This window comes from Ammospiza caudacuta, chromosome 5 (genome assembly GCF_027887145.1).
Source record: "Ammospiza caudacuta isolate bAmmCau1 chromosome 5, bAmmCau1.pri, whole genome shotgun sequence".
NCBI lineage: Eukaryota > Metazoa > Chordata > Aves > Passeriformes > Passerellidae > Ammospiza > Ammospiza caudacuta.
The window spans coordinates 11,213,468-11,501,825 of NC_080597.1; the positions used below are offsets into that span (position 1 = coordinate 11,213,468).

The following is a 288,358-nucleotide window of genomic DNA, read 5'->3' on the forward strand; positions in this document are numbered from 1 at the left end:
TTCAGATGCACTTTTGTTATAGCTAAAAATAACAGTTAACTCTGCCTAGGACAGTGTGTTTATATCCGGGACAGAAGGAAACTCCACCACAATCAGGGCCTTCATTCAAACTTTCTCTTTAAGCAGCTGATGAGATTTAGGCAGTTGGCTGCATGGAGTTTTCATCAGCAGTGGGAGACCACTCATGATAATGTATTCATTTTCACCTAAGTTTCAAAGTCTAGGCATGCAAAGCTAGACTCCAGGAAGAGAAGCAGCCAGGTATCCAGAGGCACTCAAGTACCAGAGCCCACAAGGACCCAGCAGCTCTGGAAACAACCTCATTATTGCATGCATGCCTAAGAGGTGAGATCAGGACTTTTTGTTGACATAAATTAGTTTTTCGGGGGGGGGGGGGTGTGGTAGAGAGGAATAGACTGTCATGTTGTTGAAAGCAAAAACATGTGTAAAAAAAAAAAATGTGTAAGATTTAAAGGTTAAAATTGCCTTACAGTAGACTGCAGGTCATACTTAAAATTCTGAGTTACTCAACTGAACAAAATCTGCACTCCTCTAGCCCAGCTGGGCCTTAGCAGGCTGTCCCTCCCAACAAGACCCCCATACCTCTGGTCCTTCACCTCCAGGGATCAGAGCCTTTCTCATCAATGTCTTGCAGCCTTCTGTCCTTCCCCATCATCTCAGGATGGGGACAGCCCACTGACAGCCTGCTCCTACCATGAAACAGAGCCCAGGGCTGCCATCAGGCAGCTTGGCACAGGGGCACATCTCTCAGTTTCTTATCCAGGGCTGTGGGACACATCCCTGCTGTGTCACAAGCTCTGCTGTCCTCTCCTTCAGCTTAATTAGCTCTTTACAGAAAGCTCACCAAAAATGCAGAGTTCTAAACCAGCAAATGATGAAGAGGTTATAGAAAATAATTTTCCCATTGAGGAATTTGCTGACAATATCTTCTGACAGTAGCATGCACAGCCATCTAACACCACATAGTACAACAGGCACTCTCTATGGAATAAATAACATTGCTTCTCATACAGAGCTACAATATCCTGGTCTCTTCCATGAGATTTGGTTTGTTTGATTAACACCAAAAAGAGAGAGATGGCAGTCCTGACCCACTCAGGACTCCTTCCCCTCACACTCTTTAGGAGAGCACCTACACAGACCATTGGCTTTTGTCTGGCACACACCTAGACTTTGCAATGGAGAAAAACCCACTGTGTTTTTAAACATTTCTTATGTGCTTATTGAAATATTATGCATAACATGTAGTCAACACTGATTTGCCAAATCCTTTATATGACAAGAAAATCTATTCTCACTTCTCCAAGACAGACCAGTTCTTTCCTTTTTTCCCTCAGCAAACATCTGAAAGAGACAAAGCAATGCTCCAGCCAGCCAGTGAGGAAGACCTCCTGTTCTTCACACCAAGACCCACTGAAATACTAACACATCATCCTCTACTTTCTCCACAAAGGGAAGCATTACCTCTTCATGCAGCAGTCACCTTCACAGATTGAATTCAAGATGTTGTCTGTTGCTACAAGTCCTGTCCACCTATAAGGAAAGTAACAGCAAAAATAATTCAGAGGGCAGAAGAAATATTGAACTGTGTTCTGGATGTCAGATCTGTACAGATATGTGCAGTCACAGACACAGAGGGAGATGAAAGAGAGAAAGAAAGAAGAGAATACAGAGATGGGATGATTTGCTCCCAAGTTGCTTTGTCACTTCCAAAAATATATTATCTTATAGGATGTATTTCCTTCTACTGTGAGCCTTGGTTCTTTCTCTACCTAAAGTAACCATGCCATTGCTTCTGAAATGTGAAGCCAAATTGCTTCTCAGAAAAGCAGAGCTGGCTTCTGGAATTATGTGTAGTTGAAGTACTCCAGCTATTTTCCTGCTTCCTTGTATTTGAATCACAAGTTTTCTGCCAGCTATATAAAAAAGATTAACAAATGGCTGTTAAAACTAGAGACCTTGAAACTAATTATGTGCGATGCTGAAAAAATCCTTGCTCTGCTAATTGAGTAGAGCTGTTACTTCCAAAGCAGGAAAGTTTTGCCTCCACTTGGAGTAAAACACACGGCAGCCAATGCAAGGCAGGAGGCACATTTGAGCAGATACACTTCAAAGGGTTGAGCACTGATTGATCTGCTATTATCTGACAATTGTAACTGCTCAAAGGCAGAGAGAAACTGCAAATGGTTTGAGTTTCGAGCTTAAACACGGAGTTCTGAAGAGTCAAGCTTTGCAGTGACTGATTAAAGTCTAAGAATGCAGTAAATACAATTTAAAAGTTAAATTACCATATGGTCATAGCTAGAGGTAAATTTCAAAAGTAGCACATGTAAATAGTTTCTTGCTATCTGAGCAAATAATTTTACATTTAAATGAAGTCATTTGGTAACTGGTCCAATCGATTTCTGCTTGTAGTCAGTTACTGCAATTCATTTCAGTTGCCCCAGGATGAAACTCTGTATCTGCCACGCGGAGAATCTTCAGTGGATACAGATTATGTTCGTATGGTTAAAAACAAACCAGATTTGGAATCTTAAATCCAGTGCGCTGCCTGTGCTCCAAGAGCTTTGGAGAGACAGAGAGCAATCCATGTGGGCCTGAACCACTCCAAGGGGTTCAGTGCAGGAATAATTTGGTTTAGTCAACTAGGATTTACATTTTGGAGTTACTGGGAGCACCACAACAGTGAAAGGCTGTACTGAGATTTGCTGGGAAAATCCTAATTACGATCCTTTTTTCCTTCTTATTAAATTTCTTCTAAGTCTACTCAGGCAACAGAAAGTTTCTCTTTGGTGAATTCTTCCTAAAGCCCAGTCAAAGTCCCTATGTTTTTGCTTTCACTTTCAGCTGTGGCCAAGAGCCAGAACAAGCAGGGGAGGAAAGCTTAGTACTTGGTCCTGTGATCCTTAGGAGACAAAGAAATCCAATATCCTCAGGATGACCTATCCTTTTCAAAGGGGATATAGCATTTCAAGTTCAGCCCACAACTCCCTAGCAAGCCTTCTCGCCATGGCAGTCACAGACTGTGCTAAATATCAGCCCTGAAAATTCCACCCCCTCAGTATTTACCAAGGGATATCAACAAGGAGATATTCCATGATAAGGACTGCTTGGTGGATCCCCATGGATGCTCATTTCCCACCCCTGACACAGATGGCAAGTAGCAGAGGATCCTCTGTGACCCATTTTCACATCCATTTGTCACCTGTTTAATATGCTTGCGCAAAATGAGAGATTTCAAGCTCAGAAAAAGCTTGCCATAGTTGTTACTGGATTAGAGGGAATCTCTTTTTCAGCTCATACAACAAATGCATTTTCTGCCTTTGAAGAGACCTGAGTTAAGCCTTGGTCTATGGACAGGATTGTTCAGAATCTTTGAACGCCCACAGTAGAGGGAACATCCATGATTTGACACTCTACCAGCAAATGGTAGAGTGACCTGGGTTATGTAATCTCAGTTCAAAGGTCAGGGACAATACAAAGGTGGGACAAGACCCAATAATGAGAATAATTGGATTCTTCATCTACTGGGAAGAGGCAGACTATGGCATAGGCAGATGAGATTCTTCACCCATCAGCTGAGGGGATCAGTGCTTTCCATTTCTGTGTGCATGATTTGGGCGTGCAGAATCCCATCAGAGGAGCAAAAACATTTTTCTTTCCTTACTGAGAATGGATCTGCACTTTTCCTCTGCTGGAAGCATTGAAGAAGTTTCCCAAAGCCAAAGAAAGAAAGTCCTCAGCCTTGCCCTTGCCTGACAGATCTTTTTTATTGCAGCAGAGCAAGGGAAAAGTACAGGCAATAGGGTTTGAGTCATAAGAGTTATCATTTGCAAGTCATCTATTTATTGCTGATTAACTATTAGACAGTATTATAAGAATTTTTATGCACTTCATGGAAATCAGTTAATGACTCAGAACCACAAAAATTAAAAAGGGAAAACCCAAGATAGGCCACCCTCTGGATAAGCAAATGAGGGATTCTTATATGACCCTACATTTTTTTCACTTATATTGCATAGTGCTGGATGACATTTTCACTCTTCCTGGGGCACTGTTTCCAAGCAGAATGTGTGTGAGGCTGTTTAAAGAAAATCCTGCAAGAGAGAAGTTGTTTTAAAAGGATAACTTTCCCAAGAAATGGACATTAGTAACTCAGACACCACATGCTTCCCACGAGGCTGTGCAAGGACACGTGTAAATTGTCATGTGGCTGAGGTCAAGTGCAGGGTAAGAAACTCTGATCAATATTTAGTGCTTGGGATTCATATTGCTCCTGTAGGGAGACATTGGATCTGGAAGATAAACCTGATTTTGGTGAGATAAAGGTGGCATTTTGGACTGTACTGAAACAGTTAATTTACCCTATAATCTGTCTTCAGAGTTGGCTGTAGGTTCCCCAGTGCAATTGTCTCTTGAAAGTTCATATGTCAAAATAAAAGCAGAGGTTAAAGCCCCTGAGTCTGTTCCCCATTCAGATTCAGTTAGTTTTGTTTTCTGTGAATCTCTGAGCTGGAATGCAGCAGCAGTTCTCTCCTAAAAGTAACTGATTTATACAAAAGATCTTCTGGCATCCCTACATTTGATTGAATTGCATTCACTGCAAAAGGTCTGATAAAATCAGACTGCTGGATAAAATAAGGAAATCTCTACATTTATTCTCTGATTACCAGGCAAGCTCAATTTCATCATGGTGAAGTAGAAGCCAGTGGTTGCAATTACCTTTCTTTCTTTTCATACATTTTTTAATATTTGGGTTTAGGATGGAAAAATTACAAATTAATAAATCTTCACCAAGTCCAGTTAAGACTCTCTGCAATATTATTATTCATATCTCTATTATTAGCAACAGCTGGAATAAATTTTAGCACAACTATTAAACCCTATATTGTAGAATAAGCCACATGGAGTCACTGTAATTTGAGGAGGGTGAAAGTTTCCATAAAAGCTACTGTGAAAGGAATATGACATTATCTCTTTGGATTTCATTTTTGCAAGCAGCTACAGTTTTATTTTGCAATAAATTAACTTCAAATAATCTTAACTTTTTGGTGTTTATGTTGAACAAACACTCCAGATAAAACAATGCATCCATCATTCATTCTGGGCTCTGCTTCTCTTCCACTGAGGTGTAAGGACCAGTTCTGGCTATGTTAAAGCAAAGGTGAGTCCTCAAGCACAGTCACAACAACCTAAGCCACCTATGCTGGCTGTGGAGTTATCCCACCAGTTGGCTTTTCACTGGTTCTGTCCCTGCTCTTTTCCCAAGGCATTTGAGAAATTATCAGCCAACCAATAAATCAGTTCAAAACCAAAGCAGTAAAACTTTGTGCAGTTTTTCAGGGAAACAATTTGAAAGCCTGGTTGAGGGGGGCAGCATCAGGAGGAAGCAGGATGGAGAAGGAGGCAGCTGGGAATGATTGGAGTATCTTTTCTGCGTTCCCTTTTCCTTCTCCATTGTTCCCACAGACCATGCATCCAAGTGACTCTCAGATTGGTAGTAGGATAAAAGAATCCCTTCCCAGTGATCCCTGCTGTTCAGCACAGCACTCATCTGCACTGTTGTGAGTTTGCTGCAGACAGGTAAAATATCTTGTAATACTCAAGGAATTTTTAATAAAAATATTAAGCCCATTCTGAATGGAAGTGATTCTTTAGATGTGCAAGCAGAAGGACCAGTAGAAGTGCTGTGAGAATGGAAGGTGCAGATGACACCTGGGGCATCAAGATGCCAGTACATCTATGTGCAGCTTATCAGGACCTCCCTAAACTGCAAACAGAGTGAAACAGAGTACAGACTACAGACCAATGCCCTAAAGAAGTGATGAGAGGAGAAAAAGAGCCATCAAGCACCCAGACAAGGAGAGAAAAATAAATCGTAACCCATGGATAAAACAGGATGAAGAACACATGGAACATGTCCAAATCCAGTTTTATTTTGGCTAAAATCACCTTTCCCTCTTCTATTAGCTCTCACTGAGATTTGTTACACAGTTACTGCACAGTTCTGGGGCTAGAAATATGGCAATGAAAAGAATTATGAGCCATATGCTCCAACAATACCTACACACCTTTTAGCCAAGTGAATGCAAACTCTTGGCTCTCCTGAAATGCTCTAGTGAGACACATGTGTGACTTTCTCCAGCTTTCCCTAAGACAAGAGCACACTTATGAGCTCAGGGTTTCCACCTCCTCCTGCAAATGGGGACTGAAGAATTCCCTCCTTTCAGTCTCTCCAAGATGAGTCTCACTTGCTTTCTTATGGCCACTCAAACTCCCTGCAATGCTTCAGGTAATTTATTCTGCCTGATTCCACTCCAGTTTTTTTCTCAGTCAGTAGAACTTCTAACCTTTGCATTTCTGTTGCAAACATTTTGAAAAACAAGGTACTGAGCTTTGCCTAGTTTAGAGCTTACAAAATTTCCCATGGCTTCAGCCCAAAGCCATCTGCAGTTCAGCTGAAACGCTCCTAGGATCCCTCAACAGGAGTCTGGAAGCTTTCTGGGCAGCGTTTGGAGCCTGGGAGGCACAGAAACCAAAACAAGTCACAGTTTGGGAGCTAGCAAACTCAGTGTTACTGAACCTGCTTGGCAACACCTCTCTGCAGGATTTCTGTCACCTCTAGAAAACCACTCCTAGCTCATTACATCTGCCCCTTCCTTCCATCCTTGGGACACCACATCAAATTCAGGGGCCCATCTAACGCTCCTCTGACCTCCCCAGGTCCTCCTTAGTTTTTCCTGTGTGCTGTCCAGAGGCTTCCAGAGATGCTCCATGGCCCAGCATATCTTAACTACTGCCAAGTTCGTGGCACAGCTCTGTTCCTCAGGCACAAGGCAACCTTTTCTTTTGTAGATTAGAGGTCATGTACTCTGAGACAGAGCTTCTCTGGAAGCTGCTTCAGGAATAATGAGTGATTTCTGTGCAAGACCTAAAGATTTTTGTGACTCTCATCAATATCACCTTCTCAGGGCAGAAAGGCCAACACTCTCCAGTATAAACAAAAAAGAGAATAGCAAACAAACCATTCTGCCAAGCATACTACACCCTCTGTACTCTTCATCCTTCCTTGGGAAAAGACAGAGAGAAAGAAATTAATTACCTGAGAGCCTATTTCATTTGTATCACTGCTGCTTAAACAGACCTGTTGGTAAAAAGGGTAAAAACACAAGAAAATGAATTCTTTTATAAAGGAAAGGACTGGAGAGGAGCCTAAAGGAAAACTCAGGCACAGCCCAACTTCAAAGAAGTGCTGCAGAGATCCATGCTTTGTAATTTGGACCTATTTCTTGTTATCTCTGTACTTACTTGGATTGACAATTGTGAAGAAGAGAAAAATCATAAAGATGGGGGTTAGTCTTTTTTTGGTATGAGGCTGGCATCTGCCATGGGAAATTAATCCATGCTAAGCTGCAGTAAGCTGAGCTGCTGAGTTTGAATTTGTGTCACTGAGACTACTTATACTCATGGCTGGTCTATAAACTCTTATTAGTCAGACATGACAGTGGGTGACATCTTGATGAAAGGAATAGCCTGTGGATCACCATGCATTCACTAACAGTTTATAAGAATAATTTTAAATGAGCCATTTTCCCAAAAGACCACATATCAAAATATTTTGGGGAGATAATTAAAGCTATACTGGAGGATTCATTTTTTTTTTTTGAGAAAGGGACTAGAAGGTCCCAGAGTTCTTTGTCACTGAAGTAACCACATGTGTCAGCCAAATTGGCAGAGCTATTATATTTAGATTCTAGAAAGGGCTCCTTAGATGTTGAGGTCTTGGATACCTCCCAAAAGATTTGCTCTCTGGACAGTTGAAGCAAAATAAAATTAGAGGAGAAAAGTAGTTCACAGCCACAGCTAGTGTTTTCACTTTTTCTGAATATCACATGGTAGAAGATGTTGATGAGAAAAGACTGACTTATGAGGGGTGACTTGACAGGAATCACATTTTCATTTCCTTCATAAAATTTTGCAAGGTTTTCTCTCCCTCTCCAGTGGCCACCTTGATGCTGTTGCCTTTTGGAGGCCAATATGATCCTCCCTATGAGAAAAAGATATCCCAAGGCATTTCCTTTTTTTCTTTCTCAAAATGCAGACAGAGGATTCCATTAAATTTTTTAATTTGTTTAACTGGCTTCTAATTTTCCAGACTCCTGTCATGCCATAAAACTGCCTGATGAATGACAGGGCCCTGCTGGGTTTAGCTGGGGTGTAATGTGAGCTCCCAGGGATGGAAACAATAAAACAGAATTTTCTGAGCACCCGGGGTTTTGCAAGAGGCTGCTAGCTATGACTTCACCACACTCTTTCATTTTGTTAGCTGCAGTTCAGCGAGTTGCTGCTGGATTTTGTTATATATTCTATCATTTTGAGCCCTCTGGCTCACAAAAGCAGGAGAGAATCTTTCAGATAGCTCAGGGTCATTTAGGAAGATGTTTGATAAGTACCATGACCGGGAATTGCTGTATGGGAGGCCGAGTATGGGCTATGGAATGGCATGGCCAAGGCTCACACAACCAAGATCCTAAAAGAGCATTTCAGAGGAATCAAAAGGCACCTTCTCACTTCCCACACTGACCTTCTTTGGAGGTGCCCTACTCTGGAAATCCTCCTTTTTTTTTTAGTTATCTATACATTTCCACGGATTGAAAAGAAGAAAGAAATAAACAGTAGATTTCATCTTTCAGCGGTCGCTGCCACACGCTGGTTTTGGAAACCATGTGACAAGATGATCACGACACAATTCAGTTCCCTGTCACCAACACAGTCAAGTTGTCCTGGAAGAGAAGCTTCCTCAGAACTCAACACTGATTCCTTGGCTTTCTACACAAACCCAATCAGATCTGACTCATTCCTGCAGAAAATCCTCCTCAACATCCAGGCAAAGGCAGCAAGAACTATTTTTGCCCCGTCAGGCTGCCTGCAAGTAATCTATGGGATCTGGAACATTATCATTCATAATGAATTGGTCCATCTAGCTGGTAGTGTCACTAAGCAACTGCAACAGCAAGGCTCCAGCTTGGGGCACCACCCTGCCAGCTGTGCCAGCAGCAGCACAGACACTGGCCTCTCCACAGGGCTGTTGTTACAGCTCCCAGGAGTGCCAGGAGCCGCTTCTGTGCCCTGGCCAAGCACAGCCACAGAGCTGGAACAAGGCTTTCCCCAGCCTTCCTGGAGTTTTCATACAGACTTTCCCAGTCTTTGTGTCCCAGGATTTTGAGATGGGAGTGAGACAGGACTTGCCCGGGAAGGAAAATCCTGAGCCATTCCCACTAAAATCCTGTGCCCTCCTGCTGCTGAGCTCAGGACAAGATTAACTGCAAATCAAGCCCTGAGCAGAATCCCTGTGGGAATAGGATAGGACTGTTCCTTGTCTCTAGCATCTTGCAGCAGCCTGTGCTTGTGTCAGAGGCTGCAAAGCAGGAATGCATATGCCCTTACAGTGACAGCATAGGGGATTTTGCTTTGGTTTTTAATAAGAGATTGATAGGGTAAAGGCAACTCTGGGGGACAGGTCAAACACAGCTAATGAAAAAAAGTAGACCCAGTCTTCATCTTGTTTTATTGCTTGCTAATAGAGTAGTGTTTGGCAATAGCTTGTGTGTTGTAAGGCTTAAGGTTATCAGCAGGCTGACTGCAGAGAGCTAGTTAGAATTCACCCTGCATCTGGGACTGTAATCTGGCAATTTAAATGAAAACATGTACTCTGCATAGGTGCATGACATCGACTATTACTATCATTAATACAGCAATAGTCATAATAAATCACATATTGAGTGTGTTTGTTATTGCAAGGAAAACTTAATTATAATTTCCAAGCTGGCAGCATTTGATTTACTTTTTGCTCTCTGTGTAATTAGTTTCCAAGTTACAACTGCAGAATCTGTCTTGGTGGGGGTAGGAGGTGTGGAGTTACAGCTGCAGCCATCGCTCTGGCAAAGACAGCTTTTCCTCGAGAATATTAATTTTTAACACAACAGTAAAACCCAAGTAAAATTCCTCTAGAAAGGGGGGCACTGCTTAGAAGGCTCCTCTCAGGGAGCCTCCCCTCGCACTGCTGAGCTGTTTTTGGTACAAGGAGCTCTCTAGTGTCCAGCTGTAATAGTGCAGCTCGGGAAGAGGATGCTGTGAGCACACAACCTGATCCAACATTTGTGCCAGAGTAAGGCCTGGGTCTCTTTTAGGTCCCTGCTGCTAATGTACAAGGAAAAAAATTCTACTTAACATCACTGTTGTCCAAACCAATGCAGTACCCAAAAGTCTGAAGGCACAGCACAGAGGTCTCCTGCATTCCCACCTCTGTGGTGGTGTTTGTGGGTCCCCAGAATGAGGGAAGAGATGAGAATCTTGACTACATGTTTCAGAAGGCTGATATATTATTTCATTATATATATTATATTAAAACTACACTTCACTGAAGAAGGAGAAAGGAGACATCAGAAGGCTAGCAAAGAATGATAATAAAATCTTGTACCTGACCAGAGTCTTGTGATTGGTCATCAAGTAGAAACAACCCACATGAGACCAATCACAGATGCACCTGTTGCATTCCACAGCAGCAGATAACCATTGCTTTTCTTTTCCTCTGAGGCTTCTCAGCTTCTCAGGAGAAAAAATGCTGGCAAAAGGATTTTTCAGACAATGTGTCTGTGACACACCTGTCTTTCTCCACCTGTTCCTCAAAGGAGCTTCTGTTGCACTGCTGAAGTGGGTCCTGCTCAGTCTGTGGGGAGAGGATGGATGTGTGTAGGTGTCTGTCTGCATCCAGGCCATGGAAAAAAAGGTTTAAAGTTCTGCTTTGCTCCTCTCCAGGGACAGCAAAGTGCCTGCCATTTGTGAGTCTAAGGCTGTGTGCTCATACTGGTTAGATGGAGCCCATTTGATATGAGTGAATGCCTAATTGCAGCCCCTGACTTTTCCTTTATGCACCTGATTATGTGAAATTGTCTCATGCCAGACAAAATATGCTCATGAGCACTAACCATAGAAAGAAAATGCCAAAATATGTGTGGACAGTAGCGTCCAAAGGCAGATCACTTCCCTTTGTTTCTAAAGTGAAGACCTGAACATTTTAATTTGCCGTTGTTCAGGTTTGAGCCCATGCTAGAATAACAATATATTGTCTTCACACTGAGTTTAATGCTTGCATTTTGTTTTTTCAATGTATTCATGATGAACTCACTAATGTTGATAAAAATGGATGAAAAATCTCTTTAGTTATCACTGGGTATCACAGATGGAGAATAATGACTTGACAAATTGGCAAACTGAGATTATCTGCAAATATTATGAGAAGAGCTTGAAGCCCTTATAAAATACATCATCACTTTTAACAGCATTTTGCCATTATGGCACCTCCCTTGTGGATTCTGTGGTTTAACATTGCAAAAAAATTGATGCCAGAGTTGAAGCTTTGCCACTGAAAAGCACCATCTTGTGCTTCCTATGCTCTGCTGCCCACAGCAAGGTTTATTCCACAGCAGAAAATAAATTAGGCTGTAATAATTAACTAAATGCATTTCAAAGGCAAGAAATCCCACACAGGGCTGAGATGCTCACCTTAAATCACTGCAAACAAAATGAGGGTGGCTTTCCTGTAAGTTGCTGTGAGCCAGAGGTCCCAACCTTTTGCCTTCAGATGGGTTTGCAGCAGGTTTTCCTTTCCTGCTATCGACCTTCCTTGTCCGAGCTCAGCTTGCAGAGAATCCACAGCTGTAGAAGCTGGAAAACAATTTCAATTCTATAAGCCACAAACAGCAAAGAATCCTGCCAGATTCAGGCCAATTCTGACAACAATAGTTTTTTCTCCACTTAGCATTTTAGCTCAGTATTAAGGTGATCATTCTTGATAAATGCAAAACCTATCACTATATTATTATGTCCAAACACCCTGTGGAATATCTGGGACATGGCAGTCCATTTTCCCTTAATTTTTGCAAACCTGCAGGCATGGTGGCAATGGTTTTACCATTTTCAAGGCTCCTTTTCTTTGTTTCTTTTTTAAAGGAAACAAAACAAGACAAAAAAACCCTGCTGACATTTTCAGGGCAGATAATTAAAGGAGGGGTCTGCATCCTCTGAAAACTTTTTGTAAAAGCATCCTATGATGGTTAATCTCAAAAATGTAGGTTCCAAAAATGTAATTCCTTCAAGAATTAGGTAAAAAAGTGAATTTTAAGATCTTATTTGTAATCCTCCATAATGCAGGGTGCAGGGTTTCTGCAAAGTCCATGACTAATTTCAGTTTTATTTGCAGTGTTGCAGCACACAGAGCCCTCACTCCCTGCTGATTGAATTCAGTCCCCCTCAACTGAATTCAATTGCTATTGAATTCAAGAGAACTGGACCAGAGCCTCAGAAAAAAGAGCAGTTCCCTGGACTCCCAGCACCATTTGTCAGGTAGGACTTGGTGTTTTACACTCTGTCACGTTTGAAAATGATAAACTAGAAGATGTGTCAGATGTGTTTTAACAAGAAGAATAAAATCCATAATTCAGACCAGCACAGAAAGCACCTGGTTTTATGCTTCGTTTCCATGTTAAAAAACCAGAAGAGGCTCAGAGAAGCATCTGCTGAGCTTCTGAATGGGTTTGGATCAGCTGCAAGTGCCCATCTGCCAAAGGCACGTCCAACTCAGACATGAAACCAGGCAAATCTCAGTGATGCTGGGTCAGTTTCACATTTACATCTCAAACCCATAGCAAATCTGGATTGGTGGCAAATGGATCTGATCAGACAACAACAACCAAAAAAAGGCAGAAGCTTTGCATGTCCTTCACAAAATGAGATTCCTAAATATCAGACAGTTACAGAAAGCACTTAACCATTTGGGGATTCATGTCTGTCTCTCTCTGTATTTATGGACACAGAATTATGGAAATCTCCATCTGATAAAGATTTTCAAGTGGAGAAGAATATTGTTGTTCCATGAATAGTCCCAGTCCTGCAAGATAAGTACATTGCTAATGTAAAACTTCAGACTCTGGAGTACCCACAGCAGCTACCTGAGCTCACTTACCTACAGCCTGAGGGCATGGCAATTTCACTGGAAACTCCAACAGCAAATCAGTTTTTGGACTGCCACTGACTGTATAGAAGAAATGTCTTAATTTGGTTGCATAGAACATAGAAGCCCTCCTGAAAACAAGCAAAAAAAAAAAAACCAAAAAAAAACAAAACCAAAAAAGTTACTTAGTTACTTGTAGTAAAGAAATAATAAAGTGTTTGCCTTGCTCTCAAGCTCAGCTGTGAGATTTTACTCTCCTCAGCAGGAGCAGTGGCAAACCGATGAAGGAACAGATGTGATAAGTCTGGAATCACTTCTGATCTGCCACAACCAGCACAGATCAGCCAGACTTGGCAAAAGCCAAGTTATTTGTCGTTGCCCAGGGAATAATAAGAAGACATCGACCTGCAGCACCCATAGACACCAGCAGAGTCCAAGCAGGGTCCCAAGGCCCAAACCTGAAAGGAACCACTGCAAGTAAAATCAAGGCTCCTGCATCACGAGGAGCAGGAGCCTTGTGGGCTTGGGCTGACACTGCTGAATGCATCTCCTGCTGCCCCTGAACTCACCATGGCTGCTTAGGGAAGGCACTGGATGGTGCAGCCCCAGCTTCAGAGCTGGCTTGGACTCTCTCTGCTGCTGTGACAGAGCTGTCTTGCAAGGCTTGTGAGGCGTTTCTGCCAAACACTTCCCACTGCTTCTCTTCCCAGGTGACAAATCTCTGCAGCTCCCAACAACAGCCACTGCCCTGAGTGACAGTGATGCTTTTGGAACAGGCTCTAAGCTCCTTTTACGCTCTCATCCCCACACAGAGCTGTGCACGTAACACATAAACAACATGAACAAATCCTGAAACGAGTGCAGATGCTTTGTCATCTTTAATAGCTAGGAAGCTGTGGTGATGTTTGCAGGGGTCCCAGGATGAGGGAAGAGATGAGAATCTTGACTCCATTTTCAGAAGGCTGATTGATTATTTTATGATATATGTTATATTAAAAGAAAATTATATACTAAAACTATACTAAAAGAATAGCAGAAAGGATTTCATCAGAAGGCTTGAAGGGAATGAATAACAAAAGCTCGTGACTCTGAGAGTCTGAACCAGTTCACTGTGATTGGCCATTAATTAGAAACAAACAAGATGGACCAATCAAAGATGCACCTGTTGCATTCCACAGTGGCAGATAATTATTGTTTTTCTTTTCCTCTGAGGCTTCTCAGCTTCTCAGGGGAAAAATCCTGGCAAAAGTATTTTTCATAAAATATCATGGCAACAGGAAGCCACTTCATAGAGCAAGATAAATACAATTGGCCTGCTCAGAGCAGAATTTGGAGAAGAGGCTCACAGGTTTAAAAACTAAAATTTCTGCTTAAAACCTAAATTACCATAATAATTTATTTTAAATATACATATATAATCCAACTAACTAGTTGACAAGTTCTCTAAAGAACTGTGAAGGCTTTCTTTTGCCAACAGGCTAGACACAACAGCACACCCTTTAAAGCTTCTGCCCACCACCTAGCAAGCTTGCTTAGATTTTCCTGCACTCTCACTGGGAGCTGGTAGGATTAGTGTGGGCATCACATCTGAATCCTTGGCAGACCTCCCCCAGCCAGCAGCACTGTGGTGGCACAGTCAGTGTCCAGGGTGGGAGATCCCAAAAAGCAAAGGATCTGGTCTTGTTGCCAGTGTGTCATTCAGCTGCTTCTGCTGAAAATTAGTCTCTCTCTCTCTATGCCTCTCTCTCCCCAGTTCTGATGAATATTGATGAACTTCACAGCATCAAAAGAAGCAAAGGCAGGACAGCTGTTTGAAGGGACAAACACTTCAGTTCTGGATTGCAAGGAAAAGAGACAGAGACAGCAGAGTGCTTGTGGTGAGCCAGGCCTTCTCCCTCACTTGTCAAAATGTGATTTACAGACACACTTCCATTCACCCTGTGGCTGCCAGTTCCCACATCCTATGTCCACAAATCTCTCTTGTTAATTGGATAGGCAATATGTGGGCTGCCTCCTCTATAAAAAGCTTCTTTAAACTGGGATGCTTCCCAGCTCATTTTAATAAATCATGTCTATAATTACATTCTTTTGCTGCATATTTCTGCAATAAAATCTGTATCATTCACTTACTGGCCTTCTTTACTGTCCAGCCATCATTTTGTCCTGCTTCTGAAGCTGCTTTTCTTGCCTGGTCATTCAAAGACTGCCATTTGCTTTGAAGCCCTAATCTAATTCAGCTCTTTTTCCTTATCTTCAGAGCCTCTCCTCATCCTGTCCATCCCAACAATCCCACTTGTGCCTCCAGCCACTTTTTGCCATCAGTGACCACTGCAACTCCCTCCTGGTAGTTGTGCTCACTAAGGCTGCTCTGCTGCCTCAAGAGCCACCCCACCAGCAAGCCAAGTGCATCTAACGCTGCATCTTCACAGTGGCCAGCTGGCAAAAGCTCTTCTTTGCACAACAAAACCCTTTGTGACGGAATTTGCTTCTCTTCTTTTGGGGAAGTGGCTGTTCTCCCTTAAGGACTTTAGTACACGATCAGCTCAGCGTTACAGCAAAGCCAACAGAGTAATCACCGTCCCCATCCAAGGGAAAAGGCTTTGCCTCCCTCTACAAGGAAGTGCAATCTGGAATTGCATTGCCCTTGGGGATGTGTAGGGAGGGGAACCACTGCAACATCTGTGCTGGTTGCTATGAGAAGGAAGTAAAGAGGTTCGCTTTGCTGAAGCTCCTCACAGCTGTAATTCCCCTTTTACACAGTCAGAGCTCAGGGAGGATGCCCTGAGCCAGGAAATCACACTCCTTCTGGCTTTGGGATGCAGTCTGGAGAAGTAGCCAGGAGCCCTGTTATAGATGGATAATGAGATGATTGGCTCTCGCAATTAAGGGATAACTATTGTGTGAATATTAAGAAAAGCTTTAGTGCTGTACAGTTATGTTATTGTAGTTTAGATGCCCTCTGCTCTCCCCACAGTTCCCTTTCCCCCCTGTGTTGCTGCCATCACACAGCCTGGGCTGTCCAGGACAGGTACAAAGAAGCTGCACAGGTGTCCCTGGCATGGGGCAGTGGGGAATGGAAAAGCTTGGGGGTGCTCAGGGGGGCAGCATGGCAACACCTGACCTCCAATCCAGTGACAAGAAAGCATCTCCACTGATAAATGGCAAAGAAGAGCTGACTGACAGGCTTTGGGAGGGGCCAGGGCTGGCTGATGCAACCCCAGGGGTATAAAAGACTGAGCATCCATCTTGAAGATGAAATGGCCGCATGGTGTGCAGGAGGGCACACCTAGTGCTGCAGCTTTTTCCTTATGTAGTCATTTGTTGTGTTTTTGTTAAGGTTTAATAAACCTTTTTAAATTTTCAAAGTGAGCAGTTGTCTCTCACAGCCCTATCTCTCAGCTTTAAATCTCAATCAATCATCACAAAGCTTCTCTTGGTTTTTCTTTTCCTAAAGGTTCTGTCAGTTCTGATGTCTGGAGGTGACAGGGCTCATCTTAGGAGCCATGTTTTGGAAAAAGATGCAAAAAGAACTACAAAGAAGGAAAAAAAGAGCAAACAAGTTGGATGGTATGTGGGTCCGATGAAGCAGTGTAAACATTCAGTCTTTGCTTTGAAACAATCAGAGCTTGAGACATGAATGTGTGAGGAAAAATCTTGTCCTGTGGTCCTTAAAAGAACTTATAAAATTCTTTTTTTAAGACAGAATAATTTTTAAAAGTGAAAACTTTGTCATTTGCCATCTCAAAAGTACAGTGTAAAAAGTTTTAATGGGTAAAGATATAATGTGGGGTTGGTTTTATACTGACACTCAATTTCAGATTCAAAACAGATAGAGATATGCCTCTTTTTTGCATAACTCCAAGCTCAGCTTCAAATGTCTAAGTGGGAAAATTAACATTAAAATGAATCCTTAAACTGCAATTACTTGGAAGATGCAGTGCATGAAGCATTCAAATGGCTCTCACTCAGTGACCCAGTTAAAATATACAGATCAGTACTGCAATTTGGTTGCAAACATTTCAGAGACTTGAGGATGTGGGGGCTCTATCCTGCTCCCAGCTTTACTCTACCCTGGTGCTCTAATGCAGCCCAAAGAAACAAATACATGTCCAAAACATTTTTGCCTTGAACACATTTCTATTAGGTTGAGATCTTCCTCAGGCTTTATTAGGGAACACCAAAATACTCAAAAGAGCAGGTGAGCTTTAGAGATGTGTCAGAGTGTCATGTAATCACTTGTAATATGAAGCAGGAACTATTTACACTGGCACTGAAAATTCAACTGTTGTGCTGCATTACTGTGAAGTAAAAATGTATTAGGTTACAGAGAAATAAAATCTCAGTATTTGCTATTACATAAGAATGGCTTTGCTGAAGGAGGCACTGGTCAAAGTATCATCTAGATTCTGAGAGAAAATTAATTTCTTTTTTCCCTATTTATTAGAAGAGGCATATTCAAGATACACCAAGAAGCAGAGTGAGATAGTAGAGTTGTTAATGTGAAAACAGAGTCCTCCTCCTGCAGGAGGGTAGCAGAGCACACAATCAGTCTGAAGGACCTCATGAAACTTTAGCCTCAAGAACCCCAAGCTGCTTGACTTCCTCCTAAAAAATTCTCACAGCATTACCAAGGAAGCAGAAGTGACCACACTGAAATCTTTTTCCCTCTCTCCTTCATCTCCTTGTCACTAGCCTTGTTGTTTTTAAGGGGAAATGCAAATGAAGGGAGCTCACAGACACTGCAACACCCCTGGCAACACAAGGTAATACAAGCAAGAAGGGACTCCAGGAGCTCCAGCCCCAGAGTTGTCAGAGGGAACCAAAGGAATAACCTCATCAGCTGACAGCAACAGCAAAGCCCTGTTTTCCCTGTGGTTTATCTGCTAGTGGAAAAGGAGCAGGATGTATTTGGCAAACACTGCATTCTCAGTGCAGCAACACACTGTGCCTGCATTCCCCTTCTCTCCAGGGCTGGCTTTGGGTTTAAGTTCTATTTTTTCTCCTTCCATATCCACTGGCAGCCACTGGGCAGGGTCTGAAGGAAGCCCGATGCAGCAGAGAGGAGTGTGACCTTTCTCACAGCTCGGCAGGGCTGGGCAGCAAACGAGATAAGCAGCCTGTTGTTCTGCAGTCACCTCCGTGCAGCACTGACATCATTCGGGGACCGGTGCCAGCACCTGTGACAGCTCCTGGTCACACTCCTCTCGCAGAGCCTGCGCTCTCCCCCCTGCTCAGCCGAGCAGGCTCTCCTGGTGCACTTTTTAATTGCCTTTGCTAATGACAGATTGTCTGATAGCGAGGAGAGCTGTGAGACAGGAACCTGCCTGCTGATGCCCAGGTGGGAAGGAATCCATTGGCTTCTCCTTTCCTGGTAGCTTGAAGGTGTTCCCACCTCTCCTTCAGCCATCTACTCCAGCCCTCGCCACAGGGCTTTGCCCTTCTGCTTGTACCAGGGCCAGACAAGTGAGTAATCTGATGTTTGGGGTGGGTGAGGTGATGAGAGGGTTCTTCAGGGGGCAGGGGCACATGGTGGGGCACAGAGACTCACAGAGAACCAGCCAGAGAAGTACCAGAATCCCACTCCTTTCCAGCCACTGCTCATCTTCTCAGTAGACACCACAGTCCTGTCACTGTCATATTTTCTGGAAAAATTTCTGCCCAGGATTCTTCTCCTGGGAAGCTGAGAAGCCTCAGAGAAAAAATAAAATATTATCTCATTTGCTTCTCCTGTGTTTTGCTGCTTTGGAAAGTGTTTGGAGATTGTTTATCCAACAGGTGATTGTTTCATTGGTTTCATGTGAATTGCTTTGACTTAATGACCAATCACAGTCCAGTTGTGCTGGAATTCTGGAAGGAGTCATGAGTTTTTCATTTCATCTTTTTAGCCTTCTGCAAGTATCCTTTCTGTATTCTTTAGTATAGTTTAGTATAGTATTCTTCTATATATATAGTATCATAAAGTAATAAATGAGCCTTCTGAGAACATGGAGTCAGATCCATCATTCCTTCCTCCATCTGAGAGCCCCGCATACAATACAGTCCTGTCTACTATCCCAGGGACTGGGAGACAAGTGAAGGAGTGGGAACCACTAGTGAGGGAACTGGAAATGTACAAAGGTATTTTTCTGAAAAATCCATTTTGGGAATCAAATGGTAATTATGATTACAAAGCAAAATTAACACACCTCCTATGAAATGTGTATTTAAGAAGCAGCCATTCAACATAAAGCAAGAGGTCATGTCTAAAATCACTCATTTCTGTGAAGAATTAACTTTTTAATTTATAAGAAAGCCCTAAATAAAACTTAAATATAAATATTAAGAGTGATAAAGCCAACCTCTCCGAACACAGCACTTGCATTTGGTGAGGGTGAAACAATTCACAGCACCAAGACACACTCAGGTGTTCACAGGCTTAGGTCTATATCTATGTTGCAAAAGTTGTAGGGCACATATATTTCTTTTGTAAGAGACCATGAACAGCTGTAACTTGAATATCTAAACAGCCTGATAGAGAAATCTCACAAACTGGGAGAAGATTTAATACAGGGGCGCTAATAAAAAAGGTCAATATAGAATAATAGAGACAACAGTTAGTCCATCCATTCCATTAAAAGCAGGACTACCTTCAACATTTTCTCAGGGTCTTGCAGAGTCAAGTTTTGGTAATATTCAGGATCTCTAGCCTCTCTGGGCACCTCTGCATATCTCTCCAGGTGAAAACCTTTTTCCTCAGACACAATAGGAATTTCCCCTGGTTCAAGTTTTGCCTAGTGCCTTTTGTCATTTCTCTCCAGGCACCTCCCAGCGGCTCTGGTGTCTCTGCAACCCCATTACGCAGCTCAAGGTAACCATAAAGTCCCACCTGAGCCTTCTCAAAACTGAACACAGCCATCTCCCTCAGCCTTTCTTGAACATTGGAATTCCTGCCTACTGACCTTGTTAGTGGCCACTCACTAACATTGCTCCAGTTTATCAGTGCTTTTATCAATACATTTTAGGGGCCAGAACCAGGTGCATTACACCAGGTGTGGTCCCACAAGCTCTTAGCAAGGAACAATTCCAGCTCTGGCCTGTCAGCTGTGCTGGCATCATTGCACCTCGTGTCAGGGGTGGTTGGCTCTCCTTGTTGAAGTGGCACATTTTTGGTTCATGTTCAGCTTCATGTCCATCAAGACTTCCAAGTGCTTTTATTTTAAGCTGATTGCCAGCCAACCAGTCCACAGCTTGTACTGTTGCAATGAGGTTATTATTGCACAGCTGCAGGACTTTGCCTTCTTATATTTCGTGCCTCTCTCATCCAATTTCTTCAGTTTGTTCATGTCCTCCTGAATGACAGCAGCCTTGCCCTCCAGCATGTAGTACTCCCAATATACAAAATAACTGGAAGCAACATCATGGAAGAGATGATAGCAGCTTAATGGTACTGTATAAACTCAGAAAGTGCAGGATTGACAGCTCTGTTATATTCACCCTGCTGCTGGAAAACAGCCTGTGCTGCTGTCCTTCACGGGGCAGCTGATGCCCTTACTTTTCAAGATGAAACCAAAGGATGATGCAGTTTACAGAAGAAGCTTAGAGAATTCCTGTGAGAAGCTTTAGCAAGGACTAGTAGAATTAAGGTGCCTTTTTATCTCCACCTTCTGTCCCAGAAATCAAAATTATTAGCATAGCCCAAGGCATGAAGCACATCATGCAATCTGGGAAAAAAGATGCACTTTCCTGTGACCTTAACTGAGTCACATAGGTCAGGCAGCAAAAATGAGCTGCTTAAAATAACAACAAAGTAGAACTTCCCTACATTTGCCCATAGGAAAATAAAAAAGGGAAAACACAAAACAGCTACATTTCCTCTTCAGAGCTGCTTATTCATTCAAATAAAAAGACAACACCTAAGTAACAACAAGCAAGAATTAAGGAGAAGATAATGCTGCATTGTTAGTCATGCAAAACCTAAATTGCTTAGGGCAAAGGAGAAAGTGGCTCCTTTCCACGAGCTGTGCTGACAACTCTATCTACACCTTCCCCTTGCACACACAGCAGAGGCTTTGACTCAGCCCATTTGGATTGTCTCTCACCTTATCTTGACACACCACGCAGGAAATCAATACAAATCAATTATTAAACCCGTCAGAAGGAGCTGAGCGCATGCTTAGAAAAATCCAAAGAAAATTGGAAGAAACTTACCAGCTCAAAGAGAAACTCCAACTTCCAGTGGTGAGACCCAGAAGGCAGGAAGAACAACTGTGAGGGCTCATCCACCTGAAGGCTGACAGCTTTATTGAGCAGCCAGAAATCACCTGGAGGGGCAGCAGCTGTGGGTCACCCTCCTCTCTCCACCTGCCCAGCCTTCATGCTCTCACAGCTGTAGAGCTGAATAGATCAGGAAAATCCCACCACATTCAAAGCAAGATCACAGTTTTCCCTGAGCTCAGAATAGAGTAGGCTCTTTGGATCCAGGTTCTGCTGCTGTGGGAGAACTGGCAGCACTGTATCAGCTCCACTGGGTACCTTGCCTCCACAAATGGCAGGGACAACCAACTGTGGTGCTCAGGAATCTGGGATACCCTGCAAACTGTGTGTCAGAGACCCTTTGCACCCACCCAAGGTAGGTCTCATCTCTGCAAGAAACAGGTTTCTGACATCCGTCTCCCACCAATTTCAGGATTCAGCAGATTCCTGTCTCCCATGGCATCTCTCTGCTCTGAGGAGAAGCTGCTTTGTGCTGCCTGCTCCTGAGTGCTCCCTGTTGAGTCTGTAGCCCTCTCCAAGGCTCCTCATGCCAGAAGCACTGTACAAATGCAGGGTAGGATGCAATGAATATTTTTGCTAATAAAAAAGCAATTTCAATTTCCTTGAAACCCCAGGATGTCTGCAAGCAGTTTTATCCAAGGAAAGAAATCATGACCATAAGTTTCATCTTCATCAAAATTAACCTTTTCCTTTAGAGGGCCTCCATTTGCAGCAGCCCTTGCCAGCCTAAAGAAAAGAGATGCTGCCACAGAGCACTTCAGTGACCAAGTTTTTGGCAGCCAGCAAATCAGCAATCCACTTCCCTAAATTAGGGCTGGGCTGACTGACTCCAATGCCCTTCCAGTACCCTGCCAGGTAAATGGGGAGGCTTTGGAATCTCTCTGTTTTGTGGGACAGGAGAATGGCTGCTGTCACAAAGCCCCATAAGCTCCTGTCCTGAGATTTCACAAGCAGGACTGGAAGGTTTCTGCTGACTTTTGAGAATCTTTAATATTCAGTTGCAGGGAGTCATTCCTACAGGAGAAAACAGGCATTCTGTTGGAGTCAGGATCAAGTAATTTTGCTCCACTATTTACCGTACAGTATTTCTTCAGAGTAATCATTTTGTACATGGCAACTTCCTTGGGGTTCCTGCCTCCTTGGCTCTTCCTTGTTTGAATATGATCAGAGCCTTTATAGAGCATATATAATCAAGCATACCTTGCTTTCCAAAGAGCCTTTCTTTCTCTCCAGAGGGAAAGCTAACCTTCTCATTTCTCCATTTTCACTCAGTGGGCCATCAAAGCCAGGGAAGAGAGTCTGTGTGGTGGAAACTCACTGAAGTGCCAGCAGCTAGACCTGCCTGAAGGATTATTTTTGTCCCAGTTTAGCTGCTGGGCCCACTTTACTCTTTGGACGAAAAGTACACCATGCAAGTGCTGTTGGCTTGTTGTTCCTGGGACAGAAAAATAATCAGCCTGACCACAGAGAAATTACATACATTGGCTTGTCAGGCATTTCCTCTCCTGAACTCCATATCTCCTTTTGTTAAAAAAAAAACAAATGAAAGGGAATGCCAAAATGGGAAAGCAAATGCTTGTTCATCTTTCGTGCACAGTGAACCTGAGCTCCCTTACCTGCCAAATCCATAAGGACACCCATGTGTTGTTCCCTGCAGAGTGCAAAGCCACTGGCTTTGCTTGGTCTGTGCCCCACAGCCACCCAGAAGGATCCAGAGCAAGTGGCAGAGGCTCAATAAAATAGATGTGCCTCACTCTGAAATAGATATGGCAAGATAAGCTGGCAAAAAAGAAGGAGCCAATTTGTCTCCGGCCCCTGTAAAATCCCAGACTGTGTTCTCAGTATTATGATCAGATTTGGGGCTAGATGATCAGATTTGGCAGTTCTAATAGAGTCCATCTGCCAGCACTGTAATTGTAAACACAACCAACATCTGAATATAATAATAATAATGATAAAAAGTAATGTTACCATGGCCCACACCCACTGGGACATCTCATTTTTGCTTTGGCTTTAGGATAAAAGATGATGAGGATGTTTGGACCAACAGCTTCATTTCAGCCAGTGTTTCTGATAAGTCTGTCACCACATTTGTCTCTGGAAAATATTAAGCATAACATAGGGCTCATTCCTAGATAATATACAAGCAGCTTGTTTTTCTCATTTCACCACAAATCTTATTTATATATACATTGCAAATAGATTCATACCACACACACAGCACATCCTCGGAGCCTGATTTTCCAATGTTATATGAGGTTTATGATCTTGTAATTCTATAGACTTAGACGAGTTTTACCAGAATAAATCTGGTTCCTAAAAAGAAAGGATATGTTATGGACTTGCACGTATTACTTATGTATCAAACCAGAAATTAGTATAGGCAGACACCTGGCACAGATCAAACAGTTAAATCTCCCTCCTACTCCTTTTCACAAGACCCTGATTTCAGTTGCTTGCAACTGTAAAGCATTCAGTGTTCAGGCAGGAATGTTCCCTGTAATATGCTTGCCTAAGGCTAAATATTTTTCAGAGAGTTGCAGCAGAATTAGCCCAGCCATTCAGAGGATGAATTTAGGGGAAACCACAGTGTTTCACTAATATTAAGAAAGACTCTGCCTGCTTTATTTAGGAGGCAAGGCTTTCAAACACTGAAAGGAAGCACTGAGCTGTATCCCAGGAGTGGAGGTGCTGCTGCCTTGGAAATCTGTCCACAATCCAAAAGAGGTGTCCAAACCCAGCAGGTCACACTCAGCTGTTTCTGTGCACCAGGCCCTCAGTTAGCCACGTGTGGAGAGGAGATCTGTGTGCTCACACAAGGCATCATCACACAGCAAACCCCCAGGGGGTGTTTATAGCCCCATTTACAAGGAGTGATCAGTGCTGAAAGCTTCTGGGACAGAGCACGTTGTGTTTGCTCTGCAGGCTGCAGTGAACAGAGGCTGCTGAGTTCAGAAGGCCAGAGCTGGCAGCTGGGCAACATGGGCAACCCACAGACTTTGGAGAAGGACAGAAGAGGAGAGTGAGAAAACTGCCCTAAGTTAAGGCTGTGTGGTTGTCTGGTTTTTTGTTTGCCTGTGGTTTTTTAGTTTGGTTTGGGTTTTGTTGTTCTGTTTTTTCAAATAAATAACTACCAGCAATGGCCTGGTTAGCACTGCCAAAAAATCCCTTCTATTGTTTTTGCTTAGGCAGAGCTACATTAATTTCAGCTGCTTGTCTCTAAGGAAATACAGAAATCCTGCAGAACTATGTACTTGGTACACGAGCAATCTTCAGACAACAAAGAAATAGTAAAATTTAGGCTGGATCAGGCCTCTGGAGTTAAAAGCTGTAACAGCCCACCACCAATTTAAAGCAGAACCAAGGGCCAAGCAAGGATTTTCTGTAATTCTCTCCTTCTGGGGGGTCACATAAGACAAACCAGCAGCACACACAGGTGGCACCTCTTTCTTGGTGACAGCCCCTAGAGAGTGCAGGTAGAGGGAGGTGACTGCCTTCACCAGAAAAAGAGTGATGGATAGGAGCTGAGACAGGAGGGCTGTGTGTGGATCCATTCTTTCACAGCAACTGGAATCAAAGCTCTTTTTCTCCAGAAGAGCTCTGGGGAATCGATCTGAAGAAATCCCTAGCAAAGGTGACCCACCTTCTTCTATCAGTTGGCCACAAAGACCTGCAGCTCACAAAACTTGCAGCCCAGTGGTTCACAGCAAACCCATAGCACACCCTCTCTTCTTCAAAGAGGATATTCCATCTTTAACATACATTTAATTTGATATCTAACACATCACTTGCAGAGGAGCTGCTGACCACTCACTACAGCCACTGACAGACGTGGGCTGCAGACCACCCTGCCAGAGAAAACTTTTCAGTGCTCTGGCTGCACTCTCTTAACTCAAGTGGAGGTCTCTGCTAGATTATCTAAATAGCTCAGCCATTTTGCTGGCCCCTGTGAGGGTACATATGGTTCCATATGCTGGGAAAGCTGGTTTTTTTTCAATTTGCTCCTAAAACAAAGTATATGAATTTATACACAAACCAATGTTTAAAAAAATATTAAGGTTGCAGAATCAAGCAGTTAAAAGCCAGGAACTGGCTGACAATGTCTTGGTCACACAAAAGAGAGATCTAAATAAATGTGATTTGATAGCCAAAAAGTGCTCTCAGGAAGACAGGCTAGGTAAATAGAAATAAAAGAATGAGGCCATTTTGTTTGAGAACAGCTTATTACATCATGATCATCTTTCCAGACCCTTTCATTCTCTCCTCCCTAAACTTTTGCCAAACTGCAGGTAGGTTTAACACAAAGATTTCACAAAAGGTTAATCTTAGCACTCAAGAAGTAAGCAGAGTTTGAGCTGCAGAGGTGTTTTTCTTTGATCATTTTGAAGAGTTATAATGGTGTAAATTGAGTACCTTAAATTTACCACACTGGAAAGCTGCAGCACTAGATCATTCTTCCTGCAATTTTTCTTCCTCTACAAAGATGACATAAATCCCTGTGGTGGGTCTGCTACAGAGTTGCACTTATCAAGCTCAAATCTGATTTCAGCAGAAAAAGATTTCAGAAGGAATGTGTTTAGGGTTCTGCAAACAACCCCATGTCCCACTCCTGCCCTCTCTCCTTTGTCATCAGACATACTCCAAATAAGTAAAAGATACCTCCAAAGGCACTGCTGAGAACCCATCAGAACCTAGCCTAGAGGAGACATCAGCCAAAAGGCTGAACAGTGAGCTATACATGGGAGGCTAAAAAATTTAAAACATCCCAAGCCCAGCCCCCACCACCCCAAAATTTTAAAATGCGGCAAAAACCACAAAGAATTCATATGAAATCAAAACAAATTCAAACCTTTTCCCCTGAGAACTCCTACAAGCCCTGCAGCAGCCTGTCTCCAGCAGGCTTCACAGAGGCTTATCTGCAGGTAAGAATGGCCACTGAAGCAAACACCCTTGAAATCTGGTGACACTGCTCACACAGATCCTCTTGGGGGGCTGAGCAGGATTCCCACATCCCAACCTGGTTGGAAACTTGTAGAGGAAGGGAGTACAGGAGCAGCACAGGCTGCCAAAGTTTAAATGTAAAAGGACAAAACTAGGACAGCCCTAGCCTGACACAGGGGTGGGAATGGAAAGGAGAGTGATGAGTAAAGGAAGGCCCATTAAAAATGGGAAAAAGTCTCAGTCCTACCTGTAAAGTTCTGTCTTTCTCCAGTAAATGCTGTGGTTTTTTTCCTCAGGAGCATTTTCACTAGACCCCCAAAACTGCAGATATCAGTGCAAGCAAGATGATAGCTCTGAAGAAGGGCCAGCAGAGTTCAAAGCCCCTAGCTGGAAACCTAAGCAACACTGACAGGCATTGAAAGAAAATTTATGAGGTCCTGATTGCTAAAAGCATATGTTTGGGATCCAAAAAAGTAACAATTATGCCACCCACACTGCTTATTCTTTTCTTGTCTGAGGAGTTTTGGGCTAACATGTTGAAATGTAAAACAACCTGAGCACATTTTAGATAGGATTTATGGCATTCCCAGACTGACATTTAGAATCACGGCTTGCAGTTGAGCATACTGTTCAACAAGCTACCTGCCTCTATAAAAGTCACTATTTGGGCTCAAAATTGGTTTTAGTATAACTCAAAGCAACTTCAGTTCTTTCACTCCTGCCTGTTTATAGGGATGTTTCATGGCATACAACACTGAAAAAGACAATTTGTAGAAAATAAAGGTAAAAGGCTTGTGTGATTTATCTTGTTTGAAAGCAGTTGAAAGGGGCATGTGAAACCTGCATCCCAGTAAAGATGCAGGACTGACCCCTGAATTAATTAGTGTTGGCTTGTGCAACCAGCAACCCTGTGGGGAACCCAGGGAAAATCCCACTCAGAGAAAAGAGCAGTGGAACATCAGGTGGGATGACAAGTGACATGAGCTTTTCATGCCTGGAGATACGTGAGCCTTTCACAATGGGGCTCTGTTGGGCTGCATGGATTCTTCTTCAGACTAAGTCCTGCCAAAAAGCAGCCATCCAGCCACATCCATGGGAACAAGCAGTGAACCAGGCATGGGATGCAGGGAGGCAGAGGCATGTCAGGGCTGCAGTGTGCTGGAGTGCTCAGGCTGCACAAACCCTGCACACCACAGTCCCCCAAAACTGTCTCTCTTGAGTGCCTCCATGCTCTTCAGAAGAAAGGAAGGCAGCATTTGGAGACAAACTTCTGCCCTAGGGCAGCTGCAGCAGCAATGGCTCCAGCACTGCTTGTACAAAGCACCTTTGATACTGGCTACATGCTCAGGGAGCTTTATTGGAATCCTGGAATAATTTAAGACTGAAAGGGAGGTCTGCAGGTCATCTAGGCCAATGTTTTGCTCCAAGCAGGGCCAACTACATTAGGAAGGTCTTGCCTTTGTGCATGAGGATGAACACACTGCCACAGCTGATCTGCTGGCTCTGAAGACCACAGAGACATCACCTAGACATGTTCTCTAAAAACAGAACATTTTGTACACAGCCTTAGGGTGTGGATTCTGTTGGGCAGCAGAAGCCATTGGCAAATTTACTGCCTAGCTGTACCACAGTGAAGCACAGAGAGAGCTCACCAACAAGCTCTCATTCCTTTGATAATGCACAACTGGCAATTTCCTGCTTTGCAGGGAAGAAAAAGCACTTTAAATGTTTCCCTGCAGTCTAGGCACTCCAGAGACTGGTAAAATTAGGCAGTGAATAGCTCTGGAAAAGGAGTGATATGCTGAAAATCATTGTCTCTCTCTAAAATCTCCATATGAATAATCAGGTCAGAAAACTGGTATTTCATAACAGAGACATAACAGATATTGCTCTGCTTTAACAAAGCTTTCTTCCACTTGACAGAATATGCTTGCCAGACAATCATATCTTACTTCATTTAAACACTGTGGTTTAAATGGTATCTTCCTGCAACCACCATCAACAAGGCTTTGAATACCACAAAGAAGAGGAAAATAAACCTGTGTCTGTCATCTCATGCAATCAAACCTAATAAAAAAATTAGCCATTTGGGACTGAAAAATTGACAAATTTGTGACATACAGAATGAAAATCATCTTGATAGCTAGCTGAGATCTGCCTGACCTGATCTTCCTAACAGGATTGCTATTTAAAAAACCCAAAAAAATCACGTGTACGCCATTCTTGAAGATCACAGGATAAAAAATTATACATTAGGCATCCTCAGGCTCCACTTTTAATGGAAAACATGTTTTTCATTTTGTCACAGGTTTATAAATGGCTGTACTCCACTCTTAGAGCTTTTCTTCTATGGTTGACTCTCCCTATGCAGAACAGAGTCCTGCAGGCAAAGACTGGGTGATGGCACATCAGTTGCTGAAATGAGTTCTTGCTTGACACAGGCAAGATGAGTAGCCTCCCTTGTAGAGCCATTACTTGAACATGTGGGGAAAATGAAGCAGAGATTTCTAGAATCACATGAAATCTAATATATAATACAAAAACATCCCATGCTAACAATACTCCTGAGGATAAGCCTTTATGTTGAAAGTAATATTGTTGTAGATGAAACATCACCTCCTTCCTGCAAGTGCAAGGAACAACACACACAGAAATAAAGCTGTTGTATATCAAAGGCTGCAAATCAACATTGAGACTCTTACAGCCAAGGCTTTGCCATTCTGAATAAAGGCATTCTGTCATTCCCTGAACTAAACTGAACCAGGACCCAAAGCAAGATAAATGTAGGAACAGAAGGGAAAAGTGTCCTAGACTACTAACAATGGCTTTTCAGAAAGTGCCAAAAGGGATGACTGACAGAAGTTACAGCATCAGAAAGCATGTGTTTAGAGATCTAGGATCTTCTCCTTTCACATACTCCTTCCTTGGATGCTCAGTTGGTCTAGGAAATCAAGGTGATGCTGGGTGTTGAGACTGTGAGCCTGACTGCCATACATACCCTGTCAGAAGAAACCCAAGGACACATTCAGGTGAAAAATAAATCTATCTTATTCTAACAAGTTTAAATCTCTAAATGCTGTGCACCTACAGAATGGTACAGCAGAGTCCAACATGGAGCACCATGACTGAAGTATGTAATAAAACCTATAGAACTGACTTTTGCTATCAGCTTTCCTGGGAACTGCTGGACTCAAAGCAGCACTTCAACACCATCAGAGCTTGCACCCATTTAAACAGTCACACCTCACAAAGAGCTTTCAGTACTACAAAACTTTGAACTCTAAACAAATTCAACATGTTAAAAAATGAGGGAGACTCTTCCTTTCAATGTCACTCCTGACTCTCTCTCTCCTGTAGCAAGTCAGGCCCATGGTAAAAAAAATATTTCAAGCCAATGGGTGGCACTCAGTACTATATGCTGGGTGTGTTGCTGATAGTTTGAATATATCAGATATTTTTAGGCACTGTGAGCAGTTCTAGGCAATCAAGCATTGTAATCAAGAGCATACAAAAGCTCAGCTACATCAGTTCAGTCAGGATTTTAAGGATTCAGGTTTTGCAACTCTGTCAGCTGATGTGCTGGGATGGTATGAGATGAGTTGCTCCTTGCTGTTCTGCAGACATTTTCAGCAGAATTTCACAGGCATGTTCAGAAGAATCATCTTCCTGAGAACTCCCCACTGTGCCCAGCTTAGCAGTTATTTCCATAATAGCAGCTTTCTGTGAGGAAATAGGAAACGTGGCGCTAGCTGGAGATATTCAGAGTTACCTGCCACGGTGAAAATCCCTGGGTTCCAGCGGGCCACACCATTTGTGAAATGACACAGAGATGTTAGAGGCAGGAAGATTATAGAGCAGGCAATCCTTAGATGATGCAAGAAGCCAAGAGAGGCAGCCCCGACACGGCGCGCTCAGCACCGCGGACAGCGGCACCGCGCCCGCACACACCTTCCCTCTCCCTCCCGTCCCAAACTGCCCGTACCTGTGCATCCCCTCCTCCTCAATGCCACACTGTTATCTACACCTTCCCACAGCCCCATCTGGCTTTTCAGTACATCCATAGAGAGGCAATAATTGTACAAATAAACTTTATACCAATTATATAAGTATATTCAGTATGTACCTGCACCTCTCATGGAGAGATCATTGCAAAGTGAGTCTGATAGTGAAACTGGAGACTGGGAAGACACAGTTGTGCTGCCTGTGCATGTCTATGTTTTAGGGTTAGGAATATGTCTGTTTTGAGCAGTTGTCACAGACATGTTTTATGAAAAATCCTTTCCTTAGGATTTTTTCTCCTTAGAAGCTGAGAGGCCTCAGAAACAAAATGCAAACAATGATTATCTGCTGCTGTGGAATGCAACAGGTGCATCTGTGATTGGTCTCATGTGGTTGTTTCTAATTAATGGCCAATCACAGTCCAGTTGTCCGGACTGTCTCTGTCAGTCACAAGCCTTTGTTATCATTCTTTTTCTATTCTTAGCTAGCCTTCTGATGAAATCCTTTCTTCTATTCTTTTAGTATAGTTTTAATATAATATATATAATAAAATAATAAATCAAACCTTCTGAAACATGGAGTCAACATTCTCATCTCTTCCCTCATCCTAAGACCCCTGTGAACACCACCACAAGCAGTTTCAGGGTCAGGAATATGCCTGTTTTGAGCAGTTTCAGGGTCAGGAATATGCCTATGCTTTCCCTGACAGTAACACAAAGTAAATGCCAACAGGTACCTTTCACAACCCTCAAAAGTCACTATTTTCCTGTCTAGCCTTTTTTCCTTCACCAATATGCTCTGTCTCCTTGGAAAACAACACGAGGGTCACAACCCATCTCCTTGAAACCTCTGGAGGTTCCTCCATCCAATTGGTTCTCCCATGCTTAGATCTTATGTCACAGAGATACTTCTTTTCTCCTGTGAACAATAAGCCTCCCGCTTCCCTCAGCAAGCAGAGTGTACCAGACACCTGCTGACACTTGGCAGTCCAAACAGCCACTGGTTTCTCATGTGGATTCTCCCTTTACACCTTCCTTTCCCCCACAGCTCTATAGTTTGTGATGCCACAGAACTCTACAGTTCATGCTTCAGCTTTTGGCCTGCTCTGAGGAAGTGACATACCCTTGTGATTGAAGCCAACACTCCTTGAAGCGAGCTGTGGTTACCAGAGTTGGAAACTGCATGGCAGTGGGACTCCTGCCTAATGCTTATTGCTTTTCCTGATCATTTCCTTTCAAATGCAAAGGCTAATTATCCTCTGCTGGAAGCAGAGCCTTTTCATTCAAGATTATTGCCATTATCACATTTTGAACAAGTCAAGCACCTGCCCTCCTAATGATCTCTGCCCACACAGGCCAACCAAATTTGCTACCCTCAAATTTCCCCTGTCCATCCCACAGAAAGGGCTGAAAGACTGGCTGGATAAAATTCTGAGCCATCTCTGAGCTGGCTGTGCTTTGGGCAGCAGGTTGACTACGAACCTCCTAAGCTCCTTTCTAACCTGAACTAAGTTCTAGTTCTAAGTCTTCAAGAAAGGATAGCATAGAAATTGACAGAAAATTCAGCTCTGTAACATGTTCCGTCAAGGGCTCTGTTTCCTAATTCTAAAAGACAGATCTGGACGCCATTGGCCCAGTGGATCTACACCTTCAGTAACTCAGAATCAGAACTTCACATACCTTTAGGTGCTTCTGTCCCACAGAGTTCCAAGCCCTTCATGCCAATGGCCTTTTTTCAAGGTCCTGCAACTTTGGTGTTCATAGATAATCTTTCAGAGTGCTGATGAAGTGCTGGCTTGAATGCCTTCCAAGTTTCCTGAATGCTGTAGTATCATTTACTTGAGAATCCACAGTAAAAAGCAAAATTAAAAAGCACCAAAAAGTCATGATAAATGGTGCAATTAAGGCAACAAAACACACTTTAAATCAAGAAGAGCTACAGCTCAGCTCCTGGGTATGGAAAGGTTCTAATTTACCATGGCAAAGACAAGGCATATGCATCAAATTAGTCATGTTTCAGAATCTCTCTTATGCACAAACATCAGCAAAACTGACTATCCACTTGCACACCACCAGCAAACAAGATGTGGAGACTTTTCTTCTCTAATTACTAAAAGTTATAAACCTTCTGAGTGTTTCTCTTTCCCCTCAAAATAAATCCACCAGGGGTGCACTCAGAGTAGTAGAATTCCCCACCCAACATGGATGACATATTTCCCTGAGCTTGCTTTATAAGAAGGAAGCGGGTTTTGCCAGAGGGTGACATCTGATGCCTTAGGAGCACAACCCTCACTCTCCTAACAAAAACCTAACAAGATAAGCCTCCTAATCTAAATTAGGTGCCTAAAATTAGGTAGTGTGCTAATTTTTTTTCCTTATCTACCTATTAGCATTCCATATCCTAGTGCTCATCTGTATATCTTCAAAGGTCCACAGTTGCTGATTTTTGCCCTCTATTTTTTCCTCAACCAAAAGTGGGATATTTTTTAAATAGTAAGAAAATGTTATTGCACAAAGTTTTGTTGTGAAACAGAAAGCATTCAGAGAAGGATAAAATGCTTCCCTGTGCTTTAATAGAGCTTCAAAAAATCTTTAGATTATGAACTGTTAGTGTACTGCTAGGCAATCTCCTGCAGAAGAATAAATCTTGGACTCAGGTGTCCCATGACACAAGTGACCTTGGATGAAAGCCACAAAAATGGCAACAAAATAAACTAGCACACATCCTTTGACATTAAGTAGCTGGTGCTATATTTTCCTGCAGCAATGCTGTCATAAAGTAAAATCCAGACTTAAAAGTCAACTACAGCTCCATACCCAAATAAAAAGTAGAAGCCAATTAAATCTTCCCCTGCCCAAAACTGGAACAAAGCAAAAATATGGAGATATTTTAAATATAAATACTAAGCAAAGCAATACTCACTTCTTCTTGTCATAGTTAATCTTGGATGTGTTTGCCTTACGTTTTTTGTATCTTAACTAACCTGCAGTACAGTAACAAAATTTCATCATATAAGGATTTGGGCCTTGATTCAGTAATTTGATCCTGAAACACTGAAAATTGCACAAAATCTATTTGAAAACATTTTACATTAAACTGTATCTAAAGAACGATAGAACAGTAAGAGAATCTCATGATACATGCTTTATGGGAGTATCTATTGACAGAAAAAACTAGCACCACTCCACAGTTAGGTTTCCTACTTCAGCAAATCACAGTCACAAACCCCAAAGAGGTGCACGTGTGAGAAGAGGATAGAGGAATCCAAAATCACAATGAAGTGAGAAAATTTCTGTGTTTACAAAAAGCAGAAGCTGCAGATCTAAGACAACATCCTGATGCCCTGAAGATCACTGCACTGTGAAGCTACAGAACAGACAGCAAAGTGAGAGGGTAAGAAAGCCTAATCAGAGCAGACAGAGACTAACACAAGCACTCCTTCTGTGACAGGCAGCCAGGAATGATTTGCAACCAAAACCAGCTGCTACTTCAGCCACACAGTGACAGTGGTTTGTGTATTTTATTAGGAGAATATCAATCACCAACAGAAAATCCCATTAAACAAAAAATCAAATGAGCCTTCACCAGACTTAAGAAGGAACCACAATAACACAGGCAGCCTGAGACTGCAGAATTCTCTCTTATTGACACAACAAGCTTTGGCAGCCAGGAAAGTTCCTTTAGAGCCTCCAGCCCGGTGGCTCAGCCCTGGGTTCCAAAGTACTTACAGATCAGAGGAGCACAATAGGAAAGTATCTGCAACCTCTTTACCTTAGATCTACCTTCATGTAATCAGTAAACCTTTTGATTTACAATGCATTGGGATAAATATTCTGTAACTGAACATCTGGAATAGTCACTCTTCTTCACAGTGATTTCCACGCTTGCTGTTCCAGTGAAATCAATGTTTATGGTATTTCTTGTGCATGGATTGTCTCCTGGCCAGGCTGGCTTTTTGTTTTCCCTCCATCACAATGGTGCAGACAGGTCCTTGTCAGTTTTTCTTCAAAACAGTAACAGAAACAGAGCTAATCACGCTGTTCACCCTGAGTTGATTCTTGTTTGGCAGAGTTATGATCCTTGCCACACTGAGGAACCAGACTCCATGTCTCTGTTTAATCTCACCTCATGCTGACACATTTCTGAGTGGTCTATACATAGCAAAGGATGGCAATAACTGGTTCAGCTCAGTGCACAGTCAAGATGCACTGTGCTGCTCTCCTGTTATTCTCATTGCAGTTTTGTTTAACCCCCTGCATCCTCCAGGAAGATCCTTATGGCAGGAGGAACATGAGACACAGGAAGTGCTCTCCCTGTGAGAGCCCAGTGCCAGCCCCATGGCCATGCTCAAATCCCTACACAAAGGTGCAGACTTTTGGCCCCATTACCACACTCTGCACAACAACCTCTCAGGGCAGGCAAGGAATGTTGTGTAAAAAGGACACTATGGAGTATTTCCATTTAATAGGAACTGCTTAAGGCATCCTTTGTTGTTCTGGTTGCACATTGTGCTCTACAAGGTGCTGAGAGATAGAAGGACAATGCATTTAATAAAAAAAGAAAAAATCCATTATTCATACACTGATATGACCTTTCCATACTCTGTATTTTGCTCAGAATCTCATTTATGTGACTAGGGAGAGTTTTTCTGATGTGCACACAATACCATGCAGCTTGAGTTCTGCCAGGAAAAAAAAATCAGCAGGAAACTGTATGACATTTGGTAAAGTCCCAGTAATTTAATCAAACGGGTAATTAAATTATTTAAATTGTTCATTTAACATACCTGGCAACAAGAGAAACCAAACACTGATCCTGTTTCATCTTTGCTAGGGACCAAATGGAACAAGTTATTATTTTACAAGACTGGGAATTAGAATTCAGGTTAAGGATACGATTCTAGTCCAAAAAAGATCAACACTGTCAGAGGGCAGGAGGCAGCATAGGAGCCAAATATTTACTTGGGTAACAAATACACTTTTAGAGCCTTTTAGAAGTGGCAATCACAACCTTCAACCCCACAAGCAATCCAGGATGTTTGTTAATACCTGCAGAGGGGCTCCCCAGCCTGCACCCTCACACATGGTGCAGATGATACTGCCAGTCATCTGCAGTTCTGCTTCCAATCCATCAGGTTCACTTCAAAGCCTCAGGGGGAATTAGCAATTGGGTTGTCATTCATCACCTTGCTGAGAACCATTTTTTCTCCAGGAGAGCTTGTCATACCAAGCAACCCACACAAAATACAATTAAACAGTGTCACTGCTAGACAGATTAAAATTGCAGTTCAATAGTGGAACTTGCTGTTGCTGAGCAATTTCATAAATTAAGTATGTTCTGGCAGAGCTGCTGTGGAAAGTATCAGCAGTAATCCAAACACCAGGACCTAGCCAATTGCATGGGTAAAAACCCTAGTTCTGTTAGAAGCAATAGCAAAACTCCCAGGCACTTATACAGAGAAATTTTAATTTCTCATGCCAGCTGCAACATGTTGCGATGGCTTTGGGCAAACTACACTAATTCAGCCTCCCTAGTTCAAAAACACAGACCAATGGCTTTGGGCAACCTACACTAATTCAGCCTCCCTAGTTCAAAAACACAGCCCACTAAGCACTGCTTCTAGAGACACAGACTGTGGAGGACACACAGAAGTGGTCCATACAATAAAGGGCAAGCATTATCAATCAGTGCAGTTTAACAAACAGGCTACTTCAGCAACTCACCACCAGAGAAATACTCCACTGATACAAATACCAGGCCTGCAGTTCCTGCCTGGAAAATTCATTTCTTGTCCTGTGGAAGGCAGGTAACTGTGTCTTCTTTATGAACTGCATGCACAGCAGACTGGCTGAAGCTCTGGTGCAGATGACTATCTTTACTAGTTGGATATTTTGAGGATTGTGTTTGGGTGTTCTGCATCAAATATCAGTTATGTTCTCTCCCAGCCAATGTGTGTAAGTGAACAGCTGCCTTCACAGGTCAGAGATTAACAAACACTGCTACACAAATGCACTTATTAACTCTGGGTAATATACACATTTGTTTAAAATGCACTTATTAACTCTGGGTAATATACACATTTGTTTAAAATGAATTCTCGGGTGTTCTTGCAAAGAAGTTTTATGGCTGTGTGAAAAGCAGCTATAAAATGAGATTTGGCTCCTTGGTAGGTGGCATGTTACAATTTTTTAAGAAATATTATTCTTCCCATATAAATGCACAACAGATGTAACATTCGACCTAAGCAATAAGATTTATTACTGTTTTTAAAGCAAATTCAGCACAGCTTAAGAGAACACTGCACAGAATTCTTTAAGCTAGGAAGAGGTTCTTTTTGTCATCAATGCATGCTTTGCATTTGTCAGTTCTTGCCTTCAAAGCCAACCCACAGTTTAGCATTTCAGGCTTTTTACAAAGGTGATGATCCTGCAATTCAATCTGCTAATGTAGCACATAGCAGGCTCCCTCCAGTCACAGCAGTCCTGGGCTCATCTCCTTGCTTTTAGTATCAAAAGAAATGTGCATGGCCTCTTTGGTCTCTTTTTGAGCCCCCAAAACATTTCATGTGATTTATGTTAGGCGTTATTCCAACAGCACATGCAATCAAAAGTAAGTGTCACACATTGTTTGGCAATGAAAAATAAACATTACAGCTGTGATCAAAGAACATGTCTTGCTTATATTGTCTTACATTAATTTCTTTACCTCATGCACTTTTGTATAAGTAGTGACAGTTTCATATTTTCTTCAGAAGCCACAGTTCTTCTGTTTTCTAAAAATAACCTGCTTATGCATAATCTTCTCTTTTCAAAGCACTGTTCTTCCTTTTGTTAAGTTCATTTCCAAGATTTCTGTGCATAAAAAGTGGTGAAAGATGGATATGTGCAACTTCACTAACAAACCTGCTGAAAATACCTAAAAATGAGGAACAATTCCTGGATAAATACCTTCAACGGTAAACAGTTCTGTGAGAAATGAATAGGCCTCCATGTTATGCAGTAGTTTTACATTTTGTATAAGGGCATGAAACATGAAAATTAAAACATACCTGAGAATAATATTAAAATCTCATTTCAAGAAAATTTTTGTTGCTCCACAGCTCTAACTATCAAGTAATTTCACAGTTTTTGCATTTCACTTCATGTAACATAATCCAGGTGGTCCAGCAGGCAGCCCCTGACAGTGTCTCAGGTGAATCCTGCCGCTGACACTGCTGTATTCACATTTGAGAAATCCATGTATCTGGAACTTCAGCTCCTACCCCACCATGAACAGAGCCAAACTCTCAAACTGTGAACCTCTATACAGCCTACAAAGAGAATTCCAGCATTATTATACCTCTTCCACCTCATTTTTCTGTTATGAACAACTTGTAATCAAAATTGTTTTCTGATCTCAAGTTCAAAGCACTGCACAAAATTTGGGGCTGCCCAAGCACATTCTCTTCCCAAAGGCAGGCAAGGGAAAAAGTTCTTGGATGCTGCTCTAAAAGATGTAGGCAAAATAGGGAATGCTGCAGATCTCAGATCATATCAAAAGCATCCCCCCAATTTAGATGAATCCTGTCCCAATTCATCACAACCACATATGCCTGCAGATTCCCTCTGAATTGGTGTTCTCCAAAACTCTTCTAGTCCAAGAGCAGTTCATCTGCCAGCTCCCCAGACAAAGAGCACTTTCGTTAGCCCTTTAGGAGGTAAGCTGATCATCTTTAGGAAAGATTGTAATCCCACTGAGTGTCTCATGTTGGTGATTGCATATCAGTCAGGACAAGCAGTTCCCAGACTTTTTAAACGGATGCATCTGATTTCTGGCAGAGAAAAATCACATTAAGTCTTCACCTCTCATGCATGGCTGTCAGCCTGGGTACTGACATCCATACAGATGATGCATATTGGATCTGAAGAGTACCTGTGTGTATTTGCAGTATCAGAAATAGATCCACAGGCCAGGAAAATTTTGGCCTGTCCAGCGCCCAAGTACTGCCTTAATTTTCTTTCATTTTTCACTGGTTTTCCCTGACTAGTTTAACAAAAGTAGTAGCAGTGGAAGAGGTGTCCAAAGCAAGCAGCTTGGCCTCCACATCCCCTTTATGATATGGTTTTATGCTGAGACTTTTTTGTACCTGGAAGAGTGTCTGGCTTCCTTAAACACAATGGGAACATGCACCTCTACTGTATCCCACCCACCTGGGTTAAAACCTGATATCCCAGAGAAAAGAGTGGTATTTTCACTCCTAAGATCAAGAAGTTCATAGCCATGCCTGCTGTATGCTCTTCTGCAGTGAGGGAAAATCAATTCTCTGCCTACCTGCAGAGACAGCCTCTTGGACCTGAAGAATGTCCTCAATCAGAGACAGAGATCCTTGAGGAACTGACCACCAGACTGCCAAATACTAACAAAAGATTGACTGGGGCACATCTCAGGATGAGGACTGGGTACTCCATTACATAGTGCATTTCTGCCTATCCTTTGAGCAAATTTCAGTCCAAGGTATGGGGATTTCAAAGTGCCCATATTAAGGAGTAAATCACAGAAAGGCTCATCAAACCACAGGCACAAGTGAGGAGCTTTTGAAGTTCTGTATCATCTGTGTATGTCAAATGAGCGACTGTTCTACAGTGAGAAATGCAACTGATAAATTGCATTGCTTTAAGATTTTATAAAAATTGCTTAAGGTTTACCTTTTCAGGTCTTTTGAAAACTCCCTGGAATGTCCAATAACATTGTGGCTGACAAAAGAAGAAAAGGAGGAAACAAAAAGACAAGAAAGCATTTTGGAAACAGGACAGTTAATCATTCATGTTGTCTACAATTCCTTTGGCTCAAGACAATCTCAAGACAGACTCTGGCTTTGTAGTAAGAAAAAAAATATCTCTACTGTCCTACCATGTATGATGGAATCCAGAGGCACAAACTGCCAGGACTTCACAGGCAAAGGGCATGTCCTAAAGCAGAGCATTTCATGGCTCCCTCTCATCCCACAGGCAGCCTTTTTCCCTAAAGGAAAGAATCTTACAATATCATTTTGTGTGGCATTCTTTAAATATTTTGACTTAACACTTCCCAAGTACATTCATTTCAGTCAGATTGTGCACATGTGGGTTTTGGGGGATTGTTGAGGTTTGGGCTTTCCAACCTTTCCCTCAGCTTGATATTCTGCACTCTTCCAGGAGCCGGCCATTGTGAATAAAGATTCTGCTTTGTAATGAAAGCAAGCAATGTACTTCAATGCTGAAAGATAGACAGCAAAAAAGAGGCAGCAAAAACATGTGGTGATTCTTATTTTCTTTTCACAAGTGACAAAACAGCATATGCAGTTCAACACCCAGGATCAGTTAATTTTATCTGGAAAAGCAGCTTATGTAAGTTCCCATTTGCTATGATTACAACCCCCATAACACTAATTTCCTATGTAAAGCCACTGTGGTGCCCACACAGATCATCCTTACATTTTGGGATTATGGGCATGGGGCAACATAAGTCACCAGTTATCAGCCTTTGTTTTATTTTGCAGTACATTCATGATTCTCTATCCTTCCAATGGCAAATACATCATGCTTGCTTGGCAGTGCTGGTATCTGATATTCCACAATTACCTCGGTTCAAAGTGAGACAGTAAATGCACATTTGTGTTACTCTCCCTTTAATGCAGTACAAAGCTGGACACAGCTCAGAAAGAAACACCTAAAATCCAGTACGTATTTATGAGCATGTACAAATGGGTATTTATCATGTTAAAAGAGAACCATGTGTTAAAATGAAGGCCAGAGCCCAATAAATCTTTTTGGATGAAAACCCTTTTCAAAAAAAAGGAATAAAATCATTAACATTTGCTTTTGCCAGTAGAAACATTTGCTCATGAATCTTCTGGGGAGGGAAAGGCATTTAACCTTTTTACATGCCATTCCCTCAGACATCTCTGACCCCAATGCAAAATAGACAACAAAGATTCCCAACTCCACAATGCTGATTAAACTCTTGTATGAAACATCTGGATGAAATTTTCTTGGCAGCTGATTTGAAAAGTATACAAGAAGCAGAACTAGGGAGCAGCCATAGTTCAGCTTAGTGACACCAAGATGATGCTATGCAAAAGCAGATTTTACCTTGAACACAAACTCCTAAATATAAGCCTGCGACAGTGCAAGCAACCTCATTAGCAGAAGAAAAATAAATCCATCTTCTACTCTGCACATCAGTATAGAGAAGGCAAATGGGCTTTGAAAGAAACCCAACTTGACAATCTTGCTTCTTTTAATAAAATAATAAAGGGCTTTAACAGTTTACCTGCCTAATAACTAACTTCAATTGACAGGTAAGAGAGAAGTCACCAGTGCCCTTAACTTCCAAAAACTATTTCTTACATTGGTGAATGATTTCAAAACTTCTGTGGTTTCTGATGAACTCCCCAACAAACTGGATGTATTGCTTTCTTACTTAGTGTCTCAGTCAGTACACCCCCAGGCCTAAATTAGGAAGTGACCTGTAATTTTCATAACCTGACATTCAAAATAAAGGATATCTTGGCCCTCTTCTGCCTGACCTTAAAGAGCCTGTCCAGTGCAGCTCAATAGACTGTTCTCTTTTAAAAATACAGACCCTGGAATTCTCACTGTTTCCACATGTACAACAGGCCTAAAAATGAGACATTTTCACTGTTGCTATTAAATAAGCAGCATCAGTGAAAAACCTACATGAACCAGGCCAACTTTACTCTGTAGCTGCTGGGGAAAGGAAGGCAAAAAAAAAAGAAAGAGGAAGCAGCAGCACAGAAACAGCCTTAGAGTCTGACAAAAAGGTGCAGGAAACAGGAAAGTGCAGGGAACATTCTGCCCCACAGCTGCCAGGCCAGGAAAATTCCAGAAGGAACGGGTAGAGATCCTCTGGCCTTTTCCAGAAGCCAAGGCACAGAGTACTTCAGATTTATCAGACTCACCCAGAATAACAAAATGAAAGCTTCAGCACTGCACAGAGCCAGCAGTCTGTAATTTACTGTAGTTGAAGAAAATTTGATGGGGTATGGGAAAGGCTTTGACTTTTTATTTTGGACACTGCTGTAAAGAAATAGATTATTAGTATGTGTTTAAAACTGATTGGTGAATATTTTTAAATCATAAAGAAATTAACACAAAGACAAAATCTGGTCTAAACATTTTATCTCCAATCCAAAATTCACATTCTAAAGCACCCCTATTGCTTTTTGCTACACCACTGTGATCCCAGTAGAGCTAAAGGAGGGGCACCTATTCAAATTAGTACTGCTATCACTTCCTCTCTAAATGAACTTCTCCACAAACACCTTGTCCTATAGAACTCTTTAGGTTGGAAAAGACCTCTAAGGTCATCACGTACAACTGTTAACTCCATGTTCACTGCAAAACCCTGCCCCTAAGTGCCACATCTATGTGTTGCTTAAACACTTCCAGGGATGTTGATTCTTCCCACTTCCCTGGGCAACCTGTCCCAATGTGTGACCACTCTTCCCATGAGGAAATTTTTCCTAATACCTAGTCTAAACCTCCAGTGGTGAAACCAGTCTTCAAAATTCAGGAAAAAAATCTGTCAGAAGAAATTTTAGCATGGAATAAGAATAACCAACTGCAATGCAGACCAGAAATACAATCACAAAGTGTAACAATAAGAAGTAAGTTTGAAGCTGTTCTTCTTCTATCAAAATAAATAAAATATTGCAAATATTTTGTACCACATTATTCAGTACTACCACTGGAATGGTAATGAAAGAAAAAAACCAGAAGAGATTATCCCATGTATAATCCAATATTCATCAATAATAGCAGAAATAAGCTGTCATGTAGAACATCTACATGAGAGGGCCACATCATTTGTCCAGGCAGGAGCTAATATTGATGTAGATTTAGGGTAGGCACCTGCCAGGCAAGCCACTGTAACTCAAGCAAATTGAATTCATGGCTAAGAGAAATAATTTAAGACTACTGCATCAAGGGAAAATCTGCCATTTTGTTAAGACCCTTTGACATAACCAGTGTTTGCTCTGCAACTCCAACAGGCACCTCCCTCTACACATTTGGTCTGCACCAAATAGGGAAGGTGTGCTAATATTGTGAATCCGGCAATTTGTATGCAACCAACAAACAATTAAACCGAGCAGTAAAAAGCAGGTGATTGGAAAACATGGAACCAAGGCTTACAGTGTATCAAGAAATGTCCTTACACTTAAAAAATTATAATGCACTCCAAAATCCATTTGTTCAGGCAATCCATGTACAACAGAAGGCACTGTTATCCATATGAATCTATCAATTCTGCACAGCAAAAACCTGAGAAGTGCAACTCAATTAGATGCAGCCTGGCCCCTCCCGGTCATCCAGGTTCCTTGAGGACGAACATTTCCTTTCAGTCCATCAAATTATAAAAACACCACAAGAATTTGTAAATTACAGTAGCTGGTTAGAAAGAGCATTCTGGTGGGGGAAGCACACTGCTATTTCCCAGAAAACCTTCAGCAGCATTAAATTACCCTCCCCTATCACTCAGAAGTCACGATGATTTCAAGAAAATGTAATGATGAGACCCTTCCCATTGACCTTTGTAGCCAATCCTTCAGTTGCCACCGGGAGTATTTCCAGCAAAATTAAATGCTGTTATCAGTCCTTTGTTGTCAAATGTGTAGCCACTTTGTTGTTCTATTGTCTTAGTCTCTAGAATTCAAAGAAAAAGGATATGAAAAATAAGTCTACAGAGAACAAACACATGGTGACTCTTACAAAGTAAGAGACAATACAGCTCAACTATGAATGCAAAGTTATGGAAAAAACTCTCAGCTGAGTCAAAATTTCATTCCCGAAATGCAATGACAGGAATAAATTACACTCAGGTTTTCTCTGAGGGCATAAATGTGCACACCTCTACAACAGAGTTGAGAAATTAATCCTTTACCAAGTCAGTCTATGCTACACTATTCTTTTTTATTAAATCTGAATTTATTTTCCATGATGCAAGCTTTCTACACATCTAAAACATCACACTAACTGCAAGGCAACATAAGTAGCTAAAAAGTTAGAAAACTTTTAAACATAATAACTGATAGTAATCTTCATCAAATGCCTGGCTGCTGATAGATATTGCCTTAATTTGTTCTTCATTTCAAATGTCAGATTGTTTAAAACTAGTTCATACCCTGTTGAAAAAAAACAACAGCACAAGTCAATGAGAAGGCAATTAATTAGAAACAACAGTAAACTTACTCTGAATAACACACACTTCCAGGCAAGGAATAATGTAATCATGATATCCTGCTCACGCTTCCTAGAAAACGTTGATTAGCACAGAGGTGGTTGTTACAGATCAGAAGCAGTTCCAACATCTCTGCAAGAGCTGAAAGGGGCCCAGGGAAGCTTCTCACCTGCAGCAGTTCTCCTGTGCTCTGCTAATGTGTAGATCTCCTGCAGCTGTTTCTTCTGATCCTCACTCAAAGGTGCAGTCAGGGAGTGGTACCAGGCTGCATCCCGGCTCTGCACCGCTGTCAGGGCAGCAAGGGAGGGAAAGGGACCATCAGCTTACACACAAGTTCATTTCAGAATAACAAACTGAACCACATGAAATTCTGGCTGGTTTTAAAACAGAATCTGCACTGCAAAACAAGATCAGTATTCCTGTCGGTTTTCTTTGCACAGAATTCCCACTCTAATAGAGACAATCCATTTTGGGGGACTTAATTACATCCTCTGCTTATGAAACAGAACGTTAACCATGTAGCCATTATTCATAGACAATGTGAATTGAATCTTCTTGTTTAAAACTCATATGAAAACTAAAAGCAACAGGATTAGTGAAACAGGAAAGGGAGAAAATAATTTCTCCATTAAAATCAAGTAGGTGACAAATATTTCTCTATATATGAGTCCCTCTAGTGACCAAGCCCCACTTATTTAGGCTGTGATTGAAAAATTCTGAGGGAGAATGTGAAGAGAATTAATCTTTGGCTCTATTTGCTGTCATTTTTTTTGCAGCACTAGTAAGCCAAAAAATTGTAGGACTAACGTTAAAAAGTGAGATCAGGTTTTACCATTTCAGTAATCTAAACCATTACTCATAACAAAGAAAAGGGTTTTCCCCAGTGATGACTATAAACATCTCCAAATTAAAGCATGATTTCATCATGTTATATCATTCTGCCAACCAGCAAAGACATACTCAGAAGTGCTTGTGTAAAAAACTGGTATTCATCAACACCATTTTCAAGGTCAAGAGGTGTGCTGAACCCTTCAAGAGCAGTCTCCTCCAATGCATCTTCATCCCAGTCATCATCATCATCATCGTCTTCATCCTCTTCCTCTCCACCTCCAGCACTGCCACCTCCTCCTCCACTGTGGTTCTCTTGCATTGCCTGGCTCACTTCATTTGTCTCATCCTCATCGCTCGGTATCTCTTCTGCAAAAGCATTGGTATGTTTTGTAAAACAAAGTTTAATACTACAAGGAAACAATGACTGATGAATTAAAAACAATTAGTAAATCTAGGTTTTGGCTGGAAAGGGGAACATCTGTTAACATCCCTTCCCCAAAATCTTTAATAGTCTTATGTTAAATGTTAAAATGTTTCTTACATTCAAGATCAGTTAAACTTTTGTTTCTACACAGACTCGAGGAATGTGGAACTGCCATCTTTTTTCTTCTTTCATTTATGCAGTCATTGTGCAATTACAGGGTCCAAAATTTTTGAAGAAACGTCTTCCAAGAAATGGTCCATCACTCCACTTTTTAAATTACAGAGACTTGCACAGAATTCTCAAATGCATATGAAACCATGAGAAATCCATCTGCAGACCAACTGTATGCCTTCTCTTCTTGAGTGTTGCCTTATTTGAACACCTTAAGTTGGTGTTACCTTCCATTCTGCTTATGAAACTATGACCCCCTGATTTAAATGCAACTACAACCTGCAATTCTAATACTGATTTTTCCTAATTAAGGAAAAGCATTTCTGACTTATAATCAAGATTTTAAAAAACCAAAACCTTCATTTCCAAACCTGCAGCTCTTCCTGTGTTAGCAGTTTAGAAAGAATAAAGATGACTATAGATGCAGCAAGCAGGGACTGAATCACAGGATAGAGATTTGAACATTTCTGTGCTGTTTCCATACTGTATTCCTATGCAGTGAGAAGAATTCTGTGATTCCATTACAGAACAATTATAGGTGAAATGTGAGTGGATTACATAATATGCTTAGGTCCAATCTGATTTTCAGACCTCAAAACATCTACTCCTTGTCAAACACATTTGCCTGCAATGCTGTGGATAATTCCTTCCCCTCAATTTCCTCTGTAAGGCATTCTTTGATGTTTTTTCTCTTCTGGCAGACACAGAGGTTAGAGGCCTGTGTGCTCAAGGAACCTCAGCTGTTTCAAACCCTACTCTGCAAACAACCTTCCATTTGGACAAAGATCTGCCAGGATCTCCCTCAAAATTCAGTCAAAAAGGTCTTTCAAATAGCTGGGTAGTGGAACAGCTTCTGTCCAGGAAGAATATACCTAGTGGAGTCCTGGCAAACTCCTGCTGCCTATGTGAGAAGACAGTATATTCACAACCCAGAAGAGTACACCTGCAAGTTACTCTTGAACCAATACTACCCTTTCACAAAATGTTAGCTGTTACACCTTGAAACATTTTGATTACACACTTTGGGAGGAAAAATCAATCCCTAAGATGGTATTTCAAGCACCCAGTAAGCCGAGCTATTTTCAGCAGACTAATGAGTCTTAAAAACGAACTGCAATTTCTTACCCCCTTTAAATTAAATCCAGACAAAATCCACAATGTGAAAAGGGGAGATTTTACCATTATCTTCTGCAAAGTGTTTTTCATCTTTAGCATGATCCTCGTGTTCTGTGAGCTCTCGTGAGGCGCACACTTGTTTTAAGCCCAAGAAGAGGAGGAGGATTGAAGGAACAATCTGGGCAGCCACAGCATCCACTGCAGGTGGTCGGTTCTGCAATTCCATTAGGATGCTCAGTCCTATTATACACATCTTTCTGTCATGGAGTCTGAAACAAGACACTATTGTTAGACAAAACCAGATTTTTCATTGCAAGGATATACAGAGACCATTAAAATCTTGACATGGGCAGAAGACAATGTCTCAGAGTCTATGTTCAAAGATCCTACACAAACTATTTTCTTCATTCTGAATGCAAGTTTCCCACTGGAAAGTACTCATCCAAGAACAATTAAACAACTTTCAAGCACTGGTCAAATTCCTGGAGCAACTTTTTCTGATTACCAAATGCAAAATTTGTAATGCTAAATAAATACTGTTTAATAATTATGTAGACTATCTTGTCTTTAATAAAGCATTTGATACAGATTATCATTATTAAATAGGATGGAAAATTAATTTGCCTTGGCTTTGATAGCAGTACTGTTTCAGGGATGGAAATTGGCAAAAACTATTAGTGAAGAGCAATGATAAGCAGGAATGCATTGAATCACAGGGTGCATTTATGGAATGCCCCAGGGACAGATGAAGTTAAATTATGAGAAGTCCATCAGAATGGCTTATACATATTTCAATATACAATTTCTAATGCTAACTTCAGACACATTGCTAACTCTGGTGAAAGCAGGGAAATAATTCCAACTTATCAAGAGTAACTGGCAGTATACTCAAACTGGGAACTTACAAATGAGCAGCCCTCCAGTAAAACAAACTGAAGACAATTGAAGGGAAAGAAATTAATTGAATTAGTAGCAGAAAGATTTTTATGGGACCACAGTCAGGAAACTAGGTAAGACCCTATGCTCTTAAACATTAGAATTGATTTTCACTTCCAGAAAAAGGAATTTTTGCAAACAAGATGGAAAAAAAAATCTCCAGGTGCCTCTGCAGATACTCTCTGGTTCTCCTTTACTGGAAACATCAGAAGTAGTCAACTTGGAGCTAACATTACAGTATTCTGCCATTACGGGCTTGAGAGGAGCTTTTTTGTTCCAGCTATTCAATTTGATGCTGACAGTTTCTGTGCAAGCCTTCTGCAGCAAAACCTAGAGAAACCATGCAAACCTCCAGAGCTGGGAGAAAATGGCCATCCTCTAAACTCTTGGGATACTTCTATTACTGAACCAGTTTTACTTTGGGATGAAAAGAATACAAGTTGAGAGAGAAGAAATAAGATGGGCACCACAGGCTGCAATAAAGCTGACAGGGGGACTACCGGCTCAATCCACCACTTCAGAAATCACTACAGAGATAGAGCTTTTCAGTGCTTAGGTAATTTCATTACCTAAGCTCCTATATAACATGCTACTGAACTACTATATCCTTTAAGTAACACAAGTGATCCTGTATTGCAGCTTTCTAAACTTTACTAGTGCTTAAACAAGGTTAGAGATCTGGAGGGATTTCATGACACCTCCCATGTTGTTACTCCTGTTAGGATTTACTGAAGTGATTCATTCTCAAGAGTAGCTGACAACAAAAATAAATTATATATGACCATGCAGAACACTATGATCCCAGCAGACCTTCCAAGAACAACAAAGTCAAGCAGCATATCAAATGACACACTTTGTCACATTGGGTTTGGCTGCTTGGTTACACGTGTTGAAAACCGCACCAAGGCGCAAGCAGGAACGCAGCATTCCTGTAACCATAATCCTCTTTTCACATGGCATGGGTCACAAAAGAGGGCATGCAAACCAGGGAGACTGAGATAGAGGAACAGGGTCTGCTTTCATGAGAAAAAAAACATAAATCCCTTACTCCTCTCAGCTGAAATGACTTACTCCTGCATGTTAAAAACAAGCCGTTCGCTCTCTCTTTTTGCAGACCAAAAGCCAAGCTAAAGATAATGCTACCTATAAATGAAGGATAGCTGTTATCTGGAGAGTTATCCATCCTTAGTGCAAATACAAATGTAAAAAACTTTCTTTACCTCCTCTTTTAGTCAGCACTGTGAGCCAAGTGTGACCCAAGTTCTGTAATCTATGCTCAAGATTTCTATCCTGCATCCTGACACTGGGAAGCCATGAAATTTCTTCAAGACCCAAATGTACAAAGAAGCCACATGCACCAGAGTAAACTAACAACTCTTAGCGCTACTTTTTATCATACATTTGAAAAAGCTACCATTGCACAACACAAATTGCAAAATGCAACAGTAAAATGTAAAAAAAAAAATCTTAGTCATTAATGGCTTAGCTTCATATGAAATTATCATTTTGGGACAGCAAATCAAAGTACAAGAATGAAGCCCTGCTGTTTGAAAAGGAGCCATCAGCCATCATTGGGAAGCAGCCCAAATGATCAAAACCCACAGCACATTTGTCATGCTCCACTTTAAAGCTGCTAAAGAGAGAAGTTGCAGGAATGAACACATGTCTTGAGAATATGCATGTTATTAGAAGGCCCTGCAGGACAGCAGAAATTCAGGCATTGAGCCATCTTTAGTGAACCTGAGCCAGAAGGAGACTTTTTTTCCACCTGCCAGCACAGAGAAACAGCAGGAAAAGCATCTGCCTTGCCTGAAGTTCAGTATTCTACTATACCCCAGTTGTATTAAGGACTGAACAAGCAAAACAGAGTTTTATGTATGTTCATAATAGCAAAGAATGGCTTCAGGACCATTCCCTTGCTATCAAAAGGCTCATTATTTCAGCACCCTTCCATCTGCTCAAGGGAGCCTGGATATGATTCTCCTCAGTAATTTGTGCTTTGAGATCTGTACTTATTTGCTCAGAAGCACACAATAGCCCTCCCTAACAATCAGGGACTCTGCTTATTCCTCAGTGGTTTATCAAGCCTAGAGTATTGAACACACAACACACAGCCCTGCAATGCACAACTCCAAGCCATGTCTATTTTTAACAAGCTGTGTGTGGTCCTCATAATCTGCAGGACCTCTTCTTGCTAACACATATTCCTCTAATACAGCACAAAGGATTTTAAAATCTTTTGTATTTTAAACCAAGCTGAAAGTATTTCAGAAAAAAAAAGCTAAGCCTTTCCTTTTACTGTGAGAATCAAGTTTCTCTCTATCACATCAATCCAGTTCCTGGATAAACTGCAAATAATTAGCCATTTCCTTCTAGCTGCAAAGTTGGAACCAACAGAAGACTGGGATTTTTATGTACAACTCTGAAAAACCTAGGAGTTTTAACTATCAAACTCCTATCAAATATATAACCCTCTTCAGCTTCAAAAAACCCAAAAGCACTTACTGAGGGTTTTTTTGAAGCAAGTGAGATTTTATTTTCATCCTAGTTATCACAGAAGAATTTTTAGTACGAGAATAAGCATAAGTCATGCAGATGTTTCACCCAAACCTCAGTTGTCAGTAAAAAGGTAGAAAGAGGTAAGGAGCAAATGTTTCTGCAAAAGGCCTTCCAGTGTGAAGTTACTGCAGAAAGCATTTAGAAATACATTCAATATCCTGTGGCATATAGGCACTATCAGCACACAACCACAGATATGTGACTTCCACTATGACATACTGAATTTATGCATGGTCTTACAAGGAATTCTGAGTTCTCCTTGCCTGGCTAATTTTTAATATGTCAACTTTGTAACACTTTTTCAATAGTTTCAATGGTTTTAATAAAATGGAAGAACAGCTACTTATCTTACCATAACTGCTTTTCTCCTGCATTTTCCCCACGGATTCCATCTCATGTGTTTGCATATGCTGCTCCACAAACACTGCATTCTTTTGGCAAACACCAATGGCTCCAGCCTGAGCAAGTGCAGCCATGCACAACCCTGCTGCTGGCAGAGCACAATCTATGGGGACTAAGACTTCACAGGAACAGAAGAAAGACATAGAATCATAGAATGGTTTGGGTTGGAAGGGACCCTAAAGGTCATCTAGGTCCAACTCCTCTGCCATGAGCAGGGACACCTTCCACTAGACCAGCTTGCTCAAAACCCCATCCAGTCTGACCTTGAACACTTCCAGGGATGGAGTATCCATGCAAAAGAGTGTGAGATTTATGTGGACAAGGCATCTTGAACAGCCCCTGTCACCCCCACATTCCAGATTTCCTGCATGGTTGACAAAGAAATGACAGCAAGATTCACCTGGTCCTTCACATCTGGAGGTGGATCTCCTTTGATCTTTTTCAGTTTCTCTAGGATTTGTGAGTCTACCAAATTATTTGAATCTGGGCCTAAAACTGCCTCTTAATGGGAAGTGAGCTAAGTGTAAACCAAAGCAACAAATGGCAGCTGATGAGAAAAAGGGCTGTACAAATAAAGGTGCCCACTGCTCTCTGATGAAGACGTGAACTTGTTAGGGGGGGACCCAAGAAAGGGTTTCAAGAACACCAACTTTTTTGCACTTCTGTCTTTTCCTGTTCAGTTAGGCCTCTGAATCTGGGGCTCCTTTAACACTCCTAAGAAAACAAACAGTCTGCTAGAAGCGGTGCTCTCCTGAGGGAAAGGGAGGAAGTCCCTTACAGCACATCACAGTGCCTCACCAGCAGTACCACAGCAAAAACCCTACCCTACATCTGGGAGCCACAAAGTGAAGAGACTGCACAGAAGGAAGAGTGACTTTTAGATTTAAGCAATATTACAGATAACTATTTCTCTGCTGGTGGCAGCAGATCAAAGAGAGATTTCCAACCCTCTGCTGCCATTCAAGTGCACTCTGGGTAGAATGATGGGCATGACAACCACGTGTTTAACTTTTCATTTTCACAGGCTTTGTTAACCTTTGTCTCAGCTCCAAGTACGAGTTTATTTGAACAGTAGTTTCAGTAGCTGATGCTTTTTGATGAGTAACACAGAAGAACTGAAAATTTAGCTCACAGTAGTTCACAGTACTGAGTTTGGAGCCTATCAGACCCTAACATTTTTCCTCTCTGAATCTGACTAGCTTCTCAGTGAATGCTCCAGGATGAACTGTTTCAGACTACAAATCTCTTTCAGTTTACCATGTGTAAGGAATATCTTCTTTCCTACCATCTCTGTATTTGCTCAGCATGTGATATGTAGTAGAAAATGGAAAGCACAAAGAGATGAAGCTCAAAAACTTTGCTTCAGCCATACAAGAAAATTGGTACATGGAAATCCTAAAATGTCTTGCCCTTTTCTAAAGCTGGTAGATATAAAAATAATTTAGCAATTACCAATAATATTACCACAAGGTGAGGAAGAAGCAACTTAAGGAAGACACCCATCCAAGCCTATCCATACCCCTGCAGGCAGGTGTCAGCCTCCAGTAGCAAAACAAAACTCAAGCAGGAAGGTGAGAGGTAGCTGTTAACTCCATCTGTCTGCTTTGCCCTTAGTGGATGTGAATCTCCCAGTTAAGACACCACATCTCAGCTGAGGGGCAAGCACTGGCCTTCACCTCTGCTCAGCATCAAGTGCAAGCTTTGCTAGGTGATGACAGGCTTTGCTCCCCTTCGTTAACTTTACAAATGCTCAGCTCCTGCCTGAGTGCACAGCAGTGCAGCACACACACATTCAAGGGAGGTCACAGTGACGTTTCAGTTCAGCAGGATGTGAAGAAGTCAATGGCACAATGATAAATATGCAAGTTGATTGTGAAAATTCATTTAAAATCAGAATTGGGGTTCACTGCAAAGAGTGATTTTTTTTAATTAAATGGAGCAGTTAAAAATAACTTACAAAATCCAGAACAGAAAGTATGTACACAGTGTTTCAGATAAAAAGTTAACATGTTGTTTGTTATAAATGGTAAATACAGTTACTGGCTTTTGCATCTATGTATTAGCCTTTGCAAGCTATTGTCACAAAGATTCTGATATAATATAATTTGAAATTCCTTTTAACTGCTTTTTGGTATAATATAGTCTGCCAGTTTATGTATGTACCACATAGCTTATATAAATAATAGTGTGATAAATACATATTATATCTTAGGCCTTAGCATAATATTAAAATGAAAACTGAGTAATGTATTAAAATGCTTTTATTTGTGTAACTAGCCCAGATAATGGTGTGAAATAGCCAGGTTGTTTCTCACTTTGTGGACCATCTTATCTGAATGATAACAGTGACAAGAACCAGAACACCAAGAGAAAAAAATTTACTACTGACTCTCCAATTATTAAAAAGTGTCAAAACAACAGAATGGAGCCTCAAGAAGAAATAAAACATATTGATTTAATCTACAAGATGGCATGTAGACAAGTCAAAGATTAAAACCAAGCAAAAGAATTCCTAGAACATGTAAACTCACAGGAATATTTAAATATGTATACACTCTTATGAATATGCATGTACCCCCTGTAACATAACACTATATAGAGAACATTGTTTTAAGCCAACAATGTGTTTTTGGCAGATTGCCAAGCACCCTAGTGCTGGATATTGTCCCTTTTCTCCCTTATTAAACTTTTAGAAGTTTTCAAGAGTATCATAGTTTCTCACATTGCTGAAATCCAGCTGGTCAATATTGAATATTGTAAAAAATAAACCTCTCAATACTTGCCCAAAAAAACAGTCTGTGTCATTCATCCATTGGTTTATGAACTGTGCAGTGATGGGCTCAGGATTGTGTGGAAATCTGATGTTCTCCAAGGTGTGCAAAAGTAGGTCAGGATTGTAGTAGAGCGCAGCTATGGCAACTTGAAGACACATGGTACGGAGCTCGCTCGTTTTAACTCCTCGAGTCAGGCGCTCCAGAACAGCCTCCACAAACAGGGGAATACACTGGGCACAAAAGAAGACAAAAAGAAAAGGAAGGGAAAAAAAAAAAAAGAAAACTGTCATTAGACATGTTGCCAGATAATACAAAATTTTGTAATATTTTTACCAGAATTATGTCCTGAGTTATCTGAAGTTCAGGTATATAAGAAAGGAACACATTTCTTTCACTTTCTAGCCTCTGATCACACACTTATAAATCTTCCTCAAAACAGCTCTTCTCTGAGCTAAAAATTGCAGTGTTATTCTGAGCACAGGGGAGAATATTTCAGGCCATTTGGTGGAGTTTGTTCTAGCATGTTGAAAAGATTTAGAAAAAGACTCAGACATTCTCATCTTTGAAGAAAGATACTAAACTATTTCAAAACTAACAGGCATTAGAAATTAAACTACCTAAATTCCTAACATAGTTAGACGTTTTTCCTAATAAATGTAAAGTGATGTTAAATTTTTTATAGAAGTTTAAAACACATTTATTCAGATAAAAGCAAACGTGCACAAATTTCTAAACAATGAAATAAGCATCTTCTAAACACATGTATATTTCAATGGGCACATTTATACATTACAAAAATTTGGCAAGCATTACAAAAGTTTTACTTTATGAGTTTCAGTTCAGTGTGCAACCATTTTAATCCATAGAGTTGTACAACTCAATTAAGCCTTCCACCACATACTTATTTCAATGCAAATACATTGAAGTCACTTTAAACTCTTCCAGATTCCCTTTAAAAAATAAAACCTTTCAGAGAATGTTTTTATCTTCAATTACTTCAGATTTACGCGAGTAAAGTTATATCACTTTCAGTGAAATTAACTGAAAATTTATCACTGAAATCCATGGATTGCACTGTGGCAACATCAAACATGGTGTGTCAAGGTAATTTAGGCTCATTATATGAGTCCAGAATTTGGCCCTTAATAGGAAAAAGACTACTTTCTAAAAAGTTGTTCTAAGAAACTCTGGAAAATTGTGATTATGTTTCTCTCTGCAATCACAAGCAAGCCATGCTAAAAAATCTGCATTTCTAAATGCACTTAGTAATTTAAAACATCAAAAAGTTCCCATAGCTTGGAGAAACAACAGCAGTTGGATATGTACAGTTAACCTCTCAGCCACAGTAGTTTTAACTATGTGTTTTGCATCAAAAGGGAAATTGTATTAAGAGAAAGCAAAAAGCTACAATCTTGCACAACATACTATGTCTTTGTCATTCAGTCCGTATCCATTCTGTGGCCATGCCCACTAACATCTTGTCTCAAAACCAAAAAAACCCCAACCTTACAAACTTTCCTGAGCTCATTTACTTCTTTCTGTCTTTCTCCCCAGCGTACATTTCCCTCAAATTCTCTAACTGCAGCTGTTTCTCTCAGGAGTCATGGATCATTAGAAAGCAATAAAAGAGAAAACCTGTTCAATATGAATCACCTGGTCAATACCCCGTCCTTTGCACTGAAGAACAATCACTTCTAGGAGTTTGGCTGCATGGCACTCTGCGTCTTCTCCTGCATCTCCTGTCAGTACCTAACAATCAGAGTAACAATTTATCAGTAATCACTGACAACACTGAAAGCAAGTGCTCCTGTACCTGCATACATCCAAAAATCTCTACACAGCATATACATATGTATTCATGTTAAATTCTGTGAGGAATTAAGACACATAATTCATCTCTACAGGACATAAATAAGGATTAGTGGCTAAAGGTGAATTTTAAAAACTAGAAGAAATTACTGTACTTCTTAAAGAATGTTATATTATTTGTATGTTCTCACTATCCCTTTTTTAGAATGAAGTGTCACTTAGAAGAATCACTGATGTTCTCCACATGGTGCTTCCATTCTTTCACTTCAATTCTAATAGTCACTGGCAGGTTAACAGCGTGGCAAAGTGAAGTGCTATGTCTAGGCTAGTTTCTGATTAAGAACAAGATGTATGCAATCATTCTGTGTGTAGGCACATACAAATGAAACTGAGTGCTTCATCTCAATACATTTCAACTCCATGGTCACTGTCAATCAAACCTGACAAAAAAAGCAAAATTTTCACAATCTAATAAACACTCCAAGTTTCTTAAAAATAAGCAAGTAGCTAGATGCTTAACACTCTCTAATGCCCCAAATCAGAGGAGGACTGCAGCATGATCTCATACTTTATTATACATGAGAGACTCAGAATGAAAGAGAAACAAGATAAATGTAGGAAGGACTTCAAATGAGTTTGCACCTTAGCTGACAACCAGAGAGTCCAACTGCAAGATACACAACCCAAGGAAATCAGGCTTCATTAATTCCCTACCTACCAAAATAGCTTTCCATGGAAGAGAGTCAAGACAAACAGCAACTTTCTCCCACACAGCCTTTTGCATGTAATTTTCTTAAAGGATGTCACTTAAAAAGTGTGAAGGTGCTGTGTGTGCTCAGAACTGAGTCAAGACTAAAATTCACTTAGTTCTGAAATGCTTGGTCACCACGTGGCATGTTCAGGTCACTCAGCTCCTCTAATTGTTATGTACCAGTGATAAGAACAACAGTAAGAATCAAAAGCCTTACCTTTTTACACATAGAGTAAATGATTTCTAAATGCTTTGGGTTAGACAGCAAAGTATCAGTGTCAATAGTCACATAATTATGCAAGAGAGGCATCATATCTGCAAAATATGGAGAGCAAAAGAGAAAGAAGTTACTAAAAGTACTAACCAGAGAGGCAGTCTTAAAAAGGGGAATTCATTAGGTGATGTTCTTGAATATGGTTGGAAATTCAAACTCTGATAGTCTTTCCTGGAAGAATTCTTCATAAAATGCACTATGCAGGCTGCATTCTTGGAATTAGAGCAGGACTACATTTTAATGAATCAATTTGTATTTTCACATTAACTTTGAATATTCAACTTTCTTTGAGTTCAGGACCCCTACAACAACTGATCACACTGACAGATTTGCTTCTCCTACTTAAATATCTCCTGTTGCACTCCCACACTCAACAGATGAGCAGGGCATGACTCAAATACATGATCATTTTAAACCTTGGCACTAAATGGAAGAGACCCTTATCTGCTAGAGATGAATTCTCAAACAGTAAAAATATCACTAGAACAGAAGTGAATTTACCTGCAAAGTATTCAAAGCAGTCCTGCTGGAAAACCTCGTACAGAACACCTAAAAGCTGCCACATCTGAGGTGAAATCATCTGGCATGTTAAGCTGAAGGCCAAGGACAGAATTTCTTCATAAAACTCTGCAAAAGACAATTTGAAGCAGGGTGCTTTACAAAAAACATTTAACTTGCAACTACCTTGAAATCTGAAACCAAGTCCTGAGTCATGTAACAACTAGAAGACAGCAATTAGAAACTAAATCATACAGAGAAAAATAAAACAAATTGTAAAAGACTCTTTCAGACAGGCCTTGTGTTGGCTATAGTTACAATGATATGCATAGTTTTCCACTGTAAATACACACCAAAAAATATATCAGCAGCACATTAAAGACAATGTTTCTCATTGATTTACTGCAAAATATATTTTTTCCTCAGTCTTTGTTTATTCTTGAAGGCCTTACCACAAAAGTGTAACTTTTAGTGCAGCATACTGATGAAGCAGTAATTTAATTGCAGACCATGTCCATAAGAGACTAATGTAATTTAGACATTGTCCTTTAACACAATTAGCCAGAATTATAATCAGAACAGCATCTTCAGCTTTTGACCTCCAAAACACAACAGCCAATCTGACTAATGTACAAGAGTAGATGAGGTGAAATTACAATGGTAAAGTAATGGCTTAATCTTTAAAGAAACACACACAAAAAAAGATAAAATTCTGTTCTGAAAGATAACAATAATTAATTTACATCATTTTTCATATCTCTAAAACATACCTATCACGTGTTTCTGCAAAACAAGGCCAATGATCTGTAAACAAATGCTCTCGAGCTGTTGAGTGATCTGAAATAAAAACATAGAGCAGTTTATTTAAAAAATTAGAAATACAGCAATCAAATACATGTATTTGACTAATTCACTTTGAGCAGTTCTTCAAATCAAAAAGGCTTTTATCACTTTTAAATGCTGAATTATCATAATATTATGAAATAAGGTCTCACTGAGGCAGAAAGAACCTCTTTACCCTGAATGTGTGATTTGTGGGCACACATTGCACCACAACTGGGAGACCAATTCCTAGGAATTCAATCCAAGATATTGCTGGGTAAACTAAAGATATGGGTCATCACTGTAAAAAACTAGGTTTATGCAAAATATTTCTTTTAAAATTCTATTTTAACAGTCTGTAATACAACTAGCCAGTGTGAAGAAAATTAACTCTACCCCAACCAAAACCAGCACATTCCAATGAAGTGTTTACCAAGTAAGGGCTAAGAATTTTACCCTTGGGACATAAATTCCCTTAAAGTTGAAAGCTGAAAATTAATAAATCATAAAAGTAAACTGGGCTTTAGATTCCAGTCTGTCAGAGATGGCTTGGTACCATGCCACTGCAGTAAATGCACATTCATGGCAAATAATGCAACACACACAGAAGTGCTTCCTGTCATGCATGAAAAAGTACCAAGGAAAATCTCACCTCCTTGTGATCTTCCACAACTGTCAGGATTGTGTCAATTGTGTGCAAGATGCCCATGGCCATAACAGTTTTGTCCTCTACTTCCTCATATTCTTCACTCTGAAGTACTTTACCAAATATTTCAGCCTGTGAACAAAACCAACCAGCTTGACATTCAAGAGCAAAACCATGTTTCTAATTTGTCATTCAAAACCAAGGCAGTTAATGCAGCAGCAGCAGCAGCAATGCCTTATCTCTACGAGCTGTCAGCACTGAAAAATATTCTTGCTGCATTTGAAAGGGGAACACAGCAAATTAAAATCTCCTCTTTTTTTTCAGAAGTCTACGTCAAGTAATTTGAAATGCTAAATAGTTAGATTGTGGCTCATTAAAAGCAGTGACACAAATCAGCGTCTTTGAACAATCTATAGGTTGTAAAGATGTTTCATACAGAAAGAACCCCACAAATACTGCAAATACTAAGGTGGACTCTTGTAAATATTACTTTAAACAGTGTGTACTTCAAGCAGAGTTCATTAAATGTTCAAAGTAGGACATGCTTCTGCCTGGAGTGGTCATTTAGTATTGCTCTCACCAGGTGCTGGGTCATGTCCACAGCAATAGTGGCCACTTCCTGGCTGTACTCATAGATCATCTTCTGGATTACATTGGTGAGATCATCGTTCTCTGTCTCCCTCACAATGTGCAGGAGCTCATGCATCACTGGCCTCACATAAGGCTTCACATATTCCTTGGCTAAAAGATGAATAGAAAGCAGGTGAAATCAGCTATCCATAAACACAAATATACAGCATCTTCAAACTGCCAGGTAGCTGACTACTCTTGAACAAAATAAGTTTTTTAAATTTGAATTCACTAAAGAAATAAAATAGTCAAAAACATACCCAAGGCAATTTTACAGTCTGTAACTCGTAGACAGAGTAAATAAATTGTGTAATATTGAAATGCCACCTACAGCTAAAATCCACTTTTGAGGGAACACTTGCTCTCATACATAAAGCAGTGCTCATTTTTAAACATACACACTGCTTAAGTTCACTAAAAAAACCCCAAAGATGGGTGATATTTACTTTATAAAAACATGCTGATTCTAACTTCTTTTACATCATAAAAACTTCAAGTCAAAATTTTGGGATGTAATGAGCAAGTGAATCTGCCTAAACGTGATAAAATATTCTGAAACCTATGTCTTCAAATGACAGAAATGTTTAGATAAATCTGCACCAACCTCCTTGTCTTGACAAAAAATCAATAGATCAGTGTATACAGCTGATGAATGACTGTCACATACCTTGCTCTTGGTTGCTTATTAAGGTCTGAAGGGCTATGGCTGCTTCTACTTTGACAGGCATCTCCTTATCATCAATCAGGCTCTTCTTTGTCAGCTCTACTGCATTCCTCAAGTTTAGCTCATTGTGAAATTTCAAAGCACTGAATGAATGAAGTACCCAACATGACTGCAAGGCAAAAAGAGAAGCAAGTTAGGGACTATGGCAATTTTAAGCATTTTTAACTGAGTCAAAACCAATGCTAACTGTCTCCCTGCTTGCATGCATTGCTTTTTCCCCCCACTTAATTATGGTGTATTCTTTCATTAAATGTAGCACAGGCATTGCACTCAAGCAGTTCTTTATTGTACTTTCCCAAATTCCAATAAATTCAGTGTGCACATAATCTGCATTCATTGCTTTGGTCCTTCTAGGGGAAATAAAATCAGAACAAAACAATGAAAACTGTTTGTCCATGACTGATATCAGCACTTGGGGATTTTCTTCAAGCAACATCCAAACTGATGTTACCTACTTGTGGAAATCCTACCTACTCTTCACAGCCATCTCTGTTAATGAAAAATGGCCACAATTGCTGCTCAAATTCCCGAGTTTGATTGAAGAGGTGAACATTAATACAACATCAACCCTACATCAATTCCTTTAACTGAAAAATCACTTTTTAAAAACAAAATTATGAAAACATACAGCATAAGAATCTTATTTCAAATTTTACTATGTATTTTCCTAATTTCTTTCAGTAACATTCAGAATGAAATCAAACTGCAAAGGAAGGAACCGAGGCAAATACTGGAATTGATGTAGTAGGTGAACTTACTCGAGCTCTGAGGTATCCCAGGTTAGACATGAACAAGGGAAACACATGATTCTGCAACATCAGCTCCATTTGATCCTTGAAGACACTCTTCTGATGGAGTAAGGAAAAATTAATTTTGGAGACCATTCATTTCACATACTTCTTTCTAGCCCATAATGCATTTCAAATATCAACCATGGGAAATACAATAGTTTGTATATATAATAAAGGTATCCTCCTTATTAGGAGAGCTGGATCCCTTATCTTGAATAGAACCAACTCAAAAGCACAGCAAGTTCTAAACCAGGTAAGTGAAACAACTGTATCATATTTTACTTGGCGTTATTCATTACAACATGTAAACTGGAATTTTCATATTATTTAAGGCAATTAACACCAGATGATTTTTCTTAAAAACTAACAAAGATCAATAACCTGGTAATTCCATTCTACCTACAAAGGAGAAAATATAAACCTGAAGATAAATATGGGGTTAGTATGGAACAGATCTGAGTTTCAAATGAACCACTGTTACTCTAAGTATCAAAACTTACTGTCTTGGACACTACAGCAACAAATTTCATCTTTTTTCGTGTTTATTAATGGATGAAGATAATTCCTTTGTGACAGAAATTTTCTTAGCTGGAGAAGGATACTGGATGAGAGTTATCCTTCATTATTCCAACCTTAGCAAATGCCAAGATTCTCACAGGAAGCTAGAACCAGCATGGAGATTTGAGACTTTCCTTATAGTCCCAGAATAATAGAAAAGATACACGCTAGGGATGCTGTTACCATCCAAAGGAATGGTTCAGTGGCAAAGACAGAAAAGGGTGAAATGGGACACTCAACACAACACGAGTATCTTACATGATCACACTTGATTTCACCAGTGCACACAGCATTTTTTTCCACACTCATCCCCAGCCTTCACAGAGCAGGATGAAGGACTGAGCAGAGAAAAAACAGAGAAAGGAAAATACTGATCTTTTCTGCACACTGGCCAGAAGTTTGTAAGCTTTGAACTGGAGCTGCTGTGGGAGCCAGGTGGCTCAGGCAGGCCCATTGTATCTATGAGCTCCCTAGACTCAGGATCTCAGTCAGCTCAAGAGCAGAAAGCACTTACAAATCCAGGATTCGATATGGAAGCAGCTGATGGAATGCTTCAATGTATCAAATTCCAAACACAAGAAATTCAAATTTTAAAGGGGTCTGTGGTGTTTGGGGTTATTACTCTTGTATAAAGTGCAATATAACCTCATGTTTCAGGATTGAAAATTTCAAATAGGAGCAGAATACTGGAATAAATCCCCTTTCTTCCCCACAGGACAGAGATAAATATGTTAATATGAAAATCTCCTCACAACACAAACAATGTTTCCTCATTCACTGTTATACTCCTGCATGAGGAAGGACACGTACAATCCAAAATAATCTACAATAATTCTGCAAAAGTTACTGATGTTTCAGGATTTAAGATCATAAAATAGATTGGTAAAAAACCAGATGGCCAGTGCTGGTAAGATGTTGCTCCTAACTGAAGACACATCCTGCACAGTGAGACAATTCAGATAAAATATAATAAATCACCTTTTAAAAGAAGCTTTCAGCACAAGATCACCATTCTCATGCTAAAAGTGATAATGCTTTGTCAATTACTTTTGACATGGAGCAAAGGCATATTTTGGACTCCATCATCTACAAAAGCACCAGGCAGACTGTAATCAATTTCAATTAGAAAGCAACAGTGTGCATTAAATTTGCGTTCAGATTGCAGAAATACACCCAAAATTCTGAAGATGCTGTCTACAAAAAATGGAGGAAGGCTCCTTGTTCTTTTCAGTTTTTTTCAAACCTCCCAACTGGCAGATGAAATAAGACTTAAAGCCACTTATTGAAGAGTGAAAAAGTTGGAAAGCTAGACAGAACACCCCTGTTATGTGTTAAGTAAACCTTTTCCTGGAACCAGAAGAAGCCCATAAGTTAGGGCCATTCCCATAAGTTGGGGAATTTCATAAAGAATCATAGGCCATGTTGCTGATGGAATGCATGTTTGCTTTCTTAACACTTCCATTTTCCCAGTAAAGCAGGAGGGGACCAAGGGACTATCGTGTAACAAACAAACAGAGCTTTGGAAAAATGTGAGAAGGAAATATCTGTGTATAAAATTATGAAATAAAAACCAGGAAAGAATGTTAATATTTTTAAATAAACAGACTCTCATATTCTGATTGCAATCAGAGTACAATCTCCCTACTGATTTTTATAAATATGGCTAAGGGCTAGTCATACTTTATAAAGTAAGACTATTTTAATTTAAATCACAGCTGATAGCAAGAATTGCAAACTTATTTTCATTTCTTTACCCATTTACCTTCAGCAAAATATCTGCTAGGGATCCTATAACATGCAAAGCTCCATCTTTTTTCCTTGGATCAATGTTTGGCTCTGTCAGAATCTGGTAGCAATATGTCATCATTTTTGGTAATACCTGTGGCAGGACAGAAAACAAACAATCCCATTACTCAAGTTATTTTAATAGCATTGTTTAAACAACTCATATGACATTTTCAAGAAGAAATTTTGTCTTGGCTAGAGCAATGTGAGGTACTAAATACAGCCCCTTTCAATACTTAAAAGTGTAAAACTTTGGAATTTTCAACTTTTCAGCCAAATTGGTCAAAATTAGATTCATATCCATGAAATTTCTCATTACTAATAGCAAGTAAGGTATTTTTGTCACTGTGTTGAAGCAAATCAAAAAAAGTGATGAAAAGGCAAAAGGCTCAAACAGCACCTCGCCCACTTTTCCTCTTCTTTTCTGGCTTGTCTCACACATAAATATAAATACATATGTGTGTGTGCATATATCTATGAAAATACATATATTTTCAAGGAGAGCTTGGACTAAAATCTCATAAACTTAATTTGATCTATTGATTTTGGGAGTAGTTTCTAAAGTTGACTAGACTTAGAAAAGTTTCCTGGCAAAACCAACAGCTGAATGTGATTTCCACACTCATTATGTCCTTTTCCAACATGCCACTGGGATGGTCTAAATACAAATTATGAAAATGAGAAGGAGTATCAGTGGACAAGAACTGTTTTGACAATAAAATGTAGAAAGGGCATATTCCACCTATTCCACCTAATGTAAAGTCTGTGTTTTCCTCTGAAAATCCATCTGGAAATTGAGCTCCATGATTACTGGATGTTAAAATGGAACCTAGAACAACATTTACCATTTTAGCCAACTGTGCTTTCTAGGGGGCTTGCCTGAGTATTTTTGTACAGGTCACTGGAAATACAAAAAAATCTACAGAAAAGTTATGTCCTCATTTAAAGAATAACTACATGGAATGGGTTTTGTCCTTGCTAACTTCATTGCTGCCAATTTTCACCATCAGTGAAAATTAATAAGGATCAGATCCACTTTCCCTCCTGCTACAGTCTCTGATGCTGAGAACAGCTGTGACAGAGGATGTTTGTAAACCTGGGAAAATCTATTCCAATATATCTATTCCAACTCATTTTGTATCTGGCAGATGCATTTTAGATCTGGAAGAAGAATCCACTTAGTATTTGTACACACCATATTTTAACTCTCCCCAAATTGATAGCATTCAGCCAGGCAACATTTAACTATGTAGCAGCAAGTATATTTTTCAAGACTAGCTTCCTTTAGCATCTTCAAATACATAGGGAAAATAACTTTATTAAGGAAAATTCAAATAATTTAAAGCCACTGGTTTCATACCTCTTTTCTCTTCTTTGCAGCAGTGTAAAGGAGATTCTGGGCTGCTGTTGTTGTGGATGCATAGTCCTCAAATACATCTAAAAGAATGGGGAGAAAAGAGCATTAAAAATTTTCTTTTCTGAATAATAATTTTTTTTTCTAAACCATCTTGGTTTTGGCGTATCCCAAAACCTGGATGAACATATAACCTCAAAATTATTGACAGGTTTGTCTTCACTTCCTGGTTAAAGAGTCAGACCCAAGCTTATGTCACATACCTTACTTCTTGCCTTCCAAATCCACTGCCTCTCTTCATTCCCTTAATTAAGAATATTCTCTTTATTCATTAGCTCTTTTGAGACCATATACAAGGGATGAAAAATCCTGTCTCTTTTTTTAATTAAAACTCCTATAGGAAGAACAACAATACACTCCAATACCATCTGTATACCACATGTACACATTTTTGACTTGATTTTATTAAAACCTCATGGGAAACTTTTTGTACATAAAATCTACTTAGATCTGGAGTAGTTTTAAATCTGTTGAAAGGTCAAGTTTTTTAATTTCATTCACTGCAACTAAACTTCTGCTGTTCATATTGAAAGGGTAATTTATATCTTGAAAAAAACATGTTCTAATCCAAACAAACATGTTCTAATCCAAACATCCCCACACAAATTAAATCAAACTAAAAGATCTTAAAACGCTATCTTAAAATGTGACTCAAATTACACACCAACTTTTCCTGAAAACTTTTAGATAAAACATCATTAGGAAATACTACCAGACCACTGAAATCCTTGTTCCAAACCAAAAAGTGCCTCAAAAAACTCCATTTAATGTACTTGGATATGTGAGTGTAATGTACTTTGAGTGGCTTTTTACCTTCCCACGATACAACCTGAATCTGTTTTTAATTGCCTCAGCTACACATAAAAATAAGATTCACTACTTACACAGAAAGAACTGAATTCACACACCAAATATCAAGGATGTATGTATACCCTAGTGATCAACACTATATTGTAATTAATTTGTTGCATAACAACTCTCCAAGCTTTTAAATAATTCTATGAATATTTAAATTCCATTTTCATATACACTAATCCCAAATCAACTAATTAAAATTTCCCAAATGCTGCATATACATCTCTGTGGTGCCTGGCTTGCAGGAGTTTTCCAGCTAAAATTGCTGTACTTTTAAAGTACCTTTCTCCTTTTCAATGACATGAATCTTTTAATAAATGCAATTATTCATAATATGGCCCTATGTGTTACTCCCAAGATTTTGCACTGTGTCTTTGAAGGAATATATATATCTAATGATCTTACAATGGAGTAGTAATAAGTGGCAGAAGAATGCTGAAAGCCCTGACAATTTTCAGCAGGGAAAGAGTAAGTCAGGCCTCTTCTGGCCAAAGTGAGAGCTGCAGGAACAGCTGGCACATCTGCAAGCCAGGATTCTGAAACAGGCACTAACAAGGGAGCAAGCCAGGCTGTCTGGGCTGCTCTGAGCACAAGTGAAGTAGGAAAAAACTCTGAGAGAATCATTTAGATCAAAGCTACCAGCCCCATAGCCCAAACTCACCTGATCTGCCACATGGTTTTAACTACAGATTACTGAGATTTAAGAAAAAAGTTTTGCTCTTCCCCTTGTTCAGGTGAAAACAGACATTACAGTGGCCATGCTGATCACTGGAACTACAGGGTACAGTTATGATGAAAGCAAAAAATAAAGCCAAATTACCAAATTTCATGCGGATATATTCATATGGATCCTCTTGCCAGAGCTCCTCATCCTCATCTTTGTAGCACATTAGAGAGAATATCACCTCTTCTGTTATGGTCTAATTTTAGAAAAGCCAAATACATGTAAGTACACATAAAATCAAATTCCAGTGCCGCTGCCCTCCCCCATGCACTAATTTATTAGACTTATTTTTCTGGAGAGTTACATTCCTTTAAGCAGCACTCTTTTATTTTGTCTACCAGAAACAAATTCACATTATTATAGGTACTTTCCTTTTGAAACAGGCCCAGAGAGCAGCAGTAGTTATATAATCTATCTTTATAATATTACATTACCATGCATAAAATACACTTCAGGACCTGGTCTGTACACAGCAGAATACTACATTCTGCAGAAGGATCTCACCAATGCATTACTTAACATGAGAATGGATTTCAGAGTCCTTCCCCTTAAAAGTCATGGAATTAACTAACCACACAGGGGATCTTATGATATGAAAAAATAAAAGAGCAGGAAGATCACTTTTCATTTGTTCTTTAGTTCACTTATAAAACATGTCCTTAAAAGAGGGTTTAGCTCCTCTTAGATGCATGTTCTCTTCGTGCACTATCTTTGCACTACAATCAAAAATCTATGACAATTCTGAACACCAGTAACTAATAAAAGCCAGAACACTATGACTTTTTAGCAGACTGTAAAAATTCAAATAAAGAACTTATGGAACAGAATCTTTGCTTGAGTTAACATTATCTGCAATAAAGGGTAGTCATATATTGCAAAACACAACCGCATTTGTGTAGAAATGCTATTTTATTTTCCAGATCAACTGAAGAATGATTAGTGAAACCTTCTTTAAAAACACAAAACTTGGGGGGCTGGGGGATGTTTTTTAACCCCTCTGATGACATGCATTGTTTATGACAGGGTTTTAAGCACTGACCTGTATGTGTGGCTTCATTTGCTTCCATGTGATAGAGTGAATCACCCCTTGGTTCAGATAATTCAATGTTTGCTGAAGAACACGTGGTGCAACATAGTCTTTTTGCCTGTACTGGTCTAAGATTCTTAAGAGAACCTAAAGAAGTGACAAACTGGTATTTTTAAATGAAGACTGAAAATTCTGCCTCATGCATAAACATGCAGTGCACTTCCTCAGTGAATATACATGAACAGATAAAGTAGTTTTACAGCAGATGTTCTAGCATTAGAAATCATTATAATGCCTTTGATCCAAAAATCATAAATAATTGAAATATCAAGGTTCTAATCTGCAAACATTTATGCAGATGTCCACCTTTACTATTAGCTCTATCATGTGATCACTTGTGATTATAAACCAAAGATCTACTTCAGTAGTGAGAGGCTCACAGTTTAGAGAGGCCTCAGCAAAACCTGGAATAGGTGAGGAAAAGGCACAGTGAGATTTTCAAACTGGGGCTTCTATACCTGCTCACTGGTGTCTGCATTCATATTTAATGACAGGTCCCTACAGAAGACAAATTACTTTGGAAAAACAGTGAAGAGAATAGAAATACTAAACCAGGAAAGAAAAACAGGTTCACCTTAGGCTCTGAATCAGAAGAGGTGCAGACCCCTTAACTTCAATTACTTACTGTAGCCATCACCTGGCATGCTATTACCAACTCTATCACACAAAGCTTCCTTGGTAAAAAATTTTCCTCTACTAAGAAAAAGGCACAGAACAAATGTACTAATCTGCACTAACAGCAGGTGAATTATTAGTAAGTGTAAAGAAGTGGCATATACATGAATAACAATAAAAGTCAAGGGCAATGCATAACAAAATTTGAGTCATATGCTTTCAGCAGAACAATTCTGCTTTGTAATTCTTCAGAACATTATAATAAATTTTATTTTGAATATAGCTCCTTCATTAGGAATACAGAGTTTGATGTTAAGTCTTTTATATGAAATGCTCCAAGGACAAGAACTGTCTGTATCTTATAAGACTCTAGCACAATGTCAGCACTTATCAACTGATGAATAAGTAACAAAATCTTAGTCATGTAATATTCACAACAGAATTCTTACCAATTCTGCAAGGAATAATGATAAATCACTATTTAAGAGCCAGAAATGGAAGAAATGTGCAGATCATCCAGTACATTTATCTTGAAAGCTAAACTGTCCCCTCTGCAATGTAGCTTAATACCTTAACAGAAAAACTTTAGGTATTTCAAATTATAACTGCCCATGGGAGTCAATTTTTCTGCTCAGAAGTTACACACTGCAAGGAATTTAGAAAAGATACTTGGCTATTTCTCTTTGCATTTAATTTACAGCCTTACCACAACCATTCCCCTCCTTAGTTCCTCCTTATGGATAAACTATTCTGTTGTCAGACTGGATGAAGAGTAATTTTGTTTAGCAACTTTATCAGAACTGAACTGTCTCCACACACCATGTTAAACACAAATAATCAGCATTCCTAACAAAAAATAATTTCCTTGCAAATGGTGAATTTAGGTTATATTTTCACATAATATGCTTTCCAGGAATAAAATAATGGTCATTGCTGTTCTCCAGACATCTAATCTGCTGGTATCTTTCTGAAATAAAACAGTATCATTGAATTAGTGTAACAGGCCTGAAAATACACCCTTCTGTGAAATGAGGCCTCTGCACCAAAAGTGTCCCTCTCAGTTGTATCTAGAGTGCTTATACATGACAATAATACCATTTTATCAGCACTCACCTTTTCTGAGAGTTTTCCTGCAGTGTTTTTTGAGTTGCTGAAAAATTATGTTATTATACCTCAGCTGTATGTCACCGAGTTCTAAAGAGCTTCTCAGTCACTACAAGGAAAACCTGCCAGATTCTCATCATTTTTGTTCAATAAATGAACCTCAATACAAGCACTGTTAAAAAGTAATACATTTCTTCAGTCAAAATAATGCAATTCATAAAAAATGAATTGTGCTTACCTGTTGTATGCCCACAGCATAGGTTTTTAAAAAGAAGTCTGAGAATTCAAAGTATTCTTTAGTTACATTTCCAGGACTTCCATATCTTTAAAAGGAAAAGGACACAAATATTTATACTGTGAGAAGTCTATGGTGTCAGGAAAATACAGTACTTCCTAAACCATACAGGACCCTGAGTGGTCTTGCATCAACAAAGGAAAAATTAACCAGATTCCTTCTAAGCCATCCTTTCCCATGTAACACCTCACTTCCCTTTTCTTAAATTATCCCAAGGTAAGGTATTATACTGAAGTAAACATGGCTTTTTGTCACAAGCTCTGTAACTTCCATGTTTATGGATTTCTTTTCAAATATTTCCCTGCCTTTATGTTTGACAATATAAACACTTGTAGCTGAGTGTATTAAAATAAATATGTAGATAAATAGATTTACTTTTCCTGTGGGGCAAGTTTCTTGACATCTTAAGGGAGTCAAATCATTTCACTGAGAACTGAGACCAGCAGTTGTGCCAGTGCAAGGCAGAGGACAGCAGCAGGAAAACCTCTTCAGTGACCAGGAGCTGTTAAATTGCTCAAACTGTCTTCTCTACTTGCATGCCCAGTAATGGTACAGACCTGTAACCCAAATTTAGTTTCTAATCAGTCACCTTTCAAAGAGACGAGCTACAATATGCAATGCCCACTTCTTGCATTTCCACCACACCAGCTCTGGTCTGTCATCTTCATCAATTTGCAAAGTCTCCTACAAACAAATACATTTATTTTAAATTAGTTAATGTCATTTGTTGAGAAGCAAGTATGTTTTAAATATTCCTTGCTAAGTAAACTAATATAAAGACACAGCATGGACTAAAGCTTTGATTCTGTTAACAGTTATATGAGACTCAGGAATTTTCAGTTATCTTAATTAGGCAGTATAATGTCTATGTGCAATACCTGCACAATGGCTGTACCTGAATTTTAAAATTGTGCATATTTAAAAAATGCAAATTCTCAGATACACTTGAATACTACATGACTCTGGCTCAAAAATCCAAGGAATAAGAATCTTAAGAAAAAAATACTTAAAAAATCTTTCCACTGACTGTTCCTCAAATGCCAACACACAAGTTTCAGAGGTCTTCACGAAGCTAGAACTCACCAGTGGTACATTTCTATCAATGATGGTCCGGAAGATCTCCATCCACTGAGTCATAGTCTGGTTATTCACCAGCTGGAGGGGCAATGCATACTGCAATAAGGGAAAAAACACAGCTATGAAATACTATATTTCTCTGCAAAAGGCAAATCTTTCTGCAGCAGTTACATTCTAAGGAAGATGAGGTTTTAAGTAAAGTTAAAACCAATTAGGTTACATATCAACACTACTCTAATTGCATTTCTCTTGGTACAATTTGAAAAGGAATTTCTGAGCAGACATAATTTGAGGAAAGTTCCTCAGTCTAAGAACTTGCCAACTGTCTTTGTTTTTCTTCTTCACAACAGCCCAGGTACTTTTCAGGATTACAGCAGTATCAGTATCACAGGGCTTTGGCAAACTAACAGCATTTTAGCAAGCAAAATGTACTCACTGTACAGAACCAGAGGACACAGCCTTAAGCTGCACCAAGGGGAATATAGGTTGGATATTAGGAAGAAGTTTTTTATGGAAAGAGTGATAAAGTACTGGAATGGTCTGGCTGGGGAGGTGGTGGAGTCACCACCCCTGGATGTGTTTAAGAAAAGCCTGGATGTGGCACTGGGTGCCATGGTTTAGTTGAGGTGTTGGGGCATGGGCTGGACTCGATGATCTTGAAAATCTCTTCCAACCTGGTCATTCTGTGATTCACTACTACTACCCAGCTACTATCCCATAAACCTCACTTCTCTACAAAATCCAAAGAAAAGTAACAATATTCAGCCAAGTTATTGAAAAGAAAAATAGAATCTTGGTATTTTTTGAATTCTCCATCCATTTAGTAACAAACTATTTTAGCTTTTCAACACACCCTAAGGATTTTCAGGCTGTTCCTTATGAAGGATTTGGTTTGGTTTCTGATTGTAAGCACTCCTTCACAAAACTCATCTCAGTAAAATCCAAACTCATCTCTCTGAAGTGCATGTGCCTTAAAACATAGTATCTGCCAGATTTTCAGCAGGTAATGAGAAATGCCTCCTAGTGAAGTGCAACATTTGACAATTACACTACAATATTCATTACTGACACTTTCAGAGACCAACCATATTGTCTAGATACCTAGTTTGTAGCAGGCTATTTGCAACTTTATAAAAATAGGAACACTTCTCTAGTGAGCTTACAGATACAATGTGCAGAAGCACCCTGCATTCATAAAAAATTTAATCTGGGTGAGGATGTGACCAGCTTCAAGGTAGAAAAATCTATAAATATCCTATTTCTATAACAGCTGTTTATTGTATATGACTTTTCCCATCCAAAAGGGTATTCTTATTCTATCACACCTCTGAAAGTAGTGAAGGAGGTCATTGTGCCCAGCAAAGTAAAAGTTTGTTTTTCCTCTACACAGATGCCAACCTGAACAAGAGCATAGAAGATTTTTAAGATTTGTTTCTGAAGCAGCACAGAGTAATGGGAGTTATCAGGCAGAAGCTGGATCATCTGCTGCTGAATCCGAGGCAAAAATATTTGCATGGCTGCTATGAGGGGATCTCGTTCCTCTGCCTTTTTGTACCTGCAATGGAAACAAAAATGTTGGTCCAGATCTACACACTGGCAATTCTAATGCCTATTCCCCACCAACAGTTTAATTTTGGTGCCCTAAAAAATAACAAAAAAAAGAATATCCAGCACTCACTCAATCACTCTCTCCTTCTCTAACCCCCATCTGAACCCTTTGTGTAAATTCACTAAAAATACCTATAAATAAAAAAATGGAAAACAATAAACATTGCCTTACACAAAGGCAGTTACTGAGAGGAAGAACTGCTGTTCTTTACTACTGAACTGTCACCTCACAGGAGCAGGGATTTGAATTTCTCTGCTGTTCATACCAATGCCAAACCCAAGTTGGGTGCTGGACAAATGGGAGTGAACAGCCATTGAAAGGGAAAGACAATTCCTTGCTTTGGAAAAGATTCTCTTTTTCCATTTACATTCCTTTTGTGTGGTTTATACATATGTTTCTAACAATAGGCAATTAAAAAAAAAGTGATAAGCCCTACTATAGTGCTCCTAATTTATGCTGTGTGGATTTAGACTTCTTGCCATGAAGATGCTACAGGTAACAATATGCAATAGCAGTATGTGACAAGGACAGCACTGTATTCATGACATAAAAGCAGAAAATAATTTGCATTCATACATTCAGAATTTGGGGTACATTCAAACAGAGAAAGTTATAATCCCAAAGATTTTTTTTTACAGCCAGATCGAAAGTATAAAATCTGAAGAAAAAAATTTGCAGTAAATTCATACAGATTATTGCTGGCACCTCTGCTTTCAATTCACTAATGATACAAAGATGATGAATGTTTTTCATTTATTTGCAGGAAAGGAAGCATATGATAATTATTAATTCCCATTTTCTGTCTGAAATCTCTTGTAGAACTGCCAGTGCTCTTAAGAATGTAATTTTCAGCAATCAACTTAGACTGAAATTACCAATTCCTCATTTACTGATGGACATCAACTTACTCATAAGTCTTCACCAGCTGATAGAGGCACAGGAGGCTCCCAAGCCAGCTGCCACTGTTTGGAGACTGCAGGTAGTATCCTATCTTGTCTACCACAGCTGTCCAGTGGCCAGGGAAGTCATGTTTAATGATAGCACGGAGGCACATTGTCAGCTGGGCTCTAGTGCAGGGAGAGAAAAAAAAAATCTAAGTGAATAAGGTCACAGCATAGTGTTTAAATTAAAGGATAAACCCCAAATTTGGGTTTATTGGCTACAATACCTATATTGTATCATAAGCATCAAATATAATTTGACAGCACTGAAAGAGTTCTGGGAGTACCAGAGGAAAAGCAAGAAAAAAGAGCTCTGGAAGTAGCAGAGGAACGGCAAGAAAAAAATCTGACTGGATTTAACGTAAAAGAATAAACTAATTTCAGAATATTTTAGCTACTTTTCTCCCTCCCTCTTCACATGCATCAAGCAGTATTTTAAAAGAATTACTTGCCCATGGAACCAGCTAGCTTTGTGCTTTGACAATGAATGTTTATACTTGCTTATCAAGCTGAAAGCAACCACAAAAGCACAAATTTGTAGGTTTTCATTAAAGAATAATAGCCTGTGTTATGATCCAAGCCACAGGCTCCTCAAGAAATTATAATTTTCCTGCGACCTTCTAGAACAGCACTTTCTCAACCTCCAAAGCATATGGCAGAGCCAATTAGTTAAACATCATCTTACTGTTTCTCTCCTGCCACACATTTTTAGATGCCACTCACAATGGGGAAGCAAAGCAGAACTGTTGATTGACTAAACTGAGGTGTGACTAAAAAAGCTGAGCAGCACTGAACTAGAACCTGTGGAGAAATACTTTTAGTTCTGCTAAGTAATGAAAAAACAAAGCCTGTAGAAAATATCAGTTCCCATCCTGTCAGCCTCACTTTAATTAAAGGGGTGAAAAATCATAACTGTATTATGTTTGAGATTCTTAACTATTCTTCCAGCAAAAGCAGAACCACAATTTTTCATTCTTTTAATACCTTAAAACCAAGAACCCTAATACATAGTTAAATACTGAGGTTACAGATAAAAATTGATAAAGTAATTAATGAAAGGGCTACTAGAAAAAAGGAATCTTGGACAGTATTTCCCTGAATGGTTAATTCCATATTGCAGACAGCCCTGTATACACTATCTGCCTTGAATCAGCCAAACAGACAGGCTGTTACTACAGCAAGTGTTACAAGACACTTTGAACAACACCCTTAAAGGATAAACCACACCACAGGGCTCACTGCCAGGTTACTACTTTTCTGAAAAACACCCATGAATAAGTGTAAGCAGATTACTATTACTTTGGCTAAAAAAGTACTTGTGTCATCTTCCAAAACATAGAGATTCTCATGTTAACAACTGTGGTGGTGCTCGCGGGGGGTCCCAAGATGAGGGAAGGAGATGAGAATGTTGACTCAATATTTCAGAAGGCTGATTTATTATTTTATTATATATATTATATTAAAACTATACTAAAAGAATAGAAGAAAGGATTTCATCAGAAAGCTGGCTAAGAATAGAAAAGGAAGCAATGAATAACAAAGGCTTGTGGCTCAGACAGAGAGTCTGAGCCAGCTGACTGTGATTGGCCATTAATTAGAAACAACCACATGAGACCAATCACAGATCCACCTGTTGCATTCCACAGCAGCAGATAATCAATGTTTACATTTTGTTCCTGAGGCCTCTCAGATTCTCAGGGGAAAAAATCCTAAGGAAAGGATTTTTCATAAAACATGCCTGTGACATACAAAGGGCAGGTCTGAAAACCTGAGCAGCAGAACCATGTGTGTGCAATGTAAGGTACCTCACTAAGTCAGGAGAACGAATGATTCCCTCCACAATGTTATCCCGAATCTGCTGCCGATCGTTCTCGTGGATGTTAAACGGGAAAACAGCTTCTCCAGGGGGTGGCTCACGGTCTGGCCAGTATTGGGTCACCATGTTCTTCAGGTAAATGGCAGCTAAGGACAGACAGCAGGGAAAGCATAGTTAAATTCTAAAGAAAAAGAGTAAATTAATTCTACACATTGTCCAGTGCTCAACATGCAGAATGGCTAAAAGTAGAACAAAGAGTTAAAAAGGTAACTGAAAACCACCACCGGAATTCTTAACAATTATGGACACTGAGCACAGCTCAATCAGAAAAACATTTTTCTTATGATTTCACACAAGATCAGGCTCAAGCACCTGATCAGAACAGAGCAGGATAGCACCTGATCAGAACAGAGCAGGATAATACTTCCATCAGCATCTATCAAGGTACATTTTTACTACAGCAGTCTTCCATAAGAAAATAATATCCCATCATTCTAAACAAGCCAACAAAAATTTACTTATGTGTGTTTTCACTCACTCCTAAAACAAGGACTCAAGCTCAGTAAGTGAAGTTTTGGAAGGCTCGTGTAAACAAATCACTGCACACACAGATGGGACACTGCTTGGGGAAATGCCCGGTATGAAACTGGCACATGGCCTACCTTCTATTCAGACAGAAATGTTTGTTGTGAATTCCCTAAGCTTTATTTCACTATTAGGATTTCCCATAATACCTCTGAATTGTTCCCTTCTGTCTCACATGAAAAAAACAAGAAAAATAAAGTTAACCTTCAACAGAAAATAAAGCAGTATTAATGCATCAGTACTAAAATGCCTGAAGGCATTCTTCAGGAAACATAAGAAATATGGTATGAGGCATTAAAGGAATGTTCTTAATAAACTCTTATGCCTGGACACTGTTTTGGTTGATTACTAGCTAGGGTTTTAAAGTAGAAATAAGATATCCTTGGGTACAATCATTTCTTTTAGTGATAAGAAATTGCAAAGCATGAAAACATGTAGTCTGTAAAATATTTTATAGGAGCAAGAGGAAAAAAGCTCTTTGTCTATGACATGCCAGACTAGTCAGACAAGAAACAGGTCCTGAAAGACCAGCTCAAGACTTTAATCCATTTTGTCCATAGATCTTGTTATTATACAAATTTTTGGCTTTTAAAAAGTTCCCAGGGAAATCTGTTGGCTTGCAAATATGACTTAAATGTGCATCTCCATTTTACACCTCTCTTCTGTATAAAAAAAAAATTACATTCTACATAGTTGGTTTTTTCCCTGAATGGTATTGAAATGAGAGATTAATTTATAAAAATGACCTTATGGAGTTTAGATTAAGCCTCAAACTTTATCACAGAATGGACTAACAACACCATTCAAAGTTGGATTATCTTTGAAAAAATAAAGGCCAGCATGACAAACAGAATATGTCAGCACGCTCCAAAGCACTCAGGGGATTAATGGGATCTGCACAAAAAAAACCCCAACAGTGCTTCTATGGGAAATGCTGTTCCACAGGATAAAAACAAAGCTGTGAATGAAACAGTATTAATTAATTTACTGAAAGGCCTGAACAGTCTCTGTATATGACGAACATATCACACAGGAGTAGTTAAAATGGATTATGAGAATTTAGAATCTGATCTTCCACAAATGCACACACTACAGTTAACTGCACCACTATACCTGAACTCACACACACAGCTGAGCAATCCTTCCAGACATGCTCAGAGTGTAACTGTGCAACCTATCAGTGATCTGACCTTCCTTCATATCTACTTATTTAAGCCACCAAGATACTGACTAAATGTATGTGGCTATCCTTGATCTGGGAATTAAGGAGTGATTTCCCTTTTACAGAAATTTTCACTTTTCCAGAGAAAAGAGATTCAAATAGAGAAACATGCACTCAAATGTGATATCCTTTTCTATTTTTAAATTCACACTTATCTTGGCATCATTACTTCTGCACCATCAGGAGAAATAATACCTAAGGGTTCTCAATTTTGAGTAGAAATCATGCTTTGCTCCTATCAGTATCACAGCAATCCAGCAGGGATCACTATACACACAGGGAAAGCCAAAGTAGGACTCTATCCTATACCCATGATTTCATGTGACCCTCCTGATGAAAAGAAACACCAAAGATAGATCCTTTTCATTTCCTCCCCAGAGCAAACCTGAACTTACATTGCAACAGTTCAAGAGTCTGTTCAAGGAGCAGAGTGACTGAAATAAAATGGAACAAGAGATTTCATCTCACCTGCTTGACGCACTGGAAATTCAACCTGGTCGGACACAATGATTTGCAGCAGACTTGGAGCAAAGTTGATGATCTTATAGGACTGAAACACACAGACAACACATTAGTAAGTCACTATGTTTAAAGCAGACTGCATTAGCAAATGCTGAATGATGAATATAGACTAAGGATTTTGCACTGCTTTTGCATCCTCCTCATGATGGATGAAAGGTTTTAGGACTTGAATTTACCCAGACCTGCAGAAATCCAAATAATTCCTTGTAAAAGCAAAGCATGTAATTGCACATGGGCAAAATAAGTAATGTGAAAAGGTTATTTATCAGTTACAGATTAGTGATAAAGCATATTTAAACAATTCTAAGAATACATAGTGAAAAGCACTAGATATCTGTATTTGAATTACTCAACTTAGCTCCATAAGTCACACAGACATTGACAAGCTCCACCAATAAGTGTCATTTATTAGCAAAATAGTGTGTGGCAGAACAGCAATAGCGAAGAGATTTAAAAAAATCATTTAGAATTGTTTTCAAGTGTAAACAGCATCTGCATTAGCCATATACAATTATCTTTTAGCAAACTAGATGTATAGTGCATCTCAATAAAAACTGGGGAAACAGTGGGACAAACATTTTCAATTAAAATCAAGTGTAGGCAGATAACACTTCAAAACCCACAGCCTTCATGGGAACTTTTCAAACGCTACATCAGCCATGCAGCTGAAGAATTTCAAAGAGAAAACAATGCTCAGTGAACTTCTGAGCAAAGCACACCAGATTTAAAAGATGTGACAACCTGATAGCTTTATCCTGCTGCCATCCACCAGGGCTCCTCCAGCGAGCAATCGCTGACTCAGCGTGGTGCAGTTACTACTAAGCCTTGGCAGATCAGTGCTGGTAGGTCAGATCTTTCATCCCTTGGATCCATGTGTTTTATGTTCAAAGAGAGGTTTCTTGGGGCTAGATGGCAGCAGCTTTCTGTATTTCACCTTTTATAGTGTTTCTTCCCACTAGATTATGCCTGGCAGTTCTGTGGTTGCTCCCAGAGTTGTGCTTAAAGGACAAGTATTGAACATCCTCCTACAGAACTCTGCCTCATTCAAAAGCTGTGAAATAAAAGATACTTTCTGCCCTTCATGTCCCCAGCTCTTTGATCTACCATATCCATAACAAGGTGAAATTACACTGCTTTCATGATGCCTAAGTGTCCCAGCTGCAACACGACACTATCCTTCAATAATTTCACCAAATCACTTAACTTTCTGGCCCCCATTTTATTCACTATAATGATAGTGTAATTCTAACTCAGAGACTCATTTGATGTTTATAGAATAATCTGAGATGTGAGATAAAAGCAGTAGTGGCAAATCAAAAGCATACTCTCCTGCAATTTCCTTCTCTATAAACTTTAATTATCCCTAAGAAACGTTCCAAATAAAGTAAAAGCTGTAACATCCAGTACAGGAACTCCATTTATCTACAGACATGTTGAACTTGTTGAAGCATACTGGATTCCAAAGATCACCTTTTAATCCAGTAGCCTGGAGTACAAACATTGCCCCTCAGTCACTAGTGGACAACATTGGTGTGTTGTGACAGGGCCACAGTCAACTGCAGCATCCCCCAGCACTCCACACCCAAGCTGCACATAGATAAGGAAAGCATGAAAAATCACAGCAGCACAGAAACCCAAAACCATGCATGAACTCTAACCATCCTTTTTGTTCTTAACAGTGCCTATACACTGCTCTCAGACCCAATCTACAAAGCCTTTACTACTATCAACACACCAATTAAAAATGCAGCTTTGTGGGGGGTGTTTTGTTGGTGGTGGTTTCCTGCTGCAATCCCACCAGTACCACATTTAGGATGGACACAGTGCTAACAACATTATTCCCCTTTCCCTGTCCTAACAGTTTTTACTCAATCTCCATTAAAACCACTGCTAGTCCAGGAAGCTTTATGAGTACTACTTGTGCTGGTGCACAACTGCTCTCCCTGAAGTTTTGCCAGGATCCACACAAATATGGTCATTTGCCTCCGTGCCAGACGGGCTCAGCAAGCACCCGGAGTGACAAAGCCCTGTGCCGCAGGCGGAGGGACAGTGTCCCCGAGGGGTCCCATCCCCAGCAGCACGGCGCTATGTGCGCATCTTTACACGGCACACACCGCCACCCCTACAGAGATCGCCGGGCCCATTAAATCCTTCTGTTCCCTGCTATTGTCACGCCCGGAATTTACATTTTTACATAGCTTGTTTACTACTCGTTATCGGAAACAAGAAGACTGTAGAGATCAACAGAGACTGTGAGCCCACGTTAGAAACAAGACACACGATTCTGTTGTATTTGTGAAGCTCAAATTACGTCCAGCTCATTTGTGCAGCAACAAACCCGGGTCAGGAAAACTACATGCTGCTTGCAGTTTTTAGAACAGAGGACTTTTTAAAAAGCTGCATGCAGCAACATTTTTCCTATACCAGCACATTCTCGTCTGTTTAGTTGTCATGCTAATTGTGATCTTGGGATGTGTCCCTTCCCTGCGTTGCTCCGGACATCAGCAAACAATGCTGGATCTATCACAGGAGCAAGTGCAGAGCAATTGTCAGGTGTACACTGTGACATGGAAATGGACGTGGAAGAGATCTTGGAGCTGGATGAGTCCAACAAGTCCAACAGTTCTTTATATCACTGCAGCTGCACCTTAACAAAAGGAGAGCAGGACTATTGTCAGTGCCACAGGAGGAACACAAAACTATCTGCTGATTTTGAAGAGCGGTGCCCAGGAGCCGCAGGGAGGCACCAGATGGCTGAAATAGACCTTCAGCACAACGCCCACCACACAGCACGGGGCTTTGTGCACTTGGTGAATAATCACACTGCCCTGAACCCACACTGCTGGGATCCGGGAAAACTTCTTGTCCAAGTGCCGATCCACTGGGGCACATGTTTATTTTGAAAGAGAAAGCGAAAGTTTTGAAAAGCAAACTTTCACTGAGTACTTACAAAGAGCAATTATTTTAAAGCTGTGTAAAACACACACAGGCTGCTCTTGTATGAATCCTAGATTGGAGCATTTACCTTAAAAGAGAATCTCACTTAATTTCCACTGGGATTAAGAGGATGGGATACAGCAGTGTGCAAGGCCAGCAGCTACACTGGGAAAGGTATAATTGGGAAGGCATAATTGGGTAAATTTACAGTGGTAGAGATGTATATGAGCCATGCATGTTGTTCCATCTGTGTCTACTCTCTCAGGATCTGTGCACTGCAGCTGCACAGCTTTTTGCACTCTGTTCCTTCCCTGTGTCACCATCACAGCTCCAGGCTTCAAAAGATCAGAGAACACATCTTTTCTGCCTATCTCCTCTTCCATTTGATTAGGTACAGAACATATGACAGACAAGTGAGCCTCAGGTGGGCCACTGAAAAACATCAAGATGTAGACCATCACTTACAAAGGGCCAGAATACAAGGAGAGATAAGTAGCAAAAAATACATTAAAATCTCCCCAAAGAGATCCTACTGAAGCAAATACATCTCACATCTAATGTTCATATTTGGCTCCCAGGTTCTCACAGATCATACACTGCCAAACTCATTTAATGAAGCATTATTCTTGTCTCTTGCTTGCTGTCACATTCAAAGACCAAAACTGCTCCAGAACCACAAGAGCCAGTAACCTTCCCACTGTACTGATGGCAGCCACAGTGCCTGAGTGCAGAATGGCACTGAAAGGTGCTGCTTCCCCTGCAAAACATCAGGACACTCTAGCACAATGAATATGGGAAATCTGGAAGCATTCTTTCACGTTCTGCAAGCTCAGATCATCCTTCTCCACCAGTAGTAAACATCATTTTTATACCTCTCAATACAAGCATGGCACATAAAAATCACTGAAAAAACAAGGCACTGCATCTCTGTTTGCAAAAACAAACACAAAGAAGAAATTTGTACCTTGAATTAATGAGAAATTAACTTTTTACAAAGATAATTTCAAGGCTTAAATACATCTGATCCAAATGCTCAGCTACCTGATTTACCAAGTCTTATTTTCTCTTTCTGTGTATTGAAAATGAATACTTAAAAATTCCACTGGCAAACTCAGGAGTATTTCTGCAGTTGTTAACAGCATTTCACTCTTGTTTTTTTACACTGTCAGTCAGAGACAGTTGTTAAAACAAACCAGAACTTCAAAAGATACTTTTTTCTTTCCCTACCTATATGCAAAGATACTATGTAGGGTGGGGAAAACACTGTTTTCACAGAGAGGGAAAATAAGCTTGTGTAAGAACCCACCTGAATTTCTTTCCTGTATGGGTTCTGCTGCCAAATTCATCCAGTATCAAAGAAACTTCACTTTCTACAAAACTTTTAATTATCCAAGTCAACTTCCTCATCAAATTGGTCTCAGATGTTTCCCTCTAGGTATCATGAAGTGCTCACTGGCACTTACAGAGTGGCCTTAAGATCCCTGTCTACTATAGCAGCCAGCTCAACAAAGATGTGGAAAGATTTGGAAGGAAGCCAGACTTTATTCTGGATTCTTCTGCTTTTGGGTAATCTTTTCACACTTCTTCCAGCACTGCTACTCAGTTGCTGTCAAAGCCAAATTATGTAACTCCTACTCAATATTTAAAAAGCCCAACTGTATCTCTGCAATTGAGTTCTTGTTCTCTCCTTTGCTACAGGCCAAAGGAATGTGTTACAGCATGTTGGGCCACTGAAGATTAATGTATGAAACCTGTATGGGAATCCTATCTGAACTGGAATTAGAATGACTCTGTATGTTCAGTAAAGTATATTTCACAGCATTCCAAGAACTGGCACATGAAAGCAGTATATATTTATAATATAAATAAATAAATGAACCCAGCAAAAGTCCTTGAAATCCAAGAGACAGATGTAACAGGAGTAATAGCCTGGAACAGATACTCAGACAAATGATGCACAGAAACTCAGTCTATTTCTTGGTATGACACCTAACCATTCTACTAAGTACAGTGTGAGTGATAAATATCATCATCAAGTGCACTCTAATTACATTACAGAGCTGAACTAAAAAAAGGCAGGGCAGGGAGGCAAAAGAAAAATAAGGGGAAGGAAAGACATGTACACTTAGAAACCCAAGAGGCTAAAAGGGAAATGGCAGCAATTACACGAGATAGACACTGACTTGGCAGGAAACTGCTCTAGTTTAGCAAGAATCAGATTTCAAATAAATCCCACACTTACAGTTGTGTTCAGACCACAGAGAGAAGTGAAGTTTGTTAATGATTTCAAAGTAGCATCAAGCAAGGAGAAAGATCAGAAAAATCCTACTAAGAACTGAGTGATCTATAGGAGTGCACCAACACAAATGGAGTTGGGTAAGAGGCCAAAGTGCACGGTCAGGGACTCAAGGATGACAGAACTTCTCCTAAAAACTGGAGGTTTGTGAGTGAAGAACAACAACAGAATAAAAGGATCAAGGGACTTTGGTACATTGAGTGATAAGAAACATGTAGATGTTGGACACAAAGAAGATAATTGTAGATTTAGTATTTAAGGAGGTATTAGCAGCTTTGAGCACAAGACTTTCTGGAACACTGCAAACACAAATGACCAGACTCCACAAGAAGGATTACTTCAAAGGGAAATCGGTGCAGAGAAGAGCTGTGCTCCTGTTACTAGATTTCATAAATTCAGTTTTATGATATGGCAAAGGAAACATAGCCTGCTGAGGCTAGAAAAACAGGCACTAGGGGATCAGCCTCTGACAAATCTGACAGAGAGACTATCAAGAAACCTGAAGTAAGATTGGCGCAAATGGAAGTAAATGGACCATAAACCAATTTTGGCTGAAAACCAACACTTGTTTCTAGTTGGAAGAGAAAGAAAATTCATAAATAGCCTTCTAAGAGATATAAAAAGGACAAAAAAAGGGATCCCAATTCCATTTCTGAATGCAGTTAGGTTATAATTCAGGAGGCAGACAGCAAATTCATTGATTTGGGTTTGTCTTTATGCAGGTGCAGGAACATACAGAAGAGAAAGAAGCATTTTCAAACATGCTGGGACTTCTTACACCTAGAAAAGCTTTCATTCATGCAAACTCTATCCCCCATGCTCTACACTGCAGGCAAACTGGAGTCAGGACTATGAGGATATTGCTCTGAAGGACTCTGCACTGGTACAGCACTGGGGTGCCTACAGGCAGGCTCTGTCCTGGTGCACTGGCAGGATTTGCAGGGTCTGGGGAGCTCCTGGGCTCAAAGCTGAATGCCAGTGTACGCTGCAGATGAGCTCACACAGGCAAGCTTTACCTGAGCACCCCTGAAGCTGTCTCAAGAGCAGCATCGCTGTAACTGTGACACAGAACAAAGGTGACTCCTGCGCTGTTCAGCCAAGGGCTCCATCACCACTTATTGACAGAGAATTTTGTGTTTGGTTGGTGGATTGGTCCCTTTGCTAGAGCAGCACCTGGACTGCAGCTCTTGCAGGAACACAGGGACATGTCAGCACTGCCATCAGATACAGGGGAGGGGAGTCTGACACGTTGCTTTGAAGCCTTGCTTCAAAAGCACTAAAAAGCTTCAAGATGTCAAAGTCCCACCTGAGCAACGTTGCTCAGGAGCACTTTTGTTCCTCTCATCCAGAGTCATGTCAAACCCAGCACATTATGTCACATACATCATGCTTCACCTAGTAACAGGAAGCCTGCACAAAAATAGGTTTGTCTCGATTCCAGGATTCATTCTTCATAACAGTTAGAAAAATGAAAATGCATCAAGTATTTCAAAAGAAAATTCTGCATCTCAACCTGTTCTCAGTAAGTCTGCTCGCACTCTTGAATCTAAAACCTGTGTCTTTCATGAGAACTGCATTATCCATCACTTAAACTTAGAAGATTTTACAGCTCTCAGTCTTAAAATGCTTTCAAGACTGTTCCTGAGCTTCCCAGTATTTACTGGTGATGACAGCGTTAGGAGCAGGACCCAGGAGCTGCCTCTTTGCTCTGAACAGAACACTGTAGCAGCAGCAGTTTGTATTGTTGTTTAGACTGCTGTGCAACAGGCTGCTTACAAATACTTGTCATTTCCCTCTCAGCCCTTGACACCAGGGATAAAAACAGATACTGATACAGTTATAAGGTAACTATGCCAAAAAGAGGAAAAAAGCCTTGCATCCTTATCTAAATATTCACAAGAGCATTTCCAATGCCCAGCACTTAATCCACTGATTTACTAAAGGAATTTACCAACGGCCAAAGCAAGGATTAGCTATATCTAATTCAGAAGGAGTTTTAAGTTGCCTAAATATAAAACTAAGCTGGAGGAGCAATCCTGAATAGCATAATTCCTGACAACCAATTCTCACTGACTATTTTGTTAACACACCAACACACCCAAAAAAATCCCAAGTCCTCGACGAGAATTGATCAAATATTCCATCAAAACATAGAAATTAAAGTTTCATTAATGCTGTGCAAGGGAACTTTCTCTTTTCTCAAAGGTTCAAAGGCTGGGGTCACAGTTTCATTCAGTGCATACTGCTGCTGCTCTAGGAAAAGGTTTTTATTCCCCAGAGGGTGTTGGGCACTGGAACAGGCTCCTCGGGGAAATGATCACAGCACCAAGCCTGACAAAGTTCAAGAAGTGTTTGGACAACACTCCCAGGCTCATGGTGGGATTGCTGGGGACGGTGCTGGGAGCAGGGCCAGGAGTTGGACTCGATGATCCCGACGGCTCCCTTCCAACTCTGCATATTCCGTAACTCTGTGAATAACTGCAGGATGCCAGGACATCACTGCCCACGAAACCTAAGGCGCCTCGCTCCAAGCTCCCCTCGCCGTGCGGCCGGACGGGACAGAACGCGCCCCCGAGCGTCACTGCCGCCCGTCCCGTGAGCGCCAGGGCCACAGCAATGTCATCCCTCCAGCGCCGAGCGGCAGCGCCCCGGCCACGCCGAGCGCCCGGCTGCCGCACTCGGGAGCGCCCGGAGTCCCGGCACGGCGGGCACCGCCGAGCGGGGGCAGCGACCCGCCCGGTCCCGTTCCCGGCCCCGCTGAGGGCGGGCGGGCGGTCCCGGCGCCGAGCACCGCTCGCCCCCCGCCCCTGGCGGCGGGGCCGGACGCCCCCGTGCCGCGCGTGGGGCGGGCCGCCCGCGGGTCCCCCCTCACCTGGTTGAGCTCGTTCTCGGCGGCGACGCGCAGCTTGGGGTCTATGGTGCCCTTCAGCGCCTGGATGATCCTGTTGGGATCCATCACGGCCTTCGGCCGCCGGCAGGCAGCGCTTTCCCGGGGCAGCAGGACGCGCAGGAGCCGCCGCTAGCGCCGCCGCCCCCCCGTGCCACCAGCGCGGGCCCGCGTCCCCCACCCCCCCCGGCCCCTCTCCACAGCCATTCACCGATTTGCGACAGCTGGAGATCGGGAAACGGGCGCTGCTTTACGGCCGCGGCGCCGCCTTCTGGCTTCGGGAAGGGGTCGGCGAGAGGCGGCCGCCATCTTGTTGTACGGACAGGAGTGCGCCGGGAGGGCGGCAGGGGGCGGGGTCTGCGGGCCGCGGCTCCATGGGGGCCGCCATGGCGCTGTACGGAACGGCGGGGGCGGCTCCCGCCGCGCCCTGCACGGATTGTCTTTAAAGCAGGATTTTAAAATCCCATTTTTCTTTCTTTATAGTTTACTCAGTTTTTCTAGGTGGCGTTTCAGCTTTCACGTCAGGCTGGGGCGCTCTGTATTTGTTATCCCGCGGGACAAGAATGAAGAGTGAGAGCACGGGGATTGAAGGAGGTGATGAGGTCAGGTCCATGGAGGAGAAGTGACACTGGTCACACTTATCCAGCCCTGCACAAGAACGACTGACAGCATCCAGGAAGACAGAAATTTGCTACAAGGGGTTTACTAAAACGCACAGTTGGGTCACACGTCGCAATTCCTGCTCTGCTTCTGAGCAGCTTTCTGTGTGATACTTGTCCTCATCATCGTGCAGATTAGTAGAACCTGGAAAGGGTTTGCTTATTGTGTGTGAGAGGGGGTGGGAGATGCTTACCCTTCAGCTGTCAGCAATATACAAACACCACCTCCACCACTTCAAAACTCAAAACACCTGCCCCACCCTGTTTCTCCACCTCTTGCCTATTATTTCCCCCCTTAAATCATAGAACATGCTAGTGAACCAAAGGAAGATTTAAGCATCTGTGCAGGTGTAAGAAAGATGTCTGTAAAAGGTGTAACTCTCAGATAAACAGACCAGAAAAACCTCTCACTAATGTGGTTTTGGTGAGCCAATTCCTCTGGTTACTTCTGCAGGTGATGTTTCACATAATGTATACAAACCAGAGACGTGTGATTAACTGGTTGGAAGAACAGAAGGACTATTTGCTGTGCTTAGGAGGAGTGAAACACAACAGCAATTACAAGATCATCCCATTAAATAGGTGTCTTAATAATACAGTTGGACAATATGTCATTTGTTAATTGTAATTGCAGTGTAAACCAAAATGTTAAAGCAGCTGGCACTATAGTGATTTACTAATAACTTTTAAAATGTCCCTTGGTAACTTTGCCTCTAATTAAAAAGGAATCCAGCTGTCACAATAAATTGCACCTACCTGGCACGAGGAGATGTGCTTTCTCTTGTGGTTTTCATCACCTTTTGAAGTGTTGCAGAACACCTGATCATTATCTTTCCTTTCACCTGGGATGCAGCTTTACAGCAAGAAATCTTAGGCACTTCCATTGACCTTTCCCTTTCTTCTTAAAAGGAGATGGGAGTATGCTCAGTAATCATAAAATTCAAACAGAAACAATGTTAGTGTAAAAAGTTAGTGTATATATTATTAGCTATGGTGATTTGGTAATTATTAGCTATGGTAGCTATGGTTTGTTGCTGTCCTATTTTGATTGAGGTAAGAAATTGTCCAGGGGAAACTGCCCACTTAAAAAATCTTGGATTCCATATCATAGCAAATCCAAATTACTTTAAAGGATTTGTAGTGGTGCATCTCTATTCCCTTTTCCCCAATTACCATGTTATGGACTGTTTAAGAGCAGTTCTGTTTAATTCCATTTCTGTGTATTCATCCATGGTAGGTGAGCTTAAAAGTTACTAAATTTATTTATTGAAGGACTTCTGTAGAACTAGTGATGTCAAACATACCAATAAAGAACAGAATATCCTTAAAAGATATTATAACATCTTCCTAAAATGAATTTTATTGCACTTACCACTTTATTTAAAATGGTACTTTCAGTGTTGCAAGCATTGTAATCTACCTGTTTCCTGGGTTTTCTAGATGCCCAATGTGAACCTTCATAGATACCAGTGACTATATTAGTCCAAAAATAAGTTTAGTCATTGATTGAAGTATTTTTATGTGACTTCATAAACTTCAGGATGAAAGTAATTGCTTGTAAGCAAGAATTTCATATGCCTTTTTGTCAGAGCAAAGATTCTGTTAATGTTTGGGGTTTCATCTACTTACAGTGAATGGTTGAGTTTGGTGTTTTAAAATCTGTTCTGCTACTCTGCAGATAAAAAATCTGAGGTAAAATTCAGAGATTTTTCCTGTCAGCTCTCTAACTGCCTCTGACAGAAGATCCAATGTGGAGGGACAAATGAGATATTAAAACCTAAAACAAATTAAATCAAAGTTGCACCAATATGCAAGTAAGGAAAAAAAAAACATAGTACCAGGGAGATAATGCAAAGCAAAGATGTGGGTTTTTTAAAGCTCAAAATCTTTCCAGGTGTGCTATAACAACAGTTTTGTAAAGTATTTAGAACAATCAATCTTATTTTAAAACTCACTTGTGAAACCAAGGATTTTCAAAGTAACCAGTTTGACATGAACAAAAATTAGACCTGGTTCTTTACAGAGTTGCCATCAAGATAACTGTATTAAGTTCAAGAACTTTGGAAAACTTGAAAAGCCTTACATCTTGCAGGTTACTTGCAATTAATCCTTTGGCTTTTGGTGTTTTTGAAGTGTACTCTGGTGAGGTCTCAGCTGCACATTACACACTTTCTGTGGCATGGAACAACCCCTCTTTTTGATGCCAACCCAGTGCCTTTAGGACAGCACCTGTAAGCTGTAGTTTATAACAGACACTCCTGAAAAAGCATGAGGAAGAAGACAGCATTCCTCTGTGTGATGTGCTACAGGCTAACAACAAACCACTGTTCTCAGTGCAGGCTTTATTTCATTGTAGTGAACTAATGACTAAATGATAACTAATGATCACTAAAGTGATTGGATGTGTACTTAGCAAAAAGCTTTCATTCCATACCAACCACTTCTCAAAGCTTACTCTAGGGCCCAAAAGCCATAGGAAGTGCCAGCTGTGAACTAATAGTTTCCAGCCAGATTAGTACTTCACAATATTATTTTTTCAAGTACAACACTGCCAGGAAACATTCAAACCACAAATACAAATGCCTAAGGTTTCTTGCATTCTTAAGAGAATTGTTTATAGTTGGGTGAAAATTAAGTTGATCAGAGACATGTGAACAAGTGTGTAACTGAGGTTAATTCATTTTACCTGGTTATGGTACTGCATCTCATTATAATACACAACAGACTTTTCATATCTTGGTTATGGTACGGCATCTCTCTAATTACAATACACAACAGACTTTTCATATCCTTCACGAGACATTTATAGGTTGAATAAAGAGCTAGCAGATAAATGTATTCCAACCCTCCAGACACAAGTCCTTGATCAGAGTTAAAATTCCCAAGCATCTCCCTCTCTGACTGGTTTGTTGGAGAGCTGTAGATAAAGCAGCCAGGGAGGAAGAGGCACCTAAACTCAACCAGCAGGGCAGGGCAGTGACACCACCACTGCAGCCTGCAGGATGGAGGGTTCCTTAGCTGCAGGAGACTTCCTGCCACGGCAGTGGTAGGAGATTATTCACTGTCTCCCCTTACTTCCATGACCTGGGAAAAACCCCACAAAAGTCACAAGTCCATTAGAATTTTGAAAACTTTAAGAAAGTTTGAACCTCCCTGAGCTGGTAGCCACTACACAGCCACTCCCCTGCAATGGGACAGGGAAAAGAGCTGGAAAGGCCAAAGTGAGAAAGCCTGTGGCTTCAGATAAAGACAGTTTAACAGGTAAAGCAGAAACTCAAGCAAAGCCAAGCAAGGAATTCATTCCCCATTTCCTATGGGCAGGCAGGTGTTCAGCCATTTCCAGAAAAGCAGGGCTCCATCACATGAACAGTGACTTTGGATGTCAGACACCACAACTCAAATGTCCCACTCTCCTCCTCCTTCCCCCAGCTTGTACTGCTAAGTACATCATCATCATCATCATCATGTGGGCTGGGGTATCCCTTGGGTCAGCTGGGATCAGCTGTCCTGGCTTTAACCCCTCCCAAATCCTTGTGCTCCCCACTCACTGCTGGGGCAGTGTCAGAGGCAGAAAAGGCCTCGACTCTGTGCAATGACCAAAACATCCCCGAGTTACCAACACTGTTTGGTCACAAATCCAAACACAGCCCCATACCAGTTCCTTTGATTAAAATTAACTCCCTCCCAGCCAAAGCATTACACTCTCCCATTTCAGGGCAGTTGCAATATTTGATGTCAAGAGAAGGAAACACAGAAATTAACTCCATATGAAAACATAGTGTTTCTTACCTTTAAAGTTTATCTTCAGCAGGCTGCACAAGAGAAGTAAATCAGTGAGAATTTAGGTGGTATCCAGTTTGCACAGCAGACAGCAATAGGAAATTTAGCAGAATGATGATGCCCTTATGTATGTTTTAATTAGATCCAATTATAATCCTTACATAGTGAAGGCATTTTTCCTGATGAAATTATTCAATCAACTTCATTTAATAGTTACTGAGAAAAAGAACTGTAAATAGAACTTACACTGTCAGACAGTATTTACATGAAAATTACACAGTAAAGTATTTCCAGGTCGTGAAACTCACCTGTTAAATGCTCTGCCCAGAAGCAGAATAAAGAAATAGGGCATTGGTCTGGACATACTTGACTAGACTAAAACTGTGTCAGTAGAAAATGTACTGAAATATTCTGAAGTCCTTTGAGAAGCTTTGAAAAACAGTTATTAGTCTAAAAGCATAATGAGATACCCCTACCCTAGTGTTTATCATAATGGAAAAATTATATAACATTTTTAGGTATTTTGGAAATCAGAATAGCAATTTTCTACCAGTGGATTTTGGCCAGCTATGGGTATGGAAAAAAGGTGCTGGGCTTGGTCTTCTCTAGTGTTTTTTAAAAGTCTTAGCATTTAAGGTTCAGTTACAGTCTTTGGATTTGCTTCTAGTCTGAAACCTTCCTTAGGACAGTACCTGTTCAGTTGTACTTACCCTCCTTTTGGTAACAGAGGTTGGCAAAACCTGCATTCACAGCTGGCTAAAAACACAGTGAAAACCAACAGTTCTAGCTTAAAAAGTAGCACATGTGAAACCTACTAATCTATCATATTTTTTAGTTATTCTAAGGGATGAGACTTCTCCAAGTTGTGTTTTCTTTTCAAATAAAAATAGCAGGACAAAGCCATACATTTTATTTTAAAGTAGCTACTACTGTAAAATTACTGTAGTAGAGATTACTGTGATTCAGGCTAAAGCTTAAAAACATTCACTTTTTTAAAAAAACATCCATTAGATAACCTGTGGTGAAGGAATTGTATAATAATTTTTCTGTTTCATCTTACCTGCACAATTCTGGCTGTAACTGTGTATTCTTTTTAGCTAGGAATGTAAAAATGCATCTTAAACAAGATACAGATCTAAAACTGGAATATTTACCTCTTATCAAGTTAAACTGCTTTTTATCAAGTTAAACTTATTCTGTAGTGGGTGTTATAGAAATAAGCCTCTTTGTTGCCCAAAGTCAGAACTAGCATGTTTTAAAATACAAAATACAGGCTTAATGTTCAATAGATAAGGCTTGACATTTTTGTAATGGTAAAAACAAGGTTTCCCAAAGCTTGTCCTACCTCAACTTCTCTCAAAATTCGCTAAACCCATACTTGAAATATGAGCACCCTCAAAATCTGTATGAAAAGAAAGCTGAGCTTGGAATAAGATCTTTATGCCAGTAACTTTATGAAGCCATGCCAGACTGGTTTTGGCATCTGCATGATAACAAGGGCAAACTGAAGCTGGAAGCTGTGCAACCACTTAGCAAAAAACAGCAGCTTTATACCAGGTCTGAAGTTGTTCAGTTCAGGTTCTTACTTTTATTTAAATAAGCAGATAGTTGCTTTCACTCTGCATAGTTCTGCTTCAGCCTTAGATACAGCAGTCAGGCTTGTGCACTGGCTAATTTAGTACACTCAGTTCAAGTGCTTTCTACTGTTAAAACAATTTACTGAAGCTTTTGAAAGGAGAGAGAGCCACTGACCTACCTTCTTACTAGTTCATATTACCATTTTAAACATTGAAACTATTTATAGTATTTGACACAGCAGCTTAGACAAGGACATACATCGTGGCTGTTCAGTTCTCAGGCCACAGGAGTGCTGAAGGCTGGTCCAAAAGCCCAAGAGCTTTAAGAAAGGGATTGCAGAAATACTTCCTAGCATTTGTATTCAGGTTTGATGTAAAATGCAAGCACCAGGCTTCAACTACAAATAACAAGTTCCTCAGCAATTCTCTGAAATGAGGAAACAACCTGTATTAAAATCTGATTCAAGTCTCATTCAGGGGGGGAAGCCATCCACATTTATGCTTCATAAAGTTGAATTCAACTTCAAAATATATTGCAGCTGAATAACAGCATAAGCCAGCCCCTTGAGTGACTGTTTGCAGGTTTAAGAATTTCAACTACTTCACTTCTAAAGGACTGATGCTATGATGACCATGCCAGATTTTGACAGGGTATGTATTTAAAAGCAGTAGTTCTGATGAAGTATGTAGCATTGCACTTAGAATTTCTTGACCTTTAGAAAGAAAAAAGCTAGCTAAATCTTGAATTGATTTTGATCAAGGTAAGACTCTTGAAAAATGGCGTTAAGCAGGAACTAAAACAATCCTAGTTAAATACAAATTACCCTAAATTATTGAAACTTGGAGACCAGTTCTATGTAATATTCATATTCACCCTACATCAGGAAAAAGGTCAGTGATGTGTCTTAAAATTAAAACCACGGGCAAGATTAATACTAAAATGCATATTAACTTGTTTTATTGAGGCACAACAAGGCATTGTGAATAGCCCATACTTGAGGCAATCAATAGTGTAGTAAGCTGGACATTAATACAGTTTAGGGTAAGTGCAAACAATATACATTCACAGCTTTATTAGCAAGGCTACATCACAACTGATAAAGTGCCAAATTAGTGCTGATTCAGTACCCCAACTCCATGATTTCACCTTGCAAAACAGGACCACCATTTCCCACCAATAATGGAACCACATATCCTCTATAAAGTCAGTAATAAGTGCAAAGCTAGTCCCACCCCCCTCACCAAGGTGTTTGGAGCAGCTCTTTTGTAAACATTGCACTGGATTTTAGTCCTGATAAAGGAGGTATCCCGAAAAGGTGGAGTATTTCCAGCTGCTTCCATAGATGGCTCCCCGGTGCAGCCGTAGCCAGATCTGATCTCCCTGGAAGAGCTGCAGCACTGCATGGTTACTGGCTGTCTCATGGTCAGGAGCCCCATCGTTGGCATAGGCCGACACAAGGACCTCCTCATTCTTCATGAGATTCACGTACAGAGGGACATTGACAGCCAGTTTGAGCATGTGGAAGATGAAGACGTAGGTACCATTCACTGGACAGTTGAACCTCCCAAGCTGGATATCAAAAGTTTCTCCGAGGTTATTGAGCAGCAGGTCAAACACAATGGGCTGGTCCAGAGTTCCAGGGGCCAGGTTGGATGTCCGGGCGGCGGAGAAGGCGACCCTCATCTGCTGCGGCAGCGGGTACACGTGCACCGGCAGGATGGTGGCGGCCTGGCTGCTCACCGGCATGTCCACGGGGGTGATGCTGCGAGAGTCCCCCTGCCCAGAGTCCCCACTGGTAAAGGTCTCATTGTCTCGTTCTGGGCTGCTCACCTGAGAGGAGTCACTCCACCCTGCTGTTAAAAACCATTAGCAGCGGTGAGTATTGTAACAGACAGATACCCTTAAGCCTGTGGCCATAATCTTAAGTGTACAGGCTTGGCTTTGCAGCAGATTGATCTTTGAGCCACAGCAAGTTGTCAAAGGACCCCAGTGAAAACACAACTTTGAAGCTGGCTCACATTGATCACACTTGTATTGACCAGAATGAGACGTAACTGAACCATGAACAATTACTTATACTTCCAAGTAGAGAGGGCAGCAGATTGTAACACAGGGAACAGCTGTTTTTTCCTAGTCAGGTTATTAGTGAAGTTCAATAAGGTACCATTGTGTCAAAATTTTGACATGAACGCTCCTGACTAAAAATAGTGAAATTAAATCCTCTGTAATTGTTTTTGCTTTTTTTTGCTTTAGTGTATCATATGTGAACTTAAAAAGCATATGCTAACTTCTGAGAAGAAATAAAACGTAATTCTGAAAACACTGACAAAGTTAGAGGCAAGTTATCTTCAAGATCCCAATTTTCACTTCATGTTACTCAACACTGTCATTCCGCAGTTGCATTTCTTGTAGACCTTCTCTACTTATGATGCTAGAATATTTTAAGTCTGACAAACTAGTGTTGCTTAAGTCTTCTGCACCTCACTCCCCAAAATAAAGCTGTTAATCTTTCCAAATATCCAAGTTAAAAGAGTGTAGAACGAAAACTGTATTAGATCTGAGAAATTTAAAGCAGTTACAGTCAAGCTGCAAACCCTTGTTATTTCCACTGGAAAACAACACCTTAAGACAGACATTAAAATAAGTGAAGTTGCTGTGAGATCCTAATGCTAATGAGTACTTTCATCAGCTGTTAATCCACCATCATCTCCTATTTAGTTCTCTTCTGAAACATTCTATCCCTCAAGTTAGGATATGACCTGCATCATCCTAAAACAGCTTCTACAATACACTATAATTTCTCAGATCTACAGCTACTCTTCATCTCACTTCTCACCTGTAGCACTGGAAGTCCATATTTTTCCAGCACATACAGTAGAAACAATTGATCTTTTTTCCAACTCTTCAAAACACATGCTATTCATGCTTGGACACAACTAGCCTTATTTATTTCTTTAGGTTTTATACTCCACTATCGAAGTACAAAGTACACTTGTATTACCAAATACATTTTCATGAAAAAAAATACTTTACAAAGTCTCTGTGATCTGACAGCCTACCCAGAATAAGGGAGGACTACACACTTCAGGGGAGAAACCCAGTGCTCCTTCCCTGAACACAGGGAACTGCTGTTTTTTCCTAGTCAGGTTATTTGTGAAGTTCAATAAGGTACCATTGTGTCACAATTTTGACATGAAGACTCCAGACTAAAACTAGTGAAATTAAATCCTCTGCTGTGCAACGCTGTGGAAGAATAGCACTCTAGACTCCAGCTAAGCTTGGTTAACTTACACCAAGCTCCATCTGTTAGGTGAGGGATCCTGTTCTGCTTTTCACACTGCTCCCAGTGACACCCCAGCTGCAAAGCCTAAGCACACACTGGACTAAAGGGGGGCTGGTGTTGGCCTTACCTCTTGAATTTGCTCGAGGACCACTGCTTATCCCACCTCGTTTATAGCACTGCTGGTAATTGACATCCTGGAAGAGACGTGTTAGAAGATGGCTATAAGCAAATCTGAACCCAATTGAGGTAATACACTTTCTCACAATGAATTCCATCTCTAAAGTACACTGACAGTTCAGAAACAAGATGCAGATAAACAGCTTTACTTATGGAAAATTTACTTATTTTAACAGCTTGTATGAAATTAAAGATCTACTTTGATGCCAGTTGTAGCAAATTAGCTTCTGAACAATTGAGGCTACTGATCAATACCCTTAAATCTCAAGTCTGTTCTAAGTCCATGAACCTGCACAGAAGACACTGACAGACTTGCCTCACACCAGGAACCTTTGCCTTTAAGTTGTTTTTATTATTATTATTTTTGGAGTTTTGGCCTAGCCACATTCTCAGCCAGTCCATTTAGGATTTCATTATTTTACATTACAGAGGCATTTTAGTGAACCAACTCTTTTAAAACAATAGACTGGACCCATACAATATATTGTTTACCATCTGTTTGCATTTTAAAGATTCATTTCAGACTAAAATCAACCTGTCATACAGAGATGTTACCTGTCTGAAGTGACTTATTTCAGCTGCTGTCTACCATTCCACAAAAGGGTTTGTCTGTGAAACAAAACTAACCTCTAGCTTGTAAGTAATAGTTCAAGGCAATGAGAAACTACCATGTTAGAAGATTTGGCTCCTATACAGTGGAAGGCTACTGTAAATAAAGTCAATACCTACCCTCTGAGAATATGGCATTCCAGCATAATCTCTACCAGGAAACTGTAGCTGGCCATAGTTCCCATTGGTTAATGAAGGTGAACCTCTGTAAGCATCAAAACCTGTTCAAATGAAGTTGATTATTCAGTATCATTTACTGTTTGATTTACAGTAAAAGTCCAGAATTTAACTACAGATCTTTTTTTTGGCAATTATGTACATAAGGTTAGGCAGTAACAGTGCTATTCTTAAACTTGGAATTGAATAGGAACCTTGCTATTCCTGTAACAAATGCATTTCATTAGCTACTCATAGCTTACACACTATGGCTACACCAAAATTGTGTATTTAAAAATATTAACATCAGGCCCTATCCATTGCCTGTGATACTAATGGGATATCAGAACAGCTGAAAAGCTTGCTAAATCCAGCAATGGGATTGAGAAACACTTTCTTTTCTGTTCCATACACTGAGCTTTTACTGGTATACATTTAGGGGTTACTAGAAAGTTTTGCCTCTTCAGCTATTAACTTAAGCTATTACTTAACTACCAAAGCAGAGCTGCAAGTAATTTCATACCAGACACCAGCAAACCCAGGACTGCTGTTAAGTCAGAACTATGAAACTCACCATCTGTGCATGTTCCTACAAGGTACTGAGCAGGCTCAGCCCAACAACTGAAGCACCTATCAGAGACTAAGTGCCCTTCACTTCAAAGGGGAATAGGCCACAACTTGCAGCTGGTAGCTACCAACAACCTTATTTTAGTAACTGCTTAAAGTCTGCTGAAACTCTCCATAGTACTTCAGGTAGCAGCCAAAGAATAACTGCTCTGCAGAGACCAAATAATCTTCCTCACAAAACTCTTCAGTCTGTTATTTGTCTAGAAGGACTCTTCACTACTGGGAGCCACTCCCCCATCCTGGTTTCTGCTGCTAATATTAAAGTGAGCAGTGCTAAGCAGAAATTACTTTATTTTGCACAAACACAGTTAGTGGTATGTGAAGAGGAAACTGGCCTGCCCAGTTTGTCAGCAAGATACCAAGAGACAGAATTAAGTTCGTAAAAAGTTCAGAAAAAGCAAATTAAATTGCCAACAGAAAAGTCCATATGAGTAATCTAATAACCTATTAGTGAAAGTTTCTATCTTCATATTTAGGCAAGCTGTGAAATTGCTCTGCCATTTGGCCTGACATCAAGTCCAGGGACCAGAAAAAAAAGTTAGAATGAACTTCCTTGAATTCTACAACAGAGGGCCCCATTCTCTGCACATTGCCCTTAGTCTTGTTTTGAGACATTTCACATACAGAACATGAATTTAATAGTGTGTTGTGTTAAGTCACATTCTACTGGCAGGACATTAGATTTTCTTTATGATGATAGTAAACACAGACATACCTTTGTAGCCACCAGGGGGGCGATAGGAATTAGCCAGCGACCTTCCACCTCTGGCAGACCCTCTGACAGACCCACGACTGTTGAGGTAAGGCTGAGGGGGTCTGGGAATAACATTAGCCTGTGCTGGATAAAAGGCAAGGCTACCATTGCTAACAGGAACAGCTCCATCAGGCTGATAGTTCACTGCTTAAAACAGAAGGCACAGGTAAGTCAAAGCTTTGTATAACTGCAGTAAGTTACCACACACAGAAGCAAGGGCACTATTAGGACATTCAGAGACCAGTTAAGCTGCTCTGAATAGACTGCTCTTCTGTCCCTTCATTACTTCATTTAAGTGACTGGATCCTTCCCTTTGCTTGCTAAAATCTACTGTAGACAGCACAGGCTCTGAGGGCAAGCCCCTAATGCATTCAACAGGAGTCAGTTGCACAGGTGAGAACCACCTTGCCAGCAGCATGAAAATACCCAATCTAGCTTAAAATTATGTAATATTTGATTAAGAATTTCCACTGATAAACTAGGTCACCTCAGTATTGACATCCCTTGAAACAGCAAGACAAACTCCATCACACCTAGATAGCAATAAGAACTATGGAAAGCAGATAGTGGGGTTCAGTCTCTTCAACAGACATTCCTACCATATGCTAGGCCCTTCAACTCCAAGCAAAATGTATTCAAGATTGCTTTTCACTCAGAAGGGTGAGTGTGCAGTTAGCTTTAAACACAAACCTTGCAACCATGAATGTATTCCCACAAGATCCTCCTTTATTCCAATCCAAAAAGCTTAAAATTGATCCAGAACAACAGTATAAACCCCTGTATGAAGTGTGTGCAGAGCCATTGCACAAGGCTATTAAAAATTATGATTTTCCACAAAAAAAACCCCACAAACAGAAGGCTTACCACCCATAGTCTCAGCGAGGAGAAGGAACATTGAAGCTAAAGATGCTTTCCTGACTGCTACACTTACACTGTTCTTTTATGTCTCATTGACTTCACACACTATATCAGTGTGTTTCTAGTCTAAGACCTGTGAAAATCACTCTGGCAGAACAACACTAGTTCTAAATGACCTTGAGCCATTTCATTACATTGCCTTATAAATACAGATCCCTAGTTGCCACTTGCTAAAACCTCAAGACATTTAGGGGCCAGTTTCATGCCAAATTTAGCATTAGCTATAAAAACCCACCTCTTGCACTACCTGAACATCAAGTAGTCAGGTTTGTGTTGAAGACCCCTTACTAGCTCAGTATTTCTCAGGTCAGAATGAAAACTTATCCCAGATTTCCTACTTAGCATTCAGCAACTCCCAGCACTGACAGCACTATTACCAGAGACCAAATTAATGGTGCCAAATAAGAGTATTTCGTCATTGCTACTATTCCAAGCAAATCATTGTTTGACTGGCAAGCATCACCACATATTTGAATTTCTCACCTACTGGGAAATTCAGGCATGTAAGTGACAGTCTGTTCATCTAATATAGAAACAAGTTTGAACCAGCCTTTCATCCTGCTAGCAGTTTTTAAATTAAGTTTACATACCATCAACTACATTAGAGTTGATGTATGCCTATTATTAGACATTTATGTAGCACCTGTTAAGAATTTCACTGGTTAGAAGTATTCACAGCACATGATAGTGAATTTAAATACTATTATAGGCTAATCATATTGAAAGACTACTTGAAATACACATGTAAGTGCAGTTCTCACCTGAAGACAGAGATTCTTGTGAAAGAGAGGTTTGTTCTGCAACATGAGAAGACTGCAGCTGGCATTGAGGAGGAGTCTGTGTACTTGCTGTGGAGAAACTCTGGTTATATCCTGCTGAATATGAAGAATCCTCTTTAATTTCCTGGTCTTTACGTGGAGGCAGTGGTGCATTCACTTTAAACACCTACAACATATTTGAAAACAAGTGCTCAACACTACCAGCTTACATCCCTGCCTAATGCCACCACCCTGCCATGCTGTGGTTTCAATCCATATGCTTGTTTAGGGTACTTCTAGAACACCAGGTGTTTCTTAGAAATAACCAAAAACCCATGCTTTTCCCTCTCAAACTTCCAGAACACACTCCTGTTTATGGAGCTACTACCCAAGGAACAACTTGATTGGCCATAGCTACTGTACTCTGTCAGCAGAACAATTACCATGCAACAAGCTATTGTCCTTCTATGGGAAATGCTCTGTGAAATCCACTGACTTGCTGTCCTACAGCTCAAGCTGAACCTGGGACAGCCTATTCTGAGATGAGATATTCACATTTGGGAAGAATCTGGGTCTTTCTGCATGTCTTGGAACCTGATGTAACACTGCTAGCCACTCAAACATCATATTACACATCATTTGCCCCTTCAGTAAATGGAGCTTCATCTTTCCTACTCATTTAACATTCTCCAAGAGTAAACACTTAACCTAAGCAAGGCTTGTCATTCAAATATTATAGTCTGGGCAATACAATGATAAGCAGATATTACTGCTAGTTAAATCTACCCAGACTTCAGTCACTCCAGTGAATGTACTGCTTTATAGCCAATAACACAATTACCAGAAATAATGCTGTCAAAAGTGGCAACAAGCATCAACATCAAATAGGCCAAGTCTGTTTTGATTAAAAGTATCTAAATTTCATATAAAGAGCTGCCAGCAGTACTGATACTAAGTCTACAGGTGTATCTAACAAGACTATAAACTCTCTGCAGACAGACTTGGGCAAAAGCCACAGCTACATGATGCAAGAAACAGCTTCACAGCTTGACAGTTCTTGCCATTTGCAGATGCCCTTATTAAAAAAAACCAAAAAAAATACTTTTTCCAGGGTCAAAAAACCCAGTATTGCCTCTAAGAGGCAGTAGAAATGGCTCATGATACTGAAGTGTTGAGCATAAATTTTGGACCACTGTAAAGTAAAACTAACTTATTTGTTTTATTTTTAATTTTTGATCACTTCATCTGGTAAATAAAGTGATCCAAAGCTATCCTTTTCCTAAAAGGAATTTGAGAAGGGAGGGCAGTCAAGCTGTCAATACCCACACCCTAAAGAATTCATACCAAGTGGTCTGCTTTTTCCTGCAGTGAGGGTTACAGGTGGAATTCAAATCAAGGACTAGGGCTACAGGTCAGGCCTGCCTTTAAGCTTCCATAAGCACAATAGCAGCAATGGGATGTTTGAGGACCTGTAATTAGATACTTCCATTACTGTCACTGTGATACTGCTATTTGGCAGGGAATCATCCTGGCTTATCTACTCAAGTCCAATGGCTGTGCTTTCCTGGCAGCAATGAGAACCTAAGCAATGCAGGGAAGAAGAAAACCCTGCACTGCAAAGTTCAAGATTTCTACCACTACAAGAGGAATGAACATCCTTGTGACTTAGTGACAGATGTTTGTCAGGCTTCCCCAAAAGTCCCAAGAGCAATCTCAGACATTTAACATCTCTGAAAACATGGTAATAGTTCAAGTGAACTTTCAGTGGTACTGTTATGATCAAAGCACTCTGAACACAGACAGCAAGTTCAGACATAACCAGAATGACAGACTGGGACTCCATATTGATACCATGACAGATGCTTATCTTATAACTGGGTCCCCAAAAGACTCTGGATTCCTTAATCACAGCATGCTGCCACTTCTCCACTTTCAGAAAAATCACCACCCAACCACTTGGCATAATTTAAACACATCCAGCTTAGGAAAAAACACCTCCCTACCACAAGGCGCTTCATTTGTAATGTGTATCACAATTCTGTGCCTCTGAGGTAGGTTTGACTTGAGCCTCTTCTACAAATCCAGAAAAAACCAAGCAGAAAAAGTCACTGCAGTGATTTTACTACAGACCACACCAGGATGTCACAGAAGTTTTAGCTGTTAACTCCTGTGATTGAAAGGCTTTTAGACACCTTCCTCCACCAGTTCTTACCACATCAGTCTCAGTACTGCAAGACAGAGGCCAGCAAGTTTTGAACTACACTGGTACTTCTGTTAAAATGGAGAATGCCTTTGGAGACTCTAAAGCTTGCTTTTTAGAAAAACATTAAATCAATGTTTCTATCATCTTCTGAAGAATGTAACAGGAGTAAATAATGTTACCTTCCTTGTACTTAAGGAAGAGCCTTCCTCTGAACCTCTCTAAGCCTGCACTGCAGATTAGTAGCAAGTAGCAATGTTTGATACTATTTTTTCAGGCCATATATCATTACAGATTATATTTGCCTTGAACATCTCAGACTGTGTGGTATATTTCCTAGATATGTACATTGACTATTGTTAACAACAAAGGATAATGAGCAACACCAGTTTTCCAAAAACATGCTTTCCATTATTCCAGTGGACTGAATTTTACCCCAGTGAAGCAAACAGTATAACAAGACAAACTCAGGCTTCTGAAAGCATTTTGGCCTAATATCTATATTCAGGATTACCTTTCTCCAACAAAGTCTGTTGTATTTGAAATCTTTTCCCAAGAACAGTCTAAGTGCAGTTCACCTTACTTTAGGGCACCGCTATCAATCTGTTGGTTTCAGGCCTGACTTCTCCCTCTTAGTTCCTTAAGGCTACTAAGATATCCTAGTATTAGTTTTTTGGCACTACACAGAGCAAAACCAGGATCTTTGTTGTTAGATCTGTTTTAAGTTCTGAAGAACTGAAGTTCTGAAGTCCTCTGAAGAGAATCAGAGGACTAATCTAGATTTTACTGCTAAAACAAAATGCCCTATCAAGTTCTGTACTATTCCAAGAGGAGCCAAGTCCTCAATGTTACTCCAAGTTACTCACAACCTTGTCAGTTCTGTGTGCTGCATACTTACAGTCTGCATAGCCTGAAAGGGAGCTGCTGTTATTGTGACAGAGCTGCTGCTTGCTGGAGGAGACTGAAAGCTTTGTGCTGGTGGCACTGAGGGCATGGGGGTGCTTGAAGTAGGCAATGGTGACTGTGGCTCACTTGGGAGGGGAATTGTTGCCTGGGGGAAGAACAAATGTAATGAAAGGTCACTTGATAATTATCAGGCAGTAACAGAAGCAGTTAATTTGCTCTAAAGCCTAGACTGACAAAAGTCAGCAGTTTCTACAGGATGACATTTGGACATAGTAGAGCTACAAAATAGCTTTTGCTTACAATTTCAAATCTTGCTGTGCATCCTCAGCAAACAGTACTTCTATTGCAGTCTCTGCTGATTAAGTGAAATGTGCCTATGAGCTACTATACATACTATTCTTTGGAATAATATCACAATAAAGAGACATTAGGTATTTTTCTCTCCACTAAGGACACACAGAATGCTTTTGGTTCCATTTAGTAGAAGATGATTGTTTGGCTGATATTAGAAATTACTTCTCTTTTCTGGAGAAACTTAGAAAATTTAGGGGGTCTGATTTTTTTTCCCCTTTCCAACTTAATTATGTTTCAGATTAGAAACAATGCTGAGTTGTCCAGACAAAGTATTAACCAGCATTAGGCCTCAGCTGAGCAGATGGCAAAATGAAGTGTTGATTTAGAACACCAATATTTACACAAAACAGGAGTCAAAAGGGGACATGTCTAGAGCCTTACTATTTCAGCAACTTAAATATTTATGTTACTTGTGATAGCTCACCTGGGCAATTTCAATCTTTTTAGGTATCAGTGGCTCAGAAATACGTGAACTTGTCTGATACAGAGGCTGGGAAGTATATTTCTCATTCTCTTGAGAAAGTGATGTTGATGCCTAGAAAAAGCCATAATGCACCTGCTATTGTGAGTAGTACTACAGAGCTCTGGTAAAGCTATGAAACACCAGTACTAAGGTTAAATCAAATGGATTTTGAAAGACCAGGACAAACATTAATTCCAAAGCCAAAGTATTAAACAGTCATCTTAACCAAAGCTTCAAGTAATTAGCTTTAGAGATTCAGATTTAGATTACTCTTCTTACACAACTGGTTGCACAAGCAGCCCTGCAAAGTCAGATCATTTTAAGAACAGTAGATTGCTTCAAGCATTTACAGTGAAGTCTGCAACACACACCTGTCTCACTGAATTAAATGGAAAAAAATGGTAAGCTCTGTTGAACAAGGCCTTGCAAAGCCTGTGTGTCCTAGAGTTAGCTCACACCTGTAATGCTACATATAGGAGTTGCTTAATGCCTAAATACAGAGCCTAGGGCTAAAGACTACCAGTACTGTGCTCAGCATGCACAGATCACAGTGCCTCAGACAGCACTGGGATGTACCTGCACACCAGGAGGAGCACTGCCACCATGGAGTGCATTCCCTGGTTCTGCTGGGACCAAAACTTAACTACTGCTTTCCCTGGAAAAGAAAGACAGACTCTAGTTCTCAATCTGAAGGGACCAGAGATAGGCTGGGCACAAGCACCCCTAATTTCAAACAATAAGGTTGCATTCTACAAAAAAATCAGATGCTCCACTTTATAGTACAGCACAGGCCTTCTGGAATCAGATTGAACAGCAGAATTATTGAATTCTTGTCAGCACAAGGAGACCCATGGTACTGTAGAAGTTGTAGAAAGTGTCAAGAATTGAGACAAAACTGCTGATTCAAGAGCCCTACCAGTATATAGTATATTAAGTACTACATACACAGTATGCTGATAACATCTACATCAGCAAAACAAATGTAAAAAGAATATTTCCCATTATAATCTACACACTCAATTATAGAGTCCAACAGGAAAGAGCCAGCTGTATTCTTGAACACAGCAACAAAATTCACAAGAGATTAAGACACTGATCTGCATAAAGTGAAACTTTTCAGCTCTAAACACTATTTGAATGCTATTTGAATGTTTATCTGCACATAAATACAACTAAGCAAGCAAAGTTTTAGGTCTTAGCAGAACATTGGGAAGTGAGATTCCCAGTATTTCTTCAGCTAATGTTTGAGAGAATATATCTCAGTCTTCAGGTTACACACAGAGTCTGCAATTTCACGACAATACCCATCTCAATTTATGCAACCTCTTTGTCATCATTACTCTACACTGTAACCAAAGCAAATATTTATGCTGCTCCCATGTTCCTACAAGAACATGCACCACACTTTTTAGAGAGCACTTTTCATCCCACACCCTTCCTGTGTCAAGCAGCAGACTGTTCACTTTGCATTCATACAGTATTAGCAAGAATTTGCCACCCATCTTTAAGTATTCCAGACTGTAGGCTGTACTACTTTTGTTACTTGCATGTTGTTCCAGCCCAGTTATTCAGGAGGGTCCCAGCTGAGCTTTCTGTTAGGGCTGGCTGTCACACAAATCTGAATGCCAGGGTATGGTACCTGGGGTGTCACCAAGTCTTCAGCTTCAGAGCCAGAAAGAGCATGATCAGCAGATGCTAGGGAAGTGTTTGAACCATGCAGCACCATTGATGAAGCAGCAGTCTTGCAAGGAGAAAAAACAGATATAAGGTTTTGAAAATATCAAAATTTAAATGTTTGGTTTCACTAAAACTCACACCCTCAGCATGTCCAAGTAAACCTCTGAATAATTCAGGGACTGAAGGGTCTTTGACCAGTCAGTCAGTCTTTTAGGAATTCTTGTTCATGGTAAGGAAGCACATTTAAAATCAAAAGTCTCAAGACATGCAAGTAGAGTGACTGAACTTAAGGTTCATTTAACCACAACTACCAAAGCTTGAGATACAGTCTTTGGTGTAAGGATCTTGAAGTTGAAAACACTATCTAGGAAAGAAACTAGCTGCTCTTCTGCACATGACTACTGGCTATGACCTGAATCTAAAGGGAAAATATGCAAACTATTTCAGTGTGAACATACTTCAAGTATTTATTGCCCCTTTTCAACCAAAAGAGCAGCCAGCTTTGTCAGCATTTGAGTGAGCTTACACTCACAAGCTACCACATTGTATGGAACACAAAACTACTGGCAAGAAAAACAAATCAAGTGTAAGTCCATGCTGGTAAATAACCTCCATCTGCCTCCTCAGGCAGTCCTAACTTCAACTTACTTGAAGGGGCTGTTGAAGAAAATCACTCTGACTTGGCAGTTTCTGCTCTTTTGAAGCTGTAACAATAGAATGCATTAAGCAACATTTACTTTTCAATTCAAACACTACATATAGTTTTGGTGTGCAGTTCTATTTTTTAAAAACATTTGGTATGTGAAGATGCAAACTATTTTCACTATGTGGAATTCAAATATTTAAACCTAGCATCAGCAAACTACACCCAATTGAAGACTTCAGGTTTTTGGTAAAAGAGGACAGGTATTCAATGACAAAAATATTGTTATCACAGAAAAGATATCCAGATTAAGAGAGACTTACCAGATTAAGAAACCAAATTAACAAACTGGGTAATTGAGTTCTACAGCCCAATATCCACCCATTCTTTCAGCATGATCTGTTTTTTATATTTAAACAATCTATCTTCACCAGGCCCACAGCCCAAGCAAACCCTGTTAGTGCTTGCAATATTGTACATACCACTTACACTTATAGTACCACCTACCTACAGGACTACTTGCTGGAGTAACTGAAGGAGGTTGGGATGAACCAATGGCACTTGGTGAAGCTTTATCAAAATCCAGAATGGACTCCTTTAAAAAAAAAAATATCACCATTGGGAAGAAAAAAATTAAACTCTAGATACAAATGAAACATTTTCACTTCACAAGCTGCTTTTAGCTAATTAGGGCTAAATTTATTCATTCAGTGCCAACACACATTGTCAGCACTGTTCTCCCTAACCCAGTAGGAGCAGGAGCTTTGTGCTACAGCAGCAGAGAAAAACATACTTGCATGAAGTTGTAAGTCCCTTGTATCTGAGTCATCAGATCCTGAAGCTTTTCCCTTCTCAATACTGGATCTTTCGGAAGAGTTGAAGTAGAGCAAAATTCTGCAGCTGGCTTATGTACAGGTTTAGGCACCTAATAAGGAGAAGTTACATTAAATCTAATACTGGAAGCAAGACAAGCTCCTTATCCAATATACTTCCAGAGTAACCTAGAGGTGTCAGACACTGTGGGCCAAGGAATTCTGTGCTCTTATTGATATTTCCTCAATCACACTTTCACTTTATTAGAAAAAAATCAGCTAATCAGCTTCCTGTTGCTACAACTAATTAAGCCACAGATTTCATAGAATGGTTTGGGCTGAAAGACAGCTTGAAGATTATCTAGTTCAACCCCCCTGCCATGGGCAGGAACACCTTTAACTAGGAATAATTCACTTCAGTTTCTTATAGCCAAATGCAAAGAAATAAGTTGCCTGCATCTAGTGCAAAATTAGGCACCTCCATCTAAAGAAAGTCACATTTCAGTTGAAGGCCAGAACAAACTTAAAAATCAAAGCTACATCACTCAAGGTTTACTTCTCCCAATAGAGCCTATAACAATAAGTACAGATCTTTTATTAGGAGGGCATTTCCAGACATTCTGAAGAAACTGCACCTAAGAGATCTATTGCAAGCAAGTAACTCAGGATGAGGCCAAAGTATTTCTACTAAAAAGCCAGATAATCTCAATGCACCAGCTCCTGCAGAAAGTATTACATCCCAGTTTGGCATAAATAAACCCATGCTCCCACACAAGAATCTAACATGGACTTCTGCAGGACTTTATTACTCCTTGATTATTTCAGCTCATTCCTTAAGAGTCCATCCCAACAGGTTCTCACTCCACTTTAGAAGAGGAAAATGTTTTGTCAGGGAACAAGTCAGTCTAAGGTAACAAAAATCACTATAGTAAGCTCCTTAAGCAGCAGAAGCCCTGTTATTTATAAGGTGACAATAATATTAGACTGTCTAGATGGTCTAACATGTCTTTTGAAAGCAGCATGGAGAGGAGGTAGGCTCATTAGAAGTATTTTAACACAATTTTTTGTGGCTCTCCAAAGATTTACTGTTCTTATGTTGGACTGTGCAGCTAGAGGGAGGCAAATCTGAAGACATTTAGTTGCATTATTTTAAATGCTGAGATGTGCAGGAACATGTGAAAGCCTTTTTTTCCCTACAGGACATACAGCTGTGCTTCTAACAAGAGGTTACAACTTCAACATATTGTACAGCACTGTTATTATTTGCACAGTCATTGGAAAATATATGGCAGAAGGGTATTTGTGCTATGATGACAACTGTCACACTAAATCTACCATAAATTGATGAAGTGCTTTTTGTTCACTTTTAGGACAAGCCTAAAACACTTTTGCATTTCCTTTCAACAGTTTTCTGAAAGCAATCTCTGGCCTTTGCAGGAATTCCAATGCCATGCACAGGCAAGAAGCTTACAGCACATTACTAACTCTGCAGGACTCAGTTTCTACTATCTATGTGGCCCACATGACAACTGCTTGATGAGCTGTGAGAAGTTTTGCTTTATTCTATAGTTAAAAGAGTGCATCTTGGTGCAGCTCTATCTTAATTAGAAATTCTGCTGCACAAGCACTACCTTTAACTAACAATTAAATACAAGTTTGTATTGCTATAGTTTCCAATAATGAACAGTAACTACAGCTTTTAAGGATATAAGTGTAGGACAAAAGACAGATTAATTAAGTTAATCTTAGGGAGTTATAGATTAAGTTACTGGCAATCTGGATCTTTCTGTCCATCACTTTTAGTCCTCACAAAAAGTCTTAATTTTACAGCACTCACTGTCATAGTAAATCCATTCTGGGTCAAACTGATTAATGCTTTTGTTACCCTCTTCTTCCTCCACTACCATTTCTACTAAGACACAGGGACATGACCAAACTGGTTCTGTGTGTTTGATAATGGGTAACAGAAGCTTTTCACCTTTAGCTGACCTAACTAGGTCAAGTCTGGCAGGGTCTAAAACTCTCAAGATAGTCGACTTGCTGTGTGAGATTTCCACATTAAACACAAAAAAAGGGTAAAAAAGCACCAAGGACATGAAAGCAGAAAAGACTTGTCACTTACTTCCAGATATGATAAAATTCCTGTATGCCTGTACAATTTGTCAGAGCTTCTATCTCCTTCCCCAGCTCATACTCTGTGCATTCTGTTGGTAGCATTCTTTACTTCAAGAAGTACAAGAATGCAGGGTTACATTTATGATATCAGGGCTTTAGGCTAGGACTGAAACACTGAGACATCCATTCCATAGAAGTTATTTTCTAGTTCATATAGATATTAAAATATACCAGCCAGAAGAAGCTGCAGTGAAGCTACCTCATATTGATTTGCTGTTTTGCTGGTACCTAAGGGTTCAATACTACAATATAAGATGATATAGAGAAAAGTCTCAGGAAACTAAAGTATTTCAGATTTTATGCTTTTTAATAAAAAGATGCTTTGAAGAAGAGCAGGTACTTGACATTCTTGAAATGTTTTCTTTCTAGCCTACAACTAGATGCTGTTTCTGGTAGTCACTAAAAGCTAGTAGCAGACTCTGACCTATTAGTCTGGCTCAGACCACCTAACATTAACCTGAATGCTGCTTGAACCACTACAGTTGAACAGCACTGGTAAATTCAGAGTTTAATTTGTCATAAGAAATGTTTCTGAAACATAACATCAACACTACTCATACATTCAGCAAAATGTATCTTGACTTACATCCAGAGAACTGACCGACTAAAAGTAGAGGTGAAGCATCTAGAATTTTTTCTAGGACCAGTTAATTCACTGAAAATAAACCAACAACCACTTTGGAATTTGGCTAGTCAGAATGCAAATTTACCAGGGATTCCTGTCAAAGCTGGATTTTTTAGAGACTGAAGGTTTACTTACATGCAACACTAAGATACCACTTCAGCCATCTCATTTACTAGTGAAACTTCACCCTATGGGACAGGACTTGAATTCCTCTTTAGGTTTGTAGGTTATGGAGTACTAAATGAGGTGGAATGGTGATACCTAAGCTGTAAGTAGTGATTGCCACAGATACACAATTAAAATCAGCTTTCTACTCAGAGCAGCATTCACAGTGGGTATGAATTTAATGACATGCTAGCTGACAGCACAAGCCAAACTGTTTTGCTTTCCCACACCAGGCCACAAATTCAGCTCTAACCAAGCTTGCTGGTCCACAGGTTGCACAAACATTTAAACAGAACAATGGTTAAACAGGTTGCACATTAGCTCACCCTGCTGTCTTAGGCTCAGATTCTTAGGTACTCCACTTTACAGTATATTAAGTTAAACAAGCATATTTTAATATCTCAAGACATGGGTTTTTAAGACTTCAGATCTCTAACAGATTCAACTCAGAGGTCAGCAGCAGTGGCACAGATCTTTTATCTGCCATGCCTACATCCCTGCATAAAAGCATTTATAGATTTTTCTCAGAGTCAAACAGATCCAGCTACAGCACTGCATTGCCTCTCTTTTATATAAGCAAGGGCAAAAGAAATTATCTGAAAAGTTTAACATGATTTTAATTGCTCTTCATATGCACTTCAAGTCAAAGACATCTCTTTTAAAAAACTGGTTATGGAAACTAGTTAGGTTGATAGTACCCTGCTTTCTACTCATTCAATATACTTTTAGTATTAGGATTTCTCCATAGCTACTAAGCAAAAATAAAGGCAGTTGATGTTATCCTATGGTTTACATAAATCCAGGTTTGAATACTTTAAAATATGTTTTGTTTACTTAGCTCAGCAATCCCCCTTCAGTGGCCTCACATTCCAGCAGTTAGTTTAATTTTGTCAGTTTTTGAAACCTGCACACCACTAGGGAGATTCTGAAGCAGTTTGCAAGTTTCTCCAGATGACTGGAGACCCTCCTCTTTACTCACTGCAGCAGTTCTCAATCACTTAACCCATCCATCTATCCATCCCATATAAAAAGAACAGGAAGCATCTTCTCATTAGGAAGCATCTTGCATTTCAGGCAATCTGACACCAGAAATTCCAAGGGACTTTACAAGTGCTCGAGACTATTCCAGTACTTAGTTTCAGTTACAGGAATACTGTGCATAACTGGGTGCACAACACCTATTTGTGCTCAGAGTTACTTAGTGAGGCAACCAGGTCTTCCACCTGTACCACCACCACAGTGAACACAAGATTCTACTCAGATTGAGTGTAAAGATGGTCCAAGATGAAACACCTTAATCCCACATTGTTACCCAATGCTGCATCATTACATACTTTTTTAATCTCATATTCAGCCTTCGGTTTGCGCTCCCGTCTCTAGACACAAGAACATCCATTTTTTCAGTTTTGCCAAGTTTACTGACAAGATACAAGCTTAATCATTAGCCATGAGTAACGTGGGATATACTGGTTCCTGCTTTCTTGCAAGAAGACAGTTGTGGTTACAATACTGTATACAAAGAAGTGCTCAATTCCCCATATTTTCTTCCTGAAGTCTACCTTCAGATTAACATTTCTCTTAGTGACCTAAGGCAGACATAGCAGAGCTCAGTTGTCTCTTTTGACAGTGACCAGTGTTGCTGCTACCCAGGCACAGGTGAGAAAGAAGGTAATGTGACCAAAGGGTAGCAGCCTGCTCAGCTGTAAGCCATGCAATGGCTTTTCTTTTATACTTCTAACACTATGCTATTGTTAGACTCCCAGGACAGCAATATGGTTTATGCATTCATCTGGAAATACATATTTAAGCCCCTGTACAGTTGGTATTGCTTGATCTAGACATTAGATCTCTCTTGAATCAGCAGCTATTTTAATCAAAAGCCTAAAAATTACTGAAGTGTTATTCACATGCAGCCACAAAGTATTTGATCCCTGGATGAGTCATACCTGCTTTGTACTGCTAACAGAGGCCAGAGCCAATAGCTACAGATGAACCAAGTTAATTCTTCTGTCTTATGCATAAAGCAGTTATTCAAGGCTCAAAACCAGCAATACTGTGCTGATGTAAAAAGCAAAGCAGGCCATCTTGCTATTCAAATCTAAACTTTAGCCTCCAGAATTATTCCCCCAAGAAAGAATGAAACAGGAGTCTATATATTGGCCTACAAAACACACCTTAGATTCCCTCTGCTAATAGGTGGCTTTATTCCAATACACTAATGCCAAAAGCTTATGACAGATAATACTACATATGCCAACTCACTTCTTTGGGTTCCATATCAAACTTCTTTGGGCCCATCTGCTCCTTTGGCCCCATACTGGCAGCTGCCCAGGCCTTCGGAGGGTTCTGTAACTGTGGAGGTGACACTTGCTGCTGCCTGTCAGCTTTCTCCCAAGCCTCTCGAGTCTCCTGCTTCTTTTGTTCTGGCTCCTCCCTAACATGTGCAGCCCAAGCCTTCACAGGCTCCTGCTTCTTTTGCTCTGGCTCTTCCCTAACAGGCACTTCCCATGTTTTCATAGGATCTGGCTTCTTTTGTTCTGGTTGCTCCCTAGTTTGGGTTACCCAAGGTTTTGGAGATTCCTGCTTTTCTTCTGGTTCTTCCTTAACTTTGGTTACCCAAGGTTTTGAGGACTCCTGCTTTTTCTGTTCCTGCTCTTCCCTAACTTTTGTTACCCATGGCTTAGGTGATTCCTGTTTCTTCTGGTCCTGCTCTTCCCTGACCTTTGCTACCCAAGGCTTGGGGGACTCCTGCTCCTCTTGGACATGTGCTACCCATGCCTTTGGAGCTTCTGGCTTCTTCTGCTGCTCCTCCTCCACACGGGTGTCCCAGGCCTTTGCGGACTCACACTTCTGTTCCTCCTCTTTACCATGAGCTTCCCAAGGCTTTGGAGAATCTGCTCTCTTGAGTTCTTGCTGTCTAACACGAGCTTCCCAAGGCTTTAAGGTCTCTTGTTTCTGCTTCTGTTCCTGCTCTTTAACATCAACAAGCATCTCCCAGGACTTCGGAGGTTCCTGTTTTCTAGCACACTCAGCTTCCCAAGATCTGGGCTCTTCTGGCTTCTTCTTGACAGAGTATTCTGCTTCAGGCAAATAACGCCTGTTGAGAAACTACATAGACCAAAGAAACTTAATGGCTCCCAAGAACACATTTTGCTACTACAGTTCAGGTCAGTTAAATAAGGTCACCCAGCTACTGAAAACTGCTGACTAAAAGCACAGCCTAGACAGTCTAAGCACTAGTCATAGAAACTATGACCATGGCTTTATCCTACAACACTGCAGACTAGCTTTGCTTGGCATGCCACAGAGAAGCAGGGAACAGTGCTGAACAGCACAAGTAAAACCCAGCTGAGCCAATCTACTGCCCTTATCCTCAATGCTCCTAGGCAGTGACAATATCAAGTACAATTGTGATTTTTACAAAAGTAGCTCTCCTTCTAAGCACCTAAAAAGCTCTGGTACTATATTAGCGACATTCTGCTAAGCATCCCAAAATATTAGACCCAGTAACCAAGTATAACCCTCATTCTTGGTGGAGTTTTGATACTAAAATGTCACCAGAGTCTCAGATTAAGTACCACTGGACTTCAACTGCAGGCTGTGTTTAGTGCTAGGTCTGGGAGTTCAGTGATGATGTGCTAAGTTTTTCTAAGTTACCACTTGGTCATGAACAGGAAGTAAATACATGAAGTGCAGAATGTACAAGGCTCACTGGCTGAGACATTTTTTCTGGCTAGATACCAGATGAGAGTCAGGTAACAGTGTTAGCAATAAGTTACAAAAACTTGTTCTAGAGTACACCCTCTAGTGGGATACCTGGGAAACAGGGATTCAGCATTTTAAGAACCAGTATTTCCACTTGGAAAAAGACACCCTTCCCCACCTTCTGAACCAGGCCTAATGATCTCTATGCTACTGATAGTCAAAGCATAAGTTCAGGAGTCTGAAGAGCTGCTGAAACAGGTCTACACACCCCTGTGCACACAAAAGCCTGTCCCGGGTTTCCTACCTTCCTGACAAATCAGAGTAAGACCAACATCATTCTCAAACCCACCAATATCAAGCCTACTGCAACAAGCTTAGCTTTTTAGCAGATGTCTGTTTTCTCTATTCCACAGTACACAAAAGATCAATGCTCCCACTCTAAAGGCAGATGCTTTGTTTTAGTCAGGAAAGTGCCAGAGCATTAAAGTACTAAACTGCTTCGTGTAAAATCCTGCTCCATTCATCCCAAAATACAACACCAGATGCCGTAAATTTGGGGTTAAAAACAAATGGAATCAAGTCTTTAATGCCTCATACATCAAGCAACACTTAAAATTACTGTTCAGACTCCCTTTTTAAGTTTAAAAAAGGACAGCAGAAGAGCATTTATAAATGTGTGTCTGAAAAAAAAATCACAATACTAAAGGCAAGCAATTAACAGTAGAGTGTCTTACCTCCTGTGGCTGTATTTCAGATTTCATAAGCTCCATAATGGATTCTAGAGAAAGGATGTTAATTTGTTTCAACTGATCAAATGCAGAAGGCAGATCAAACAGTAGCAACTCTTTAAATCTATTTAAATAGCAGTACAATTTGCTAAACCAGATATTCTGAAAGCTCAGCTTGCCATTCAACAGGCTATTTCTAGACAAGCTTTTATTTTCTAAGTTTTACTGCTGCAGAAGTTTAGAGTTAAGAAACATCTTATAGTATTCATAATTTTGTTATTCTAATATGTAACTTTCCCTACATACCAGACAGTCCCCACATATTCAACTTGCTCAGAAGGCAAAAGCATTCTATTACTATGACTTAAAGGGTTTTTGAATGTTTCTAGCTAAAATAGAGATGCAAGCCCTGCAAGTTCCATTTCAGTTACTACACTGCAAGTAAGCTACAGCACAGCACTAGATTTAACACCAAGCTATGCAAATTCAGTGCTCAGTTCAAGCCCATCCCAACACTGATATAAAAACTGAACCCTTTAATATTTCACCTGATTCTTTGGCAGACTCTCCTTTTGACAGCTGTCTTGTTTTCTCAGGTTTTCTATTTACTTCTTCTTCCAACTCTTTCACTGGCACAGTGGTGCGAGGAGTCGGGATACTTTCAAAGTAGCCGGAGTCTAGAAGTTTGGACAGCAGGTCCTTCATGTGTTTATCTAAAGAGTAAAAACCCATCAAGTTCAAACAGCAAAATCTGAAATTAAGGGGCATTCAGATTACAGATTAAGACTTGTTACTTCCTCCCTTTATATGAACTGCAGTTACTCCAAGTTCACACATCTTACAAAGCTATAGCAAAATGTTTTTGTAAAGGAAATTATTTATTAGACTGCTTAATTTAATGCAGTTGAAAACATCTTTGCAATACCAGGGCAAGGCTGCAGCTTGTGTTTAACACCCACAAGGTAAACACAGAGCCACCTGGTCTCCCATATGCTTGGAAGGGCTTTGTTTCCCATGTACAAGCTACCCAGCTTTGATATTAAAATCATGTGAGACTGCAGCAGAGGTAAAGCTAAACAGTCACAATGGAACTACTCTACAAGACACTCTTGCTGATAACAGGATGGTCCTCAGAAAGAAAAGTTAAGAACTGTAGAAACAAGCAGGGGAAATACAAGGGAGAGATCCCAGAACAAACTTACTCCTCTGAAGCTGGAAAAGATTCAGAGCTGACATGGGTGAGCAAAAGCTTAACTGTACTGTGAGAAGCACTGTCCAGTTTGCTCCTCTGTGCAAACGAGAGACAGCAGCTGAAAGTACAGAGTAAGACCTCAGAACTAACAGTGATTCTAGAAATTGTTTCAGAGGAGCTGCAAACAGGGCAGCCTTGAGAACAGGAAGAACTTTCAGTGAAAGATCACTCCTTCCAATGACAACCACACAAACAAGAATTGTAAGCTAGAATTTACTATTGCTATAAAAAACTGTCTTCCAAGGCAATGAACACTAATAAAACAACCTAACAGCATTATCTGAAGTCTAGCTTGCACACAAAGGGATGCAAGACTGACACTAAAGGGACAGAGATACTGATAAACAATCTATTCATGTCAACAGATACAAGGCTAAGGTTACCAGTCTGCAGCAATCCAAGCCTGCAGTTTGTCCACAACTACATGGGAAGATTTAACACCTAGCTGTCAGTTCAGCTACCTCTGTAGAAATTAAACAGATCACACTAATGCTCTGTTCTAACAGTTACTGACATTGTTGTCATAAACACAACAAGCAAGGGCTGTTTGCAATAGAAAGACACTACAACTCAATTAAGGGCAGTTTCCTCACAAGCAAGTTGTAAATAGGAACACAATGTGTATGTTGGCTTACATCCAGGGATTTTGGAACTGTGCCACAAATGGAAGATCTGTAGAGTCCTACAGATTTTGGTGTGCTTGAAAAGCAAGGACACTTCCATTACATCAAAGAAAGACAGCAATTGTGCATGATGAGAAATCCCAGCAAGTTCCATTAACAGCCTGTGTGGTATCCTGCACTGCAGGGAGACAACAGGTATGAGCCTAGAACTCCTACAAAGAAAGGAGACTCTTCAATGCTGTGGAACCTTCAGCCCAGGGCCAATGAAGCTTTGTAATACATCAGGGTACTCAACTAAGCATTTCATGGCTGGGAACTGTTCCAAGCTTAACCCATTTGCACATAACTAAACAAAAAGCTTCCCACTGTTCTGAAAGGTATTCATGCATCGGGTTTTCAATTGCTACCATCAGTATTTCTCAAAAATATGCTAGTATACCGATTGAAAAGTCTTGACTGGAAAAGGAAATCAGGTGGCATTGATTGACCTGCACTTAACTGAACTAGGAACAGCCATTCATCCTTGGATAATCAAGATACACACATCACCTGAAAGTGGTTAGTTTGGTGACCTTCCATGTGTATTCACTGGTTTTAAGATGTTTAACAAGCACACAAATTTTAGATCTTTAAGTTATTTCTCTAGATGAGACACTCACATGTTGTTCCAACCACAGGTTTCTCACTTCCTTCTAGAAGGTCCCAGAAGTAGAGAGATGATTGCTCCATCTGGTCTTCAACACTGAAACAAATTACCATTTTACCAGGTAGAACCACAGCCAAAATCAAGGGCTGCACTGTCCCAACACCCCCTCATTTTACAACATTCACTAGTGTCCAGCCTTCACTTATTTCCTGCACACACAGAGTGAATATAAGCCCTGAAATCACTGGAAGCAATTCAGTTGTCTCTGTCTGAACAGGATTTAACCTAGAAAGCCTAACTTCTTTTGTTGGTCAATATAGAGATCCTAAGCACTGTCCCACAAAACCACATGGCTGAATTTTATTACAAGCCAGGGTTCCCAAACAGGGCAACAAGTGCTGTTTAAGCAGCTGGTCCCATTTATTGGATGAACTTGTACAGGTGCAACCAACAATAGCTGCCATTCTCACTGACTAGCAGCTCCTGGGAAACCTTACTATAGGTCCAAGATCCACCTCCTCCAGAAGATGGAGTTTTCAGTGCAATGCCATGAAACACAGTATCCCAAAGGAAAGGATTAAGCTTCTTGTAGAAGTAATACCATGAGAGTCAACTAGAAACAAAGTTACTTCATTGGGATGTAGCTTTTTATAAGCAGCAGTTCTTTGGAAGTAGTTAACTAAAGAGCAAAGACTAGGCAAGTCTAGTGTATGACAAGTGACTGGAATTTTGAGGCACTTAAAGAATTAGCCCATAGTCAAACATGACTTATCCATAAAGTGTCTCAGCTTACCACCTAGTAACTACTTATTCCATATTCAAATAGAATTCTTGCTGCACTACCCTACCAGACGGGCTGTCACACTAAGCATGAGCCATCACAGCACCAGAGCAGTGCCACATGAGCACTGACATTACCTCTCCAACACCATGGTGACATGCATGACATTTAGTGCAGAGGTACCAAAAACTTCAGGCAATTTTTAAAAATCACTTTGAATCTAACAGCAAGAGCACCTCAGGAGCACCATGTTACATTCCTTGGAATAAAGAAGCACACCTGAATCATCAATGCAAATGGAATACAGAAAGAGTTCTGATTTAACTGCACTTTTTTCATTTCATGAGCAGTGAGACCACAGAAAAACAGCACATCCCCAGGCTCCCTGCTAAGGATGGTATTGGACTGTGTCCCCTCAGTCCCACAGGGAGATGTAAAATGGCAAAGTCTGTCTGCAACCTGCACCTGAGGCTGTAATTACTGCAGCTTCCCTCTAAAGCTCCATTAAAGAATGTAAATCTTTACATTCTTAACCTCAGACAAAAGCAAATGTACTGAAGAGAACGTTCACATTACAAAACATGGTATTTAAAGACACAGCAGTGTCAAACAGAGGACATTTACCACAACAATTGAAGCATACTAATAGACAAACCCCCCCCCCCCCCCGGACTTACCTCAAGTTCTCATTTCTTTCTGGACATGTCAGTTTTGCAAATCTTATGAGGTAGTCTAGTTCTTTAGAAGGCAGGTATATTGCACCATTCACACCACCTTTGAAATCTTTCTGAACATGCTCTTGAGTGAAGTTCTGTAGCACATACTGGACTTGAAGTATTGTACGCAGCTTCTTCTTCTCTGCTTCCAGCTTCAGTAGGCTCTCTCTCCTCTGAGCCTTCTTCTGTGCTTTCAGCAGCTATTTTAAAGCAAAATCCAACAAACACAATATAGGGTTTAATCCTGTTTACTAACAAGATTCTAGGACAAAACACTGAGTTCTAGTACTGATTATCCTACAATGAGGAAACCAACCATTCATTTTGGTTTAGATAAGCTCCTAATTATTCAGATATCCAGAATTTTTTAAGCTCCTCCTTTGGAAGAGCTCTCCATTTATCTACTAATCATCTACACATCTAACTTTCAGTCAAACTGGATACTGGTAGCTTCACTTGCGATATGCCTTTGTGATATCTAGACCCTGATTATGCATGCTAGTTGTTTTATTGTAACAGATTGTACAGAAATTGATGGAATTGATACCAATGCATCATTCCAGGCCTAGCTGACCTTTAGCATTTACCACAGAGTTAGAGAGGCAGAAGTTATCTCAAGTCTCTCCTGGTAAGACAACTGCTCTTCACTTTTGAATATCCCAGCTTAAAGGATACAGCAGAATCCTACAATCATTTCTGTTGGCAGAAGGCTAAAGCACTCATTAAATAAGCAACAACATGAAATTACAGAACACAGAGAATATGCAGTCAAGCCTCTCATCATGCACTAACAGAACTACCCAGCAGAAGCCATCCAAGTAACTGCAGAATTTAAAATGCCTCAATATGTGTCACAATCTATGAAAATTTTGTTCCCTACAACACACTGCAAAGGATGCAAGGTTGGTGTTGCCAGAATGGCCCCTAGTGTTCCAGCAATGGCTATTGACTGTAGAATCCATACCAGCAGAAGCACAGCCAAGTTAAAAACAAGGTGGGTTAGCCTTTAAATACAGCATAAATTCAAGAACAAACATGAACTGGTAGAATGCTGGATTACTTAAAACACCTGCATAAGGATACAATGGGTCACAAGGTACCAGTCCTTCAGCATTCTGTAGAAATAATGCCAGAGCAGTGACTAATCATGTTTAGCTTCCCTACCACTACCTTGCGTCAAATCTTCTATAAGTGTAGAATTTGCTTGAGCCAAGAGACCAGTATCTCCAAAGATAAAACACTTGCTTGCATAAAAATAATGTATGGAGTGGCTTAAATCCTGAACAAAGACCTAAATAAAGCACTAAATCAGTGTCTTGCCACTATTAGAGACAGCTATGGCAGATTGAGTAGCAAACTCCACAAGCTTCAGGTAAATTTTACTGAGGGATGCACTCTTCATTGAAGTCAAAGTGATTTAAAACCAACACTTTCCCTCACCAGAAGCAGTAAAAAAATCATTTTGGAAGGGATCTTGGGACATTGTCTAGCCCAGCCTCCAGAAGGGGAGGGAATCAAGACCAGATTGCTTGGAGGACAAGGAATCCAAGGACAGATTTTACCACTTCCCCAGGCAGCCTGCTTCTAATGTTTAATCACCCACTGAGTGACCATTTCCTCCTACCTGTTAGCATCTATTTCAAGTACAGATCATTGCTTCTCCTACCACACCTCAGCAAAAATCCCAGCTCCACCCTCTCAGTATTTGCTGTCTGAAGGATAATTGTGCATCTCCTGGCAAGCCTTCACTTCACCAGGCCCAACAAGCCCAGATGCTCCAGGCTCTCCTCCCAGGTCTCATTTTGCAGGCCCCAGCCATTCAGGGACCCACCACTGGAGTCCTGAAGCCTCTTTAGCCTTTGCCTACCAAGTGATCAGAAACAGACAACTGGTTAACAAGCACCAAATAATCAGTTCTCCTTAATCAACTGCTCCTCATATGCCTAAGCTTCACTGCTGCAGAGAAACCAGACAGGAACTTCCTAGCAAGGGGTACACTGGAATAGAAATGTAGCCATTAAAGTAGGAGCACAAAGTTCTGCAGTTACCTCCTGTCAATATAGAGGAGAATAGTTATACTTACATCTTGGCTAAGCCCTGAAAAAGTCTTGTGAAGCTCCTTGGCAAATTCCAGGTTGTGCACTACTTCATCATATTTCTCTACTGCCTCCTACAAAGGAATAGATAAAAAAATTTATTTTTCATGCCTAAACTACTGATTGCAACTCTACTGCCTTGTACTTAAATGCTCATGGTGAAGTTGTCATTCAGTGTGTTCTTCTCTGAAACTAGCTTTTTAAAGATTCTGTGTCTGTGGCTGGTCCTTTAATTGCAAATATCATTCACCTGTAACTGAGATGCAGTTCAAAGCCAGTTCATACCACCAGACAGATATCCTACAAGTTGGCCTATATAGGTCTTGACAATCAGAGGTAAACAGCTATTTAAAAATCAGACTGGTCTAAAACCCTGGAAGGAACACAGGAGAAATTCAGCACAGATCTTCTACCTTCATGCTTAACTGAACACCTTTAAAGAAAATTTGTTCAAACTTAAGAAATATATACACAAGTCACACCTCCAGAAATAAGTCTTTGCAATTTAGTTCCCACAAAAGAAGCCATGTTACTGTCTTTACTAATAAACCAATATTTTACTGGCTAGTCTTCAAAAATAACTGCAGTGGATTATTAATCGCATTATGATATACCCCATTTTTAATGGGTTGATTAATTTCTCCAAGTTCCCTTGACAGCTCTGAAGATAGCAAAATGCTGTAGTCCAGACATGCTGCCCATATCTTCACACCACAAGGCATGAGTAACAAGTTTAACTCCAGTTGTTCACATGTGCTTTACACCCAATCTGGTTTATGCTCCTGACATGATATCACAGGTTTTTCTAGAACAGGCCCATCAGTCTACCATAAAGCTCATTCACAGCAGTGTTAGTGCTTCATCAGTGCAGTGACAAAAGCTTAATCTATTGTCCCAATAAGATTTGGGCCATCTGCAAATTCCATATGTGTTGCTAAGCAAATGGAAAACAAGTTATATGTTCATTTGCTCACTTGGATTGCTCAGTTCCTTTTATTTCCCTGTTTGTCACATACTAGACACTACCTGGACTAAATGCTACTCAACACAAAGTGCAAGCTCTCACCTTGGTGGTTTAGGTTTGTCTTCACATAATTTACCAAGCAGCTTTGAAGTACTACTTAGCAATTCACTTAGCACTTGAGAGAATGACTTCTAAGAATCCAATGCCCACACATTTGAGGAAGACTCACAATTAACACCAACAACTTACTAGTCAGGTTACAGTAATTGTGCTTTTAACAACGCAAATTGCAGAGTAAAACTCTGCACCTGAAAACATCAGGAACAGCCACCACTGCTCTCATGGCAGGCTGCACCTCAGCCCACAGGAAAGCAATAGCTTTCTTCTGTCACACCTGTAATTAACATTCATTAACGGCACCTTGGAAGAACAGCACTGAGGAAAATCTGCTCAGCTTGCAAAAAGCACAATAAGCTGCTGGAAGCTCCTCATTCTTGAAACAAATATTTCCTAATGTAAGGCTAGCACACACATTAGGTCTGGCAGGCATACACAGTAAGTAATTACAGCTTAATCCAAATTGCTTGCAAAACAAGTTCATCACCAGACACGCACTTTTTCCTCTGTGTGAGAAAATTAAAGTTATAGATGACAGCAAGTTATATTAGAACACGACTGTATTATAAGGCAGTTGGTTTCTTTAGCTGTTAAGATCTATTAAGCTCTACTCCAGCTTCAATTTGTACATACACCACAAATTTGCATTTGAAAGGTAGAAATGCAGTATTTCTGTGTCTTAACCACTGAAGCACAGGACTTTACAAGATGGTTAATTAAATATTGAATGCATATGTGCTTCTACAATGGTAACCTCCATTATGAAGGCTGAATCCAGTTCTTCATTTTAGTAGCCTAAGAAACTCCAGAAACTGGGATGAAGACACTAAAGCTTGAAAAGTGAAGCCCAGCTAGGAATACTAAAAATCAGTAACCAAGTTAATGCCATTTTCCAAACACTGTCACCTAACAGCTTTTCACAGTGCAAGGCATATACCAAAGCAGTCAATACATCCAGGACTATTCCAACTTACAGAACATTGTTCAACAGTCTCACTGCTCATGGCAGCAAACAGATTGTGAAGAACACAGATGATCTAAACACAAAAATTTCTTGCCCACCTGATTGCAGATTGAGTTGAGAGGAATTGAAAGGTCATCAACCTACTCCAAACCATTAGATTTAATTAATTTACTTTTGCACTTGATATGGCAAGACACCACATCAGATTTTGTGGCTAAGCACTAAGTGACAATTTACTCCAACAGGTGTAAGAAGGTACTGCTTCTAAGAAGGTGCCATTTTACCCTCTTATTCCACTTATGTCTAACTCTTTCACAAATGATTCACAGTAAGAAAATAGAATTTGTGTTCTCAGACTGCTGCACTGTGATCAAGTTAGCAATCAGTGACATTTTTCCAGCTGGTTCATTAGCAGGATCAGCTCTATCACTGAAGTGTCAGTACTCCTCATCAGATAATTACTCTTTAACATGTGTCCACTACATTTTAAAAATGTGACTCCTAGATTAGTAGAGCAATAAACTCTTTGGATTATGTGACACTACTACTCAGCTCTGCTAAAGTTTTCAAGTTACAGTAACTTGGTTTTGGATCTAAAATCCATTCCAGACCAAGACAAAAGAGAGCCAGCACTGTCAGTTATATTAACAGCTACTTGTAACCAACAGCACTGTGCAGACAACAGGCAATTTCAAGTAATAGCTGCTGATGAAGAAATCATGAGGATTAATTAGCCACCTCAGAATTCTTGAGGTTTAAGTTCTAACACTGCACTGCCATATAGCTCAGCTGTACACAGTTACCTCATTAAGAAACAGAGGTGCAGGAGCACTGAAGCTGAAAGTCTACAGAGCAAAGATAAACAGGGATCTTCTATTCCTTCAGGGAACACCATGAAGGTTAAAACAGGCAATGGAGCTTATGGGCTCAACATTCAGCCTGATAACCAATAATTTGTTAATTTGGTTTTGTGAAACATACCTTTAGGTGCTGCTTCTATAAAAACACTCATCTCTTTCAGCAACCCATCCTTCCTGCCAGATCAGAAGGTTTTGAGGCCTTCCACTCCTGCATAAAAAGCAAGCTTACCAACTGGTCTTGATTGAGGGCTTCCCCTTTCTTCAGACGATCTTTGTAGTCTTCTAGTTTGAGCTGCAGAAAATTCAAAGTGTACATTATACAGTAATCAATACAAAAATTAGGCAAGGGGTATGAGTGAAATGCTGTAACATGGAACAGAAAACCTCCTACTTCCTCTTGTTTCTGAAGAAAGGAACACAGAGTTTTACTATGCCTTTGATTTGGCATAGTCTGCAGGACTGTCTACTTCCTTTCCCTAGCACTGATCTTTCAGTTCTTACTTCCTACTTTTGTTTCATTTAGCAACTATTAATGCATTGATCCAAGATCTTTAAATGGCTTCAAATACATCCAGTGTCCTTGTTTAAGGAAGGCTTGTTTAGCTTTCCCAAGTCAATGCTGGAATTTAGTCATATCATCCTTGAATAATCCTTGTTACATCTTTCAAAAATTTGGCTTTAGTTACACCAAAAATTTATAGCCCTGTTCCCTAAGAAAGTTAACAAGTGTATTTCCAATATACCAAAGCATTCTTTAAATGCTGATGTAAATAATACAAAACAAAGCTATTTGATATTGCAAAACTTTTTTAGGGAAAAGAAAGGTGACTTCACTGCCATGAAATCAAATACTATTCCATGTGTGTATCTAGAGCTTCACTGACAGTACCTATAGGAGTGCAAGACTAGGAATACTTTCTACTTATTTTACTAAGTCACAGTTTTATTTGCTGATAAGGCCATACTGTCATTCATGTGAAAATCAAAGGTACCAGAGAAATCCACAAGAAGCAGCTTCCTTGGACAGAATCAGAATACAACCCATAGTTGTTTAATCATAAAAAGAAAACATGCTTGTCTGATGTTATTCAAAATCACAGCATGATGCATGACATGAGACAGCAGTAATACTGCATCTCCTGCAGGAGGACCAAGTCCCCTAAGCACATGGACAGATGTCTGATCTACTCTCTCTCCTTGCCCTAAGACATAACTAAAAGCTTTTCAGGCATTTAGAGTAGCACAACTTATTCATACAATTGCTTTACATGTGATCCTGATCCAGCACTGAAAGCAACGGCACCTTCACATCTTTTATCCTACAGAAAATAACATTCTCTCAACTCAAAGCCAAGCACACAGTCACCTGCCAATCAGCTGAAAAGCCTTAGAACGCAGAAGTCTGATTAGCCCCAGCTACAATAATTATCTCAGTTATTATTGTTACCAACACTGTTCTGTTCCCCCAGCCTCAGGAAAGCAGAGCTTAAAATGAGTGATCAAGTTTTGGACAATTTCTGTACAAAAGTTTTCCAGTCAGTAACATTAGCCTGTATTTAAAATATGTAAGTCAAATATTTATGCAAAATAAAGGGTAATACATATTTAATATAATCTGACATTTCCACTGAGGAAATGTCAGACTATATTAAATACGTATTCCAAAGAGAAAACACTTGCTCTAACTTCTGATTTTACAAACAATTTGCATCTAAATTAATATCAGATGCATATAATTGATGAAGGATCTCTGCAAGACTATAATCACGTTTAAATCAGATGCAAGTTTGTTCTGAACTGATTTGGTCAAAAGAAGCATCTTCAGTTTTGATCAACATACATTAGTTCTCTATATACACAAATAACCTTATTCCAGCAGTTAAAAATAATAGAAATAACATGAAATATTATTTTAAAGGCAATAAGCTTTACTACCGGGCAAGAAAACCGAGTTACCTTCTTCTTCTCGATGTTCCTGATCTTGTGTTTGAGGCAGATGAGGCCGTTGTCGATGTAGATCTCGTAGGCCTGCGAGGGAGAGGCCGCCGTGCTCAGCGCGGACTGCAGGGGGCTGGCGGGAGCCGGGCTCTCCCCAGCCGGGGTCACCTGCTGCTTGGCCGCCTTCATCCTCTTCTCCTCCCCTTCCTCCGACCGGCCTGAAGGTGATGATGGACGATGGAAAGGGGCTTGGGAAAGCCGCACCATTGAAATGGATGGAGCTGCAAAGAAATTCTCTTATTTAGCTCGCTCACACCGTGCTCCCCCCCTTTTCGAGTTACGTCTTTTCTTGTCACAGAACATTTAGCCACAAAACTGAGCCTCGGGAAGGAGCGACCACAATTTTTCCACGTTTCTCCCTCCCTTTCAAAATATCTGTAGCAAGAATTTCAAAGCAAGGCAAACTTCGTATTGTTAGCAGCCTCCCCACCCATGCAGACACCAAAAATCCTTTACATAGGCAGAATTAGGCAGCACAGGGGATGATTCCAGAAACTCAATATAGTGACCATATAAAACTAGGCAGGTTTCCTGCACACATCACCCACAGGGGAAAAACTGCAAGCAAGCAATTGCAAATCACACCGCCAGCCCGGCATCCGGGCTGCAGCCTGAATGAAAATTTAGAAGGGCCATGCCTGAAGCTGTGGCCCCTCTTCTTCTCAATCCCCTTAAATCTAGTTCACCCTTTCATGACCTCTGCAGCAATCCAAGCGAGAACTTACAGTCAATTCAATTAAAAAAAAAAAAAATCCACACAGACAAATAGAAAAAAAAAAAAAAAAAAAGAAAGAAAAAACGTTTGATAAAGCAAACTAAGCCAGCTTAGTTACAACAGCATCATTCTTCGTGAGGAACTGGTCCCTGCCTACACCCATCCCAAAAAACATGCCTGTGCCACGGCAAAACACCGGCTACCATTGGAGGGGCCGTAACCTTGAGCAGAGTTTCTGCAAGACATGCTCGGCCACCCTCATCTTCAACTACTTACGGACACCTGCTCCTGGAAAGCAATGACACCACAATTCTGCCTGCCCGCCGCCGGGGAGGCCGCACCACATCACCCCAGCGGGCAGCCAGGGCAAATCCTGCCTTTCCCCGGGACAGCCTCCGCCGCCGGGGGAGCCAGGACGAGCCTTCCATCGCGTCCTTGCCAGGGATGGCCAGGGAGCTCCTCCCGGGGGGAGAAGGGCATGGCCGCCACGGCTCCCCGAGCGGGGCGGTGGCGGAGGAGCGGAGAAGGGAGGAACAGCGGCTCCTTCCTACCGGGGATTCGCCTCCTGCGCCTCCCGCCGCGCTGCGGGGCCCGCCGGCCCCACACCGCCCGGCCGGCTCACTCTCTCCCGCCTCCCCGCTCACCTCGGTGCCCGCACACGCTCAGGCCCGCCCCACCGCCCGCCCCTCGCCTCATATAGCGGCGGGGCGGGGCGGCTCGGCGCCGGTCACCGCCCGCTCCCAATGGCCGGCGCCGCCTCACCTGCCTGCCCGCCCAGCGCCGCGCCTGGAGGGCGGGCCCGCGGGGCGGCTCCCCTGAAGGTCGGGGCGTCCGCCCGGCAGCTGTGTGGGATGTCCTGGGCATCCCAGGAGAGACAGAGCAACCTCTCGGGTGGGGTCTGCTGCTCCTGCAGGGACCTGAGTGACGAGCGTCTGGGGAGAGTGGCCTTGTCACCGGCTTCGTGGGGAAGGGAGGTCAGGTGTGACACTCCGCCATGTGCTGCCCGTGAGGGCGAGGTTTGGCGCGGGGCCCTGGCAAAGCCACGGTGCGCTGTCGCATGGCGTGGATCGCAGCGGCCTGGCACCACAGTGAGCCGGGGCCGGCGGGCAGCGCTCCCCGAACAGCTCCACACAAGGGCTGCATCCTCCCAAGGCAAGGGCATCCACTCGGCCCTTTCAGAGCCCACTGTTCAGTCACACCCTGTGACAGTAAAAGTGTTGGTCTGTGCTTGTAAACCAGCTCTGAAGGGCTCCTCTGGGCCCGTAAAACTCCTGGAGGAGATCTGCAGGACTGTGGGTCACCTTACATAGCAAAAAAAAAGTGAATGTCCTCTAATAATCACAGAATTTATTAGATTGGAGTCCAGCCTATGACTGAGCTGTACACTAGACCGAGACACTGAGTGCCACACCCAGCCCTTCCTTAACACCTTGAGGGACATTGACTCCACCACCTCCCTGGGCAGCCCATTCCAATGTCTAATCACCCCTTCTGTGAAGAAATTCTTCTTAATGTCCAACCTAAACCTTCCCTGGCACAGTTTAGGATTATCCTCTCATCCTATCCCTTGTTACTGGGGACAAGAACCCAATTCCCCACCTGGCTACAACCTCCTTTCAGGTCCCCCCTGTTTCTCTTTTTCTCCAGGCTGAACACCCCCATCTCTCTCAGCCACTCACTGTAGGACAACCCAATGCCACCCAACCATGTAAACTCTTGATAACTACTAAAACCATTTGAAGCTAATTGAATATAAATTAATCACAAAGAAACTTCTGTTAAGCCCTCACAATCACTGCTATGGAAGGCTGGAAGACTAGGGAAAACAGACCTTCCGAAGGTCAGAGGACTAAGCTGGAAATCTGTTTTCTGTGTTTCTGTTTTTGTGGCCATTACCACAAAGAATAAATAAACTATAGGGCAAGTTCATAGCAATCCTGAAATTTGTGAAAGTAATGAAAATAGAGACATTTTGAAAGAGAGAAGAGTGAGTTAGTGAGGAAGGATTGCAAAGACGGGTTTTACAGAACACAAGATGTATTTATGTAGTGCAATGGATGGATGAGAGAACGGGGGAGGTAAGGTTAGACATAAGAAAGATTGCTTTTTAAAATAAAACAAGCAAATGATACATGATTCAGACAATAAGGAGAATTCACAGAGTATCACAGAATCAGATTCAGCTGTATGCAACCACCTGTAGCATCCACCATCTTGCCTCTTCTCAATGTGTAAAATTCTTTAATCACATGTCCCAAAAGTCTACATTTTTTTAAAGCCCTGGCTCCTAGAATGAGGTTGCTTTGTGAGGCAGTTTTTATGACTGAAAAGAAATGCTAATGAGAAAGACACAGCTTGTGTCTAGGATCAGCTGTGTGCTCTGAGAGTCCTTCCAGTAGATTTCTGTGGGGTTTTTGCAAAGCTAACACGGATGGGCTAGATCCTTGAAAAGTAATTATAAAATGAATGATCAGTTAATGCATTTGTTAATAATGAGTCATAATTAATGTTCATACACCTGGGACTGTTCTGTAAGTCATAGTTACTACTGACAAACTGCTTCATAGTGCACTTCTACAATTATTTGTATAAAAGAGGAAAAATCAAAAGGAAAATTCACACAAGCCAAATCCATATTTAAAATCAAAGAATATTTTAATTTCATTTTAAAAAATAGAGAGTAGCTAATTGAGACTAATGCTATATACATTTATAATATATCTGTGATCTCTAGAGCGCTGTAAAGAATGTACTAATGTGGTGAGGTCAAGCCCAGTGAAGTTAGGAAATGCCAGGATTAAGCACAGCCTAAATTAATTAAATTCCATCTTGTAGATCCATTGTGAGATCATCTCTAAGATGGTTATAGGTTATGATAGTCAAGCCATGCATCAGTCATAGCCATGGGGATCTGTGCCTTTTTCTCTAGGATCAGAAGGAGAATACACTCTAATGGCTGAAGACAATTGTTCTGTTCTTTTTGTCATGTTTGATTGATTCTGCTTGACCCCTCCCACTGGGACTGCCCTAATTTCTCCCAGTCTCAGAAGTTCATCCAGCTCTCATTTTTCTCAGATTCCAATTCCCACTCCTGAACCCCAGGCTCAGTCTTCCTCCCCAGGTCTGCACGTTGTCCAAGTCACAGGCTCCTTTGCACACAATTCCCACCCTTTGCCCAACCACTTCCAGTTTTCCCACCTGACTCTTTATCCAGCCCACTGAACCCCTCCCTAATGCCAGTGGCACTCAATGCCAGCTGTGTCCCTCCAGCTGCAGTGGGCCAGCCCACAGCCAGCTGTGGTGAACATTCACCCCCTGCCATCCCTTCTGTCACTGCATTGTGAAATTCCAGCAAGTCAATGATTAGAATGAGTTCCTTGTTAACTTCAGGAGAGAAAGAGACAGTGCAGATGTTGCCAAGATTATCCACCAATGGACTAGAGAAACCTGCTTCGGTCATGGAACATATTTCAGACAGGCAAGCTGAGGAATTCTGGATCCAACATGAGATGAATACATTAGGTCTCACAAAGAGGATTGTTAGTCAGAATTACAACCAATTTATTGGAAGGCCCTGGAGAGGAAATATGGTACTACAAGGCTATTTTATGCTGCAAGGAGTTTTTTCCACACATAAACCCTGTGGCTGCCTGTCTGCTGTTCAGAACTCAGAGCCAAGAGGTCTGGAGAGAGTTTGTTCCACTCAGTGTCCACCATTGCCTTACACAAGCTGCTGCACCTAATAGTGATTTCTAACTTCAGAAATGCTTCTTAAACATGCACTTCTCCCTTTACACTCCAGCTCCTTGTCTTCTGTGGTTTTGTCACAGGACCCTGGTTGCAGTTTCCTTGTACAGAAACTTTTCCTCCTTTTTTGCCTCCATGTTCAATCCTGCCCAGCAAACTGGTTCATGTTCCTGCTCTTTGCATGCAACCAGTGCCAGGCATTTCCATTCCATTTCCTTTCCAATTCCCTGATGGTTTCAGTTGCCTGGCTCACTTCTCACCTCACCAGAATTCTAAATTCTATTGATTCCTTTCCATTCCTCTCATTTTGCTTTTCTTTTTTTTTTTTTTTTTTTTCAATCACTTTCTGTGTTTTCATCAGAAAAATTCTCTCAAAACTTTCAAGGGAAAGAAGAAAAGGAGCAACAAAATTAAACAGAAACAGTTCCTGTGCCTGGAAGCAGCCATTACAAGTTTAGCAAAATTTCACCTACCTAGCTCCAGGCCAAACAGCATGTGTTTAATTAAGATCCATGTTAACACCCATAAGATCTGCAAGGAAATGGAGTTATGTTGCCTGGCAGAAGCTGAAATTCCTGTTTCCAGGCTGTGGTTTCTGGAATTTCAGTGAAAGTGTAGAAAGGATCCTGTGAACTACTTGTTTTTTCAGTCCCACTGGGAATCACCAAATGATTGGGGTTGGATGGGACATCTAAAGATCACTTAATCCAAACCCTAGTTCATCTCAACTCAATTTGAAGCACTCAGCCAGAATGGAAGTGTTCATTTGGAGCTGAAAAATCTTACAGCAAAAGCAAATTTTAAAAGTTCTGGGCAAGCTTAGTAAAAAAAGGGCACAGCTATGCAGAAAGATTATGTGATCTGAGCAGTGAAAGCAGCAGCACCTGCCTCTCTTAATGTCTCTGTCCTTGCTTAGGAGTTAATAAAACCTCAGTTGCAAAAGGTGAAATGTTGCAGAGCAGGCATTCATATGGGATTTCTTTATTGTCTGTCCATGAGGGAAATTTTTTTAAAAAAATCACTAATTTGCAGTTATGAGATTAAAGAGTCATGTGCCTGCAAATGCTTCAAAACAGGGACCAGTCCACGAAAGTGAATTTATTTGAGTCAGAAACATTTCTTTTTGATACATTGATACATGAACACATGTAGAGTGTTATTTTCTGCACAACACCTCTCCTATCCTCTTTTTCTGTGCCTGGCATGAAAACAGTTGAGTTCAGGATACATTCCTAGGTTTTGCAGGATTTAGAAGATTTACAGTGAATGAGCAAAATAACTGCAGGAAAATATATTTTTATGGATAATGCAAGTGAACATTGACTTTTAAACTAAATCAAGCTATCTCTGCTACAAACCTCTGAGGAATTTAATATGGATGTGTTCCTCTTTTTCTAGATGAATTAGAATCTCGTTGGAGTTACAGAGCATTCACAGCTGCAACGAGCATAAACAAAGGGGGTGTTTTGAGCATAATATGGGCCTTTGAATACAAATATCCTGGAGATTGAGGAATTATGTCTTGAATTATGTACTCAAAGTTAGTAGCATCTATGACTTTTGCCTGTAGAAAAGGGGGATAATCCCACCTCCAGCATTCACAGGAATGCTGATTTAAACTGCCCAGGTTAATTGTCCATCTGAAACCAACAGTGTCTCCAAAACAGATCTTTATTATTTCATTTTGTTGGTCTGTGGAAAAATGTTTTCTTTTTCCTAAAAGGAAAGGAGAGTTCTGTGGTGGAAATAGTTTATTGAAAAGAGGAGCTATAGAACTGCACATACTCATAGTTCCGCACAGGGATTAAAAACATGTTACTGAAATACTGGGTGTGCTACCTTCCTCTGCTCCTCTGGCAGAACCTCCATTGTCCAGGGATTCTTTGCTTCCCAAGAAGTGCCTATGAATTGCTTGGTGTCCTTTTCCTTCCATCACAGCCCTAAGAGCCCTTGGATAATGCACGTCTCCATTAAAATATTACTCTTACCTTGTATTTTCCTGCTGCAGCAATATGGTTTTTTGCTAGGGTTTTCACTTCCATGAAAGTAGTTTTCCAACTGTTTGTAAAAATCTTTCTCAGTTCCTTCCTTTTCAGATTTCTGAGTTCTTATGTGATCACATTTTCTTCTCCCAGAATTTGGTTTTCTTGTCCACTGACTCAGCTGCAGAATCCTTAATGGCTCATGGCTCTGGTCTCTGTGTTGCACATCACAAACATGAATCTCATACTTCCTGTACACTTACAACCAGAAATATTTAAGTTAAATAGGTTTTAAAAATATAACAGCCTGACTTGCTTGGGGTTTTGATCCAGTTAATCATCCTAAGTATAGTTTAGATAGTAATGAGTTTCATGTCTTTTACTTCACAACCAATAATCTGGCTCCTCCAGAGAAGCTAATGGATTTTTATTATTCCCAGGGAAATGCCAATGACAGATTTATTTCCTTCTTATTGCCACCTAAACACCTTTGATCTCAGGCTTTTCAGGTGGACCAGTGAAAAATGTTTTCACTTGTGTTTCCCTTTGAATCCTACTGTGTCACTGATGCATTCTGGGGCTCAATTAAACTTAATTTAAAAGTCTGATTTCAGACCATTGCAGATTATCTCTGCAATTTGGTAGCTTCCTCTGCATCATTACCCAATGAGTTGAGAGGAAAGGAAAAAATAGGCCCCACACTCTGATTTTTTTTTCTCATTAGGAAGAAAGGATGAGTGGTAGACAATTGACATTCCTGAAATCTCTCTGTGACCTGAATTCAGGACACAATTTCTGTGCCTCCATTTTTTCCTGCTTCAAGTTCTGAGCAATTTAATATACTAAATCTTGTGCATCTGTATGTAATTGAATAAAAAGAGGGGCAAAATTTTGCAACTTCACAAAGTGTTATTGTGAGATTCAATCAGGAGGGAAAAAACCATCCGAAATTATTAGTGAACAAAGCTGGAAGACTTGAGAAATTTATATTATCAGTTAACTTATTTCATTCATCTCTGTTCCTGTAAATACTTTAATTTTACATGAAATAACAGGGTATTTATATAGGAAAAATGTTGACAAAAGTTTAACATACATGGAAAATGGAAATCATAGGAGAAAATCACAAAGCAGAGATCCAAAACTTCTCTCTGGTACTTTTATAAAACAGAGAAGGGTTTTTGAATATGTGCATGCATATGTGTAATTTTATTTTGGTCATTTAGTCACAATATAAAACAATACTGAACACATGAATGCAAATAAACCAAATCAAGATTTATAGAACAGGCCCTGTCTTTCTTGAAGGCTTCCAATGATTTCCTGCAGAATTCAAAGTACAAAAACCAATTTTGATAATAGTCCTTCATTTTTCTACTTTTTAATAAAATCCAGGCTCTTCATTCATTTGTATTCTAAAAAGATATTATCCTGCAACCAGTATTTTTTAAGACTCAGCAGCAAACAAATTGCTCCTAAATCTATGACTATATTTATAAAAAAGCCATCGATTTTTATGAAAAATAAGAATATCATTGACAATTTTTAACAAGGCTGAAACCATCCCAACAATTTCATAAAGCTCTCAGAGAGCAGCATTGTTCAGGGATTCTGACAGGTTGGGTCTTAATATTTTTATACTATTAAAATTAATTCAATATTGGCCATTGATTTAAACCCCTGCCTCATCTAACTCCCATTTTAATTTACTGTTACAACAAAAACTCCCTCTTAAAATGCCTGCATAGAAACTAATGTGGTTTTCTCTTACCTTATTAAGTTTTGCCACAAGAAGGAAACATTCACTTGAAGCAACTTGATTAAGTAAAATCTAAGTAATTTAGTAAAATCTAATCTTCATACTTTTTGATTAAGTACTTGGCATTTTTTATGTTTGCTCTGTTGATGTAAGTGCAGTCATTCACTTACATGAGTGTCAGAACATGGAACCACAGGGAGTATAAACTTCAGCTGAACCTGCAAATTATTTTTTTTAATTCAGAATCCTTATTAGCCATCTACATAGCCCATTTTTAACCCTGAGCAATTGACTAATCCCACCGACTTAATTAAGGCAATATGCAAGTTTCATTTTTATTAAAGATTAATATTGAAAAGCATGCAGGTTTTTGCCTTTGCTGTTGTTCCTGCTCACAACAGTTGTGATTTTAATGGGATAGTTCATCTTAAAGAGAAGTAGCAAGTGCTTCCTTTAGATAAAAAATCTAAACAGCTTTCCAGGGCAGTATTAGGATGCCAATAAAAAAGTTACATGAAAGAACTTTACTTCGAGTGTTTATGGATAATTATTTATTCTTGGTATTATTCCTCCATCTAATTCAGATACATAGGTATTATTATGTTTTAAAGGTTATGAATACTGGTCAATTCAGACATCCTGTTAAAAAATAAATAAATAAATAAAACCTTAGTGTTTCTGCAGCACTTAGAGCATGCAGACATGTAGTTAAAAAAAAGCAATGAATAATGTTGTCAAGAGCATACTGTTCTCATACCTCCTAGAGCCAATGGAATACCAGGAACATTTTCTGGTAAAAAAACATCAGAACCATCTCTGAAGCCTGACAGGATATAGGAGAATAATTAAATTTTCCTGCTTTTCAATGGGCTGCACACCAGATAAAAACCCTGTGAAATAATGAGAGCCTTCAGCCTCCAGACAAGGTAACAGCAGCAGAGTGTTTTCAGATCCTCAGAGGAGCAGCACCATCACTGCTGATAACAAACAAAGAGCCAGGAATGAGCTTGGGAAAACTATAAAAACCTCATCAAAGCACAAATCTTACAGTAAGGCTGAAAGGCAGCATGGACACATCTTCATGTTTCAGTGATAAATAAATATGTATTCATTTCACAGAATAAAACACCCTGGATTGACTCAAGAGTCAAAAGCATGATGATACACAGGATTGTTAATACAAACTGGAAAAAAAATTCCCCTGTGTGACTGGTGAGTGGATTAGAGCTTGGATGCAGAACCAGGAGCCATTCCATCTTAACTTCCTAAAAGACCCCTGGGGTATGTAGGACTCCAGGTAGCCCTAGACCCAGCAGACAACACCACAGCTAAAATCTCCACTTCCAGAAATGCTCAACCACCTACAGCTCCCTCTGAAATCAGAAAGCACCAGAAGGGTGCAGCCACTCTGAAAACCAAACCAAAAGCCCCAAGGTCTGTAAGTATTTGTTCACAGGTTTATGTTGAAGTTCATAAATAGTCCTGCAAGACATCACCCAACCTTCATTGAAGGCATAGGGAATTTTGCTGGGGGCTTCTCACCAGTCAGTATTTTGCCCCTCACTCCCTCTGTACTTAGGTATTCAGAGAAGACCTAAATTTGAATTCTGTGCTCACAAAAAAGCCCCAAACCAAAGCAAATAAACAAACAAACAAAAAAAAACCCCCACAAAACCAAACAAAAAACAACAAACAAAAACCCCTCATTCTGAACATTTGGGTGTATTTTATGAGAAAGATTTTAAATTAAAAATGTCCATATTCCCCCTTACTTTGCCATGATGCCTACACATGATGCTGCTGTTAGTTTCACATTTCCAAAGGTTTACCAGTTTCAGGTTTGCATGTTGAAAGTTTCTTTTGCTGTGCAGTTCAAGTTTCTTGCACCCTTACGAAAAAGTCCCCCAAGCAGTGCCTGACTGCAGGTGGGTGGATGTTTCTGCTCTCTGCAGGGAAACATACAGTAAAAACTCTGAGGATCTTGAAAATTCACTGGGAACTGCATTACTCATCCTGATTTTATAAAGATACTCAGGTGTGATGGCCATACAAAGTGTCAATATAATTTAGAACTGTTATTTTGGCGGTTATTATTTGTCTTCGTTCAGTAGATCATGGGCTGAGTCTCAGACTCTCTTACTGAAGAGCTGTGAGGTTTTTTAAATTACAAAGGAGATCCACAGAGCTGGAACATCCCCAGAAATAAAATGGTATTCTCTACACTCTACACAAGGCAGGGCAACACTGCTCCTCTCCTGTTCTGCTCTTGGCTTTACATGGTGGGATGTAGCAGAGAAAATTCAATATACCAAACTCCAACAATTATGAATGACCTTAGGGTGGAACCTAAATCAGTTGTCTAAATTTCCAATGCAACCTAAAGAAAATATTTTTGTGAAACTTCTGTCCCTCCAGCCTCACAGCAAATGACCCTTCTCACAGCCAAACATTTTTGTGATTATTTACACTGAAATTATATATACAGACTTCAAGTAGAAAAATTATAGCAATTTAATGGGCTGCAAAACATTTCTAATTTTTTTTCATGTTTAGCTGATCTTACTCTTGCTATTAGGAGCTCATTCAAGGCAGCAGGTGCAGCTGAATAGAACTTCACATGGGAACTTCCCTGGAAAACTGGCATCAAGGATAAAAAAAAATGTGTAAAGTAGCAGATTGAATTTTAGCAAATTGACTGGATGCTTTCTCTGCCTTCCAAACAGCCTGCCCCTCCAAATAGACAGAAGAAGAAGAAGTTGATGTACTTTTACATCACACTCATCAGGAGAGGAACATGTGCTCCACTCTGCGTGTGTAGGAACAGGGGTTGTTTACATTTTGTAGGTTGAGAAGAAATGGGAGTATTTCTAAGTAGAAGCATTTTATGTGATTAGTATGCTGCCAGTCCAGCAAAGCACAGGCTTAAGTACCCAAGAAATTAATTTACTCCAATTTAATTTAGCACCATTATGTGATTTTTTTTTTAGTTTCCTTAGACTTTTAAAAATATACTGATTAGTTAATAAGTGTTTAGACTCATGTTAATTGTTGCAACAAGTACTGTAAGTGCAGCATTCAGACAGAGCTCAGTTAATTTCATCCAGTACCTTTCATGGGAATCTCATGGTTGTCTGGAAGTTTCCCATCCTAGGAGAGAACATCTGTGATGATGGATAGCATTATGATGAGGGAGGGAAGCTAAACTATGTTTTTTAATCATCTGTTGATTAGTTTCATCCTGTTTCTTTTTTTTATCCATTCTTCAAATATTCCATGGTCCTTAGAGGGTGTAAGACCTGTGTCCAACACTTGTTCATTGATGCTGCTTCTTTCTCATAGCCCCAGGCTACCTGCTTCCCTTCTCCATCAGACAATTACCCATGATGAAATGTGCAGCATGAAGTGGAGGGAAGGAAAGGATGTCTTGAACTCATTATTTGGAGAGATGCGTAACAATGAACTGTTTGTGATGCTGTTGGAATAACAAATGAAATAAATCAAGTGGAATCGACTTTGCAGTTTTGCATGTGATAATGGAGAGTCTTAAAGCAATGCTTTAAAAAAATTATGAAGGTGATTGAAATTATTATACATTTGGGTTCTACCTCATACATTAATAAGAGAGTTGTGGCCATGATTTCTAAATAGATAATAGAGAACAGTGAACTCATACACATTCTGTAAAACCGTGATTTGAAAATTTCCCACTTTGTTGCATAGTCATGAGGCTTGTTACTTGCACATCTAATTTCCTTTGAATCCTTTTAGCCCAGTGAATGTTTATAATTATTAAATGAATGCACTGAAGACTGAAGAATTTGTTATTTTTAAAGCTATCTAGACACTAAGGCAGGTAGAAGTAATGAAGAATGTCTGGGGTTTTTAAAAGCCAAATTTACTGATTCTATTGGACATAAGTTTTCAACTAACCTGAAAATTTAAATGAATTTATGGTCTACAAGGGATGACAGAAAGACAGTGCTGAAAACAGAAATCTCATTCTCCTTAGTGTTTCCCAGTGGTTACTCGCAACTGCTGTACTTATAAGGGCTATGGCTGAAAACAAGCAGTAGTCAGCTAATATCTGCTATTAATTTATATGTTGGTTTTGTTTGTCTGACTTTGGTGGGGGTTTTTTGTTTGTGGTTTTTATTTCAAAAAACCAAACAAGCTTTTAGAAAACCTGGAGTTAAAAAAATTGAAATTAGGTGGAAAGTCCAAGGGGAAGGGACAGCTTTATAAAGTTAGCAAGGAGCCTGGGTAAACCCCCATCTCATGCACATACACATATAACTTACACTATTGCTACACTATAAATGAGAGAAAAGACTGAAACAAAAAGATGCAATTTTCACCTTTTTTGCTGAGACAAAAGCAGACTTGACAGGATAATTTTTGTACTGTCTTCTCACTAGGTTTAGCCAATAACTTGACAGTAACTGGCCAAACTCCTCTAAACAAGGAGACAGACAATAATTTACACAGTTTAAAATACCATTTCCATACTCATTACAGAGCACAGAGCTGTGAGAGCACCCATCCTGGGTAATGGAGTGCGTTTGTTCCCCTGCAGCCACAGGCAGGCAGAAAGCATAATCCCTAATACAAACACTGCCCTTTCACTTTGGCCAGCTCATAGGTACATAATCTCCACATTAGAAAATCAGGAGAAATCCACCTCATGGTTCACAGCTCACAGACACTGCTGCTTTTAACCTAACACAAGAGATGTAGGAAGTAGTAAGGCACTAATGTGGAAGGAGAGTGCATGACTTTCCTGACATTTTTGTGCTAGAAAATCAAAATCAAATCTCACTATATACCCTTCTGGGGCCTTCAGAAGCACAGGCGACAACTGATGGCTGCTGTGTGTGAGCATTACTGAAAAGTTGTTCAGGTCCTGATGCTTCTCAGCTCTCCTCCTATTCACTATTCCCACCTATCTCCATATTCTCCCAGACTCTTCCTAAAAGGCACATTCCCCACCTGCAATAGGAGCATGCATTATACTCCTGTTTACATTTAGGGAAAAAACATCTTTTCCTTCATTTAGAAAAAAAACATCTTTTCCTTCATTTACAAAACGTTCTCTTTTCTGTTTTATTTTTAAGAGGCACGTTTGCTTAGTCTTCCTATGAAATCCATGTGGATTCTCAGTTCCCACTTTCCATGTGACCTTTGTCTCAAACATTCAGCTGGTGCCAGGACTGCCATCTACCCCCAGAGCTGCAGAGTCAGCAGCAAACCCAGGATGATTAGTTATCACTCAGACTTCAAAGTGTGTCCAACAGGCTAGACAAAAATGACAGAAATGTTAAAAGAGACAAAGCTGAGAGAAAGGGAGAAAAGAGGGGACAGGATCAGACTACACAGGTGATGTTACTTAGGAGAGTTAGTACACAACATGGTTGGATTTTACTCAGGTTTTTCTTTCTAGGTGCCTTGATCCCTGTTCATGACTATTCTGAAATTTCTAGAAGCTCTGTAACTTTAGAAGATTAAAATAGAAGAAAGGGGGAAAAAAAAAGGAGCAAACAGATTCCTATTTTCCTGCTTTATTTCAGTGAGACATAAAGGGGCATAATAAATCTGATGCCCCTTCAGGACCTAAGACAACTGCAGCAGTGTCTATGCCACAGCAGCCTCAAGAACAATGCCTATCTTGTTTTGTTTCCTCCCCTGGCATTTCTGTCCCCATGGCTGGCTCAGCAGGAGGCCATGGACTGGCTGTGTGGCACCAGGGCACTGCTGTGCCCCAGGCACATTGCTCTGTGCACACATGGGGCATCCCATCACACTGACACACGTGGCACTGCACTGCACCCACCTTGCCCAGCACTGCAACCCCTCCGGGACCCCAGCAGGTTCCTTGGCACAGAGTCCCCTGAGCCCCAGGGAACTGTCTGCCCCAGGAGGTGGTGGAGTCACCATCCCTGGATGTGTTTAAAAAAGGACTAGATGTGGCATTCAGTGCCATGGTTTAGTTGGGAGGTCAGGAGATAGTTGAACTCGATGATCTTGAGGGTCTCTTCCGACCTAGTGATTCTGTGAAAGGGTTGGATCATGGGCATTTTGGTAAATCAGACATAAAGAATAATATCAATAAGAATATTAATAATTAAGAGAGTTAATAATTTACGAAGATCTAATCTGGTCCTCGGGAACTCTCTCTGTGCCAGAGAGTGGCAGCCTTTCTGTGAAGGCTGTGCTTTGCTCTCCAGTTCCTCACAAGGTGGCCTTGCAATGAAAGCAATCCTTGTGAGGAGCCATTAGTGACTGACCTGTGATGCTTCACCTGGATTCAATCCACTGCATTTTCCCAATTACTTAGTGAAGTTTCTCAAGCAGGTGGAAGATCTCCTCCCACCAGATCAGAACTCTGCTGCAGCACCAGACTGCTGTGGAATGCAGTGGCCTAATTAAGGCAATGTTAATGAGCAGCAGGAGCACATGGATGTGAAATCTGTTGGAGTGGAACAGAAGTTGTTGATTCTGGTTACGTAGTGTCTGGGAATCAGCTGCAAATTTCACAGCCATTTAATTTGCACCTGTTCTCAGATGAAAGAACAGGGCCTTTTGACTAGATTTCAGTGGCCTGCATCTTTGAGCAGGGCTTGGCCCAGTGCTCTGCAAGTTATAGATGCCATGTGTGCCTCTGCATGTCCTGCACTCCCATTTCTTGAAGAAAAAAAATCACAGAAGGCATGCCAGCAGTTATGGGGCAATGTGGAATGCCAGAACCTCTCAATGCAGCAGCAAAGCCCACCCACTGGTTTGTGACCAGATGTGTGCTCTCCCTAAAGCAGAGTTGGAAAAAGCCTGTAAGTGGATATAAGATGTATTTCTTTCACAGTGACAGGTGATGGGGAAGAGGTCACAGTCCTTGGTCATCTCATTTCAGGGAGAATTGGAGATCAGAGATCACCTCTTGGAGGCAAACACCCAGGATCAGGGAGAGCCTTCAGGAAGCAGTTACTGCCTAGATGTCAGAAGTTGAAACACTTGCTAGGTTAAAATCCTTGGGATCAGACCTGGCAGCAGGGAAACATCTCCAGCCCAGCTTCTAAGAAAATTGCCTGCCATGTGTCCCAGCCTGCAGCAGTGCTGGGTCCTTGCCCTACTTTGCTGTGGAGGTTGGCCAAGCAGACAGCTGCTCTAAGAACCTCGCAGGGCAGACACATCCTCAGAACAGGGTCAGGATCACCCTGAGTGTGGCTGTGGCTCTCACATCCTCACAGCAGCTCCAGCAGCAAGGAGAGCACACACATGTGCATATCCACCGAGCTGCTTTCCCTGCTAAGGGATCCTGCTGGCAGCAGCTCCTTTGCACCTCTCTTACAGCCTGCAGCTGCTTTTACCGGGCCAAACCTGGTGCCACCTGGCTTGGGTGACACAATGACGCTAATTTACTCAGGCTGACAACCATGAACCCCTGGTATTGCCGAGATGAAATTAAGAAAGACAATCAAAGCCCCACTTTCCTGTTCCTGTGAGCCAGGAAGAGCAGCGCTGAGGTCTGAGCTCGGTTTTTGCTGCGGGACAGCGGGGCCGGCCGTGCCGGGGCAGGGCGGAGAGCCGAGAGCTGCCGGCTGTGCCTGAGCCGTGACAGATCCCAGCTCCATCCCGGGGCTCCACCGGGACTGCAGAGGGAAAGGAACCTGGGACTGCAGCTGGGCACTGCAGGGATGCTGTGCCCGCAGCCGGCAATGCCCGGGACGCTGGCACGGCAGGGATGCTGTGCCCGCAGCCGGCAATGCCCGGGACGCTGCCACGGCGGGGATGCTGTGTCCGCAGCCGGCAATGCCCGGGACGCTGGCACTGCAGGGATGCTGTACCCGCAGCCGGGAATGCCCGGGACGCTGGCACTGCAGCTGGGCACGGCGGGGATGCTGTGCCCGCAGCCGGCAATGCCCGGGACGCTGGCACTGCAGCTGGGCACGGCGGGGATGCTGTGCCCGCAGCCGGCAATGCCCGGGACGCTGGCACGGCAGGGATGCTGTGCCCGCAGCCGGGAATGCCCGGGACGCTGGCACGGCAGGTAGGAATGCCCGGGATGCTGTACCGGACCGGACGCTGCCGCTGTCCCCCAGCTCCGGGCCGGGCCGGCGCCGCCTGGCGGCCCCGGGAGCGGCGGTGGATCCGCGGGGCCGTCGGGGACTGAGGCTTTCCAACCTCCTCACAAACGCCCGTGGTCTCCCTGGTGTTGTCAGGCCGTGCTGTGGAGGTCGGCAGTGAGAGCCGCCCGTGCCACCTCCTTCTCTGCAGCCCTCAGAGTGCGCGATTCCCCCGTTCCTTTCCAAGTTTCAGCTATGGCATGTTTCCCAGTCCAGTTCCAGCGCTCTCCCATCCTCTGGCTGCTGTAGGGATGCGGGGCCAAGGCTGCAGTTGTGGCATGACACCAAGTCTGTGGTGATGAGACTCCAACAGCGAGGGAAGGGCTGAGCAGGATCAGACCAGTCCCTTCCCATACCCAGAACTGAGGGTTAGGACACCTGGGCTGTCCCTTTCCAGTCACTCTTCTGCTGGGCCAGAGGCAATGGCAAGGAATGTCTCACACTCCTCTCCCTCAGATACAGTAGAAAGTATTTGCCAAATAAGTCTCATTAATAAATATAAAAGAGACACAAAACCTAAATTCACAATGCTAGATGGTGTGAAATGTGTCACATTCCTTTCAAGCACATTCAGCATTTGGAGTACACAAGGGATCTGCTTACCTTTCTTTTCTCAGAATGTGTAACTTCTCTATAGACACATAACTTACCTGTTCTCCATTAATGGAGCTCAAAGCTGCTGCTGGTCAACACAAACATGGAATTTCCAATAGAAATGCCATGAAAGAGCAAAATGGGGTTTCCTGAAAAGGCTGGGTTGGCTACACGATGCCCATAGTGACCAAATAGCGCCACAACAGCTTTACAAACCCTACATGTAGTTGTCTTGAAAAGGAGCACTGGTTTTGTGCTGCTTTAATGTAGACTGTTTGAAGCCAGCAGCATTTCCCTGGTGCTACTTCCAGTGTCTGAGAACGAGGAGCTGGACAGAAGCTGGACACGTGCTCCCTCTCTTCTACATAGACAGATGTCCAGGGGAAAGAGAAAGAAAACTAAAGCCAAAAAGGAGTTCGATGTATCTCTGACATTAACACTTGTAGGACCAGATCTGCAGAATACATGTCAGACTGCTCTTACCCCTGACCTGGACAACATAAAAAAATACATTAGATACATTAGAACCCTTTACTTTCAGTTTTTCTTACATTATATTCAAATGAAGTTTTTATATGACTTGAGAAGAGCTGTAACTTTTTGGTCACTGGGACTGGATGGGACCCAGTCATCTGCTCAGAAAGCATGTCTCAGGTTCAGTGTTGTAGAAGTCACAGAGACTTCAAAACTGTACAAATGAGAATAAAATTACTCCGCATGCAGCACCACACAAAAGCAAACAGACTTTGCCATTGCATGCTTCAGCAGCAGCAGCACTGGATGCCCAGCTCAGGCTTGGAAATCATGGTCCACTGGTGACCTCTAACAAAATACCTTCTTGTCCTATGCTGTTCTTTTCTCATCTTTCAATACAATCCTCTGTAAAGCACCTTTATAGTGCATGCACTGTGAAGCATTTTAGCAATGCCACACTTGTCATTGTGACAGCTGACCCAGGTGAAACCAAGAGGGTTTACACCCAGGATTTTGTTTCCCATTGCTCTGAAGATGCCTCCCCAGTGTTCCCAGAGGAGCTTCCTCTTCCACAGCTGAAACCCCATTGGGTCTTCTGCCCCACAATCCCTCTATCCATCAGCACAGATGTCCTCAGTAACCTCCTGATGGTAGCTGCAGTCACAGGTGTGCAGCAGCAGCCTAAGGGAGAGTGAGAAAAGGAGCCAATTGTTTGATACAGGGTGGAAAGTTGCAAATAATGGGTTACATAGTAGGTGACCTGCTTTAAACCACCTTTTGGTGCATTTGCTTCTCTTCAGTGAGTTTACATGGACTTTGCATTTTAGGTGAACTCAGTTGTGCCCAAGGTATGTGTAGGCATCTACAACAGATAGTGCAAGTACGTCAAAACCAGATGTTATTGCCTCACAATCTGGCAGTCTATGCAGAGCTTTCTGAAATGATTTCTATATGTATCTCTGAGTATCATCATGCTCAATTTGTAAGAAAACAGCCAGCACATCAGCAGGAATAAATCAGCATCTCCAACGAAGTCCAAAGTAGCCTCTTGCAACAAACCATCGTGCTTAAGGCTGCAATGTTTTCCCCATTATCTTCTAAACTCAGTTACTCCCTGACAGCTCCTCCCAGAGACCTTGCTCCCACCAGGCTGCTGGAGCTCATCCAGCTGCCCGTGCCTGCCGTGGGAAGGGACACACACCAGGCTCCAGCTTCAACAGAGAAGCACAAGTCTCTTCCACAGCTCCTCTGGATTTTTGGAAAGGGATGTTTCCAAATGCTGTCAGCACCAGCCCTTCAGTGCTGTTACTTCAGCTGGCTTTGATGAATGCTTTGGTGAGCTAGACAGAGAGCAGGGCCCCTGGGAACACAAACGGAATGCCAGCACCACCCACTGCCAGTAAGGGAATGCCTGACACACACTCAGTGCCAGGGGAAAGCTCTGTGACTCTGCCCTGAGACAGCTGTCTGTCATAACAAACACCACCTCCTTCCCTTGCTCTGCTCCTCTTTCCAAACTAAATAGGAAGGGAATTACCTCACACCCCCTCAAAAAAAAGGCTTGGTCTTGTTCAAATAGAAACGTGGGTTGCCTGGGCTGGCTCCAACACTAAATCCAATTAACAGAAGAACAGAGCTGAAATAAACACATGAGATGTTGCTTATTTTCTAAATAAGACTAAATTTATTCATAACCCTAGTAAAAACAAAGTTTGGATTACAAGTGTCTGAACAGTATAAAAGTACAAAACAGGTTCCATAGACTTCTAATACATTAATACAAAGTGCATGACTACTCATTTTGCATTACTACTGGGAATGGAAGAGGTGGGAGGGAGTAGGGGAAGCAGTTGGCGGTTGAAATCCAGCAATAAATAAATAAATACAGAAGAGATGATCCGTATCAGAGCACATCCTACCACCAACACTGCAGCCTTCTGAGGTGTACAGAATTACTGATGCTGAAAACACAAATTCACATGAAGTAGGTGTCTGCAAACACAGCAAGGACTCTTGCTCAAGCCCTTAATAGACATGACCAACCTAATTACACCTTTATACAATCAAGTATTCATTGTAGCTATAGCTGGACTCAATGGGCTTCGGGCTTTTCCAACCTGAACAATTCTATTTGGTTGAGAATAAAAGCAAGGTAAGCAGCTTTGTCCTCCCTTAAGAGCCCCAGAGTTTAGGAAAAGCAAAATGAGTCCAAGGAAAGCTCTAAGCTGTAAGGCTGTGATAAGTCAAAGCCCTGTTTCCCCTGATTTTCTTTCTCTCCAGAGATTGGCTGACCAAACAGGAGAGGAAAAAAGAAAGAAAAAAAAGCTTTGAGGGTAGAGGCTCCTCTTAAAACCTGCATATCTTTCCCTACCTATATTTTAATTTGCTAAGTATTCCTGTTTCAGGAACCGAGACTACATGGAAATCCAGTCCTAAACCCTACCCACCACAGTATTATGCCAATGACTCTCACAAAAAAGGAAAGCTTAGAATCATAGAATATGCTGAGTTGAGGGACCCATCAGGACCAACTCCAGCTCCTGGCCCTACTCAGGACACCACAAGAATCACACCATGTAGCATTCCATTGTAGGATATCCCAAAAGAGTAATAGTAAAAAATAATCCTCCCTCCCTCTAAAACCAGGAAAAAACCAACCAAACAAAAAGCAGAATTCCCAACTCACACAAGTAAAACCTTCATAAAAGGAACATGAAACAACTGGGAGCTAAAACTGCAGCACAACCTTCCAGGAAGCTGCTTCCACCCTAGAGGCAAAGCAGAGTTTGAAGGAGTGTCACAACGATTTGCACATGAGCTCGTCTGGGAATCTGTGTAGATTATCTTTTGATCACATATGCAAACAGAGCTGCTGCCTTGATTCAGCACAGCACCATTCTTAGCAGGACTTTTCAGATTCAGTATTCACAAATGTGTTGACCTGGCAGTTGCTTAAACAAACAAATGGAAAAAAAACCAACAAAACAAAAACCAACAAAACCCAAATACAGAGAAGCACTGCAGGGGAAGGGTTTCAAAACAGTTATTGTGAATCCAAACCCCAGGCTGCAACCAGATTTTGTCCCTGGACCAGAGCCTAATTTGCTCAGCAAGGGGTTTGGTTCTTTGTCAGGTCCACAACCAGGAGCAATCTTGTTTGTGGTCACATTTCAGCTGCACTGGTCCTACAGAGAGCAGTTACTCAGCTTGGGCTGCCATCTACACCTGACTTGGGCATCAAGGGGTTTCTTGGTCCATCTCTAACCATCAGGAGTTACTGCACCAAGCTCAGGGTGCCTGCTGCTGGTTTGAAAGAAGTAACCTCCCATTTTGCTATGTTCAGTTCTTAGGTAAGTCTTAATCCTTGGCTAAGGTGGGGAGCTCTCCCACCCCTTGTCAAGAGCACTTTTATGCTGGAGGCCTCCTCAGATAGCTACAATTGAAGGAGAGATGTGTGCAGATAACCAGTCTGTGCACATGGGAGGGATGAAAAATTTGTCTTTGTTATGTCAGTAGTACAGGGTGAAATCGCCACACCTTTAAAAATATATATTTATATAACTAGAGAGGTGACTTAGAACATTTCTATGTATTAATTCATCTTATTGACTCATACATGTCTAAGAATGAAATATTTTCTTGGGAATTTAAGAAGTTTGCCAACCAACTTTTAAAGAAATAAAAAAAAAAAAAAAAAACCAAAACCAAAAGGTTTACAACCACTGCTTATTTCAGTACAGAAACATGAACTACATAAACTTTAATATACAAACCCCATCCTCATATTCACTTGGGAAGTGAGTGTGGGGGAAAATTAGACAACCTTGCAGCAGCATTCAGCTTTGCCAAGTGTTCCATAGCATCTTAAATATTATGTACAGTCTTTCTAAAAGGATACAAACTGGCTTCAGAGTTTGTGGAATTGTAGCAGTAAAACCCAAAAACAGTTCCAGGGAATAGTCTTTTGGCAGCATAGCAGGTGTCCAAAGTGAACAGTCACTTTTCTAGTATTTTTCCAGAGAATAAGAGGATCTGTATAACCTTCTGCAGCTATCCAAGGAAGTCACCACTCCTCTTGGGTGGAGATTGCTGGAGATTGGGGTCCTTCTTGTTCTGGCTTTTCAGTGGCAGACTTTTTATTGCTACAACAAGGTTTGAAGAGATGAGTGTCTATGAGGACTTCTCCAAAACGCCCTTTGTAAATAATTCCACAGCAGACCTTTTGCCTGGAAGAAATGGCAGGGAGACAGATACTTTGTTTAGAATATACAGAATTCACAAACATGCAAAAAAGCAAGTCTGACCCCAGACACTACTTTATTGAGCTTCCAGCCCAGAGGACAGGGGCAAAAAGACTGCTCACAAACAGAAAACAGGTCGGTGTCTAAATCCACAACAGCTCTTTGGGGGAAAAAAAAAAACAACAAAGAAAAAAAGAAAAAACCCAAACATGTCCATATAAAAACCAAGTCTCCAACTTTGCTTCCCAGAGAAGTTTCAGACACAACCATTTGGTCTGAACTAACCTTGGCTAGAATGCACTTGCAAATATTATTTGGGAGGAGGCAGCAAAGTCACAACAATTCCAATTGAGCAGTTAGCTAAACAAGGGATTACTGTGTCACAACATGCAATAAAAGATAACAAGCTCATCAGTTCCCAGAAAACCTTGTGGCTTTCCTCCCACTCCAGAATTTTGGGTTTTTTTTTTTTTTTTTTGTTTTTTTTTTTTTTTTTTTTGTTTTTTTTTTTTTTTTTTTTTGTTTTGTTTTTTTGTTTTGTGTTGTTTTGTTTTTTTTTCCAAATGACTACCATCACAGGTCAACCAAATCAAATGCTGTGTTTTGCTGGCAAGCTGGGAGCACTCTTGTATGTAGCAACACATCATATCTACAGGGCATAGTTTTAAGAGGAGATAATGACAGACAGGAATATAATCTGCTATTCCCAAAACCAGCAAAAATATTTCCCAGCAACTGTTTTAATGTTTAGGGAACTGAAGGGAGATAGGGAAAAATGCTTTGAACACAAGGCATTTCTTTCCAAGCATGAACAGACAGGCGTTGTAAATGATATCCTTATACCAGGATGAAGAGGCAGAATCAAGCAGCATGCATGCAAAGTGAGCCTGCTGCCTGCACAGAGGGCAGGTTCTGGTGCTTTTTACCTTTTCCAGTAGGTGAGATCTAGGAAGGAGAACACGGGTGTCCTGCTGGCCCCGGCGCTCAGCTCCGTGTCCGAGCCCTCGTCCGACTGGTTGCTGTAGCAGGGCGACTGAGCTGGGGAGGCACTTGAAGTTGTGCTGTGGGCATCCGAATCTGCAGGGCAAAGAGGAAATGCAACGATCAGGACATGCATCCAACAGTTTACCCTCCTCCTGACCTGTGGACTGGGAGCAGAGGCACAGATGTGCTTTAATTAACGAGAAAACCTATCAATGACAATGCATTTATTTCACTTGCTCCTGCCTGTTTCAGCACAGAGAGTGTCAGGAGTTGTCAAAGAGCCTCCAGAAGTGGAAGGAGTCCTTGTACGTGAGGGATTGGAAAGAAGTTCAGGATCAGGCTTCAGCTTCTGGCTCTCAAACCTAGCCACGCTCTGAAATCACTGGGAGATCCCTCAAGACAGTGAAGATCTGTGCTCCAGACTCTCTCTAAATTAACTGCAGTGCCTTGAATGAGGAGATAAAAGCTCATTGGGTCAGGGCCTTTACTGATTCTTTGGAGACCTCTCCTTTTGACTAGGCAGGATAATTGAGAGAGAGAGAGACCGGGTCAGCAACAGTGAAGAAGCTGGAAGGTTTGCTTTAGGAGAAAAGCCTTAAGTACTGACACACATTTAGAGCCTAACTGGCAGATGGTTTTGTTGGAAAGCTATGAATCCAAATCTCTTTGGAGAGTCCTTGTACTACTGGAAAGAAATCACTGAGACTGGCAGAGGATGGTATATGGAAACATGGTAGGAATTTAAGGGGGGAGGGGGGTAAATCTATGTTTAAAAGTACGTATGGAAGAAAAATACTGCAATTTTTTTTTTGGAAAAGAGAGCTGAAAATGGCCACAGCACATTACTGAAAGCAGGGAGAAGCCTCTTCCAGCTTCAGTTTCAATGAGATCTTTGACCAAGATGTTCTTTCTAGGGATATGTCATTTAAGAGTGGGATATAAGCTACTGCCTGCACTTTCAAGCCAGACTCCTCATGCCCCCTTGCCACTTCCCCACCTCTGTCTTGCAGCCCACCCTGCACACAAGCTCCTCCTTCTCATTCCACACCCTCCCAAAACTCTGAGGATCAGAGGCTGTGAAAACAGGGAGAGCCCAAACGTGGGAGTGCACACAACCAAATCCAAGCAGTGATTCAGCTTGGCCAGTTCACAGTGAGCTGTGTTAGGGGAGGCTGAAGTTTGCTGCCAGAATCTCTCTGGATCCACTTACTGTGCCGCTTGAATTCCTTCTGCAGTTTGCTGATTTGATTGCTCTTTATTCTGCTTCCAGAGAGGGTTTTCATTTTCTTTGGTTTCAGTGTTGTTTTAAGGCTGGGTCCAGCCCTGGCATCTACCACCTAGGACAGAGAAAATGCATGTGTGAGTACTTGTGCATCATGCTGAGGTATTATTGCCACAGTCAAGACACAGGCACTGACTTAGCAGAAGGTATTCTGAACTCCCTGAGTTAATCCAAGGCAGTTCTTGCACTGACACTCTCCTGTTTCATTTAAATCTGGCTAAATCTCTGCAGGAAAACACAGCAAACTAGTTTAAAAAACACATCTGGTTCTACTTTTGCCAACTTCCCATTTTAACACATTCAGTTTAGAACCAAATAATTGTTTAAGGTAATGCAGGTCCAGTTAAGAGTGTCTGCCAAGCATTTGCTCTGTGGTTTTTTGGGTTTTTTTCAGTAATAAATTTAACTTTTGAGTAAAGCCAGTGGTAGTAATAACCATAGTTATGGCTCCCATTACTATCAAGGCATCCTGGATAAAGATTATTATATACACAAGGAATCCTGATCATCCTCCCAGCCTTAGGCCTGAATTGAATTAGACATATCAAAACAATATATGAGTGAAAATAGCTGCAAGATTATTAGTCATTGTAATTATCTGATTAAATGAGATTGATTAATGTGTTGCTTGAGCAAGTCACTTTGTTTGGGAAAAAGAAAATCCAAACAATTTTGGATAAAGGCCAAACTTGATTTGTTTTTTTTTTGTTTTTTGTTTTTTTTTTTTTTTTTTTTTTTATGTCATAAGAGACTTTTGGATGAAGTTATGAGCTATTGAAAACAAGGAATTACAAGGCAAGTTGGTCTGTGACTGCATCTCAGGCTTGCATAATCACCATAAGCAGGCAGGAGCCACACAGTAGTAAATACTCCAGGAAGGATTTAGAGATGCTGAGGGTAGAGAGGGTGATTTAGAGATGCTGAGGGAGAGTGTGGGTGAAACAGCAAACCCCAAACCCCTGCCAGCACCCTCCCTCCCTAGAAAGAGTAAGTTTTGGGGCAGAAGAGAAATTAATTACTAACATGATTCCAGTTTTTTTTTGATCCTGCTGGTAATTTTTTCCATCTTTTCACCAAAAGAACACAGGCATTGCAAATATCTCCTGAGCGAGCCTCGTGGAGCCTGGCAAAAACAAAAGCAAAGATCACTTAACAGCAGTTAATAAAAGCACACCCCACTTGCTACCAGCAACAAGTATAAAAACTGATGAATAAGAAGAGTTCTGAAATTCTGTTTTTCTGACATTACACTTCATCTGGATTGCTCCAACAGTGCCATTTAAAGACCAGGTCTCACTTTCAGAAAGCACTCTTCCACACAGACATAAAAAGGTGTCACAATCTGCCTCCAGAGGGGCACTGAACACAACAGTCCCATCACCTGCAGGTTTTGGAATCTTTTCCCCCAAAACCAAGACGCAACTGCAGTGGATTGGTTAAGTTTGGAGCAGGAGGAATAATCATGTTATTCAAACCACGCTTGGGAACAAACATCAAAACTTGCTCAGGTCTTCACTTTCCCACAGAGCTTCAAGGATGAGTAACAAACATCACCTAACACACTCCCACACGAGCACGGGGTAAGATTTCAGAAACAGCACTCACTGGAATGACAGCAATACTTGCTCCTTCTAACAAGCTTTCCTCAGGAACCCTCTCTACTGCTAATCCATGCTAAAAGAAATGTAACAGGGAAACACTGCACAACTTTTCAGCCAATTAAATAGGAAGATTTTGGATCATTTGTAGATGAATGAGGCGGGCTCAGAAAGCCATTATTTGCCCAGTCTGCATTTTTACCTTGGCAAACATATTTCAGACAGCACAACAATGATGGTCCTGGTAAACTGCAAATTGCTTTACTGCAGTTAAAACCAACAACCACCAAAAAAAAAGCAATGGATCTGCATACAGCCTTTGCCTGCCAAGGACAGTAGTGAAGAAATATGATAAGGAAAACTGCCAGCACCAGACTTGTGTACAAAAATCCAAGGTAAATACAAAGCACTCTAAAGTTCACTACAGAAAGAGTGTTTCTAGAAGAAGTGAGGAAAATTTCTGAATTTTATACAAAATTTCAAAGCTCTTCAAAAGTATCCCAAAAATTTGAAAGCTCACAATAACTACTACAAGAAATCTCGAGTATTTATAGCTTTGTTTACCAATGCTTTCAAGTAACATTACCTAACTGGAAAGCTAATCACTTTCTAAGAGAATGGTTTTCCAATGAGAAGTTTTAATAACACATTGCTATATCATATTTGAACCAAGACACCAACATTTGTAACAGGGTACTGTGCATAAACCATGCTGAAACTGCTAAATAATTACTCATCAAGTTTAATCTAACATTCTTGAATTTTCAGAGCCACAGAAAGCCCCCATGGATGTGTAGAGTTCATTATTTTAGGTAGGTGTTTACAGACCTAATCTTTCAGAGCAAGAAGGACACTACATCAGGTTTGCAGCTCAGAGATCAATGCCAAAACTGCTGACCAAGGTGGGAATCTTACCCAAAACAATTCTGGAAATCCTTTTCATAACGTTTACTGTCAGTGAAGCGAGAACTGGAAGACTTCGCCCTGCAAATACAGCAGCCCTCTATACTCCGGTACATCTTCGGTTTGTGAAAGCCAAACATCTTTTCCTCCCAGCTGTGTCCTGTGAAAACAAACAGAAACTGGTGTTAATTATCACTGTTAGATAATGAAAGAAAAAAAAAAATCTATGCTAGATTAGGGCATAGTTTATTTTATCGAATGTGTCTTCAGAAGAACAGATGCACCTAGAACGTGGTTTTTGAGAAAATTATATAATTAACAGCTGGAATATTAAGCAATACGCAGCAGGACCTATAATGAGCTCATTTACTGCAGAAATGTACTCCAAGGGCACATGTAGAGGCAGCACAACCCAGATGTGTGAATGCAGCCCACCTGGCCACTGAGGGCCCTGCACAGGTGGCAGGACAGGCTGCAGTGTGTCCAAGCCATGGGTAAGGAGCTGAACTCTGGGTCACTGAGCTACTTCATCACCACCACCACCACCGGTGCTGGATGGAAACACCCCTGGCAAACTCCGCTGAGAGTGAGTAGGAGTGTTTTAAATGAGCTGCAGCCATTCCCCCGGGCTGTAGGGCAGACATACCTGAAAAGCTGCTCTAAAAACAGCAGGGTGGAGTCGCACCCAGCCCTCAATGGCCCTGTCTGCACTGCAGCACCCGGGAGCACCTCTCTGTTCTCAGGGCCTGGGTGAGCATCCCAGCTCCATGTCAGCACATGCTCTGCTCTCCTGCCTTCCCCACCCTGCTTTCCATGGGAAGGAAACCGAGCTGGGAAAGAAAGGCCAGGGAGCAGGACCCTGGGGCACATCTCAGCATGTGCCTACCACACATGTCCTGCCAAAAGGATGGAAAACTCCAGGCACAGGGAGGTTGTTGCTTTGAAACCACCAGCTATGCACACTTGGTGCCAGCCCAGAAAGCTGAGAATGCCCTCCTGATCTGTTCTTTTCAGTACACCAAGGCTGGGATTTGCTATCAGAGCAGGTATTATACACTGGAGCCATTTTCCAGGCAGAAACTTCTCAAGTCACCATGACCCTCACCAAACCAGCTCTCCCCTGTGTTGGCTGTTCCCCAGTGCAGACCCCTGCCAGGCACAGTCTGACACAGCACGAGCACAGTCAGAGCAAACAGGGTTCCCACAGCACCCCAAAAACCCAAACCAGCAACTGAGCAAAGCTGCTGCTCCCCTGGCACTGGGCCTGGACACACAGCAAGTCCTCACAGGCCACACAGCATCATCTCATAATGCAGGCAGGGGCTGTTCCAAGATGTTCTCCTTTGAACAGAGCCTGGTGCAAGGTTTGCCTCCACCACCTGCTGCAAGGGGTGAGCAGCCACCAGCAGCCTCTGGTGCTCCCCACACACCAAGGGCTCAGAGAGGGCACAGGCTGCAGGAAGCTCCAGGAGAAGAGGTTCCCACTGCTTTAAAAGAAATTAAAATTGGATGGAGCCATGCAAATAACACAACATTTCCCTCTCTTTCCTTAACAAAAGCCAAGCTGCTGAATTCATGAAGAAGCTAACAAAAAAACCCCAAACACCTGAATGACCCAGCAGCTCAGGAGAGGAGCAACTGTGGTGAGAGGGAACTCTCAGTCCCTTCTCAGTCCCAGGTAGTACCAAGTCCCAGTAATCCAACTCAGGTTACTGGTTAACACTTGTGCCATAGGCATCTATCCCCAAATCTTCCACCTTCAGAAAGGTAAGGGCTGTGATCCTTTTACCCTCCAGTGGTACAGAGAAAAATAATTTTTGAAATCTTGTGCCTACAATGCCAGGACTTGCCACATCATTATGGCAATAAAATATTTTGAAAGACAGGTTCAGGTGAGTTCAGAAACCTGCTTCCACAAAATGTTCATACCCAGCATCACGCTCACCTGACTGACAGGGGGATGGTGTGCAACAGGAAAAGATCCTGCACACTTCTGTGGGACCACAGCAAAAGCTGGGGAACCACCCAGCACCAGGCACAGTCCTCTGCAGAGGTGAAAACACATCCCCCTCACCTCAGGGGGGAAGATCAAGAGTAAAGGAGCACGGCAAAATAAACATGCAGTTTCCCAGACTCTTTAGAACAAGAGAAAAGTAAAAATTGTATCCAATATTGTTGGCTAATACTCTGACACAAAATCCATCAAGGAACCTATTTCCAGCTGAAAGTGTGCATGTTTGCATTTCAGTCCAGCATACAGAGAACACTTGGGGTCACTGAGGTTGTGGCTCATGCAATTACTACTGCACCAACATTCAGGAAGACTCAACTCTCCATAAAGCTTGTCTTGACTTGTAGAGCCTGTGGATGGCAAGGCACTTGCTCAAGCTGAATGCCAAGGAGATCCTGCAGGCCTACGAGAGAGATGGAGAGGATAAATCCTTCCTTCTCTCCCTCCTGTCCCAGGTCGTGCTGTCTTCCACAGGCTTGAAGTGCTGAATTCCTCACATTTACAGCACAGGGAGCTCACCCAGGGTTATATTCTCCCAAGGTTAACTTGTGCAAATATCCAGCAAAGTCACCCCGAAAGGTGTCAGGCTTTTCAGGAGATTCACTGCTCCCTGTATTGGTACAGCAATGGCCTGAAGGCCAGGAGTAGATCTGGTAAGTAAAAGAAGATATCCAAGTAGTGACCGGCTGAATGGACTCATGGAGGGATGGTCACTCTCAGAACTACTCTCAGCCTCTGCTGGATGTGCAGCAAATGAATGCACAGCCAAAGCAGGTAAATATTCCTGGCCTGTCAAGAAAATAAACAACAGAGTATGTAGGCAAACACTCAGAGTATTTAGTTTCTTAGCACCTGATGTGCTTCTTTGGGAGATACTCTTGAGGACATTGCCCAACAAGCCTCTGGAGATCCAACAGCGTGCTCACCTGGGAATTTTCAACTTACAAACAGCAATTTTAGATGTTGTTTGACTACTCCAATGTTAAATCTGTGGTCTGGTACTTTCCTTCACAAAGTCAAAGACTAATTGCAGATACAAAGTTCACCCATGCTGCCAAACGTAAGCAGCAGGAAAATCTTGACTGCTACGTGGCAAGAAACAACTATCAACAAGGCAGTTTACCTTCTAACCAAGTTTCTTCTAGGAATCCAGCAGTGATAAAATGATCTCTGTTACCAGCTGGTATTTACACCAAGTAGAATAAGATGCATGTTTTACAATGTTCTGGCAAAGACTGGAAAACACTTATATTCTGAAAATATTTTGCCTTGCATCATTGCTGCCATTCTCACAGGAGCAGCCTTTCATCACCACCCTTCAATAGAAGGGAAACTAGTGCCATCTGTTTCCCACTTGATGAATGGTCAGCAATGGCATTACCACACATCATGCCTGAATGGGGAAGAGCTAGCAGCAAAAGCACAAGTTAAACAGATTTCTCTGACAACTGCATCCAAGCGCAGTTATAAATGGAAGGCATCAGTCCAGTTACACATTTAATCCTAAACAGTTGCCATTTGACCATTATACACTAAATTTTCTGTCAGCTGGGCAGCTTAGTAGATAATATGGACTTAGAAGTAAATATGACTGTGCCATTTAAAAGGTTTAACTTGAAAGCTTTGCAATTTAGATATTGAATTAGAAGCAGGCAGTTAGGATGCCAGCTGCCCTAACACCTGAATCTTGGCTGTGGAACTTGAACCATGCAGAATTTGGGACAGATAAAAAAGATGGCAAGTAGAAACAAAGTAACTTGCCTAGAAGTTAAAAAGCATTGCACAACATAATTCTGCCAAAGCTAAGCATGCCATTAATGCTATTTAACTTTGTTATTATTTGCCAAATTTAAGCATGTTATTAAAATGTATCAGCAGTTGCACAGAAGAGAAAGGGAGAGATCTCAAAAAAAGAATCAGAAATCTTAGCAGAGCATTATCTGTCATTCTGCAGAAATGAAGATTTACCTGCACTAGTGGGAAAGCAGTATTCCCCCAAGCCAGGGGAAAAGTGATGCTCTTCCCTCCCTGGTGTCCCTATCCACAGCTTCTCCTTGCAGAAGTTGCTATTCCCTCAAGTTCTGCTTTATACAACTGCTTTAGCAACCTGAATGGACTCAGAGAAGTCTCCAGGAAAGTGCTCTCGACATTCTTCTGCCTTCTCACTTTTGAAAAAGCAGCATCAAAAATAGAAACTTGTCTTTCAAAAGAGAACAGTAAAGTCCAGAAGAGAAAAAGTAGTGGGAAATTAAAAAAAAAAAAATCCCCACACCCTGCTTATTACCTTTGTGAAAGGCTGTACAAAGAAGCATGTGTGTGAAAATGGTTTCATGTTTTTGTTGCCTGTCAGGACTAGAATTTGGTGCTTAATTTTCTTTGCAAAATTTAATTTGATGATCTAAATTAAAAGGAGGCATTGCTTCAGATGCTCATTAAGTTTTCAAGTTAGGGAAGAACTTCTGAACTCTTTCAGATCTCCAAGTAAGCTGAGCCACTTTATTCGCTTTTCCAGATTCCTTCTGCATTCTTTCTGATCACCCAAGAAGAATGAAAACCTTTTATAATAGGAAGGATGGAATTCCTAGAAGACAGGCATGTCTCCCTTTGTAACACAATTACCAGGCCAGTGGGAACCAACACGCTCACCTGCTTCTTGCAAAGCTGAACGAGAAACATTCCCTGGAGTTACAGTCCAAACACAGAGTATCAGAATCCTCCTCCCCTCCCATCTCCCCTCTCTGACCCGGGATCGCTCACCCTCTGCGCAGCCCAGAACTGCCAGCACCTCTGCCAGAGAGGAGAACAACGATTTTATTTCCCTTTTTGTGTCCACAACAGCCTTGGCACAGCCCCCCCGAAGCTGGGCTAAAGAAAAACACCACCTACCCTACATATGTGGATGCAGCCGGTTCCTGTCAAAGTAAAACTCTCACAATTGTCACCCCTACAGCATTTCACTGGAACTAAGAAACACAGCCAAAATTACACCTTTTTTTTCCTTTCTTTTAAAGAGAACTAAACAGATGCCTTAATATAGAAAGAATATAAGTGCTCTGGCTTTTGCCTCTGCAGGAGCATACACCCAGGCACAGGCACACACATGAAAAATGCTTCCAGAGCTGTCCACAGCGCCACAGGCAGACTCACCCATCTCACAATAAATTCTTGAGCCTGTCCCTCGGCTGAAATAAACTGCAGTACCTCTACTGCAAATCAAGTGCAAGACAGAGAACTGTACATCAGCAGAGGAACTGATCTGTATCAGAGCCTCAACATAAACATACCTCCCCTGAGTTCACAGGCTGCTGCAAAAAACCCTTGGAAGAAGATTGGATCCCTCAAAAAAAAAAAAAAAAAAGAGAATATTTTAACATGCACAGAGCCAGAATGCTCCAAGGATGGTAAGAGACCAATCTAACTGGAGTAATCTGAAAATGCAACGTCAGTATCTGCAAAAATACTTTTTAATGTCATCTCTCCCTATAGTTTAAAACAGAGGCACTAATAACCAACAACCACAACCTTGGAACTGTGCATATTGTACACACTTCTGGCTCCCTATATACTCAGATTTTCCTTGCACTTTCCTTCCTCTCTCTACCCAGAACAACTTTACTTGGAGGAAAGCTGCATTTACCAGGAACATCTGAATGTCACAGCATGCTTTCACTTGGTGAGTTCAGCAAAACCAGAGAAGGTCAAAACCACATCTTCAGGAATCTCTCCTCTGACAAAATAAGTAACTCACTCTTTTGCTGGTAGATGCCCACAGCTACTGTTGTAAGTGAAATCTCAGCACAGCCAGTGCACCTAGCAGCAATTACTAAGCGTGTATCAAAAATCAAATTGGACACTTCTTTCCCATGTCTGAGTCTCCATGGCATCCTAGCTGGATCCCAAGCTGTTCCTAGTTCCATTTGCAGAAGCAGTCAAGCCATAAAGAAGCATACTCACCTGTTGGATTTTCCCTGGGAAGGAAGCTCCTAGCTCATTTAAGGAACTGATGCTGAGCCACGTGGGCGCTCCTCTGAGCTGCCATGTGGCTCGTGCTCCACAAGGGATAGGCCAAAGCATGAAAACAATAATCAGCAAGATTTGCATAAGGGGGGAAAAAAATTCCAAACCTGTCCCACCTGCAGACATTGCAGCTTGAAAGATGACTTCCCCCTGCCTGAAACTCCTGTTGCATAACTCACACCACGCTCAGCCTGAGCCCAGCAGGGAAAACTGGGATGTTCTCAGACATGTGCTGGAGTTCAGGCTGAGATGCTTATCTGGGTACTCACACCACAGCTGTGATGGTGCTGTCTGCCAGCACCTGCTACTGAAAAAGCATCACAGCCACTCTGGATCATGAGACGCTGAACAGCTTTTTTTGGCTAGGTTCTTTTATGTTGTTTTTAAAAGGGATAACATACCTGGATGGGGACTTAAACCAAATGAGCAGTAATTATTTGGCAGAACAACTGAGGTGACTTCATTAAAGAGGATACTTTTCCGTGTCCTTAAGCAGTATTACTGGTCACTTCACTTGGACTTTGGACTGAGCACACTGCAGAAATGCAAAGGCTTGAGTTGTGAAATGGAGCCCTGCCTGGGCAATTTTCAAGTCCCAGCTCACTGGCTTCTTCTTTGTGCTAAAAAGCAAGTGCTACAGAGGGTGCAAGAATGAAGCTGATTGTCAAGTAGGATCCTGTGGATGTCGTTCATGTCATTATGAGGGAGGTACAAGAAATGAGGTGTTAAGAACCAATGCAAAGCAGAGTTAGGTAACACAGAAAGAGCTGTTCAGCACGAGTAAGACAACAAACCGTCACAGTTTAAACTTTATTTTTAGCCTCTGTGAATGTATCAGCTTTTTTAACGTCTTCTGCAAAGAAGTCACTGATATTTTCTTCTTAAAGGAAGACTGAACACATCGGCAATTAGCTTTTTTAGAGAATGAAGTGAGGAGGAATTTTTCCCAGAGGCTCTGGCACTCAATCCCACCTACTTTCAGTGGGAGCTGGGTGTTGCATGACTGTGGGTGTGTTTGAAAATCCCGACTTGCTACTTGCTGCTTTTCTACCAGGTACCACGGATCCCAGGAAACCTAGAGCTCACCTGTGTACTAAAGGAGCCGAGTGTCCACATGGCATCAGCAGAAAGGGACAGACAGCAAACTGGAAACCTGTGGTGCAGAGTTTGTGCAATCTGTAAATTTAAAAAGCTGCAAACTACACAGTGGATCTGTCTGACTGCAGGCTGGTGAGAAGGGGGTGCACACACCCTGCACACGGCTGCAAGGAGCAGCCTCGGCTTTGGAAGCAAGCAGGAAAGGAGTTTGCTGAGGAACCATCACCCTCACCGACTGCCTGTCCAAAGAGCGCAACACTCGCGTGTGTCAGCCTGCCACCTTCCTAAGCGCCAAATCAAAGTACAAAAGAGCATCGCAGGCTGTGCCCAAGCACAGCCGCCGCTGTTGGAGCCGTGGGCTCAGGGCAGGACGCTGGGCCCTCTCCTGCCGCTCCCCGGCCACGCGGGGCCGGCCCGGCTCCAGCGCAGACACGTGTTGGGGCACGGCAGCATCCCGCACCCCTGCCCGCACAGCCACGGCGCGCAAGTTTCTGCAATTGTGATGTTAATTGAATAGTTCAGGTCCGAAGGACGGGCCATCGGTCGGGGACGAGGCTCTTTGTAGGATGAACCGGGGTTGTTCCCGCCGGGAGAGCGGCGCTGGGGGGGCCCGGGGCGGGCGGGATCCAGCCCCGCTCGCTGCGTAAACAACAGGTTTGGCAGGTCCCTTTAAACCCCCTCGGTTGCAGCACCGGACAGGGGGCACGGGAGCACACGGCAACTTTTATGTCTGTAAAGTGAGAACGCAACGCGGAGCGCTTTCCTGGCGCAACACGGCGACTTTAAAACAAAACAAAACCCCACCAAACCCTAAATAACAAAGGTGAAAAACGCCCCAAAAAGGCAGAGCTCGGGCCGCCGCGTGGCCCCGGGCACGGCCCCGCTCCCCCGTTAGCGCCGGCGGCCGGAGCCGGGAACAAAGACCCCCCCGGGGCACACGACCTACTTTGGCGGGCGGCGCCGCCGGTCAGGTGGAGCCGCGGGAGCGCACACGCGGGCGGCCACAGCACTCCCGGCCCTGCCGAGCGCTCAACGCGCCGAAAGACGGGCGAAATCAGAAATAAATGAGAAGAGCCCGGGAAGGGGAAGGCGGCGCGCCAGGGAGGAAAGCCCCAGCGCGGGGGTGGGCGCTGCGAGGCGGCCCCCGCGCTGCAAACGCCGCCCCACCACGCGGCCGCGGAGCTGCCGCCCCATGCGGCGCTACCGGGGCAGCGGCGGGAAGCGGGGACGGAGCGGCGGCCGCACCGCCGAGCACCGGGAGCCCCGTTCCGCCGCCGTGCCCCGCCGCCCCCCGTGCTTCCCCCCCGCCCCGCGCCGGTTCCTCATGGCTCGGCCCTGACGTAATTCAAACATGGCAACAGTTTCACTTCAAAGGGCCGTCGCGGACCTCCCGGCAACGCGGGCACGCCGTAACGGGGGCAAGGCGGACCCCGGAGCGCGGGGCAGCCCCGGGGCGGCCGCCGGGCCCTGCCCGCCCCAGCGCCGTGCGCGCAGCGCGGAGCCGTGCGGAGCGCGCCGGCAGCCAAAGTTTCACCGCGCCTCCAAACTCCTCAAAACCGCGGGCAGCCCCTAAAAAACAGCGTCCCGCGCACGACAAGTGTCACCCCAGGGACACCCGGCAGCGCGGGGCCGAGCCCCGCCGGGCGCGGAGCAGCGCTGAGCCCCGGGGAGCCGCGCCGCCCGCAGCACATGCGAGCCCTTTGTTTTCCCTCAGCCGGGCGCTGCCTACGTGCCGCGCCGGGGGCACGCCGCCCGCCCCGCCGCCCTCCGCCGCCCCGAGTCAAAACTTGTTGGCGCCGGCAGGAACGGGAGCCGCTCGCACCGGCGCCGAGCCACGGGAGCGGCAGGACGCCATCGCCGCCCGCCGCACCGGCCCCACGCCCGCAACGCCGCGCTCCGGGCCGGGGGCAGCACGGGGCAGGCCCCACGCCGCGACCGACCGACAGCACGTGTCCCGCCAGCCCACGGCCGCACGGCCCGCTCTGTGCAGCGTGCACGGAGCCGGACTCCCCCGCAGTTACCAATGATAACTGGAAACAATAAGAGTGCCCCGCTCTCCCCACGTGAAACACGGCGAGGGAGGGATGGCGGCACCGGCGGGCCCCCCTCCCCTCCGCCGGCACCAACTCGAGCGGGCGCTACAGGTGTGCGCTGCGGGGCGCGCCGGGGCCGCACCTGCGGCACCCGCTCCGCACCGCCGGGGCCGCCCGCGTGGCCAGCCAGGGCAGCCGCGGCCCGGGAAAGGCGCCCTGCAGCCCGGCATCGCCGAGCAGCCCGCTTTTCCCAACCCGCTCCGCACCTTGGAACTGCTTTCGGAGTTAAATGATGGGGAAGTGACTACTCTTCCCTCCTAAAGTCTTGGAGATTTAACCGTGCTTTGGGATGGGGAGCAGAAGTCAGAGTTCCAGGGATGGGTCCGCAACAATGCGGGAGGCGTTCCTCTCCGCTCGCGCATCCTTTAAAACTCTGCTCATGGCAGGAAAACCCGGGCGCAGCGCCGCTCGCAGCAGCCGCACGCGTGTCAAAGCGTTTCAAGGCGGCAAAGTCTTTTTGCCGCTGCAAAAACTGCGGACAAGCTCCGGCGAGTAACTTGGAATGAACGCAAACCACCGGCTGCTGGAAAAAAAAAAAAAAATAAATCCCAACACCACCAGAAAAAAAAAAAAAGAAAAAGGAAACCCACCGAGAGCGAACAACACAGAACAACAAAACAAGCCCCGAACAACGAGCAGCAAGCAGGGAAGGCATCACCCGTCACTCACCGCCGCGCTGCGCCCACCAGGTCCCGTCCGTGCGTGCGGAGCGCGGCGCTCCCGCCGTGCGCGCGCTCCCGCCTCCCCGCGCTCTGCCGCCGGCGGCCGCGCGAGCCCCCCCACGCCCCGCCCACCGGCCCCCGCCCCTCGGCCGCTCTGCGCAGGCGCGGTTCCCACGGCTCCGTTTCTCATCAATCGGGCCCCGCCGGCTGCGCGCGCCCCATTGTCCTTTTAAGGCAGAAAGGGCCGCGCGGGAAGAGCGCGCGCGCGAGGGGGGGCGGCGCCCGCCGTGACGGCGGAGGTGACTTCACGCGCGCGCGCCCCCGCCCCGCACCTGCCTCGCGCCGCCCCGCCCCGGAACGGCCCCCGCGAGACCGCCCCGAAAACACAGCGCGAAACACGGCCCGAAACATCACTGAAAATACAGCCGCAAACATCACTGAAAATACAGCCTGAAACACAGCCACAAGCATCACTGCAAACACTGCACAGACCCGCAAACACAGCCCCGAAACATCACTGCAAACACAGCCACAAACATCACTGAAAACACAGCACGGACCCGCAAACACAGCCCCAAACATCACTGCAAACACAGCCGCAAACATCACTGAAAACACTGCACAGACCCGCAAACACAGCCCCAAACATCACTGCAAACACAGCCGCAAACATCACTGAAAACACTGCACAGACCCGCAAACACAGCCCCAAACATCACTGAAAATACAGCCCGAAACACAGCCCCAAACATCACTGCAAACACAGCCACAAACATCACTGAAAACACTGCACGGACCCGCAAACACAGCCAGAAATATCACTGAAAATACAGCCTGAAACACAGCCAGAAACATCTCTGCAAACACAGCACGGACCCGCAAACACAGCCAGAAACATCACTGCAAACACAGCCACAAACATCACTGCAAACACTGCACGGACCCGCAAACACAGCCAGAAACATCACTGAAAATACAGCCCGAAACACAGCCACAAACTTCACGGCAAACAGAGCACAGACCCGCAAACACAGCCCCGAAACACAGCACAGTCCGAAATATCACCGCAAACACAGCCCCGAAAACACAGCCCATAAACATCACTGAAAACACAGCCCAAAACACAGCACCGCAAACATAGCCCGAAAACATCACCGCAAACACAGCCCGAAACACATCACTGAAAACACAGCCCAAAACACAGCTCAGCCCCAAAACAGCACCGAAAACACAGCCCGAAAACATCACTGAAAACAGAGCACACACCGCAAACACAGCCCCCAAAATATCACTGAAAACACAGCCCAAAACATCACCGCAAACACAGCACAGCCCCGCAAACACAGCCCCAAACATCACCGCAAACACAGCCCCGTAAACATCACTGCAAACACAGCACTGCCCCGCAAACACAGCCACAAACACACACAGTTCCGCAAACATAGCCCAAAACATCACCGCAAACACCGCACAGCCCCGCAAACATCAGCACAAACACAGCCCCAAACGCAGCACAGCCCCGCAAACACAGCCCTGAAACATCCCCGCAGACACAGCCCTCAAACATCCCAACAAACACAGCCCAGCCCCGCAGCATCGCTGCGAACACAGCCCCGCAGCAGGGCCCTGCCAGCCCCGGTGACACTCCGGTGACACTCCGGTGACGCTCCGGTGACACTCCGCCCCCGTCCCCCCGCGCTCGGCAGCCGCGTTGGTGCCGCCGCTCCGCACCGAGCCCCGCGGGCGGAGCGCCGCAGGGAACGGGGAAAGGTTTTATTTTATTTTATTTTTTTTTTTTTCCGCTCCGGGTTAATTTTAATGTTCCCTCTCTAAAGCGCTCCAAAAGCCGTCGGCGGCTTATGTAACTTTTCCTGCAGCGTCACAATGAGTGAATTGAAAAGTCGCGTCATCGCAGCCTTTGGGTTCACGGCTCCTTTGTGCAATTTTGGAAGGAAGAGCTGCTGGGCGAGGCGGCCGGCAGGTTATGTTGAAATAGATTTCCTTTGAGAACTGTGTCAGACGGATTAGCGTGTGATATACAAGGTAACACCTCAGGAGTTATGACTTAGCACCATCGCAGCCTGTGCCTGCAATAGAGCTGCGAGCTGCTCCCTCCCGGGCTGGCACTCAAACCCAGCCCAAATATGGATTCCTTTCTTTTGAGCTACTTAAAAGTTTAAAAGTTTCCCACAGAATCGACTGCAGCTCTGGCACCACATGCAGGTGTGGTTGAATACTCTAAAACACTGAAATAATGCCAAAAAATATTTCTATAATAATTGGGGTTTTTTCATGACAGTGATCTTTTCAGACTCATCCTGATTTGGGCACAGAATTAACAACTCATCAAGAACTTTTGCTGAAATTATCATTTTGCTTCCATCAACAGCTCTAGTTATGATCTGGGAATTTTCAGAGAGCAGGACAAGTGATTTTCCTTACCTTGGTCTGAGGATTTTGCATCTTTTCTACTTGCTTGTAAATCCGTGGTAATTGTACCCCATCTCCTTCCTCAGTGCTGCCAAAGCAGCCACTTTGGGCACAAAGCACAGGAAAACACCATCCAAGGAACCCTCCAGGCTGTTATTTGAGTTTTGGGGTTCCTTTTGAATGATCGGAGTGCTGCCTCTGCTACCAGGGCTTCCTTCCACACACACCTAAACCAAATCACATTCAACTTGTGAGCCACAGGTGTACCAAAGGCTGAATAATTCCTCAAAATATTTCTGTAATTTTACTGCTTTTAACTGGTCTAGGGAACTCTACCAGCACTTTTGGCAACTTTTGTTTACACATAATGTGTCTGATTTCACCTGCCTCTTTCTTTTTGATTGGAGGGAGTGATTGTCCCAGATTTTCTCCTAGTATTTCCCCATTTCTTTGTTCTAGCACACTATTTATTCCATTTCCCCATTTCTTTATTCTAACACATTATTTATTCTATTTCCCCATTTCTTTATTCTAGCACATTATTTATTATATTTCCCCACTTCTTTATTCTAGCACACTATTTATTCCATTTCCCCATTTCTTTATATTATTCTTCTCAAGCCCCCTTGGTGACATTCCTTTTAGTCCAGCACCACCTAGTTTGGCATTTAAACCCCCAAGTGACAATGAAATGACATTTCCAAGGAGAATTCCCTAAGACACCAAGCAGAACCCAACAGAACAAAATGGATCTCTCAGTGCCCATCAACTGCTGCCCTTGTCACCACCATGCTGAATGTTCACAGAACATCTCAGGGTGGGCTTTGATGGCAAACAAACCAGGGTCAGGACAACTCCTCTGGTATTTATTTCACAGCTCTGTGCCCTTCCGCTCCCAATCTCATGAGCACAGGTGTTGCTGTAACCTGGGGAGGATTTGAGTTTCCAAATTCAGTGCTGTGAACAGCTCCATCATCCCTGTCCTCTCAGAGGAAATAAAACCCCTTCTACCCACAGAAATGGCAACACAGAAATGAAAAGCATGGTCCACCCTTCATTTCTGAAGCATCTCTGGTTGCCCTGAGGTGTTTGCTGATGACATTTCAGGGCTCTGCTGTGACTCCACAGTGGTTTGAGATTTCATTTTTGGCTGATAGCCAGCTTGCAAATAAATGAAAGGCACTCAAACACCCGATGAGCTTTCACCGAGGTTCCCCCAGCCCCTTCCCCCTGAGCAAGGCATGTGTGCTCTCCACAGCATCAGAGGGACACCTTGTCTGGCCTCACTGCTGGGAAAGGATGATGGAAATAGCCCCAACTTGGGACAAACTTGGAGAGTTTAATTTAAAAATGCAGATATGTGAAACAATGCATGCATCTTCACACTACAGGTGAAGCCTCATTTCACGAGGTTCTGTTTTAAAAAATTAAGCATCTTGCTTTCCACTCAGAGCTTGCTATAAAGCAGGAATATGGGATTTCACAGGGATCCCAGGTGACCTTGAATATGAGCTTTACACCAGAGGATTTATCCTCATCCAGATCACTTCTGAAAAACATTTACTTTAAGAATGCATGTGGAAAACCAATTGTTTTGGACTGTTGCTGTGCTCCATTTAAACTGGCACCTTCTCTGCCTGGACTCTTAATTATTTTATCTGGAAAGCTAAATTATGTCAATGGTGTAATAATAAAGTGAGCCATGAGGGTTTTTAAAACTTAAAACCTGCATGTGTCATCAATGCTGAGGCAGAGCTGCTAACATGGAGAAAAAGGAGAGCATTTGCCAGCCAAGACATCTGATCCTGTTGTGTTATTTTTCAATATTAATGAATAAGTAAACACAAATAGGCTACTCATTATTAGGTGAAGAGCAGCTGTCAAGACAAAGCCCAGACAGCTGTTCCTGCTTTAAGGAACTGCTCAATGCTCCCCAAACTGTAAAATGCTTTTTTGTAACTTGAGTAAAATTAAATTTAAAATTTAAAAATTTACTTTCTTGGCTTAATGATTGACCAAAAGATTTTGAAAATATTTATCAGGAATTCTTTAAGGGGAAAAAAAAGTGCTGATTGACAGAGTTGTAAATTAGGTTTTGCTAAGGAATACAATTTCAGAGCAAGATGCCATCAACAAATGAGTTCTTTAGTTCTGCTTTCACCAGTTGCCCATCTGAGTAGCAGCATGTTAATTTTTTCAAAGGTGCAAATGCTCTGAAAGCTGATAGTTGTGAGCAAGCAGGTCAATAAAGAAATGGGATTTTCACCATTTTCTGTTTTAGGCCAAATAACAGATGGCTACAAAAACTGACAGCAAAGCTTGATGATGATGAAAATTGATATTATGATATTCATGCTTTCAGAATGAAGTAGTCAAGCTATGAGGCTCAGAGAGACAGAACCCTGGACTGGCTTACTCCTAGGAGCAAGGCAGATCATTTATAGCCCAGCCTAAGAAATCCATCAGGGCTTAACAGAGAATAATAACCTTTCTGAAGCATTTTTAATTGACATTTCAAATTCCTTAAGAGGAAGATAATTCTCTTAAATTCTTAAGGATTCCTCAAATTCCATAGCAAAATGAACATTTTTTATTACTGGTTAAACACCTTTAATGCAGCTTCTCAAGCACTGCTGGTTTCTTTGCAGCACTATTGCATTCATACCCATTAAAGCCAGTAAGACTATTCTATGGGGATTTATATTAAGGAGATTTGAAGACACCATTAAGAAGATCAGCCCTCTCTGCCTGCCAGGCTGTTTCCTGTCAATAAAGTCATCCCCCCTCATCCTGGCATTTAGGGCAGTTTTGAAAACAGAGACCTTGTTTGGAAACACAAAAGAGATTTCTCCTTTGAACAGAGACCCCCATATTTCTCAACAGGAAAAGTGGGGAGCAGTTCCAGATTTTATACTGATGATTTCATAGAAATCTTTAGGGAAGAGGGAGTTGATAACTCCTTTGGAGAGTGCTGTGTAGTGTGGGAACCCAGGGAATTCCTCTGGCTGCCCTGGAGGACTCGAGCCCCTGCCCAGGGGGTTCAGAGACCTTGGCACAGAGCACAAGACCCCTGTGCCTTTGATTTAGCCCTTGGAAAAAACAATGACCAACCTTGTATGAAGAATTACAAGCCATGAAAGTTTAAGTAGAATGACAGTGAATTTATCACAGGGTGAAAAATAGATTTTTGGGGTTTTTAGAATGGGGATTCAGGGAGGCAAGATGGAAGAATCTGCGCATGTCCAGCCTTTCTCCTTCTTCTTCTTGGCCTCCATCTTCTGCTGTGATGGTGGCACTTTTAGATTGGTTTAGAGTAGAAGCTCACTGTCTAACATAGGTGATAGGTATTGGAAAATAATTGTAAATATTTTACATGTAGTTTTTAGTATAAAGACATAACACTGCCCCGGGGGCAGGCGGAGTGCCCTGGACTGTCCTGCTGAGCAGGCCTCGGCTGGACAGGAGAAAGAATTTTATAGATAAGATACAATAAACAACCTTGAGACCGAGAAATGAAGAGTTCTGACTCCTCCTTCGAGCACCAGGCTGGGAAAAGAGACTTGCTAATTTTTCTTGGGGTCACTCTGACCAACTAGAAACCCCAAGAGTGTAGGTCTCAGGTGGGATCACTTAGGGACAGAATTTGCTCTTTGAAGTTTCTTACTGAACCAAAGACTCCTGACCAGGTACATCCATCTCCTCAATCCTATCTTCTACCACATGGCCTGAACACAGACAGGGCTGGCTGAGGGAAAATGAAAAGCAAGGCTGGGTGGCTGGGAGAGCATCCATGGTGCCCAGGAAGCAAAGCCAAGTGTGACAGGATTTTCACCTTGACCTCTTTCTCAACAGGAATCAAGGAGATGAATAGGAATGCTTGGCAATGGAGACTCCTAGGGAAGCAGATTGGTTTTTTTCTGATTTTCTGAAATATCTGATGCCTGAAATGCTCTGCTGGGAGCAGCCAGCATGGGGGGCAGCAGGACCTGCCAGGAAGGGTTTTCTTACAGGTGTAAGGTACTCTGCTAAATACAACCAAGGAACCCGAGGCAGTTCTTTCCAGGTTAAAGCATCACCCATTCTTTTCCAGAAAGGTTTGTCCTCTGTGACACTGCTTAATCCACTGCACCAGCAGGCAGAATGAAAGGAACAAAGGCACTTTGAGAGGTGACAGAATTCCAGATTCAGACTTTGACTGCAGAAAGCCAAAGAAACTATGGAAAACCTGTGTCTCTGTGGGAAGTTTTTAGTGAGCCAGAGCAAGGTAGAGGATGGTGATGTCTCTCCAGGCTCAGGTACAAGTGAGAAGCCTCATGAGGAGAGATAAAGCCTTGCTGACCACCTTGCCAAGCTGCCAGACACAGTGATTGTGAGTGTTCTGGTGAGGAGCAAGAGCTGTGGGCAGACTTGGCTAGCCAAGGAAAGGAGGCAGCTGGAGGAGCTGGTCCTTGCAGGAAACCTGCAGGATCTGCAGGCTGGATCACAAGCTTTGATCGAGCAGCCAAGAACCAGGCGGGAATCTACCGCCAAAATCTGGAGGGAGGAGCTGGAGGCAAAAATTTTTGCAAGGGTAGGAGGGAATGGAGCTGACTAACAAAGCCACCACATTACAGAGATAACTTCAGATAGCTTAATTGGACTGAAACAGTTAATTGGGCTGCAACAAATCAACCAAACCTGACACTCAACATCCTCTGAGAAACAAGCCAAGGGCAGGTGGAGGGAAAGAGCAGGCAGGGAGAATGCAGCAGGATACATCCCCCTTCTTCACGGCAGAGGCATCCCATTCTGAAAGTGAAAAGAAGATAAGAAAAGGTGAGAAGATTTCCAGGAGGAAGTATTCACTCACAAAGCTATGGAGATAAGGGGAGGGCAGAAGCAGCATGAGCAAGCTTCAGGCAAAATTTGAGCAAAATTTGATCATGGGGATCTCCAAAAACAAGTTGGGTCTCATAATGGATGTTCATAGTCAGGGGTGAACTCTACAGGGTGATGAGATAGAAATAAACCCAAAGCAGGAGACACACATGTGACCTCAGTGACATTCCTCAGGTCTGACAGCCTGTTCAGATTGCAAATTACAGCATGCAGAGAAGGCAAGGGAACCCAGATGTTGCCTCCAGGGCAGAGGTGGCAGAGCCAGAGCCACAGAGCCCTGTGCAGCATGATCCCCGTGCTCCAGAGGCACAGAGTGATCTGACAGACACCTCAGGGCCAGCGGGAAAGTTCCTCTGTCCTCACTGTCCCCATGCTGCAGGGATCACCAGGGACACAGTTCCTCTGTGCTCACTGTCCCCATGCTGCAGGGATCACCAGGGACACAGTTCCTCTGTGCTCACTGTCCCGAAGCTGCAGGGATCCCCAAGGACACAGTTCCTCTGTCCTCACTGTCCCCAAGCTGCAGGGATCACCAGGGACACAGTTCCTTTGTGCTCACTGTCCCCAAGCTGCAGGGATCAGCAGGGACACAGTTCCTTTGTGCTCACTGTCCCCAAGCTGAAGGGATCACAGGGACACAGTTCCTCTGTGCTCACTGTCCCCAAGCTGCAGGGATCAGCAGGGACACAGTTCCTCTGTGCTCACTGTCCCCAAGCTGCAGGGATCACCAGGGACACAGTTCCTTTGTGCTCACTGTCCCCAAGCTGCAGGGATCACCAGGGACACAGTACCTCTGTGCTCACTGTCCCCATGCTGCAGGGATCCCCAGGGACACAGTTCCTTTGTGCTCACTGTCCCCAAGCTGCAGGGATCCCCAGGGACACAGTTCCTCTGCCCTCACTGTCCCCAAGCTGCAGAGATCACAGGGACACAGTTCCTCTGTCCTCACTGTCCCCAAGCTGCAGGGATCCCCAGGGACACAGTTCCTCTGTGCTCACTGTCCCCAGGCTGCAGGGATCACCAGGGACACAGTTCCTCTGCCCTCACTGTCCCCAAGCTGCAGGGATCCCCAGGGACACAGTTCCTTTGTGCTCACTGTCCCCAAGCTGCAGGGATCACCAGGGACACAGTTCCTCTGCCCTCACTGTCCCCAAGCTGCAGAGATCACAGGGACACAGTTCCTTTGTGCTCACTGTCCCCAAGCTGCAGGGATCACCAGGGACACAGTTCCTCTGCCCTCACTGTCCCCAAGTTGCAGGGATCACAGGGACACAGTTCCTCTGTCTGCACTGTCCCCAAGCTGCAGGGATCACCAAGGACACAGTTCCTCTGTGCTCACTGTCCCCAAGCTGCAGGGATCACCAGGGACACCAGGACCTGCTCCATCTGCATGTAGGAGAGAAGGGATGCAGGAGGGCACTGCCCTGCAGGCTCAGAGTATTTTGCAACTTATTTGCACCTCCAGGAAAAATGTAAGAAGCCTCTCAGAAAGGAGAGGGTAGGTTTTGAATCAGGAGGGTTTGGGACTTCTATACTACATACCTTTTGCCTCCCAAATAAGTTTTTTTGGTTAAAGCCACAGCTGGAGTTTTCTGTCTCTTTCTCAGTCAGTAGTGATGCCTTGTGAAGGCTGACCTAGAACAGAGGCTAGGCAGAGCTAAACAATAAAGCAGGGATTTATTAGAAGGCCTCAATGGATCCACCTTGGGCAGCACAAGAGCCCAGCCAGGGCTACACCCAAGATGAACCCAAAATGGTCACAGAAAATGGATGACCAGTCACAGGGTCTCACACTTTTATAAGTTCAGGTCCATTTGCGTATTGGAGTTAATTTTCTAATTACTCCTTAAGCTTCATCTTATGAAGTCCCATCCTTTTTTTTTTTCCCTCTCTTCAGTTCACATTGTTTATGTTCTTGGGCCTGAAATTTGGATCACCTGTCCTTGGTCCCCAGCTAGAGAAGGAATAGTTTTGTTTCCCTACTCTGTGAAGAGAGCTCACCATCCCCCAACAGGAGGCTCAGAACTACACAACAGAGCAGCACAGAATCTGAAAAACATAAAAACTAAAACCTGAGGGATGAGTAGGATGTGACTGGGTTTGTGTGTGAGGATTGGGCTGATTAGGAGAGGAAACATTCCAGCTTGGGCAGAGCTCACCTGGACAGGCAGGGGGAAGCAGTGCCTGAAGCAGGGAGGGAGGCTCCTTGAGCCAAGGCATCCCCAGGACTGGCTGGAAGGAGCAGCCTGCAGGGATGAGCAGGCTGTGAGGAGCTGCCCTGGGCTGGCATTGTCCTCCAGGCATTTCTGAAAAGCAGCTAAACAAAGTGATTGCTATTTACAGAGTAACACGCTGGCTGGTCAGAAACATTTCAAAAACTGGCCTCTCTAAAACCACCTAGCAGTGTGGTTTCTGAGATGCTATTTTCAACATGCTGTCAAAACAAATCTCTATCCATAGCTGAACTGACTGACTCCTCCTGTCAGGATGACTACCCTTAGCAGTGATTGAACCAGTCCTAACTCAAGGCTTCAAAAGCAAGAGCAATATTCACTGATTGATTTGCATTATCTGTAGGAGGAAAGTGGGAAAACAGGATAGCTCTGGAAGTGACCTCTTGTGCTGATCCTTCTTTGCCCTGCATATGTCAGGGCTCAGTGCTCCACTCAGAGTGGATTGGGGAATCACAAACATCCCATTCACATAATGGAGTAAAAAAAAAAAAAAAAAAAAGAACCAAAGAAAAAGTTTGAACAGGGGTTAAATCCCTCCTGCTTGGACCAGCTGCTTCATGGGGAACAAAAGAGTTTGAGGTTCCAGGTAATCTCCTCTGTGCCATCTTGTACCAGCCATAGTCCCAGACAGATCCCAGAGTGCAGATCTGTCCAGCAAGGTGTTCCCTCTACTTCTAGACCCTCAAGCTGTTCCAAACCAGAGAGAAGTGACAGTTCAGCCACACAAAAAAGGCAAGGAGGGACTCAGCTGCCACCCTCAGGAGCAAGAGTGCCCATCCAGCAGATGTGTGTGAGGTGGGAATGTCCAGGTCTTTCCCACTCATGTGTAAGTGTTCAAATGCTTCTCACTTACACGGGCCAAACTCACCCTCTTATAAAACCCATCCTGTGGTAAATTAGAATAAGCAGCCATTCACAGCAGGTCTGCAAAACAGGAGGAGTTTTGTTTGTGCCATTCTTTAAGGCAGCAGCAGCCCTTTAAAGCCTCTTTTATAAGCTGTGGTAAATGGGCTCCCAGCATGCTCCTTACACTGAGTCAGCTTGTGGATGCTGACTGGGGCACTGGAAACAGCATTCCTAGGGTGTCCTGGGAGAGACACACCAATGGCCGCACTCAGGAGTCAACTTCAAACCAGTGGCACCCATTTATCTACCCCTCTACTGATTAAAATGTCAGGATGTGAACCTGGTGCAGGCTGACTCAGTTTCTTTGGGAATGACTGGAACAGCTCAGTGCCACAGTCCCCTTTCCTTAAAAACCCCCTGCACAGTGCCCCTGTCCATAGCCACAGACCCCAGAGCTCTGCTGAACACAGTGTGGGTTTGCAGGCTCTGTGCTGTGACAGTCCCCTCCATGGCCACGGTCCCAGGCTCCCAACACTCCTTGCCTCAAGGCTGGGATGCTCCTGGCTGGTTTCTACATCCATCCCACCTCCTGGGGATCCATCCCACCTCTTGGGGATCCATCCCACCTCCTGGGGATCCATCCCACCTCCTGGGGACTCACTGATGCCTGCACAACTGTTTCCTCCCAAGTATCTTGGTGTGTCTTCATGCTGCCAGCTTCTGCTCTGCAACAGCACCCCTCCCTGCCAAGTTTGTGTAATCTACCATCACCACTGCTTCCTGCTCCACTGGTTTGAATTCTTTCAATGCAGAAGAAGACTCAGACTCCCCTCCAAGAGGTAGCTGCAGTCATGCTTCAGGCAAGTCATCCTTTAAACAGCCCAGAGGCAGCAGTTGTGATAGCAGTTACTCATTTTCCATTCACCAGGACTGTAATGGTTGGTAGACAATCTGCCTGTGTGAAATTCACATACAGCCTTTGCAAAAACACTGAGAGTAGCTGGCTGTAGCATCTTAACTGCATTTCTCAGAGAAATTTAGGCTGAGTTGCTGGAGTGCATCAATGGGGGAAGGAATTCTCTGCTAAGGAATCAGTCTGATGTGGTGGGGGTTGACAGATTTGAAAACATCCAAAAACTTCCTGAGGAAGCATGACATGTTCCTTTCACTGCTAGCTCTCTGCTGGCACTCAGGGCTTATAAAACTCACCTGTTCTATGTGTGCTCCTGGCACTTCCCTCTCCTTAAAATGGAAATGAGAGTAAATAATTTCTTTGAGGTAGTCAATAACCTGTTGCTAGAAAACTTGTGTTTCTCTCAAGTAGGATCAATAAGCCCAGAACACCAGCCACAGGTAATTAAAATAGCACTCAGCATCAACCAGTTCCCAAGTACCTGTACCACAAAATGATCTTACAGCAAAGGACCCTCCAAAGTGCTCATCAAGGACAGCATCCATTCCACACAGCTGTCCCAAAAGAGACACAGGGCTGGCCACACATGGTGTGTGAAGCAGAGTGGATTTTGCATTTCTGTCCAGGGAAAATAAACTGCACCATTGTGACCAGCTAAGAAATTAATAAACTGCATCATTGTGGCCAGCTAAGAAATTAACCTATCTCTTACCAGGAAGCTGGGGCTGGCACAGAGACCATGCCTTGTTCTCAGGTTGTGAGTGTCTCTGACCAGCATGAGCACATCCAGGGGGCTAAAGGCAGCAGGGATTATCTTTGGGAAGGCAGAAGGAAGCAGTACCTGGATGTGCAGACTGGTTCTGGTGCAGAGCCAGCCAAGCACACTCCAGTTATTCTCTGTTCAGGAATTGGAGGCTGCTCTGAGTGGATAAAAACCACCTGATCTAGATTGTATCAGGTGAACCTTAGTAAGAAGGTCATAAAAAACCTGTCAGCTTTCATGTCTCATGCTGTTCACCAACACAGGATGCACGGCGTGAGACAGAAAGTGAGAGTGATAGAAAGAATAAATCAAACTGGTAACTACTACCTGGTAATTTCTTCCAGACTGTGCAGTTTGTAAGCCCAAGAGCAGCTTACTCTGTATGCACCCAGGTTAGCTGTGCAAACTCTGGGTGCTAAACAAGGCTGGATCTGGCATAAAGCAACCTCTTGGAACAAAGTTTTTCACTAGACACAGAGATAAAATCTTCTCCCAAAACTAAAACTAAAAAAAGAGAAGAACTGTGATTTTTGGTTTGACCAAGGCATACAATGATATTTTTGATCCTAGTCTGCTTGCGAGATGGCAAACATTGACTTAGGGGGGTAATTGTGCCTCTGGATCTGATTCTTTGGGACAAGTAACTTAAACTGAGATTATAGAATGTGATTAACTCCTGCACAATGCAAAGAAAAAGCATTTTCAAACATCTATTCTCATCTGGAACTTTCACAAACCCTTTATGAACTGTTTCAAAAGCCCTGCTCACTGTATTATAACATTTCCCTTTTAGTGAATGGGAAATGCTTTGTTTCTGCATTAAGGCAGAAGCACTTCCCCAAATGTTCCATATTTCAAGAAACAGGTATTTAGGATGGCTCCTGCTCTCTGCTTTGCAAGGCTACAATATGCACGTGGCTTTACGTGCTCTTGTTATCCCAGAGTTCTTAGTTTAGTTACCTTTAGAGGTTTTATATATTCAGATTAGAGTGCTCAAAAATTGGATCAAATTCTTTAAGCTAGTCTGGCATTGCCACAGCTGAAGAATTAAACCAGGCCTGTTCCATAGCATCTTTATCAGGTGCAAGGAACAAGTAAGGAGTTCCACTCACTCACTTTTGCACCAAGGTTGATTCTGGTTCATTCTGTGAATGAAGCACGCTTGGATTTTGATATAAATGTGAATGCACAGGAGCTGTGTCCTAAAATTGGACTTGACTTTATTCCTGGCTTCACATTCATGTTTTTTCCCTTTATTTTACGTAACAGCAGATCTGCTGTTGAACAGGCATTGTGCATTCAGACAGAGATTCAAGAACACTCTCTTGTCTCATCAAAACTTTTTCTCCTGCTTTGATGTGTTTTGTCTTCTTGTTACCTTGCTACTTGTGCTAAGAACACAATGCCCTTGGAGAAATCTTGTTTCACTGCATATTCCACACCCTGCATATCTGTGCTAACTCCAGAGAAGGGCAAAGCACAATGCAAAGGTGCTCAGAGTGCTTTGGCTACTGCCAACTGTTTGCCCTCTGAATTTCATGCATTTTTAATTGTACACACTTCTGTCTGTCTCCAACTTAATGCTTTCATGAAGAAAGCCTGGTATTCACTTGATTTGCAGTCATCCACTTCTTCACAAGCAAAGTCCTGTTTCATAACAGCCTTTCTGTAACTTGGGTGCTGGTTATACCACAGAACAATGTTTTAATAAATGTTATTTACATTTTTCAGGCTAGCTAGAGGGGTTTTGGTTTTAATTAGCTGAGTAAGAGAGTCATGAGTTGTTATGCAGACACAAAAAGAGCTGCTACCATCATCTCCTTACCCATGGCTCCTGTGCCAACAAAGGAAAAAATAGTTCAGCCCCTTGCAGGCAAGTATTTCTTTGAAAGAGAGGAAGGGGAAATTGATTAAGATGTTACAGTGTGTGTTGTGCCTGGAGTTCTCAGTAGTTTTTCCTTACCTGATTATTTGCCTAAGCCAGGGGTAGAAATTCACTTCAACATTTGGGAGGAGCAAAGGGAGTGCAAACCCTCCTGCCAGCTCCCCCAAGCAGTGCCTTGCTGGGGGAGGCCAGAGGGGTTGCATGGGAACACTGCCTGCTGAGAACCACTTCAAATGAATGATGGACTCCCTCCTGCTCCTTCCTCCTCCTTCCCAACCCTGATCCTCAGCACAAAAGCCTCTCAGAATCCCCCTGCTTGTGACATTTGGAAGGAGCAAGGTGCAACGGACAGAGGGACATCCAGGGAGTGTGGTGGTGTTCTCAGGGGTACCAGGATGAGGGAAGAGACAAAGATCTGCTCCATGTTTCAGAAGGCTGATTTATTATTTTGTGATATATATTACATTAAAACTAAAAGAATAGAAGAAAGGATTTCATCAGAAGGCTAGCAAAGAATAGAAAAAGCAAGAATGATAACAAAGGCTTGTGTCTTGGACAGAGAGTCTGAGCCAGCTGACTGTGATTGGCCATTAATTAGAAACAACCACGTGAGACCAATCACAGATGCACCTGTTGCATTCCACAGCAGCAGATAACCAATGTTTACATTTTGTTCCTGAGGCCTCCCAGCTTCTCAGGAGGAAAAATCCTAAGGAAACGATTTTTCATAAAATGTGTCTGTGACAAGGGAGCTCTGTGTGGAGGACCTTGCTCAGCAGCTCAGCTTGTGATATCTCCAGGAACATGGCCAGCTTGGGGGATGAACCAGACAAGGCATGAGGCTTACAATGCACTGTATGCATTGCATTTTGGTAGCCCTGCACCAATTTTTGATGAAAGCTTCCCAACACTTTGGATGCTCCCAGGAGCAAACAGATCCATTTGCTCCTAGGAGCATCCAAAGTGTTCAATCCGTTGCAAACAGTCTGAACTTCAATGTCAAAGGAAAACTTAATTTGGTTACAGGCTAAGTGCAAGTGAAAGATGGATGTGTGCATCCTGCTGAAAAATGCCTCTGATAACGAGAGGGGACAAAAGGGACATGGCTGTCCTCTGTGCCCAGGTCCTGCTCTGCCCTGGGGAATGAAATGGGGGCTCAGATTTGCCCCCACTTGCTGAGGGGGATCTATCTAGAGCACCCTGCACTTTGTGATAAGGCAAACCCTGCTGTTCACAGCTCTACCCAGAGTCTACACCAGCATTCTTCACCACCAGTGTCCTGCTGTCCCATCCTGTGTCCTGCCACTGCTCTCTCCCAGGCTATCTGGGCTGAACAGAGTAACACCAGGCTGTCCAGTATCTTCCCTAGCACAATTCTGCCCCCTCACAGAGATAACTACTTGTAGTTAAAATGCTGAGATCATCCAGAAGCCAACTCTTATGTGGAAACTTGGGCTGTCCTAATAAACATTGTGTGGTGAAAGCAGCAGCAACAACAGTCATTTTAAGATTTTCCCAAAAGAGGGTTGCTTCTTTTCTGTGCACAAACTAATAGTTTTTGCAGACTACATTGTTCATGAATCCCTGTCTAAACTCATCAGTTTTAGGAACTTTCACTGGCTTCAGCAAGCCATGGTGGATCAACTTGTGTTTGCACTTCCAGGACACATATTTGTGTCGTAGACATATTTTATGGAAAATCCTTTCCTTAGGCTTTTTCCTCCTGAGAAGCTGAGAGGCCTCAGGAACAAAATGTAAACATTGATTATCTGCTGCTGTGGAATGCAACAGGTGCATCTGTGATTGGCTCATGTTGGTTGTTTCTAATTAATGGCCAATCACAGTGAGCTGGCTCAAGACAGAGAGTCTGAACCACAAGCCTTTGTTATCATTCCTTCCTATTCTATTCTTAGCTAGCCTTCTGATGAAATCCTTTCTTCTATTCTTAGTATAGTTTTAATGTAATATATATAATAAAATAATAAATCAGCCTTCTGAAACATGGAGTCAAATCCTCCTCTCTTCCCTCACCCTAAGACCCCTGTGAACACGGTCACACATTTGAATTGAAGATCAGCTAGCTCATTCCTCACTTTTTAGCATTGTGCCAGTTAAACAGAAATGACTAAGCCCAGAGCAGCTATCCTATTTCTCACTGAACACAGCCCTGTCTAGCACAAATTCCTGCTGACATCTGAAATTCTCTCCTAACAAAGTCCATCCCTAGGATGAATGAATAGCTTCTCTGGCCTGCAAGTTTTTCCTAGTTCTCCTGTATTCCTGTCACCACGAATGGAAACTTTTTCCACAGCTTTAGGAACATGAAAGCTGGGCAGAGCCATAGGGCGATGTTTCCACTTCCATTCCCTGAATGCAGTTTTTCTTTAAGCCATTTTATGGGCTGGGGGAGAATATCCTGTGCACCACACCCACTTCTAGCCAGCCTCACACTATTTATACAGTCAGGAACCACAAACCATCTGTGAGGAGTTCAGATCTCAGGCAAGCCAGTAGCCACACTGATTCTGAGCTGCAGGGCTCACATTGCATGGTCCAGCTTAGAGCACATTCTGTTTATCCCATGGGGCAATGACAGCTCAAAAACTGCATGTGTGCAAGAGATGAACTCAGGTGAGAGCACTGAGCACAAGAAATAGGCTAAGGAGACTCCATGGAAGAGCTCACACTAGCTCAAGTACAGAAGAAGAGTTATTTGAAGAGTCTTTAAATGACTTCCCAGTTCTTTTGAAATTGAATCCATGCCTTTAAAAAAACCCCACCACCAAACACCAGCACCAAAGATGGTTCTCAGTGTACTGACCACTTCTGATTACCATTGGAAATCTCTCCCCAGCACCTCACAGGTCTTCCAGCATGCATTTTCTGGTATGGATGTGGTGGATCTGGTGTGATCTATTTGGGCTTGCAATGACTGTGGGGCAGAGAAAGGACAAGATTAACTCAATGTTCATTAATGTCTGTACCTCCTACAAGAGCTATGGACTCAAGATGAAAAGCCATGGAAAGGTGCTTTTACAAAATATGTTTCCTCCCCTTTGGTAGGGAATCACTGCCATCCCCACACAACAGCCAAGCAAGGATTTTTATGCATTTTTGCAGTGCTTAACAACATTGCTGATACCAACCATAATTCCTGTCTTGTAGCTAAGTAGGAAGAAAGCTTGCTCTTCTGTTTGGACAATTACAAAACTCTCCAACCAAACACAGCTTGCAAGCCCAGAACACCACAAATCAACAGGTTTCACCAATGCCTTTAAACTGGATTTAACACAGATGAGACCTCAGGGCACTTCAGTCACAGCAGCACTGAGAAGCAGCTCTCAGCCACACACCAGTGGGTGCTGCAGGGGCAGCTGCTGACCCCAAGGATGGACAATCTTCCTTGGTGAGGCAGAACTGGCTGCAGCAAAGTCCCCCCACTCTGTACATCAGCTCCCTACCTGCAAGATGGAATATGACACAAGCAAATTGGGGCAAGTCAGAGAGACTTACAAATTGAAGCCACATTTCCTGGTCTCTACTGTGTGTGTCTGTAAGAAAAATAAGGAATTTGTCTTTTAAAATTGATATCTAAATTATCAATATATTGTAAAAAATAAAAAACCTGCCTGAGTCCATCACATTTAGATTTTACTCTTGTAAACAGTTTATTTTTTTTCATGTGTAAATGTATCACAATGGATCACGTGCGTGCCTTTGGAGGAATGAACACTCTATGGGAGGACAGTGCTGGTGGGAATATTCACAAAGATTAATGCCTGCACAGCCTCCAAGGGCAAGCTGCCTCTGTTGGGCTTCTTTAGGCATAATTAAAAGCAGCTAAGTGAGGCTTTGCAAGGCCTATTGAAGGAGCCCAGCTCTTCCCACTGGCTGCAGGGGCAGGGAAATGGCTTTCCTAGGCGAGCACCAGCTTTTGTGGAAACTTCTTTGAAAGCAGGAGAATGCAACATCTGGCTGCTATTGAGTTTAATTTTAGTTTAGATTTGTATAATTTTCCCTCTGACCATGGGAGCAGAGGAAAATCTGCCCCTGAATGTCCTGGGTGAAGATGGGGACATCTCTTACAGATAATTCTGCTACTCAGTGACTGGTGTGAACACCTGAGTCTCTCTTAGGCAAACCACAATTATTTTACATTTATGGATCTCACTGAATCCATTACTGAATGGTAACAAGGCAGTCATTAGATCACCTAGCAGTGAGCTCCTTTTCAGCATGAAAAATACGCTGTGGGTAACAATCTGGGGGCTTTGCTGTGTTTCCTCCTAAGGCTTTTACCACCCTCTCCCCTCAGGACAAAGCTGGGCTTGGTTCAAGGCAAAAATAATTGTCCTGGTCATATTCTGACAGAAAAAGTTCATTGAGAGGCTCTGAGATGCCCTGTGAGGTGTGCAGGGATGCAGATGGGCCCTGTGCAGTGCAAAGCCCTCCTGCAGCTCCACTGATAAATCAGCTCTGCAGTGGCTTCAGCAGAGAGTTTACCACAACCAGCCACCAGATAGCAGACCCAGACAGGAATTTCCCATTCCCCTCACAGCCTGTGCTGGGCTCACAGCAGCTCATGATACATGACTGAGAGAACAGCAGGGGAGAAATCAGGAATGTCAGCAATGAAATGCTCCCTGACTGCAGCCACAGCAGCCTCTGAGCTGATGGGGTCACAGACAGAGAAGCAGCTTCACTCACCATTTCACTGAACACATTTTTTTTATTGAACAACCTTACCTGAAATGCTGGAAAGGAACAAACCAGATTGATGAGCTACTTCAACTCCTACTCATGTCAGTTTTCTTCTATTCCTCCTTTGCAGAAAACACTGCAGTGCTCCCAGACTGCATCAATGACAGCACAGTGGAGAGGAAATTATTTGCACTTGCTCACCTGGACAAGCTTAGTTTTGCCCTACATCCAGTACTGATTGCCTTTAAGATGTCAGATCTCCAATTTACACACATTTAATTTACACACATCTGATTTACACACATTTATTCAGGAGGTGTAAAGGTATGGCCACCCCACCCACTGACATTTGACAATAAGCAGCTCTATAGATTTTATTCACATCTATAATGTTGATAAGCACCAGTATCATCACACAATATATTTCAGGATTCCCACATATATGGTCCCAAGCTCTGAGACTTTCAGTTCTCTCCTGAGATTCTCTGCCTCTTCTAAACAGAGGGTTAAAGTAAGTGAACAGACACGCTGCACCTCACACGTGCCATGCACACACTCATGCAGGGCTCTGCATTTCAAACTGTCAAAGTTTCCAAAAATTCTCCTATCTTTGCCAATTCCAGCATATTTGAAGCTGGGAGGGACATGGGGGAAATTTCTGAAAATCTAGTCCAACTCAGAATAGAGGGCATTTCACTACCTTTTCTTTTTCTTTGCACCTTTTTTGTTGTAAGCATCCATCTCTTGTCCATCCACCCTCCTCCTCCCACAACATGCTGCCTGACAGACTGGAGAGCACAAGCTTCATCCCAGCATTCTAACCCTGAGTTCAAATACCAGAGCAACTCATTCTAAGAGAGGAAAGAGACCCTTTGCTACAAGTTAATCCCATCCTCCTCCTCCAGATACCAAGGGCAAAGCAATCATGCTGCTGAGCAAACCTCACCCTGGTAAGAGCTCAGCTTCACTGGGATCCCATTTCTTCCCTGTAATCAGCCACATTTCCCACACAAGCCTTGGAATAAAGAGCTGCTTGGGCTCAGCATGGTCTCTGCCTCCCCTTTGTGTTGGGGAGGCAGAAGGGCTGGTTTTGGGAACAGTCCCTCACACCCCTTCTCCCCATCCTTGCTCCAGCAAATTCCCAGTACCAGAGTCACCAGCAGCTGGATCATTCTGTTTGGTTTGCTCCCTCCAGGCTCAGAGCAGCTCCTCAGCTTGAGACCCAAATCTCTTGGTTCCTCTGCAAAGAGAAAGTGACACCAACCATTATTGTCACAGTTTTATTTGTAAAGGACATAGCATGAAAAGCTGTATTTCAATGTACTTCAAAACCTGAAAAACCCATGTCAGTTCGTGGTGTGTATGTTAAAGTGCTTGATATAACAATATTTTACTCATGTTGTCTTGAAAATAATCCAGTTCTTATTCAGTTAGTAATAATGTAAAGACAAAATATACTCAATGGAGACACTTAGGGATCGTTTTAAGCTATACAGGGCACATTTGTACATTTCAAGTGTAACACACAACATTTCCCCTCACGATGCGCACCTTCGTTTGATTGAAAGGAGGAATTCCCTCAAACACGCTGCAACTACCCTAAAAACACATCTTTGAACAATGATAGCTAATTACACAAACCAACTTGGAATAAACATGAGCAGATTTTTCACTAAACAGTACAACTTCATTTATTTCAGAGAATTATAAATACACATTTTGTACATAGTGAGGCATTAGATTCTCTGACTCCCTCACGTTACCATGCTGGCTGTTAGTACAACTGGACTATGCAAACTCAGACAACTGCAGATGGGCATTGGATAGGAATTTTTTTTGTTTTTTTACAAAGCAGATATCAGAGAGCTTTGGTCTTTTCCAAGATTCCCTTTCTCAACCAAAGAAGGTGCTTTAACACTGAAGCAAAAGCTGTGTTAGCTTAGAAGAATCCTGATGGGTTTCTCACCATTCTAGTGGGTAGAATGATTTCTGTAAACCTTACAGAAAAAAACCCTCACAGTTTCTAATCAACAAAAGTAGTCCACCAAAAAATAAAAAAAAAAAATTATACACAGTAGAATAAAAATTCACTATGAAGAACCATTCTCCCAAGACTGTCCAATAACTACTCCAGGAATCTGAGGCACTCAGCTGTGCCCCTTTCCACATATCTTGGGGTGGTTTATTGCCTGCAAGGAAACATGAGACATACATCATTTTTATTGTATTATTATTAATATGATGTGAAACCTGACAAAACCAAACAAGTCAACACTTGCTGAAAAAGCTGAGGTGAAGTTGTGTTAAGTGCTAAAGGTTTCTTAATGTAGTCTGAAATAGGGAAAGGCCCTGATCTGAATTTTAAAAATTCTCAGGTCTGGACTTCTTTTAACTTAAGAAAGACTTAATGTAGTTATTGCCTTTTTTCTCTGTATGTGGTTTATTCATTTAAATGAATGACCTGTAGAGGTGCCTACATTTCTCCTTTATCCTGCCTGCACTTAACCCTTGCCATGTCAGATGAGTGTTACAACTGCTCCAGTCATACACAGCCTTTCGAGAAGTCTGCAGCAATGTACTTTGGGAAGCTTCCAGCCTGCAAATGCAGATGATGCTGTGAAGAAATCCAAGCACTAAAGAGGTGGTTATTTCAGTAAAATGAACGTCACTTAGACTGGGCTGGGCGTGAAAAAATCCTGTGCAGCAGTCATTAGACATGAAAGGCCTGAGTTGTAATAGAAATCAAAACATCCTAAGCAGTCATTACCAAATAATGCTGCCACATGGTTTCTGGTGCTAAATGTATAATTCATTGATAGAGTTAAGTACAGGGACACATTTTCAATTGCTGCTGAAGGGTTGTCATGCTTTGCCTGCTGACTTTAGGCAGACATGCCTGGCTACACAGAAAATCCTAACACCCCAAATTTCACATTTCTGGAAATGTAAGAGATGTCACACAGCTGTGGGCTCTGGCTACTAACTCCAGACAACATTCACAGCCTTTACATTAGTTACTCACACCCACAGCAGTGCCATGGCAGTGCTGCCTGCAGTATTTGGGATGAGTTCAGTCAGTTTAAGGAAGCACAAGCTCAGGAGGAAAGATTGGTTATTGAAAGCTGGAACCCTCATTAAAGTGGAAGGCTCCTTGACAGTGTTATTTTACTTCTTTCTTAGAAACAAAAAGACTTCTATAACGTAAAACTCTCCAATGAAACCAAGTTACATGAAGAGATTTCTTCTGGCTGGGAGTCTGACATCAAACTTTGACACTGAAGTGAGTGCTGTTCTAAGAATGCAGCAGCAAAGAGACCACAGGAAAGTAGAGAAGCTTGACAAAAGGCAGGTGAGAAAGCAACCCTTAATTTTCATCCTCTTTCTGTTTCCTTATCTCCCATCCCTCTTTCCACCATGTGCACACTATGCCAAGACCTGCCACTGCCCACCATTGCCAAGCCCCTCCTGAAGCCACTTGAGAGCATAGGGCAAAGCAGCACACCCACAGAACCAGTCAGGGGCTCTCCCAAGCCTCAGCTGACTGTGAGACCTCCAAAGAAAGGCCCAAGATTATAGGGAATAAACAAGTGAAAGCAAAAACCTGTATTTAAACTAACTTCCAAAAATTAAAACCAGGTGAAGCTAACTGTGTCATCAGACCCTTCCAACTCCCATCCACAAGAATGGAAAATACACTCTGTATTTGCTGCATGGTGTTCACAAGGTGATTTTGATATAATCTCTTGTTCAATTTGTATCATACAGTTGTTCCCAGCTCCTCATCAAGAGCTGTATCTCCATATATACACTGTATTAGTGCATACAAAGAAAGAGTGTAGGAGAGAAGCCTCAAAATACCAACATGAGATTTTTTTTCCCTCCTTTTGCTTAATTCCTTTTCATTTTGTAGCTGGATAATTGAGAAAAAAAAGTCATCCTGTATCCTGTACTCCCCTAGGAACACTCATTCTGCAGGATAAAGGAAGGTTCATCACCTGTCAGCATTTCAAAGCCAGCTGATACAGTTTGGTAGCACAGCAACAGCATCGTTTGTTGCTCTACAGCAATGATTCTTCTCAAGTACAGCAAGAATTTGGCATAAACCAAACTCCTCATCATGAGAAAAATAAAAAGGTCATCCACAACACAAACTGGCTGAGGGTGAGGGTGACTCATGAGAACATCCAGACAGGGAAGGGACATACTGAGCGAGTCAAGCAAGCCAGCACTCCCCATCGCAGGCTGCAGCAGCAAGGCTTCCAGGGGTGTCTCATCCTCTCAGGCTCTGAGGCTGACAGCAGTCCTTCTCTCCAGTGTTTAAGCATTCCAACACTTGTTTCCCCTTTTAGAGATCAACAGGAGTGACACAAAAGACCTTACAGAAAAAAAACCCAGCAACTCACTGCTTCCATGCATGGAAGGCGAGTCCTTGAACAAACAACAAACTAAGAGAGACCATGTACAGTAGGGTAAACCAGCATATGCTTACAGCATTTCCAAGAGTGACACGATCACAATGGCTACAGAAGGATATTTGCTGTATTAATTTGCAATACCTGAAAAAAGCCCTGCTGAGTTTGCACTGTATTTACACGTTGATTGGCTTCTTCCTCGCAAGCAAGTAGCGGCATCCCTTCCCACCTTGGTCCTTCCCTCCCTCCCCCAAGTCCTTCCCCTGGGTTTAAGCTACTCATAGTCAGAACAAGAACATTCACTCTAAGAAAAATTTCTTAGAGTAATATAATTTCTTAAAGAAAGATAGCATATTTACACACATCTAACACATGAAAATACTCTATTTTTTTGTACTAAATTTCTGTTTCAAATAAACTACAATACTGCATCTTAGCTTTCTGCAGCTTTAGAGGCCAGTCCCCATCGGGCACAAACTGGGCTTCCCAATCCTGCTTCCACCAGCAGCTCTGCCTTACAGTGGTGCACTACCATGGCATTCAAGTCCTGACAGGTCTCCAATTGTGGTTTGCTTGTTTGGGAAAGGAGTAATGAAGTTCTCAGCAAAGCCATGCTAGACATCCACTCCTTTAATGAGCGACCCTTCTAGGATGATGTTGAAATCCTGCAATGTCTGTAGGACCCGGATGAGGGAGTTGACAGTCATGCGGTCCCGGAGGAGAGCGTTCTCTTCGTACATCCTGGTGATGGGCGGGCACTCCGCCAGCAGCGGGATCCACTGGGACAGCAGGTGGTCCCTGAAAAGGGCAGCACAGGAATTGCTTTAGCACCCACAGATATCACACTGGAATTCTGCTCCAAGAAGAGCACAACCCAAAAACATGCAGCCCCTTTTGGCGAGCGGTGGGTGTTGTTTGCACGTACGAGTTTGCCGCGTAATCGCAACCCTTGATTTGGTTAGTAAAATACTACCCACTGTAGAAATGAAAATTGAAAAGTATTAGCAGAATTGGACATTTGTAAGAATTCCAGAACATTTTCCGATCAGGAATAAGGAAAGTAAAACTCAAGGAAAAGCTGAGAGACTGTTTGCCAACCGGTTTTCCAAGTATCCAGACAGATAAGACAAAAATGGTACTTATTTCTAGATATACCAACTTCTACCCTCCAAAATACAACTAAGTCCCACCCTTCCCCAAGACAAACCACCCTATTAGGAAAGAAACGTTCATCAAGAACAGTTCTGTCAAAATTATAGCAGGCATCCCATTTTCACAAGCATTTGAATGAGGATTTAGATATTCACTAGCTCCTGAAAAGGAACTCTGCATTCCCAAAGTCAGTACTTCATCAAAAATAGCATTTCAATGGATTTCATACACATGACTGTCAAGCTAACAGCTATAAAAAAAGCTCAAAACATTTTTAGCAGTTTAGACACTAGCCATATATTACTAGGGCCTCTTTGCTCCAATTTTTGATGTAGTACTAAAGCTGCCTAAAATAGGCACTGGATAATAGATAGGTGTGAGATGTCAAAATGGAAAACTAAAGGCAAAAACAATGGTGGAGAAATATTCTTCTACTCTAATGCCAGAGGACACACATAATGAAGAACAGTTGGGTACCTTGTCCCCAGGCAAACCAGGATCTGGAATTTGCCATCCTTTCCAATGTTCCTTGGAGCTGTATTGATGGCATTGACATAATGACAGAAGGTTTTGCATGAAGATCTCTGAAGCAGAAGGGCCTCCTCATTGTCTCCAATCTGATCACTGGTTTCAAAGTAAGCAACAGCTTTCTCTGTGGTAGGGAAAAGATCAGAATCCAGTGAAAAGCAGCACTTCATTGTGACACAGGATCACACAAGGGAATGAATCCTTAAAAACCAACCTGCTGAGAGATATTGCACAGTTTATCTATGAATTCCTGACTCTGAAGACCACAGGTAGGTGGTCACCTCTCCACCTTTGCCATGGCATGGCACTGGTCAGTCTGACTAACACAGCTAACACCAAGGAGCAGCACCAGAGCACCCCTCAGTGGTTTCACTCTAAGTGATACCACCAGCAGTGATTTTTCACTTTTTCTGAGTAAACACCCTCAGGCTGAGCATCTCTGCCTGCAAGCCTGTTCTAAGGGAGGAGGTACATCTTAAATTACCCCTACAGAGGCCTGCAGGTAAGGATCACCAGTGCAATGATTAGGAGAGTTCTCATAAAGCAGGAATCCAAACATTTCACTCCCTGCCCTTTCCTAGCTCTCCTCCTTATTGCTCCTCTACTCCAACCTCCAGCTTGCCTTGTTTGAACTAGGAACTCATAAAATTTATGTGCAGACTCACACTCTTCTCTTACACAGAGTTTAGTACTTCTCATCTGCCATCAGGTTTCTTACTGACTTTAAGCAACCTGGAGCAGGTGTTTGGCAGGAGAAATGGCCCCCTAGCTGATGAGGATCCAAGGTCTGTGTTTGAGGAGTAATTTTACCCTAAACCTTCTCCTCCAAACCACATACAGCTTACCTATGAAATCCCAGATGAAAACATTCTTGTGAAAAATGCGAGCTGATTTGAAGCCATGGTGGAAGACCTGCTCCAGGGCTGCAACCAGACCGTTTTCCCCACACAACAGAATGGTAAGGCTCCCTCTCTGTGGAAAAGGGAGAGCAGGTTAGTACAACTTGCCTTGTCTGGATGCCAGAAACTTCTTATCTAAAGGTAGTACATCTACTGGTACTTTAGTGCCATTTCTGTTTATAAAAATTTGCAGGCAAGTAATGAAAAGCAGGAATTACCTCTTTCTCTGGCTTGTGGAAGTGTTTCACAATGTTGTTCACAGCTTCCCCGATTCCCTCTTGGATCTGCCCCGCATTAGGCTCTGTGAAATGATGGAGAGCAGACCAGCTGAAGGTTAATCTTAGCTTGCTTGACATTTCAGCACTCATGTCCTCTAGTTTTACAGGAGCTGGACAGATGTATGAACAGGATCCACACTGTCCCACCTCTGTGCTTTAGCAGAGAATGCCTTGTGTGACCCTCACAGTCCCGTGTCCTGTTGCAGCCAAGTGCAGTTACTCATAAAAGCTAATTTTAGGGATGTGAGGTCAATGTGCCCTAGGGTCCCTGCAAAGACAAGCTTTGCCAGAAGGCAGCTCCCAGCAGCCACATCAAGCTCTGAGCTGCCCTCAGACTGCAAAGTGAGCTGGGAGGCTGAGCAGCATCAGCTACTGCAAATTCTGCTGCCTCCTCCTCCCTCATCTCATATCTCCATGCTCCAAAGAAAGAGATTATTATCTCTCAACAGTCAAAAGGGGACATTGAAGAGGCAACATGTACGTCACAGAGCAAACACCAACCAGGGAAGGCAGGAAAAGCTCGTTGGCTTGCAGCTGCTGCTCTGCACCAAGCCTTGCTTCAGGATGAACCCTCCTGTTCACATAAGTGTGGAAACCCAGGGCACAGGGAATATTTCTCTGTCTGCTCTGGGGTGCCCTGACCCCCAGGGGAGCACTGACTTTGACCCTCATTCATGGAGAAAGTTTCCCAGACTTCAAGATAGACTGGAATCCACAAAAGTGTGGAATAGATTATAGAGAGTACGGTAGGTGTATCACTTGGTGAGAAATTTAGGATTTGGGATTTTTAGTATGTTGTGGACGGAAGCAATATGGAGGGCACAGGGTGTTGTCCTGGGTTTTATCTTCCTTCTTCTTCATGGGTTTGGGGGCATTTTGTAATTGGGCAGAAAAGTCTGCATTGTGGGTTCTGTGGGATCAGTTATTGGGTTAAAAGGGAAAATAACCTAGGTGTCAGTTCTGAATTGGATAGTTTAGTCTTAAAAGACCTTGTAACAAGAGATTGTTGGCCATTTTGTGCCTTCGAATGAAAAGCTGCCCAACTCACAGTAGTGAGACTGTTTTACTGATAAGAAATAATCAACACCTGAGTCCGAACACAAATTACTCTGTCAAGTCCCTTCAACCCAGACCCAGAAAAACCAATGACTGGTACCCCCACAGAGAAGCTTTTTTTCCCCAGCAGCTGGCAGCTGTTCCCTTCCCTACAAGCCTGGGGAGGAAGGCAAGGACTCACTGGTGTTCCTCCCTGTGAGGGAGGTGATGCTCAGGCGCCGAGTCACAGTGGGAGATTTCTGCTGGGGCGGGGTGCGGCACTGCTTGCCCAGCTCCTCGTCGGACGTGGAGGACACCAGCTCCCCAATGAGGATTCTCTCCAGACTGCCATCATCCACGCCTTTTCCCAGCCACCGCCCACAGGGGAACCTGCACAGGCCCAGGACAAGCACAGGTCAGCCACACACACAGAGCAGCCTGGTCTCAGAGCTGGGGACAGCTGGCAGCCAACAACACTGCTAACAGGGATGAAGAACCATCTTTGCTCCCAGAAAATTCTCACCAAGCACAGCTCTGCAGGAGCAGCCCCTGCACCACAACTGATGGTCCTTAGAAACAGGGAAATATGCAAAGCTTGTGTTACACATATTTTATGGTTTGCATCTTGTTTTCTGCTGAGTTATTCTGCACTTGCACCCACAAATGACATGCAGCCTTGAAGAGCATTGTGATGATTAACAACCAAATCCCCACAGAATTTCCACCCAGCTGAGGCTGTGACATCTCTTCATACTCAGACCTTGCATTTTACTGCTGTACCTTTGGACCCCATACACAACCCTAATGAAATCCATGCACATGTCCATACCCAGTCATTTTATCCCATGTTCTCCTACTTTCCCATATAACATTGAAGTCGACTCTGAGATCTGGAGCTCACCTCTCTGAATTGCAGTTTTCCAAGTTCACATTTTTTAAAAAACCTGTCTCTGCTTAGCCACATTTTGTAAAACCAATGATGAATTAGGAGACCATATTGACACAGAGGTATGTGCTCAATGTAAGATTAAGAAACCATCAAAACTTTTTATTTTCTTAGTATTTCACCCAGACCATCATTTCAGCTCTTGGACTTTCAAGAGTCAATTTGTGCCCAACTTTACCCCACTACTTTAAATCAAGAGATCTAATTACTAGACACAATCATACCAATCACTTCAAAAGTATCCATACGTCTGTTCTGTCTCAGAAAGATGCAAAGAAAATCCTGCATTCAAATCTCATTAAATATTTATCAGATTATCAGACTTCAACTAGGGCTACTGAAATGACAGAACCAGGGGGGTGGAGGAAACCAACCCAACCCTATCAGGGACTCAAACCAGCTGCAATCAAAGTTAAAGAGAAGGTGAATGCCTCCTTGCTTTCTCTAAATAAATAATTTCAGACAAGAAAAATGACAACTTGTTGCTTACTTGTACGTGTGTCCTGTTATTTCATTCCTGACCATGACACAATCAACCAGCCACTTGGCCAGCAGCCCTGAGTTGTCATGACCAATCTGAACGGTCGTCAGCTTCCCCAAGTTCTGGCACTGAAATGAGTAACAGTTTTTGCTTCATTTCAAAAAGAACAGACAACACACACCCCCACCACATGCAGGCATATGGTCAAATATAGGCTTTTATTCAGTTTTCTAGCTCTCTGTAGTTTATAGAACAAGTGTTTTCGACCAAATATGCAGAGTATTTGCAAAAGCAGCATAATTATTTTAAGACAAGAGAAAAAGAAATAAAACTCTTAAAAGCTTGTGGTGAGATTATATTCTTTGTTGGGATCACTCACTCCGAATATTTCTGAGACGTATTAATTACACATTTCTGAGTAAGGTGATAAAAAGGTGTGCTTTTGCAGAAGAAATAGACCTTTAATACAAACAGCTTTTCAAAAATCCATTTGGGGCATACTGACCTTCAGCTGACTCACTCCACACTATGCAGCAGTCCCTAGATCCTTTATTATTTTCTAAGATTGATTTTCTTATTGTTGGCCCAAACAAAAACCACTAACATGAGACTCAGCATCACAAAGACACAGAAGAAGGAAAACAAGGCACTGTGAATTCCAGAGCAAGATGTAATTGTAGGTGGGGCTGGCAACAACATCTGTTAATGTCACCTAAACACTTCCCTTGAAATACCTTGGTTTTCACTGCTTCTGATGCTGCCAAAAAAAGCAGCTTGGGCTGACATTTCTACAAGTGGGTGGCTACCCAAGTTGATATTTTAGGAAAGCTTCAGCCAAAGGAATAATCCAGAACAGAATCAATATGGTCCTTAGAGATATCTAAGTATGTCATTTTGCCTGTTAGAAGCCTGGAGATCTTTTTTACAAAACAGTAATATCTGAATGATACGTGGGCATTTATCTCAAAAATATCCTTTCTTTGTCAAAATCAACCTGTATTTGGCAAGAGGCTTTTTTTGCTATTGTTGTTGAAGATCAGTCTGCATATGCTCAGTGGATGCAACCTCAATTTCAGTAGCAGATTTTCCTACAAAATGACTCCTTAATGGATACGGTACAGCCTGGAGCTAGAGAAGCTTGATGGGGCTTTCCCTGCAATTCCTGCTACCAGCTGCTTTGGCATGGCACTGAGCCAGCCTGAAATTGCTGGGTGGGAAAGCAGAGGGGAAAGCAAAGAGAAAAAGCCCCAGCAAGCCCAGGGGAGAGAGCCCATTGGGGATGGCAGCTCCTGGTGTGCCACAGACAGCACCTGAGGCTGGGATGTTGAAGAGCAATGCCAGACAACTGGCCCAGAAGAAATTTGGGACTGGCCAGAGGTCAAAAGGGACCTGGGTGGTGGTTAGTGGAAAGAGAGAGTGAAAGAAGGGAAACTTGGAAGGGAGATGAGGAGGTGGAAATAAGCACTAAAAGGGACAATTAGGCAAGGAGGTGTGGAAGGGAATGAGATGTAGAAATAGATAGGCAAGGTGAGGAATTCTGGGCTGGACAGGGACAGCAGCAAGGCCTGTGGTTAAAAGTGGTGTGTTCTCACAGGAAACCTTCATCTCACACAAGAAGACCATGCTATTTTCCTGTACATATTTGAACCTACAGTGATGCTGAAAATCAGGACAGAATCTGAAATGCTGTGCTCTTAAAAACCCTTCAACAAATTCATATTTATTTGGAAGCACGTTTAAAATTGTAAGGAAAATGGGAAGAGCACGTACTCACCTCAAACGTCATTTCTAGGTGGTTTTTGGGAATCTGCATGACACCACTATCTCCCAGCTCTCCTGACACACATATCCACGGGTTTGATGTGGTTATTGCATTGCTTAGTTTTTTGATGGGAATTATCACTGACCTGTAAGGGATCACTGCGAACAGGCAGAGTGGGAAGCACGTTAGCCTTCTTTTATTTTTTTTTTCCTTACAGTAATCGCAATTTCTGGGGCAAACCACGCCTTTCCCTTGAAGGCAAGCTCTGGTTGCCGGTCTCGGAGGCGGAGGGGACCCCTCCCGTGAAGGGCGGCGGTGCCGCACGGTGGAGCTGCAGCCCCGCGGCGGAGCCGGCACCGCACGGGCGGGACGGAGCCGCCGCCGGAGGATGGGGCAGGGAAGGAGGGCATGTCACAGCCCTCCAACAGCCTGGCTGGGAAGGGACCTCTAGAAGCCATCTAGTCCAGCCCCCTGCAGGGAGCAGACTGCTCGCAGCCCCGTCCAAGCTGACCTTGAGCACTCCCAGGGATGGGGCATCCCATCCCATCCCATCCCCTATGCCAAGGTCTCACTACACAAAACGTGATAAAAACTTCTTCCTTATATCTAACCTAAACTGACCCCCCCCCCCCCCCCCCCCATTTAGTTTAAAAACATCACCTCTTGTCCTCCTGCAACAGGTAAATGATAAAATGTTTGTTCCCATCTTTGGTATAGGCCCCCTTCAAGTAGTGCTGACACCACAGCCAGACTCTCAGGTCTGCTGTGTCTCTGTGTACATCCCCCACTTTATTCTTATTCCTGCTCTTAATCCCTTACTCTTCTGCTTTTCAACCTGTGCCACCCATACATGCTGAAGACAAGGACTGCCACCCACCCCAATTTGGATTTGGCTCTGACACTGCACCTCCAGCACAAGATCCACTCTCCCCATATGCTTCACAAGCTGCCTTTTGGACTGGGGAAGCCAAGCCAGCCTCTTTTATTTTCGTGTGCCAGCCAATCATACTGCACTCAAAAAATACCCTCAGATTCCAAGCACTTGTCCTGCAGAAGAAAGCTGTTAGGCTGGATGCCCCACAGAAATAAGGTAATCAAGGATGAATAAATCTCTTTGTGCTGCGGTAGTTCTGGGGGATTTATTGCTTTTAGAGGGGAAAAAGTAGAATGAGTGCCTGTTTTGACAGCCATGTAAAACTTGCTTCAGTTCACTCTGAACAGGCAGGAAAATTAAAAATAATGGCTGCCCAGGTGAATCCAAATAATTAGGTCACCTAATGGGATCTTGCTTTTTCTGCATTGTCCTGTACTGGCGAGATGAAGATTAATTTCCAGATAGCAATCCAATCTCTGCTCTTCTCCTTACATGAGAGAGTGAGAAAGGGAATCTTTCTGGCATTTAAGAAGAGACAAAAAGAGATTTAAGATACAAAGAGCAGCACAAAGTATTTCATCCTCTAATCTTGCATCTCCTCCTCAGTCTGCGGAGAGCAGACTTCTGTGCGCACTTAATGAAGGCCAGAAAGAAGCATTAGGAGGTAGAGGACTTGTCTGGGAGGGAAACTGAAAGAAACTACATAGAGAGCAGCACTCCCTGCTGATTGCTCTCCTTTGTGCAGTGCTCTTATCCAGAGCACTCCCACACAGCCTTGGCTCTCCAGCTGGTTTCCCAGAGCAACACCCAGCACCCAGGAGCCCTGCAGCAACAACCAAGGCTCACAGATAAGGGCTCAGCTACTCAGGCACCACCAACATCATCTCTTACAAACCATGACAGCAACTAATTTTTAGTCAGGGGGAAAAAAATTGATTCTCCAACTCACTGATCGTAGTGAAGACACTTGTGAAGCAGAAATAATCCACAGCATTGAGCGACAGCAGGTGATACAGAAACTGTTCCCGTTCTTCCTCACAGCGCAGGAAAGCGTAACGCTTGTAAAGCTTCCTGGGAGAAACAAGCACATGGCATTTGAGTTGTTGCTGTTGAAAGAGCACCAAGTGTCTTAAAAGGTGTTTGAATCTCAAAACACCAAATGAAGAGTGGCTCTTAATGAGACGTATGACCCCCCAAAACCAGAAGCTGCTAGAAACCCACAGAGGACATGTAAATGTGCTACAGATGTTTTACAGAGCACTCCCACAGCAAGGCTGCTGAGTTATCTCAGTTTGGGGTTTGCTGAAAGCACAGGTAAAAACTAACACTACTCACAGCAGCAGATCTGAACCAACACACAGCAACCCCATTTCTTCCCCACGCCTTCCCACTGTGGAATGGTCTCCTCTAACAACCACATCTTCCTTCTGCTCCCCACTGTGACAGCAAACTCAGCAGGATGCACCAAGCAGCAGCTGGGGCCCTCCCACCACCCTGTCAGCTCAAGATCTGTAGGGCTGCAGTGTGGCTTGGATCAGTGCAGGGATCTGACCATGAACTAATGCCTCCTTCCTGAAATCTGTGATGTGCTTTCCATGCAGAGGAGCAGACTTTTGCCCTGCTGGGTGGGCAGCACCACCTCTCCCAGCTCCCCCCTGCCCTTCAATCACTTCTACTGGAAACCACAGTACCCAAACAGGGTGCCTGGCTGTACCCCAAGCAGCACCACCTTCACAACATGAAATGAAGGTTTGAAGGAAAGAGCTGGCTTACTTTGCAAGTGCCTGGTTGGAAAGCAGCTGCTTCAGGTGCTGAGACAAAAGCTTCTTCTCCAGAGAAAGTCTAATCCAGGCTCGGGCTCGCCCCACATCCGTCTTTATCTCACTCATGTTCTGAACGTGCCTGAAATGTGTGGGGAAGAAAATAAATAGATGAATCATAAAAATTCTGCATGCTTCAAATGGCAACATGCAGTGTGATGATGCAGCAAGTGAACTGGAAAATGTCTTCTGACATGATTTCTGGAGAGATCCCCAGCAGGGCCCCCAGAACCCTGCAGTGGGGCAATGAGATCCCAGGCTGGCACCAGGACATGGGGCAGCTTTTCCTGGGCATGGCAGCCCATAGGAGCTGCTCTGTGGCTGCCTGGCCAATGTGAGGAGGGGTAAATCTGCTTACCCCTTCATTGCCCAAGGTAGGTGCTTTAATGGACACTGCTAGGACTTAAAAACAGCAATGGGTTGTTTAAAAACAAGTGGCACCTTGTCAGACCCAGTTAAATCTCAGTTACACCTCAAGCTGCTGACCTGAGGTGTGTCTGGGAGGGCAGAAGACAAAGTCCTGAGGGTTTCTCCAAGCCACAGTGGCTCTGAAGGCTCTAACAAAGCCCCTTGAGAGCAGCAGCAATGGCACAGCTGAGAAAAGGAGGACTGCTGAGGCAAAAACAGCAGCAGGAAGCTGCAAGCAGAATCACATTTTTAGGGATAGAAGAAGCCTTCCTGTAAGTGATAATTTGAACAGCCCTCCATATGTCTTATCTATAGGAAAGCAGAACTGTTCCATAGGGGATTTCTTCTACAGTTATGCGTTTTTCTTTTTAACCTTCCAACATTTCAGTTTGGAGAACTCTAGCTTTAGAGCACAGGAGTTTTAGAAGAGGAAGAGAACTGCCACGGCAGGACAAAGCTGCTTCCAAAAACTCCCCACTTGGTTAAATAAAAAACAAGAAAAGTGAGTAACAGTTTTCAGCAGAGGAAAGAAAAGGCTCAAGTTTCTTAATTTTCATAAAATCTGCATGTTAAGTGCACAGGCAGTTCAGCCCTCCAAATCTCCATGGCAGGCTCCAAGTACCATCAGCTGAAATCTGAGCTAATCCCAGCTGCAATTTACTGTCCAACTCCTGCAACTTCCTTGACAGCCCTCCACGCATTGCTGAGTGTTGTGGAATGTGGCAATATTTACTCCAAAGGAAATCCAACAAAGTCATGCTGTGACTGATGCTTTTTACATTGACTACTATAGTCTCGTGCTTTCCCCCATCTGTTACACCCAAGTGTGTGCTTTGTGTTATATTTAGTCCCTGCATTATTTGAGCAAACTACTCTCTTGTTTATAGAGCCTCTAACAGAGCAAGCCCAGGACCTTTAGGGCAAATTTGCAAAGAACAACTTGGAGCTGTCCAGAAATAGGAGTTTTCTCTGCACAAATGAAGAGCACGCAGAGCCCAGGAGCCCTGCTCTGTGCCAGGCTGACCTGCAGGCTGAAGCCTTGCTCCTGGCAGGGGAAAGCCCTTCCTGGCTCAGAGCATGGCAGCCAGCATTAGACTTTCCAGCAGAGAGCTGGACACGTGACCCCTGCAGTCCTTGAGAAACAGGATGCATGCTACAATCAACTACATCGTGTTGAGACACTCTCCTCAGACATTTCAAGCCTTTTGAGATGGGAAGATCAAAGCACACACTATCATCTCCCTCCCCTTCCCCTGAGTGCTCAGCTTGAATTACATCTAATATGAAACACTGAGCAGAATATGTTATTTCACTGGGAGAAGATTCAAGTGCAGATGGACTCAACCTTATTCCACGCACGCTCTCTGTGCCTCTTCATTACCTGTGTCTGGTTCAGACTAGATAAGCCTTAATTGTGCATTTGGGAAAAAAAATAAATATCTGCAAGCATGCAGCTTGCCAGAGATATTAAGAAGATTCAGTAATCAGTCTTGGTGTCAGCAAAAGCAGAGTGTAACAGAACAGAGCATGCAGGAACCCAAATTTATTTCACTGTCAGTTGTGAGAGTCAGAACAGCTCTATTTTTATCAGTGACCTAAGTGTAAGCACCGTATGCTCAGCACTGCACAGCAAATTCTTCTCGTCATAGCACTAAGCAGCCATTTCGATGCAACTCCCCTGGTTTGGACTTGCTTTTAATCCCATTAGTAATAAAGAAAAATCTATTTGCCCTGTCAAATGTAAGCCTGGGGTCTGGTGAACAAACCCTGTGCAAACAGCTGTGCTGACAGCAGAGGTTGCAGCTGCGCAGCACCGCCGTGCCCTGGGGATGCTGTGCCTGCTCCCGTGGCAGCACAGTCAGGAAGGAGCCTATAGCTCACCCCAGGCAGGCAGCAGGGCTTTGCTCAGCCTTCTTTTTGAGCACAGCAGGTTAAGCATCACTGCTGTGGGCCCAGGGGCCAGCTCACATCCTCCAATGCAAGCTCCCTGAGGAGGGAGGCACGACATGGGCATGAAGCAAGTGCTGATAGCAAGGAAGAGCTTGCCCAAAGGGGAAGGATCAGAAACTTGAATCCAGCTGGACCAAAGGTTTTGGGGAGGCCCTGATGTTGACTGGCTTGATTGGATGCTCAGCAATGCCATGCTGGAAGCAGGCTGTAGCTGGAAGAGGGGCTAGAGAGATGGGGCAGATTGTGCCAGGGGAAAAGCTGGAGGGAGAATCCCCAGGCTGGCTTGTGCCACTGGGATTCCATGCACAGAACAAAAATAAACACCCTGAGCATCTTCCTGACCACATTTGAGATGCCTGGCTTTCAGAGGGGAGGTAGAGGACACACCACAGTACCTGTGGCACATGGCACACTCAGAGCATGACTGTGACTCAGCCCTGCTTTTAAGTTGTTTACATAGCCTTGCATGAGCCATCAGAAACAAGCCCTGCTTAAGGCAATGCTTAATCCTCCAGCCATTAGTTCAGTCAGCACCACAAGCCCTGCAATTTAACAATTACCCATCCTTCAACTTCAGCCTGGTGTGCAAACAAATATTAGGCAGCATTCCTTCCAAGCAGGAGAAAGTATGCCTCAAGATTACAGATGACAAATTCAACTCACCATCTGCCCAGCATTTTCCTATGACCAAACATATTCATGGACAATCACAAATACCCAAGATATTACAAAAGGTAACGTTCTGCTTCTGTACTTCTCTGAAGGGCAGTAAGAAAGACTTTTGTGATTCAAACAAGAGAGCTCAGATCCATGCTGGGCTTTCATTACTGCAGTGGAAGACAGACCCATGCATGCAGCAGTGAGCACACACAGCCCCCTCTGTCAGCCACCCCCCCAGCACAGGAGCTTCTGCTCCAGATCCTCCCTCATCCTTCCCCCACACTGACCCTCTGCATGCCTGTCAGTCTCCCAGGACTGAATTAAGGAGAGAGCTGCCACATCCCATGAGAGGGATGCTAAAATGGCAGACACATGTTCAGAATGACCTCTTGGCACTACATTCTATGCATTCTCTCTCTCTCTCCCTCTTTTACATGTTGTTTTAGCAGTACATGGCATGTCATGCTCTTTGAAATCAGAACAAAAGACTCAAACTACAAAGCATCAAACTAAAAGGTTGCACACTGCAGGTGGGGAGTACAGTGATTTTTTTTCCCCAGAAAAATCTGACTAATCTATCAACCCACATAGTAAAATCACATCACTGTAATCAGGGTTCTCTGAACTAACTACAATAAATCTTATTTTTTACCCTAAGGTTCTTTTGCCATATTTTTAGGTGTGAGAAGAATGTAAGAAGCAGTACTCATGTTGTCTTACATGTTTAATTGCTCTCAGCTCTTTACAGATGAGCATTATTGCATTACTCCTCCTCCATTTTCATGACATGTTTATCCCACTGCAATCCTTAGCCCTGGCAAGACAAGTATGAAAATAGTGGCCTGACCTGGCAGTGGCTTAATCAAGGAGATGCCCTGAAGAACTTCTGCCTGCTGGTGTCACACCAGTCTCCACCTCTTCTGACCCTCTAATCCTTCTGCTTCCAAATAAACACTGCTTGAAAAGGTCTCCAGAGCCAGGCTGTGGTCCACTTCAGAGAAACTGTCCTAACTTCACATCCCAGCTTTAAACTCACCCAACTTCTAGGTCTGATGAAACTTCTAAGCTTGTACATTTATTACTTTCTGCCATGAAATGCTAGTTGAAAAGAAAGAATATTGCTCAGGCATTGTGAGCAGGCTTTATGTCCCTTTGCTTTGCCTATCAACTGTACTTGCTGGGTCAGTAATTAAAAAATGAACTGAAACAAACAAACTGAAAATACCAAGGAATTGAACTTATTTGCTGTTATTTGTAGAAGCTGGCTTTGTTACTGGAAGAACCCCCCTGGGAAAACAGAAATTGCAGTAACATATGTGTGGTTTTCATTCTCTGTTCACTAAAAAAGATCAAGTGAACACACAAAAAAGTTTTTCAAAACAGAAAGGCAACACATTGTAGATTTCAATGTGGGCTGAAGAGAAGGTTTAATTCTCCTTAGCCTTTGTAGACTCGAACCCAGTGAGGATGTTTACCTTATCCTACACAATTAAACCCACAATTCATGCTTTAGGAACCAAATTGCATACCTCATGTCTTGTATCAGGGACACCCTCAATGTAGGCAGAGTAATTCCTGTATCAGACTTTCGTCTTTCTGTTCCACCACCAACTACAGTGGAGAAAATACACACAGTTAACACAACACTACAGTAATAGTCTGCAATACAAAAACAATCTTCACTGGCTGGTTACGGCACTGTTTCTGTGCATTATCATTAACTCTATCCTGGAAATGTAGAAGCAGACAAAATGAAAATTCTGAATATATTACCTATTTCTTCCTTAACTCAGCACTGAACCTGGGAGATCTAGCTTCTTTTTTTTTGTGTGTGAAATACCTTAGGTTAAATCTGTACAGCAGTGAGTTTTATTAGTGAGAAGTTTCTATGGAAAGCTCACAACTGAGAACAACTCAAATAAAATTAAGCTACAGTAACATATTCAATGCAAAGAATGCTGTGCATTTCAGTTCTCTGCTCTGATCAAACCACTTTGTGGTGACACATTTTGCTCTCAGGAATTTGTGCCTGCCAGCCAGATTGTTTAGTGCATTACTCACTGAAGCTTATTAAAAAGTTCTTTCATGAGAGAGACTAGTTTGTCCATAAATGCCTCTTTGAGGACTGATCATAAAAGTTTCCATCTGCAGGATCTGAATTGGAGAGTCCTTGCAAGATGACCCACTGAAGTTCAGAGACTTTTACTACAATACCCCATCTCAAAGTTTTTAGAAAACCTCTCTTTAAACACAGAAGTAATTTACTAATTGTAAGGGGCCAAGCCAAAGCATAAATGGAGCACCTAGACTGATGGAGAGAGATCAATTTCACAATTTCTGAAGTACCACCCACCAGTAAAAAGATTTACTGAACATAGAGTTATTCATATTGGGATTTGAGAGACAGATTATGCTCACTGAAAGAAAAATGTCAGCTCTCTTATTCCCAGTTCCACACTTTCAGCTTCTTCAGGAATTATTTCTCATGGAGACAATGCTTCTCAAACCTCACTCAATGCTCATTAAAAGGGAATGAAGGTAGTGCACATGCATTAAGTGATTTTCCAGACAAGGATAAGAAATATGTGCCTTGGCCTCCAGTGATTTCAATCCATTTTGTCCAGACATCAAGACACCCCCACAATGACTATAAGAAGTCTCAAAAGGTAAATGTGGTATTACAAAGCAAATACACTGAAAATCCTGCACAGGTTTCATGTGGTTGCTCTGTTCCTCCTATGGCCGAGTTCATTTGCTGTGATGGACTCCTTATGGAGTCACCTGCCAAGTACTCACCTGGGGACTCTGCACTGTGCTCTTGCTTCTCTTCTCTCTCCTGGTACTGAAGCAAATGGGACCACAATGCAGATTTCCCCTGAAAAAAAAAAAAAAATAGGCAAAAAAATAACCAGTAATGGCCAATAAACATGGCAGAATAAGGAACAGCATTTGAATGGGCAAAATGTTCAGTAATGGAAGCCAATCCTTCTCTCTTGGGCCATGAAACCTCAGGAAGAGAGAACCACCCCACTGATTCAGCAGTCACACCACCCACCTTGTTTCTTTGTTCTCCCTCTGGGTTTCCTTTGTGAAGGTTGAAAGGGAACAAACCAAACATGTACTTGACAACATTACTGCAATGTCCAGAGGGGAAAACCCCAAAACAATCCCCCCTCAAAAAACCCAAACATATAAAATCTTTGCAAAATATGAACCAGGGACACTGATCCCAAAGACATCTCCTGCTTTATTTTGGGGTTATACCATTGAGTAGCAGCGTAGAATGCAGAGATGACATTCAGTATTTACCAACCTGCTTGACCTGCAGACCATGGCTCCAGATTCTTTCTAGCAGATCACAGAGACTGGCAATCAGTGTGTTTTCCTCCAGACCTGTTATGTTGGCTTCTCCATGTCCCAGCTCAACTGCTTCATGGCCCATTTTCTCTACCAACATGCGTTTAGTCTATCAAAAAAAAAAGATCGCAACAGTTTCTAAGAATGTTATCCAACAAGGAACAGAATTTACAGATGAGTTTACACATTCTTAATCTAGAGACCATGGCTAACAGAGAAAAACTTCAAATCTATTTGCAGAGACTGTAAATTAACGGAAATAATTATATTAAAAAGTTTTGCTTAATTACTTTGAATCACAGAATACCCTGAGTTGGGAGGGACCCAGAAAAACCATGTCCAGTTCCTGTGCCTGCACAGGACAGCCCCAAGAGTCACACCATGTGTCTGAGAGCATTGTCCAAACACCTCTTGACTTCTGGCAGACTTGGTGCTGTGACCACTTCCCTGGGGAGCCTGTTCCAGCTGTCCTACTTCTATATCCTTTATTAATTGTCTTATTTCATTGCTGGTGATTTATTACCAAGCAGAGACCAGAACACATGCTCAGTCTTACTTAGCTTCCATTTCAATTCTTGTCACAGCTAATAAAGTTTAACACTCAGGTAAAGGAGTATACTACCAACTGCAACAGACACAAAGAAGTTTTATGTCCATGGCTATGAAATCTTCTTTAACACCAGGAACTGTTATATTTCATTTGCTATGCATAAACAACATGCACAAGCCACTCATGCTGAATTCTTCCCTTTTGACCACAGGTCTCCAGGCCATTCTTTTAGGCTACATGTAAATATGAAAAATTAAAGGAAATCCTCCAGAAGATGTCTGATCATGCTGATTTCTCCTTCCTGTCCTTTCTACTTCCATCAACTTCAACTGCATAAACAGAAGAGAAATGAAAACAACGTTCCTTTCAAAACACGTTCCCTTCTCTTCCAGCTGTTGAAAAACACTATAGGGCCATCCATCCTGCAATAACCATGCATTCCAAAAGAACCATGTAATTCCAGCTGTGAACCAGGAGAACATCTGCACGTGCTCTTTGAGCTCACTGCAATCCAGGAGAGAGCACCCAGGGTATGGACCTACCTTCATGCGACATTCCTTCAGCAACCCTTCCACAAATTTCCAGTTGGTCTGTGCAATCACAGCTGGAGAGAGGTCTGACAGTTTGGGCTGCCTTAAATTTTTACCTAAACTCCTTGCCTCCTGCATGTATTTCTAAAAATAAAGAGAATAATTTTAGATATTGCAGGTCAGAGTGACTCTCCTCATCCTAGGCAAGCAAGGTGATGAAAATAAATGAACTAGTGTTAATCTAGAAACACAATCTTGATTTTCCTGATGTTTAGGTGTCACTAGAGAAGTGAAATGATCCCCTCTGACAAGAGAAAAAGCAAGATATTGCCCTAGATTGGCACAGAATCAGCCAATATTAGCCAGTGAACTGTGCTGTTAGTCACTAGCATGAGGTTAGTTACAAGTGCATAAAGTGTAATACCTTCATTCAGCAATAAAGCCAAAACACCAAGAAAGTTTCTTTCCACTGTTATTTCTCATTTAAAAAAAAATTTGTCTAATTTGTGACCAGACTATATATGAATAGAAAAAAAACCCCTAAAAATAAATTATAAGAAGCAGAAATACACTTAGTGAATGAGAAAGATTTCATCCATTACTTTTCATCTAGATGGTTTATGAAGGAAAAATGAGACTTGATCTTATTCTCAATTAACTTTTTGATTACAAATGAAGCTCATTTTAAACAGAATTGACACTCGGAATCATTCATGTTCTTACTATGCTAATTGTAAAGTATGGACAAAAAAATCAGCACACTCTTTAAAAAAAGATCCAAGCTATAATTGCTATAATTGAAGACTTTCAAACTTTCCTGTTCCACTGCATTGTCTTCAGGGTAGGGTATTTTTTGCTTTGGTCTAGTTTTTTGGGGGTGTTTGGTTTTTTTTTTTAAGCCAAAATCCACAAACCAATCAGCACATGACTTCTGACCCCAGCATCAGTGACAGAGCTACATGCTGAGCAAGGCTGAGAAGTTGGCGCCAACTATCAAAATGTTGTTTGAGCATTATTCATAATTTTGTCTTAAAAAGAGCAAGATAAAAGAATATTGCCAAATAAAAGTCTTGAGAAACAGAGCTCATAGCCTGGTGTGGGAATGCTCTGTTTCCACAGTGGGTTTGTGTCCTGTTAAGGATGCCTCTCTCAGGGATGGTATGTGACAATGACCAGTCTTTCCTGGAAGGAGCAGGTCACATCCCTCCAGGGAATCCTTGCTGCTGCTGGCTGGGTTTTCTGGGGAACTGAGAGGTCACTATGGCTGCTGCATCCTTGGAGCTTCCTGTCTGGGCAGAAAATTTATTCCATAGAAACACAGAATGGTTTGGGTTGGAAGGGACCTTAAAGATCACATAGGTCCAAATTTCCTGCCATGGGCATGGACACCTTCCAGGAGATTAGGAAAAGCAAAACCAAAATCTTAACACCTTGAAATAGCAAATGGCTTCCCCCCACCTTTTTTTTTTTTTAATTTAAATAGGAAGAGTTTTTCTGATGCAATTGGATTTTCTGAACACAGAAATCTGAACAAGAACCACTTAGCACCACCCTAACAGGCCAGACAAGAATATAGGGTTCTGCCATTAAAAAGCTGTATTCCACTAAAATTCTCAGTTAGGTAACTACAGTTCCAAAAATATTGTAAGGATTTTATAATAGTTCAAAAACTATAGGTGGGAATAAAAGAAAAAAAGCTACAGACAATGAAAGTATGTTGTTCAGCAAGCAACCTCACAAGTGACTTCCATCTCAGTGCAAAAATTAACAGCAAAATCAGCAAAAAGTAATACAGGGAACACATAACTAGAAAAATGAATATTTCTTTCTAAATGTGAAGGGATAAAAAGTGTGGTTATAGTCTGAAGAGTACAAAACACAGATAACTTTATTCATTGTATAGCTTCTTATTATATTAAAAAAAAAAAAAAAAACCCAACAAACTCTGAGGTTCCAGAGAAGACTAAGGGTGGGCTGACAGAATCAGCTGATTGCCTTTTGCCTGTTCCAGCATCCATGCACCACCGCATTCTTGCCCACTGGGATGCAATGGTCCAGCATCCATATAGCAATGCTCTTGGGATGCGACACCCTAAACTGAATTACCAGGTGAGCAACATAGGGGGAAAAAAAACCCCAAAGCAAAACAAAATTCTTGTCTTTTAGCCTTGGAGCCACCGTGTTTTCCAGGGAGCTGGTGTGGAAGCTCCTTTCCAGCTACTTTTCTGACTATAACCACACTTCCAAGCGCTACAGGGACGTGCTCATACTCTACAAGAAAGGGGCAGGTTTGAGAGGCAGCAAAGACAGAGGTTCCTCATGCTAACAACATCTCAAAAGCAGCTTTCAACAAGAAGAACTAAAACATACCAGGCAGCATTCAGAGAAGGATTTTTTAGGAGGCCGTGCAGGAGGGGGTGGTCCCTGATCCCACTCCCAGAAGGCCATTGAGTTCTGACGAAGCAAAAGCTCCTCCGAGGGCTAAGAGGAGGCAGATGCCCCAATGGCAGAACAGAAAGAAGAGACAAAGCAAAAGAAGCATGCATATGATCCACAGCCAAAAAAAAAAAAGAAGAAAGTAAATACATGACAAAGTACTGAGAAGGCTCTGCTGCCGTGTACACGCACGAGGCACTGCTTAAAATATACTTGCAAAGCCATGTTAGCAAAAATAGCAACAAACAGGTACAAGTGCTGTTTTGCTGTGTTTCCATGAAACATCATTCAAAACTATGGTTGAAGACTCTTCTCATCCACTCAGGTTCTTTTGGAGAGCAAACTCCAACACTGACTATCATTACTGAGTGAGTTTTACCACAAAACAGCATGAGTGTTATATTTTTGCTAGTGACATACAATAGAAGCATATGGACATCAATGGAAAAAACGTGGCAGAAAAATATTTAATGGAAGGATGAAGAACTGAAAAGATGGGAAAGAAACACATGTGTGTGACTGACATTTACAAGATGCATGGGAGTTTCCAAGCTTTAGGCATAAAAATGCCCCAAAGTCTTAACCTTTCAAATATGTAAAAGGTTAGAAATCTACATAAAAGAAAGGGAAAAAAGTTCCTTTAAGAAAAAAAGGAAGAATCCTGCCTCATTCACTTCTACATGGCTGACATTTACTCAAGAACTTGACTTTTCCAGAGACTTCCACCCTGGCCAGAGTTTGGCAGCTGCAGTGCCAGGCTCTGCTGTCTGTGTGCAGTAACACAGCCAGGGTCTAAATCAGCAAATAATTTCCCTGGTGAAAATGGGGCTGTCTTGTCCCAAAATGATAAAAGCACTTTATTTATGTTGTGTGATTTGAAGTTGTACAGCATTGGTGACAAGCGGAGCAGCATCCAAGCGGCTACAGAGACCCAACCAAACCACAGAGGAGCCACAAAGCAGCCCCAAGGAATGGGCACATTGCTGTCCAAGCCTCCAGCTCCTGGATCCCAGCTGGTGCTGCCCCCAGAGGAGGCCACCCACCTCCCTCATGTCGTTGTCCAGCGCGATGTGCTCCGAGTGCTGCCGCAGGCGGTCCTTCCTGCGCTGCGTGCTGGCGCTGCGGCTGGCCCAGCGGCTGCAAAACACAGGGGAGACACGAGTGAGAGGAAAGCAGGGGGGAAAGGCTGCCTCAGGAGCTGAAGGACGTCCCGTGGGTCTGCAGCAGAAGAAGGGAAAGCCCAAGCCTGGACCTTGCAGTAAACAGGGGTGTGAGCTGGTGTGTGGTCTCCCCATGGGAAACCACCTAGAGGTGACAGACCAGCACCCACCCAAGGGACAAAAATCCCAATGGAAACATGCCCAGCTGCCTGTCAGGGTCTCCAGTGACAGCTCCTGGTACCTGAAATGCAGGTTATGCCACAGCATTGATGCCATCTCTAGGCAAGTCACTGTGCTTAGTTACCCAACACCACTGCTGCATTTGATGAGGTTTGACAAAAACAGCCCCTTTAGCAAAAAACAAAACACAATTATTTATTTTGAGTAGTCATTTCTATGATTTTGTTTTTCTGTGAGAAGTGCTACTTCTCCTTTCTCCACTTTCTATGGTATTTCCAGGAATTATTTGAGACAAACTTCTCTTTGCAATTTTAACAACTGTTATTGGGTGAACCTATGTCTAAAGGTTATAAACAATGCTGATGTTCCTAGGATTAGTCATGTTGCTATTTTCACCTTAACTTTTTGTTTGCATTTAGTTCCCAAGTACCACAGAAAGCCTGGGGTGTTTTTTCCACCTGTTCATGTACACCCAGTTGAACTTATCCTCTCTCCACACATGTGGCATTGGTGAGGACAGCAGTCTCCAGATCCCAAACCCACATATTTCTGTGTGCATTCCAAACAAAAGTATATACAAATAAAATTTGGGATCTAAGAGTTTGGGCAAGGAGTTTCAGCAGATGAATGCCTGGGGAGGAAACTCTTGCACAGAGCTGGACTTGGGTTCTGACAAGTCGGGCAAACACAGGGGATGTGCAGGGAGAGGAATCTGACCCAAGAGTAGTGCAGGGATGTGGCCCCTGGTGACCAAAAAAAAAGCCTCTGTTTCCAGAAAGAAGGACTTTGCAAACGTGTACATAAATATCTTCATCAGTTCCTTCAAGAGAGTCAGCAAAAGACTGAATTTTGGCTCACCACACAGATACAAAGGGAAAACAAGCCACAGGAACTGTTGTTTGAAAAGTCAAACTGAAGTCCTACTGTACCTCACAAATAACATCAAGAAAACAAGTACAAAGGAAGAAATCTGGGTCTGCATGTAATTATGGTTCATCACCTCAGTATCCCACATGACAACACACTTATTTTTTAAAGCAATTTTTTTTGTGGCCTCAAGTCTCTGCTAACAAAATGAAACAGCCCAACAGGTGTCTGCACAGTAAATGCTGGTACCTTTTCAGAGGAACACTGAAATCACTGACATAAGTGTCTTTGCACCTCCACAGACATCTTAAAAATGTACAGCCCGAGTTTAATAAGTCATCATTTAATTTTTTTTTTTTCAGAAGAAACAGCCAAAGCCTCATTAGATGACAAAGAGGGGGAAAATAAACCCTTACATTTTAGTAATCTCAACAACCAGAAATGTCACAGAAAAACTCTGTTGAACAGAGATAGCAGATATTAATGGGACTTTAGCCACTTGGCTCTGGAGACCTTCCATTTATTGCAAGCCAGGACCCTGTTTATGCTACACACAACAGAATGCCAGTTACACATTGGAAATTTAAGTTCTAGATTAATTATTACCCCATATCATTGTTTTCTGCTCCAATTTATATGGTTATTTTCTGAATTCTAGACAGAGCTTGGATCCTCCTCCATCTGCATTTCTGCATTTACTTGAAGATGAACGAATTACTTTAAGTGTCCTTTGAGGGAAAACACCTCACCAAAGGTGAAAACAGAACGAAAGCCACAGAATAATTACAAAATAACACACCACTATTAAAGCATTTTCAGTTCATTCCAGAGCTGTACTTCACCTGGGAGACAGCACAGACCATTTTCCAGGTTATTAACCAGAACTATTTGAACGTTTTAATCATACAAAAGTGAAGATTGTTGAAAAAAAAAAAAAAAGACTGCTGCTCATTAGCTGGAGCAATTACACACAGTGAGCTGCATGTCCCCTCTTTTCCAAACCTTAAGTTGAGGAAGAGGAGCTGTTGAGTCACTGGGTGAGGTCTGTACATTCAGATGCTGCTCTGAATCTCTCTGGGAGGTTTTGTGAAGATCTAACAGCAGATAAACAGGATTAAGCAGCTAAATCTTTTAAAGCCTTTTCTTTACTGGGTCACATAGAATTTTCTTTTTCCCAAAACAATGCTTCAGTATTACAATAACCATTCCCTCTCCTCAGCAGTGACTGCATTTCAAATTGCTCTTCCTCTCCCTGCAACCACTTGAAGTGATTTTAACGGGGATTAAAGGCCCAGTGGAGAGCACCAGCTCTCCATGACTGCTGAAATCCTGTGTGGGTGCCTCTGCTGGCCCTGTCATCAGCTGCTGCTCTAACCACACCTCAGCCCAGGTGCTGCCAAAGCAGCAAGGAAAGCTATTCTCCCTCCATCTCCCTTAGACTTGGGCTTTTCAGATAACCCCTGCTGCCTGTGTCCCTCCTCTCCCTGTCCTGAGGAGATGAAGGCCTCCTGCTGCTCAGCCTGGATGCTGCCCACGGACTCCCCAACCCCAAAAATACCTTCTCCCTTTTAGCTTTTTGCTGGCAGGGCCATGAGCATGGACTACTGGCAGGTTTCATTTATTCCTCACAGTGGAGGCATTGCTACAAGCACCAGCTCGGTCTCTGGGGATGGAGCAGACACAGCTCGGGTGCTGCAGGGAGCCCAGGGACAAGCTGCCTCCATGCAATGGAGGAAAGGCTCATTTCAGTGTGTCTGTCTGTATCTAACTCCCATATCCACAGATGAATGCTCCTCACCTCCAGGGACTGCAGAAAAGCAGTGATATTTTAGAGCACGGACCAGGGAACACTGTGCTCTGTTCAACATATGGAAATGAAGTAAGGCACCTCCAACTAAGACCTTTGTGATATGAAAACAGTCAAGTCAGCATCATTTAGTATCAAATTAGACCCAACAAGCATAGGAATAGGCTTGCAGAGGTTGGAGGGAATGTAATGGTGACATTTGAAACACCCCACGTTAAGTATCATCTTTTACATTTCTATAAGAAAAGAGGTAAGGCAGCCAGCAGCAAAGTTGCACTGTCAGAAATCATCTAGCAGGACAGCACCTCACACCAGGGACTGGCCATGCTGTACTGTGACCATGTGTACGAGACTCTTTCTTCCCATACCTTCTCCCTGCCCTCCCTTTTTAAAGCTCTCTGGAGAAATGAAGATATTATGTCTTCCCAAATCAGACATGGGTGCAGCAGGCAAGATTCATACTGCAAAACATGAACATGCTGCTAGAGAACTTCTCAGATGGATTTAACCAATATTACCATCACCATGAAAATCACTACTGTAATTTACAGTCCATTTACAGTGATCACAGAGAGAAGGAAAGAGAGAAATGCACTTGTCTATGGGACAGCACCTGAATCTCCTCATATACACCATCTCATGAGGCAGGCTGCTATTTAGGCCTGCAAATCATGACAATACCCATTCTACCTATACAGGTCCATCAAAGGAGTTATCTGAGTTTCAGATTTACAAATTAGCACACAGCTGTAGCACAGCCCCAGCAAGCCCCCTAAAACATGCACACATCAAACACACACAGCCTGCACATGCAACTCCTGGTAGGGCTCACATGTGTGGGACTGTACACAGAGATTCCAAGCCAAACACATGTCAGAACATTGAAAGTGAGCTCCACCTGATCATGGATGGGGATCCACAGTGTGAATCTGCTCCACAAACACTGCTCCATGGTAAGGAGAATGAAGGCTTAGGTAGAGACTTTTTCAATTCTGCCATAGGGTGAAGTAGGAAAGCTCTGAAACTGCTCACTGGATGGACAAAAATTAGTAAAATGCCTTAAAGAGAGTGGCCCTGCACTGACAGGCTCTTTCAGCAGTTCACATGAAAAGAAGTGATTTTAAAGGGTGGCACACACAGTTGTCATCCTCTGTAAGGAAGAACTGTAGTGAATTGGCAGCATCACCTGCCCTGAGGAACCACTGTCCTGTGAGGTATTTAATTTGCAAGTCCCTTTGGAGAGGAGTACTATTCAGAGGAGAGCAAATGGAATAGTGGATGCAAGAATGTCATTGCCCATTTTTCCCTGTCAGCTTTAATTCTGCACAGCTATGTTTAAATGACATATTAACTCAAAGAAGTTAATTGCACTCTTCCTGCCTTGCACCAGTTGAGCAGAGGATCAGTAGCTCAGGAGGAACCCCCCCCCCCAGCAGGTTCCAAGCCACCACAATGGGTATTTCCTATCTCAGAAACCATCTTTAAGCACAGATTGTCAGTCCCTTTTTATTCCTGAAAATAATGTATAGGAGTACAAGTGGTTCGTATTTTCATTGCACCCATCAGTGGTTTGCTACATGAGGTTACCTTGTTTCAGATCTTCTTATGTAAAAGGTGAACTTTTACTACTCACAGAGAGTAAATAACCTCAGCGCTGTTTGTGGATGGCTCATTGCTGACTCATTTCATGCTCTCCTAGATGTGCTGCAGAGATGCCACTCTATATTACTTGCAATTGCTTGGCTTGATTAAAAAAGATTATATCTTCATTTAACACAGCCTTAAAACAGTACCCAACAGACAGGGGGGCAGTAAAAGGCCATATAATATGAAGCACTCATTAAAAGAAAAAGACCATTTGGCATACAAAAAATAATTTAGTTAAAACCAGAACAAATTCTGTCATCACACAGAGACACATCAACTTCTTTGTGTTATATATACATCATATTTCCTTTTAAAATCATTACCTGATGTTAAATGCCAGCAACAAGCAAAAAAGAGCCCCGTTTAAAAATGAGGAGGACCATAGTCCCAGGCAGATAAACCCTGCCCAGTTCTCACCTTGAAGGAAGGGGCAGAAGATGAAGGTCACAGGACAGTGCCCACCAAGTCATGCCATAAAACAGAGCACAAAAATGAACCAATTGCATACACTCCTGCTGCATGGATTTTGTAAATAAATACTGACACAGTGGTCAGATCAGCAAAACACAGCTCAGGAACAAATGGAAATGGCCAGGGCAGGAAAGAGGAAACAAGCTGGTCAGGAAAGTCAGCAAGGAGGAAAGCAGGGCTCCAATAAAGAAATGGGAGGGAAAGCAGGCCTAAACAGATAGAAGGCAAAAGAAGAGCAATTTAAGCCATTTTGTAAACGTGTAACAAAGCAAACCCTTCATTTGAAAACCAAAAGAAGCAAGAAAAAATGCAGTCAGTTGTTCTTTGAAGGTATTCAATACAAACTGCCAGAAAGCAAATATATTCTCATGCTTGGGAATCACTGTTTTCCTCTGCAATAGTTAATCTCATTTATCAAGCTTCTTAGTACAAATTAAGTTACAAGGTAATCAATTAGATTGAAAACACAGCTTGTTTCATTGTTTTAATTTTGCACTGTAAGCATATTCCCCCTAATTTAACAATTAGCTAATCAAAAACCATGAAGTGTTTATGTAGCTTGGCTTTTTGTCATTCAAATTCCACTCCTGCAAATGCCTCAGCCAGTGGAGCTCCAGCTACAATTTTAAAGCCTGGCAGAAAATGCACAGAGGGAAGAAGGGAACACATAGAAACCACAGAGCGGTGCTGGGGTTTGAGAAAGGAAATGAGGGCTCTGGAAACCACAGCTCTTTTCCAGAATAACAGAGAAATAACCCTGAGGGACTGCAGCCTGTTTGCTCCTGGGATGCTTTCTAGGAGACCTTTGCACAAGCCACTGCTTTACACACTTAAAGCAGCGTGGAGGGGATGCTTTTGTACCCAGAGGAAGCTGCAGCTGCTCCCTGTAGGTTCAGAAGGTTTTCCCATGATGTGGGAGATGTATCAAAGGCAAGCAGCACAGAGGGAGTCCAAGTGGGACACTGCTGCCTGATGGGAAGGAGGACAAAACTGGGTTTAGTCTAAATTATTTAAATCACATATAGGATCTAGAACTGAAACTAGAAGTGTTTGTTGCTGCATTATATTTGTGATTTAGATATATTACACATGTAACAGCCCAGTAACTGAGGAATTTCCAGTGCTCCTCCTGCTCACAGGAAGGGAACAGCTAGATAACATTATGAGCTCTGGTTATGTATTTGTTAGTTTATCAGCTCAGAAAGGGAAGCAATAAATCCCTGATTGCTGGCCACTAAGGACATCTTTTCATTAAAACAGCTTTGAATTGGTTTATTTGCTGCTGTCCAGCAACAATCGACTGCAACATGGGAATTATTCCCCATTTCCCACAAATACACTTACATACAAAATTCAGGACAAAATTTGCTACGTAAAACTGAAGCCTGCGAAAATAATTCTCATCCACACAGCAATATCCTTTGCATTAATTTTATATTATAAACACACAATAGCTACACCTGAAGAGTCTAGAAATGTAGCTGGATGTTCTCTTAGCCCATGCTCATAGGCAAAGCTCCAGTCCTGTAAGTAAAACTTATCTATCTCCAAGAATCTTACACTGGGAAATTCAAATTAATGGAAGGCTATACTTCAGCTGATTTTGTGGTCAGAAGAGTCACACTGCTTTGGCAGAAGGCAAGGAAAAGCTGTTCTATACATGGGTGTAAAATCAGCAGAATTACATGTCCTAAATGGCAGAGAAAGAGTCTTCTCAGCTGCTCACATGAAAACTAGGCAGAAGAAAGATATAAACAGATGGTCTTGAGATTTTCCAATTACAAGCCTTTTTGGCAACATACAACTGGAGGAATTCCAAACATTTGTCACTTTGACATCGCTTTGTGGTAAGCAATGGGATTTTGGAACTTAGAAATTCTGAAACATGCTGTGATCTAAATCAAAATCACCACTCAAGGAGTTAAAGTCAATTTAGAACAGGTACCAATCTAATGGAAGCAAATCTCAAAGAGCATAAGGAAAACTATTTTTAAGTGATGCTTATTCATAGATTCACTATGATTTTGCAATAGACACAGAAGATTTAAGAAACTTGAAGCAGGCTGGGCACACTCTCACTGTTGCTGACACTGTGAAATTGAAACCCACCCATAAGGATAAGAGCCAGACTGCTAAATACAGCATCTCACAAGATGAAGAAATCCTCCATTCCTCAAAGGACCATTACCCATACAATTCTGTCTCCATTTGCAGGAAGCCTGAAACCAAAGGAACTTTGAAATATTAATTCCTCCTCTGTGGTTGGTTCTGGGGTTTTTAAAATTTCTTTTAAAGAACTCCATTTCTTTAAACCTTCAGTGCTTAAGGATCTCTTACATTACCATTTGCAATTTTTATTCCTAGCAGGTTATTCAAAAGGGCTTAGCTAGCACTGGTATGCACAAAAGGTGTTTAAATAGAACTGAGTGGGCACCTCATGCAGAAGCTCAGAGCAGCGTGTGTGCATGCACATGTCTAAAACAAGAGGTAGCTTTAACATCTGGACAACTGTAGCCTTTGAAGCTTTTGGATTTACCTGTGCTCCCACATTTTGACTACCAGAAACTGAAATTGAGGGCTTCAGCTGATAATTTAATAAGTTTGTAATCAGTGATGTACAAGTACTTCACTTTTGAAGAGGGAGAAACCCCTCATTCATAGGTTTTGCAGGAAGAAAGATTAAAAATAAAGGAACTCACAGCACTTACTTTGCATTGTAACTGTAAAGTGTATCAGTGCTCCAGGTTCCCATTTGGCATTAGGTAAATGAAGCATGTAATGGCATGCTCAATTCCACAGCTGTAGGTAACACTACCCTCTTATCAAAGTACACCACAGAACCTTATCAGACTCAAAAAAGAAACCCAGGTACAGTCTCACATACTTTCCACCCTCATCAAGTTATCCTTCCAGGGTATTTCAATGTGGCAACTGAAAGAGAGCTACAAAAATCTCTGGGTTGTGTAATAACAGCTAAAGAAAAGAAAGGAATGCAGTGGACACTAATTTCATTCCACATGATGGTGTGAAGGTTTTAACCCCAAAATTTCTTTCAGAATCTGAATTTTGGCTTGAGTTCCCAAATTACTGTATTTAGTGCAAAACAGTCAAACAATTCATTTGAAACTCAAAAAACCAATTAGAAAACAAAAACTATGTATGAGAAGACAGAGAAGTTACTATTCAATAGAAAACTGCAGTGAGGAATCTTGCCCAAAACAGCTAACACCTCCTGACATAACCCAAACTGTGGTCATATTTTCAAAAGTCACAGCCCATGAAATGGGCTGAAAAAAACCTGAAATGGAAAAAGCTGTTAGCTTTCCATTCATTAGACTGGCTATATGCCACCCAAAATTAGGACTTCTGTCCAATGATGTGAAGCATTTGTATGAGAAACCTGTTTTTAAATCCAGAAAATAAAAGCTGCGCTTACTTGTTATTGGTGGGTCCTGTTGCCAAGACATCTGACTGCAGCTTTGGGAAAAATCCTTGCTCATACTTCCCTTGGCCAATCTTCATGTCGAGCAGGTGGGGGTGGATAGCCGTGTGGTCAATCTTCATCAGGCGCTGCTCGATGGACTGGGCTGCAGGTGACAGTCACAGGTGAGTAATTGTGTCACACTCAGACCCCTGGAAACCCACTAGAGAGTTAAATGGTGACCTTAAATACAATTCTGCCACTCATAGAGGTGAGGAGACACTTGTGCTGTAGGGTTTTTAATTCTGCTTTTAGTTTCTTTACCCAACACAACGAGCACTGGTGCAAGCAAGTTAGCTGTTAAGCAAGCAGGTATTTACAGGAGCCTACGAGATGCATTAGGAACTGATAACAGCAATGCAATCTTTCCCTGAAATTCCTTGTTTGATTTTAAGGCTTCTTCAGCAGAGCAGAGACCTCCAAGGCCAGCTGCAACCCCTGTGGGACTGGGCACCTTGCTTAGCCCCAGACACGTTCCCTGGGCAGATGCTTGCGGGGGGACACCTGAGTTTTGCAAACATCTGGGACTATAATTATCCTCCTCTTGAATTTAGATCTGCCTTAACTGGATGATAGGCCTTCAAAAAGCATAGCTAACTGTAGTAAGACCTGAGTAGCATCAGGAGGATGAGCAGATTCTTGGAAACAGGGAAGGCTATGGTAAGATGGGAGAGGGCTCCCCAGGAATCTCAGCTCCACTGAAACTAAAGCAGTTCAATCCTTTGCTTCAGGGATTTGAGGGTGTCAATCTCAAACAGAATGAAAATTAAACCTGTCACCCTCTTAACTTGTGAAGAACTTGGGAAAGGAGGTGTATGGGTGAATTCAGCATTTAATTAGCAACTGTAATATTCAACTCTTTCCAGCCCATCTATTAACGGACAGGCCTGTTCCTTCAGCATATCACAGCTACAGAATACATATGCAAAATGGGGAAGCTAAATCTGTTTTCCATTTGTTAAGAACAACATATAACTCATTTTCTGCTTTATAAAACTGTGATAGGAAAGAAGCTGTCACAAGATTTACATACATTATCATTAGAAACTCAGCAAGTACTTTTCCCCACTAAAAAAAAAAAATCACTTCGTATTGTTCCATTTTGGAGAAAAGGAGTGGGTGGTGTGGGGTCAGAGGATTTGAAGGGTTCCAAAAATAGTTAAACAAACAGGTGCTGGATCAGTGCTAGGGTCACATATACTGTGAATGATAAATATAAAGGAAAATTGATATTACTATCAGTTTGCTGCTTTTCACAAGACAGAATATGAGGTTCTGGTGCCACAATATCTGCCAAAACTAGACGCTGAATAGACAGCTGACCTGCAAATTAGAATTGAGTATAGACAGAAAAATTTAAACAGACACAAATTTCTATTTCTGACATGTTTACAGCAAGTAAAACACTGAAGGAGTTAAAAAAAAAAAAACAACAAAAAACACGAAACATGAGAAAGATGTTTGCCCTATCTTACTAATACGTGTCCCAACAAATTTAGGAGTATAATTTCTCTGTATTACTTAAAAATTAAATAAATACTTGAAGAAGCATTAGGTAAGAAATTAAAATATAATTTGGAAAGGCATCCTGTGACAGTAACAGAAAAAAAATTCCAATCCTTCAGTACAGTGAATTGTTCATTAACACTGAACATCTATTGCTGGAGGTACTAAATATGCCACACAGGATTACATCCCCACCCATCATCCCTTGCTGCTCTAACCAAATAGTGTAAGGCAAAACAATGTCTTCTTATGGAAGGGAGAGACAAGGCCAGTGGAGCAGACACCAGGGCTCGACTCCTCTGTGTGGCTGGCACTGGTCCCACCACCAGGGTGAAGGAAAGCTCTCCTGGAAAAGGAACAGGAGCTGCCTGAAATGAGAAACTGTGAGCCAGTTCCATTTGGGTTTGGCTTGATTTTATCAAAAGCACCAGCCCAGGAGAGCTCAAAGAGAAGGTAAAGGCTCCTGCCATTTCTGGTGTTTAACAGCATGCTAAAGTTGCTGCTGAGATGAGATAAGGACACTGCTGAGTCCTCCTCAGGTAGCTCTAGGACTTCATCAACTGCAACACTCAGATGACTGAGGACCTATATTTCTTGGTGGCTGACATTGTACTTGTGAATATTTTACCAGCCCATTTGAACATACCTGCCTCCTTCAGAGTGCTGCATTTCTGGTAGTTGGATGTCCGCAGCGCAGGGGCCCTGACGTTATACAGCCTTATTTTCTCAATTCTAGAGTCGAAAACTCGCAGAAAAGGGTCCTTCTCCTCCCACTGGGACATTATCTTATTGTCTATGAAGGTTGCAAACATCTGCGTTTCGATGAAGTGTGAAAGGAATGGGAGGTAAGGCTCGGGTTGGTCCGAAAGGAAGGAAGCCTGAAATACACAACAGCTCATTAGTGCCACATTCATGCCCAGCACTGATGTGCCCAGCCATCCTTCAGCAGAGAACTGCTCCAGCAGCCAGCAGGAAGGCTTGGACAAGGCTTCCCCCACCACAGAAACACCTCTCAGAAAGCTATGAACCCATCTGCAAAGGGGTTTGGTTCACAACTGTAAGAAATAAGCAGTCAGGGAGGCTTTGTGACAGCTGGAACAAAGGGATATCGAGTTACTAAAGTAGCGCTCATGCTGCCTGCTTTTTAAAAGAACCTAGCAGCTCTCACCCCGTGGAATAAACCCTGTGAAATGCATGGCAGACCATCACATGTGCCCCCATGGGACCTCTGGTCTGAGCATCATTTCTTGGGACCATATCACTTAAGGTGTCACATGTATAAAGGGGTGCACAGTGCTCTTCAGCTGATGCTCCTTAGTGATGTTACACAGGGCAATTAATCATGAATTTCCAATTCAAATTGACTGTGTGTCTAAATCTCTAACTGAGCTTTGAAAACCCTAAACTTAACAGCCCATTTTATTGCAGAAACACTAGCAGAGATTGCCTAAACAACCCCATCCTTTTGAATGCTACACTGTTTAATGGCCAAAACCAAACAAACCAATAAAAGGCATGGCAGCAATTTTTGTAAATCAAAAACTGACTCAGATCAGTATTTAGTCAGTTCCTCACTGTTCGGCCTCTTAACAGTGTTCCTTTTCCTTAGAGAAGGACTTGGACCTAAAAAAGATGGCTAAGAATACTATCTGCTTTGTAGGGTCACTCAGCAGCTGTGCAAGCTTCCCAACATTTCCCATTCTTTTTGCTATCCTCCCATCTATTTATATCCCTATTTCTAACCTCAAGAGATTCCTTATCCCTCTTTTGCATACACAACAATAGAGTCATAACAACACTTTTTAAGTGACAACCTTCTTCAGAACAACATTACCCAAACCTCTACCATGAGGATAGGAAAAATTAAAGACTAGATTTGGTTCTTTATCTCAAGCATGCACCTCTCCTCCCAAAAAAAAGAAAGACAGAAAAAGAAGTCACTTTGCTTTGCTACCCATCCACCAAGCCCACAGGAGCAGCCCCACGAGCTGGGCAGAAGCCTGCCAGCTTGGTTTGTACAAGCCAGGATGGCTCTGAACAGCTCAGTGGATGCGCTCCGATTCACTCTGGCAGGAGATCTGGCCCTGTGTAATGGAAACGGACAAATCTCGCAGTGAGGCAGATGAGGAATGGCAGACCAAAGAGAGCCTGGGCTATATTTACACAAACACAGCTATCCTCCCTCCCCCTTTTAGATGGAGACATGGCTATCTTTACTTTGTCAAAGTTTTGCATTTGTTCCCTGTTTGTCAGCCACGACTCCATGTCAGGGGCAGCCTGGATGACGAAAGCCTCGTAGTCTGCAAACAGCTGCGTGAAGCGGTTGGCGAAAACCTCGCGGAGCTGCACGTTCAGTTTGTAGTCCCTCAGCTCCAGCTCCTCACAGGACAGCTTCCCATCCTTCTCCTCTGTGAGGGGGGTGCTGATGGTCATTTTCTCCATGGTCACGCCTGTTCTCTTGGCCAGGGCCTGCAGGCGGGCGATGGTCTCATTGCCTTTCAGCAGCTCGTACATGTTGAGGGCATTGCTGGGGATGTTCCCGTTCTTCTTGTCATTCACCAGGTCGCTAAGCACCAAGTTCTTGAGTTTGGTGGCGCTGTCACTGCAATGCAGGTTGCCTTCTGGAGGGATCCCAAACTGCAGGAGAACCTCAGAGATTTCCTGGATAAACTCCAGCTTGTTGGGGAACTGCGGGAATTCCTCTGGCAGTTCGATAAAATGGTTATCGATGTCTACAAAGCACAAGTTTGCCTGAAATACAAACAAAAGTTTCAAAATGGACACTCAGCACTGAACAGGTTCCCCTGCAATGTAGCCCTTTCTCCCAGACAGAAGGAAGATGCATGTGTGTCCTGCACACATATGCAGGACACTTTAGCTGTGCTGTCTAGCCTGTGAAATTTCTTGACTTCACTAAAGCTGAGGGTCAGCTGGATGACAAATAAAGGCTCCTGCATTCTCTTGTTTCCCTAGGACATGCAGACCCCAAACTCTCCACTACAAAGATTTCATATACCCTCCCAGAGCAGCCAAGGACACACCACCAAGCAGGAAGTGCACCACCACTTATCAGCCCATGCAAATACCCTTTGTGTGAATTACTGCATCTCACAGGCACATTTATTTTACCAGGACCCAACTGCAAGAAGCCTCTGCAGCTGAGCTACCAGGAAATGAGATGTTCAGTGAGAAAGATGATGCTGCTTCAAGCAAAACTACAAAAGAGGGTCCCACAGAAATCCTTTGGGACTATGAGTACATCTTGTCTCCCCACTCCCCTGACCCCCTGTTTCCATGGAGGCTTTTAATAGTGGCAATTCCTCTGCCTGAGATTTAAAAGAGAGTGCTCTTAGCTTTGCTATGAATGGAGATGGATCTCAGCCTGTAAGATTAAAGTTAAGTGAAGACATTAATCTAGCAGAGCAGATACTTTTACTAGGTAAGTGTCAATGGAGGGATAGAAGAACCCCACATAAAAATTAATTACATTGCAAATGCACCCTCAGGAATAACAGCAGAATGAAAAACAGTAATTGATCTTCTGAATGGTGGCTTACATCTAAAATTTGCTGTCTGAGTGCACTGTGCTGAGTAAAATCTTAAACCAGGTCAGATTCCCAAGGTGCTGAGTTCTGATGTGTTTTATCCTGGCACAAAACTGCAGAACAAGAGATGCAGAAAACCCAAAGGGCAGCAGCAGGTCTTTGTTAGCTTGATTTGGCCATTAGCACAGATCCTCTGCCTTCTTTGAGGCACTTTCAGTGTTCCTTACTTCTTACCAAACACCCTAGACTAATCTTCAGGTTATGTGAAGACAAATTATTTGTTTTCCTTCATTTTTGAGAGGTTAATTTTCAGCCAGACAACACATTCCACAGCAAATATGTTTATAATATATTGGATATTTCAGGGATGTGTTTATTAACATTAATCATATTTCACACAGATACTTTAAAGCATATTAGGATTCACCTGATAAAGGAGAAGTGTCCCTTCAGCTGTTTTGTATTAAATTTAGTCTGTACAAACAAATGCATTTCTTCATACAAAACAATTTGATTAAACTACATAGCTATTACACAGCTGCGGTATGCATCAGTACAGTTCTTTAGCTCAGGGACTGCCTTCTTATCTATCAATATTTCATTTCAAAGGCTTTTTAATTTCAGCTCTGCATATCATTTACAAAATTTGAAAAATGAGATTTAGACTCAGAAAACCCTTGGGGAATTGGTCTCACTTCTCTCTTCAAAAACATCTGACGATTAAAGTTAAGGCAGGGAGATTAGTAACCTTAAGACAGCATGATGGCCAGTTGTTGGAATTTTTATCTCTAACAAACAAATGGTTTATATTTAGAGCAAGAGCTTGAAAAGCTAGCCCCTGGCCTGAACAATAAAGGAATGCTGATGTGATCAGCACTTCATCACTGCTCGCATGCTGAGGGGTTTTTTATTTTTTATTGTCTAGAGGAATTTGAGATTCAAGATCTTTCCTGTTCAATGTGTCTTCTTTCTTTCCCTCTCTCACAGTTGCTGGACCTGTGGTATTCATAAACGCTGATATTTTTCACTCATTTGTTAAACATCATGGAGGGGGCAGATTCCACCCCACTCTTAATCTTCTCTCCCTGGTGATATTTGTTATTCCAACGATACTGCAATACTAAATACTGTCACATTAAAATTTTAATTTAAGGAAAATGACAGCTTAATCTGCTAACCAAAAACGTGTGACTAATAATTTAAAAAATCACAGCAATTATGTAATATTAGCATGGTTTTACTGAGGAGCGTAGCTAGATAGCAGCCTTGCTTCCACACCAGTGCAGATTTCATGTGCTTCAGTCACTGTATCCAGGAGGTAAAACTTGATTTGCAATTCCATGACACCAAGGCTGACTCAGCCACCTTCATGCAGTGTGTAAAACAGACTTTTATTAAAAATTCTATTTCCCCTGCCCCGTGTTTATCTCTCCATTTCCACACAAAACTCCCACTCCTTTATATTCTCCTCTGCTGCTGTTCCCATCTGCCTTCTCAGTCAGAACAGGTATTTGGAATCCTTAAGGACTCTGTCCCCAGGAAGGTCCCCTCAGCACAGCCACTGGCAGGAGATGTTAATGCTGTATGAACAGGTACTTTTGGGGTTCCCACTGATTTTAAGAAGAAACCTAAGTTTAAAAGCACATGGCATGTTCTGGTTCCGGTCACCCTCTGGAATGCAGACAGGTGAGCCATATCCCAAAGACTCTGCTGTATGGCCAGCTTAAAATGTTAAGCAGTTTTAATCACCTTCATCAAATTTTGAGGAGAAAAATCTCCATTTCACTCTCCACCACCTCCATTTCAGTCTGAGATTAAGAGGATGACCTCTCCTTCCTTTTTTTTCTCTCTAAGTGGTTCATAGGCACAGTATTAATGCAAGCCTGGCTTGCTGGAGGCCAGGACTCTGGTCTGGTAAGAAACAGCAACACCCGGGCTCAGACACGGATGGGATGGGCCTGGCAGGACATGGGAAGCTCCTCACCAGCAAGGGGACAGGTTTACACCATCTAGCAACTGCGCCTGAGATCCAGACCCACTGAAATCCTCCCCCAGAAAAATGCTCTTTAGCCCTCTGTCAGTAGGGCTGTGACACTGATGGAGTAACAAAACCTGGTGGAGTGCATGATGTAGGGAAAAATCGACAAAAATTCAGTTTTGTCACCACAAACAGGAGAAAGAGAAGCATTTAGAAATCAAAACAGTAAGTAGTGCTCACTAAATTCAGCAATGGAGCAAGAAGGGCAGTGGAGACCTCCCTACTAGGTCACTGCTGCTGGCAATCAGTACCCACAGTGCCAGAGAAGCCTCCCAACAGCAGGCATTGTTTCCCAGCAGTAATTCACACATCTATTGGTCAGACATTTCAGGACAGCCCCCCAAGGTGGACACTGACCTCCTGAGGCAGCTCCAGCTTGGAGCGGTCGGTTCCCTCCTTGGACTGCAGCCCCATCAGGTAGGGAACAGGAGCATCCAGGAAATGCAGGAGAGAGGCAGGAAGGATGGGGACATAGACGTGCTGCCACTGGAACGGGAAGAGCAGCGTTGTGATTCCCTCTGCCACCGTCATCAGCCGCTGATAATCTAGACATGGGAGAGAAAGGCAGATATTGAATCATCTCCCTGTGTTCTGCTTTTGAGATGTGTTTGGCAAGGACATCTGTGACAAAACAAGACAGAAACCATGTTTATATGATAAGATGTTGTTTGCAAAATAAAGACAGAATTTAAAAACCTTAAATATTATTTGAATCCGTTAAAACTCATTCCTCCCATAAAGAAACAGCTGAGCATAGACATTCATACCTTATCTAGATCTATTCTGTCATTAAATTAGTTTATTAAAAAGATACCAAAAGTTCTGTCTCTGGTACAGGATAATAATATCCTAATTCACAAGACAGAAATCGTGTTTATATGGCAAGATGTTTGTAAAATAATAGAGAAATTTAAAACCTTAAACATTATTTAAATCCGTTAAAACTCATTCCTCCCATAAAGAAACAGCTGAGCACAGATATTCATACCTTATCTAGACCTATTCTGTCATTAAATTAGTTTATTAAAAAGATACCAAAAGTTCTGTCTCTGGTACAGGATAATAATACTCTAATTCCATAATAAGCATATATTTTTACATGGGAAGAAGAGGAGAAAGAAGTGGATTTCAAGGAAACACTGTGGTTTCTTGCTTGCTCCTGCCTGCCTGCTTCTGGTCCACTTGCCTTCTATTTCCAAAGCTGAGTGTACTTTCCAGAAGACTTATCTTGGCCACATAACAGCATTAGTTTACAGTCCCTAAGTATATAAAAGCAGTGCTTTTAAGTTAAATCCAAACAGAAGCCCAATATAAATTTAGTTCTCAAATATATTCTGCACAGCTAGTGTATTTATATTATGTTACTTTCCCAAATTTATCTTTAACCCACAAGTTAATTGCTTTGAAATATTTTGATTTTTGTAAGCACACAGTGCATTATTTTTAAATTAAAATTTCTTTTGGTCCAGCTGAGCTGAATTTTTCAGAATTTGGGTAACAGCAAATTATTTATCAAATATCCAGCTGGCATGATGCAATACCACAAGATATTTATTAATATAAATATTTATTAATAGAAATGATAAATTAAGCACAAATTTTTAATGTAAATAAATAAACCACATACTGGTCTTAAAGAGATGGTCATCCTTACAGCAAATCTCAAACTGCAGACCATCCATCTGGAAAAGGTGAAGACCCCTGGGTTTGTGAGCTGCATGGCAGTGTCCAAACCCAAGCCCCATCAGTGCCAGGCAAGTCTCACAAGCTCTGGCTTGAACAACCAGAAGATTTTCCCTCTCACAGAGGCCAGACCCAGATCCTGGGTAACACCTGGGTTGCTGCCCATCTCTCTGCCCCACTCCAGGAGATGAAAGATACCTGTATGAACCCCTGGTTCTGAGTCAGGTGAGAAGTCTTTTTCCTACAGTCCCTTTGACTGCTTTTGCCTGGAGAGGAGCCCAGCTTTACCCTTCCCATTTCCTGAACATCCCAGCCCGAGACCTTGGCAGACACCAACAGCAGCAAAAGCGCTGTCATCTGACACTGCTCGGCCATTAGGAGGTCACTGGGAAGATGTTCTTGAATAAAAATGCAAATTACAACAACAAATTGCATCACCCATTCTCCTTGCTAGCAGCTCTCTGTGGAAAACCAGCCACTATGTGCAGAAGGTCAGGAGGCAGGGCAAAACCATTTTTCCTCTTGTCTTACTAACAGCTATTCAGTCAGTCTGCAAAATTATTGTCATGCACACAAGTCAGTCTCAAGGTTACACCTCCAAAACACTCCCAGCTCAGATCAGTCACTTATGAATCCCTGACCATGCAATGATCCACAACTACACATGTGCATTCCCAGTATTGCTGAAGAGCACTCATACAAACTCAAGTTATAATCCCTACTTGGAGAGGCTCAGCAGTCTTGTAACGTTTCATAACTCTGAAAGCTTTAAAGATCAAAAACATCAAATAGAAAAAGCAGCACGTCCTAGTCTGTGAAACACCTTCAAAGTCTCTCCTGATCCACATGAAGAAGCAGGTCTTGGCAGAAAAGTTGCAAGGATCATTTTGGATAAGAGCATTCAGTTGTGAAACTCCATGCTGACTTTTCTCTAGTGCTACTGATAATATTTTACATGGTCACTAGCACAAATTTTGTAACCAAATTACTATGAGAAAAGCTGTTTTAAAAAAAATACCAAAAACTATTGATGACTATATGATTAGGTTGTTATCATCTAGCAATGCTTGTCAGTGATTAGCAGATAAAAAAATGTTTGTGTACCCAGCAGTTTTCACTGAAGAGAAGGAAGTGCCAGTTTCCTCCAGAAAAATAATATACAAAAATCTGTAAATACTTTTTTGTCATCTGTTTAAAGAAGCCAAACTCTAATTACTTTTTACATACTTTCAAGCTGCACAAGGTTAGACACCTATCATATAAAGCCTGAAAAAATTTTTGATGAAGAGATTCTTGTACCTATCATCATTTGAGGGAAACTTATATGGCTACTGAGGACAACCTGGAAATAGTAGATTGAGGAAATGGCCTCAAGTTGTGCCTGGGGAGGTTTAGATTGGATATTAGAAAAAATTTCTCCACTGAAAAGGTTGCTGAGCATTGCAACTGCTGTCCAGGGAAGGGGTTGAGTTGCCATCCCTGGAGGCATCTAAAAGACATGTAAATATGGCAATTAGAGACATGATTGAGTGGTGGGTTTGGCAGTGTGAGGTTCACAGCTGGAGCTGACCTTCAAGGTCTTTTCCAACCAAAATTATTCTAAGACTCTTCATGTTCAAAGCTCCATTTCTAATTTGTTCACAGAATGTTTTCCAAGAGAAACTGCTCAAGGAGGAGAACCCCGGGGCAAAGTGGTCCCTGGGGCTTCTACTGCAACCATCGCCTCCAAATATCTTAGCTTGATGTTGTAGCATTCACATTCTCTGAAAAAATCCCTTTGCCCAGGGTTTTTCTCCTGGGAAGCTCAAAGGCAGCAAGAGAGGCCTCAGAGAAAAGGACAACAATTCTTATCTCATTTGCTTCTCCTGTGTTGTGCTCATGTGGAATGTGTTTGGAAAATTTTTACCAAAAAGTGATTGCCTGCTTGGATTCTGCTGTGAGTTGTTTTCACTCATTGGCCAATCAGGGCCAAGCTGTGTCAGGACTCTGGAAAGAGTCACAAGTTTTCATTATTATCTTTTTAGCATTCAGTAAGTATCCTTTCTGTATTCTTTAGTTTAGTATAGTATAGTATTTTTTAATATAATATAGTATAATAAAGTAATAAATGAGCCTTCTGAGAATATGGAGTCATGCATCATTCTCTCCCCTCATTGGTGAGAAAGCATTTACAATAGGATGTGGGGCAGTGTTTGTTGTCTCTCACACAGCCTTTTCACCAAGAGAAGGAGAGAGCAGCAGAGTCAAGCTCAAAGGCTCTGGATCCACCTCCCTTTTCCAGCACCGTCCTCCAGGGGAACCTGGCCAAGCACCTCAATTCCCTGTGCAGGACATGCCAGGGCTGCAGGGACCTGCTCCACTGCAGGCTGGCAGCTCTGCTGCTCCAGCACCATCTTCAGCCGTGCCTTACCCAGCTCTGGTAACATGCATGTGGCTCAAAGATATAGTGCTTAAAATGCACACCCTGAGATATTCCTGTAGAATTCCCAATCACTGTTTTCTGCTGGAGATGGAAATGGTTCCAGCACTTGAACATCAGTTCCCTACAAATGTTTTTCTGAGAGAGGACAAAGCTTGACAATTTTTTGTCTTGGTGTTGATTCTCCATAACACAATAACAGGACAATAATCAGTAAGAAGTATCTATCCCAAAGACCTTAAAGTTAAAACACAAGCAGTGACTGAAGAAACAAAGTAATCTTCTCTTCATTATACATACTGGGGAAAGAATCTTTGAGAGGTTAAGCAATTCACAAAGCTCAGCATAAAAATTACTTTTCCTGCCACAAAAGTCTAATACCTCAAAATCCTTCCCATGCTGCAGCAGAACAAAACCAAAATCTTTTGAGAAGGCAAAAAGGCATCAGTGTTACCCCTGCTCCAAAGAGCTAAGACCACATATAGATTCTACCTCCAAAACAGATTCAAATCTTTATCATAGTCAAACGGAAGAGGATTTCACCTGGGACCTTCTCAGCAAATTCCCAATCACAGGAACTCTGTGCATAAGGCATGTGTAAGGGCACACACACTCATTCTCCCCAGAAATGGTGTTCCTGCTGGGAACAGGGCACTGTTACTCCAGTTTCAACACCTCCAGCCTTCGCAATGAAAGCACAACTTGGCCATTTTCCAACTCTCTGTTCCAGTAACCTACCAAAGGTAGGGCAGAAAGCTTACCACAGAGCTGGAGTCACAGCCTGGATCCTCTAAATCCAGCCCAAGGCTTTAAAAATAGACTGCTTCTTTATTTTCCTTTCCAAGTCTCACTTTACATACATTTTGAAAGCTCTTTGAAAGCATTTGAAGAGATGAGCTACCTGGACACCACTTCCTTTGCTCTACTGCTTTCAGAACACACATAAAGGATAACTGCAGCTTTGCAAAGCCACATATTTAAAAATGCATCCTGGAAGATAATAATCAGATGGTATTCTCAAATAGCACCTTATCAATATGCACAAAACAATTGTCTTTAAACAAAATAAAGCAAACCAACAACAGAGAAAAGAAAAACATCAATGAACCTGAATGAATAAAGCTAATTCTTTAAAGGGAAACACCTGAACAGGCTTTAAAGCATTCTTGTGACCAATAGTTTTTCCACATGCTGCCTCTTAAGTCCAAGTATTATAAGTAATTCTTATGCAACTGCCTTATTTTTTTGGTAACAAGACATGAGTTAGATGAGTCAGGTACATAGGAAAAACTGGAAAATAAAAGTATTTTCTTTTCCTTTGAGCTCTGTGTATGAGACAAGAACAGCTCCAAACCAGACCTGTCTTGGGTCTGGGTACCTTCAGATCTGTAATGTTTATATAAAGCACAGTGCAGATGAAAAACTAAATCTGAAATTCACATCAGAGACAAAAATTGTTTATGAAAGCAAAGGTTTTCAAATCAGATCTCAACAGCTCCACAGAAGCAGCACACACAAGGGCTACAGACATCAAAGTGCCCTGGAAGCTTCCACCTTTCATCTGATTTGCCTGCTGGCAGCTGTGACAACTGACAAGCCAGTCCTGGCGACTTTCAAGAGATGTTCAGACAAAACACACAAAAATGGTGCAAGAAATGTTTATTCACTGCAGAAATCACCTTGCAGCAGTGCTGCATTCAGGGAACCTGGGCAGGTGCCATAACCTGGGGCTGTGACCAGCAGCCTGTCCTGAGGAAATGACCCCTGGCACCCCAAAGGAAAGGTGCATTCACCAGGGAGTGATGCAGCACATCAGTTATATGACAAAAGCAGAGGACATTTCATGCAAATATGAAAATACATATTTTCTTACACAGAAGGGTGAAGACAAGCCTGCATGTAATTGCCTGGAGAATTAGCCTCTCAAACTGGGGCTCAGCTCTGCCCCAAGGGAAACATCCCAGGGCTAATATTCACCAAGGCCAGTTCCTACCCTTTTTCCTTTTTGGCCAATGCTTAATTTAAAAAGCTTCTGCTTCAATACATTTCCATTTGTATAATTTAACTATGTCCCAGCCTGCCATCAGTGGCTCAGCATGAATTAATTTATGATTAAGAGTCATCCCAAGAATTAGCTCCCATGACCAGCATGGTTAAATCTCTGAGAAGAGTGCAAAAGTCTGTGCCAAGGCTGACAGGTCTGTGCCAGCAGGACACATGAAGGTGCTCCTGAGCACACAGGGAGCCCCTAGCTCGCTCCCATGGCGCTGGGGCAGAACAGGCTCCCTAAGCAGCAGCAAGATGATGGGGAGGACACACGAGTCCACCAGGGAACAACTTTGGTCATGATCACTTTAGACTGCCATGTTATTTATCTGGCATTTGCCATAACTGCCATGTAAAGCTCTAATTTAACTTTCTTCCCCTCATTCTGAAAAGGTAAAGATGTCACATTGTGGAAAAGAATAAGATCCAAGTTAAAAACAAAATAAAGTGGAGAGTTTGTGGTGTGTGTGTGTGCAGTTAAAACGGTGGCCCTACCTCCTTTACAGCTCACTGTGAATACAAACAGGAGTGGGGCTGTGGCACAGACCTGAATCAGATCCTTCTCCTTTTTTCAAAATGCTTTAAAAGATTCACTTTTCAGGTCATACTGACAGCCAACAAAAAGGAGCAACTTCTACTTAAAAAACAATCTTGCTATTTCACCTAAATTAAGAAAGAAGACTATATGTCATTCTCTGATTTTTCTACCCAATTACTTGTCCTTTTCCCAGGGAAACATACACTGCAGACTTTGAGTGTAGGTCTACTGAGGCCATAAACCCAGGTCTCTTCCACAGCACACAGATTTTGTCCCCATATAATTTGCTCTCTGCAATAGCTTTCCATTGATTTCGATGAATATTAGTGTGGAGGGCATCTGTTTAAATAATGAGTAGAAGAGCAAAGGTTTTCCATGTAACTATTTGATGTAAAAACACTTTAAAAGGCAAACACATTATGCATGTATTAGTTTTTAAAAATCTACCCCAAAACAGACCTCATAAGAAAGGTATTTCAGACACTACACTTTCTAGGCAATGACTTTATATATGGATAGTCATTTGTATTGCAATTTCTAAGATAAAAAAAATTAATGTAAAGAATATTTCAATCTTGGAGGAACAATTACTCAAGCCCTAGAAAAAACAACTTGGAAAACGCTCAAAATTATAATGAGTAGAAACAGCCTAAGCTCTAAGAAGTTTATCTCTGTCTCATCCACACATTCCCTCTCATGCTTAAATCCCTTGAAAGGCAGACATACAAAATGGATTGCTGAGGTTTCCACAGAGCTCACAGTTTAATTCATCTCTCTCCAGCAGGAATCCCACACCAGTGATGTTTTGTTACTTATCCTTTGGAAATTGTAGTAGCTATTGAAGAGTGGACATGAGCAAGACCTTCCATCTGCACAGTTGCACGGGAGAGCTGTGCTCTGAATAAAGGGCACTTACAAGAGCACTGCAAAGACTGCACCCTGAAGAATTGCAGAGAAAGCATATCTAATTCCTCCCCTTGGTTTTCAAAGCTCAAATATTGAAAACTTGCCCTATTTAACCTTTATGCAGAAGGAAGGAATAAAAATATTCTCTATACACAGAACCTGAAGCTGCAGGAATTAATGTACAGTGAAGGTGATTTAGGTACAGGTTTCCACACCACCTTTGCAGACCAAAGTTGGCACTTCCCACCAGCAGCTGTTGTGATTAACTCCCTGGAAGTCCACACAGTCTCCAGCAGCAGTAAGTGCTCATCTTTTCAGACTTGGTGCAAGCACAGGTCTCTGCCAGTTACTCAGCCATGCAGTCCAAAATACAAGGGAACAAAGCACCTTCAAAAATGAGCTCATCATTCTTTGCTGCCAGTCTCTCTTCAGCCCTCTGCTCGACCACCACAGCTGTAAAGTGAAGTTACAATCCACTGCAATTCCTGCATTTTCCCAAGTGATGGGGCACCAGTCACCCATAACACACCATCATCAGTGCAACTGGAAACCCAAAGAGGACTTGTAGCAGCCATGGTACAATCAGCCACTCAGTGCTCCCGTCCCCAAGGCAGAGCTGTGCCAGACACTCTTGTATCACGCTGGGAACACATCCAGGGCAAGCTGGATAAAGTCACCCAACACTCTCACCTCTTCATTGACTTAGATGCCTTTGTTCAGGCTGCTGGAAGCATTATGCCCCAGGGTTAAAAATAAACTTTTTCATCCTCAACTCCTAGTTCCCTTGAGAAAAAACACTTCAGAAAAGCCAGTACACTCTCTGCGCAACCTTTGTGCCAGCTTTTCACTACTGTTATTATCAGCTGGGCTTCTTCGTATGGTTGGGGTTGTGCAACAATTTATATTTTCACTCCACTTTCCAAAAGAAGCCTTTATTCTATAGAAGAACTAAATTTTTGACAAGCTTAAATAAAAAACTTCCTTCCAACAGGTCTAGGAGAACCACAAAAAAGTCAGCTTACATTTCCCATATGTGTTAACAGCAGCTCTCACCGAAATAGTTTAGTGAACTGAAGTAGGTTTTGCTCCAGCTCTGATTTCTTGAGTATTACATGATGATGTCAGTAAATTGTGATTTCGTGTAAATAATGCTGTCTTGCTTGAAATTTCAACCAGACGATCTTCTACTAATCTCTTGTTGAGTTGGAGAGGGTTGCAGAGAGGCCAGGACTCTGGAAACAGAGTCCAATGAGTCCACCTCTCTTTAAAGCAGAAAAGCAAAGAAGGGTGAACTTGCAAAATGCCTCTCTCATTTGTTATTTTGGAACAAGAGATATGTCAGCCGAAACCTTTTCATCTTTTGCCTTGAAAGAAGTAGGGAGTTTAAAAAGTTTTTCTCCCTGCTGGATCTCATGTCAGCATCACATTTTCTGAAAAACCCCTTCACCAGGATTTCTTCTCCTGGGAAGCTGAGAACCCTCAGAGAAAAATGAAAACAATTACCTGATTTGCTTCTCCTGTGTGTTGCTGCTTTGGATTGAGGTTGGAGATTGTTTACCAACTGGTCATTGTTTGATTGGTTTCATGTGAATTGTTTTAACTTAATGACCAATCACATCCAGCTGTGTCAGATCTCTGGAGAGGGTCACAAGTTTTAATTAGAATCTTGTTGGGCCTTCTGTATGTATCCTTTCTCTCTTCTTTAGTATAGTTTTAGTATAGCATTCTTAATTATAACATCATAAAATACTAAATTAGCCTTCTAAGAATATGGAGTCAGATTCATCATTTCCTTCCAGCCATGGGGGACCCCGAAAACATCACAATCCCAAAGCTGAAGAAAGCAGATTGTGGTACATTCTAGGCTGGTTGTACTTCAAAGTGGAAAATGGCTGCTGTTTTCTTTTTCAGGAATTGAAAGACTGACATTTAAAAGAAGCCTCAGTGCACAATTAGGCAAGCACTCAGCTATCAGGGTATGCCAAAACTGAGGCTTTGCACGTGCCCTCCACTCCACATTCCTCACCTCTGGGAACCAGCATTACACTGCTATTTACATAATCACAGAATTTCCCTAACACAGCTATATACTTTCCCCCATGCACCATCAGATTGTGTCCATATTAGATAGGCAAGTAAAAGTCATGTCAAGGACATCCCTAGATTCACAAATAGAAAATAAGAGAGGGGGAAGAAAAAATTGTGAAATTTGAAGGGTGGAAAGGATTACTTCTCACTATATCACTTTTCTTAAAAAAAAAAAAAAAAACACACAATGAAACCAACAAATCCAAGTAAACCTTTAAATCTTCAGCAGTAATTGGAAGAACAACTTTATCAAACTTCCGGTGCTCATGAAGGCTGAGTCAAAATTATTTAGCACATACTTTCTATCTGTCTCAATGACTATTACAAAAGTAAGGCATATAGAGGCTGCTTTCCACATGCACAAAATATTGCCAAAATGTAACCTGACAAGCACATTTTTCCTAATGCTGCTATCTTTCAGTGAGAAAGAAAAAAGAACAAAACTGTTCTCAGTGAGTCTATAAGCAGGGACCAGGGTGGTACTGATGAGCAGGGATGGGTGAGAGGCATTTCAGTGGTGCTGCTGTTTAATATCAAACCCCAGTGCAAAGTGGCAAAGGCAGCGTGATTCAAACTGAGGAAGAAAGGGGATAACTGCACACACACACACAGAGAAGCAGGAGGGAGGGGAAAAGCAGCCTAATCAAAACTAACAGCAGGATTTCTGCTTACACTTCAAACAGAGAAGATAAAACCTTTCATTTTCAGTTCTTGAAAGCAAACCCCTGGAATCCATGTGGAGAAGAGCTCTGCAAAGAACTATCAACCCTTTGAATTCAGTCATTTGCAGAAGAACTACCCTTTTTCCACCTCCCTGAACATTCTTCCCCATTCTCAGTCATTTAGCTATTAGCATTACTATGACACACTTCCTGACCTTTTCTTTTATATGACAAACCCAAGTGATCCCTTCTGGAACCTGCAGGTTTATTATCCAAACCCATTTTAGACCACTTCCCATCCTCTCTCCCTGCTTCATTTCAAGCTGTCTGCTGCTCAAACCACTTCTCTTGACAAGCCTAGGTATTCAGCATCTTTTCCTCTTTTCACTAAAAGGCATCCTGGCTCCAGGTTTTTCATTCTCCTGTGATGAAACCACTCCCCCCACCCCCCAAAATTTTTCCCTGACGCACATTATCCTAATTTAGGGTCAGAATCACAGATGCCATTTGGGAACCCAAATTACATGGACAGGCTTCCCATGAGACTTAGAGGAATACCCAAAAAGTCTGAATGTCCCCTTGAAAGTCAGCAGGAAAACTAGACCTTGACATGTTGGGCATCCAAAAGCACCAGGGCCACACTGACAGGAACCAACATCCTAGAGGAAACAGTAATAGGAGTGTAAAATCCCAAAGCATGCCCGGTGCTAAGTCAGGATTCCCCAAACCTGCAGCAGAGTGTTGCACTATTACAGAAAGACACAATCATAAGAGAAAACATTTTCAAAATCAGATTTTCCAAAGCTTGCTGGCACACTTCAACATGGACAGGCTCCGTGCAAGCAACTTTTGCCAATGTTTGACCAACTGCATTTCTGTCAGCAACATTCCCAAATACCAGGGACTAAAAAAGGAATGACCAGTAGTTCCACTCAGTTTCAAAACCCATTAAATATTTAGCCTCCAAGTGCTAAAACCATATTTTAACAAGAACATATCAATCGTACGGGAGGCAGGAAATTACACTAGACTTCAATATGCTGCTGAAATTTGAAAAACAAAGTAGCAGCAAGAGTGTCTTCTGCAAGATGTATTATTTTCTGCTGGTATTTCTGAAGAAGACAGGATTAATTTCATGCTGCCTTGAATGATCAAGGGCAGTGTAAGGATAATAATCAAATGTATTCTATTGCTAGCTGCCACAAGTGATAAATACAATGCATAATTAAACAAGCAGCACCTAGACTGCCTGGAGGAAACAATTATTTAATGCTTTCATTAGGACACACTCATTTCTCTCATTTTTTCAATGCATTCTCACATTTCAAAAAATCAACCTTAGCTCCATATAACATGAAATGCTACAAGCTCCTGTGGCTGCAGCTGCCCAGGAACTGCCTGCTGGAAACAGACATTGCTGGATGACTGCCCACCTTGCGAGTACAGAAGGATCTGCATCTCCAGAAGAACACAGGTGAAGACCTGGACCAGGTTCTCCAGGCCCAGCAGCTCGAAGACCTCCCTCAGAGGGTAGTCAGAGAGGGGCAGCTCGTTGGGGCCAGGTCTCTGGCAGATGATGGGCTCATAAACCCCATAAAACTTGAGCGACCTGCCCGGGGGCGGCAGCGGCACCTCGTAGAGGATGTTGTGGATGTAGCTCTCCAGGGGCAGAGGTGGAGGCTGCTGGGAGGTCACTGCCTTGTAGAGCTGGATCAGGAACTTCTTGCAGGCTTGCATGAAGGGCAGAGGGGTGATGAGGCAGATGCACTTGGAGACGTAGAGCGTGTCCCTGCTGATGTCGTAGGAGTTGTAGCGCTGGAGCTTGGCGAGGGACGTGGCGTCGGCGTCGTCGATGCTGCTGGCCAGGGAGTCCATGCTGCAGGAGGAGGAGGCGCAGACGCTGCTGTACTGCTCTGCATTGTGCATCTGGTACAGCGTCTGCATGGCTGTGCAGATCTGCTTGCTCGTGACCTCCTCGTAGAAGGTGAGCACAAAGCCGTACGTGCGGGAGCCGTCCTCCCTGGTGATGATGAACGAGTGCAGCTGCGGGTCCCTGTTGTCTGCCTGCGTCCTGAACGACAGCCCCTTGGGCATACACAGCTAAGAGAGGAGAAAAGAAATAGACAGAGTTACCCAAGACACAATTTTGATTTGCTATTTTTGCTGTGCAGGCACATTCTTTCATCCCCTGCATCACAACAAGCCACTTAGCTTTAAAAAAAAAAGTATCCAAGAACAAAATCACTGATGCTACTTAAGAGGGAGACATGACTGAAGAAAGGAAAGCACCCTCCAAAATAATCCATCCATTAAGTCATTACAACTCATTTTCATTACTTGCTGAAACTGTTTTCACTACTGAATGGTCTTTGTGCCATTTATTTAATCATCATAAAAACATCCAGCTCTGCTCTCGTTTGCATATATATGCCCACAGTACTCTACAATCAGAGAGTTGAAGGAAGCATCTTATACCACTGGATTTAAATTACATAGACTTCTTGGAATTCTTTGATCTTCCCTAATTTTCTGGGGGAAGAAAACAACAAACAAACCAAACCCCAGCTGACTGGCAGCTATTACATTTACTTTCTTCTCTAAGTGCTAAATAGCTTAGACTGGGTAAAAGGAGGGGCAGGGAGGGAAACACCCCAAATCTATGAAAGCCTCATTTTTGATTTACCACTCAGCAAAATCCCATGCAGTGATTCTGCTACACTGGGTGTTTCTCTGAAGCATGGCCCTAATGATAAATCAACGCATTTTTCCAGACATTCTTTGGGAATGCTATCAACCATCTAACACAAAATAACAAACATCCAACAAAACTCGTTTGAATTGTGCATCAGCAGGAAACTGCTCATGCTCTAGTTAAATAAGTATATTTATAAACAGAGGACTATAGTTTTATTTGTACCATCTGAAGAAATAAAAGGAAAGAAGAGAAAGAGAACCTTCAAAGTGTTCCTTTTCAAAAAAGGCAACAGTAGAAGCCAACTTTACCACTGTACGTGAACGCAGGCACAACTGAGTGCATCCCCTAATGTCTCACCTTGAGCAGGAATAAATTCTTCTGGTGCTGGAAGAGGCTGGAAGAAATAACTAGATATATTCAGGCACATCCTACCCTGAACTTCAGCAGTGCACCCTGCAGAGACCATTCAAGAGCCTGGTAAAGCTGGGAATTAGGCAAGTGGTCCAGACTCCACAACAGGCTATCAGGCCCCTAAATTATCTAGGACAGCTCTTATGTATTGCTTAAAAAGGTAATGTGTAAGGAAATAAGTAGCCTGGAGTTGGCAGAAGAATTTAATTCAATTGATGGGCTTTGCTGACACAAACCATGAAATTGCAGCTTGAACTATTTCTGAAGAGCAGTCACATTTTTATTCAAGAGCTTTTTTATTGAGGCATTAACAGCAGTGCCATGGTTAAGGCTTCTCCAATAAAGTAGTAAAAAATTCTTGTTTCACACTTTATTTAAATTTATTCTCCACAATAAATATCTCTCTTAACCTCACTTTTTGGCAGGCTAGCTTAATAAAAATTTATTTCTAGAATGTGGGCTTTCAATGATGGCTGTAAGCCTTATCAAAGCCAACCAGGCTGAAATCATAGGCTTAAATCTCAATGCTATCAGAGATTAAATTTTCTTCACTTACAGAAAAATACCTGGACAAGCAAATTAGATATAATAATACAATCAGGCACAGATAAGCATCAGGGAAATTCAGATCAGCTGAGACTGTTTCAGAAGGCTGTTTAAATAAATTTCCTCCAAGTCTTAATCATTATTCCCTCGTCCTTTACGTAGTGGGTAAGCACACACAAAGGGATGCCCATCCATTAAGTTTCAGCCACAACTTGACATATGCAGAATATTGACCTTTTAACACCCTGGCTGCAAACCTTGGCCCAGAGACTCCTGCTGTTGTTAGACCTATAAGAGGACACAGGAAAAAGCAGAAGAAAAAAATAAAAGATGGGAAGAACTGAGACAGGAGGAATGACCAGGAGTCACTTAAGAAGCTAAGATCAAAAGCCTGTAATCATTTTCCAGCAATACAGAAAGCTTTGAATTTGTGGTTAATGCATGAAAACTTTCATCTTAGTGCCTCGGACATCAATCACTTCCCATCTCATCTGTGTCACGCATGCCACAGGAGAGTGTTGGAGAGAAGCTTGGGATGTGCTAAGGGGGGTGAAATTTTAGCCTGCTGGTATGAATCTGGCTCACTAATGCTGAGAACACAGTCAGTCACCTGCATTGCATCTTTGTCTAAACACTGAAACTATCCAAGATTACTGATCAAAGGACAGGATTTTGGTTTCACTTAATTATTTGTATTTAAAGGTATCGATACATCAGCAGAACACCGTGGAATTACACCAGATTTGCAATAAGGCTTATAACCAAGGTGGTTTGTAAAAACAAAAGGAAGCTGCACCAGGATAGATAAAGAGCTATCGGCTAATCCATAATCAGTCTTGGAAGTCCTGAGCAGAAGATACCCTTTCCCCAAGTACAGAGGCAGGACACACACCCCCCATAATCCCTCCCTCCTTCTCCCAGCCATCATCATTTGCAGGTATTTCTGATCCAAAGGTCCCCTCTGGACCACTGCCCACCAGCACCAGTTCACCTCTTCTCTACTAAATCCTTCATTTCACTTTTTAAACCTCTACATATTTCTCATGTTCACAACATTCTGTGGCAGCCAGCTCCATACCCAAACCGCACTGTGGGCGAGGGGGTGGAGAGAAAGATGCTTTGCTTTTGTTTGTGTTAAAGCCTGCTCCTTCAAATTCCACCAGGGAACCTCTAGTTCTTTTATTTCAGTACATGAGACATTAAACAGATAATGCTTCCTCGAGTTTCAGAAATACAGCAAAGATTTATATACCTTGGTGAACCAGAGGGCTAAAATAGGAAACTCATATTCTAAAAATTTCTGTATCTCTTTACTGAGAACTTTAGTTTGGTACAACATTTACTTGCAGAATGGCCACAGAACGTGGTGAGGGTAGGCAGGGAAAATCACAAAAAGCAGCAGGGGGAGAGACAATTTCCTATTAAAGGGAACTCTGTACTTTGACATATACTTTGAAACAGAGAGAAAACATGACTCCTTTGCAGCTTGATTGCTTGGAACTTCAGGGGACTATTTTTAAAACAACAGGATGGTTCCAGAAGGCAATTGAAATTCCTTAGGCATCCAGCAAACAGAGTTCTCACAAGTTACCCTTCAAGGATTTATGCATTTTCTTCTCTGAGGAAAATTGCTTCTGGAAGCTCACATAAAGCAAACACATAGGCAGAACTAATACAGCAAGGCAAGATCAGAAAGGCCAATAATTGCCTCAAGAGATTCTGTGGAGGTGGGTATTACTTAAAATGATGTTTCAGATCAAAACAATAAAGAAGTTTTCCAAAAGATAATTTAAAAGATCATTAAATACTGCTGCTGTTAGTAAATGCTTTCTTTTTCTCCAAGACACATTGCAAATGAAAGATGTGTTCAAGGCAGTTCAGTTCAATTATTCTAATAGGTCTCTTGCTGGTTTTAGCATTCCATTTTTGTCCAATACTGTGATCACACTTCATGAATATTAGACATTCTCCACTGTAACATGAGAGACAAATAACCCAGCAATTCCAGCTGCTTGATTCCTGCTGCACACCCCTCATTACTTCATACTGGAACTCCCCCAACACAGACAGAACTAAAAGGCATAAATAACCTTGGCAGTTGAGCTATTACCATCTTAACTGCTGACAAAGCATTGCTCTGAATCCTTCATGCCTTTTCTATCACCACATTGATGGGGAGACCAGCCCAAATACCACCCCAACTCCAGCAGAGCACATTTGGAAGCAGGAGACAGAAATCAGCAGAGCACATTTGGAAGCAGGAGACAGAAGTCCCCAGCTGTCAGCAGGCAGAGGGAGAGGCCAGGCTCATTTCTGCCCTTCTGGGCAAGAGCAGTGCCACAGTACCAGCTCTCTGTGTCACTGCTGCTTCCAGCTCCTGTGCTTTCCTGTAAATATCTGTCAGAAAGCTAAAAATAAAATTCGGTGGAAATTGAGATGAACTCCAGATTTCTACATCTTCATGACTGCAGGGAAGTTCCAAATGCATTTTTTGCATTTGCAAAAGCCAACTTAATGTGGGTTTTATGTATTCCCCACCTCTCCATTTGCTGGGTGAAGGCCAGGAAATTCTCCTGACTTCTCACTTGCACCACACAATGAGGTCACTCTGTTTTGAAGCAGGTGATGTACTGTCCTGTCTTCCTCAAATGTAAAGCTCATCTAACCTAGACTGGGGGAAGGCCCTCCCTAATTTTCCAATGTCGACTTAGACACAACTCACATTTTTGAAAACAGCTACAATATTGTTCAGTGTTACTGTCACAACAATTGATTACTCTTAAATTAAGAAGCATATGGCATTTTCTGTACTGGGAAGCTCAAATATCTATTGTCTTTGTCAGGTTACGTTCTTAACAAGTGCTTTGGTGATTTTGGAATCATCCTTTAATTACCAGTTCTTTAGAAAAATTCCCAGTGGATTATCAGTTCACTGCCTCCACTCCAGGAACTGTTTTCCCCCTCCTTTCCCAGTCCATGGGGCTCAGCCACACAAATGCTCACATCAAATATAACTGAGAGGAAAGAGATGTACAGGAGATGTACAGGTGCAGAGGTGCCATCAAAAGTGATGACCAGCAAAAGCTGTGCTTTAGCTAAGTTCCAGCTTCTGCACAAAGATTGCTCTTTCCCTTCTCTGCAGAATCCAGGTGTTTTTACTCCAAAACCTCAGGATCTTAAAAATTCCTTGGTTTGCCCCCTTTCCTACCTGGGGATAGGTATCCTAGGTGACCCAACCCCTTCTCAGCCAGTCCCTGGGATGCTGCTGGGACTTGTTTTATCACACAGCACACTCAGAACGAACGAGGGAACACAGCACTCTGCTTTGGTTGTGCCTGGAAGTATTCTGTGTTCTCACAACACCTCTTCCTCTGCAGCCTTCCATGCAGCATGCCCAGTGAGTGCCCTTGGTCCCAGCAGAAGCACCAGAGCCACAAGAGCATCACAAGGGCTGGCTGGAAACAACCCAGGGACCTCTCCAGAGCTGACAATGTCAGTAACCATTTGAGAAGAGAGCTCTTCTCTACCTACCATGTTGACAGCATCCTGGTCAAAGGGGTTCCACTCAATGTTCTGAGGATAATGAGCCAAAACTTTGGACTTGAAGGTTCTTCTTAGGGGACTCTGGTCAAAATTCTCTCCTGCAACAAATGAAGAAATAATGACTTGAAACAGCAGTGAGGCTTCAGAGAAAGGTGACTTGGGTTTTATTTTTTTTAATCAAATCTGATGGACATTTTGACTCTCAGAGGTACTACTCTTAAAAGAGAAACAGAAAAGATTCCCATTCAGTCTGACTTTACCCTCATTCCCACAAAATCTTACTGCAGTTGCAACACAGCTTCCACTTTAGTACTTACAGAATGGAAATATACTGTCAGGAGAAAAAATCACTGCTGAAATTTTACAGAAAAGCACCTTGCAATCAACTGGATTCTTGACCTTCTCCAACAGCTTGAGTATCTAGAGACAGCTTTACTTAGTCAGTTAAAGAGCACTTTCCCTTAAGTTTGTCAGAAGCTGTCTTTGAGGTCAACAAAAAATATGAGCACTTCTTGGCTATAATAAATTATGCAAGCCTTCATTATAGATGATATTTTTTACATCATGTGAAAATTAAACATTTATTTTTTCTACATCAAATTTCAAGGACATACTTCCTCCACACAAAGAATCCAGCAAGTGCAAAGAGGAAGACTGAAATCAGACTTCAGGCAGAAATGCATCCAGTTATCAGCATACAAATACTGCATTTCACAGTGATGTTATTATTGGAGTTCTCCCCACTGGATTGTCTACAGCATGCAAAACAGTAATCAAACCAAGGAGTTCTTAAAATTTATTAATTTAATGACCATCTATTACACTATCACACAAAGCCATCTCTTCCAACAGCACTAATATGCAAGTGCATTCTGAGAAAGGGTTTTAAATATTTTCCTTCCCAGGTAATCTCTGAGATTTTAATGATATTGTTATTTTTATCCAACACTTATTTTGAACACAGGACTTAGACACATTGCAGCATCACAGTAGTGGAATCATCACCCTTGGAAGTGTTCAAAAACACGTGGATGTGGCATTTACGGATATGTTTTAGCAGCAAAAAGGCAGTGCCAGGTTTAATGGTAGGATTTGAGTATCTATCAAGATCCTCCTCAAGCTCAGTTACAAGTTCAGACCAAATACACCAAAAACAGCGACCATTTCTCTCTTTCAGAACATGGCAGTAGAATAACCTCTCATTTTGGTCCAAAAGTTCTTTGCAGTGCCATTAAAGACACAGTGTCATCCACCATTTCCCAAAATGTCACAAAATAAAGATCCTACCAAGCAAAGCCAGCAAAAATTTTCTCTCCAGGTATGTACCTAGACATACTCAGCAACATTTTTAGTTCTTAGAATCAAACGGTAATTAACATGCTTGCATAATCAAACAAATATGCATGAGGTTATTTCCCAATTAGGTCTTCAATCATTCTCACATCTGACGGAGTTTACCTTACAACTGTGACTTGGCAGAAAGGCAGGTATTTAATACTAAATTTATTTGGTTGCTTCTACTAAAAGTTAGAAGAGAATATCTGGATGACTTAATGAAGTTCTCTACTGCTAGCAGTAAGTGACTGCTGAAGTTTAAATTTCTTGAATGGTTTCCTTTCTCATGACAAAAAAATTTTGGTTATCAAGTATAAGTATTACTTTAAGAAATCCATCTGCCCAAACCCAGCAATTACAATGTCCCTGTAGGCTGACAACTTGGATTAATTTTATCCAGAAAAATAAATGGCACAAACAACTTACCTTCGTAGAGCCTCAGCAGTGTTTGCATTTTACCATTCCAGTAGTTTAAGAAAAACACAAACTTTAGGTAAAACACACATAGAGAAAATGCTATTCTCTCAATCAGTGATCATGAGGGAAAAGCAAAGAGCCAAGACACCACGCTGGAGTAAAATCAACCTGTCATTAGTTTGAGAGGACATGACATTGCACCCACCATACAAAGCTGCCTCACAGAAAGACAAGGAGGGCAAGCTTTAAGAGGAGACACATAAATTAGGAAAAAAACCAATACAAGGATGTGAAGGAGCAGCCTGTGTGTGAGGGTGAAATGCCATCATTTGCCCAAACTAGCAGGAAACAGCCCAAGTCTCAGCAAAACCAGATGAAAAGCATGGAGCACAACAGCCAGCTCCACACTGACAGGCAGCTGGAAGAGAACCACAGGGAGCAGAACCTTCTCGGCAAACATGAGGGAAGGGATCTGGACTGAAAGGTTCCTGATCCTCGCAGCCTTGGTAGCTCTGAACTGCTGAGTCACACCTGGCACAGAGAATTCACTTAGCTGGCACTCTAAATGAACAGTGAATTTTCATTAAACCTCCCACACGCTTCTAAGTGCTTCTTTGCTAACTTTCCAAACAGGATTAGCAAGGCACATTTAAAGTGAACCAAGTATTAAATGATAATTGAATCCAATTATTAAAATACCAATGGCCAGATAACACTATGTGGACAGGAACATTGTATTTGATGCCTGTTGCCCATGTAAACAGCACAACTCCCAGATGCAAATTAAAAAATTTGGTTTGAAGTCAATCCTTTTGCTTTCAAGATACTTTAAAAAAATTGAAGTACTTAAAAATATTGTGTAAAACATGTCAGATTCAGCTTCCATTGCATTTGGATACTCCATCCTGTTAATGATACTCTTAAACAACTTGTGCCTTCCTTTAAGGAGCTGGCTTTTAAAGGGACATTTAGATTCAAATTAAAAGCAAATAGTGAAGCAATGGATGCTAGATCAAGAAAAAACTGTGCTAATTTAATTTCAAAACAAAAAGATTGCTCAAAATTAGAAGACAAGCCTGATCTGTGTTTTGAATGAAAGACAGAATTACTAGGGAAATGCAGCTACAGTCATGAAGCTGTTAATCATGATGACTTTCATAAGTGTGATCCTACATCAAAATTTCGTGATCTTCAAGTTTAAACAGATCTGTTTCAATTATTGTCACAGTGACAGAGGCACACAAAGCTTTGTACCAAATAGGCAGAGGCATCTTCCACCCTCTGGTCCAGGGAATGCCAGCTATCTGTCACTCCTTCCAGGCTCTGGAACACAGACAGGAATGCCTGTGACTGCAGAAACAAAAATATCTTTTATTCCTTTAGAGGAACACAGCTATGCACAGTGCTCATGGTGACCACATCTGTGACAGCCTCCTCTAGTTAAAAGTGCTCAGCACACCCAGCTACGGCCTCTCCCTGCAGATGGAATTTTGTTAAGCTCATTTAATAACAGGATGACCCTGCACAAGAAGCAAATAATACACAATGTGTGAGTGAGAAAACAATGTGGGCACAGGAATAACAGTGCTTGGCTGGGGAGCAAGCAAGCTGTTAATTGTCAGGCTCAGGATCTGGTTAGTTTAAGTGGTGCAGAACTGCTCTGCTGCTTTTCCCCCGTGCCTCCCCAGGATGCCAAGGTGGCTGAGCAGAGTTCAAGGACATTGTAACTCAAAGCTCTTATTTCTGACTTCACATTCTCACAACCTCATAGCAGAGGATGGAGATGATAAAAAAGGGAGGACTGGGACAAGGCAGACAAAACAGTTTTCATTCCAAAGGTTTAAAATCCGAGTTGTCTGTAAGACAGTAGTGGATTTTGGGGGACTGAGGAGGAGTGTCATGGACATATTTTCTGAAAAATCCTTTTGTTAGGATTTTTTGTCCTGAGTAGCTGAGAAGCCTCAGAGGAAAAGAAAAACAATAATTATCTGCTGCTGTGGAATGCAACAGGTGGATCTGTGATTGTCTCATATGGTTGTTTTTAATTAATGGCCAATCACAGCCCAGCTGGCTCAGACTCTCTGGTCAGTCACAAGATTTTATCATCATCCCTTTTTATTCCTTTCCTTTGCTAGCCTTCTGATGAAATCTTTTCTCTTTCTTTAGTATAGTTTTAATACATAATTTTCTTTTAATATAATACATATCATAAAATAATAAATCAACCTTCTGAAACATGGAGTCAAGATTCTCATCTCTTCCCTCATCCTGGGGCCGGTGTGAACACCATCACAGCGGAGGGCAGGGTCTAACTTTCCTTTTATATGCCAATATGTAAAGGAATTAATGGATCATATTTAAGCAGGAAACTATGGGGGGGGATGTGTACCCTATCAATACATCTAAATTATTTGGAATTTTTGGGGGTATGTGTCTATGTGAACCTCACCAGTATTTCTGTTTAAATCTAGACTGCAAAAGAAGCTTCCCTGAGGTGTCAGGAAACTTTGTGTGTCTGTAGCAGAATTTGGTGGAGCTGAGCCTTCCAGTTCCCCATATTCACAAATCCACACAACTAAGCCTTGTTAGATTTCTGGGTAAGTACCCTGTAAAAATGGCCTCATGCAAGACATTGTTCAGTCTATAATGCACAGAGACCCAGCACAGTCTCCTCTCCACCAATATAGTGACAATATACTGACATCACTAGTGGGATTTTGCTGGAGAACCACATCTGCCAAGAGAGCTTCAAGAAATAGAACAAAATTTTCCAAATACTGATTTAAATTAGGTAAAAGAATTAAAAAATCCAAGAGGTTTGATTTTGATTTGGATCTGTGATTTTCAATTTGATTCAAGAGGAGTTAGAAGACTGAAAATAAAGAAATAGAGAGGTCCTGATCATTGCTTTATCCTTAACCCCTCTTTACCTGAGGTTTTGTCTGCAGTGTCTGAGCTCTTGCCATGGAGATCTGCTTGTAGATATTGGTACAAGACTACACAACATAACAAACAGAAATAAAAAAAGCAAGTATGAACAAAATGAACAGATACAATGTACTGGGGAAGGGGAAAAAACATGAATCAGACATTAAATATTCCCCCTCACAATCTCACTTCCCCCCACTACTGGCAAAGGGTAAATCCACAAGACAAATAAAACCTTCCAGGACTGGATTACTGTAGAGGTGTTGAATGCAATGACAGACATGGCAGAAATACTTGTCAAAATTAGTAACAAGATTAAATTCTCAGTACTTCAAACAACACACTGCTTTACAGCTTCCCTATTGTGAAAGACATCTTTGTTCACATATTGAGCCCTTCTAGAGCCTGAGAAAATCAAGGGAAAAAACACATCAGTCCTTCAGCTAGTGTGCAACTAAACCCAAGGAGTATTATATAGTATAATACTGTTAGCTCTGTTGTTACACCTTCAATCCTCCACTGCATTTTCAGGACTTACTGAAGTTACCTAATAGCTCTATTCATCATTTCTGTCTCATAACTGGGTGTTTTTAGACTAAGACTTGAATAAATAAGCTATGTTTAGAACTTGGATGAACAATTTTAATGTGTTCCAGCAACAGCTACCACCTCTAAAGGAAAAGCTTCCTGCTAGCATGTCTAACTGAGGCTTCTTCTAACTGGCTTGCTCATCTCCTGCAGACAAACAAAAATGTCTCCACAGATGCCTTGGCACTTCTGTGTCAAAAAAAGGTCACATCCACACAAAGGCGTCACACAATCCTCCTCAAGTTCAATCTTTTTACAGAGCTGGCACCTATGTTAAAGCGGCAGTACCAGTGGCCTCTCTGGTGATTCACTCTCTAGCTGTAAATTCAGAGTGGTTCTGCTACAACCTCCTACTTGAGTGTCAATCCAGACACCAGTGCAGAGGACACACAGAGTTCTGCCAAGGCCAGATTTTTTGGGAAGGCAACACTCAGCAGAGGGCACAACAGTTCTTTCAACAGAGATTTTCAGATGTGAATATGTATTATAGGATAATTTTCCACTTTCTTTAGGAGGCACCTGAAGATAGCCCACATTCAAATCTTCAGGATGATGTTTCTCCACCCCATATGCCTGAAGTAATTTCATTATAACTTTGAGCTGTTTGAACTAAAAGTTGCATAAGTATTAAATGAAATGAAATTGTCAAAACTAGAGAGATGACTCTTGCTAAATGGCCCATATCCACACTACCTTTACAAGTCTTTCTGCCAGGTTGTCCTACCAGCTCTCCCCTAAAGATTTTAATTCAAAGGGAATTTGGCACTGAGCTTCCGCAGAGGCAGCCAGCACCTCTGCAATAGAAAGAGTGAAAAAGAGCAACCATGAAACAATGTATAACCAGATGCTTCAGGACAGGCTCTGGTTTGATGCCCATTTCAGTACTCTGACCATTTATTATCATCAATCACATGGCTAAGCACCCACAGAAGTGATATAAAAACCTGCACAGGAAGTCAAATTGCCAGCAAGGATAAAAACACAGAGCTATGGACACTCTCCTGCGTTGTACCACCTAATTCTTTACACAAACCCAATGTAATGAAACACTATTAGGGCCACAAATTATTTACACTTGGAAAAGGTGCAGTATTTAAAAAACTCTATTAAAAAGGAGATTTGTTCACATAAACATGTCATTGTATGTCTATATAAAGAGGAAAAGCCTTTTTAAATGAGAAATTTTTAAAATGAGAAATTTAGTTTGCCATAATCTCTTCCTTCTGTCCTTCATTAAAATACTAAACTATTTGCCTACTGAATAACACCATACAGCATCAACACTGTCAGTCTTAAAATAGCCCCAAGTCCCAGCTGCCAAGAGATCACAGACATGTCTCTACATTAGTGAGTAAGTATGAATTACCCCATCCCTTTTACAGCAAAATTGCATTATAATCTTGTCAAATAAAAAAAAAAAATCCAATTAGGTCAGTTTGGGTGATTTTTTGCAGTGGAGCAGGTGGAGCTTAATAAAGAGGTGCCCAAGGCATGGTGCTCCTACACGATTACCTTGGAGTCTGTCTGCAAAGGCTGAAGGCAACAAGTGGAGCAGGTATAAAACCAGACCTGTACTTATAAGTAATAATTATTTGTACTTTGGGACTTCATTTTCTCTAGAAATCAAGGTGTGGAATTCACTATACTTTTCATATTGCCTTTACAAGTATGGGCTCCCAATCTTGGGAAAACATGCCAGAGATCCTAGGCCTATCCTGTTCACATACCAGTGGCATATTTTCTTTTCTGCCACATGTTTATATTCAAACCTGCTGTATCTTTTGAACACTTGATATAGAATGAATGAGCATTTCTACTAATAGAGAAAATGCTCCAAGCAACAATTAAAAGTTCATTTAAAGTGAAGTTGTATATATCATAATTCTTAAACTGCTTGCTAAGTCTTTGTTTAGTTACACAGGACACGAGCAAGGTATATAACTACATGAAACTGAAGAGTTTGAAATGCAGCTCTCAGTTCCAAAAGCACATTAATGGTGGCAGAGTGACAAATGTTCAAGCAGGAATAAGACACTGGCTCAGTGTCTTATTAAACACAGCAGGATGCCAAAGCCTGTCCAGCAAGGGGATCCTTGGCTTTGGAGCAACAGACACCTGACTACTGCAGTCTTGGGCTGAACCATGAAGAAAATGAAGGTATTTTAGAAGCCATCACATTCCTGCAAAGCTTGAACAGCTTCCTACCCACTGCAATGCCAGTTTCCCTCTCCTTGTTCCATGTGTTCACCTCCCTTCACAGACAGGACACAGGACCAGGTGCCCAGTCAGGCCTTTGGCACAGCACATCCCTCATGCTTGTGCTTTCTACTCACAGGGACAGGGTCAAGTCCAAATCCATCTAATTTCTGTGTTAGACTGGTTTTGAAAATAGTCTCACCAATATAATTTCTGACTCAAATCTTAAAATAGGTTTTGTTCTCTACTCCACTGTAGAGGTACACTACAGAGGTAGTACCAGAGCCTTGTCTCAATATCTGCTTTGTTACAGTTGGCCTTTCTGGAAAAAAGATAAGGAAAAAACCTACCAAACCTCACAAACAAGTAGAACCTGTCATCCTGAAAATCCCTATACTACTACTGTTGAGGTTTGTGTGCAACAATGCAGGAAAGAAAGAGGAGTTTTTCAGTAAATTTTGCTTTGGGGCTTTTTTAAGGCAGGGACAAACAGTTTTATTTTTATAATTCCAGTTCATTTTAATCTGCGCTGTTAAATTAGGGGTTTTTTAAGCCACTCTGCAATGCACATACATCATGCACCCATATTAGTCTCCACTCATCAAAATGGCAAGTTCCAGGTGTTTTGTTACTTGAAGTCAGAAGCAATTTCACCAAAAATGCATTTGTAGAACATCTCCTGCCACCCCAATTAAGCTCAGCTTGCAAATCTGTACAAGAAAAGAAAGAAGTTTAATGTGACCTGGACTATTTTCAGCACTAAATAACTTTGACATCAACAGAGCATGAAGATGTCCACACTGCAGCTGGAATACCCAGGGGTTAATCCCTGTTTTTATCCACTTTACACAAGCTTGAGGCCTCAGTTCTCTGGACTCAGCAACCTTCCCCTGGGATTTCCCCAGATTAAAGGAAGCCCTTCCTTGATGATGTTGCCATGTGGAACATCCCCTGATGTGCTGAGCCACACTGAGGATGCAAGGGACCGTGGCTGGTTTTTACTCAGCACTGCTCACATGGGCATGCACCAGAAGGAAGCTATCCACAGTTTTTGAGTAAGATTCTTCTTCCAACAGCACATTCCACAGCCCAAAACTGGCACACAAGATGGACACTTAAAACACGCTGAGAAGGGACAGCCTCACTGCAGCCCTTTGAAGAGCAGGCACACACCTGTGAGGTTTACATAGATGGTTTTCTTAGTGGGGCAAAAGGAAGACTTAGAAAGGTTGGGCCCAGAAGTGGCTCCCCACTGCAGTGAGTTACTTCTTTTGCACACCCTTTACAAGCACAGGGTTACAAGAAGGCAGCTGTCACCTGCCAAAGTGCAGCTGCTAGCTTCATGAAAACTTAGTTAATATGTGGTCTTGGTGAGAAAAGAGTCAGGCAAAGAAGGAACTTTGCTGCTTGCAGCCAACAAAGGTCTTTCATTGGCATAAAGTAGAAGCACTCCTTTGTGTAGCACAAACTTTATTTAGGGAGTTTTGAGCAACGGCTGTAAAAGTTGCTGCCAATAAGGAATTGGCCTTATGACAGTCTCCAAGAGCCAGTCTTCCACCAGTTTTCAACAAAGGAAGCCTTTCAGAAGACAAAAACCTTCTGCACACCAAAAAGTCACAAGAACCCTCAGGCAAGGCTTGAAATTACCAGAGCTTCCTGATGGAGAAGGGTGGCGAGCAGGAATGGAGCTGCAGAGAGACAAGGATATGCTGCCCACACAGCCATATTCATCTCTAAAAGCAGATACTTACATTTAAGAGCTACCTGAAAACCATCTCAGTTTGCAGACTGCTCTCAGCTGCTTCAACCCAGCTGGACCACAGTAACTGGAGATCAGCATATTGCTGCAAATGCTTTGAAAGTGGGCAAAGCTGTCACCAAAGGACCAAGGCATTACACACCATGCTGGATGATGCAGTTATTAACTTCGGGAGGGAAAATGGAATTTTGTTAACTAGAAGTGTTAGAACATTGTTAAAAGGAAAAAAACACATCATCTTGAAAGAAGATCAGTTGTAACTACTCCACAAACATCTCTTCAGGTATTAGACAACACCAGCCTAATTTACAATCTGAAGAATGCCAGTGAGTTTACAGAAGGGATCATTAAGTGCATCAGTGCACAGTAATTGTGCATGTAGGCCACGTGAAGAATATTCTTTATGCTTGTGTAAACCTTAAGTAAATTATTACTACTTAGATACAGCTTTAGGTTTTATTAATTGCTGCAGAGCTCTATTTCACACAAAGCACAACCCCCCAGATTGAAGCTTTATCACTCCTGCCAATCTCGTGGCCAGTTTCCAAATTTACTGAAAATAGAGAAAGCTGACACCAGGACCCAATCACCAGGTCACTGTAAAGTTTCAGGATTCAAATCCAAAGGCTTGGACAAACATTAATTTCTGGATCCAAACTAGATTCCAGGTGGAAAACTCAAAGCACAGCATCATTTCTACCGTGTCTCTAGATTTAGTTCAGATCCCTACCAAGGCTGCCAGAACCAAAATCCTTTGGCTTCCCTTAAAGCATTGGGGAGTATGAGGTGCCAAAGCATGTGTGGAAAGAAGGATCTCACTTGAAAAGGCCAGAAGAGTAATTGTCTCTGGGTACAGCTCACAAATGCCCATGTGCCTCAAATCCTTTCTTCCCTGGTCCCACTTGTCCCCACAGACATCTGGAAATGAAGGCAATTCTGCAAGTGCAGCCCTGACGCTTGTGCCTCAAAAACACTGATTTCAAGGTTACTGGTAGATTTTTTTCTCAGGTGTATTTTGGGGTTGCTTGCTCTCCCAACAATCCAGCTTTAAACCCCAGGATATACCTTCCACTGCCATCAACAAGATCTCTTAAAGAACACAGAAAAGTGCAAAAGGCTCTGTCTTACAAGTACCACTGTTGCCAAAGCCCAGTAATAAAAACCAGTGTTTGATCCTTTCTCTCCTCACATTTCTACAGCCACTCCAGTGAAAAACCCTCTATCAATAGATAGTCACTTAAGAATGGCATACATTTCAGGAATGGTTTTAGACCCTAAAGCTAAAAAGGCTCATGAGAGCCACAAAAGGGAACAGGGAGCAACTCCTGGTCTAAAACTGGGTTGAAGAGAGCAGCAGGACAAAGAGAATACACAGAAAGGAGAGTAAGAAATTGAAGCGCACTCTCAACCAAAGTGCATGTCTTACCTATTATTCACTGCCCTCTTAGTAGAGATGAAAGCAGCAGAGAGGAGAGATCTAAACAAACCTAAAACGACTTGGCATTTAAGCAAATGTTTCCTCTTCACCACTAATCCACTAATCTTTTGGTGCCTGGATCCAGGTTGATTGGCATGCTAAAAATACACAGGTAGAAGGCATAGAAGGCATGTAACTGCTGCTCTAATTTTTTACGTAAGCATGAACTGTCACCAACTCCAGATCTACTTGAAACCAAGGCTTTTAGAGCTACCTCAGACACCAGAATCCTCCTGGCCATTGCAAACAACTCCTGCTATTTCTGCACAACATAAGTTACAGTATTTTACACCTTCCTTTGGCATAAAGTGGAATTTTATGGAGTTAAATAAAATGCTTCACCTAATGAGGCAAACCATGCCATGCTGTTTTGGAGCCTCAGTAGCTGTTACAAAATTACACATTAGAAACGGAGCATTTCACAGTGAGCAGATCAAGGCTGGATTAGCCACGGACCACAGCTGAACACACTTTAGTACCTATGGTTTCTGTGACTGTACAAAGTCTGGAAGGTCTAAAAAAATGCAAGGAAGTACACACAAAAGGAGACAGAATTAACACAATGTATGGGTGTAGCAACACAACTGAAAGTAGTGGTGTCTTGGTGTGACAATGTAGGACAGCTAAATCTGAACATCTTGTTGCAAAAAAACCCAAGAATTTTGTTTTTATGGTTCATTTTGCTTTGGAAAAGTTATTTCTTCAAATCAGGGAAGAGAATAATTTTGGGTGCTTGAGGATGGGTTTCAATAGTCCCCACTCAACATTCCCTATAAAACATAAGCCCACCAACTCAAGATCATTACTCTGTGTAAGAAAGAGCAGCATGCAGTGTATTCACAACCACGCACGTGCACACTCCCTTCCCCACAAAGAAAGGGGAAAAGCAGGAACAATGCTCCAGGATAAAAGCACCTGGGGTCTTTCACAAAATGGCCTGAGCAACAATAGACACAGTCCCCAAACCTGGACACCAGCTGGCTCCTACCTCCTCACAGCAATGCAGTAGCATCAGGAGCTCCTGTGGGATTAAAATTCCCATCTCAAATCGAGCAGCATCCACACATGTCAGATTAAAGAGACGCAGGCATTTGCATACCTCTTCAGGGTTTGACAGGTTGGTGGTGATTTATTCTGTAACCTGCAGCATACACACCAGGAGCATCCCTGATGGATGCCTCTCCATGCAAAGGTTAACAGGTCTGTGTGCATTACATTAAATATTTACATTAAAGAAGCATTTTTTTTTCATATTTAAATGGGAAGCACACACAAGAACAAAGACCCAAACTAAAAATATTTGTGACAACAAATGATACAGATTTCAGCAGTCACACAGATGTTAGCAATAAGCTAACATCTAATAAGGGGATACCTGAGCACAAGTATTACTGGATGTTTACTAAAATAAACTCTGTAGTTTTACTATCAGAATGAAAAAAAAAAAAAATAATTTCTTGTTAAGGACTATAAGATGATTCACTAATATCAGATTATCACAGTTTATAATGAATATTTCAAGGGTTTCACATGTAGACAGGCAATCAGTCCAATGGGGCTGGTCTCCAAGTTGTCACAAGAACAGGCAGTGCATGTGGGGAACAGAATTCCCCTTTGAAATTAAAACCACTATGTATGTATGAGATTAAAGGAATCTGAGCACTCACATACATCCTACAGCTGCAAATTCAAGGGTCATGAAAGAATTTCAAAACACTGAACTTCTGGCTAAACTTATTTATGAGGCAAAACAATAAAGCTTCCAAAACATGCTTCTTTTGCCTCTGGAAAAGGCTGCTTGCTAAAGTAGGACTTCACCCCAAGCTTTGAATTCAGCAAGGTTGATTCTCTGTTTGTACTGATATGACAGCCTGAATGTGACTTATTTTAATGCAGAAATATCAAACTTCAACCTGAATCTGTATTTTGCAGCATCAGAGTATACATTTATAAACAGCCTGAGGAACTGAGCGTTCTGGTGGTGCTCCTGGTTAACCCCTTCCCAAATTATTGCCTCCCTATAGAAACATCTTTCTGCCACCCATCCTGGAGATCTCAACTATTTGGTGTGTTCATCCAGAGATCTTCCTCACCCTTCCTGCTTCCTTTCTTGCACTGGAGCTTCCCAACAAAGCTGCTTTAGGCTGCAGGTTAAGCAGTGAGCCCGGTTTCATTCATTGATTTTACAATGAAGGGGAAGATGTACCAATCCTGCACTAAAGGCATTAATCCATGTCACCTTCCCATCTCTCCACTGCTTTCTCCCTGCCTCAAGAGCTGATGGGTTTTGATGCAGCCCACAGGAGGAGATCTTGAGCAGGTGAGATGATGGCAGCAAAACCTGAGCCCCACACAGGCACAGCTCCTCTCCAGGTTAGATCAAAGGGCAATTGCCTTACCCACATGATAACACACACACTCACATGACCCTGCAATAGTCATCCACGTGGAATCTGAGAGGTTTGCACTTTCTTAGACAAACATCAACACTGCTGCACTCCCCTGAACTGTCAGGGCATGTCAAAGAAGCCATGAAATCAGTATTGTCTAAAATAACTCATGTTTCCTAAGTCTTTATTTTCTGCATTGAAAAGGGATTCAATTGCAACCATGTGTTAACATGTAGAAACAAAAGCACTGACTACTGTTCTGACCCAAGGTCAGTTTTTTCCTTTCCCTAACCTTTCTTTTAAATTATGCTCTTTTAAGATCATAGCTCAGTAAGGAAACTACAAAATTGTGTATTCCAAACAAAAAGTAACACAAAGCTTAGCAAAGATCCTCAACAGAAAACAAAACTCCCAAAGTCAGATCATGAACTTGGAAATTGCTGCACCTCCAAACATTTCAAGTCCAAACTGTCCCTTTCTTCAAATCCCTGGGCTATGTATGCAAGCTGGGCATACACAAAACTTGAAACACAGGTGGCATTTAAGATGGAGAAAGGAGCTGCACCAGCTGAAATTCACTGTGAGGGTGGTGAGACCCTGGCACAGGTTGCCCAGAGAAGCTGTGGCTGCCCCATCCCTGGAAGTGTTCAAGGCCAGGTTGGAAGGAGCTCTGAGCAACCTGGTCTAGTGCAAGGTGTCCCTGCCCATGGCAAGAGGGTTGGAATTAGATAATCTTTAAGGCCCCTTCCAAACTGTTCTATCATTCTATGAGTTTTCCTGAAGGGCTCTTCTACTTGAAGATGAAGAATTAATTCCTTGACAAGAAGAACAGCTCTGCACTTCTTACAGGGTGCCCTCAGGCAGAAGAGGCAGAGCATCCAACACCAAAATCTGGACAGTTTTTTGACACCAAAATCAATCAGGAGAGTGTAGGTAAGCAAGTGGGACCTCTGACCTCAGCACTGGCCATCACAGGGAGCATCAAACCCCTTCCACATTTGTCAGAGACACAGGATATGTTCAAACAGATCCGCAGAGTCTTGCCACTCTCTCCTGAAACCTGGTTTGTCATCACCAAGGTAGGACTGAAATCGTTCCAGCATCCCTTTAGCTGCCATCTGTGCTCCCACAGCAAGGGGGCCCAAACTTGTCAAATGCCCTGAATTAAAAAAAATATCACCTCTTGCATAAGAGATGGCAAGAGGTGGCAACTTCACTGTTGGCCATCAGCAGAGCCCACTGCCCATAACTGAGAATGAAAAATAGGTCCCTGCAGAATCCAAGTGTAACAGCTGCACTGGGGAAAGCAATTTTTGAATATCCACACACTAACAGAAAGACTCTGAAACTTAAAGTGGTACGTTGTTTAGGAACAAAAATACCAGTCTTGAAGGACAGAAGAAAAAAGGGGCTTTGACTTACAGCAAATCTGTTTTCTGTTACTGGCCCTACCTCATTTAAACAGCCCAGCCCTCATACAAGCCAAGACGTTCTCAGTTCCTCGTCTCAAAAGAAGAAAATAATAGTAACAATAACCATAACAATAATAACAACTGTAATAATAACAACAGTTACAATGCTGCCTGAATTGGAGACATTCATACATATTTTCCAACAATTTCAGTGACTATTTGAGATGACTATTGGAGGCTCTTTCCAAAGCCCATCCAGCTCAGTTAGTATCCAGCTGGACAGCAGCTTTTCAGAATATTGAAAATATATTGTCTTTTTGTCTAGCTGGGGTTTTTTTATAAACTCCCACTTAAGAGTATGCCCCAAACATTTCACCTCCCTCAAGGAAACTGGTGTTCCAGAAAGCACTGCTGGTAGCTAATACTCTTCTGTCTAATGAATAATCTCACACCCACTAAATAAATGTTCCAGGCCATCAGACACTGCTGGAGGAGATCATATCATATATCAGTAAGTACAAGGCAAGGCTGGGCCTTTGGTCCTTTTTTCTTCACTAAGACATGAAGGAGTTTTCTAGTGATGAAAGCATTCAGAAAGCTGCTCTGTTCCTGCGTCTCAGTTCACTCAGCCAGGTTTGCCTCTGAAGATTTTTCCCTAAGAAGCAGGACTTCTTATGTTGCATAGCTTATAATTAATTGGGGCACCCCAGACCAGAAGGTCTGCTTGCTCCCCCTAAATCAGCTTTTGAAACAACAAAAACATGCTTAGCATGTGGCAGGGATATGGTTCAAAAGTTCATTTGGGCTTAGCTTTGTACAAGAAAACAGTTTTGACAGGTAAATTTAGGCAGACTCATATTTAGCAGAGGTTCAGAAGCCTAGAAGGCATTCAAAGCATGGCTGTGCCTGCTGTGGAAAACACATGAGCCCATTTCAGGTTGTTCCCAAGGAACTGCCATAGCTGCAGTCAGAGAAGGGATGACTAACACTAAGCACATACACAAACAGACCCCTGACAGAGTCACAGAAGAAGCTGAAGAATTTCAGCTGCAGAATCATCCAAAATATGTACCTGTAAAAGTAGGGGGATCAGAATAACCAGATCAGAAAGGTTAGAACCAGATCTAGAGGTATCTGGTCCATGCCCCTGTTTAAAGCAGGGATGACTTCAACGCCAAATCATGGTGCTCAGAAGCAAGACAAAATTTTTGAGATGAAAAACTGCAAAGACAATTCAATAGCTGTGAGGAGGGGCAAGCAAACTAAGACATCAATATTTCAGCATCTTTGGAGCAAACAGTGTAAGGCAGCTTCTCTGACTTAATGCTTGCAGTGCAAACCAGGAGGCACTTGTGAACCTGCAAGGTAAATGCCAGGCAGCAAAACAGAGCCTGTGAGCCACTTGAGCTATGAGTCAGCCCCTGCCAAGCCTCTGGTCGTCTCTTCAACATAATTCCACCTCCTAGTCTTCATGTTATTTAGTACTAACACATCTATTATGGTAACATAACAGCAGCATCACTAACATCATCTCTTGGCTGGAGACCACACACTGAATTCATTTCAGTGTCTGCAGCCTTGCCTCTCCAGGAGAGGAAAGCCCTGCATCAAAGGCATCATTTGTATCTCCTGGATATTGCAGCTCTGTGGACACTGCACCTTCTCCTGGCTTTTTTAACTGTGGTCATATACAGTAAATCATGCTGATTTCTCAGTGGGAAGCCACTTTTTTTGGCAGTTCCCTGCTTGTTGTGAAAGCCCAAGAAAAAACACGCTGCACAGTTGCAGTGCCTTTCCTAGCACAGCTGCATCCCAAGCAGGACTTAGGCTAATCCCTCCCAAACAGCCCTGTTGCTGTGCCTTGCCACAGAGCAGCCTGCTGCAGCCCCTCTGACATTGCTTTAATGCTGATTAGTCCCGACACAATTCTGGTTCAGGCTTCCTGCCAGGCGAGGGAATGAACAAAATTGGTTTGCGCACAGACCAGACGACAGCTGCAGTCACTCCAGCTCAAATCTGTTGAATAAGGACCCTTTTCTTGTTTACCAAGATGAGGCTAAATTAGCCCAGCATGAGACAGAAGGACAGAGCAAATCCTAAAAGCCAGTGATGCCAACCTGGCTCTGAAGGTGCGAGATGAAACTTGGTCATGTCCCATCACTTGGGCTCAAGGAAGCCACAGGGAAAGTGTATGCTTAGTGTCCAGCAAACCCCCAGTCCAGGGAAGAGCTACACTTTAAAAAAGAAAGTATTTTGTGGGTAAGATTACAAGCAGAATGCCCCCAGATTTTTTTCAGAGACAGTCAGTGCATGCTTTCTCGGAGCATATTTTTCCCCGCCCCTTTTTCCTCCAGCCCTAAGAGAAAAGCCTCCAGCCTTCACAAGCTCTGCTATTCTCACACTGCCCTTGCTTCTAAAATGCAGAGGGGTATCCTGTTGGGAAGGTTTCCTGCTCAGGAATGATCTATTGATTTGATCTGGGGTATCACCTGTTTGCAGACTACATACAGATCTCTTGACATGAATTACAGAATCCAGCATCTTCCCAGAGGCAGCACATTCACAGAAGCAAAAGCTGAATGTGAACTGCTTGCACAAACTTATTGTCAGCAAGGCTGGTATTACTCAGGCTTTTACAAAATGGAAAAGTAACACTGCTGAGCTTTCTGCTCTTTACAAAGTCTTTAAATCCATATCCAAAACTGGATACAGCACCACAGGATTTTCTTTCTATATTTAAGAAAACCCTGGCTTTTGTCACTTGCAGGGTTGGCTGCTTGCTGATTGGGGGTTTATGGATTTGTTAAATAACTCCTCCTTTTACCAGGGCACCTCTGCAGGATACTCCTTCCCATCACATTTCCTCCCTCAGCCACCAGAAACAAGGCTCCTGCCCATGTCAGCTACAGCTGAGGCACCACTCTCCCTGGTTTCCAGTTCCTGCGTAGCCTGATCCAGCAAGCAAATAAGCTTCGAGGGTTTTACAAGCATCCCCACAAAATGCAGCTACAGCTTTGTGATGGTTTTGGCTGGGGTAGAGTTAATTTTCCTCACAGTAGTGAGCTTTGGCTTGGATTTGCCTTCCCAAGTCACCGTCACACGTGCTGGAGCCCTGCTGTCCTGGGGATGGCTGAACACCTGCCTGCCCATAGGAGGCAGTGAATGAATTCCCTTTTTTTTGGCTTTGCTTGCACAGGCTGTTTTTAGTTTACCCATTAAACTGTCTATCTCAACCCTCATTTTCTCATTTTTACTCTTCTAATTTTCTCCCCCATCCCACCAGGGGAGAGTGAGCAAGCAGCTGTGTAGGCTGAGTTGCTGGCTGGGGCTAAACCATGACAAACTTCTGTCTAAGGGGCTGCTCTAACACCAAATAAGAAGTAGAACACATGCCTTCAGGCATGAAAAATGTGTTCAATTTTCTGCTTGCTGGAGTGAGGGGAGACTGCATCTAAATTTCCCTCTCCTGCTTCCCAAAAGAGGTGATATTAACAAAAAATGGCTTACTGCACAACAAAAGAAATGCACCACTGAAAGAAGACAGGCAAGAAGAATCCCAGCCATTATCCAGCTGGATTTTCAGTCAGTCCATGAATATATTTGGAGTCTGCTCCCTGCCTAGCTTCACTGCACTGGGATCCTCCTAACCACTCCTCATTTAACAGAAGGCTCTGTGTGGTATCTCTCAAGTGGTGTGTCTAGCCATCAAAGGAGATCCCAGCAACTAAAGGCATCTAAAGAAACACATTAGTCATTTTAGGTTTACTTCATATGTCACCTACAACACTGCAAAACAGCAATATGCCATCTTTTGTTAAAAAAAAGGAAAAAAAAAGTCAACACAATAACAAAAGTGGTGTAAACCAAAGGAACTTTGCATTTAAAGCCACTTGGGGAACTGTGCAGAAGGACCTGGTCATGCAGAAAGCAGCCTCAGGTCACAATCTAAACACCTTTCTTTCCTTCTCAGTTGATCAATAGCTTTTACACAGAGGGAAAAGCAAAAGCCAGTCTTACTGATGACTTGAAAAGAAAAAAAAGGAAACTTTCTTAAAAGACAGAAATGGACAGAGAAGGGGAGGGGAGGTACAAAGTGAAATTTTATACATCTATATATTGACAAGACAGAAGTGTTACTAATTTTAAATTCAGAATTTATTTGTGCAGTTAACAGTTTTCCTGAAGTTCCCCATTTTACCACCAAGACTTGCTGTGTCTGCATAAATACAACTGTATCAAAGACTGAAGAAGATTTTAAGCATCTGAAGATGAGCACCAATAAACCCCCAGTTTCTGGAACAGTAGTTTCACTTCCCTGAAAGCAGCAGACAGGGCAGAGAGGTCTCTTAGCAGTCAGCAACCGTCAATAAACAGTTCAGTAAATTTACCATGGCAGAGTTATTTACTGCACCCGTGCTGGGAACTCACTTCTGCTAAAAACATTATTACAGATGAAGCTTAGCAGAAGTCTCAGATGCAGCACAGGACAAGCAGTGCCTCCACTGACCCTCAGAGGACAGGCACCCCAGTGAGTCTGTGCTAATAATCCCTTTGCTCCACTATTCCCCGTGACCAAACTGTACCAGTTACCTCTAAATGGACCTGGAGTGACTGATCAGAGCCTCTGCTGGTATTCCCTGTGACCAAGATGTTACCCCTAAATGGAACATCACCTGGAGTGACTGATCAGAGCCTCTGCTGGTCTTGAGTGAAACCTCAAAGCATGCAAGGTGCATTGATCACGCTTACACCTCTGGTTTAAAAGATTTGATATGGAAAACTCCAGTGATTTGCCATCAGCCCTTTGGGACATAAGGGCTAGCCAGGTACCAGACCAGCCAGGTACAAGAACCAGCTGGCTGGTTCTTGGGGAGATGGGTTAGAGGGATACAGGGATATCCAGAGCAGGCAGGTATAGCCAGCTGTTTGGCTAAGCAGAAGGCATCCAACAGAACTCAGCTCTAGTTTTCCTTTCATCCCTGTTTTTCTCAGCCTTGCAACTGTATTGTCTGCATTTCAACCTCATGATTTATTTAATAAAATAAATTTAAAACAAAATATCTTCTATACTGATCTCAAGCTGCTTCCCATTAGAAAAGGTTTCAGGTCAAGCACTGGACATAAGATATTGTCTTTCTTTGGTGTGGCTATCCCAGAAATGACAGCATCAGAGCACCATCACTATGAAACCCTCTGTCCCCTGGGTATTTGGAGTAACCAGCACAGCCCTGAGGTGGCTGTCCCCAGGCTGCAAGGCAGGACACAGGGGGCACACAGAGGGCAGGGGGTGAGAGAACTCGATCAGTGATATTTTTGCCTGACGTCCAGGAGGAATGATGAGGAGGACTCCATCTTATCAGAAGGCTAATTAATTACTTTATTATACCATATTATTCTATATTATATTACATCTATACTACATTACATGTAAACTGAATCTGCCAAGCACTCAACTGCACTCCACTGCACAACAACTTGTGACTGTGAGCCAACAGTCCCAACACACACACACCTGGATTCATTTGGCCAATGAATCAAAACGCTCACACCAGAATCCAATTATCAGTTCCCTTCAGGTAAACAATCTGGCACAATGCATTCCACTTGTGAACAACACAGGAGCAGTAAATGAGATAGGAATTGTTTTTTCTTTCTCTGAGGTTCAGAGAATGTGAATCCCAGAAATATTCATGGGAAGAATTGTGTCTTGCTTTTCTCTGAGGCTCAGAGAATGTGAATCCCAGCAATATTCTTGGGAAGTTGTTCCTTGCTTTTCTCTGTGAAGAGAAATGTGGCTACAGAACCCCAAACCTGGTACCAGGTAATAGCACAGGCTGGAGCCAGCAGCTGACTCAGAGAGCAGAGTCCACACCTAAAGCAATTAATGCATCACAAAGCCTGACTCCAGGTAAGTGTGTATTGCTACAGTCTGTTGCTTTGCTGCATTCCCTCCCCATATCCCAGCAGCTGTCCTAACCCCACAGCCCCAGGTGTTCCTGACACATCACCAGCAACACAAAAGCACGGATTGCCTCAGCAGGCACCATACCATTGGACACAACTTGAAATTATTCAGAGGAGGAAGCAGACCCCCAGTTCCCAATTTGTAGTCCCTCCTGCTTTCCCTTCAGTCCCTCCTAAAAAATCTCCTTACTTCTTTACTTACACATGGCCTGTGTCACAAACAGAATTACAGAGAGCATGAAAGCTTGCATTATGTCATTATAATCAGATTTTTTTTTGCTCCTTGTTTGCAATGATCTTCTACCCACCCTTTACAATGATGTAAAAAGGAAGGCAAATTCAGTCATCCAGAAATAAGCTGGAATAAACATTGTTCTGTTTTAATGTGTGCTATTAAAACTGCTATTTATAGTAATGTCTATTTACCCTGAGTTTTTTGCAATACAAAAGCTGCCTTGGCCTGCACTCATGCCACAGGCTAGGGCTATTTTCACAAGGGCAAAGCTCTTGAACAGAAAGTGAAACTGGGGATACCACTCTGCTGCAGCCCAAAGGTGAGTGTAGGATGGGAATGAGACAGGGAGCAGGATACCACAGTTCCCACCTGCAGTGCCATGTGTTCCTTCCCCCAGGAGATGGGACTCAAGGGAAACCCCAGAAAATGCCCCAGCTGTGAGGAAATGCCTGTGCTCATTCTCAGATGGCAAAAATCAATCATGCACAAGGCAAACCCACAGGAGACCTGGGCTCCATTTGTCCCAGCACTCAAGGACCTGTGGCTGTTTGCTTTAAATATGTATTGTTTCCACACAATAGCAGTTAACATACCACTTATTACTCCCAGCATCTGATAGGAAGGGGTACACTGATGCTGGCTCACAGTTCCCATGCAAGTCACCTACCAATAACACAGGGTCTGTCTCTAGAACTGCACACAAAGAGTGCTCTGCAATTTAAGTTAACTGGTAAAGGGGGAAAATACAAACCCCCCTGCAAGCAGAACAAAAACCTGTTTCCAGGGGGTGTGTCTCCATCATCTTCTGGCTACTGTTTTCCAACAGCACCAATCATTAATTCTCAGAAAGATACACTTCCACTTAAAAATAAAATAAAATACTGCACAGAAAATTAAATAAATTGGAAATTATAAACTTGCAATAATGACAGCAACTGCTACTAGATTTTGTCTGCCCTTCTGGCTCCTACTTAGCAGGTATCTGTTCCAGTGTAACCATAGGAACAGCAGTGAAGAGCCTCATTTGAAAGCCTTCACTTCAGCTGGTAGGTTAAGTTATGAGACTGCAGTGGGCTTGAATATTAAAAACATTCAAATGCCTGTAATAAAAGCTCAATTTCTATTGCAGGAGAGAGACATCTGTGTTGTAAACAGACACAGTGCCCCACCAATAAATAGAACAAACCAACCCTACTGATAGAGGTTACTAAAAATCAGGCCCAAGAAACAGGTTAAGAATACAAATCATGAATTAACACACTAAACAGGTTAGGAATACAAATCATGAATGAACACACTAAAACTGACACCATATGTTTCCTGTAGCTGCCTTTTTGTGTAACAGACCATAGCAAAACAACTGGATAAACAATGACAGTTCTCAGCAACACGAGAACTTCACTGCAACATTCACCCCAACATGTAAATTAAATATTCTAAGTTTTACTTAATCGTTCAAAGTAAAAAATGACACAGTTCTGGCACATCATCTTTCCTTTGGGAAATATGAAAAAACACAAGTCACCTATCTTAGAAGAAAGCCACAGGAACCAAGCCAACCAAATGCACAGCCCAAGGACATAGGGATGTTAAAGGAAACACAAATAGGAGAACATAGGTAAAATAAATAAATTAGGAACCAAAAAGGTCTACCTTGGGACCTGGTATCTATGCACTCACACCTTTTTCCTAACAAACTTTAGATAGCCACTACCCTGAAGCATCTGTTACTTTTCACACACTAGCAGTGAGACTCAGCTGAAAACAGAGCTGCAGACACCTTCAATTATTCAGCAACAACTGTTTAAAACACTGTATCACAATTAACAACTGAACAAAAAACCAGATGGGAACGTGTTCATGCTGTATTCACTATAAGGGACAGGCCTGTACATTATGGGAAAGCAATGTCCATTTCTCATAGATTAGTGAATACTGAAACCCTTAAATTATTATGCCCATAATTCAAAGAAAGAGTAACTAATCTTTAAGTACTTATCTGTGTAATTTACTGCCTCAATTCAGAAAGAGTATTGACATTTTTGAAGCAGTTACAAAACATATGTAGATGGTACTGAAGCTTCATTTGAGGCAACAGGATGTGCTGTCATTAAAGTGGCTGCAATCTTCTGCTTAATTTCTTATCCCTGCTCCTGCTCCATGGGCTCTGGCTCAGGAAGAGGCAGGAAGAGATTAATATTCTGTTCTCAGGGCTGTCTTAGCATCTCTTGTCAAGTCTTTAGCAAGGATCAGACACATCCAGATACTTTTTCTTCCAACTCCACTCATTACCATTTCACTGGCTTATTTACAATTTTCTGTCTATTGCTGCTGCTCAAACACACTCTTCAGTCTGTCTTGCACACATTCACTTTTAACTAATGCTGAGACTTTGTTCCCACAGGCCACCCTCTGCTTTGCCTGCAGTAATCAGATTTTCAGGAGTGTCTGGAATCACATGGATCCCTGCAAAAGTACAGCTGACATGGTAAATAACATGGAAAACCTCCAGTACTTTTATGTTCTCTTGTATAATATTGGCCATCTCTAATCAGAGCTCCAGAACTATGACCTTTGTAGCATTAGAGAAACTGAATAAAACATGCACATGTCACTGGGAGCTTTTCACAACTAACCCAGAGCTAGCAGCCTTTACTGGCTGGACTGCTGTCAGGAGATTACAGGTGTTCTACCAAGAACATTTGTATGGGCTATAAAAAGGTACCACCAACCGTGCTTGTTAATTTCGGCTTTATTTTAAGAGAGAAATCAAAGTTTTCTATTTCCTGTGTCCTTGTTCTAAACACCTGTGCAGCTGAGCCAATTCACTTTGTTATGAGTGCCACAGAAACTTGGACATCTCTGTTCCTGGTTTTCACTTCTTTTTTTCATTAACAAGTCTCATTATTATTGCAAAGCCCTGTGCCTGATTTATTTACACATGGTAAATTATGCTATATTCAGATCCACAGAAAAAATTTTCATGTTAAACATCTGCATGTTAATTATGATATAAAAATCTCCACAAGCTCCATGGGAGTCTGTGATGCCTTGGAAGTGTTTTCAGCTTCTTCTGTTAAAAAGACACCTGGAGGATGGGGAGGATATGAAGAAAATAAAGCAAACAACACCAGCTTTAAACAGTTCAGGGAAAGTCTCTGGTTTCCTTTTTAAGGAAAAGGGATTTCCATGAGCACTGGTTCAAAATATAAAAACAAAAGACACCTATGCTCTCTAGAACTTGAGGCCCCAAACTTGTGGAAGAAAACTGCTAGGACACAGAAGAAAGGAAGGTAAGAATGAAATAAGTGAAAACCAACCTGAAATGTGGAATGATGAAAAATACTTAATTACCTCTTTTTGAAAAAAGCTTCCCATAGCTACCTTACCAAAAGCTGGCTTATGAATGAGGAATTGTGTAGCCAGCAACTCCCTCTTCAGAGGATACTGCTCATTTCGCCCCTCCCTCCCACACACTGCAAAGGCAGTCCAGTCATATGCTGTTGTTGGACATAACTGCTTTTATAATTTACACCAAGGCAACCACTACAGTGAGAGAAACCTGCACCTGAAGAGCCTGAGGCTCTTCACTGCTTTAGAACAGCCTGTGACAAGCTAGGGACATCACCTTGTTTTTTAAAAAATGAATTCATTGTCAAATAACTGCTGCAACCAAGAACAAAAGGCCCTCTTGGAGATGTATGAGCAGTGCTTGAGTTCTCCATATGGATCACCCAGCTGCAAACAGGGTGCTCCAAAGCATTGCCAAGACAATCACTACTCACAGTCCTTCATAAAGGATTGAAGAGTGCTTCAAATGGTACCATGCCACTGACAACACTTTAGTACAGGAAAAACATCATGCCTGGCTAAGCCAGAAAGCCTGTAAAATGGTCACACAGACCTGTAAGGTGGCTGTACCTCCACAGTTCCCTGGTGACACCACTCATCTCACAGGGCTGAGCTCAGCATTGCCAGGTGAAATACCTGGCCCAATCCTCAGCTGGGTAAATCATGGGGACAAATCCCGGGAGTGTGGACAAGGACTTCAAACTCATGTTGAACAGAATTAAAGTTCCTCTCGAGCTCTGCAGCTTTCCTTAGATCACACAGATTTATGAGCCCCACTAAGAAGGCTATGAACAATTGCTTTTTTCTTCCTAGAGGCAAACTCTTTTCTGGATACAAACCTAGTGACTTAAATCCATGCATGTTGCTGTAGCTGGCACTGCTGATGTCACACTTCACTTTCTGGTGCTTCCTCTCTACTATTCTGAAGAGGAAGGGCAGGGGAAATCCTGTTCACATGTATATTTCAGGATGATCTCTGCCTGCCTGAACTCACACACTGAACATCAAATTCTAACATTTTAATGCGGTGGCTCAGCCGTGTTTGTTGTAATTAAAGTTTAACAAGTTCTTAAAGCAAGATTTTAAGTTCTACATTAATATTTCACAACATGCTGCATTACCTTGTGCCATGCCCTACCAAATACTTTATACAACTTGCAAAAGCCTTCTGTTCAGCCAGATACTGCAGTTCTCCAAGACTCAGCAAAGCAGTGACCTTTCTCCTGCCTTAGGAGAGTGCACTCCTTCACACAGCCCCTTAGAGGCACTAGTGGCCTTACATCACAACCAAAGGTTTGTCCTTGTAAACTGAAGCCCTGGAAAACAAACTACAGGATGACATTGAAAAGACACCTCATTTTATGTTTTACACCATAAGGATATTTAATCTTTTAATCAGCAATGACTGGGCCAGGAGCTGCCACTCAGAAATCAGACACAGCATCCAGACCCAGCCATGCCATGTGCTCACACAGCTTCCACAGAGATTTCCCACCCACCTCTTTTCTTCCACAAGAGACTTGCTGTAAGCAACCATCACAGACTGTGGGACCTTAAACTTTACAAAAATAGCCAAATTACTTCATATCCCCTTTGTGACCAGAGTTTTGGCAAGAGGACTTGGTGCCTCCTTGGTCCCACAGATACTGCACACCAACTATGATAAGGAAGCAGTGCATTTATCTAGAGGGCCAGCTCAGGAATGCTGCCTAGAAAGCAGAAGCAGCAGAAGGGAAGGGCAGGGAAGAGCACACAGCCTGGGAACAAACAGGGCTCTGGAGGAAGCCCTGCCAAACCTCTGCCAGCCTGTGCCACTCTTCCCAGGTGCTCGGAGGTGAAGATCTGCTGAACCCTCAGCCAACCACAACACAAAACCACCAATTAAAATGGGACCTAGAGGCTCTTTTAGCTATTCCTAGAGGATTCTGAGGACCCCATGCAGAATTTTCTATAGGCAAGCCCAAATTAGAGGTCTATAAACAACCACATGTATATTTCATTGGCAGACATGCAAAAAAACCTGATAAAAACTAAGTTTTGCCATACCAAGCTGCTTCCTGTAAGACTGAGACTGTCTGGTGAGAACAGCTGCATAACAAATGAACTGGGTAAAATGAATGCATCAAAGATCAACATATTGATGGACTCATTTGGAAATCAATTAAATCCATACTGATGACTCCACCACTTTGTTTCAGCCAGTTTTGTGGAGGAGGGCATCTTTGATTAATGCAATGATTGCACTCAGCTTCTACCTGCTTAATATTTTATTTCTTCATATTCTTGCCTCTGTTTGAAGGGCCATGGCTTGTTAAGCATGAGTAACCATGCACTGAGGGAGTGCTGTACCACTTGAGACAGGTTTCCAAGAGGGTAGGGTACACCAATCCCTTTTGGGGCAATCCACACACTGCTGCTACAGTTTATTAGACTACTGGAGAGGTCCAGCATCTTCCCAAGCTGGAAAATTTTCCTAATATTGTGTAAAAGAGCAGTAAGCATCTTCTTCAGAAATGCCAAATCTGCCTGCTATGGAAGTCTTCAGAAAATTAATCTGGCAGCCTCAAGGAAGCAAATCCAAACAACAGTCTCCTCTCTCTCACTTCCAAAAATATCATCAGCTCTGTTGTTTTCCTCCACCTTTAAAGTGACTAAACCACTTTCTAAAATAAGGCTACAAATTGCAATACAGAGGTTATACAGTGATGGGGATAAACCTCCTCCATCAAACAAACTGAAGAAAGTTATACATTAATAATTTCACATGCTGGGGATGATCAGGAAGTGCACAGAGGACAGCAAAACAAAACCTGACTGATTACAGTGGAGAATGAGAAGCCATTGCCCATGTCTGCCATCACAGCACACTGAGCTCAGCAGAGGGATGCACATGCACACACAAGCTCCCTACTATTTCAGTATGGAAATCAACCTCTCCAAAGGGTTACCATGAAGATAAGTTCCCTCACACTCCACAGCAACAGCATACACCAGCTCTTAGACAAGATGGACAATGCACCTGAGCAGGACAGGAATTCCCATATAAGAGCTAACCACCATGAGGGGATGACAGACAGCACTCTGAACCATCTCTGGCATTAGGCTGACTCTGGGAATCTACACAGACATTGATGCAGCACAGAACAGCATCTGTAGCTCCAGCTACTTAATAAACACATGGGATTGCCTGAATGCAACATCTTAGTTTTTAATTCAGCCTTCCAAAAGAATTTAACCCAGTGATACAACATATAGCCACAACTGCAATTAGTTGTCTTGCATTAAATTGGCATGTTTCAAAAAGGAAATTACTTTTCTTCAGAGATGTAGGAAGGTAAAAGAGAAGGCAAAGAGAGTGGAAGACCCTTCTTGGTTAAGTACTGTGAAGATGATTTTCACACAGAAGTTCTCTTCTGAAAGGTATCTACTGTCAGAGCAAGCCCTTGGAAGCCTCTTCCATCACATCTCTCCTTGCAAAACAGGCTTAGAGACCCTGACATAAATACCTCCTTTTTGTTAACACTTTTGTTAAGAGATTGGAGGAAGGGGAAACAACTTTTGAAAATTGTTTTTGAAGGAAAGAATTTCAGACACCAGTGAATGGACAAAGATTTTGAAAATTGTCAAAATCTGCTCCCCATGAGATTTTCAGTAGGCTAGTTTAAGTAAGTCTTTTTGTGCAGTTAAGTGTCCCCAGATAGGACAGTCACAATCAAGTCATACATCTCCCTAGAATTTGACAAGCACTGGCTGCAGGAACAAGAGAACTGCATGACAGTGCTGCAGTAACCACCAGCACTGCCAACTCAGTCCCCCCTCACTGCTCCAGCAGCAGCTTGTGCAGCCTGTTCCAGGAGCCATCCATCACCCTGCAGAACTCTGTGGTGTCTGCAATGCAATGACAAAGATGATGAAAACCACCATCTTAGCTGAAAAGACTCAACCTGCTTGGAAGCTTCAAAGAGAAAGGAAAAAGCAACGCTCTCAGCCATGAGTTGCTTCTAATTTCACTGAATGCTTTACAGAACTTGGATGTAACTGAGTTCATACTTCCACAGCTTTCTGAATAAGCTTGGGGAAATGACTCCACATCAGAGCCATATCACAAGAAAAATGTAAATGCTGTACCCATTTACGAAATACTGTGATTTTGTCTGTCAAAGGTTTAACATTAGTCCATCTTGCAGTACAAATATACATATATATATATTTATGAGGTAATCCCTATGTGTCATCTAGCTCAACAAATCCTCTTCGAAACATTTATCAAAAGCACTTCCCATGTATGTCTTTTTACATCTTACCTTATAGATTTTTGAGGTATGGATTTTATATTCAGAGCCTTAAGAAAGTTAAGAACATGATCTTGACTTATCATGAACATACATAAAAACAGACAGACCCACAAAAATACTGATTTCTTGTTTCACATTTCCACAACTTTCTCTTAGTGGACCAAGGGACAGAATGAGGGAAAAAGATGCCAAAATCTCTCCTGTTAGCATAAGTGAAAAGTTTGGAGAGATTTAGAAGATCACTCCTGGTGGAACATTAGGATCTGTGGAATAATGACGCTCTTCAACAAGCATTAGAATTGGTTGTCATAAAAAAAAATAAGTACCACTGCATATTCTTCATGTGCAAGAGCCCTGGCACCAAAAGAAGCAAGCTCCTTCACTCAATCACTGATTGGACACTTTATGCAAAAGATTACTACAATTCTCTGATCTGGTGCAGAAAAAATGCACACAATAAGCTACCTGGCTTCCAGGATTCTTCTTGAAGCTGTCCCTATTGGCCATCAAGGTCATTGTCCCTCATTTAGGACAGTCAGAAACAAGCAGTGAATTGCCATTAGTGAGTGGAAAAGGGTCTCAGAGAGCTGTGAGCCTGCAGGAACTTCCTTTTCTAACAAACCAGGTTACGTGGGGCTCTTCTGCGATGGGAAGGAGTAACTTGGTCTGCACATGCATCTGTGTACACACACACAGAGTTCCCCACTGATCTGGAGAAAGAACAGCCACCATCACTCTCAGCTTCCCAGGCACTGTGCAGCTTTGCTTCGACTTCCAGCAGCCCTAACTCATCACTTCTGTTTGATAATCTTTCTTGCCTTATAACCTAAACAAAGCTATCAGGTCTCTTACTGGTTTTGCTTATGTCTTAAGCTACAGACTTTTTATTCTCTATAAATTTCTGCAATTTAGCTTTTCCAAACAGAGTCTGTATTCCAGCTTTAGTGTGTATTTTAACCTCAAGCTTTGTATCTGAGCTATTTTTGTGCAGTGCATCAAATAAAAGTGAAATTTACCTTAAGTTAGAAAATTACTTCTGCTCATTGCCTTCTATTCTTCACACACACCCAACACTATCCAATTAACTTGAAAGTCATTTCCTCTGTGTCCAACAGAAGCACACACCATTGCCCTTAATCCAGGGCATGAATCTCACACACCCACAGGGGCACACCCACAGATAAACTACATCACTCTGCCTCTTGCTGCATTAAATTCCTCCTTTTTGTCAGGACATCTTACAAATCAGCATTTCAGACAGCACAATCAGAAAGCTCTCATTGCAGGACTGGGAAAACAAACCCAGCAGAGAGTCTGTCTGTTTCCTCAAGGAAGTGACACAATCTTCTGTCTTGCTCAGATGGTGGAAACTGGGCTTGCTTTTCAAAGGCAACTCAAATGTATCCAAATATACCTGAAAGCTGAAGTCTCTGCCTTTTTTACCTTAAGAACTTTGAAGAATTGGTATTTACCCTGAACCAGAGCAACATGCATTTGACAAGGCTATTAAAACAATCTTCCTGCTCAGGCTTGAGCCTGTGCCCTCCAATTTCCTTCTCCACCTCAATTTATCTTCCTCCAATTGAAATTACTGTAACAGCAGATAAGGTTTATCAAGTTTATCAAACAAAAACAGCAGCTCCTACATCCAAATGAAGTCAAATGGAAGGCATTCATTTGCACACCACTCCCCTCCTTCCCAATTCAAGTAACAACTAATTTGGTAGGATGTGAGCTCCCCACTATCTCACTGGGCAGGCTGGGACTGCTCATCACTGAACTGGTTCAGAACCATCCAGTTGTGTGTGCAAATGACTGCAGCTTCCACAGCCAATGCTTTCATTGCCTGTACAAATAACACATTTTTTCCAGTAGGCTGCAGGAATGGCAGAACATAAAGTCAATCCACATCAGGACTTGAAATTTAGGATTTAGGCTCCTCCACTATAACCCTTATGCTTCCAGACAAAAGTAATGCTCCTTTGCAGTGGTATGTGAAAACTCCTGCTTTACTCCTGCAGCTCCCAACTGATGTGAGCTTTCCTCCTCCACAGAGGCTTGATCAGATAAGATCCTTTCTCCAGAGTACATCCTGTCTTGCACAGGCACTGAGTGCACACACAGACCTCTACAGGGAAGAGAATCCCTGAGGAACACAACTCATTTTTGTGTGTTGGGCACGTGCCAAATGTCCCAAACTGACTCAGGAGGAGGAAATGACCATCACCACCAGGTCAAGAAGGCATTGCAGTGCTGACTTTCCAGTTCACACAGCATTTGCTCAGCATTTTTCATCACTTCTCTGCAGCTCTGCATGCTGCTGACTAGCAAAGGCAGGGGTTGAAACTGCTATGCCAGGGCTTGTTCCAGCTTGGCAAATTCAATTAAGTACAGCAGAAAAAGTTCTTCTCTGATAGAGCCAAAGATTCTTTGGCTAAGCTGACTAAATCAACTGCTGCCTCTACAAAATGACAATCCCACCATTTTTGTCTTTACTCTTCAGAAGTTTATTCCCTGCAACTCCCTCTTTTTTATATTTTTTTTAAGGTGTAGAAAACACAAAGACTACACAAAAAAGATACTGAGGCTCCTATACCTACCACTTCAATAAATTTGATAGCTCCAAAGCTGCAGTATATACACATTGCCAAAAACCTGGAGTCCACAAATGGACTATAAAGAACTTGTGGGCTTCTCAAACTCAATACTCATTTTAAATATAATCATAAGACAGCTACCTAGAAGTCCTTGATGCAAATTTTTCTTAAACAAAACCCTTTCAATTTTTATCTGATCCTCTTAAGCTAATGACTGCACTTCTGTGAAGCTTCTGTGTCACCCTGTATTTTAGTGAAAGTCAATAAAGTGTCAGCTTTGGAAATATAAAATTAACTGCATGAAAATCACAGGCTTCCTCAAGCATATTTCCAAGGGTCCCATATAGGTGTTGGGACTTGACACCATGGCACTACTGCACCTAAAAGGAGACAGAAGTTTTTCTGCTGCTTGAGAGGAGTTTAGAGGTAGCTGGATGGGCTCATTCCTGGGACATACATTTCATCATTGAACCATCACCACATCTCCAAAGAAAATCATGAGCATCAGCTATCCAAAGCTGTCTAGATTACATATCCAGGCACAACAAGCCCCTCCTTGGCAAGCTATTTAAATTCCACAGAACAGCCAGGTAGATGACATAGGAGCCTGAATCAGTAGAAGCAGCCTGCGTTCAGACTGCCTACTATGGATCAGCTCTCATCTTCATGTAAGAAATGGGTACCCCCTCACTTAAATTAATCCTATTGACCAGGAATGTCATTTTTCTGGGCCTCAGGTCTTTGTCAGTAGTGTTTTCCACCCTTCAGAGGAAAATTTGGCAGAGGGACAGCCTATCAGCTCCTGCAGCAGAAAGCTCAGTACAGAACCAGGCCACCACATCAAAGACAGTAATTTACTCCTTTAATTCCCTCAAAAAAAAAAAAAAAAGAAAAAAAAATCCTCTTTTCAGTGCTGCCTGCACAGCACTGGCTCAGGCACAGCGCTGTGAGGAGAGCCAGGGCAGGGAAGCAGAGCTGCTTGTGCTGTTTGCCAGCTGATGACTGTGTTTCCTTCTGCCAGCAGGGCAGGGAAGCCAGCAAGCCCCTTCTCCCACACCAGCCCCCAGCACTGAGCCACTTGCCAGGGCTGGGAGCAAGTCTGGAGAGCAGGTTAATCCAGGAACAGCCAGAAACACAGCACTTGAGCAGCAGGAGCATGAGTCCCAGTGCAGCCTGCCAGCTCTCTGCCAGTGGCTGGCACACACTGGCGTGCAGGAGGGTGACAAGATGTCCAGGATGTCTGCAGAGGCACACCTTGGGTGCTGTGTTTGGGGGCAAAGGGAAGGTGCCAGTTTCCTTTGGCTGCCATCACAATCTTACTGTGACATTCAGCAGCAGCATATTAACTCACTTGTCACAACACAGCACTTCAAGCCCCATTTCTAGTGATGCTCCTGTGTACCTGCACAGCTACAGCAGCCACACCAACCACTCCCCTTAATAAAAAAGAAAAATGCACTGTAAGAGTGTTAGGAAGGACTACACCAGGAGAGCAATGGGCAGGACCAGAATCCAGGATCTCTTCATAGTGCCAGAGGTCCTGTTCAACTCCAGCTGTAAATAAGAAAACTGCAAAAGCTTTACTTTACTAGTTACATTTGCTAAATCCTGCAGCAGGATGCCTTCCTGCCCTCCAGACCTGGATTGTGCAGCTCTGTGCTTCCTCCAGTAGTTATACATAGAAACAATCCATTAACAGGTTAAGGCACAGCACATAAATAGACTGTATTTGTCAGCATGTCTGAGCCCTACAGGTCGGCTGGTCACTTTATTTAAGAGACTGCAGCAGACTCACTGCAGGAAAGCAGGAATTTCCACTCAGGATTATAGAGGCAGAAATGTTCAACTGTTTTTCTGCTGTTTTTAAGGGAGCATAAGACAAAACTTCAGCACAAGAGAAAAATCAAATGAAAGCGGAACATGATTTCTTCTCCAATCTTTGCCTTATGTGCTGATGTAGCAGAATAAAGGCAAACAACCTGAATGCAGCCAGATGTTGCATTTCAGAGTTTGGGTGGGGGCTGAAGAAAAGAATAGAACCCACTCTGGGGATCAGCGTACACATTCTAAAACACAAATATTTTAGAAGACGCCAACACATCACTAATGTTATTTGGATGTTCAGCTTGCCTGAGGGAGGGCAAAAGGGAGTCCTGCTATTAATAAACTGTGTTTAGTTTTGAAATTTAAAGCTCAAACATAAGGGCACAGCAGTTTTGAATAAAAAGACCCCAACGTTTTCAGCATGCACGCTGCATCACTTCTCCACCAAAACTCGCTTTTAGGAACAGATGGCAGCCTGCAGGACCTACAAATCCTTTGTCTGGAGTGGCAAACTAGGCCCTATGGCCCATCAAAGTCAACCGTCACATTGTGAAGCACTGACCCTAACAAATCCATTATGTTTCTTTCTACCACAACGCTAAACCAAACAAAATGAGTCAGACTTACTGAGAAAGGGTGAGGGATTTTAAATCCCTTTCCCCACCGTCCCTGCAAAAATAAAGACAAAGGGGAGAGCCTGCATTGACCCTCCACTGATGAGCCCTGCCATGAGAGCTGCCCCCTTGGGCCAGGCTGCCCCAAGGAGGATGGATTTGGGGCTGGAGCATTTATAGGGCACAGTGCAATGGCTTTGGGATCAGCACGCTCTGTCAGTCAAACTACCCACACAAGCAAAAGTGAATATCCCAAGCAGGAAAGAAAGGCCCTTATGCTGGCTGAATAATTAGGTCTGATGTGCTTTGTAGTTTCTCAGCCCTCCCTTTCCAGCTCTGCTGAAGTGCTGAGTAGACGGAGATGGGGAAAGCTCTTCACAGGTACTGCAGGGAAGAGAATATAATGTTTTTTCTTGTCTGCCAGCTGAATCCAGGCAATGTGAAGACACAGGAGCTCATATCAAAGAGCTGCTTATCTTCAGTCAAGGGAGAAAACAACAGAGAAGCCTACTGAGGTGGTGATGGACGAGGCAATGATGTGGAAAGGACCGAAAAGGCTTTTCCCTGCTCTGGCTATTTGGTGCATCCTGACACACAAAAGGAAACACCCATCAATGGTGCTCTCAGCAGACGCCTCCCACAAGGAACACTTTTATCAAAGAAAAGATCTCTCTCAATAGCAGTGGGTCCAGTTTATGAACAATTCAAATCACTTTCATCTCACATATCAAAAACACGAAACAACAAGAAAGCATCATCAGAGCAACAGTTTGGTTGGATTCTTCACACCCTGATAAAAATTGCTCCCCATCCCCCTTCCTTTACTGGTTTGCTTCAGCATAAAACAATCTCTCAAGGACATGGCAACAACGACACTGAAATTCAAAGCATTGAGATCAAACACATGAAGCTGACGCTCATTAAGGGTAAATTATGTCACCTATCCAAAGGCTCAAGCTTATTATTTAAGACAATACAACAGTCATTAATCACAGCCATTGTGTACTGCTCGAAAGGCTCTAGGAAGCTAAAGAATACAAGGGAGATTTATTATGCTACAGCGCCAGATTTAATTACATGGTTTTCTCCTCAGCATCTCGCCACTTGTAGTTCACCACCTGTTTGCACCAGAGGACCTGAAATAAAGACGTGCTGCCCCTGGGGCCAGGCAAGAGAAGCTTGTGCTGCACTCTTCTGTGGCTGCTGTAGCAGAACAGACATTTTGGGGGATGCTGGCAGCCAAATCGCTTGTGCTGAGCTACTGTTTTCCTTTGGAAGTTTTAAATTTCCAGTTCCTTTTCATACACATACGCAGAAAAGCCCACGAGCAAGGAGAAACAGGTTGCTGTCTTTTTCCTAAAGCTGCAGCACAAAGATCCGTGCCCTCACCACCACAACAATGTATTTAAGCAGTATGTCTGTCTGCTGGCAGCCCTCTGAGTTTGCATTTTCTTCTATAAATATTTAATGTAGAAGAACTGTTCATGTTACCCACTCTGACCGAAGTGTTTTGACAGCCATGCTCACCACATGACAATGATGCTCTATTTAACACTGCAGCTGCAGACAGGAGGATTTGGTTTCAGTTTTATACAATATTGTGAAACTGATGACCTCCTACAAATAAACCACTTAATACATTTTTAAGGAGCAGAATTTAAATGCATTAGCAAGACAATTGTTAGTAAGCCACTACAAGAAAGAACAACAGAAATTTAATTCCCAAATGCAAAAGCCTGCTTAAATTTAACTGCAATTCCTTTCTTATTAAACCTGTTCAGATGGTGACAATTAAAGACAATCTAGTCTGCAAAAGCTAAGTAGCCTCCTGAAACTGTTTTCTCTTATAGCCAGAATAATTCCTAAACTTTCTGGACCACATATTGCCATCAGCCCTCAGAGGCCTCTGCACACTTTTACCAGCCAGTTAATTGACTACACACAGATGATGATGATGGCTCAGTGGATCACTGGGCTGGCCCCAAGGGAGGTTTGATCTCAGCCTCTCTAACATAGAAAGACTCAGCATGGTCTAGCAGCAACTAAACAAGAGTCAGCGTTTCACGTCTGAAGACAGCAACGTTTTTTCAAGTAAAGAAAAATCAGGGAAATAAAAAGGCCTAAGTAACCCAGCCAGTCAAACCCACACAAGCAGCTCTGCTACTGTTAGTTATGCAGAAAGGCACTTTAACATGGAATCACTTAAGCACAGTTTGGGGAAAAAAATGTAATATAAGAGCAAGAAACTGAGTCAGCAATGTTTATCATTCCCCACATCCCTCGGCCCCCGGGGGTCATCTCACTTACCCAAGGGCTCATTAATGCATTCATCTGGTACAAGCTTGCTGGAAGCATGGAGCAATGCCACTTTGGGGTGAGCAGATTAATCAAGCTCAGATTGCCAACCTTCCACTGCAAGGCAATGCCATCTCCTTCTGAGCTATTCCAGCAGGCAGATTCAGCTGGATATTGTCATTTACTTCCAAGACAACTCATAAATGCCAAGTGATTAGCCATCCCTTGCAGCGCCTTTTACTGGAGTTACTCAAAATTTAATGCACTAAATACAGTTTTATGACTCCTAATGCATCATTAGCACTTTAATATATCAGACTAGAGATTGTCATTCTGAACAATATCATCAGAAAGGTCAGAATAGCATTTTAGAACAATAAAGCATGAGGATGAGCTGGTTTTTTCTTGAATGTAGAAAGAGGGAAGATAAGAAAAGAAAAAGATATTAAAGAACTCACATAAGCAGAATATGCTGGGGAAGAATCTCCCATTCAGTGTATTTTGAAGAAATACAGAAGTGTTTTTCCATAGACACATCTCTGAATGTAATAGTACCAACACACTCAAGCTCCTACATCCTTTCATTGAGGCTGAGGAAGGACTTGGACCCTGCAAACAACCATCTGAGAACTGCTATTTATTACCAAACACAGCTTTGTTCCCACTGCATGTTATCACACTGTAGGAGCTGAGACTGAGCAAGAAAGACTGAGGACAATGGCTTTAGCACAGCTGTAGGTTTTCACAGGTAGGGGTGAATAGCACCAGGAATTATGCAACAGCATGGCAGGACAGAAGTCACTGTGCTCTCATCTGCAGCTCCTTTTGCTCACACAGGCCTGCTAGCTCCAACAGTCCTTCCGTCCTTCCTTCCTTCCTTCCTTCCTTCCTTCCCCCTCAGTACCAGGGGCTACCTTTGGGCAGGAGGCAGTGCATGCTCTGCTCGGATCCCACTCTGGGGCTGCCAATTACTGCCAGGACACCCTCATGCAGGGGCCTCCCTTGCTTTAGGAACTGCTGCTACTTTTCCTGCAGCCTTTGTGCTATTGTGCTGCAGCATATGTCACAGCTGAGACAGCCAAGACACACAGAGTATCACCAGACGATTTCAGAAGGTTTTAAGCACTTACCCAAACTGAGCAACACCAGGGCACATCAGGTACCTGCCCATACAGAGTAACACCATACCACATCACGTACAGAGTTAACACTGCACCACATCAGATTTTAAGCACTTGCCCATACACAGCACCACCACGTCACTTGTCAAGGCTGAAAGTATCTGCCCTTCTTGCTCTCCAACCTTTTATAGCCATCATCCTACATGCTTTACACCTGTGTGCCCTCTGTTCCCCTTGGTGATTGGTCAGTGCCCCTGGGCACCCATTGCCCTCAATGCAGCTCACCTGTCCTGCACAGCTGTAGCCCATTGGGGATGAGGCTCAGCCACAGCCCCACTCCCAATTACCACAAACCATGTACCTACACTATTGGAAGGTTAATGAGGATCTCTGCTCTAGCTGCAGGGACTTCACAAAACAAAGAAAAAATCCTTTGTTTTCCATTCCATCTCTGACAAAATTAAATTGATGTGTGCTCAGAAGTTGGTAGATAAGACTGGGGGGAGGATAAGATTGGTTGGGGGAAGGGTTGGTATTTTGACTTTTTTTTAATAAAAAGGAAACAAGCCTGGTGTGATCATGTTATCAATCACTCAAGCTGAGTTTTGAGTGTGATAACACTGCACTATTAACAACACAGATGGTCTCCTGCTTAGTTAGCATCAGCTTCCCTTTTGAGTTATTCAGTGCATCACAAGCAATACTGGGACACGGTCACAAGTCATTGTCACAAAGTGCTGACAAAATATGAACCAATAACTGAAACCCAATACCCACTTTGAATTGCAGATAGCTTTCAGATCATTATCACCATCATATATGATCTGTATCTTGGACACACCACAGCAATGACTGCTCTGAGTGATGCACTCTCAGCTCTGGGGCAGACCTAAATCTGTGCCTTTTCTCCCTGGTTCCTGGACAAATGGTTCTGCCAGCGCTAGCACGGACCTGAAGGGAGGAGTATGAATACAACCAGGCCCCCAGACGAATGTTTTGTCATTCTTATTCCCACTGAAAGCACAAGAGCTGAACTAATCGGGGCCCGAGCTCCTGGGTCACAGCCAGGGCACCCACGCCAGGGACCTCGGCCCTTTCTCACCTGCTGACAGGGACAAAGCAGGGCTGAGGGGCCTGAGCTCATTAAGGCACAGCTTTCATGGGAAGTTCAGCACACATGAGGCTGAAGGGATTTTTTTTTTTTTTTTTGTTTTGGTGGTTGTTTTTTCTTAGCAGTATGTTACACTGAGCAAATTTCAACAGGGTTCTTTCTTTCCCCACTCAACTCACCACCCTGTAGGCAGCTCCAAGTAGAGAGAAACAAAGACATGGGCATGGAAATGACAGTAAGTTATTACCCAGAACTGCTATTGTGAAAGTTAACATCTCCCACCACCATTCCCCTTTGGCTGAGTGCAAAGCAGACCATGGTTACAGCTGCCTCACCCCATGCAGATGTTCATATTTATACAGGAAAAAAATGATTACTTAATAGCATTCCCTACACCAGGATTCTGTAATTCTTAGTCATCCCCAAATTTCAGACACAAACAATAGACAACACATCCCTGCTTGAATTAAGAGAGTCAAACAACATCTGCTGTCACACTCACTAAAGCCAGAAAGAGTCAATATATTTGCAAATATTTCGTAAGAAAAACCCATCTTGAACAGCATCATATTGGGAAAAGGCTAAACACCCAATCTATCCATGCTGAATAGCTGCTATCCTGATTTCCAGAGATAAATGTTCTCTCTTAATAGATTCATAGCAATAGTAGTTACAGACAAAGGCTGACAACCCCAGAAGGGGTGCATTAAAGACACTAATATCATTCTTCCTGGCCTTGATATTTCTGCAGTGCTTACAAGGCATCACTACAGTAAAATACACCCTTCACACACAGTTTTACACACATCTACCATCAGTCATTTTTATAAAGCACCTGGCAGTTTTCAAGCAATGTGAGTCATGACCAACATTTAATCTTCAGATCCTGACAAAATTTTAGGGGGTTGGGTATTTTTAGTGTTTCTGTTAGTTTCGTTTGGATTCCTTGGTTTTGGGATTTTTTTTTCAAACAAAAAGTGGTACTGTGTATTTTTTTTTTTCAAACAAAATACTTGGTACTGTGTATTTTCATACAGCCATACTGGAAGAATAAAAGTGAGAAAGGACAAAATCTACATTACAAAAAACTCCCATTCTAGAAACAGTGCAGCAGCCCTTTATCTCTTCCACACCAGCCAGCATCACAGCTTAGAGAAAGTCTGTGTTAACAGAACTGGTGTTTTGTTTTTAAGCATAAAATTGTTCTTCATTTTAAATTCATGTCAGAGTATTGCACAGCATAAAACAAACAAGAATACCAAGTGGGAATGCTGGTAGAAAAATAGTATTGTGTGAATAACTAACTCATCAGCAAATCATCCCCTCCCTCAACAATGAAAAGCCAAATATTTATTCAATTGCATATTGCATTCTTTGCTCAAATACTTCATAATTTGAATTTAAAACAACAAATCTCAATTTTCTTCCCTGGGCATCTCAGGGGAGACCAGAGGGCTCAGCAGAAGGTATTTACACCATCTGACTGGATTAATCTCAGCAGCAATCTGGAGAAAAAGCAGGAGAGGGGGGCTCTTAGATGATTTAGACCCTCCAGGCAGGCTCCAGGCCAGCGAGAACACTGACTCCAGAACCTTTCAGACACCTGAAATCCGTGTAAGCAATACCTATTTGGACCATGACAGCAGCATCCTCTTCCAGAAGGCTCCAGCTGATTCCAGATGCTGGTCAGTCCAAAGCAGGCTGCTTGGCCCATCTAATCAATATTTCATTGAGGAATTACCAGATAAGTGAGTTCTGGGTTTCATCATTTCATTACTTAGAGCTCAGCCCTCTTGTGTTTCAGTCACAAGGGACTCAAAGCACCTCTGACACCTGGGCAGCCTCGTGTAAGGAGCAAACATGTAAGGAACAAAACAAAAATGGTGATATTTGATTTTCCCTTGTAAGTGCAGCTCCTGCTCCCACAGGTGACATGGCATCGCGTGCCACGGCATGCCAACCCGCCTGTACGTGCCAACAGCTCTGCATGGCAATGAGCAGGGCTTTATAGAGATGCTGAGGGGAAAATGCAAATTTACACAAATAATTGCAGTCATCCGTGAAAAGCAGCAGCCACTACACACCCATGGCAGTTGAGCTTGGCTCTTTTTTTTTTTTTGTTTAATCCTGTCATTGTTTACACAGAATGGTATTTCAGATTAAGCCCCCTTACCCTTCCACATGTTAGTCTTTAACATGACAAGAGAATACCGAGAAGGGGGCGGACAGAGGATACTTCTGGCTTTCATGCTGTGCAACTTGCCACTCACACAGCTTCAAAGCATGATTTGACTCCATATCAAGCTTGATATAAAGCTTACTAGGTTTTCTTTTAAGTGCTACTAGATCCCAGAATTATTATTGCAATTTGATGGTTAAAATGACTGTAAAGCAAACTCAAATTCATGCTCCAGGGTGAGGGGGTGCTTACTCTACAAGACTGACATATTTAAACATTGCCTCTGAACACAAACCAAGAACAGCTGACGTGTTTGTAAGAAACTGCGAAGAGAACAAGATTTCTTTACAGATCCACCAAAAACAGACCCCTCTGTCCAATATCATATTCTAGTAAGAGTTAATTTTTGTACTATCACTTGAAGCAGGTCACTGAGATCGGGCAAAGTACTTCAAACCACAGAAGTACTCTTCCTATTCCTCTTTCCCATGGAATATTCTTCACATTTCACTGTTCAAGCATCTGCTTGGATGTTGTGATGTTATTTTTCATGGCTTGGGTAGGCATGGAGGTAGAAGCAAAACTTCAGACCTCAAAGGAGAATGGCTTCATGTTTTCAGCCAGGCACCTCCACCAAGCCTAGGACACCCTAATGAGAGAATCTTCAGCTGATCAGGCAGATGATTAAAAATTATCTTTGACTCCAAGCAACAAGCACAAATGGCATTGTTTATATTTTCATACTGGTAATGTAACAGAAATTTCTTCCAGCCGTGCCTATATCTGACACCTCAGCAGTCTATCACACATTAGTCATTCCCCCAGAATGTTTCTTTTACTATGATGACCCATCACCATTTCTTCCCTAATTACTTCTGGGATTATCTATATGGCTAATGTGATCAAAAAACCACAGTGAAGGCTGTTTCGTGACCAAATTTAGTTTTCCTCAATGCAATTTTTCCTACTGTATATATTTTTGCTATTCACTGGTTAAGAGGTAAATAATGGAAAAAAAAAAAAAAACAAGAGAAGGACAAAAATTGTAGGCTCAGTCATGAGCTATACAGAGATTCACATATTCCACACAGTTCCTCTCCATGCACACCAGAAACGGCTCAAAAAGAAACTCTTTCCACATATGTAAGTGGTCCTACATGATCTCAAACAGCACCAGCCAAAGATCACAGCTTTAACTGCATCAAAGTTCTTGTACTGTTTGTTTTTTCCCCTTCATTCACATTTCTCCTTGAGTCCAGCCCTCACTGCAACAGACGAGAACTGCAGCAGGAGCAGTGTGCCAGCCACATACCCAGTGCCAGCCCACGCAGAGCCTCTGTGGGCTGTACACTTGCCAGCACGTTTTAGGGACGAGCTGGCATTAAGGACAACTTGATTAGCCCATGACAAGCAGGTGAAAGAAGGCAGGCAAGAGAGCCCTGACACCCCTGCCTTGCTGGCTTACGTGCAGCTTTCCTGAAGCAGCTGATTTTGGAGTTATTCCTGCATGGAGCTCTGCATTGGCACGGGCAAGCTGTGGGAAGGGTGTCAGGGCACTGGCACAGCTCCTGCAGCACTGGGAAAAGGCTCTGGCGAGGACACAGGAAAACAGCTGAGCAGAGAAATCAATATTACAGTCACGCACCGCCCTGAGCAATTCTGACATACTTGTGGTTACTGCTCTTCCGTTTGCAGGGCGGTGAGCATCACCTTACCCCTGATGCCTCCATCCTCCAGCACCCTGCGGACAGGACAGAGGTGGACACCAACACAGGGGTCTCTCTCCTGGCAGCAGGTCAGGCTCACACCACCACCACATCTATACCCTCCCCACCGACACACGACCGTGCCGATCCCGATCCGGCACTGTCACTGCGCTCCCCGGGACGTGCCACGTTTGTGCCACCTTTGTCTCCCAGGGCTCTGTGCCCCAGGCACAGGCTGCGTGCCACCTCTGTCTGCCAGGGCTCTGTGGCACAGGCTGTGGGCCTGGGACCCCGTCTCTCCACAGCCACTGCAGCACTAAGCCGCCAGGATGGGGCCAGCAGTGACTTCAGGCTGCTGCGCAGGAACAAGATTAGGGCTGGATTTAGGTCGTTCTTCTAAAGGACAGCAGCTCAGCCATTCTGCCTGGCACTGCTTTGATCACTGCTGCAATTACAGTGTGTGAAGGAAAAGGGCTGCCTCCTGCACTATTCACAGGGCAGTTCTGGGATCCTCACTGAAAAAGCCCCTCACGTACACTATCACACCTTCTGCTTCTCTGCCACTGCAGCAGCCAAGCAGCCTCCGAGCGTGCAAGAGGCTTTAGTCTGTCTAAGTGGAAATCAAAACAGCAGCTTATCTGGCAAGCAAAGTACAAGAAATTCTCTTTGGTTTAGCATTAGTGAGTCAGTGCTATTGATAGGAATAATGGTGTTTATCCAACCCCATCAGTACCTTATTTTCAAAGGAATACAGTAAAAAAAACTTAGATGAAGGCAAATGTATAACAGAATAGTCACATCAGGGCTGGGTGAGCATTTAAATCCTGCATTTCTCTGGCATATATGCAGATAGAGAATGAAAGTGCTATTGCTGAAACACAGCAATACATCACAGCCATCAGCAATTCCACAAACTGGTGTGTTATCCAAGCCAGCAAGAGAGAGTTACTCCTTATTAAATGGAGATCATACTTATCAATAATATTGACAGTTCTTTATAAAAAGCACTGACTCCTTTGGCTGCAGAAATCCTCCTATAGGAACTAAGTCTTTAATGCATAATTCAAATATTTTTTTAAAGAAAATTAAAACCTTTGTGGTATTACAGTGGAATTCAGGTTTCCTCCAATAGCAAAAAAAGAAGAATGAACCATTACAGCAATTATCCATGTCACCACCTTTGAAGATGTAGAAGAGAGCAGAAACATTATTTCTGTTTCAGCATCCAATCTGGGTTTTCCAAAAGCAGGGATTATCTCCATTCTCCTTTAACTAGAAAAGCAACACTTTATGTATGCAGAATAAGATTTGGTTTCACATGAACAAAATATTAACCCAGCTTAGATTTTTATCAAACAGGTTTCCTAAATGAATACACAGTATCTCCCTATTATTACGACAGTTCACAAAAAATGACATTTACTTCAATAAACTGGCTAGTCCATCCAATCCCTAATCCATGAGACTTGGTTTTTTTCTAGCTATAATGTCAGAAGATTTAGTGCTGCATTTGAGCATCACTTCTTAAGGGGGGCTGGAGAAACTCTTGAATTCCATTCCTCCCACAAGCCCTGCAAAGATGAGAAATCCTAAGCAATTGACCTCAACTGCTTCTGAGGAGCAAGTTAAGCTTTATTAACTCGAACAGCATAAACCAACTCTGCCTCTACTTGCACCATTCTCATCCACATCCAGGTTACTTACTCTGGACAATCCCTCCAAAAATGCTTTGTGCAAATCTGGACCACACTTAAAAGTGAAAAGCAGAACTTCTGTGGCCTGCTTTCCATTTGCGTCAGTTGCGCAAGTCACGAACAGGAATCGCAACTGATCAGATATTCCTCGGCAGAGGGAAACTTAGTCTATTTCCAGCAAACTAGGAAAAAATCCAACTGCCTATTTTCAGAAAAGCCACGCACACAAGAAGTTGTATGCCTGTAGTAATGCCACCGAGTTTTCTGGCAGCGCACAGCCCTGGCACGGAGGAAGCGCGAAGGAGAAGGGCGCAGGCGGCGGGGAGGCTCCGCGGGGCGTCAGCACGCAGGTGCCAAGCACACACGAGGACAAAAAAGTCTTTTAGCTTTCTAAAAATACGAGCCTACTAGATAAGAAGCACAGTTAGCCAGACTGCAGCATGCCCTGTTTGGATTTTACCATTTCATTGAAGGGAAATTAATTACCAATATGTGGATATTTTGTAGGGAAACAGCATAAGGTAGAAGAAATGTGCATTTTCCCCAAGACATTCAGCATTTACAGTCAGCATGACCAGTATCCACTCTCTGCTTTGCTGGCCATTAAAATAAAGAATTTGATCTTAACAGTAGGGTAATGAAGCTCCCTAGAGTTTTCAAGCATACACTGAATAGGACGGTAAGACATTGAATCTTTACACAATGGCCAAAACTAGACAGTGTAATGTAACATTTACAGCTCATGTGTGGAGAAAAACCCTATAAAAATCTTATAAGCAGCAGGCAGGCAGCCATAACTCCACCAATATTCACATTCTAAGACAGAGAAGGCACCATCCAACATGGTCCTTCAAGTCCCAATTCCCACACTGGCTTACTGCACCTTCTCTTCCTCCAAACTGCACCCTCAATTGAGTCCTTCCACTTCAGAACAAAACACCCATCCCTAATTCTCTCCCTGCTTTCCTTCAGAGGAAATTAAATTACTTCCCCAATTAAGTATATTTCATGTTCTTTTTAATTGAGTCATGTGCACTATGGATTTTTCTAAATTGTGGTTTGTGACACTCAAACAAGATATTACAAAATTTAACATGTTCCCCAAGCAAATGGTAAAAGCTGCTACAGCCAGAAAACCTTGTGCCCTGCACATATAGCTCACTATATATGAACATGAAATTCACATAGTATGAAAAAACATACGATAGAAACAATTTAATGTACAATTAGGTGTTTTTGTTAAATGCAATGTTAAATATTTACTGTAACAAATTCATATGAGCACATGCAATTCCAAGGCTGATAGTCTCAAAATGGCTTCACCTGAAAGAAGCAGGCATGAAGAGGAAAGGGAACTGAAATTTATTTTCCATCAGCCCTGCATATGACAGAAAAGCTCCCTTTACCCTATTTTAGGGGAGTTCTACAGGGCACTGAAACCAATACTGATATTTTCATGCTTTTCAAGATATTTCACATCAAATACCCTGCTTTTCTTTTATAACCCCTCCAACTATTAAACACCAAGAAATCCTTAGATAGTTTCCTTTCCTCCTTCAGTCCCTGGAAAGAGCCTGGAAAAGAATCCCCAGGGGAAAAAAAAAAGGGTTTTTTTCCCTCCATCCTTGAGTGAGAGCTTTGTGATAAGGGCCACAAGTGTTTTGACAACATCATAATCTACACACAATTTTGCTGTGTGCCTGGATACACTACCAAGTTGAGTAATAGGTAAACAGCTTTTAGCTGTTCAGAATTAGCTCACTTAAAAACCCCAAATCAGCCATCTGAAGAGCCAGCTGCAAAGCAACTCACAAAAAAAAAATCTCTACCAGAAAACATCATACATGCAAAAGACAAAAAATAATCTAAGCAAAATGAACTGTTTGCTTGGTGGAAAATTCTCATCTACCAAGCTTATTTTAAGCATGAGCATCCATTCAGTGGAACAAGAACTATAAACCAAAATATTCTCCCCTAAAAGCATGTAAAAATGCTATACAACCATAAATGTTGATTTTATTTCATTTTCTGAACAAACCTATCAACACCACAAGAATCAGAAAAGCAGTTCTTTGTTTTCACAAGTAACACTGAAACATTTCACTTCTTGCCTGATGCAGCAGATGAGGATTTTTTGGTGCTTTTTGCTGGTTTTAATTGAAGAGAGCTTTTGTCAAAAGATATTCTGGGCTTCAGGCAAGGAAAGCCTCCACAGTGGGGAGAGTCCCAGGCTGTCCCCAGGCAAGGCAGGGCACAGGTCAGGGAGCTCCAGGTGACGCCAGAGCTGACTCACAGGCAGCTCCTCAGCACACCATGTACCACGGGGAGCTGCCTGAATATCACCACAGGGTTCACCTCAAATCCTCTGAGATTTTCTAACTTCTGCTCCTCTCTTCACAGGAGAGGCCCTGGGGCCTCCAAGGCAGCAGCAGAGCTCCTCTTGTCCCTTCTCTCAAGGCAGCTCCATCAGTCAGAGCTGGGGTGAGCAGGGGCCTTGTGAGCACTGGCTGCCAAGGCATTCATGGGTTTGGGGATAAGCAGGTTATTGATTACTTTTTTTTTTTTTGCTGAACTGGGGATGATCTGTGCAGCAGCTTAAGTCACAGCAACTTTTCATTGATGCCTTGTGACTTACCTCGACAAGCTCTTCAAGCACAAGGACAGCAAGATGTAGCAACCACAGCTACATAACACTGAATGAACAGGGTCATTTACTTCCACAAAGAATTTTAAGAACACTTTGAGAAAGAATAGCCATTTGTGGGTTTCCTGTGATAGAACAGACTTTCTGCTCCCTCTAGCATCTTTCTCCCCGCCTATTACATCAGAGAATTCTATTGCAGTACCTTAGTTTTTGAAATCTGTAGCACAGATTTCTAGATGGGCTCTCACTACCACCTGCCTACAGCAGCATCAGTACTCCCCAAGCTTTAACAGAAATGTTTTCTCAGCTACATCTCAAACCAGAGTTAATTCTTCCACGGCTGCATTGTATTTGTGGCTCACAGCACTCCCTGTTCCTCCCCAGCATTTCCCACTGCTGAGCTTCCAGCTGATAGCAGAAAGCTCATGTCACGAGTCCCTAAAAATATAACATTGCTCAGTGGCAATGTTAAGTCCCATCATATTTCTGTTACTCCACTTCTTCCTCTATCACATCCCAACCCTCCTAAGGTATTAAGAATGCCTCCAGAACTGGCATTACCAAAAGTGTATGTATGTCCAAACCATATTGCTGGACCTTGCCTAGTTGAAACCAGCTACAAAGACATTGCTTCAAAAATTACTACTTTTGTTAATTTCTCTTTGAAATTATTCACAGCTGCACTGTATTTTCTAAATTGGTCTATCCTGTATGTGCCAAAATCACTTTCTTTCACTGAAAAATGAAGAGAGGGATTACTTTAGCTTTGAAATCAGCTTAGTGTTGCTGGAGCAGTCCATCCAAACCTACTGGATGACCACAGAAGAGGAGCCCTGTAGTCGAGGCACTACATTTGCACAAACCCACCACACTCAGGCTGTCCTTGAGCAGTGCTCCCCAAGAACACAGCTGTGCACTTCCCTGGGAAATGGTGCAAAAATCAGCAAAAGACAACTTGGAAAGTCCAGGTACATAAGGGAAGGCACAGCCTACCAGCCAACACAGCTTTAAAAATAGTTTCTTTTCAGATAGATGACTCCAAGTTTAGGTAGCTGAAACCCCAATAGGTCACACCATGCAAATCAAACCCTGCACACCATCAGCTGGGAGGAGGCTCCTGGGAGTCAGGAGTTTTCTACTAAAAGCAGCAAAACTGAAAACACACAGCTGTGGTCACAAGTACACGCAAAAAAACAAAGAGATGAAAGTACATTTAGCTAATGCTTCAACTTGGAGTCCCCAGGGCCACCTCCATACAGTAGTGTGTGCTCCCTGCCAAGGGTAGAGACTTAGTTACCCTGCCTCAAGATAAGGCTCCCTGGAAAGTTGTTCCTTGGAAACATAAGTGCATCCACCCCTTTCACTGGTGACAAAAACATGAACTTCAACCAGTGTACATTGACCAGTGATACAGATCATCGTGTCTTTCTCTTACACAACCAGAAGGCAAGGTACTTCCTGATGCAATAGCTGCAGAGACCTCATTAGGATCCCATCTTCAGGATCTCACTGCCAGGCAGAGGGGCTCACAGCTGCTTTCAACTCCAGCCACACACAGCTCCTTTGCCTGCAGTGAGAACGCACGGGAATGGGCAAACATAGGCACTTAAACACTTCCAAACTCGGAACTCCATGAGGAAACAGCTTCCATGCAATTAAGTCCTGTTATTAAGCCTGAAGTTGATCAAATTTTGTATGTCAAAACCTGACTTAGTTTCTCTTGCATAAACAAAAGTGACATTGAGGAAGAACTGCTGCCTTATGCCAACATAATCAGCTCATATCCAGTCATGAACCCATCAAAAATAAACATTTTAGAAAATGTATTTGACCCTGCAACAATAGTTTTGTTCCTTTTTTCTGTAACGTTTTTGGGGTAGAGAAGGAAAGAAGAATGCGGGAAGACTATTTCTGAGTAGACATAAGGTGCGAATATACATAAGAAAGATGCGATTCCATTAATATATTCAGTTCTCCCCAGATCCCTCCCCCTCCTTTCCAGCGCAGAGACTGAAGAAAACCCATCTGCCCCGGCAGAAAGCTCGGTCATTCGGCTCCCTCCAATTCCGTAACCCTGGGTTCCCTTCTCTGCCGGTGGCACCCGCCGGGGGCTGCCTGTCCCCGCCACCGTCGGGGACCGGGGCCAGCGGGGTCAGCGCAGCCCGGCCTGCGGGGATCGGCGCATCCCGCGGCCGAACGCTCCCCACATCCTCAGGGGATGCTCCACCAGCCCCTCCGGAGGGGGATGCTTTATCCTCCAGAGTCGCTCCCTCCCAGCGGCTCCCGCCGGCGCGGCGACCCCTCCTCCTCCTGCCCTCCTCGGGGGGAGCAGACATTTTGAGGCAGCGCATCCCGCACGCCCGCCGAGAGCCGCAGCGGCGCGGGCGAGGCCTCCAGGCTCACCTGCCAGCTCGTCGGGCTCCAGCCCGCTCTCCGCGTCGATGCCGCACAGCACGAAGTAGTGGGCGAAGCGGCAGGGCGCCGCGCCGGGCCCGGGGTTGCCGCTCCCGCTCATCCCGCCGGCGGCGGCTCCGTGAGGCGGCGGCAGCAGCGCGGCTCGGGCCGGTCACGGCGCGCCGCCCCCCATCCCCGGCGGGGCCGCGCAGGCGGGCACCGAGCGGCGGCACCGAGCACAGAACGGGCGGGCGGCCCCGCTGCTGTCAGCTGAGCGGGGCGGGGACGGGCGGGACACGCCGCGCTGCCGGACCGCCCCCGCGGGGCATTTAAACCCTGCGCGGCCGCCCCCGCCCCGCGCCGCGGGCTCGCGTTCCCGGCGTGTGGGGAGAGCCGCGGGCGCCTTTGTCACCCGCTGTATCCGCGATGGAAGCCTAAAGCTCCCCCGCGTGTGAACCGCAGTGGTTGGCTTTATTTAAATAAAGCAGGAGACGGTGCCGCTTCCTATCGGGAATGTCTCTTCCCCCCGGCCCAGGAGGGAGCTCCGCAGCCCCGCTGCCGGAACGCGCCGAGCCCCGCCCGGCGCTGAGCGCTTCCTGCGGGAATCCTGCCGGGGGAAGCGGCTGCTTCTCCTCCCCAGCCCAATGTGCAAGCAGCAGCCACCACCCACGGGGATGGCTTTTGTGCGCTCTCCATCCCCGCGCCGTGATGGATGGCACCCGTGCCACGTTACGGGAGAGCTATTCCTGGGCTACTCGCACTCCGTTTCAAAGCAAAAATCTAAAATGTTGCTTCGTTCCTAGTTTATTTAAGATTTACTAGCCATTGTGCCGCGTCCAGAAATAAATCAGCATTATTTTACCCCCGCTGCTAGAATTCTTCTCGTTAGGATCGCCCGATGCCAAAATAGTGACAACTCTGTCCGCGAGCGGCACCTACTTTTAAAGTGGCAGAGATGATTCTTTTGAAGTTCTAACTTTTTCTTCTCCAAAGTGATAAGATTCCCCCCCCCCCCCCATATGTCAATAATTCTGACATCGGAATATCATAAAGATAATTCAGTATTTTCTAGTATTCCGGTATTATCCAGCATTCTGGATATCATATTAGTCAGTATTCTCACTTTTATTCTTTTGTGTTTCATCTGTTTGTTAGTCTTGGTCCATGCCACCTGTAATAATTACAGTCTTCTCATTTTCTTACTGTGGACTCCTATGACCCCTTTATTTTACCTCTTAGCAGTGTGAATCACGTATTTTCTTTTTATGGTTTATATTTGTCCTTGTTTAACAAGTGCCTTTGATAAGAAAATGCCTACAAGGAAACTGATAATTCATCCACCTTGTGTCATTTTATGGAGGTACATGGGGTAACTGTCTGACCTCGAAGCCACCTAGGTCAGCATCTCTCTCTCTCTATCTCATCAAATTGACAAATTTTATGCTCTTTTATTTCTCAGCTTCCTCTAGTGTTCTAATGAAAGCAGACAGGAGCTAAACTAATTTTTTCCCTTCCCAATAACTTCAATCTCCAATTTAAAAAAAATTTAAAAAATTAAAAAGAAGACAAATTCTCACAATCCCCAGTTCTTGTTGTTTTAGCACTCAGTAGCAACCTGAACCTTTCTGGAGCTGCAGAGAAATTTTCTGTGAGACTGGTAAATTTCTCGACTTTGCACCAGAGCTAGGTTGTTTTATTTAGTTTGGTTTGTTTATTAACTTGTATTTGCTTATTCAGCTTTGGATCAGATGGTAAGAGCTTGACAAGTCAGTCTCTGACTCTCATTCAAAACCAAGTGCTTATATTGTAGGTATGTTTGTTTTTTGAGGCCCAATGGCATGGATGTCTCCAGGAAGTCCAGGACAGAGGCTTCATCAGCCCCTCTAAAGGATGCTTCTAAAAATAACCCAAAAATTAACACAATAGTTCTGACCTTTTTACCTTAAGTAAAAACCAGCTGCTAGCTGGTTCTAAATTGTTTTGCTTTAGCTGTCTTCTGTACAGGGCATTTTTTTCTTTAATAAAGTTCAGTTCACAGACACCTCAATCTCAATAAAATCAGTAGTGCATATAGCATTAAACAAGAGGAAAAGCACAACACATGGGATTGGAGGTGTAAAATTAATAAACTCATCCTTCCTGGGTTAGCTGTGAGGCTGACCCCCCACTTCTATACGTGCAGCTGCCACAGACACTTTTTTGTGCGGGAATTTTGTGGGGGCACTGATTTGTTCTCCTAAGACAACTGATCTGGGCACAAAAGTCATCCTAATGAGGCCACTCAGATCTTTTGCCAACCAGTGCCAGCAGATCCAGCTTGCCTGGGCTCTGGTAAGCCATGTTATGTCCCCAGGCCTGGATTTTCTCACCTAAACCCCTCCATCTAAGTTGTTCTAATATTTCCCCCCAAGCTGATCTAGCTTAGATACTGCATGCTGCCTTTGGTTATCTCTTCTGCACTCTCATGGGTTTTTTCCCACCTCCATCCTGGCTCTCATCCCAAGGAATCTGTAATTTATTATATTTTAGCAGAACCTAGGCATTTTGGTTGTCCTTTCACCATCCAAAACCACCCTGTGGTGATCACCAGTGCCTCCTTAAAAAGGCTGCCCTGCTTTCAATACTTCTGCTCTACTTGCAACACCGAGTGCTTAAATTTTGCAGAAGTCACTGCAGGTCCACCAAGGTGCTGTGGAGCTTCTTGCAAGAGTGAGAGAAAAACAGAGATGAGGACTAAAAGCACCACAAAGTGCTGCACATACTAACTAATCAGGCAAATGCCATGAGAAAACATTTGTACAGCCTGGGAGGCAGCAGTGCCTGATAGGATTGTGCCATGAGACACATCTAGGATGATCTGAGATAACTGGCTGGGATTATGAGTATTTTTTTTTCCTTTCACCAACAAAAAGTGTTAAAGTTCCACAAGGGGTTTGAATGGGTGTCCTCTAATCAAATCATATTAACAATAACCCCGGGGAGATGAGGTTTGTCCCTGGCACAGCAGAGCACAAAGCAGTGTCAGAACTTCTTATGAGTTGCTCCAAGGAACAGGGATAAGGTAGGACTGAGGATTTCAGACTAGGACAGGCACAAAAAACTTACTGGCATAGACCAGGTCTGCCTGTGACCTTTCATTTTGGTCTGTTCTCCTGTGGCAGCAGCTTTGTTCCTTCACCAGCTGGATTGTCACTGGTACAACAGAGCAAGGGAAGGTTTTTGGCTCGGCAGATTTGTTCTTCCTTAGGTACTTGTATCTCTAGCCATGAATATTTCTCTCAATGTCAATTTGGTTCAAGTTTCCCTCTCAGTAACCTCTCAGTCAGTCTTTGTTCCTCAGAACCCGTTAGTTTAAACTGGGTCAAATGCTAACAAGCGTGTCAGCTCCCCCTGCCCCTAGGATCTGCCATAAAAGATCAGACCATCAAGCTCTTTGTCCTACTTCTGCAAGAAGCCAATGCCCAATGCTTCACAGAGGTGGAAAAACCTGCAATTTAAAGGTTACGTCCCTTCCCCTTGCTGTGACACTCTTGCTTCACTTTCTATTTTCTTCATCATTCCTCCATGAATTGGAAATCATGCTGCTGTGATGGATTGCTCACTCCTCCACACAGCTCCACAGTTCCCTCTCTAAGATCTTTCACAAGCTGCCAAGCCACATTGATTTTCCATTGAAAGCCTCTCCTGTTTTGCTCTAGTATCTAAGGGGTCAGGAGATCCTGTAGGATGGAAGGAAGGAAAACCACTAAGATGCAACATGAATGTTGGTAAGGCTCAGGACATTCCAACCCTTGGCTGACTTTCAGTGGAACAGTGTTGTCAACTCCTTCATGAGGATCTGGATATGAATAGTCATGGGATAAGGATGGGTTAAGGATGGACTGTAAGACT

General features: G+C 42.4%; 4 protein-coding genes and 1 long non-coding RNA gene across 11 annotated transcripts; all 5 read right to left on the bottom strand.

Annotated features, from left to right (window-relative positions):
- Positions 1-3,823: 3,823 nt before the first annotated feature.
- On the bottom strand, positions 3,824-13,165 carry LOC131558267 (uncharacterized). Its single transcript, XR_009274793.1, has 5 exons — positions 13,046-13,165; positions 11,587-11,748; positions 10,686-10,750; positions 7,124-7,165; positions 3,824-4,118 (listed from the first exon to the last, which is right to left on the bottom strand). It is a non-coding gene; the product is annotated as an uncharacterized LOC131558267 (long non-coding RNA).
- A 23,384-nt stretch (positions 13,166-36,549) lies between these two features.
- Positions 36,550-84,085, bottom strand: IPO8 (importin 8). The gene is made up of 25 exons (XM_058805277.1): positions 83,917-84,085; positions 75,758-75,839; positions 73,472-73,628; positions 71,634-71,792; positions 70,515-70,671; positions 69,123-69,212; positions 68,629-68,723; positions 67,983-68,067; positions 65,978-66,112; positions 65,035-65,134; positions 63,306-63,382; positions 61,923-62,039; positions 59,570-59,659; positions 58,755-58,920; positions 58,038-58,198; positions 57,464-57,589; positions 56,760-56,826; positions 55,993-56,118; positions 55,435-55,532; positions 54,311-54,406; positions 52,667-52,887; positions 46,050-46,255; positions 44,405-44,641; positions 43,614-43,730; positions 36,550-42,909 (listed from the first exon to the last, which is right to left on the bottom strand). Exons 1-25 carry the CDS (start codon positions 83,998-84,000, stop codon positions 42,812-42,814), a joined length of 3,147 nt encoding a protein of 1,048 aa, XP_058661260.1. The 5' UTR covers positions 84,001-84,085; the 3' UTR covers positions 36,550-42,811.
- A 6,822-nt stretch (positions 84,086-90,907) lies between these two features.
- CAPRIN2 (caprin family member 2) lies at positions 90,908-122,907 on the bottom strand. 6 transcript variants are annotated; one of them, XM_058804519.1, is made up of 20 exons: positions 122,659-122,903; positions 120,932-120,994; positions 117,785-117,871; positions 115,663-115,901; positions 114,218-114,300; positions 112,232-112,396; positions 111,690-111,733; positions 109,513-110,358; positions 108,585-108,626; positions 104,267-104,398; positions 103,981-104,068; positions 103,479-103,534; positions 102,793-102,894; positions 101,115-101,225; positions 100,329-100,481; positions 97,234-97,417; positions 95,516-95,698; positions 94,138-94,238; positions 93,359-93,425; positions 90,908-91,801 (listed from the first exon to the last, which is right to left on the bottom strand). In XM_058804519.1, the coding sequence occupies exons 1-20, from the start codon at positions 122,827-122,829 to the stop codon at positions 91,233-91,235; spliced, it is 3,486 nt and encodes a 1,161-aa protein (XP_058660502.1). In that variant the 5' UTR covers positions 122,830-122,903; the 3' UTR covers positions 90,908-91,232. The 6 variants fall into 6 exon arrangements, with proteins under 6 accessions (XP_058660502.1, XP_058660503.1, XP_058660501.1 ...); XM_058804520.1 differs by having other exon boundaries at positions 90,908-91,798; positions 95,516-95,701; XM_058804518.1 differs by having other exon boundaries at positions 95,516-95,701.
- An 18,883-nt stretch (positions 122,908-141,790) lies between these two features.
- On the bottom strand, positions 141,791-159,047 carry SINHCAF (SIN3-HDAC complex associated factor). The gene is made up of 6 exons (XM_058805501.1): positions 158,982-159,047; positions 149,106-149,253; positions 147,616-147,715; positions 146,521-146,647; positions 145,253-145,403; positions 141,791-144,311 (listed from the first exon to the last, which is right to left on the bottom strand). Exons 2-6 carry the CDS (start codon positions 149,231-149,233, stop codon positions 144,149-144,151), a joined length of 669 nt encoding a protein of 222 aa, XP_058661484.1. The 5' UTR covers positions 149,234-149,253; positions 158,982-159,047; the 3' UTR covers positions 141,791-144,148.
- Positions 159,048-179,289: 20,242 nt separating this feature from the next.
- Positions 179,290-284,716, bottom strand: DENND5B (DENN domain containing 5B). Of its 2 annotated transcripts, XM_058804569.1 has the most exons (22): positions 284,477-284,716; positions 235,930-236,039; positions 230,180-230,846; positions 218,762-218,949; positions 215,039-215,572; positions 213,468-213,699; positions 212,552-212,638; positions 211,271-211,421; positions 202,746-202,839; positions 199,279-199,410; positions 198,143-198,295; positions 197,626-197,704; positions 196,359-196,440; positions 191,765-191,893; positions 190,941-191,062; positions 189,130-189,275; positions 187,365-187,483; positions 186,131-186,318; positions 184,834-184,916; positions 184,562-184,688; positions 183,666-183,840; positions 179,290-182,834 (listed from the first exon to the last, which is right to left on the bottom strand). In XM_058804569.1, the coding sequence occupies exons 1-22, from the start codon at positions 284,586-284,588 to the stop codon at positions 182,651-182,653; spliced, it is 3,894 nt and encodes a 1,297-aa protein (XP_058660552.1). In that variant the 5' UTR covers positions 284,589-284,716; the 3' UTR covers positions 179,290-182,650. The 2 variants fall into 2 exon arrangements, with proteins under 2 accessions (XP_058660552.1, XP_058660553.1); XM_058804570.1 differs by lacking the exon at positions 212,552-212,638.
- Between the last annotated feature and the right edge of the window lie 3,642 nt (positions 284,717-288,358).

Bases quoted from the DNA above. Each gene is read 5' to 3' on its own strand.
- IPO8 (XM_058805277.1), bottom strand. From the start codon at position 84,000: ATGGATCCCAACAGGATCATCCAGGCGCTGAAGGGCACCATAGACCCC. The intron at 58,921-59,569 runs GTAAGTTCACCT...TTTGCCTTGCAG, and splicing joins TGGGATACCTCAGAGCTCGA to TCATGTTGGGTACTTCATTC. The intron at 56,827-57,463 runs GTGAGATTTTCC...TTTTTATTTCAG, and splicing joins TTGTGGAAGATCACAAGGAG to ATCACTCAACAGCTCGAGAG.
- CAPRIN2 (XM_058804517.1), bottom strand. From the start codon at position 122,907: ATGGTGCGGCTTTCCCAAGCCCCTTTCCATCGTCCATCATCACCTTCA. The intron at 120,995-122,658 runs GTAACTCGGTTT...AATTTTCTGCAG, and splicing joins GGAACATCGAGAAGAAGAAG to CTCAAACTAGAAGACTACAA. The intron at 94,239-95,515 runs GTATGTCTGTGT...TCATTTGAACAG, and splicing joins CCCCCCTGGTGGCTACAAAG to GTTTTGATGCTTACAGAGGT.
- SINHCAF (XM_058805501.1), bottom strand. From the start codon at position 149,233: ATGTTTGGCTTTCACAAACCGAAGATGTACCGGAGTATAGAGGGCTGC. The intron at 147,716-149,105 runs GTAAGATTCCCA...TGTTTTTGCCAG, and splicing joins GATTTCCAGAATTGTTTTGG to GCTCCACGAGGCTCGCTCAG. The intron at 145,404-146,520 runs GTAAGTGGATCC...TTTGCCCTGCAG, and splicing joins GAAGGAATTCAAGCGGCACA to ATTCGGATGCCCACAGCACA.
- DENND5B (XM_058804569.1), bottom strand. From the start codon at position 284,588: ATGAGCGGGAGCGGCAACCCCGGGCCCGGCGCGGCGCCCTGCCGCTTC. The intron at 184,689-184,833 runs GTAATTCCTGCT...CCTTTTCCACAG, and splicing joins TCCACAAGCCAGAGAAAGAG to AGAGGGAGCCTTACCATTCT. The intron at 182,835-183,665 runs GTACCCAACTGT...TGCCCTTTTCAG, and splicing joins CTGGTTTGCCTGGGGACAAG to GGACCACCTGCTGTCCCAGT.